This window comes from Schistocerca serialis, chromosome 6 (genome assembly GCF_023864345.2).
Source record: "Schistocerca serialis cubense isolate TAMUIC-IGC-003099 chromosome 6, iqSchSeri2.2, whole genome shotgun sequence".
In the NCBI taxonomy this organism is placed as follows: Eukaryota; Metazoa; Arthropoda; class Insecta; order Orthoptera; family Acrididae; genus Schistocerca; species Schistocerca serialis.
In genome coordinates this window covers 177,450,160-177,738,517 of record NC_064643.1, presented here as the reverse complement: position 1 = coordinate 177,738,517, position 288,358 = coordinate 177,450,160, and the positions used below count along the sequence as shown (strand labels likewise).

Here is a 288,358-nt window from a genome sequence, read left to right as displayed (position 1 = left end):
ATGGCCATGTGCTTGTTCGTCACCAGCTGCTGGAAGGTTAGTCCCATGCATTTGGCCAATGCAATTCCAAGCCCCCCATTGCCTACAGAAGAGTGATGTAGTACAGAGAGGTGTCTGCCAGCAGTCAGGCCCACCTTCTTTCAACAGGCTGGGTGCATACGTCCAGGGCCTTGTGTGTACCAATGCAAGAGCAGTTCAAGGACTGGCCATAATGCAGGCCTAGGAGGAGTGTGGTGTCGCTTCAAGGGTGTCCAGCTGACGACGACAGGCTTCTCAGATAAACAAACAATCCAGCTTGTGACAACTGTGCACCCAGGTAGCGGAAGATCTCCCGCATTCATGGAGACGGTGTGGCCAGCAGTGATGGTACTACACATGGGCAGAAGCATCCACCATGAAGGAGGAGAAACACCTCTAGACACTAATGTGTGGCCACTGGTGGTCGAGGTCTGCGATGGTGGAACCAATCTGGGACTGTGGACCTCTCTTTGTTGAGACAAAGAGCAAGACATCATCAGCAGAAGCCACAGCATTAACTCTGATGTGGGATGGCAGCTGATTTAGGACAGTATCTCTGGTCATGTTAAACTGTAAGGGAGGGAGTGGATTACCCTGAAGTTCCTCTCTGGAAGAATCTATAGCCATGAATACACTAGTGCCTTCCACTATTGTTCTTATGCTGGTCTTATAGCGCCCGTCGACATATTTCTCAAACCCTTGGGAAGGAGACGTGCTCTAACCACTGGGAAAAGTGTGTCGTGGTCTACCGGCTCAAACGCCTTGGAGACGCACAGTGATGACTTAAAGGCAGACCAGTATGAGTGGACAGTGTCAGAGATAGCATATTCCAAGATAAATGAGTTTTTCAGCATCCCATTCCTCGGGATTAATGCTTGCTGATGCTCTACCACAAAAAAGGCATGCATAAGTAGTTGGCAGTACCATATGAAATGCCCTCGCAGCACAGAGCAGATCATGACAGGGCGAAAGAGAGAGGGGGACACTGGCATAGACTTCTTAGGGAGGAAGGTTGTTTGGGCAGGAAGGATGTGAGAGGGACGTTTCCTCGCTAGGAGGAAGATGTTGAAGACATTCTTCAGGACTTCACGTGGCAGGTTGTAGAATTGAGCTGGTTGACGCTGACAGGGCTTGTGGCAGACCATTTGGGTGGCAAGGAAGCTGCGACCTCTCGAGCTGTGACTGGTGTTTGGATGCTCTCGAAGTCGACTGCCTCCAAGTGTGGCAGGATGCAGCCAGTGATGGAGCTGGCAGACGAGCTTCTTGGAGAAGACTTCTGCCCAGCAGTCGATTAGCCCCAGGATGTCAGGTGGTGGGTGCTAGAAATCCATAAATGCAGTGCACATAATTCCTCTGGAAGGGATTCTCGATATTGGCAACCTCCCACTGGAACAACTTCCATTACTGTCATGGCAGTACCCAAGACCACGGAGGTGGTGGATGCAGTATGTTCCACTTCGGCACCTACCTACAGCCTGTGACCTTTTGAACATCCAGGAGCATGCCCAGGATGGTTGAAAGCAATGCCCCTGGCACCACATTGATGATGTCGACCAGAGCCAAGAAGCATGGGACAAAGACCTGGAACATCACTAGATCCTCTCAGATGGTGGCTTTGTTGGGCTGCAAAAGTAGTACTGTCCTCTGGCGGTGTTGTGCCGTCTTCTGAGCTGAACGGGTCTAAATGTCTTCGGTGATGACTCCTCCTCTTGCTGGGTGGGTCAGGGTGCAGCCACATTGTCCTCCACATGCTTCACATGTGCTAGCATCCTCCTTTGGGTCATGATCAGGAGGCTGTGGGGTGAGGTGCTGATTGATGAAATGGGAGCTTTGGCCAAAGAGCAGTTTCATCTCAGCCAAGATGGGAAAGAACACTCTTCCTCACTTGAACACTACCTACGTCTCTTTGTGTGGATGCTGACAATGCTTGTCACTGGATGGGCACGGCTGTGGCTGAGCTGCTGTGCAATTTTGGTAGTGAAAAGCATATGCTCTCGTTACATCAGTGGGTGTGCATCTCACAAAGTATATGGAACAGGGCATTTGACTGGCCAGGTGTTGAAATTGTTGGGGTGGCACCTTCACTGGAAGGGCTACTTCTCGTGATTTCTTGCAGTCTTCTTATAGTGAAATTTAACCAAGGTCACACAATTGTGCTAACTCCTGATTCGGAAGGAAGGCCATAGACATCGGGCACAGTCTACAAAATCTAACCAATCGAGTACGTGATTCCCAGCAATTAATGATCTCCCGATGGTGACGTTCATATATGGGCATTCAAATGGCTGACTGATGAAGGAGAGGATTCCTATCGTCGAGGGAGTGAACCGTTGCTAGGATATTACGACCAATGTTTATAGAGTCTTAGAGCCAAGTCCATTTGGTGACTGATTTCCCCCCCCCCCCCCCCCCCCCCCGTCCCGTCCCCAAGACTTCTCTTTGCCTGATTCAGCGTATCAGCTGTTTGCTGTATTCAAGTCTCTAAGTTAGAGTGAGTATTTAAATGTTGCTTAACTTGAACGGAGTCTCTTTCTGTGGAGTTCTTTTGTTAGGGGAACTAATTGGTAGGTTGAGCATGTGGTCACAATTAGAATTCGTAATATGACTGCAGGATATTATGTTCATTGCCACGAGGTCTGGAGCAGGGGTTTTCGCTCAGACCGCATCGCCTATGAGGAACACTAATCATAATATTGCGTATGAGCGACATAAAGTAATCTAGTTTTTAATAAAGGTAGCTGAGGGGAAACCAGTCTAATTGGTATCTGAAAGACAATCTAGACTTCACGTAAAAAATTATAGAAATAAATAACCAATCAAAAGCCGCTGACTGAAAGTGATCACACTGATGAAGGTGGCAGGAAGAAACCTTTCAACATATCATGTATGGCTGATAGCACTGCCAAACCGCAAAGTAGATAGGCACCTTTAAGGCACGGCATATGAAAACTTGTCAATTTGTTTGGTAAACCCTACCTGATTACAACTTACCATAGCACTGTACGGTACAAATGACTAATGTAAAGCAGATACTCCACTCGGAAGAAAGCTTAGCGCCGGATGTACACACGATCAATTACAAAATTAAAAATAAAAGGTAGTAAAACAGCCTCTCATTAGCGATGCCTGTGTCTGTTAGATTCTGAAGTTACTGGATAATAAATTTGCAGTCAGGCATAGCCCCGCCATAAAATTACGGAAGATGAATATCAGTGTTATGTTTATTACAGAGCTATCCGTCTCTATCTTCAGCTCATGACTGGCAGTCAACGCACGACTCGTCAGATGTTTACTCCGGTCTGCTTAATCAGAATTTCAAAACGTCAGTGGTATATGGCATTCTGCTTTCTCTTCCTAACTTTTCACTTACGATGTTAGTAGAGTATTTTCTGTACTCGCTGCACTTAGTTCTTGTTGCTGTTTTGGTAAAATTATGTCCATTGTATAGACCTATTTTCCATTGTGTTATAACGGATACTGTATTTTCTGACGCGACAGAAATCATGATCCCAACAGATTTTGTCGATCGCCGTAGAGATGCTGCACTGGGCAAATGCTGGACTGCTGTTCCGAATGGATTGCGGCGTATGTTGAAATCGCTTTGCCACCAGTTTTTATTTACCTAAGTGGTTTCAGTCATGTATTATCATAAAATGAAATTGGTTTTGTGGACGACACAATTCTGTACTATATCGCCAAACGTAGATGTGGTGAACTGTCTGCTAATGGCTAGGGCACTGCATCGGACGCAAAGTTAAAAGTGGGTATCACCGTATCACAATCACTGTCCGTTAACCGATAAAACCTTGCTGAATACTTGTTACAGGAGGGAAAAATTCGCATGTGATTTGGTACAACATGTCTACGAGGGATGGCATCAAGAAAAATTATGTAAGCATTTGTCATCTGCATTCACTGACGCTCAACCGTATCTGAAAGCTACTCAGTTTTGTCTCAATGCGAACGACTGCTCACACAACGATGAAAAAAATGTAGAAAAATCTTCTTCTTTCTTCGTTGCCTCACGTTTATCCCGTATAGTACAATTTCAGTTCTGTCAGTATTTTACAGATATATATCTATATGTAAAAGGCTTTTGTATGTACGAACTGCCGGACTTTTTTTCATGACCAACTCGTTGTTGTTGTGGTAGATAGAACTTGGTCTCATGTTGTTAGTAAGGGAGTTTGATCGAAGTCCGTGGCAATGCGTGAATGTGGCGAGTAAAAATCCGCGAAATATGGAGCAATAAACGCTCTTGGGAAAAGTTATAAATCCTCTGACATACGAACTTTACCGTGAATTTGAAAATGCGTTTGTTGTCCCATTCGTCCTACGTCATACTATTCTTCATCCTGACTTTAATAAAGACCTGTAATATCAAATAGATCAATTTTTATTCTCTCATTGCGTTTTCGTCCGTCACACTTTCTCGACGATCAACAGACGAAGAAATAAAAATAAATGGATAGTCAAACGGTCCAACACAGTGATTTCTGATAAACATTTGGCTTATTCTTCTGGAGTATAATCCTTTCCATGATTTTGCGAGTTTTCACCAATCACTTCGGTTATTTTTCTTTTGCGTTATTCTTCCTGAGTATAATCCTTATCATACTTTTATTTGTTAATGCCTTAATATTACAAATTGCATAATTTCGTTACCAGACAAAATTCCGAGGCCTAAAACTGCGTTCAGAAACACTTATGTGAATTTGCAACAAAGAAAGATAGCACGACAAAACGAAACGGAAGAGGAATGGGAAGCAACGACATATACGAGGTGTTCGTAAATTCCCGTTACAAATTTCTACGACATATAGAGATGAGTGAGTACATAAGAAAATAAGAGAAATCAGAGCTCGCACGGAAAGACATAGGTGTTCGTTTTTTCGGCACTCTGTACGAGATTAGAATAATAGAGGATTATTATGAAGGTGATTCGTTGAACCTTCTGCCAGGCTCTTAAATGTGATTTGCTATCTATGTAGATGTAAATGTATTTCGAATAGGGGCCATGTTCGGAAACTGAAGACGTTCCGCATCCAGCGACGCCTGTGGTCTGAGGATGACACGGCGGCCGGCCGATACCGTTGGGCCTTTCAGGATCTGTTCGGGAGGAGTTTAGTTTTAATTAATGAGTGGAACTGTAGAGCAAGTGATGCACTAAGTAACGCCTAATCGATTACTTGTGAAAGTGGTCGCGTTACCAACATGGTTTCAAATGCTTCTAACACGGAAACGGTAAGTTTCCGGAGATGGCTTCCAATTGAAAATTCTATCAACTGACTTCCTCTACAAATTCTAAAAGTTTGTAAAGAGAATTCCCGAGCACTCTGTATTCTGACCTGGGCAACGCCGGGTCTCCTAGCTAATTTTACTTTCTTACTTCAATTTGTGGTCGTATTCCGTTCTTCAAATCAATATAGTGTAGTCGCGTGCGTACCCTGTCTGTGACTCGCGTAGCGTTTGTTCTGTATGTGATCGTATCTTAAATCCAGGACGAAATTTTCACTCTGAAGCGGAGTGCGCGCCGATATAAATCTTACAGGCAGGATAAAACTGTGCCCCGGACCGACGCTCGAACTCGGGATCTTTGCCTCTCGCGGGCAACTGCTATACCGTCTGATCTACCCACGCACGACTCATGAACTCATGACCCGTCCTTTACTTGCGCCAGTATCTCGTTTCTTACCTTCCAAGCTTCACAGAATCTCTCCCGCGAACGAAGTGCTGCCATAAGTAAAGCTGTGAGGACGGGTAGTGATACGTGTTTGGGTAGCTCAGATGGTAGAGCGCTTGCCCGCGAAAGGCAAAGGTTCCGAAATGGAGTCGCGGTCCAGCTCTCTGTTTGAATCTGACAGGAAGTTTCGTACCCGAACTGCTTGTGTATCGTGTTCTCTGATGCTGTCCTTGCAGACCAGCGGAGCATTTGCCTAAACTTGCGTGGGAAACCACCTAAAAAGCATACTCAGTCTGGCAAGTGTGCCAGCCCAGGGTTGTTAATACACTACACTGATCGATCCGTGCCTGGCGCACGTCCCTCTCTCACAAGCTAGTGCCTGATCGTTAAGCGATAAAACTAAGAACAATAAAACATCGACTTATAGCAACATTCATATCTGTGTGCCAATGTAATCAAAATACAAATACTGAATATTACTCTTGATTTTGATAACATTTTACGGTAATCCAGTCACAACAGTGGGTGCATGTGGAACTCTTAAGGCAATTTTAACATCTACATCTACATCTATACTCTGCGAACCACTGTGAGGGGCATGTCAGTTCGTACGTCCCATAGCACCAGTTATTACGGTTCCTTTGAGCGCGGGAAGAATGATTGTTTGAATGCCTCTGTGTATACAGTAATTATTCTAATCTTATCTTCACGATCCCTACGGGAGAGATATGTAGGGGGTTGTAGTATATTCCTAGAGTAATCATTTAAAGCCGGTTCTAGAAACTTCGTTAAGAGAACTTCTCAGGACAGTTTATGCCTGTCTTCAAGAGTCTTCCACTTCAGTTCCTTCAGTATATCTGTGACATTCTCCAATGGGTTAAACCAACCAGTGACCATTGTGCTGCCCTTCTCTATATACGTTCAATATCCCCTGTTAGGCCTATCTGGTGCGGGACCCACACACTTGAGCAATATTCTAGAACTAGTGGAAAAAGCGATTTGTAAGCAATCCTCTTTGTAGACTGACTGCACTTCCTCAGTATTCTGCCAATAAACCAAAGTCTGTCATCTGCTTCACCCACGACTGAACCTATGTGATCACTCCATTTCATATCGCTACAAAGTGTTACACCCAGGTACTTGAATGAGATGGCCGATTCCAACAGTGATTCATTGATATTATAGGCATAGGATATTCATTTTTCTGTTTTTTTGGTTTGTTTTTTGTTTTGTGAGGTTGACCCTCCATCCAAGATACAATGTTGCGTCCTCCGTACCAAAAAATCTTCAGTATAGCAACAAATTTCACTTTTGACAATAAGTGTAGGTGTGGTACTGAGTCAAATTCTTTTCGGAAATCAAGAGAAACAGCATCTACCTGATAGCCTTGATCCAGAGCTTTCAGTGTGTCATGCGAGAAAAGTGCGAGTTGGGTTTTACATGATCGATATTTTCTAAATCCATGCTGGTTGACATGAGGAAATCAATGTGTTCGAGATACCTCATTATGCTTGAGTTCAGAATATAAGACTTCAGAAAATCTATGTGAAGGGTATTTGACTGTAGCCTTCTTGTAAATGGGTGCGACCTGTATCTCTTTCCAAGAAGTGGGCACGGTATTTTGTTCGAAGGATCTGTGAAGCATTACAGCTTGAAGAGCAGCTAACGCATCCACAAATTCAGTATGGAGTCTAACAGAGATTCATCGGGCTCTCGAGTATTGTTCAATTTTAACGATTTCAGCAGTTTCTCAATGCCACTGACACTAATACTTATTTCTTTCATCGTCTCAGTGGTACGAAAATTAAATTGGGACAATTGTCTTGGCTTTTCCTTTGTAAAGGAACATTTGAAAAATGGTTTTAAGCGTTTCAGCTTTTGCTTTGCTACCCTCAATTTCTGGTCCTGGGTAATTCACTACGGACTGAACACTAACATTGGTGCCAGTAACAGCCTTTACATACGACCAGAATTTCTTTGGGTTCTGTGAAAGATCACTTGAGAGTATTCTCCTACGGTAGTCAACCAAGGCATTATGCATAGCTGTCTTGACAGCCAAAAGCTTTCATTCAGCATCTCTCTACTACAGCCCTACGCTGTGTTTTTATCACCTATTATGCAGTAATCTCTGATTTTTAAGGAGTTTCTTTACAGTGACTGCATACCAATGAGGTTCCCTCAGCATTATGAACTGTTTTACTGGGTACATATCTATCCAGTGTATGGTCATCCAGTTTCGATGTGGACATCCTTAAAGAGGTCAGGTCTCTTTGTTGCCATTAAATCCAATATATTTCCAGCATGAGTGACGTTATTAACTATCTGTTCTAGGTAGTCTCCAGAGAAGGCCTTTAGTAAAGTTTAAAGGGATCTCTTATCACGCCCATCACTAATGTAATTTCCCCAATTAATTGTTGGATGATTAAAGTCTAATGTCTCCACTGATGATTACAGTATGATTGGGAAACTTACATACAAATATACAAGTGGACTGAGGTTTTCTATAAAGTTTTCAGTTACATCTGTAGATAAATCAGGTGGCTGTTAGAAGCATCCAGTTATCATATTATGCACACCTATGATACTGAGACTTGCCCAAACAATCTCTCATGCATCTTCAGTTTGTACCTCAGTGGATTTAAGTTTCTTGTCCACTGTGAAATATACACCACCTCAACTTCCCATTTGCCAACTCTTTCGATAAAAAATTTTCCCCAAAAATCTTACTGCTGTCAATTCCAGGTTTCAAAAAGCTCTCTGTACATATTATTATGTGAGCTTCACTGCTTTTCATGAGCGCTTCAAACTGTGGCACTTTATTGTGAATGCTATAGCAGTTTATCATTAGGATTTTAATATTCTCACAATTGGGAACCATTTCTTTTGATTTAACACTGAAACTTCTGGGTTCAACTTAGCTGTCGTTATCTGGATTGGATGGAGAGTCATCTAATCTAAAACTCCCTTGTGTGCACCCGACGCACAGTCAGCTACGTGATATCAGCATCTGATGTGCAATGCACACCTGTACTACTTACAGGGACCCTACAGTTATCAAACCTATGGCACAAGTCCAGGAAGTTACAGACTAGCTTCTCACAGGAGTTTCTAAGTCTACGGTTCGGTCATTCCACTTGACTCAAACCAAACGGCCACCATCAGTTCTGGGGACAATTCTGCAAATTGTGAACTCCGTTGAAAGTCAGTGCGTAACGCTGCTATTGTCAACCTTCTCCGCCAGTCGCTGGAAAGATCCAAGAATGCCCTTAGAGCCCAGACGACAGGCATAATTTGTTCCCACATGCTCCATAATCTGCAGCTAATTGGACTTTTTACCTCAGCGACTGCTGGAATAGCCTCTTCAATATGTTGAATGAGGTCCCCAGGCATAGGCACTGAGTGCACCTAGTGTCCTTTCCTGTCCCTTGCTGCCGTTTTCCTAAGGAGTACCATCACTCGCCGTATGTTTGAACTGCCGACGATTATTACACCTCTACTTTTTTGCGTTTGCCTCCTCCTGACACCAAACGAGACAGCTCTTCCCAATACAGGTGAAGTTAGTCCCTTTGGCTCAATTTCTTTTCCAGTGACAGCACAAACTTGTTGATTAGGAGGATTGGTGTAACATCCTGAGTCCTCCCTGGTCACCATCCACACTGTACAGGATGCCTAGATCTATCATTGACACGCCTCTCACAGTCAAGTGGACGCGTAATAACAGATCCTGTACTTTCTGCAGAGGAGACAAGATCCATGGGAGGGGATAGTGCTGATGTATCTCTGGTACAGGTAATACAGGTACATGACTCCGATTTGCAGCAGCTGCCAGTGGTCTGAAGTAGTCAGGGCGATTTCCAGCTCCTTAGGACAAACTCACCCTGTGATCGAGAACAGCATTCACAATGGGGCTGCATTTTGGCTGATGTGGTGTATTACAAGGCAGTGAACAAATATTTGAACAAATAACTTTGAAGTAAGCCCGCTGATTATCTTTTAATCTGTTGACAAAAAGAGTTGCTAATTCCCTAAAAGAAGTGAAGCAAATACAGGACACGAGATTTCTCTTTACACAACACAAAAACATGTGGTAATAACTAGTTTCCTAAAACGTTTTGATGTTAATTTCAGTTGTTAGCAAACTCGAATACAGAGTTATTTACGACAGATGCAGATAATATGTAGGGCTGCTACTCCTTAAGGGAAAAACAGATGTAACACAATATGCTACTTAGAAAATCTGTTACAGTAATTAAATCGCAAACGTCGATTATAATCATTAACTATAAATGCACCATTTCTATACCTGCTGAAGAAAATATCCATACACTGAAATTATCGACAGTAGTGATCACTAAAATAAAACCGTAGTAATCCACTGAAAATACTTGATGAAAGTCCTCTATCTGCTAAAATCTCTAGAATACAAGACAATGTATTAACTCATGCTGCAACGGACTTAAACGTTTAAGTAACGCTTATATATTCATTAAAAGCGTGTGTATTTTCTATTGGAACAAACGAGTAAAATCAAGCAACATATGTTTTGAAAATACGCTTAAATATATTTTAATGGGAAATATTTAAGAGTTACTACGTAACAAAACGTACAAAAAGTATGGATACAAGCTTAAGTACAATTTTCTCTTTATGGCTTCTTTTTCTTTCTTTTTCTTCAGGGTGCTGTCTACAGTGATCTTCCACACATCACAAAGTTAATTCTATTTTTTGTTCTTCATTGGCTGTTAGTACACCATTGACATCTTACATTAATTACGATCCACTTTCCTCCGTATCATTTATCACATTTAGATTTTTAGTAGTCCCTTTGCCACTAAGGTAGAAAGTATTTAAACCCCAAGAAAAAGTAACCTAATCTAACAAACCTAAACCTTTGCTTAAGTTCTTAGACATGTAAACTCTTTACAAAAATGACTTCATCACTTGGCTGCAGACTCAAAATTTCATTCTGGAAACATCCTCCAGATAGTGACTAAGTCGTGTCTCTGCGATACCCTTTCTTGCAGGAGTGTTAGTCTGGAAGCTTCACAGCAGAGCTTCTGTGTAGTTTGTAAGGGAGGAGATAAGGCACAGGCGGAAATCATACTGCAGTAGGTCAGTCAGTAGAGCACTTTTCCACTAAAGGCAAAGATGCCGAGTTCGAGTCTCGGCCTGGCACACAGTTTTAATCTGCCAGGAAGTTTCATACCAGTGAACACTGCTGTGCAGGGTGAAAATGTCATTTTGGTGTATAATAGCAGTCAGACACACGGTAGGTACTAATAAAGCCCCATTTAATGACATGACGTGACTTCATGGCCACTGCGGCATTGTTTCCTCGTATTCAGTTTCAACAAAAGCAGTATTAAAATTCTTGAAGCGGAAGGAAAAGAAAACTAGGTGTTGTGGGTGAAGAAACACGAAATTTCGTAAGTAGGGACTACCCTAGTAAGCGTTCTATATACAAAAACTCTTTTTCATTTGACAGATACATCACGTGCTGAAAATACATTCATATGGAATGAATTTACAGTCTGCAATGGAGTGTGACCTGATTTGAAACTTTCTTGCAGATTAAAAATGTGGTCTGGGCTGAACCTCGAACCTGCGAACTTTTTCTTTCGCGGACAAGTGCTCCCGCCACTGAGCTGTCCATGCACGACCTACATTCTGCTCTCATAGTTCCACTTTGACGGCACATCTCTAGGCCTTCAAACTTAACAGAAATTCTGTATTCTTTGCCTTACTAGCACCGGCTGGAAGAAATGTTATAACGAATAAATGGCGTAACCACAGTCTATGGGACTGCTTTCAGAAAGGATTTTCACTCTCCAGTGAAGTTTCCGTTGATTTCGTATGCCATGGAAGATTTTTATATTCCCACAGTAGTTTAGATGGTTTAAATCTGAAAGTGTGTTTCAGAAAGTGAACTCGTGAAACTTAGCAAAATGGCACGACACACTTATCACTAGTGGCAGAGGTTACCTGATTATAGCACGTAAACGCGCTCTGCACATGGACTCATGCGAGGACATATGGACAGGTAAGTTAGTATTCTGTCAACTGTTAGTGATTCATGATTATCTATCGATCATTTTAAATATTATGCTACACTGTCCACTTGCTTCAAGAGGAAAGATTAGGTTCACGAAATTCAAGCTACTTTTGGAAATTTTCGAAAACCGAAATATCTGAAAAAATATAGAGATGCAATAGTAAAGTCAGTTCAAAGCTTACGAAATGAGCACTGGCCACATCTCTGACCTGGGCAAGGAGGTGGGTTACTGGTGCATTCCTCCACCTTCTTATGAAGGGCCAGGCTGAGATTTACCTATGGCTCATTGAAATCGCATTAATAACCGTCCCAAATAGTGGTGTAAGACCCTAAGTCCGCAGCCCTTGTGGATATACTTAACTTCTGGACGTTATATGTCCAGAAATGTTGGTTCAAGGATCTACACTGCGCAACACAATTAACGAATCACTTCTTTGAAACCCCGTAACTGCCTTTCATTGTTATGCGGAAGTTTTAAACTTTGTTGAACGTTGTCTACAAATTTCCTCTGTAATGGTGCGAAAGTGTGGTGTCCTGCAGCGTTACCTCGGCTTCAACGACGATTCAAACAGAAAGGTGTCGACACATGCGAAAAAAAGACCGCAGTTCAGACGTTCAAATGACGCGTAAGAGAGGTTAATGATGTCACTTTAGCACCAAATTCCGCCACATTGTTGCCAAACAGCACCGTGGATATTTCACACGAAGACAGTCGTATCCCCTTTACACAGCAGCGCGTGGTAGCCACGCGGTCTGAGGCACATCTCCACGGTTCGCGCGGCTCCCCCCATCGGAGGTTGGAGTTTCCCTCGGGCATCGGTGTGTGCGTTGTCTTTAGAACAAGTTAGTTTAAGTTGGATTAAGTAGTGTGTAATCTTAGGGAGCGATGTCCTCAGCAGTTTGGATCAACAGGAATTTACCACAAATTCTAAAAATTTTTTCCGTCTTCACCAAATTTAACCCCTTCTTTTGATAATGTGATGGAAATCAAAACAGCGTTGGAATCACGCATTTTCTTTATTGGTGGCCAAGGGAAACATTTCAGACACGCCACCACTCAGAATCGCCCCTAAAGACGTCAGCAGGTGGCAATAACAGTGTCAATGAAACCACTCCTTTCCTTGGGGCATTGCTTCTCGTACGTTTCGCTGTCGAAATCGACAATTTAGATGAGCACGGGACTACATTCTTCACAGTCGTTGATGCTTCTGACACTTCCGGATGCTTCAGCTCGTCCATAAGGACACTCTGGGACCGCATCCCATTGAGCGTGATAGCATCCCTCTGAAGTGCAGCCCGACCTCAAATTTTGTTCTCGTGTGCAGATTGGAACCACTAGGGATCGCCCAAAACCATTCGACGAAATTTGATCTTGACTGGAACGAGGAAAGGTGCCTACACTTTTTCAGTCTTGCAGTGTGACAGTAAGACATGAGTGAACACAATGCCAAAGGGTCTCTCTAGGAGCCCCCAGGTTGGCAATACCGTTGCTGCCGCCTACCCATATTTGTTGAGAATCTACAATCAGTGCCTTTACAGAGAGAACCTACAAAGAGACAGAGGCACCTACAGGTAGGCAACTACCTTGAAAATTAACCCTGGTGGGACTATTTAAATGATTGAGATTGTAGGCAAAATTTAGTGTACTAAAACATTTATTATTCCAAAACAAGGCATAAATTATACTAAGAAGTTATAGATTGAATACCCTAAACTATTAACAGGTAATTTAGTTTTTCACTGGTTGGATCCTTGGTGGTAGAGACGGTTTAACAAGGTGAAGAGTGAGTCAAGTACTCTGGCCCTAAAATGTGGATAACGTAAACTGAATTGATCTGACGCTGAGCAGACTTTGACTGATTAAATCTGCTGAAGTTTTACTATACAGGTGCAGCTGAGAGCAAGTGGTGATTGAGATCTGTACGCCCTAGCAATGCCGGAGAGGCAGTACGCTACTCTGTTTATTTCGTGTGGCGATGTAACTTGCAGCTGGCGAGATGTGTTCGGCGGAGGTGAGACGCGGAGGCGGCATCTGTGAATCGATCGCGGCCAAGAAGGAAATGCAATCACGGTCTAGCGATCAGGCAGACGGATCGCAATTTACTCTCTACCAGAGCCCTGAGATGATGGTAGATTTCAATGTGTGACACACCCGTTCGCTGGTCGTACCAAGGACCAATTTGGTTCACTTATATGACTGAGTGCACAAGGACCAAACGTCAAGCCTGGTAAACCAAAAACGAATAAGTGTGCCGTCGGTAAACGAGTAGTCCGAGACGTTTGAAGTTACACTGTCAGAATAGTAAGAACTCCACCACACGCTCCCCAGTCTAAACTACTCGCAAGTGAACTCATTCTCAGGACAGGTCCCAAGTACCAACCACACATGCCAGGACTTCGACCAGAAGTGCTTACCAGATCAAAGTCCTGCACCCGAGTGCTTCGCACCTCTCCAGAAAAAAATCCGTTTTCCCACAAAGTGCACGAACGACACCGCCTTCACCCTGTCTTGAGCCAATCACAGGGCTCTAGAGGCGCTAAATCTCCCGTCCCACATAACAGCACTAACTCATGTCTAACCAGGACAAGAGTTAAGAAACCTGCGTGTCTGGAAAAAATAAACCGCCAGTTACTGGCTTTTTTAAGTTTTCCCAGAGGGGAAAGATAACTTTTTTCTGAAGTCTTGTCTCTTCCAATGGCAAGAAGTGAACAGATACAATCTCAAAGACCTTTATCTGAATCGCCTGTGTCTTGGAGCTTCTTAGTCCTAGCTATGGGGTGTAATAAAGATTCTATCTCGAAACGTGTCTCAGACACCAGATTTCTCTTATACAACTGATGTGGCCAGGGGAAGTGGTTCATCGACCTATTTGCACTATTGGCATACACGAAAACAGGTGAATTTTTATTATGTGTGGCTCTGCTCACAATGCCCAGTTGATGACTTCATTGTCTAGATATGTTCCTTCAGCCGTCTCTTCAGGCCAGGCTTCAGCTGGTGCGGCGGCAGATAGTGCACCATTGTTCTGCTGAGACCTGTCTCTATGAGGGGCTGCCCTGTCTGCCCCGTACAGCTGCGGACCTGTCTGACAAGATTTACTAAGGGATGGGCTCACCGCAAATTGCTTTCAACTCCCAAAGTGCCGTTTCTATGAACCAAAAACCATAAAAACACGTCATGCTTTTAGCGCCCTACCAGGCTCCATCAACGTCTTCTCAGGCCGTTAGCTTTCTAGAGTCTCACTCAAGGTGCGTCTGGTTGTAATGAAATCTTTAATAAATTTTCCATATGCGAAAAATAGATGTGAGGGTAACTTGCCCTCTCTCAACCTGAGAGTCCTCTGATGTCAGCTGCGTGCCTGCGGATGTCAAAGGAAGATGAGTAAGATGGGGGTGTAATGGCCTTCCTATCGTGTGAGACGCCCATGGTGGCGTTGGGCGAATTTCTAGCGAAATTTGCTGCCAATGTGACGTCATTAGCACACCTTACACATGACATGAACTTCTCCGTTCTGGCTTTTCTATCATATGTGTTGACACCTTGCTATTTGAAGACTCACATGGTGCCACGCTTTAGCACCATTAGAGGTGTACGCATTTTTGAGCAAAATTTCGTACTTCTGTAATACAATGGAAGGCAGTAGCAGGGATTAGAAAACATAATCCTTTAAACTTTTTGCGCAGTGTACTTTTAGTTTGACGTTCTCGAACTTTATAAATACCAAACACTAGCTTCGAGTAATGTTTATTTCTTATTCTCAGTGAAGAAAACAATAACACAATCGAGATGCACTGAAATATGTAGGTGCAACGGCGTTGCACATTTTCGCTCTAGACAAAAGCAGTCGGAGCGCCATAATCATACAGAGGGGCGTATGTCGTTGTGTGCTTGCTACAGCTGTCGATAGCAAGCCAGCGCTCACCACAGGCAACCATCCACCTTCAGCTGAGGCCACTTCAAAAAAAAAAAAAAAAAAAAAAAAAAAAAAAAAAAAAATGTTTCAAATGGCTCTGAGCACTATGGGACTCAACTGCTGAGGTCATTAGTCCCCTAGAACTTAGAACTAGTTAAACCTAACTAACCTAAGGACATTACACACACCCATGCCCGAGGCAGGATTCGAACCTGCGACCGTAGCGGTCTTGCGGTTTCAGACTGCAGCGCCTTTAACCGCACGGCCACTTTGGCCGGCGAGGCCACTTCTTTTGTTATCGTGGCATCTGAGGTGACTCTCATGACGTCCAACAAGGCCAGCTTCGGAATTACGATGTCTTATGATTAAAAGTAAATTTAATGTAATTTTATGCTTATGGTGAATTACATTGATATTTCAGTGCATCGACATGACATATGGAGCGCCTCGCAAGTTTCTGGTTGCATGACCGTGCAAAACGTGTTTTGACTGAACGAGATTCAGTTTTAAACATCGTCTCGTAAGTAAGTCTTCTTCTTAGAATCGATGTGTTACGACCCCGTGGTTAGGTTGTAATACCTCAAACGCTTCAAATGTTTTTTCAAAATAAGTGTCGGAATGATTGTCATAGGCCTACTGGACGAAAATGCACTCGTCCGAACAATAGTGGGTTCTTTACATTGTTCTGGAAGGAAACCGTATGGATACTATAAGATATAAAATATTAGAAACAAATTTTCACTCTGCAGAGGAGTGTAAGCTGGTACAGCACTTCCCCGCAAAAGGCAAATGTCCCAAGTTAGAGTATCGGTCTGGCACACGGTTTTAATCTGCCAGGAAGTTTTATAAAAAATTTGTTTATTTTATTATAACATAGATAAGAAGAATTATTTAACACTGTGCAGTCCATTTCGATACGAATTTCATGAGTATTTTTAACTGTTTCTGAACATTAATTTATCACTTGATGCAGACTATGCTGTCCTTAAGCATCAACCATACTTCGACCAGCGCAACGCCGTGGAACGTCATCTAGAAGGCGCTGACCCAAGGATCAATAGAACGAATTCGGCAGCGCTACACCTCCAGTTCAGCGCCGACTGTCAAAGCAGAGTCAACCAGCCACCCATCGCTGGTCAGTCCCAGTTCGGTCGCAGTCTTCTAGAGCATCTGTACTGGGAAATGGGAGGTCGATACTTAGTCTGCATTCTGTAAGTAGTAGCAGTAAAGTTGTTGCATGTAGGAGGCACATGAAGCAGAGGAATCGAGAAGTTAAATTTATTTTTTTCTTAGAAATGAAATATTCAATTAATCTCGATGTGCTATGCACAGCTCACTGAGCTGGCCGATTAGAAGGCGATGCCGTCGTCTTAGTCCAAGATCGCAGGTCCTGTGCTCGGCTATAAGCAAAAGAGCAATTGTGGCGGCATAGCGAAACTATTACGGGTGTGGCTACGCAGACGTTGCTCATTCGTCGATGCGCCTTGCAGCGTCCATCTTCTATTGCGGCTGCGCTGCGAGGTACCAACCTTGCCTTGGCAGGTCTCTCTTTGAGGACACCACGATGAAGATGACAAATGTTACAGGATTAATTCATCGAAGCTCTCTCATAGACAAACAGCCATCGCACTGAGGATAAGTGGTGGTTCTGATTGCAATACTTGTCGGTGAAGCTGGAGATTATGGGTGAAAGAGAAGCCAAATAATAAAACTTCAACCAGTGGAAGCTATAAAAGTAGATACAAGTAAAAATATCGTAATGGGAAGATGTAATGTTGGTATATTTCTGTTTGTGCGTTTTCATTGTGCTGGTGACGTGCTGGGGCTCATCAGTGCAAAGTAGAAATTGTCTACCACACTTATGTACTGTACTCAACACAGAAACTTTTTATGTGCGAGAGTGTACGCGTTGTGCCACATTAAACCAACAAAATGCGCCAGATACAGCAACTGAGTCTCTCTATCATATCAACGCTGAGTTAAATGCAAATGAGAACAACTCTCAATAATCATTGGCTATATAAATGAATTAAATTTCCTACAGCACTTACTAGATGTTCCAAAGAGAGGCATCTGTTTTCCGATGGAATGAAACCACAGTGAGAACACGATTATTTGGGTATTTAAGAAAGGTCGGTTATATTTTCGGTTGCCTTACCAGGACAGTTAGAGGACAGATTGAAAAAGCAATTTTTTTCTTTTTGGGAAGCCGAGGGCTTGTAGACGTTGAGAAGCAAACGTTCTGAATTCAGAGGCCGCCGTTGTATCTCTGAGGATCGGCCGATCACACGGCACCTGGTAAAATGTGGCTGCCAGGGGACTCCCCTGACGCTAGGACTCGTCAACTTTGGTGAAGATATCTTGCGGTGCAGAGCTGTCGGAAATGAAAACTGTTTAGCTTTTTAGGTTTGTTGCTTCTAAATATGACTACGTTCTGTAGCTTAACATCCAGCCACGGACTGGAGTGCTCACTCATGACTGAGCAGATTTCGTCATTTTCATTCGGTTTTCTGGAACGACTGGGCTAATCAGTGCACACCCATACACGGTCAGGTATTTTCGAGAAAGACCTTGTGCGACAATGGTCACTTCTGTCTCACCTATTTCTTACGGACATTACTAAACCAATCTACCTCTGATTTAAGTGCTTTCAGTGTTCACCGTTGGTAGCACTTATCTCTTCCTAATTTACTGCTCATGTCAATATGTAATTATTTTTATTATGTATGTGCCTATGAGTAATGGCTTTTATAAATTGGGATTAAATTGAGCCAAGACTTTTAATTCATTTGTTAGATGGATTCCTTGTTAACTGAAGACCTAACGTTCTAAACGTGCTAGGGACCTAAAGGATTGTTTTGAGATAAAACAAAAAACCAGTATTGTACGACATATGAAATTAATACACACGTCTCATTGTACTAATAGCCAGGAAATATAAACTATACTTTAAGACCAGAGAAAATTACATTGAATTGTCCAGAAAGAGCAACCTAAAACTTGAGAACAGAAGTTGTCTTACACATTACCTTATTCAGAGTAAATGGGCTAAATTCAACAGAAATATGGAGCTGTAGTGATCGACAAAACGTATCTAAATATAAGAGATGTAAACATGACGCAACAAATATCTTCAATTTGCAGTATCACTTTGCAAATCAGTAAAAAAAACTGCCGATGGTGATGTGGTATAAATCCTTCTTTGTTTCACCAGATAATAGTGGAAAATGTGGCAGTACTGAAGTCAACAGTTTTGCCTTTCTTTAGGATGTTTACACTTTCCCACTGTTCATTGTCACTGCGTGTCCTTTTTATGTACACTAATTTGTACAGCAGAACTTCTGTGTAGCTTTCATGTTCCGATGGCTTCGTCAGCAGCGGCCTGAAAGTCAATGAAGTCCTCTTCTTCCATTCTGAATCAGTTTTTGTACATCATCAGATACATATCACTTAAATACTTTCTTGCGCTTTTCTATTAAGGCAAAATATCTATATGTATGCTGTTAGCTCCACAAGACCGTTCACCCTCGTGCCACAAACATATTATTACCTCGCTGTTGTCATTAGTGTATCTGTCATAAATATGAATTAAATAAGTGGCCACCACCACAACTGGCACTTTTCGTACCCAAAAATCGGAGTTTTCTCGGGAACTTCTCATGAACAAATGCTGCTTTTATAAGCTGTCTAATGTCCATCTTAGACCGTACCTAACGCAAAACAAGCAACCAATTTGCTCAATTTGCCTGGGCTGTAGGATATGTGTAATGTTTAAATTTTGACTCTGTCCTGAAGGATAGCTATAATATGCACATTCTTCCGAAGGGTATAGAAATGGTCGCTAGGCGAAAGGCTATCCAAAACACTTGACCCCTTCTCTCTGTGATCAATAGAATCCAATTTACAGCCAACTGAAAAGTCACATTTTCACTCGATGTTTACTGGAATATATTGCCTCGCTGTTGTCAAGAGTGTGAGCAGAGAAGTTGTAACACGAAAGCTAGCATAAGTACAGTATACCCGAGAGTGTAAGATTTGAAACAAACAATACTTGTTACAGATCGATCGCTAATGTACACGTGTTACTTCGAGGCATAGTTGAAGACGTCGCATCATTCTTCATGTTTGTCATTGCTCTCTCTGCCTTCCTACGTCGCAGTTCTAGTGCTTCCTGAGTTTGTATATTCCCTGGTGAGTGGTCTTTCCCCTCAAGGCGTCTTACAAGTATCTGGCCTTTACCTTCCACAAGATAGATTGGAAAAGTTTTTGAGAAATGTCCTCCTATACTTCATTTCGTTAACTTTGGTCTGTGGAAATTAGACTTTAAAGGCTTTGTACAAACGAGTAAAACTGTGATCGCAGCTAAGGTATCATTTAGAAGACTTCTTTCTATTATAATGAGTCCCCTCTCTTGGAATTAACAGCAGAATGTTGCTTTATCAGTAGAATATCGTCCTCAGTATATTTTCAGCTGTATCGACCACCTCCGTTATCATGGTACGACACCTGATCCATCTTCAGTTTATTGGTCAATGTCGTAATCTTAACTTGCATGATACACAGCTTTCGCAGCTCATTTGAAGTGGGAAAGCTTACTTACTCTAGTTTCAATACACTGAAAAACAGTTTCTTATTACACTAGATATAAATCCACTACTCGTGTTTCACTAAAATAAATACCTAAAATCGTACATTATTCACTGTTTCTCTGTCACGCTAGAGTCAAACATAGTTCCGACAAAAATGGAACCGTACAGTGTATAAATCAAATACCTACCTTTTGTTCATTTTTTACATACTTTGCTGGAATTGTATTTCCAGAACTTACAGCATATTCTGCCCCTTTAACGCGTGCATTACGCAGTCGAACTTTCACAGACGAACGATGTTTTGAGACACTACTAGTAGCATCCTTTTGTTTTTCCATAGCAGAAACGTGCTCACAACACAACAACAATATGGCAGCTATTAAGTACACTCGTAAAACTGGTGTAATGTAAATGACCGACGACTGTCGGGTACGTTTAGAATGAAGAAGGCTGTATCGTTAACAGCAACAGCATCTGTAAGTCACCATTTCAGCTTCTTACCTTCGTCATATGACGAAGCTCTTCTAATTTAATATACATCAGTTATTACCGACACACTCACTCTTGCTGATAACATCTGCGATCCACAACATAAACGGTTTATTTAGACAGTTTGAACTGTGTATATGAATGATTTTAGAAGTGTTTTATTTCAACCCAAATTTTATACACCTGATAGCAGCGAACTTGTCAATCTCTCTGCATATACTTCTATCAAGGGCACAATCAAACCTCAGATATCTCAAGTGCAAACTGAATCTGTTTTCACTCGGTACTAAGTAGCGTGAGTCATGTCTGTTGCCCTTCGGATTATCCCATAATTTCATAAGCTCTTTCTAGGATGTCTCAGAGATCCACAAAGATGTTACAAAACCAATGAACGCTTTGATCTCTAAATCATCCGTTTCTTTAGTATTCCTTTTCCTAGAAAAGGTACTGAGAAATCGAGAACTTCAGTGACATAGATAATTAGTCATGTTGCAATAACGAGTTTTATATTGTTTATCCAAAATGACTTCGGAATATCTACTTCTTTTTCAAAGCACCGATATTCTTTTGTGTCCACGTAAATATGTAACAGTATTACAAGTGATACGTCATGGTATGGGAAAACTTAACGAAAACGTAAGGTAAGCAGAGTTCAAAGGCTGCAGGGAGTGAAAGCGTAGACTCAAATGAGGTTACAGTTTCAAACACAATTTAATTTTATTAAACATTAAAAAATATATCAGAAAAGATATTAAAATTTTTTAAACTCCAAGCCTGAAGGGCCGCTGAAAATTCACAACTGTAATGTCAGAATGACAATCTTAAGATTCAAGATAATCACGGTCTGAAGGACCCAACACTTTTGATTAATTATTGACCAACACAACAAGTTACTGAAAGGAATGACTTTAATCATTCGGCCAGAAAGGCCAATCAAATATAACGACAAATGTTGTTTTGATAATGCTGCAAGAATGCAAAACCAACAGTTAATTTACTTCGTCCAAAGGAGCAGTAAAGACCAAACGACAAATTGATATACCAAAAGTGTTTCTTTTTTTTAATGAAACAAGCTAACAAGATAAAATTAATAACCAAAAAGGGGTAGTGACGTCGCCACTCGGCCTGAAGAGCCTGAATATCAGTAGTAATAAATGTTTGAGAATGGTTGAAGTTAGTGAGTTAGCACTTAAAACCAGCCCGTGCTCCTCACCACTAGGAAAAATTTACAATCAGCTGTGCTAGGACTGCCTGCTTTAGCAATATGGCACAGACCAGCAGAACAACTAGAAACTTCAACGTGGCGAATCGTCCACATAGGGCATGACAGCAACTCTGTATAACACATAAAATAAAAATTACTAAACATTGAAACACATGGTTCAAAATATAACGCCTATCTAGGCAGGAACTGTTCGTGACGCCCACAGGCCTTCGTAAATCTTCGACTTAGTAAATGTGACGGCCAGTACTAAATAATAATATCACTCAAATTGTCAAATGCAAGATCGTTATTGCACTTCGGTCAGAATAAAATTTCAACCACAGTTAATATTTTAGGTTCAGTTATTAAGGCACAGAGTGTTAACGCTCTTTTCTAGTGATAGTTACACTTGACAATATCACAACAGATCACTGAACCGGGATTTCGGGCACGACTGAGCCTACTAAAATTGCGAAAAACCATGGCGCACGACCTTGGAGCAAAACACACCCGACGACAAGGGCAGAAATTGAGTGAGATACATCAAGTCAAGAAATTCTCACCATTAGTCCAGAAGGCAGACAAGCATTCGGCGACAGGTTGCAGCCAGCACCAACTCGAGTAATGTGAATCGCCCCAGTTCCGCCATAGCAACGCGGACACGCCACGTCAACAGTTTCCACGCCGAGCTTTCTTATCACACAGCCCGTCCAGACCGACTGCCGCCGTCCCGAGTACACACGCTCGTAGCAATCACGTGCGTCCACCTTTCCCGCAACATTGCGCTGCCACACAACCGGAAACTAAACTCCCCGTCTCACTCCGGCACCAGCACTCGATACTCTCGTCGTCAGCAGGTCCCTCCCCAGAACGCAGCGCCCTCCGAAATTTAAAAGCAAACGGACCAATCGCGGCAGAGCAAAGCCAAGGCTCCGGAAGACGACACACCACACCTAGGCAAAGGTGTAGATGATACGGTTCAACAAGATCTAGTTCTAACAGTGGTGGGATATTTACTTTACCTCCATTTAGCAATTCCATCTTTTCCGAAGACAAATAAGTCCTCTTGAATTACTTCTTCCTCTGACCCATATTCATCATTTTCAAACACTTGTTCTGTTTGTGATTCGTGACCACTTTCATGTACACAGTTCTCGTTCTCTGAGTCAGCAATATCACTGTGAGGATGTTCACCTCTCAGTTCATGGAACCATTCCAGCCATACATCAAGATTTCAAACAAACTCTGTCCTAGGTATTTTTACCTTTTGACGTTTATTCCACAGACTCAAGGCACAGAGAATACTCACTTTTCGTAGATTAGTTTGCTAGCTAAAAAGGAAATTACCCTCAATTAGTTTAGATTCGAATCTAGGAATGCAGTAAAGCAACATAACTTATTTCACTTTAAATTGCCGCATTAGTGTCCGCGTGGAACACCGTTGTCCTGGAAGCTATAATAACTTTTCATAAACAATGCATCTGTCCGAAACTGAAAGACAGTGATGGCTAAGGCTAATTGATGGCGAGTGGACGGAAAGGCACTGAAACTGGTACTGGTATATATATACCTACTATTTATATAGCACCTGAACAGAGGTCAGTATATAGGGTACAATGCTTCAAATGTTTGTATGTACATGTTGATGAAAATTTCAACTGGAAGAAAAACATTTCTTAGCTTCTCAAACAATTCAGTTCAGCTAATTTGCTATTTGTATCATTACTAGACTGGGAAAGAAACGAATCATATTTCCAGTCATTTATTTTCTCTTGCAACTCACCATGTAGATAGAAAGTACTGATTCTACTAAAGCGAGCAGTATGAAAAACATATGGTGTTTACGCAAAGTTGTCATGTAGGCGTGTCTTCAAGGACTTAGGCTTTTTCACTTCAACATCACAATACACATATTCGCTAAATAAATTTGTCTTAATTAATAATCAATCACTATATGAGAAAAACAGTGGTGTCCGGACTTACAATGCTAGAAGAAGGAAACAACCTTTATGAACGACACAGAAGGGACTTCAATAAGTAGCAACAAAAATTTTTAATCCTTTGTCCAATAATATAAACTGTCTGACAGGTAGCAAAGAAAATGTTACATCAAAGCTAAAATCATTACTCCTGGAGATCTCCTTCTGTTCCATGAATCAATTTCTATTTAAAAACTTGTAGTCTAAGAAAAATAAGAAGAAGCATTGTTCTTAAGTGTAGTAGGAAGTCTAGGACTTACAATAAAGTTAACACTAACCGTCTATACAGATCTTGTGTACTGACACACTCCACATCGTTTCAATAAATCAATCGTTAAAATGATCTACGAAACATGTAACGAACTAGCTATTCGAATCATACAGAGGTCTGAAAATATTTGACATACAACAAGTGATGTGTGTTGCTAATGACATTTGTTGGTCTTGAGGCTGCAAAGTATAAGATATAAGCTGGGCTGTCTTGTCTTACTGTGAGTGAAATATTTTTGAAGTCAGTTTTATGTAGCACACCTTGCATCACATTATTTACTGTCAACATTAGCAGCTCTCACAATTTCAGTCTGGCAGGAACAGAATACATTGGATGTATGGGACCACTTGGAAATCTTCAGGCTAATATCACCGCCAGACGAAAGCCCTTGTTGAACCCACACTACACTGAGATTAGCACAAATGGAACGACAGTCATTGTATGGCAGTGTGATGGTTCCATTTGAGATCCCCCAGGACAGGTTATGTTTAATACTGCTATGAATAACATTTGAGAACCTTCTGACATACATGTTTCTCACCCATTGGTAGAGTTAAGCGTTATTTCACTGGAAACATTACCTCGTGATCATCCAGCTTGAACAACTTGTCAGTTATATGAGATGTTCATACACATATTGACCTTAAGTACCCATAGATCAGATGATTAGATATGATGCAGTCTTCAGTAACTGGTTACTGCACAGTGAGTAGAAGTTTTACGTTTCTGATTGAAGCAAGGTAACTATTTTTTCATGAATTTTTTCATGTAATAACAGCGTTGAAAATTACTCATCATGTGAATTGCATTACTGAGAATTTTTCAACGTATTACCCTTTTTATACTGTTTTATTTGTCATAGTTCCTCGCAGTTAAGTATTGTGACACCTTGAAACTAAAGTTCCATAGTTTTGAAAACTATTTCTTCTGTTTTGAGTATTACAATTTTTGATGACTTCTGTCTTATTATTATTGAGAACTATAAAAATGTTGTAAAATATACGTCATAATAATTGTACCATAATAATTGTTCCGCTGACTCACAGGAACGATTGATAAATTAGACTTACAAAAACTGATACGTATTAAACATGGTATTTGTTGTTTCTGGTCTGATAAGGAGGAAACACTTCCCTCCAGTCATAGATATAATACATTAATGTGTTATCTCCTACAGTTAGAGGTAAAATTTTGCTTTACAATAGTACTTACTTCCTCCCAGTTCATCTTAGGAACACCTAAACCTGACAGAAAAAATTCTTGATTGTTAGCATTCTTCTTATTTGTTTCATATTGAAAGTCAGTACAAAATTAGTCACTGGATAATGAAAGGTCCATGTATCAACAGAGATTTGCTATATGTTTATTTTGAGTCTGGTTATTAATTGTTATATATTATTCTCGCCTTCAGCTCTGGCACTGCGAAAGACACTGAGAAAAGCTGAAAAGGTAATACTCTCGATAATTTTCGTATTTCTCTACTTATTTGTTTATTTAGGAGTTATAGTGGAAAAAGAGCATTTGTTCCTCGTCTCTGTCAATATATTTCAACTTTAATTTGGCATGTTTTTATATTTTTATGGAAACATTTAAGATACATTATGTTTAAGGTTGTTCATAACAGATTAATAACAATACATACGTAGCTGTCACATTGGTGCTATTATTCAGTTGCAGAGTGAACAATCATGTAAGATTTTTATTGTTTTTTCCAAAAATTGTGCAGTTACAAAAAATTACAAAACGTACGTATAAAAATGAATTAAAATTTCTTTTGGCACGGAATTTGTGAGCAATAACGTCAAAACTGTCGATAAACAACGGACACATAATAACACATGTATGCTGTTATTAATTCGAAGTCTTTGATTAAATGTAAGCTAAAACGTTCGTGTTGTTTTAAGATTACAACCAACCAGAAGTTAATGTGTATCGATGAGGGACCACTGGCCTAAAACATATCAGTCAGACCGCACTTCCCGATGGCGTCGTCGGAACTCTTGTCTTCTTACTGGAAAAGACGAAAATTTTCATTAGTGAACTCAGCTGCCATAACCGAGGATCATAAAAGAATGTTATATGATGAAGTATTGTAGAACAGAAAGGAAGACATATAGTACAATAAAGCGTCAAAACTATTTCAAGCTTGAAAACTTGCAAGCAAATGAGCATATTACGCTTTTAAGAATTTGTATACAATAGGAAAGTTATTAAACTGAATAAAATTTGGTTCGCGTATGCAAACGCTTCACTTGTTCAACCTCTATCTGGAATATCATGCCAAGAGACAGAGGAAAGCGAGCCTTCGACTGTCTGGGTTGTAAGGTAAGTTATGTGTCGCACATTATAGCAGTAACTTTGTATTTAAAATTCATTTCTTTGGTCACTTATTTACTGCTGGCTCAACATGTTATGCCTGCCTTTCGTTTCTATTACAAGTCGTTTGAAATTTAATCCATTATTGTACGACGGCTGTTTGTGAATGTATTCCCGCCACTGCCTGGCGCGGCGAAAATTGAATGATGTCAACACAGCATTGTCCCGGCTCTGTAGGATTCCGATAGTGCTGCAGAACGGTGACTCAGCTCTTGTTTGCGTCGTAACCCAAGTGACCGCTATCATCGAAAATCCCACAGTCTGTGAATTAAGTGCTGTGATCCGGTTTTGTGTGTGAAAAACGTGAAAGCTGTAGACATTGATTTTCTACTTTGTACAGTACGTGCAGAGAACGCTGTGGGCTAATGCTCTGTACTAAAATTGTGCTGTTTGTTTCGGGATGGTCGGACGAACATCCATGATGAAGAAAAAGGCTGACCACCGTCCTTTGTGGCATATGAACTACTTGCAAATTTTTGTGACAGGACCGAAGGGAATCGTCAATTAGGAGAAAAAATGATCAGTCATCTTCCTTCACATATTATGGACAATTCCATATGAACTTGTGATTTATAAGGTCAGTTATGACAAATATTGAGCACGATGAGTCCCAGAGCGTATGAGTGATATCCAGAAACTAAGAGATTGGAAGATGCATTAACATTTCTTAGGCAATACAATACTAAAGGAGATGAACCCCTCCTTTACGCTCTGACAGGCAGGTGAAACGTAAGTTAGGTATGTCAAGGTGGAGAAAAAAAAAGGGGGCCATAATAGCTCGCCATGTACTGCCAAATATCTGTGCACGAAAACTGATGACATATTCTTGTTTGGACAGAAAGGGAGTAGTCCTTGAGGTTTTATTGAAAGAAATACCAGAATTACCTCTGAATTTTAATGCAAAATCCTAAACAAATTCTAGAACAAAAGTCGTGAGATGTGGAGTTCTGGCACGATAACACCAGACCATATCCTGAGGTATGCACAGAAACGTTGTTTAAGAGTTACAACAGGGTACTGTACGAACATCCTCCGAGCAGCTTTGATTTGCCATGCAGTGACTTAACCCGTTTCCGAAGTTGAAAAAATTGCTAGAGTCACAGCAGTTTGGTGATGATGACGAATTATAGGGGAATGGTAAAACAGGGCTTAGCTCACAAGCGACATAATTCTACAGCTACAACATTGAAAAACTCGTCCCTCGACATAAAAATTACTTTAATGAGGGAGACAACTGTGTATATGAGTAACTGATAGTTGTGCTCTTAAGTAAGACACATTAGCCCTATCAATACCAGAAAATTTTCTGTGACGTGTAATAACAAGGGGGTAAACTTTATTTCTCCACCAAAAAGATAAAGAAAACAAATTTTGTTAATTGTCGTTAACTTTTATTAACAACAGACTCCTCATATAGGTATGGATATATAAGTTTTCCCCAAAACTTTAAAATATCTTTTAGCAGAATCTTAGCAGTACCAACGCATTTTCCGTAGTGTATACACCAAGAGTACACGTACTTTATGACCAGCGCAAAAATATCAAGAAATAAATATTCCGTTAATTGCCGTTAACTTTTATTCACAACAATTTTTTTAAAAGTATACATATGTGTAAGAAGATAGTGAGCCGCGGAGTATAAATATGGTATTTTTTGCGAAAAGTTGCAGTCACTACTAAGACTTAAATGTTGGGAAAAGTTTTACTGAAAGAGTTAAAATAATTACGTAATCTGGTATAACAAACTATTAAACAATATGAATATTTTTTCTGAGTTTTATGACACGAAGTACATGACGAGATTACAATACACTATGTTATCAAAAGTATCCGGGCACCATCAAAAAATGCGTTTTTTCATTTTAGTTTCATTGTGCTTCCATCTACTGCCATGTCCTCCACATCAGCGACATCGTGGGAGAGCAGAATTGGGCGCTCCACGGAACTCACGGACTTCGAACGTGGTCAGGTGATTGGGTGTCACTTGTATGATATGTCTTTATGCGAGATTTCCACTCTCCTAAACATCCATACGTTTACTGTTTCCAATGTGATGTTGAAGTGGGAACGTGAAGGGACACGTTTAGCACAAAATCGTACAGGCTGACCTTGTCTGTTGACTGACAGAGACCGTTGACCGTAGAAGAGGGTCGTAATGTGTAATAGGCAGACATCTATCCAGACCATCACACAGGAATTACAAACTGCACCAGGATCCACTGCAAGTACTATGAGTTAGGTGGAAGGTAAGAAAACTTGGATTTCATGATCGAGCGGTTGCTCATAAGCCACGCATCCCGACGGTAAATACCAAACGACGCCTCACTTGGTGTAAGGAGCATAAACACTGGACGATTGAACAGTAGACGTATGTTGTGTGGAGTGACGAATCACAGTACACAATGTGGCTATCCGACGGAAGGGTGTGGGTATGGCGAATACCCGGTGAACGTCACCTGCCAGCGTATGTAGCCCCAACAGTAACATTCGGAGGCAGTGTTGTTATGTTGTGGTCGTGTTTTTCATGGAGGGGGCTTGCACCCCTTGTTGTTTTTTGTCGTACTATGACAGCACAGGCCTACATTGATGTTTTAAGTACCTTCTTGCTTCCAACTGTTGACGATCAATTCTGGGATGGCGATCGAATCTTTCAGCATATTCATAATGCACGGCCTTTGGCGGAGTGGTTACACGACAAACATAACCCCTATAATGGACTGGCCTGCACAGAGTCCTGACGTGAATCCTACAGAACACCTCTGGGATGTTTTGGAACGCCGACTTCGTGACAGGTCTCACCGACCGACATCGATACCTCTCCTCAGTCGCACCGTGAAGAATGGGCTGCTATTCCCCAAGAAACTTTCCAGAACCTAATTGAACGTATGCTTGCCAGAGTGAAAGCAGTCGCCAAGGCTAAGGGTGGGCCAACATCATATTGAATTCCAGCATTACCGATGGAAGGCGCCACGAACTTGTAAGTCATTTTCAGTCACGTTTCCGGATACTTTTGATCACATAGTATATTTTCGAGAAGTAGACATAAAGTAATTCTCTCTCCCCCCTCCATTCCCTGGTATTGCGAGGCTTAAAAACAAACAAAGTAATATCGTTTTTTTTATATGTGAATAACACTAACCTTCCACATAGTCCTCGCACAAATTTTGGTAGTTAGGTTCTTATTTAATAAATTAGATTGCTTAATATAACATAATCTTCACGACAAAATAGACCAAAATTAATGTAAATCCATCGCCGACTAAAGAAACAAAACTAAAAGCAAGTAATAAAATTTAACCCTTGTAGTATATGTTTAAAGTGTCGGACCAGTCAGTAGCCATGAATTCTAAGAAACAAGGCCTACTGCTAATGTCGTCGGTACAAGGATGCTGCTAACCGCATCTTCGTAAGTTTAGGCAGGCAACGGTCATTCTGATTCTAATACTAATCTCTACGCTCTGCTTGTAAGAACATTGAGCTAGGCAACAAATACATAATGAAAATATTTACTATATAAGTAAGTTTGTTGTTATTACTTTCTAATTGCATCAGGGAATTCCTGCACACCTAGGACTGTTGCGCTATCGTTCCATCCACGTGAGATACGCTTAACACTGGAGGCTCCGCGTTGCCAGTTGTGCTAGTTGCCTTGCGGAGAAAGGCAGCTTGCGACATTTAGAACATCGGCTTCCACCGTGGGAGCGGTGGAAAGATTCGACGGAGGCTGTTGACCTCTGGAATGCTATGAACTTTAGCCCAGGCGTTCTGTGATTTTTTAATCAATTATTAAACTACTATATGGGAAATACGTGTACCAAAATGAGTTTCACTTAGATGAAATGACGTACGAAATTACGTGGGCTTACTGAAAAGAAATGCTTCCGAATTTTTAATTTGAAAACCCTCAAAGCTTTTTAAATAAAACAGACTTTATTAATGTTCAACATCTTTACTCTCCACGTCTACATACTTAGTTATCAACATAATCATAGTGGCGACAAACACATTTCTCCCAAGGAGAGACGAGTTTGTTGATACCATCGCTGTAGGACTTGTTTATGGAGCTACAACCTGTGACTATCAAAGTGGAGTTCTCGGTGGTCTTGTTCAAGGTTTAGAAACGGATTAAAATCGGATTGGACCAAGTCGGGACTATGGAGGATGATCGATGGCAGTGAACCCAAGGCGTTGGACTGTTGCAGATATCGCAGCGTTCGTGAATGGTCTGATATTGTCATTATCAGGGAGCGGGTGCCCCATTTGGGGACTAAGTTTTCTGCCGTTTAAAACTCTATTACAGCAAGTAGTTTCTCAAGCACCTGCACAACGACGGATAATAAACCGCTACACCAAACATTATGAATGAAGAGTAATGAAATTTCTGGAATACATCGTGTAGGCAACATTTTAAGGGATAGACATTGCAAGATCAAAAGTTAATGTACGCACGAGATAAGCAGTTTCAAATGTATGTTGCAAGTGCATTAATAACCGATGTAACCGCCAGAATGTTGAATGCAAACATGCAAGCATTTTGTTGTACAGGTGCTGGGTAACAGTATTTGGGATGGAGTTCCAAGTCTAATGCACTTGATCGGTCATTAAATTGTCGGGTACTACTGTTTGTGGTTGACGCTGGACTTGTCGTCCAATGATGTCCCATATGTACTTTATTGGAAACAGATCTGGTGATCGAGTAGGCCAAGGAAACGTGTCGACACTCAGGAGAGTATGTTGATTACAACAGCTGTAGGTGGATGGGAATTGTGCAATTGGAAAACACTCCCTGAAATGCTATTCATGAATTGCATTACAATAGATCGAATCAGCAGATTGACGTACTAATTACTAGAGGCCACGAGAGTGCTCCTGCTATCATAAATAATCATACCCCAGAGAATAACTACAGGTGCAGGTCCCCTGTGTCCATCACAGAGACAGCTTGTTTGCAGACGCTCGCCTGGTCTTCTTCTAACCAACACACACCCATCACTGGCGCCGAGGCGGGACCATCTTCCATCAGAAAATATAACTAACCTCCACCCAGCCCTCCAATGAGCTCTCCCTTAATAGCACCTAAGTCGCAAATGGCAGTGGTTTTCGATCAATGGAATGCATGCTAGAGGGCATCTGGCTCGGTCCTGTTCTTGTAGTGACCGATTTGTAACAGTTCGTTATGTCACTGTGGTAGCAACTCCTGCTCAAATTCCTGCTGCAGACGCAGTGCGAAGCGTCGCAGCCATACGCTGAGTGCGATGGTCTCTCTCCGGTAATACCGCATGGCCCTCTGGAGCCCAGTCCTATTGGTACCGTACATTCTAGTGACCACTGCTGGCAGTAATCACATACTGTGGCTATATTCCTGCCAAGTCATTCTGCAATATCGCAGAAGAAACATCCTGTTTCTCGTAGCCCTATAACATGACATCGCTCAAACTATGTGAGGTGTTGATATTGTCGCCTTTGTAGGCTTAAGGGGGGGTAGGACGTCAAACGGGCCGACTTGGAGCAGGAGAGGCATCACAGGACATTTTAATTTCCAGTGTCTATACTTTTGCAAATAGATTCATAAAACTCTATCAGCATCACCAGGAAGGATTCAGGATTCACAATCATTGCAGTGGAAGCTCGAAGACATAACAAAATAAATTTTTTACCTGTGAAATTTCATCATTTTTTCACTTACTAATGGCTGCATTTGTTGCTATATGTACACTTTTCTTCATAAGTTATAGACATTCTTCGATGAATTTTACACATCATACAATTCCTTCTTCGTGTTTCGCGTCAGTGTAGTTACGTTATACAGTCCGTGATACATGCTGCAATACAGAGTCCTCAAGCGGCAAAGTGTTGCAACTTGCGTCAGGGAAGTGGAAAAATCAACCGAGTAACATGCATAACATGGCGTACCTCAACCGATATTGAGAACAGAATAGATAATTCGGAGCCACCACTTTTCAACACGGCCTCGTATTTGCCTGGTATTTCGAGGTAGTTCGGCCGCTTAGAACTAGTCTATTTATTTGACGGCATTTTGGCGACTTGCGTGTAGATAAAGATAATGAAGTAATAATGAGGACAACACAGCTCTCAGTCCCTGAGTTGGTGAAATCCGACTCGACTTAATATTACTTGAGGCTACACATAATGAAACCCTTTTCTTTAACAGTGTTTTGGGTCCTACTTTGTACAAGTTAATAAATGAAATTAACTCACTCCCACGCGATTTTACTCAATTAATAGAAGCATCTCCAGTGGGCACGTGTGTTGCTGTGGCACTACAGGCGTCCCTTCTGCTCTGCTGGTGAAGCAGTTTTCCCACTTCCACTGGCAAATGGAAGTCGAAGATCAGTTTGAACAACAGAACTGCACGCACGCTTGTGAAACTACACCAACTGAATGATACTGGAAAGGTTTCAACAAGTGGTACCCATATGACAAAATTTAAGTTGTACTTGTTCAGTTGCACATGGAGATATCCTCAAAAGCATTCAGATAACATTATTTGCACTAAGGCAACTGATGGAGAGGCACAGAGAAGTACAAGCCGAACTGCATATGGCCATTATAGGTTTTGAGAAGGCATGTGACAGAGTGCCGAGGCAAGAGTTATGGACATGTCTGAGAAGTAAGTGCCTGCCAGAGAAATATATCAGCGTGGTAGAAGACATGAATGAAGGTGCAGTGACACGAGTCAGGAGCAGCGCAGGTGCAACAAAGGCATTTGCAGTGAGAGTAGGACTACATCAAGGATCTGCTCTCAGCCCATATCTCTTTGACCTTGTCATGGATGTGAAAAAAGATGTGAAAAAAGAGGCACCTTGGAGCATGACGTTTGCCGATGATGTTGTAGTCTGTGAACCCACCCAGGAGCCACTTCCAGTCAAGCTTGAACAACGGAGAAAAGTTCTAGAGGAAAGCGGAATGAGAATTAGCAGGGCGAAAACAAAGTATATGCCAAAGACCTGCAAGAAGAACAACTGACGCTGGTCAAGAAATTAAAATACCTAGGCTCTTACATGCAATGTGATGGAGGACTGGTGGCCGAAATACAGCACAGGATAAATAGTGGATGGATGAGCTGGAGGAAATTGAGCGGAGTACTGAGTGATAAGAAGGTTAGCTGCAGAATGAAAGGAAAATTTTACAAGTCTGTCGTGAGGCCTGCAGTGCTGTATAGCGCAGAAACTTGGCCAATTACAAAAGTCCAAGAGAAAAAGATGGAAGTGGCAGAGATGAGAATGTTAAGGAGGATGAGTCGGGTGACACGAAAGAACAGACTAAGGAATGAGTACATCAGGGGAGCAGTGAAAGTGGGGCCCATAGGGAAGAAGATCCAACAAAGTTGGCTAAGATGGTATGGACATGTGCAGAGAAGAGGGGGAGTATTATGTGGAGAGAAGAGTTGAAAACCTTGAGATCGAAGGATCAATGCGAACGGAAGACCGAACTTAGATGGAAAGACAAGGTAGCAGGGGACCTATGGGAGAAAGGATGGCTCAGATAAGCACTGGATAGGCATTTATGGAAGAGAAGGATCCAGCAGAGCAACGCTGACCCCACATGACGTGGGAAAAATGCTGAGATGATGATGATGATGATGATGATGTTTCGCCAAGAGTGATACGAGGTTCGGATTTAGTTGTAGGTCCTCTACTGCCAGTAGGAGTACTGGTGTCAGGTGCAGACACACAAGCCGCCGATGTGGCGTACAATTGAAAGACTTGCACGTGGCCGTTATTAGGCTATCAAGGGGAGATTCAGGTAAGATAACGATCTTATCGCAACGTCAATTGGGCGACTTATTTTCATCCTGCAGGGCATCGTAGGCAATTGGTCAAGATCATCCAGGGGAACAGCAACACACATTAGGCAATAATGGAAGTTATATTCAAGGTCACTGCGTACTTCGACACTGGTCATGTTGTCCTGTCCACATACCTTAGAAAACTAGACCACTTGTATTCAAGGTAATGACATATCTGCACACTGATCATGTGATATAAAATTGGTGGGAAATTCCTAGACCAATGAAAGCACATTAAGGCCGTAGGATACACCATTGGTCAATAAGATTTGACCTCCCCCCCTTCCCCCTTATCATCTTTTATAACTAGCTCACCTGTGTAGGCCTCTTCATCCTAGGTCTGAGTACCGTGGGAAGAGTATGAGATTTGTTATAAGCAAATTTTTATCAAGAATAATTCTGCAGTGGCAGGTTTTGCAAAGAAACTAATAATTTATTATTATTCTATTTCTGTTTTGCAGTATGTTATTTACTGTTCTTTGTTTTCTTTTTACAATGCTATTCATTATAAATATAGTATATTTTTATATATTATAATTTGCTTTTTATTAAAAAAAATTTACAATCATTTGTTGTTTATACAATAAGATTTTGTTACAAGGCATTTTTTCAATAGTTTTCATTTCTTTGTGTATTTACATATACATACACATAGGTCTTATTCAGAAAGACTTTTTTCTGAAGACTTATGACTATCAGGTACAATAGGAAGGAAAGAAACTGCATTTCCCATAACCTGCCTGTATACATTTTCATCATTTTCTTTCTGATTCCTTTCTTCAATTTAGATGTATAATATTTGCGTTACAGATCACTCCTTTCTACTCAAATTTCAGTCAGTGCTCCTCCTACATACAGTAATGGGAAATTGGGACTAGCAAATCAGGTGAAGAAAAACCACACACACACACACACACACACACACACAGATATAAATATATATACAACAATGACAAGTGGTTCATGCAACCATAGTCATGTATATACATCGGCTATTTACAAATTACATGATGTCCTGCTCTGAATATTACGTGACCTATCATATGCGGAGTTGTGCCAATGATCTCTACTAGGCACCTCGTATTAACTGCATTCGTGAGAGCCTTTGAGGCACCCACATCTGTAGAGAATTTATTTTTATCAGATCTGACCCCTACAGTCTCCACAGTCTACAACCCATTCGTCTCGTCTTTTACCAGGCCAATAAGTTTCATGTTTTGAGCTGTTATTCCTATAGGATTATTGGCTGAATATCCAGACATTTCATATGTTTCAGGATTGTACCTAAATACTGGCCTTTACCCATTTGATGAAACTGTCTGTATCCATGTAAAGTGATCCGCGAAGTTTGGCTTCACAAACTCGTGGAGAAAGCTGTGCATGTGGTCTAGAACACATATACGAGTAAAGACAGGCTTCGTTAAGTCCACTGAAGCCTTGGCCATCACTACAGTGAATAGTTCTTCACTGAAAATGGTGGTCTGCTCGTATTCTGCCCTCCATGTAATCTCTTGAGGCATAACGCGCATCATACTGGTAAACTGAATGAATTTCGCGATATTCTCCAACATTTTCATGTTCTTTTATGAAAACTATGTTTTTCATTAACTTGGAAAAATCTTTTTCAGAGTCACACATTGCGAGAGCCCTCTATTCAGTGTTAACGTAAATGCACTCTTTCAAACAACAACTCTGAGTACATGGGATTTCGCAGGTGATACCAAGAAGTTAGTTCTCCAACCTGACACGTGGGTGGAGGTTTCGTGCTACAGAAATAGTAGCAAGTCCTTGTCATCATCATGCAAGTCGGTGGGATATGCCAGTTATAACCCCACACTACATTCCTCACCAGCACTCTCAGTCACATCATAGATCTACAAACTGACGATATCCTCCTCAGGAAGCGGTTGGAGCCCTCTAAAAGGCATACTTTGTGGCATGGCGTAGCCATAGACGTTGTTTATGTCCAGGTAAGCACGTAACTTTAATTGTTATTTGGCCTGTAATTGTCCTCACTCGTTTGTGATTATTTGCCTTGACAGAACTGTGCACGCAATGGCAAAGTCCCCCGATGTATCATGCGTGCAAAGAAGAGCATCATCGCAACATCAGTCGAAAATTCAGTGCTGATATGTGCCTTTCTGAACATTATGTTTCAATAAAGCCCAGGTACAGTGCAATAGAAGGCGGCAGCCAATTTTTATGTTCCCAGACATATACTTCAGAACTTCTTGAACATGTCCTGGAACACGTATACGAAATCATGCCAATCACAATGCGGATCTATTGCATCAGTGCCTGTTATTTTACTGGGGAATGCAGGTTATGTCAGGCAATGTAGTTTCGTAGCGTCCCTCCTTCAAGTCTAGGTATTCAGGTGGAAAGAGTTCTCACAATTTGAAACTATAAATCATCAGGGTGTATGGCACAGGTGATATGCATATCCTTCTGATCCATCATCCCAGAAAATTTCTGAAGAGATGCATGTGTGAAATGAAGCAAATCCAGGTAGCAGACCATTATTCTCAGCATGACTCTCTCAGAAAAGGAGATGTCGGGACAGGAATGATACTAACCTTATCACTCTTCAACCCAAAATCACCCACGTGTTGAAAGAGAATGTGAACATCATACTTCCTTAAATTGGGTAATAAATGGACATGTGCTGTGGGAGTTGGCACTTCAAGTTTCGTGCTATGTTTGCTGTGCCGCAAAACTTACCCATTAGTTGAAAATGTTCACTATGTGGTGTTCTCACTTCACTATCCAATGGCAGCCCACAAGTATGACACCTGACTGCCTACTTGTACAAAGTATCATTCTAATGCGAGTCGATCATGAGGGTGTTGTTGCAATCAATCCCATTAACCTCTCATGCAAGTTTTTCGAGCTCAGACAGAAACTATCTTGCAGGATTATTCCCAACATAAGATTCGAATTTATTGCAACTAGGTCATAGAAGCGTGCAGATTGATATGCCATCACATATGATATTGCAGTTCTGCAAATGAAGAATGGGAGGCAGAGGGGTCGCATTCATAGCATGCCATAGGAGCAAGACGCACTCGAAGTCAGTGTAAATAACGAAGGGACATTGCTCATGGTGGTGTGCATTCTTAACTTGTAAGAAGTTTTTATCCTCAAAAGGTATTTCCACAGGTCCAACTTCCAGCATCGAGGAATCATTGAGGCGCCTTTCAGGATACTCATTCTCTGTAAATGAGTTCAGGCACCTACGACAAAGATACCCTGTTCTACTGTTTTTACGATCTGGACAGACAGTAGGCGGGACATGCTTTTGATCCACACATACTGTTGCCTCTCGCGTCAGAGTATACCAACAGGTCTCATGTTTAGGGTGCTGAGTGGCCAAATTGGAAAAAGAGAGAGGACGAACCATTTAATGTTTAACTCTTTTGTTGTTCACAGTGTGCTCAGGTAGTCTTCATTTTATGGTTTATAAACATTCAGGATGGGGAAGTGGACTGAATAATGAGGGTTCTGCATCTCAGATTTTGGTAGGTCCTGTATTTTTATCGGGAACATGATATTTTGGAAATTATAATGACTGTAGACATCAGATTGTACACATTTACTTGTGCCATGTGAATCTTTCGGATCATTTCTATTGCTAGCCAGAATCGACAATGCTAGCAATATACTATCTCTCATCACGATTCTGGATATTAACACAACGGCATTTAGCAGCAATATCTTTCAGAAGGGGGATGTAACTAGACCCCCCCAATAATTGGATCAAAAGAATTTGACTGTATACGGAGGTGGAGAATACAGCTCTGCACCTTACTGGACCTTCTTTGCTGTGTTTCAGAAAAATGACCCAGTATGACAATGTCGGTAAGAGCTCTGAACCACTCTGCAATCTATCAACGATATCACACCATTAGTCACCCCAGATTTTGACAGTACTGTTCTCCTCAACAGCAACAACACTGCTCTCTTTTTGGGGAGGTGGAGGGGGGCATGTGAGTCAGTTCACAGTAAAGAACATTCGAGTCACCAGCGTGGGCGAGTTTGGTCCTGTCCCCAAACGTGCCAGCAACCGTGGAACAGTCAAATGGAACTATGCGACTTTCTTGGTGATGCGTAACAGTGTGGGCAGAGGTTCTGCTGCTGCTAGGACCAAGGCAGTGTCGTGGTGATCTCTGGTGAGGTTGGCGATGTTTGTGATAGGAGCCAGGACATAGTGATTGTCGCCCAGACCATGGAAAATTGGTTGTAGTTGTGATCCGGTGCCACAGACCAGCCTGATGCGACGATGGCCTGGGCTGCATCACAGGTGATGGTCTAGGTTTCTTCACATTCAGCCACAGGTACATCCAAGATAAATGAGCAGGCTGCTGCATGTATGGCTGCAGGTGCATTATCATCGATGATGGACCAAGTTGCTGCATGTCCAGACATCGGTACATCATTGATGATTTGCCATGTGTACATCATTGCAGTGATGGGTTGGACAGCTGCATCTGAATCAGTCTGTGATACCTTATTAGTAACTGTCTGCAGCATTATTCAGCTCAGATCTGTCTATGTATTGACAGTTCCTTGATTCATGTCATCAAGTGCACCTAGAGAAAACAACAATACGTCACATTAATAATCCATGCATGGAGTTGTGTTGTGTGTTAGTACTACTGCACAAGAATAGAAAGAAGTACAACTCACATATTCGCTGCTCGGTAAATGTCTTCATTACCCATAAACTAATGCTGGAGATGGGTCTTATAGCCTGTGGTTAAATATTGTCAACTACAAACAGTCAAGAACATATTGTATTTGTAAAGCCTGCATGCACTTGTGTGGCGCATTATAGAAAGAACCACTTCTCGTGTATTCGCATCATACGGGATGGGGGCATCCCCCATGAGCTCACAATGGAGAATGGCATCGGCCATAATATGTGGATCCCCTACACATCATCATCATCATTGGTAATTACAATAAGCATCCACTGCATTGCTCACACACATGAAGAGAAAGAGAGGGAGAGAAATGAATATTTACGTTTACATGAACCGAGAGTTATCCAACTGACACCCTCTGGAACGTCAAGTTTCCTCACGAGATCCTAGAAAGCACTGTCACTCATCAGGAGTGACAGTATGCTCCCATCTTCAACTGAAGAAGAAGAATGAGGAGAGATTAGTCATTACATTCCAGTAAAAAAGAAATATGCACACGAAAACGAATGGAAATGATGTCTACATGCCTGCAGAATCATCATGAGAGTCCAATATGTGGCACTTCGTAGCGACACCATCGTCATCAGCAGCAGCTATGCGACGCTTCAAGCGCACAGAACGCTGTCAGGGTATAGGCATGAACTAAAACAAAAGAACAGGGTAACAGCTGTTCCTACTGAAAACGACTCAGTGGGAACGAAGCGAATTTTGGGACGGTTACTAGTGACAAACACTACAGATTTACTCCAGCCAGTGGCCGGACGCTGTGGCCGCGTGGTTCTAGGCGCTTCAGTCTGGAACTGTGCTGCTGCTACGGTCGCAGGTTCGAATTCTGCCTCGGGCATGGATGTGTGCGATGTCTTTACGTTAGTTATGTTTAAGAAGTTCTAAGTCTAGGGGAATGATGATCCCAGATGTTAAATCCCATGGTGCTTAGAGCCATTTTACTCCAGCCAGTCTGCTGATTAGGGAATGAATGCTTGGAGAGCTACCGAGAAGCACCAAAAAGTCGTTTTGTCATTCTACTTACTATCAGAAAAAAGTGGCCCTTTTTATAGCTTAGAGCCGCATATTTCAGCCAGTAGGAAATGAGTATGCTTACTGCTGCGTAGGAAGGTATATTCAAGCATGTGTAGGTGTGAGTGAGTCGAGTTCGCGCACTGTAACACCACAACATCCTGTGATCAAAGGAAAGGTACTTCCGTTCGTTTCTTTGTGGATCACTATCATACTGGTGTTATTATATGAATGTAGGTGTGTGCTATATCATATTTGAGGCCGTATGTGGGCTGCAACACGTCAGACAAATATTCTTCGACTGATTTGCAGGACTTTCCCATTACTGGTGGAAGAACTACCCATGCACTCACGTGCAGGCAATCACCGGCAGCTGTCAGCCGCCGCTGTCTGCAGAGTCCTACCCACTCAGCGATATTGCTGGTACCCAGTGTAGAGGTGCCCGTGGCTGCATGGGGCTGACCAGCCACAGCGACTCAGAGCTGATCACTGACTGCACTGCGCACATCTGTATTTTAAAGTGGGTCTGTGACAAAGCTGTCGCAGTGACAGTAAAAAACATACCTTTTCCGGAACAGGTATGTATCTCAGTTCATGGATTAACTTGTTGGTTACTTAAATTATAACTCTAGTACCCAGTGAACCACAGAGACTGTGTATAATGAATCCTAATAGGGTGGCAGTTATTGAACTATACATCTACATCTACATCCATACTCCGCAAGCCACCGGACGGTGTGTGGCGAAGGGTACCTTGAGTACGTCTATCGTTTCTCCCTTCTATTCCAATCTCGATCGTGGAAAGAAAGATTGTCGGTATGCCTCTGTGTGGGCTCTAATCTCCCTGATCTTATCCCCATGGTCTCCCTGCGAGATATACGTAGGAAGGAGCAATATACTGCTTGACTCCGCGGTGTAGGTATGTTCTCGAAACTTCAACAAAAGCCTGTACCGAGCTACTGAGCGTCTCTCTCACAGTCTTCCACTGGAGTTTATCTATCATCTCCATAACGCTTTCGCTATTACTAAATGATCCTGTAACGAAGCGCGCTGCTCTCCGTTGGATCTTCTCTATCCCTTCTATCAACCTTGTCTGGTACGGATCCCACACTGTTGAGCAGTATTCAAGCAGTGGGCGAACAAGCGTACTGTAACCTACTTCTTTCGTTTTCGGGCTGCATTTCCTTAGGATTCTTCCAATGAATCTCAGACTGGCATCTGCTTTACCGACGATTTATTTTATATGGTCATTCCATTTTAAATCATTCCTGATGTCTACTCCCAGATAATTTATGGAATTAAGCGCTTCCAGTTGCTGACCTGCTTTATTGTACCTAAATGATAAAGGATCTTTCTTTCTGTGTATTCGCAGCACATTACACTTGTCTACATTGAGATTCAAACCGCCATTCCCTGCACCACGCGTCAATTCGTTGCAGATCCTCCTGCATTTCAGTACAATTTTCCAATGTTACATCCTCTCGATATATTTCAGCATCATCCGCAAAAAGCCTCAGTGAACTTCCGAGGTTATATATATATATATATATATATATATATATATATATATATAGTGAATGGCAAGGGTCCTACGACAGTCCCCTGCGGCACACCTGAAATCATGCTTACTTCGGAAGACTTCTCTCCATTGAGAATGACATGCTGCGTTCTATTATCTAGGAACTCTTCAATCCAATCACACAATTGGTCAGATAGTCCATATGCTCTTACTTTGTTCATTAAACGGCTGTGGGGAACTGTATCAAACGCCTTGCGGAAGTCAACGAACACGGCATTTATCTGGGAACCCGTGTCTATGGCCCTCTGAGCCACGTGGATGAATAGCGCGATCTGGGTTTCACACGATCGTCTTTTTCGAAACCCATGCAGATTCCTACAGAGTAGATTTCTAGTCTCCATAAAATTCATTATACTCTAACATAGTACATGTTCCAAAATTCTACAACTGATCGACGTTAGAGATATAGGTCTGTAGTTCTGCACATCTGTTCGACGCCCCTTCTTGGGAACGGGGATGACCTGGGCCCTTTTCCAATTTTTTGGAACTATATAAAATGAAGTCGTCATAACTTCTGAACAGTTTGCGTTAGGACGTTCAAATTTCACGGTTGGCCACGGGACATCATGGGAACTGTATGGATTGGTTTAGCGACGAAGCGTACTTGCATTTGGATGGATCCGTCAACAAGCAAAATTGGCACATTTGGGGGACTGCCAGATTGCATTTCGCGATCGAGACGTCTCTTCACTCACAGCAGGTGACTGTGTGGTGTGCAGTTTTCAGTCACAGTGTCTACCCAACGGTACGTGAAGGTTTGGAAGATGATTTCATCCCCATTATCCAAAGTGGTATTGATTTCTACAAGATGTGGTTCATGCAAGGAGGAGCTCGATCCCATCGAAGCAGGAGAGAGTTTAATTTCCTGGAGGAGCACTTTGGGGACCGCATTCTGGCTCTGGGGTATCCAGAGACCACTGGCCTGAGCCTCGATTGGCCGCCATATTCCTCAGATATGAACGCATGTGACTACTTTCTGTGGTCTTATATTTAAGACAAGGTGTACAGCGATAATCTCAAAACTGTTGCTGTGCTGAAAACAGCCTTTCAGGAGGTCATCGACAGCATCGATGTTCCGACACTTCAGTGAGTGATGCAGAATTTCGTTATTTGCCCGCGCTGCATCATTGCCAATGATGGCAGGCATATCGAACGTTTCATAACCTAAATCCGAATATCTGTAGTGACGTTTATATGGTGAATAAAGTATATGCACGCCGTAGTCTGGAACTAATCTAATCTTTTTTTCATATAGTTCAATAGTTCATATAGATACGCTGTACATGGATCCCGTAAGAGGAAGAGGAGATTGTGGATAAATAAAGCAAAGAAAGCACAGCTTTATAAAAATGACAAATTCATCTATTCATTATTTAACGTAAATGTGTTGGTACATTTCATGAAGCATAGATATAATCGCTCATGTGTCCACCACTATAATCTTTTCTGAGTCTCCAAATAGTTGGGCAGATATAATCTTCATGGTTCCCCTATTAACACACTGTCACGGAGCCACAAAACTTCTTCGTGGTCTTTGACACAAGCAATGTTCTCGTTAGGATTGTAGTTTAGGAGCGATATCACCATTCCTTAATACCGCTGTTGGTAATTGTTAAAACGATATCCGTGGTAATTTCAGGTTTATCAGGCAGCAGTCCGTCGAGTCTTGGTTCTCTGCGCTTTTCTGAGCGGTTTAGGTGAATAGTTGAAAACATTGACAATACTCATCCAGTGTTGGCAAACGCAAGGGATACAACTCATCCTAGCCAAAATTGTCCAGATTCGTCTTAAAGGCCCCACACGTCCGCGACTATTTTTAAACTTTGAGGCGACATCGTGGAATACCTCCGTTGTGAAGCAACATCGCCAAATTTATACTTACTGCTGCACAATTCTTGTGGGGGGCGAGTAATTAGTAACATGATTGTATGACAATAATGAGTACACCGCTGCGTTTGGTGGGAAGTCGCCTGATGACTCACATCCAGTACTGATGTCTATAGGGCTGTCTTGATAGTTTCATTCTGCCTAGAGCAATCAGTCAGAACTGGTACTGACTGTGTAAATCTCTGTGGGCTCATAGTAAAAAGAGCGAAACCTCGAATACATATTGTATAGAGTTCCGTTGTTCCAGTCAAGTTGTAAATTATCGCATGCGTATATAATGAATTCAGAAACGCTTTTGCATCGGTTAGGTTACACGTGTGAAACATGCAGGAATTCTTGGTCACATTCCTACTCTTGTGTGTCTACAGCCCCAGAACAATGAATCAAAGTGTCTGCAGTTGGACAGATGTTTTAATAGACCAGCTATGTCTTGAAGTGGTCGGTAGGATTGGATACTTTTAGAGTTCCCACAAATGGAAACTAAATGGCAGTTGAACACCCAAATGTAGCACACGTCAAAGTTTGAAACAGTCTCATTCGATATCGGTATATGCCGCACTTTACGCGCCAATTTATCCAAAACGACTTTATTTTACGCTGCTAGCGCTTCTTGAATATAAGCGTTCTTATCTGTAGTACATTGAACGAGAATTACTTCCAGATTGGCATTAAAATGACTCACTTATTGTCTTCAGAGAACCCCATAAGAATTTGGAGCGGAATGCACATACTAATCTGATTACTTAGTGAGCCATCCTGTGCTTTTTAGAATATCAGTGTCCGAATTTGATGCTGATACGTAACTTTTCAGCAGAGGTGTGACTCCAGGGTTTCTTGTGCAGTCGATTTAGACGCCATTACGTTCGTATCGTATCTCTTCAAACAACATGGCGAATACGTTATGGGTAAGTTGCGATGTATCTGCTGGAACGATTCCATCATTCTTCGTAACTGTGCTTTCCAAGTATAGGAAACTGGTGCTTGAATTTCTTAAATAATACTGATGCTGAACAAGAATGCTTACAACTGAATGTCGCAGAAGCAAACAGTTTCAGTCATCGTACTGAACTATAGTTGTTATTTCAAGTGATGTCATTACGACGTTGCAATTCTTTCAAATTAAGGAAGTCATAAGTCGAACATGTTAACACCTTCTTCATCTGGTACACACTGGAGTACTGACTGGTGTGTGTGTGTGTGTGTGTGTGCCGCTTTTGTACTTCATACCGATAGTGCTCATCCTGTTCAGATGAAGGTACACTATTTCAAATGAAGATGAACTGCGATTTTCACTCCTCAAAAACAACCAAATTTCTTTCCTGGTCAACGATGCTCATCTTTTATTGGACCACAGGGACCTCAACGTATTTCTAACCTGGTCCCATTGTAGTAAAACAATTGTAGATCGACCATTGTGAGACGCCCTGCTGAACCCGCAGGACAGGACAGATAGTTTAAGTTGCGGAAAGAAGCCAAAATAAGCGTCTGTTAGTTACACTCGAACATACAACCTTTTATTTGATCAAACATTGCAAGAGCCAAGAAAAAATAAAAAAACACAGCTTTAATTTTGGAACTTAATTAGCGGCTGAATTCCCCGTACAATCTCATGCCTTAAGGGCAAGAGTACTTTAATTTAAAAACGGCTGAAAGCCAATAACTTAGAGCTCAACCAAAATCTGAGATTTAAAAGGCAAAGCAAAAAAAAAAAAAAAAAAAAAATGGTTCAAATGGCTCTGAGCACTATGCGACTTAACTTCTGAGGTCATCAGCCGCCTAGAACTTAGAACTAATTAAACCTAACTAACACAAGGACATCACACACATCCATGCCCGAGGCAGGATTCGAACCTGCGACCGCAGCGGTTGCTCGGTTCCAGACTGTAGCGCCTAGAACCACACGGCCACTCCGGCCAGCAAAGGCAAAGCCTTATCTTAAAACTGTTCCTTAATTAGGCTGAAGGTCCAGAGAATCTGACACTTTAAAAGCAAAGACAACTCAAATTCAAAATCGGCTTAAGGCCCAACGCTTAAGACTCAAAAATATTAATTTTAAAATACCAAAGTGAACCGTGAATTTACCTTCAAAACATTTTCTTAAGAATTTACTTTATTTACTAACGATTCACGAAGAACATTAACACATTTAATTACACTATGTGGGCGTGGAAGTAGTTGCCAGTGGGTAACTGATGAATACAAATTAAATTTATTTCAACAAATGGAAATTTTATTTCTAAAAGCCCTTTTTTTTTTTAAACAGATTTAAAATTATAATCAGAAAGCACCTTCAAAATATAAAGTTATAATTTTATTCAGAGGCAGAAAGAACAAATACTAACAGTATGAGCTTTCAGGCTGAGAACCTTGCCGCTGCCTTTTGACAAAGCCGTAGTCACGACAACTCACAACGATCTCTGAAAGACTACACTGGTGCAAATCTGCAACACACCAGATTACTTTAAACTTAAACTTTTAACAACTCACACAAGCACATAAACCATGCACCCCGCAGGAGGGATGGAAATGGTACAAAACATTGACATTAAAAAAATTAACTTGCCACCGAAGGTGCAACTTAATTAAAAAAAAAAAAACTTACGGTGGAAGGGTGGAACTTTATATACTAAAATGACCATTTAAATAAAAACCCATGAAATGCACTCTTACATAAAATGTACAAACATGCTCTACATTACACATATACCGCTTCTCAAGATGATAGGCAAGATAAAAACATAATGCAGGAATTCGGCCGTTAAACTTCAAGCAATAAATTCGTCAACACCAAATCCGACAAACATGACAGAGGCAGCGATTAAGGTATGGCAGTTTGACAGGGAGATTACTGAACACCCGAACCGCAGGTTGCTCTAACCTGCCTCTACTCCACAAGGGAAAAACTGACCACCCAATTCAAAAAAAACCACATTCCCGCAGGTGGGCAAACGGAGAAGAATGATGAGACGACCACCAAAACAAAGCGGCTGCTGACCTCACCAAGAAAACAAGTAGAATGTAACAAGTAAATGAAACAACATATCTCCAATCACTTAACTTCTAATAAACTGCCATTTCTCGAGAAGACCTGGCGCAGCACCCCCAAATCGTTCTCCCGAACCGTCCGCTGCCAGCCGCTTCAACGGTCGCAGGAAGGCGCGCCGATCTCCCGTCTCACGGCGTCGCAGCTCGCACCGGCGAGGCCGATGTCGTGGGTTGACTCCTGTTGCTCTCGTGTCGACCGCGAAGCCACTACCCCTCGCTATACGACGCGGCCCACTGGACTCACGTGGCGACCTTACATGCGCCGACGCTCAAGGTGGACAAGTCATCTTGTGTCTCAGTGCGCGACCGACCAACCGATCGATCCAACTACCAATGACCGTTGCCCGAGCAACTCGAGCAGACTGGCGGCCTAACGCGCAAACTCAGATGCAGGAACTCAGTCCAGACCGGGATCCACTAGCTGAGTTCTGTTGCTGGCGGAGTGGCAAGACTCATTTGCCGGCTTTAAAGTTTGATCCAAACGACAGACATACTAGCACTCCGACGACAGACAAAAAAAAAAAAAAAAAATAACTGCCGCACAAATGCGAACGAGAAACGGACCAGCAACTGGTGACGCGAGACTGACCCAGACTCACTCCGACTGACCAACAGATCGATCCAACCGCCAATGACCGTTGCCTGAACAAACTCGAGCATACTGGCGGCCTAACATATACTAGCACTCCGGACGACAGACAGACGCTGACTGCCCCACACTGACCCGGCTGACCAACTAACCCACTGGCGAGATGTAGCGGCCCTTAAATGCACGGTATTAGGAAACCTTTCCCCTTTCCCACCAGAGGGAGAGACCAAAGCTGCGATTGTCACAGCGGTGCCACCGCCAGAAACGGAGGGCGACTGCTCCACACAACGCGCTGCGGCGCGCTCTTCGAAACAGCAATTTTTACCACGGCTCTTAAATTAGGCTGAAGGCCCAAACCGTCTGACGCCTTAAGGGCAAAACAGCCTTACTTTAAAAATCAGCTAGAATCCATACAAGTACAAACAACAAGGTCAAACAAAAAAAGGCAGTACACCCAAGGGCGCTTAGAAGTTCTGAGGGTCGGCATGGAATTCAAACACTAATGTTCACTTAGGTGAGACAGGCAGTCGGCCCAATCATTGTCGATTCTACGACAGCCCAACCAACAGACAGTCAACGGACCCACCGATGAGATAACCTCTGCTTCACCCGACCAGCTCACAACAAGGAGTTAAGTGGAACATTGTAGAAGGTATTGGCGCTCACAACCAATCATACATTGAGCTTTCGAACTACACACCGTGCTGGACAGCAACAACACGATGAGGAAAATACACTGCCTGAATTTATGTCAACGGCCAGGGCAGCTAACCAGAATGTTAACGGCCATAAGGCAGAAGATTCCGCTGGTGGACTGCAATTCAAATAACCAAGTACAGTTAAACTCCACCGCAGAGTGTCTAAAATTTGCCATCTTGAAAACACACGTTGTTGCTCGAGGGAATATCCCAACACCCGACAACGAACTTCTAATGACACAACGTGAACAGTCGTGACTTGCTGGTAGATTAAGTAAAAACTTAACTGTCATGCCCAGGACCGGTGAGCCATGAACCTCATAGCAATGGGAAAAGCACCACACATTATGACACTGCATAGAGGCCGCCAGTGGGCCTGGCCGAACTACGTGCCACGGAGACTTCCTCGCTGCTCCACGCCAACCGACCAACTTCCCGCACGCAGCCCAGCCGGAAACTATAAGCCAAAGATATTCCAAAGTGTGAGTACACACCGCTGCTGCCACCCGCGGAAAGAGAGCATCCAAGGTTTAATCCAACACACAGCATGAGGAATCCATGGCTCACATTGTTTTATGATTTAGTTGCGATATTACGCTGAACTAAGTCAACAAAGGTCATGCTAACAGGCAGAAGATCCTCACAGATCAGATTCGTATATTTTCTAGGTATTATTAGTGAAAACATAACTCCTTGAGAAACCGAGTATTGATCCTTTTGGGGTTTTCCGGCTAAGGTCCATTGTGCGTTTTTCGTTTTTATCTCTGTTTTGAATGTATTAATCTCAAATGTTTTACAGATTGTTCTCTCCAAAGGAGCACATAGGTTCAATAATATTAAGACCTGCGAAAATTCATCCTCATGCTTAAAAAGACCACTCCTAGACTATGTGAGCTATATTAACAAGCGCTCTGTCGTATTGGAACACCGCATCACCATTGGGGAACAAACGTTGTACGAGGAGATGGGACTGATCAGCGAAAATGTTCACATAATGGAGCCCATGGAATACCACGACAGGGCTATCCTCATCTCCTCCGAACCCCCGCCATGTTTCACTCTTGTGACTTAAATTCTGTCAGAACTTGGAAATAGTGTGAAACAATACTAGTCCAACCGAATAACGTTCTTCTATTGCTGCGTAGTCGAGATTATGTGACATAAATCTTCGGTATGGTGGCTCGTGAAACACCGAACACTTCAATTACCTTGGTTGTTGAAACACTTACCATATTAGCACCAACAATTTGGCCATGGTCTAGTTCACTAACCTCTGACGCATTGCATTCCCAACTACGAGGAACACTATTGTAGCCAGGACTAACACATGACGCGTATTGAGGACATTGCACAGGCGCCGTCAAATAAAACAGCACCATCTGCAGGATTGACTAGCATCTGTACTTGTATTCAAGCATACTTTTATCGCTGTGTTTGCATATTGTCGTTCAACCTATTTGTGTCCCTCTCCGATGTCCGAACCGTAGTTAGGCAAGACTCAGTGAAACAACTAGCACTTCTAAAGATGTCCAGTGTAGCTATCGACGACACGTTAAGAACGGAAAAATTTCATGGAACATGTCAGTACAAACATGAAGATTTACCAAATGTGCACACATTCGCTGGTGAAAGCCTTTCATGTAATGTGTGTTACAACTGGGATTCTTACTTTATCGTAGCTAATTTCCAGGAATAGCAGTAAAAGTTTTTAAGCTCTCTGTGGTGCTAGAATCGAAGAACATGACTCACCTTGATTTGGCAAACAATGAAGTGCCCAAAGCAGTAGCATACACGTGTTTTGTTGAATCCCTGTAACGTTGTGCGGTTTCAACAACCCAGCAAACATCTTCAAAACATCCTTTCCAGAGGAATGGCGCCTTGAAGAAAGCATCCAGAACGGCTGTGCGAAATAGATGCCAGCACTGTCAGAAGTGTGCAGGGCGCCTTCGGTGCTACGAAGGCGCACACGGCAGTAAAGTGTTGTCATCGCCAAAATTCCCTCAGAACGGAAATCGCTATACTGACGACAACTGGCCTCGCCGACGAGTGGTGAAACGCGTGGGAAACTTCTTGTTTCTGGATCGCTGCTATATTGTCACCTGTAAGAGAAAGGGCGTAACCATCAGAATCTGCTGTGAGAGACATGTAACAAATCGTTTGGGTGCAAAGTACAGTAATGGAAAAAAATCGAGACACCAAAATGAAATTAACGTATAGTAATGAAATTTCGCGAAAACACTGCTGGCCATTAAAAATGCTACACCAAGAAGAAATGCAGGTGATAAACGTATATTCATTGGACCAATTTATTATACTAGAACTGATATGTGAATAAATTTACACGCAGTTCGGGTGCATAGATCCTGAGAAATCAGTACTCAGAACAACCACCTCTGGCCGTAATAACGGCCTTGATACGCCTGGACATTGGGTGAACGAGAGCTTGGATGGCGTGTACAGGTACAGCTGCCCATTCAGCTTCAACATGATACCACAGTTCATCAGGAGTAGTGACTGACGTATTGTGACGAGCCAGTTGCTCGGCCACCATTCACCAGACGTTTTGAATTGGTGAGACATCTGGAGAATGTGCTGGCCAAGGCAGCAGTCGAACATTTCCGTTATCCAGAAAGGCCCGTACAGGACATAAAACATGCGGACGTGCATTATCATGCTGAAATATAGGTTTTCGCAGCGATCGAATGAAGGGTAGAGCCACGGGTCGTAACACATCTGAAATGTAACGTCCACTGTTCAAAGTGCTGTTAATGCGAACAAGAGGTAACCGAGACGTGTAACCAATGGCATACCATCACGCCGGGTGATACGCCAGTATGGCGATCACGAACACACCCTTCCAATGTGCGTTCACTACGATGTCGCCAAACATGGATACGACCATCATGATGCTGTAGACAGAACCTGGATTCATCCGAAAAAATGACGTTTTGCCATTCGTGCACCCAGGTTCGTCGTTGAGTACACCATCGCAGGCGCTCCTGTCTGTGATGCAGCGTCAAGGGTAACCGCAGCCATGGTTTCCGAGCTGATAGTCCATGCTGCTACAGACGTCGTCGAACGGTTCGAGCAGACGGTTGTTGTCTTGCAAACGTCCTCATCTGTTGACTCAGGGATCGAGTCGTGGCTGCACGATCCGTTACAGCCATGCGGATAAGATGCCTGTCCTCTCGACTACTAGTGATACGAAGCCGCTGGGATCCAGCACGGCGTTCCGTATTACCCTCCTGAACCCACCGATTTCATATTCTGGTAACTGTCACTGGATCTCGACCAACGCGAGCAGCAATGTCGCGATACGATAAACGGCAATCGCGATAGGCTGCAATCCGACCTTTATCAAAGTCGGAAACGTGATGGTACCCATTTCCCCTCCTTACACGAGGCATCACAACAACGTTTCACCAGGCAACGCCGGTCAACTGCTGAGAAATCGGTTGGAAATTTTCCTCATTTCAGCACGTTGTGGATGTCGCCACTGGCTCCAACCTTGTGTGAATGCTCTGAAAAGCTAATCATTTGCATATCACAGCATCTTCTTCCCGTCGGTTAAATTTCGCGTCTGCAGCACGTCATCTTCGTGGAGTAGCAATTTTAATGACCAGTAGTGTACTTTTGTCTGGGTAACATATTAAACATCACAGGTTAATGTAAGCAGGAGGCAAGCCAGTTCAAATTTGAAATGCTGGTACATCAGTAAGCAGTGCAACAGCCAAATGCAAACATCCAAACGTGTAGGCGTTGTGTTGCACAGGTGCCGGATATCAGTTTTTGGGTGGACTTCCATGCTTCGTACACCTCGTCAGTCAACACAGGAACGGTTAATGCTGTTTGTGGATGACGCAGGAGTTCTCGTCAGATGTTGTCCAACATGTGCTCGACTGGAGACAGATCAGGTGCTCGACCAGGCCAAGGCAAAACACGTCGACACTCTGTAGAGCAGCTTGCTGTACATCGGCAGTATATGGGCGAGCGTTATCCTGTTGGAAATTACTCTCCGCAATGCTGTTTATGAATGGCAGTACAAAAGGTCGAATAACCAGACTGACGTACAAATTTGCGTCAGGGCGCGTGGGGTAAGCACGAGAGTGCTCCTGCTGTCTTACGAAACCACGCCCCAGAGCATAGCTCCAGGTGTAGGTCCAGTGCTCCTAGCGTGGAAACGGGTTGATTTCAGGCCCTCAGCTGGCCTCCTTCTAACCAACACATGAACATCACGGGCACCGGGGCAGAACCACCCTTCATCAGAAAACACAACAGACCTCTACCCTGGCTTCCAAATAGCTCGCGATTGACACCACTGATGTCAGAATTCTCGGTGGCTTAGTGTTGCTGGAGTGTACGCTGTAGTGTGTCTGACACGGAGATGTCTTCGCCGTAACAGATTTTTGACTGTTGTGTCACTGAGTTGCCAAGTGCGGCTCGCATTGCTGCTGCAGATGCGCCAGAGCCATACGCCGAACAAGATGGTCTCTTTCGGTGGTGCCACGCGGCCGTCCGCATCCCAGTCTTGTAGCGACCATACATTCCTGTGGCCAACGCTTCCAGCAGTCATGTACAGTAGTTACATTCGTGCCAAGTCTTTCTGCAACATCGCAGAAGGAACATACAGTTTCTCGTACCCCTATTGCACGACCTGTTTCTAATTCACTGAGATGATGCCTTAAAGGCATTCTTGACTTACATAAGCCTTTCCGCAGTGGTAACACCGATTCCCGTCAGCCCGGGTTCCCGGGTTCGATTCCCGGCGGGGTCAGGGATTTTCTCTGCCTCGTGATGGCTGGGTGTTGTGTGATGTCCTTAGGTTGGTTAGGTTTAAGTAGTTCTAAGTTCTAGGGGACTGATGACCATAGATGTTAAGTCCCATAGTGCTCAGAGCCATTTGAACCATTTTTGATTCGCGTCAGATCAGCGAAGTTAAGCGCTGTCGGGCTGGCTAGCACTTGGATGGGACCATCCGGTCTGCCAGGCGCTGTTGGTAAGCGGGATACACTCAGCCCTTGTGAAACAAACTGAGGAGCTACTTGATTAAGAAGTAGCGGCTCCGGTCTCGGAAACTGACATACGGCCGGGAGAGCGGTGTCCTGACCACACCACATGCCCTTCCATATCCGCATCCAGTGACGCCTATGGGTTGAGGATGACACGGCGGGCGGTCGGTACCTTTCTGCCTTCATGGCTTGTTCAGGAGGAGTAACTTACATAAACTCACCAATACAATTGTCAAATGTAACTGGTGCCTTACAACCGTTACAGCGTGTATTTAAAGGAAACCTGAACTGCATCCTCATAATGGTGCTACAAGAGCCACTCTAATGCGACTGGCGCGAAACTGGAACAGACATCATCTTCCAGATGTAGAAACGCGGCGAGGAACTGTCGTTTATGTCACAGAACTCCTTCTTAGTGCTGGGATTCTTTTCCCCGTCAGTGTATATGAGCTGCTGAGGTTTAACCCACTGGCACTATTATACCTTCTGCGATACTGTCGAAGGAGCTTACACAACTATGAGATTGATTATTCTCGTAAAGACATCCCTGTGCACAGTATTCTCGGTTTACTTGTCGCTTCAAATTCTTCTCGGATCTTCGACTAAATTCCCATTGTCTTCCTTAGAAACAACAGGCTTCCCTAGCGTCTTGTGTGGAGATCATTTGCGGCATGTAGACGTCGTCACATCATGCTACCAGAGATTATTTCCATTTGTCCACTGGTGGTTTCAATGGTCTCGTAGGAACATAAACAATACAGTGCATTTCTCTGAGTCTATTCTGCGTCCAGACCTCGCTTCTAGCCACTGCTATTATTATAGCTGCTGTCTGTGATGAGAAAGTTAACGCGCATTCTATTTTCTACTGCTTCTTTAACAATGCAAACTACTGTCTAATGAACCGTAGGGAATTTGTAAGATGTTTTGGTCCTATATTAAAGCAGTCAAGAGGATGGAAGCCATCTGTCCACGCACTCTGAGATCATAATGGCACTGAAGCGAATGACGACATAGGAAAGGACGAAATACTAACGTTTTTCCAAAACTGTTTGACAGAGAAAGATCGCAGTGTTTTGCCTCCTTTAAGACGGCACAGGAACGAAAAAATGGTTGACAGTGAATCAAGTTTGACAGAAAAGATTTTTTGAGTTTCTTGATCCTGCTTTTTGTAAGTTTGAGCGAAGTTAGACTGCGAGCGTGTGAGTAGAGCTTTATTTTCTAGTGCAGTAAATTTGATTTGATTGTTGTAGCTCAGAACCGCACACGTGGAATTAATCGCTGTTATATAACACACTTCATTCCATTCAGTGTAAAATAAGGAGATTATACATCACTTAATTACAGAGTCATTTACATTATTTAAATTTAGGTCCTTATCCATAGGACCGGTCGAACAGAAGCCTGTCGACATGTTCCAGTACATACACGAATACTGACGCTTTTGCCGAGTAAGAAGGCATGTTTTTGTACGAGCACGAAAACGTCATGCGACGTAAGCCTCTTTGCATGGGAGGTGCATTTCGCGACGACAGCAACCACTTTGTCCCGCTTTAATGCCAAACACTCCATCAGTCTCCCCGTCTCCACGATAAAAGTGCTCTACGCACCGGAAACAAACCTATATAAATAACAAACGTCTCGTCAGTTACAAGGAACTGTTCATACAGCAAGAGCAAAAGCAAGTAAACTGAAAGATTACAATAACTATGCGTGACTCAAAATGTGATTATTCTCCTCTGCAGCCGGAACAATCAAAAGAAAAATGTCAGAGACGATAATGTAACCACTAGAACAATCTCTTTAAAGCCATCGTCTTAAAATCTAATTTCTACACTGTTTATTTTAGTGTAAATTAGGATTTATTCGACTAGAACTGCTCGTATAGCTTAAGACATGTTTTGCAACTTGGACAGCTGAAGCAACCGGTTGGTTTTCGTGTTCCGTTCATTGAAAAATTGGTAACATCGTCCGTCGCTGAGGCGGTTACCATCTGGCAGTCTTCCCGGTAAATGAGACGGAAAGTAGTACGAAAGCTCAGAATTACGTAAAGTAAATGAACTGGAGTCATTCAATCTAGAATTCCGTTTACAACACAGGGAACACCTGTCGGGATACCAATACGGTCCTACACAGAGTATGAGAAAGAACTTGCCTCTCTTCCAGCAGCAGTGTACCGGCAGGTCTTTGGTCGAGCGAAGTGTTGGGGATGATAGGAAAAAAGCACAGGTCATCCCCGTTTTTAAGAAAGGTCACCGAAGAGACGCACAAGACTATAGGCCTATTTCTCTGATGCCGGTCAGTTGTAGACGTTTGGAACATGTTCCATGCTCGAGTATTATGAGGTTTTCGAATGGTTCAAATGGCTCTGAGCATTATGAGACTTAAAATCTGAGGTCATGAGTCCCCTAAAACTTAGGGATGTGTGTGATGTCCTTAGGTTAGTTAGCTTTGAGTAGTTCTAAGTTCTAGGGGACTGATGACCTCAGATATTAAGTCCCATAGCGCTCAGAGCCATTTGAATTACAGGGTGATTTTTTCCACCAGATATATACTCTAGGGATTGATGGACGAGAGGATGCGGAACAAAAAACATCTAATGAACTTACGTCCGAAAATTTATGGTTTCCAACCTAGAGACCATTTATTCAATCATACACTGTTAGAGAGACTGCGGCCTAATACGCGCTCTACCATGCAGGCACGGTTAAATTACGTGTTGTAGATGGTTTGCATGTGCCTCAAAGCATGCTTGTACCCGCCTAGCGTGTTCGGTCTCACACGTTCACATCTGCCAGGCTGTATACGAACAGTGTCCAGGGCAGCATGAATACGCTGCTCCAGTGACCCCACATCTGGAATGGGCCTTGCATGCACGATACTTTCAGATGGCCCCCTAGCCATAAATGGCACAGGCTGAGATCTGGTGAACGAGCAGGCCATGCAACTGGACCTCCACGTCCGATCCATGGAACCGCGGAAGACACGAATGAGACGCGTCCAGACGTTTAACAGCGAAATGGGCTGGAGAACCATCATGTAGCAGCCACATAACGATTCGAATCACCAGTGGCACCTCTTCCAGCGTGGGAAGCAAAGTCAACCGCTAGAAACGCAGTTACACTCCTGGAAATGGAAAAAAAAACACATTGACACCGGTGTGTCAGACCCACCATACTTGCTCCGGACACTGCGAGAGGGCTGTACAAGCAATGATCACACGCACGGCACAGCGGACACACCAGGAACCGCGGTGTTGGCCGTCGAATGGCGCTAGCTACACAGCATTTGTGCACCGCCGCCGTCAGTGTCAGCCAGTTTGCCGTGGCATACGGAGCTCCATCGCAGTCTTTAACACTGGCAGCATGCCGCGACACCGTGGACGTGAACCGTATGTGCAGTTGACGTACTTTGAGCGAGGGCGTATAGTGGGCATGCGGGAGGCCGGGTGGACGTACAGCCGCAGTGCTCAACACGTGGGGCGTGAGGTCTCCACAGTACATCGATGTTGTCGCCAGTGGTCGGCGGAAGGTGCACGTGCCCGTCGACCTGGGACCGGACCGCAGCGACGCACGGATGCACGCCAAGACCGTAGGATCCTACGCAGTGCCGTAGGGGACCGCACCGCCACTTCCCAGCAAATTAGGGACACTGTTGCTCCTGGGGTATCGGCGAGGACCATTCGCAACCGTCTCCATGAAGCTGGGCTACGGTCCCGCACACCGTTAGGCCGTCTTCCGCTCACGCCCCAACATCGTGCAGCCCGCCTCCAGTGGTGTCGCGACAGGCGTGAATGGAGGGACGAATGGAGACGTGTCGTCTTCAGCGATGAGAGTCGCTTCTGCCTTGGTGCCAATGATGGTCGTATGCGTGTTTGGCGCCGTGCAGGTGAGCGCCACAATCAGGACTGCATACGACCGAGGCACACAGGGCCAACACCCGGCATCATGGTGTGGGGAGCGATCTCCTACACTGGCCGTACACCACTGGTGATCGTCGAGGGGACACTGAATAGTGCACGGTACATCCAAACCGTCATCGAACCCATCGTTCTACCATTCCTAGACCGGCAAGGGAACTTGCTGTTCCAACAGGACAATGCACGTCCGCATGTATCCCGTGCCACCCAACGTGCTCTAGAAGGTGTAAGTCAACTACCCTGGCCAGCAAGATCTCCGGATCTGTCCCCCATTGAGCATGTTTGGGACTGGATGAAGCGTCGTCTCACGCGGTCTGCACGTCCAGCACGAACGCCTGTTCAACTGAGGCGCCAGGTGGAAATGGCATGGCAAGCCGTTCCACAGGACTACATCCAGCATCTCTACGATCGTCTCTATGGGAGAATAGCAGCCTGCATTGCTGCGAAAGGTGGATATACACTGTACTAGTGCCGACATTGTGCATGCTCTGTTGCCTGTGTCTATGTGCCTGTGGTTCTGTCAGTGTGATCATGTGATTTATCTGACCCCAGGAATGTGTCAATAAAGTTTCCCCTTCCTGGGACAATGAATTCACGGTGTTCTTATTTCAATTTCCAGGAGTGTAGGTCTGGCCTGTTAGGCGACGTGTAACGAACACTGGTCCCAAAATGTGATCGCCAATTATCCCCGCCCACACATTCCGACTACACCGAAGCTGATGAGTCGCTTTCACTATACCATGGGGGTTCTACATAATATCCCACAGATGGCTGTTATGTAAGTTGGAGATACCACTCCGCGTAAAGGTGACCTCACCTGTGAATAGAATGTATGTCACAAATCCTAGAATTGTGGTTGCCTGGTGAAGAAATCAGTGAGAAAACTGTATCGTTACACTTCAGATCATAACCTACTGATCTGAGTGTGCTTTTACGAGCACATGAGTGCGTGTGCATCACTGCGTGGGTGCGTGTGTGTGCACGTATGTACGTGAGGGTGGATGCATCATTGGATGCATCTTTTAACGTAGCAAATTATTACGAGTTGTCATCTTGCATTGAAAGCGTAACTTGCCGTGGAGCCGAGAGGTGGGCAGACGTCTGGTTCTCACGCTACCACGGCTGACACTGGCTACTGGACCGAGCGAGCAATGTACAGTACTGTGTGCAATACGTTACACATACCCTGTATTAAATATTAATCGATCTTTTTCATACTCAGTATGCCAAATTCTGTGGACAACCCTACCATACTGTCAAAATTTCAAATCAATAACGTCGATATTTTCGGAGAATAAATTTTCACCTAAAACACATAATAACCGTGCTGGAATTGTGAAACCTGTGTCTGGGACTATCAAGAGGATAGGTTCCCATAATCTATGTGTCTGGAAATTTCTTTACTTTCGTTACCACACATCTCTGATGTAATTTAAAATACTTTGCAAAATTATTATTTCATCGCGTTTTGGGTTGTGTGAGTGTTTTGGAGAGACACAGAGTAAATGGAGGACATAGGTAAAGTGAGAATGTGATATAGTATTAAAACTACCCTAATGTAAGTGTGACAAAGTCGCTGCGCAATAGTGCAATAGTGGAATTTGTGACGAATTTCCGAGCGAGGTTGATTTCGTAAAAGTCAGCTAGCAGATGCGTTGAGTACGAAATTTATTAGTAATTTAGTTGAAGAAATGAATCGTATTTTGTCTTCAATAAATTTTATTTACTTCCAGAAATACGAAATTTCTATTCTAAATTACTTGTGGTAACATGATTAACTGACATTAGAAATACCGCTCGAGATGAACTGACTGGGTGCTTATTATACTAACCAATAGCAAACCAGCATTTCCCGAGCGTTTCAATAAGGTTTTGTGCCTCAGATCTATGAGTCGAGATAGTCGCTCGGAAGCTGTCTTCTGGTAAACACCTATGTTAAAGCGGACTGACCAAATTTGTAGCCGGCCGAGGTGGCCGAGCGGTTCTAGGCGCTACAGTCTGGAACTGGGAGATCGCTACGGTCGCAGGTTCGAATCCTGCCTCGGGCATGGATGTGTGTGATGTCCTTAGGTTAGTTAGGTTTAAGTAGTTCTAAGGTCTAGGAGACTGATGACCTCAGAAGTCCCATTGCGCTCAGAGCCATTTGAACCATTTTTGAACCAAATTTGTACCAGAATCAGGAAATTCGCACGCTTGATCGGTTCTCGAGTCGTTGATGAAGAGCAGATGGAGTCATATTGAATATTTTTGTGAAATATTGAGCGTTGTGAGTACATTTGGAGATATTCTCGTGTAAATCTGTCATATCGTCCATAAACTCCACGTGGAATGTTTCGTGCAGATAACGGGACATTATGGCAAGCACTTCTTTACAAGAAGACTACTGAACCAGTGAATGTGTTACCTCGCATGCAGTCGTGGGTCAGTGACTGTTTGGGACGTTTCAAATATCGAATCGGACTAAATATCTTCTGACTGCTTTTGGGTGTGAACTTGTTACAGAGACAGTCAGTAATATTGCATAATTTACGTCGGGATATTACATACGGCCTTGATAGCCATTTTTCTTGTTTTAAAGACAATAAACGAACTTAAAGGAAATTTTAGATATTTTTCCATACGAGTCAAGCAAAATTCCCGAACGCTCGATAATTTAAGTAACTTTCGGCTACTACCCCTGAACTGGACTTACTTTGCCTTTGTGTGGTAGGTATTTTGTCAAATTTTCGTCAACACTGATTTTGTCGGCTAAACCAGTACCTACCATCGCAGAACGAAGGGGCAGAGAAGCTGAAGCCTATCCAGCTAGGTTAATAGACTGTTTAAAGGTTGCTCACCCGCCCTGACACAATCTGTACATACCAGCAATGAGTTAAAGAAGGAGTAGTGGAATATTAGAAACAGCAGTGTTTGTTAGGTCGTTTGTAAGTGTGTAGATAGGAAAGGACGTCATACACAGTATTTAAATTGACGTCAAACCGCGCCAGTAAGTAGTTCCTTTCTGGGGCATGGGAATTAGTTACTTTATAAATATGTTTAATCGTTTACTCATTTGTGACTAATTGCACTGTAGAAATGATATGGGGGTGAATGAACAACTAAGTAACCAAATTACTATCTAAGAAGATAATGCACTTTCTAGGATATATGCTCTACGTCCATTGCAGATCCTTCAATTTTATCTGTTACTAGTGTATTCGAAAAGGAAATTTGTCACAGTTAGTTAGTGATTGTCACTATTCGTCCTTAAAGGCAGCGTAGCGCTAGAGTCATCCATAAATGTTGTATAGTACTGCTGCGTCGGAGACGATGTATGGTCACAGTCAATTAAGAACGGACTTGCAATTTTGATTATGGTTCTGCATCAATTGCAGAATATTGCAGGACAAATGAAAATCTGTGTTGGAATCGAACTCGGGGGATTTCCCGGTTGTCACGAGCGGTCGCCTTTAATGACCCGAGCTATCGCAACACTCTTCCAGGTGCGACCCAAATCGCCTTAAATATGACGTCAGTTCTATGTGGACGTGGACATGAGCGAGGCTTTGATTTGCAGCGATAGCTTAGGAACGATCGCATGAAGCGCGATAGCTAACGGGGCGGCCGACCACAACTCTATGCAGTGTCACTTGCTGGCTACATCCGGGGCACCACTTACACACTTTTTATAGCCGAATATGGACATGCCTTACCTTCATCAGCAATTCCCAAAGGTGCTCAGAGAAAAATGGTTCAAATGGCTCTGAGCACTATGAGACTTATCTTCTGAGGTCATCAGTCCCCTAGAACTTAGAACTACTTAAACCTAACTAACCTATGGACATCACACACATCCATGCCTGAGGCAGGATTCGAACCTGCGACCGTAGTGGTCGCGCGGTTCCAGACTGTAGCGCCTACAACCGCTCGGCCACCACGGCCGGCTCAGGCTCGGAGAAAATCCTGAAGAATACGGTGGAGGTGCCAATAGATTTCAAAGCGCTTAACATGCTGAAAAGTGAATGAAAATACCCCTAATGACACATTTAACCCCCCCCCCCCCCCCACGAACTATGGATCATCGACTTCCCTAGGCTTGCGTGCCCCTACAACAAGCATGGATGCGCCATAGATGCAACCACATCAGAGAAATACCTGTGGAGAGACCAAGAAACATAATTCTTCCTGAAGAAGGACAGCAGCATTTGCAGTAGTTGCAGCAGCAAGTCTGAACGAACCACTGAACTGGCAATAACGCAACATGAACTTTCCATGCTGGAACTGTAGTGCCGCTGTCATTACATGGGAAAGTCAGAGAGAATATGTCGAGGTATATTGCAGTGACTGCTAGTTACTGGCGAGCGGAGGGTGTTGTCATTTTGATTATAGCGATAAACCTATCATGTTATTGTCAGATGGGCCAGGCTTGCTTGGTGAAACATGACAGTGCAAAGGTAAAGCACAGTTATTGCGGTGCAGGCAAGGCTATTCCTCTACCAGTGGCTTTCGGTGGCGTTTCCGTGTACGTGGCTGGAAGTGGCGCATTGGCGTCGAAGATGGGATGCTACGTTGCACAAATAACGGTAATTTTGTGTCAGTTTCATTCACAGTCCAGCAGTTCTACCAGTAAGTGGGAGGAAGGCAGATGAGGAAACCACATGGAGCTGCCACCACGTGTTTAAGTCTCCGTCACAGCACCAGATTCCCACAATAAAAAGAAAACGACTGTCTGAACGCCTCAGTACGAGCTCTAATTTCCCTTATCTCTGAATGGTGATCTCTGCGTGTTTTGAAAGTTGCTGGTAATAATATATGCTCTACATCTTCGACCAAGATCGGATTTTGTAATTTAATGAGCAGCCCCTTCCGTTTAGCGCGTCGTCTATCTGCAATTATGCCTCACTTCAAACTTTCTATAAGATTTGCAACGCTCTCGCGATGGGTAAATGTACCAGTCACAAATCTTGCCGCTATTCTTTGGACTTTCTCAATCTCTTGAATGAGACCCTACTGGTAAGGGTCTCATACAGACGAACAATACCCTAGAACTGGAAGAGCTAACGTATTGTAAGTAACTTCCTTTGTTGAAGGACTGCAGCGCTTCAGGATTCTACCAATAAACGGCAATCTAGAGTTCGTCTTACGCGTTACTTGCGTAATCTGATCGTTGCATTTGAGATCATTTCGAATAGTCACAGCCAGATACTTGACGGATGTTACTGCTCCCAAAGACTGGGCGTTTATTTTATACCCATCCATTAAAGGGGATTTTTGCTTTGTTATACACAGTAGGTTACACTTACCAACATTGAGACATAACTGCTAGTCATGACACCACACTATTATTTTCTGCAAATCCTCATTGATTTGTTCACAACTTACGTGTGATACTACTTTTCTGTAGACTACAATCGGCAAACAGTCTAATGCCGCTGTCAATATCATCAACCAGATCGCTTACGTAAGTCGTAAAAAGCAGGTGACCAATTACTCTGCCCTGGGGCACACCTGAAGTCATACTTGTTTCTGTTGAAGTCACCCCGCTCAGGACGACATACTGCTCCCTGTCTGTCAGAAAACTTTCTATCCAGCCGCATATATCATCGGATGGACCGTAAGAGCGCACTTTTTGGAGCAAGCGACAGTGCGGAAATGAGTCAAACGCTTTTCGAAAGTCTAGGAATATGGCATCAGCCTGGGAGCCGGTATCTAGAGCGCCTTGTATATGATGCACAAAGAGGGCCAGCTGTGTCTCCCATGACCACTGGTTCCTAAAACCGTGCTGGTTTCTGCAGATGAGTTTCTCAGAGTCTGGAAAGGTCATTATGTCTGGTCACAAAATGTGTTCCATGATTCTACAACAAATCGATGTCAGTGAAATTAGCCGGTAATTATGTGCATCCGATTTCCTACTCCTTTTATAGGTTGCTATGACCAGGGTCTTCATCCAATCTCGAGGAACTTTCCGCTGTTCGAATGATCTCTGATAGCTGATGGATAAGAATAGTGCTATACTTGTAGCACAGTCAACATAAAATCTTACGGGGATACCGTCTGGGCCAGATTCCTTCCTGGCGTCTAATAATCTTAACTGTTTTACAGTCGCAGATACACTAAACACTATGTCAGCCATCCTTGGGTTGTTCGATAATTGTAAGTGGGAATGGTGCTGCAGTACTCTACCGTAGACGAGTTTTTGAAAGATGGGTTTAGAATTTCGGCCTTCCGTTTATCGTCGTCCGTTACATTACCCATACTGTAAGCAAGAGAAGGTACTGAATTAGTTTTAGCGGTCACAGATCTTACGTACGACCAAAATTTTTTGGGGTTATTTTTAGAAACTGCAGATAAAATATTGCTTTCAAATTCGTTAAAAGAATCTCTCATTCACCTTTTGAGAGCTGCTTTCATTTCGCATGATTTCTGTTTGTCAGCAGAGCAGTGACTACGTTTAAAACGACTGTGCGAAATTCTCTGCTTTATAAGCCACTTTCTAATCTGTTTGTTGAACCAAGGTGGATCCTTTCACTCCCCTATATTTTTGCTAGGCACATATTTCTCTAGCACGTGGTGGACAATACCTTTAAATTCCGACGCATCTCAAAGTGGCACTCAGGATCTGTTGACTGTGGCCAACAAAGCTTGCAGCTGCGTTTGGACTGTGGCCAACTCCTGCATCCGCACACAACAGACACAGTCCATGTCCATCTAGCTAATATGGGATTTACTATAAGAAACTTAAGGGAACCTTCTGCCACACAAGGTTAACAGCTACACTCCAGTCGGCAGAAACGACACTCAAGAATCAAAAATTATAAATATGCATGGTAGAAGCTAGATCTGGTGCTTATTTTCCTACTAGGGGCTACCTAGTGAATACTAAAGAAAAACACAGTGACCTACAGTAAACTGCTAGGGGCTATCTAGTGAATGTTATTAACGAATTAAACAGTAACCTATGGTAAGCTACACCTACTGATTGTGCCTCGTATTTTAATGCAAACAAACGTTTACCTAATAAAATTATAAAAACCGCTACTTTCAATCTATCGAGTCTAAATGACACCAAAAAACGTAAATACAGAGTATTGTATACTGACAGATGCAGGTACAAAACAAAACCTTTAGCTAACAATAAGAGTTCGGAATGTAAAGCTCAAATACGAACACTACTTAATAGGAACCGGTGGGCTAACAATACACGATCACAAAAGCCCACCATAAGCTAAGGAATTATAGCAGACGGCAAGGTGAGTTTTAGCTTTCTGCTAACTAAACCGTATGTAAGAAGGGATCAGAAGTTGTATTATAGCACTGATTTACTCAGATATTGTAGTGTGACACTAATTTACCACGTATGTTACGTTTTCTTAACTGTTAACGCTCGCAGGTTGCGCTAGACGAAAGTATATAATTGAGGTTAGAATTCATTGACAGTATCACTTTTCCTAATAAAACGTATAAAAACTGCTACCTTCAATGTATCGAGTCTAAATGACACTAATAAACGTAAATACTGAGTATTGTACACTGACTTAACTGATAATTCCGCGTATTTAACGTCAGATAAGAATGTAAACAAACGTTTGCGCACGCGCGAAACTGTCCTAAACAAAACTCCGCTTTTCCTATTCAGAAGCAAATGTAAACTGAAGCCTCCAATTTATCAAGCCTATCTGACACTAATACACTTGAATACTATAGAATATACAGCAAAAACAATTAATTTGTAGCTAAATTACTTAACTCGTCACACAGCAAAGAAAAAGCTCTCGCAGCCGGCGTCAGGGCTGCCAATCCTGCAAGAATGACGCAAAACTGACCATTGTTGACGAATAGGGCAGCGGTTCATCACAGAGAATGTACGAGATAAAGCGTCCAGACGAACTTGCATTTTGTGTTCCGTAGGGGATCTCTGTGGGAAGTATAATAAGAACTTTGGTTCCTCAGTCTTCATACCTTTAGAAGCGACCAGGCTCAGCCTGTTAGGATATTTGAACTCAAAGAATCATGTGCCATTATGCAGAACTTTAAGGAGTCGTTACATAATCTCAAGTTTGGCGTATGCTGTGCAAAGTTTAGCGTCCACATCATAACACGATCCCAAACTGTTAACGCTAACTCGTATGTCCAGACGCTGTTGAATCCATATGTGGATCAACTCAGTAGATATTTTGAGCAAGATAGAGCAACGGCACACGCTGACTTGATCAACTTATCGACCATTGATGAAAACGGATAATGACTGGAGAAATATGGTTTAGGTGTGCGGTTAGGAGAGAGTAATCAGCAAAGGCAGTGCAGTCTCCGGGCCACCTCGATCGCCTGATCTCTCTCTCTCTCTCTCTTTGTAGTCAAATATTCCTCACACTGGAAGAGCTACAGCAGAACACCGGAAAATGGCCTTGCTGCTGTTCCTAGGCAGAGCTGCTGCAAGTGGCTATCAGTTTATATAGTCAAGCACAGTGCTGCATCGAGGTCAACAGTGGCCATTTCCAGCATTTCCTGTCATGTTAATTAACAACGAACAATCTCATGTCAGTCTTACTGTAAATATTTTATGGACATTTTTTGTTTCTTTTGGATGCCCTGTACTTCTTTGGACATGATGGTCTACTATTGGTTTTAATGATGACGGCATCATCCTGTGAAAATATTTGTTAGTTGAAGTGGCCTTCCACTGGGTGCCTGGGGTGGAAATTACCCAAGAGCTTGTTGTCGTGAGGAGAAACAAAACTGTCCTTCTACTGGTCAGAGCATGGAATTTGGGATCTGCTAATGAGACAGGTAGGTTAGAGCATTTAAAAAGTGAACTGAAAAGGGTGAAGTTAGATAACGTAGGTACTAGTGATGTGCAGCTGCAAGAGGACCAGTGCTTATGTGCTAGCAATTAATAAGAAAATATAGATGTGGATGCACTACTATGAACGGCATAGTAAACATCTGATCGTAGCCCAGAAATATACAAATCCAACACCCACTCAGCGCTACAAGTTTATATGACGAATTTCTCCGCAGATGATCAAGACATTCAGTGAATGTGTGACGAGGTAAATGGAATATGTTAGTAGCAGAAGGACAAGTGTGTTGTCTCTTTCATGCAGCGATTCACTTCGATGGTAGCGAATCTGCGTGCAACCATCAGAGAGATGTACATGTTATATGGTTCATCCAGCAGGACGTGAGGTATCCATTGATCCATGGGCCAATCTCGATGAGCGTGTGCCGACTACAATCATGGTATGGCAGATACCGATTGGGCAATGGGAGCTTGTAGGACTCATTTCTTGTGTAGTTCCATGTTCAACATTGTCCACTGAGTGAAATATCTCGGTATTCATCAGCAATGTACTCTGTCATCAAATCACTCACATACCACCATTCATACTGTTTTACATAACAGGCCTCCCCTCCCCATGTTCTGTGATGATGCAGGGATGTGCAACGACTTGTAACCTATTGGTGATTTCATCACCTTTCCACTGCTTCCCATAGATGCACATAACAGTGGAGTATGAACAGCCGACCGGCTTCACTGATGCTAGATGCTCATTCATAGGTGACAGGGTATTTCCCATTCGTCTCTGCTCCACTTATATACTTCCTTTACTGTTTCATGTGCTCACAGTGCCACCAGACTCAATCTCATAGTGGACAGTGGTCATGATATTTTGTTTGTCAGTGTGTGTTATATGTCAATTTGCACTTATATAAGCACTTTATGATTCCATCTTCTTTAGTAAGATTTTCATTGAACTGTATGTTTCTACAATGATATACACTACACACTTACTTCGACCCTTGTTGCTAGGTTAACTAGGGAATCAAGAGAACTGCAGAGGTTAACAGTACTGAAAGGTGTTGGTTAGAATGGCAGATGCTTAGTGGAGTAGCAGTTTAAAAAATCTGTAGAAACAGGTTGGTTTAACCATTTGAGGAGAGTGATTTGCTCAGTACTTAAAAAACCGGTTGAATTCATCCAGAAACCCAGCAAGACCTCCCCAGTATATATATATATATATATATATATATATATATATATATATATATATATATATATATATGAAGCCGAAATATATATATATATATATATATATATATATATATATATATATGCAGTAAACCGATTTCGGCTTTATAGTCATTGTAATGTAGTAATAAAAAGGCGTACTAGTGTATTGGTGTTATGTGTTGACATAGTTAAAGGGGAAAAGTGTTCAGTGATGGTCTTCAGTATTCTGGGTTAAATCTGACTTTGGCACTAAAAGGGGTGAGTTATGATGCCACTAGAATCTTTGGTCATTTGTCAAATAGCATTAAAAGCCTGACACATAGCCAACTCACGTTTAAAAACAAGTTAAAAGTATTCCTGAATGACACTCAAAACTAGACATGATTGTCTTATTTTGATTGCCGCAATCATTCTTTGAATAAAAATATGGCAGTTCAGTCTTTTATCCCTATTTTTAATTTCAAGATCGGTTTCAGGCTAGCTGCCCATCTTCAGATCATATATTGCAGTTACAGAGTAACCTGTGAGTACAGAACTACTTCTGTACTGACAGCTAGCCTGAAACCGGTCTTGAAAATAAAAACTAGCTATCCAAGACTGAAATGACATATTTTTAGTTCCTTCTATTCAATGGATGAATATTTAGATATGAAGTAGTAAGTGCAGAAAAAAGTTAATTATATTGTCTTAAGAAAAGCATGTTTAAGTGACACATTCCACAGTGTTATGAAATGCAAGGTCTACGGAACAAGTATTAATGTATGTATTGTAGTGGCTGTCTGCGGGAAAACAGATAGTTAGCGAAGAAAGGCTAGGTGTACTGGAAGATCAGTTGAGAGAGAAGGGAGGAGTGTTGAGATTCTGGTTGTAAAACGTTAGGCAGTTATCAAGCAGAAGAGGAGTGAGAGGTGCTCTGTGAAAAAACAGGCAGCTAGAGAAGGGAAGTGAGTTGCAGTGAGAGGCTAACTGTGAGAGAACAGGTAGACAGTGAGCGAGTGGAAGTGAGGGAGAATGAGACAATGGTTATAACACATCAGGCAACTAGCAGAAGTAAAGTGTTATCAGAGGCTGGATGTGAGCGAAGAGGTGAAGAGTGAGAGGAAGTGAGGTGTGGTGAGAATCTGTCTGTGGAAGTACAGGTGGTTAGTAAGGGGAAATCAGCTGTGCTTAGATGATTGGTGTGAGAGAACAGGTGGTTAATGGGATGGAAGTGAGGTGCGGTGCGGTGGGGAGATGGCTGGCCGGCGGTCTCACCTTGAGAGACGTACACGTTGATGGTGTCGGGCTCGGTGTCCGGCGCGGCGCACGTGTAGTTGCCGGAGTGGGCGCGCGTGGCGCTGGAGACGACCAGCCTGGAGTGGGTGCGCGGGCCCGGCTCCGTGATGACGGAGACGCCCCGCGGCCCGGCGCCGCCCACCGGCCGGTCGTTGTGCCACCACTGCACCGGCCGCGACGCAGGCTCGCTCTGCCACACACCCAGCCACCGCGGGTCACGTCACTCCAGTACCGGCTGGCAACACTGCTATATTGCGCTACACCGTATGCCGGAGTCTAAGTGAATGCGAAATGCTCGACCAAAGTTCTTCAGGATACATGCAAACCGAAAGAGTATTCAATCTCAAATTTTATTATTCATCTCAATAACCGGTCACAGTCATTACGACCACCATCACATCGATGGAAGAATGAGCATATTCAAGAGTGGTTGCTTTCGTGTCTCTGTATGTTTTCGGCTATTAGGTTGGTGCATAAGGTTGTAGTGTTTTTGTATTCCATATTGGTATTCTGATTGCTATGAGTTTACTTATCCATTGGCATTTTTTTATTTTTAGTTCACTCTTGCTATTTGGGCAACGGCCTTGCCGCAGTGGTTACACCGCTTCCCGTGAGATCACCGAAGTTAAGCGCTGTTGGGCGTGGTCGGCACTTGGATGGGTAACCATCGGGACCGCCATGCGCTGTTGCCATTTTTCGGGGTTGACTCAGCCTCCTGATGCCAATTGAGGAGCTACTCGACCGGATAGTAGCGGCTTCGGTCAAGAATACCATCATAACGACTGGGAGAGTGGTGTGCTGACCCCACGCCCCTCCTATCCGCATTCCCCACGGAGGATGACACGGCGGTCAGATGGTGTCGGTAGGCCACTCGTGGCCTGAAGACAGAGTGAGAGTGAGTTCAAATATTCTCATTTTTTCAGTTGGGGATAGTGAGTGGAGTTGTGGGCGCTAGAAAAGCGATAGTTACTTATAGAAATCGGAACATTTCTGACATACGTACTCTCCTGTTAAATTTCAATAGAGGATGAAAGCAGCGGAGGCATCCATCAACGCTTTTGCCGTGTATAGCGATAATCCCATTCGAGAGAGCACGACAAGAAAAGGATTTCTCGTTTTAAGGAGGATCGTTTTGACATTAGTTACTGTCCACATTCAGGACGACCTTCAGGGTTTGATGAAGATCGTTTGAAGACATCAGTCCACCATTATTTACATCATTGTACTCGGCAGCTGGCAAACGTAGTGAACTGGGATCATTTCAACATCGTGCGACGTTCTCATGTAATGAAGAAGGTTAAAAAATTGGGTGTATGGGTACCGTATGCTTTAAGCCAATCCAGAATCACGAAAATCAGCAGTTGGGCATCTGCTCATCTCTGCTTGCTCCTCATCAATTGGCTCATGAAGAGGAGCGACGATTCCTATCCTGTATCGTTCCTAGTGAAGAGAAATAGTGTCTTCATGCTAACGTAAGGGAAAGAATGGAAAGTTTAGCCCAATCAAAGTAGCAGCTGCCTGATTAAAGATTTCTGTGCATCCACAAAAGATAGTATTACGCATGTGGTTGAAAAGCGACGGTGTGGTGTACTAAGAATTGCTTCCATGAGGTGTAACCATCACTACTGACATTTACTTTCGACAGCTGATACGCCTTGCAGACGCAATAAGAGAACAACGGCTAGGAGGACTGAGTGAAGTGATGGTATTCCACGATAACGCCCGCTGCTTTCTACTAGACTCACGAAAACCTATATACAGGAATTCAGTTGGGAAGTCATTCCCCACCCACCTTATTCGCCTCATCTTGATCCCTCAGATTTTCACTTTTCGCTCTCTATCGAACAACTTTCAACAAAATTTCTCTCTGTATGGTGATGCACTCCGAACATGGCTCGATGACTCCTTCGCCTCAAAACCACGTGATTTCTACAATCACAAAATAGAGAAGTTACCGCAGCGTAGTGAAGCAGAATATAGTATATTATTGATGACTAAAGCCTCCATTATGCGTATCTGTTTTGTTTATTAAACTCGTGGATAAACACTACGCACTTACGCGCCAACCCAATAGTTTTATCATGTGCTATATGCCATGTAGCACCTATCTGACAACTGGCATTTGTAAGTTAGACTAATATTTTACTGTGAACCCTTTTATATGCTACAGCTATATTTCTAATAACAGTTTTAACTCCAGAATGAGATTTTCACTCTGCAGCGGAGTGAGCGCTGATATGAAACTTCCTGGGAAGTTAAAATTGTGTGTCGGACCGAGACTCGAACTCGGGACGTTAGTAGAACACTTTCCCGCGAAAGGCAAAGGTCCTGAGTTCGAGTCTCGGTCCGGCACACAGTTTTAATCTTCCATGAAGTTTCAACAGTTTTAACTACTCAAATTTTTTGCTTATGTAGAATTTTGAACATCCTACCACTGGCTTTGCAACGTTCATACGTAAACTGTACATATGGTCAGTGACACCTAGCCATCAAGTGCCCCCTCCCCCCTCCCCGACCACCCAGTTCTTTTCACTGCAGCTGTAAGCTCAGTGCGTCAATGGCACACTGCATCACAGGCCATGAGTGTTATCAGTTTTATCATGCTTTTATATTTTGTGACAGTGCTGATCATGGCTAAAAATTATGTTTGTCCTAAAACCAATTAAGTAATTTTGAGGAGTTATAAAAGAGAAATGAAGAAATATAGAGGAAAGAGTTTTTAAGTTTCGAAGTTAGTTGTTCAAAAATGGTTCAAATGGCTCTGAGCACTACGCGACTTAACTGCTATGGTCATCAGTCGCCTAGAACTTAGAACTAATTAAACCTAACTAACCTAAGGACATCACACACATCCATGCCCGAAGCAGGATTCGAACCTGCGACCGTAGCGGTCGTTCGGCTCCAGACTGTAGCGCCCGGAGCCGCACGGCCACTCTGGCCGGCCAAGTTAGTTGTTCATGGCATTTTATATTCATTCTGCAAAAATTGTTTCCATTCTGGTCTGCAGAAAATTTCGCTACATTGATACATAACAGTCAGCATTCACAGTCATAGTGTCATGTTCCTCCTCAAAGAAGTACACTATATAGTGATACGGCACAGCACACCGTTAGTTCGGAGAAATGCAATGGCCTTTCGTGAATAATCTTGAGGTTATTATGAGCCCAGTAGCGAAAATTTTGTTTATTCGTAATCGCGCTAAGGTGACAATGTGCCTCACTGCTGCTGAAGAAAACCTGTCTACAGCGGTTTCTGTGCAAGAATTTGCACAAATAGGCTTCTGTGGTTGGCATAGTCTGTTAGGATCATTTCTTGAACCATCATTATGATGAAGGGACTGGAATTCAATTCTACATTCAAAATCATTCTCACACTGCGATCTGAAATGCCGCATGCAACAGCGTGTCCTCGAGCAGAACATGTTAGCGAATGCTCGACAGCTGCCACCACCAGCCGCACATGTTCTGGAGCTGTGATGGATACACGTCGGCTATGAGTATCTATTGTTAGTGTACTATCAGTTTCCTCAAACCAACAAGCCGAGGACTGAATTGCGTTCGCATTAGATACGGCTTTGTTGCTCGGAAAAGCTCTTTGCGTGGCGGTGACAGATCGGTTGTTTTCAAAATACGCACACACGTGCAAAATCCCCTTTGTGCTCCGGTCCAAACCATGTTGGCTGCTGAAATGAGGTCACCGACGGAACAAAGGGAGACCACGTGACCACGTGCAACTGACCGCCTCCCCCCCCTCCCTTCCTCCCACCCGCCATCGAGCAGCTATTTCTCGTAATTGCTTACTCGGTTCTGCCTCATCTTTTACTAACTTTAAGGGATCAAGTATTTTTCTCAGATGTTTCTCAGGTCATGTGAATGAACTTATGCTCTCGTATCGCTTGGTTATGCACTTATTCAAAAATATATACACCCTTTTTGTTTTATATCAATATGATCATTGTCATAATGATCTAAACCGATTACTAAATTGGATAAACAAATTTCAGACCAAAAACTGTTTTACTTTCCATGTATTCTGCAAGAATAAATAATTCATTGTTGTCATTCCGCTTATACCTGTTGAAAATGATTTTTGTGATTGCGATTTGTACAATTTCTCATTCTCAGACATGCTGAAAGCACACATTGTCACGAAATGAAGTACGGTAACATTAAAAATAAAGCAACTGAATGTTCGAACTGGAAACGCAAGTAGGATCTTGAAGTCCACTCTATAGCGTTAGCTTGTGACATGCTACAACATAGCTTCCAGGGTGGTGACAGCGGTGAAATGATAAGCGCGTAACCACTCAGAGGGTGAGCTGAGGAGTACAAAGATACTGGTTTGTGGAGCTCATATCGTATGGCTTGGATGACGCGTATCCAGAAAGGACGAAAATTAGAACAAAGTATGTGTAATAATATCAATAGCCTAGTGTAAGTAAACCAATGCAACAATGCAAATTAAAAGTAGGTAATAATGCATAGCTACGTGTAGAACTACACGGGGTTGACAAGTCATATGGTAAAAATGAAGTGATTTGCCTAGTTACGACAAAGAAAATTCTCTAAACAGGAATATATGTAGGTCGAAAATGATAAATGTGATTGAGAAGTAGGTAAAATCCACACACGAGAAGTGTGAAGATGCATAATAAGGTTGCAAAGCAGGTATTACTGCGCAATAGTTTAGCATGGCCATGAATGTTTGCCAAGACCAATGAGTAAACAAAAGTTCATCTGTAACAAAATCACCATCAGCATCCTATAACAATTTCCAGAAATAATCTGGGCATCTCCTACGGTTGAAGTCTGTTCATTCTAGATTTGTTCCGACTGATCTCTAAAGCACTGTAAATTTTGATTTGATTTAAGAAGTAGAGTTTGCTTCCCTTAAAGCCCCTCTGAAAAACATCTGAAGAATTTTGAGTTGTATACGTCAGTGACTCGGCAGTGAACACAGTCCGCGCATGAAACGTATTCGCGGTGCCCTGGCTGCAGTGGAGTTGTGTGATACGGAGCACAAAAAATTGGTGAATTATTCTGTTTGTTGTGGTTTGAAAGTTGACTTGCGGATACGTTATTTATCTCGTCCATCGCCCCTATTATGGGTACCTGTACAATTGGTACAGGAGACTTGCAATAACGCTTTGTCGCGGTCTGAAAATGGGAATCATAGTTACCGAAACCGGTAATTAACAATGGAGTTTCTGTACAGGTGATCCTGGCTAAGAAGTTCACCATCTCTTTGGCAGTGGTTAAAGATTCCTCCTGCTCCATTTATTGATAGAGCGTCGAAAGATAATCTACAGAGATACGTACGAGCCTTAATGTCGAATACTATCTTCACAATGCACAACAATGCAGTTTGTTTCCGGTTGAAGCGTAGTGCCTGATTAAAATACGTTTTCCACGTCTTTTAGCTTTAAGAGTACGTTTTCATGGCATTATCAGTGTATTTCTATAAATATCGGACAAGTTGCGTTTCTGAACGCTAATCTGTTTCCAACCAGTAAACAGTGAAAAAGAATTAACTTTCGTTCCATGTTTATTATTGACTGTTTTATGGTAAGTTATTCAAGATCATGTAAGCTATATCAACATCAAAATGTTTACAAAAACCCATGACTGATTTTTGCAGACTAATGAATTATGCTACCACGGTTAAACTTATGTGGTAACCCCATTTATTACTTCCACGTTTTATTACCTGTGTGATTTTCGTGTGAATGAGTGACTCTGTTTGCGAGAGCTGATACTGTACCAATGATCACAACATTTACATGTTTATTGTCTCGGTCAATCTTCTATGAGTCTATAATCTACTCAAATGTTCCTATAAGTAGATGCAGGTATTTTTCTGTGCAGCACAATGTCATATGGAAACAATCTTAGAATGATATAACATTAGCCTCCGTGCTTTTTATACACCCACTTTTAGGAAAATATACACTGAGGGAAAAAATAGCAACACTGAAAGTAATTAATGTAGAATAAATCAATTTTTTGAATGGACTTGTCTGGTAAGTGGTTAACATTGGAAGATCACACGTTAATGTAAGCGCGAAATTAGATATTTCAAATGTGAAATTCTGGTACGTTAATAACCGGTGTAACCGCGATAGCGTTGAGTTCAAGCATCCAGACGTGCTTGAATTGTGTTGTTGAGGTGCCGGAAGTCACTTTGTGGGATGGAGTTCCCTGCCTGATGCACCTGGTCGGTCAACACACGAACGATTAACGCTGTTTGTGGATGACGCTAGAGTCCAGTATGTGCTCGACTTGAGACAGGTCGGGTGATCGAGCAGGCCAAGGCAACACGTCGACACTCTGTAACGCATGTTGGGTCTCAACAACAGTATGTAGGTGAGCGTTATCCTTTTGGAGTACAACCCCTGAAATGTTGATCATGAATGGGCAGTACAACAGGTCGAATAACGAGAATGACGTACACAACTGGCCATTATAATTGCTACACCACGGAGATGACGTGCTACAGACGCGAAATTTAACCGACAGGAAGAAGATCCTATGATATGCAAATGATTAGCTTTTCACAGCATTCACACAAGGTTGGTGCCGGTGGCGACACCTACAACGTGCTGACATGAGGAAAGTTTCCAACCGATTTCTCATACACAAACAGCAGTTGACTTGCGTTGCCTGGTGAAACGTTGTTGTCATGCCTCGTGTAAGGAGGAGAAATGCGTACTATCACGTTTCCGACTTCGATAAAGGTCGGATTGTAGCCTATCGGGATTGTGGTTTATCATATAGCGACATTGCTGCTCGCGTTGGTCGAGATCCAACGACTGTTAGCATAATATGGAATCGGTGGGTTCTGGAGGGTAATACGGAACTCCGTGCTGGATCCCAACGGCCGCGAATCACTAGCAGCCGAAATGACAGGCATCTTATCCGCATGGCTGTAACGGATCGTGCAGCCACGTCTCGATCGCTGAGACAACAGATGGGGACGTCTGCAAGATAACAACCATCTGCACGAACACTTCGACGACGTTTGCTGCAGCATGGACTATCAGCTCGGAGACCATGGCTGCGGTTACCCTTGACGCTGCATCACAGACAGGAGCGCCTGCGATGGTGTTTTTTCGGATGAATCCAGGTTCTGTTTACAGCATCATGATGGTCGCATCCGTGTTTAGCGACATCGCGGTGAACGAACATTGGAAGCGTGTATTCGTCATCGTCATACTGGCGTATCACCCAGCGTGATGGTATGGGGTGCCATTGGTTACACGTCTCGGTGACCTTTTGTTCGCTCTGACGGCACTTTGAACAGTGGACGTTACATTTCAGATGTGTTACGACCGTGGCCCTACCCTTCATTCGATCCCTGCGAAACCCTACATTTCAGCTGGATAATGCACGGCCGCATGTTGCAGGTCCTGTACGGGCCTTACTGGATACAGAAAATGTTCGACTGCTGCCCCGGCCAGCACATTCTCCAGATCTCTCACCAATTGAAAACGTCTGGTCAATGGTGGCCGAGCAACTGGCTCGTCACAATACGCCAGTCACTACTTTTGATGAATTGTGGTATGAAGCTGCATGGGCAGCTGTACCTGTACACGTCATCCAAGCTCTGTTTGACTCAATACCCAGGTGTATCAAGCCCGTTATTACGGCCAGAGGTGGTTGTTCTGGGTACTGATTTCTCAGGATCTGTGCAGCCAAATTGCGTAAAAATGTAATCACATGTCAGTTCTAGTATAATGTATTTGCAAAATGAATACCCGTTTACAATCTGCATTTCTTCTTGGTGTAGCAATTTTAATGTCCAGTAGTGTACAAATTTGCATCAGTGCGCGAAAGAGTACTCCTGCCATCTTACGAAATCGCACTCTAGACCGTGTAGGTCCAGTGTGTCCAGCATGCAAACAGGTTGGTTGCAGACCCTCAGGTGGGCGTCTTCTAACCAACACACGGCCATCACTGGTACCGAGATAGAACTAGTTTTCATCAGAAAACATAACAGACCTCCACCCTGCTCTCTAGTGAGCTCTCGCTTGACACCACTGACGTCGCCAACGGCGGTGGTTTCGGGTCAGTGGAGTGCACGCTGCAGGACGTCTCGCCCGTAGCTGTCCTTGAGGAACCCGATTTGTGACATTTGTCTGTGTCACTGTGGTGCCAACTGCCGGTCAGACGGCTGCTGCAGATTCAGTACGACGCGCCAGAACCATAAGTCGAACACGATGGTCCACGTCCTATCTCACGATCGTTACAGCTGTAGCGCTGAAGCAAACCTGCTTTCTTCCTCGTAGTGGTGGTACTAGCGCCACTCTTATGTGACTACGGCGCAGTATGAATAGGCATAATCTTTCATATACAGAAACCACCTGCCAACTTTCGTTTACGTTGTACAGCCAGCCTAATTCTTGGTGTTGCGATTCTTTTCCGTCAGTGTATATTGACAAAAATATACCAACAAACTTCGAAGTTTTTTGAAGAAATTGAGGCTAAGAAGCTAAGTCCGAAAACGTCATCCACCGACGCTACAAAATTAAGTTGCAGATGCCAACCGCCGGACAAACCCGTCGACAGTAAACGTAAGATTGCGTTGCTGACACCTTTGCTGCTGCTACGCTTTGCGCCTTCCACAGCATAGTGATAGGGTTCCTCATTTACCGCGGACTCTTGAAGTTCTGCGTACTCCCAGGCCCATTGCGACGAGTTTCACTTGCAGCTCGTCAAAGTTACAAGTCACGTTTGCTGCGGAAGGGGTGTCCCAGCGACATGAGCCAGCCTTTACATCTCTCCGTGTGCGCCGTTTCATGACGTTCCAGAACAAGGGTTCCTACCCCCAGTTTCATTGTCCAGGCTGCCTCTACAAACCCTCGGGTTTCTTGGAATATTTTTGTTACAATCTGTACACCCTGGGTCGATTATGTCTACGTACATTCTCGATGATGCAGACGAGAGAGATGGTGCTGCCCTCGCCGATGTGGTACTCGCCGTTGCCCAGTATAAACGCCGTGGGCACCACCACGTGCAGGTTGAAGTAGTGCGACATCAGGCCCTTGTCCGTAGCCACCTGTAACAATGTTGCTGTCAAGCAATTCGCAATGAGTTTTCCATTAACCTACTTGTTCTTATTGCTAATCAGTCCTGCAGCATTCCCATGGTCTGCCGCTTATTTTCTAAGCTCTGCCACTATTCTAAAATTACATGAGGGCGACCAAAATGTTTCCGTTCGAAGGCCACACTTAACCCCCCCCCCCCCCTACATGTCGGCTCCTACATACCCGCATCTTATATACCCACACTGAGTTCCCTGGGCATATAGGCTGCAGCAACATCTGAAAATGGAAACTTTTTGGTCGCCCCTTTACATTCTTTATACTCAGGAAAACTGGCACCCTAGTTCATCGATATGAATGGATCGGTTGACTCCGTCTTTCCTTTTCTTTCCATAGTCAACATACGAGGGCTATTGGGAAACTAATGTCCGATGGGGTGCTAAATGGAAACCACAGTGAAAATCCGACAAAGCTTTGCACACATGCGTTGGGCAATGTCTCTAGTACGTCCGTCGATCGCGCCACTTAGCTCTTTTCAGTTCTGAGCACACAGTGAGAACGTAAAGATGCTTAGAACAATAGTGTCTCTCGTCAAATATGAGGGCCTGGTGTGAGATTTCGCCTGATGTCGTCCAGCCACATAACATAACTGTGATGCGTTTCCTTGGAAATTTGTTTTACGGTCTTTCGGGATCTAACTGCCATAGACCGTAACAAGGTGGTTTTGACCGCGTGGCTACACCGCGTGACGCGTTTACTTCTGCATGTTCTCGGCCGCACTCTGCAGGGGCAGTGAAGATGCTTCTGCAGCGTTTAATAGAGCCCGTAACTGACTCTTCATCTCTGCTCACATGAACCGCGGGCTATGAAGACAATGTGCAGGCACGGACAACCACCTGTAGACCAGCTTAGAGAATTGGCAGGAAGCAAATGCGGCTGCATTCTATGACGAGGGTATTGGAAAGTTGATAGAAAGCTACGACAAACGTCTAAATCGAAGCGACGACTATGTAGAGAAGTAGCTGGAAAGTGTAGCCAACTGTTGCAAATTAAACGTTTTAGATTTTCACAGTGGTTTCCATTTTGCGACCGATCGGACCTTACTTTACGTATAGGCCTCGTAGCTTAGCTCTCTGTGCTCATAAAATTTTACCACATGTACAAGTCCGCGATTGTCAAGCAATCCACTTTTATTCCTGTCTTCATCTTCTCCCACATGAATGCTCGGCTTTATCAAGTGATAAAATTCCCTCCTGTCCTAAATTACTTAGAAGACTTTCATTACACCTAAGTACGTCGTAAACTCAAAAACTGAAATCCCATTGCTTCTTTGCGTGTTCTTGCACCTATACTAACATCTCCCCTTATTCCCCCACTTGCCCGTACCACAGATCCTACCCCAGGGAAATATTAACTGGCTGCACCCCGCTGACGCAAAACTTTGTGTCAACATATGCTCCCCTCCCCCCCCCCCTCAAAAAAGAAAAACAACCTGTCAGTAATTAGATGTTGTGAGGCAGCGGTGCTTTACTTACCTTAAAGCACGTTGTTTGTACCGTACACTGATTTCTAATTTACACTGTATTTGTAAGAAAGCGCATGAACGACGTATCAAAAGCGATATCTAGAGCAGATTTCAGCACTTCCGACAGATAAAAAAACAATCATTGATTAAAATTCGTTCCTACAAGGAATGAAATCATACAGAATGTGAAATGATGAATACACTGAAAACAATTAAGATTTTTTTTCGCCTAGTAACGCCTGCAGGTTCTTTAGCACTCTATATTTACGGTAATCAAAATTAATTGAAAGAACGCCATTATAGAAAATTGGGAAAATGACCAAATGCAATTACGCTATAGAAACAAGACTCATAAAATTCATAGTTTTGGTTATGTCGACTAATTTGCAAAATTGTCCCAGACATATCAATGGCAACAAGAGAAATTATCGTTTTGACAAGAATACAGTAAGAACAGGACTTAAAATATCTTATGCAATCAGAGTATACGAAAATATAAAAAAAAAAATTCCAAATTTCGTGAAAACACATTACGTAAAAATTAAAAGAGTCAATACTGTCTTGGTGAGGTAATACAGAAGAACGGCAGTGACGGGGTGGCTAATAAATTCAAAGTCAGGAAGAAGAGAATGGCCTTTCAGTTGATTAAAGATGTATACAGAAGAGATCTACTGTCTGTCAAGGAAAATTGTCATGTAACAGTAGTAAGATATAGGACGACGTTTTTCCTCCAGCTGGTTCGAATGAATGATAATAGGATATGTAAGATTTTTTTAACACGTGGATCGCAAAAAATTCTTTTTGGTGCAATGGGCTCTAAGGAATCAGAAGTGATCTGAAAGAGATGAAGGTTGAAGAATATGAAAGTCTAGAGAGAAATACATTTCGAAATTAAGTTTGAAAGTTTGCAGAGCAATATTTCAGAGCTAGATCAGAAATGTAAGGACTATGGTATGAAGATTAGCATCTCCAAAAAGAAAGTAATGTTAGTGGGAAAGAGATATAAACGGATTGAGTGCCAAATAGGAGGAACAAAGAACAGGTGGACGATTTCAAGTACTTAGGATGCATATTCTCACAGGATGGCAACATAGTGAAAGAACTGGAAGCGAGGTGTCGCAAAGCTAATGCAGTGAACGCTCAGCTACGATCAACTCTCTTCTGCAAGAAGGAAGTCAGTACCAAGACTAGGTTATCTGTGCACCGTTCAATCATTCGACCAACTTTGTTGTATGGGAGCGAAAGCTGGGTGGATTCAGGTTACCTTATCACTAAGGGTGAAGTTACGGATATGAAAGTAGCTAAGGCGATTGCAGGTACTAGTAGATGGGAACAATGGCAGGAGGGTGTCCACAATGAGGAAATCAAAGAAAAACTGGTAATGAACTCTATAGATTAGCAGTCAGGGCGAACTGGCTTAGATGGTAGGGTCATGTTACACGCATGGGAGAAGCATGGTTACCAAAGAGACTCATCGGTTCAGCAGTAGAGGGTAGGAGGAGTCGGGGTAGACTAAGTAGAAGGTTCCTGGATTCGGTTAAGAATGATTTTGAAGTAACAGGCTCAACATCAGAAGAAGCAAAAATGTTAGCACTGAATAGGGGATCGTGGAGAAATTTTATAAGGGGGACTATGCCCCAGACTGAACGCTGAAAGGCATAATCAGTCTTAAATGTTGATGATAATGAATTAAGTTTCAACTACCATTTCCAGGGCACTGATAGAATGAAAAAGTATTGGGAAAAGTGGAAATCCAAACACGACTAGTTATTTACCAGATAAATAGGAAGCCCAAATAGAGAAGAAATGTCTCTGCAGAAGCTACCACCATCATCCCTACGCTACGAATTTAGATTGCTACTGATTTACGGCCTACAAACACGTGTTACTTCAACATAGTTCCGTGTCTACATCAGGTACACCACAACATACTTATATGCACACATATCAAATATATATAACCCTTGTATCATCTGTCCTGGAACCGGAAGTACTAATTACGTTTTATGACACGAGATACATTCCCCCGTCTCACTATGCCCTATTAATGGTAAAACAGTGTTACTGCACAGTCGTTTACATATGTTTTCTAAGTGGCAACGTAAATTTGGTTAGTTATGTACAATATTGTTGTTGTTGTTGTGGTCTTCAGTCCTGAGACTGGTTTGATGCAGCTCTCCATGCTACTCTATCCTGTGCAAGCTTCTTCATCTCCCAATACGTACTGCAGCCTAAATCCTTCTGAATCTGTTTAGTGTATTCATCTCTTGATCTCCGTCTACGATTTATACCCTTCACGCTGCCCTCCAATACTAAATTGGTGATCCCTTTATGCCTTAGAACATGTCCTACCAACTGATACCTTCTTCTTGTCAAGTTGTGCCACATACTCCTCTTCTGCCCAATCGTATTCAATACCTCCCCATTAGTTATGTGATCTACCCATTTAATCTTCAGCATTCTTCTGTAGCACCACATTTCAAAAGCTTCTACTCTCTTCTTGTCCAAACTATTTATCGTCCATGTTTCACTTCCATACATGGCTATATTCCAATAAAATACTTTCAGAAACGACTTCCTGACACTTAAATCTATACTCGATGTTAACAAATTTCTCTTCTTCAGAAACGCTTTCCTTGCCATTGCCAGTCTACATTTAATATCCTCTCTACTTCGACCATCATCAGTTATTTTCTCCCCAAACGTGTCTCATTTCCTAATCCCCTCCGCATCACCCGACTTTATTCGACTACATTCCATTATCCTCGTTTTGCTTCTGTTGATGTTCATCTTATATCCTCCCTTCAAGACACTGTCCATTCCGTTCATGTGCTTTTCCAAGTCCTTTGCTGTCTCTGACAGAATTACAATGTCTTCGGTGAACCTCAAAGTTTTTATTTTTCTCAAAGGATTTTAATACCTACTTCTAATTTTTCTTTCGTTTCCTTTACTGCTAGCTCAATATACAGATTGAATAACATCAGGGAGGGGCTAAAACCCTGTCTCACTCCCTTCCCAACCACTGCTTCCCTTTCATGTCCCTCGACTCTTATTACTGCCATCTGGTTTCTGTACAAATTGTAAATAGCCTTTCGCTTCCTGTAGTTTACCCCTGCCACCTTCACAATTTGAAAGAGAGTATTCCAGTCAACATTGTCAAAAGCTTTCTCTAAGTCTACAAATGCTAGAAACGTAGGTTTGCCTTTTCTTAATCTAGCTTCTAAGATAAGTCGTAGGGTCAGTATTGCCTTACGTGTTCCCTTATTTCTACGGAATCCAAACTGATCCTTCCCGAGCTCTACTTCTACCAGTTTTTCCATTCGTCTATAAAGAATTCGCGTTAGTATTTTGCAGCCGTGACTTATTAAACTGATAGTTCGGTAATTTTCACATCTGTCAACGCCTGCATTCTTTGGGATTGGAATTATTATATTCTTCTTGAAGTCTGAGGGTACTCCGACTGTCTCATACATGTTGGTCACCAGATGTTAGAGTTTCGTCAGGAATGTCTCTCCCAAGGCCGTCAGTAGTTCTAATGGAATGTTGTCTACTGCTGGGGCCTTGTTTCGACTTAGGTCTTCCAGTGTTCTATCAAATTCTTCACGCAGTGTCATATCTCCCATTTCATCTTCATCTACATCCTCTTCCCTTTCTATAACATTGCCCTCCAGTACATCGCCCTTGTATAGTTCCTCACTATATTCCTTCCACCTTTTTGCTTTCCCTTCTTTGCTTAGAACTGGGTTTCCATCTGAGCTCTTGATAATCATACAAGTGGTTCTCTTTTCTCCAAAGGTGTCTTTAATTTTCCTGTAGGCAGTATCTATCTTACCCCTAGTGACATAAGCCTCTACAGCCTTACATTTGTCCTCTAGCCATGCCTGCTTAGCCATTTTGCACTTCCTGTCGATCTCATATTTGAGACGTTTGTATTCCTTTTTGCCTGCTTCATTTACTGCATTTATATATTTTCTCCATTCATAAATTAAATTCAGTATTTCTTCTGTCACCCAAGGATTTCTACTAGCCCTAGTCTTTTTACCTACTTGATCCTCTGCTGCCCTCACTACTTCATACCACAAAGCTACCCATTCTTCTTCTACTGCATTTCTTTCCCCCACACTTGTCAATTGTTCCCTTATGCTCTTCCTGAAACTCTGTACAACCTCTGGTTTAGTCAGTTCATCCAGGTCCCTTCTCCTTAAATTCCCACCTTTTTGCAGTTTCTTTAGTTCATAACCAATAGATTGTGGTCAGAGTCCATATGTTCCCCTGGAAATGTCTTACAATTTAAAACCTGGTTCCTAAATCTCTGTCGTACCATTATATAATCTATCGGAAACCTGTCAGTATCTCCAGGCTTCTTCCATGTATACAACCTCCTCTTACGATTCTTGAACCAAGTGTTAGCTATGATTAAGTTGTGCTCTGCGTACAATTCTACCAGGCGGCTTCCTCTTTCATTTCTTCCCCCCAAAACATATTCACCTACTATGTTTCCTTCTCTTCCTTTTCCTACTATCGAATTCCAGTCACCCACGACTATTAAATTTTCGTCTCCTTTCACTATCTGAATAATTTCTTTTATCTCATCATACATTTCTTCAACTTCTTCGTCATCTGCAGAGCGAGTTGACATATAGACTTGTACTACTGCCATAGGCGTGGGCTTCGTGTCTATCTTGGCCGCAATAATGCGTTCACTATGTTGTTTGTAGTAGCTTACCCGAACTACTACTTTTTTATTCATTATTAAACCTACTCCTGCATTACACCTATTTAATTTGTATTTATAACCCTGTATTCACCTGACCATAAGCCTTGTTCCTCCTGCCACCGAACTTCGATAATTCCCTTTTTAAATTTTCTAATTTACCTTCCCGATTAAGGAATCTGACATTCCACGCTCCGATCCGTAGAACGCCAGTTTTCATTCTACTGATAACGACATCCTCCTGAGTAGCCCCCGCCCGGAGATCCGAATGGGGGACTATTTTACCTCCGGAATATTTTACCCAAGAGGACGCCATCATCATTTATCCATACAATAAAGCTGCATGCCCTCGGGAAAAATTACGGCTGTGGTTTCCCCTCGCTTTCAGCCGTTCGCAGTACCAGCACAACAAGGCTGTTTTGGTTAGTGTTACAAGGCCAGATCAGTCAATCATCCTGACTGTTGTCCCTGCAACTACTGAGAAGGCTGCTGCCCCTCTTCAGCAACGATACGTTTCTCTGGTCTCTCAACAGATACCCCTCCGTTGTCGTTGCACCTACGGTACGGCTATCTGTATCGCTGAGGCACGCAAGCCTCCCCACCAACGGCAAGGTCTACGGTTCATGGGGGGGATGTACAACGAGGTGACAAAAATCGTGGGATATCTCCTAATATCGTGTTACATCTCCTTTCTCCCTGCGTAGTTGAGAAACTTCAGCTGGCATGGACTCGACAAATGGCTGTAAGTTTCTTGTAGAAATACTGAGCAATGTTGCCCCTACTGTCGTATGGTGCAGTATTTTGCGCACGAATTAAACACTCGATTGTGTTGCGTAAATGTTCGACAGGATTCATGTCGGGTGATGTGGGCGGCCAAAACATTCGCTCGAACTCTCCAGAATGTTGTCCAAACCAATCGCGAACAACAGCGTCAGAGTGAAGTGGGGCAATGTCATCCGTAAAACATCCATTTTCGTTTGGGATCAAGTAGCCGAATATAACCATTTTAAGTCAATGATAGGTTCAGTTGACCAGAGGAGCCAGCCGCATGTAAACACAGCCCACACCATTATCGAGCTACCTCCAGCTTGCACATCACCTTGTTGACAGCTCGGGTCCATGGTTTTGTGAGGTCTGCGTCACACTCCAAACCGTACCATCAGCTCTTACCAACTGAAATCGGGACTCATCTGACCATGAATAAACTTGTTGTAGTTGGGATTTACAGTAATAAATTTCTTTTGAAGGACTTCATCTTTACGCCAGTGACTCTTATAAGTTATTATTACACACCCATGGTGGTCTAATGCATTTGTGACTATTGACGGTTTGACGAACATGCGCACTTTCAGCTAATGTTGTTTTACGATGTTTGAATACGTGCGCTCGCACTCTGTAAGAACGCCACGTGTGTATTTAACAGTATTGACAACGATATACAAATCCCTTCCAACTGTAACGTGGCCTTGCTCCCTCCCCTCCACAGGGCTCCCCTTTTCCTCACCCCTCCTTCTTCCAGAGTGGATTTTCCTCCTTTCCACCCCATGAGTCCAGCACCCCCCTCCTCAACTGTGTCCCACCCACGTCCTTCCCTCCCCAGCCCTCTTCGAAGCGCCCCTACCCGTGTCTCCCCCCTCCACAACCTCTTCCCCCTCCCTCCCTTCCCCCTCATCACTATGCCCCTGTCAGATCCTGTGTTTTGCTCTTCGTCATCAGTGTGCTACATCAGTGTTGTGTTTGGTGCTGTTTTCTTGTGTGTCCAGAGGTGTGATTTTACTTGTGTGCTGTACTTGTACATAATATTACTATCAGTGATTGTTGTGTGCTACGCCGTCCATTGATACTTTTGTGCTCCGGCCATACTTCGCCTTGTGCTCTTTTAATTGTCCCAGTGTTTTTTTTTCGCTACTTTTTTCCGGTTTTTATCTCCACTTTATAGTTGCCCGTTTTTGTCTACCGTCTTCCATAATGTTCCCCCCTTTTTTATATCTATGTACATCATGTTTTTTTCCCTTTATGTTATTTTTAAATGTCTTCTATTGTATGTTTTATGTCATTCGGTTGAAGAGCAGCACATATGTTGCTGCCAGTCCGCCCCGATGGGAAACTGAAATACAATAAAGATAAAAAAAGACATACAAATGTATCAGCTTACATTACGTTGAGCCTTAATATCAGTACTTGATAGTGGCCTAATGCCGAAATTGCAGTAGTGTAACAAAAACTTACAACAGTGACTGTCATAAAGATGATGTCCTGCATCTGACCTGCCAAGGTTTTCCAGTTGTATAGAGGTCCAACCGATGTGGCCACGAGCCCAGGAGAGGCGCTGCAGGCGATGCCGAGCTGTTAGCGAAGGCACTCGCGTCGGTCGTCTGCTGCCACAGTCCATTAATGCCAAATTTAGCCGCTCTGTCCTGACGGATACGTTCGTCGTACGTCCAACACTGATTTCTGCGGTTATTTCATGCAGTCTTTGTTGTCTGCCAGCACTGGCAGCTCTACAAAAACGCCGCTGCCCTCGGTCGTTAATTGAAGACCGTCGGCCACTGCGCTGTCCGTGGTGAGGTGTAATGCCTGAAATTTGGTATTCTCGGCACACTTTCGACACTGTGGATCTCGGAATATCGAATTTCCTAGCGATTTCCGAAGTGGACTGTCCTATGCGTCTAGCTCCAACTACCGTCCTGTTAGTCTGTTACTTCCCACTGTGCTGGCACAATCACGTTGGAAACTTCTTGACACCAATCATTTTCGTACAAATAACAGCTCCACCAATGCATTGCCTTTTTATACCTTGTGTACGCAACACACCGCCATCTGTATATGTGCATATGCCTACCCCATGACTTTTGTCACCTCAGTGTACATTGTTTCCTTAGCAGGTCCTTTTTATCGCTCTACAGATAGCCGCTAATAGTGAGGCTGAATGCTTCGAAGTCAACCACATCAGTAAATTAACAGAAACTAGCCTAACATGGCTGTGGGAGGATTTGTTCAACGTACTGGTGAGACATTTCATTCGCGATTCCTCGAAAACACTAACAATGTAATCAAAACTCCTTTAAAGTCAGTTAGTGACTCACCTGACACTCGTAGGTGCCGTTGTCCCTCTTCTGGACGTATCTGATGTGCAGCGTCCAGTCCTGACGGTTGTTGAAACTGCTCACCTGGAAGCGTTCGTCGTTGGTGTAGGTGTACAGGCCGGACGAGAGGATGTGCCAGTCGCGCCGCCTCACCCACGACACCTGCCAACACGCAAAACAGTTCACCAACACTCACAGTACCCAGAAAGAGGTATCTACTACGTCCGAGTGCACAGTTGCCCAGAGAACTGCTGTGTCACGAATAAGTACAGGCATCGATATGGGAAATTCTTGTAAAGTACACTTAGCTATGGCTGGAAAGTAGTAGTTAAGGGACCGATTGTCACATTGGCTGGCAGGCGCGGGCGGTTTTGATATTGAGTAAACGATTCTGCGAGCTACGTTTACGACACCACTCGAGCCGAGAAGGCAGGATCCGGACGCCACTGTGAAATAATCAGGGCAGCACAGGGCTCTGACGTGCTGTGAACCCATCGTTGCTGTTACAACAGCGCCTATTGACGTGTGTGTAGAAGCTGAAGTGGGCTGAGGGAAAGCTGACGATTTAAGTATTAAAGAGCACTCCACTTGTTCCGTCCAGAGGAATTACACTGAAGAGCGAAACTGCTACACCTGCCAAGTATCGTGTAGGACCCCCGCGATCACGCGGAAGCGCCGTAAGACCACGTGGTGTCGTCTCGACTAATGTCCGAGGTAGTGCTGTAGGGAGCTGACACTGTGAATCCTACAGGGATGTCTATAAATCCGGAAGAGTACGAGGGGGTGGAGATCTCTTCTGAACGGCACGTTGCAAGGCATTCAAGATATACTCAATAATGTTCATGTCTGGGGAGTTTGGTGGCCAGCGGAAGCATGAATTGTCCCCTGCTGACTTGCTGGGTCCATGGATTCAAGAGGTTGTCTTCATACCCGTACACGTCAATGCGCTCGATACAATTTGAAACGAGACTCACCCGACCAGGAAACATGTTTCCGCTGGCCGCTGTGACCGAGAGGTTCTAGGCGCTTCAGTTCGCAACTACGCTCCTGCTACAGTCGCAGGTTCGAATCCTGCTTCGGGCATGGATGTGTGTGATGTCCTTACGTTAGTTAGGTTTAAGTAGTTCTAAGTCTAGGGACTGATGACCTCAGATGTAAAGTCCCATAGTGCTTAGAGCCAATTGAACCATTTGAAACATTATTGATTGGCGACTCCATGGAGTGTCCTGTGCACCACGACCAGATAATGGATATACTTAGAAGGAGAGACAGCATTGGTGTTTTTTTTTTTATTAACCGAAAAATCGATTTTCGGTCACTTAGTGACCAGCCTCAGTGCTGTAATATACAATCTAAATCGGTAGGCACTGGTGTCAACATGAACATTTATGTGATCAATCTAAGCTTGTTGACATCAGTGCCCACCAATTTAAATTGTATATTACAGCACTGAGGATGGTCACTAAGTGACCGAAAATCGATTTTGCGGTTAATAAAACAAAACAAACGACCAATGCTGTCTCTCCTTCTAAGTATATACATTTAAAACATGCTGCTATTAATCAACACTCCAACGTCGATGCAGTCATTAAGGGTACACGACTGGGCCTTCTGCTCCGAAAGAACATATCGATGTTGTTATGTTGTTTTGTTGTATGATTCGCACGTTGATACTTATTGATGCTCCAGTATTGAAATTTGCAGCAATTTGGGGAAGGGTTGCACTTATGTCACGTTGAATGATTGTCTTGAGCTGTCGTTGGTCAAATTCTTGCAGCATCTTTTTCCGGCCACAGCGAAGTCGGTAATTTGAAGTTTTACCGGATTCTTGATATTCACGGTACACTCGTGAAATGATCGTACGGGAAAATTCCCATTTCATCGCTACCTCGGAGATGCTGTGTCCCATCGCTAGTGCGCCAAATTTAACGCCACGCTCAAACTTTATAACGTGCCACTGTAGCAGCAGTAACCGATCAAACAACTGCCCCACACACTTGTTGTCGTATATAGACGCTGCGAATCGCAGTGCCGTATTCGGCCTCTTTACATATATCTGTATTTGAATACGCATATCGCGTGGGATTAGCCGAGCGGTCTAAGGCGCTGCAGTCATGGACTGTGCGGCTGGTCCCGGCGGTGGTTCGAGTCGTCCTTCGAGCATGGGTGTGTGTTCTTGTCCTTAGGATAATTTAGGTTAAGTAGTGTGTAAGCTCAGGGACTGATGATCTTAGCAGTTAAGTCCCATACGATTTCACACGCAATTGAATTGAATACGCATGCCTATACGAATTTCTTTGGTGCTTCAGTGTGAATCAGAAATGTAGAGAAAATATGTATAAATAAGCGAGACCAGAGGCTCAAATCGGGCTGTCGCGTTGTCTATCCGTCCACATCTAGAACCAGAGAGAATGACGAGTGTTTAAGTTGCAGGCCAACCACGACTACCTACTGTTGATGAATATCAGCAGCCAACAGGCCCGCTGAAACTACCGCCGACCTCCGCTACACTGATACACCATAGCTATGGCGGGACAGGTCGCTGGGTGACATCGTACACAGACTGCTAGCTGTCACGCGTAGTGGCGGGGTCGGCGCGCGATCTCGCGGCCTCCCAGGTACAGAACTGTCTGCGGTCGCCGACAGAGCTGCCCTGGATGGGCACCGGGAGCTGCTGAGGCTTACTGAAACGACGGCGGTCTGCTGTTTCCCTTCAGCGCTCTACAGGGGCTCCACGAACTGCGCTTGAGGAAGTAGTCAGACGCGCCCCAAGCTGTCGGCGCAACCAACACGTGCAGCTGCACTTAGCCGTGGCGTCAATAGGAGTGCTACGTGTGGAGGGCTAGGTGGCCGGGTAACCATACAGCCGTGTACCGCTAGTCTCTAGAGGAACGGAAGGTTCCAAATGATTGGAAAAGAGCACAGGTAGTCCCAGTTTCCAGAAAGGGTCGTCGAGCAGATGCGCAAAACTATAGGCCTTATCTCTGACATCGATCTGTTGTAGAATTTTAGAACATGTTTTTTTTTGCTCGCGTATCATGTCATTTCTGGAAACCCAGAATCTACTCTGTAGGAATCAACATGGATTCCGGAAACATCGATCCTGTGAGACCCAACTCGCTTTATTTGTTCATGAGACCCAGAAAATATTAGATACAGGCTCCCAGGTAGATGCCATTTTCCTTGACTTCCGGAAGGCGTTCGATACAATTCCTTACTGTCGTCTGATAAACAAAGTAAGAGCCTACGGAATATCAGACCAGCTGTGTGGCTGGATTGAAGAGTTTTTAGCAAACAGAACACAGCATGTTGTTCTCAATGGAGAGACGTCTACAGACGTTAAAGTAACCTCTGGCGTGCCACAGGGGAGTGTTATGGGACCATTGCTTTTCACAATATATATAAATGACCTAGTAGATAGTGTCGGAAGTTCCATGCCGCTTTTTGCGGATGATGCTGTAGTATACAGAGAAGTTGCAGCATTAGAAAATTGCAGCGAAGTGCAGGAAGATCTGCAGCGGATAGGCACTTGGTGCAGGGAGTGGCAACTGACCCTTAACATAGACAAATGTAATGTATTGCGAATACATAGAAAGAAGAATCCTTTTTGTATGATTATATGATAGCGGAACAAACACTGGTTGCAGTTACTTCAGTAAAATATCTGGGAGTATGCGTACGGAACGATTTGAAGTGGAATGATCATATAAAGTTAATTGTTGGTAAGGCGGGTGCCAGGTTGAGATTCATTGGGAGAGTCCTTAGAAAATGTAGTCCATCAACAAAGGAGGTGGCTTACAAAACACTCGTTCGACCTATACTTGAGTATTGCTCATCAGTGTGGGATCCATACCAGATCTGATTGACAGAGGAGATAGAGAAGATACAAAGAAGAGCGGCGCGTTTCGTCACAGGGTTATTTGGTAAGCGTGATAGCGTTACGGAGATGTTTAGCAAACTCAAGTGGCAGACTCTGCAAGAGAGGCGCTCTGCATCGCGGTGTAGCTTGCTGTCCAGGTTTCGAGAGGGTGCTTTTCTGGATGAGGTATCGAATATATTGATTCCCCTACTTATACCTCCCGAAGAGATCACGAATGTAAAATTAGAGAGATTCGAGCGTGCACGGAGGCTTTCCGGCAGTCGTTCTTCCCGCGAACCATACGCGACTGGAACAGGAAAGGGAGGTAATGACAGTGGCACCAAGTAAAGTGCCCTCCGCCGGACACCGTTGGGTGGCTTGCGGAGTATAAATGTAGATGTAGATGTAGATATCAGCATTGGCAAAATCGCACGCGCGCTGCACGGCGCCATCACCGGGGTCAGCGAAAGGCCCGCAGTGTACTTTCGATGTAATTAAATCAATTACACCCTTGACATTGTTTCTCTGCACGCTTCAGCATGAGCCACCCCACTGTGCCAACCTATACCTCTCGGTCGTTCGGACATATTACAACCCTTGAGCTCAGGGGGTTGTAACAGCCTCGTGTCAGGAAGTGGTCGTTTCGCTTTGCAACACAATATGTCGTGTCGGAAGGTGTTGTTTCACGTCCAACACTATGTTTTAGTGAGAGAGCTGGTTTCGGTCAGTGGTAAGTGAGGCAGTGGCACTTTACGTAGGTTAGGTGGTGCTGTGAGTCCAAGTTTTGTTTATATTATTTTTTATGTTTCCTCTTCTCGTCAGAGTTAGTTGTGTGAGCTAGGACACACGATTTTTAGAGCTACTTTTCTGAAGCCACAGGAACCGGTGGACTTACTTATATTTAGAGGTAATGGTGGGCGTGATAATTTCATGCCAGTGAGTTGTCCATTTTGCAATTTATCTGGGCACGAGTTGCCGCGTACCAGAGCTGTAGCAGGAGTTTGTTCTGTATGTAGGCGTACTGGTCATCTGTCTAGTAGTAGTATTGAAGGTAGATGGACGATAATTAGCCGGCGAAACTAATCTGTAGTTACATTTTCTGTGGAGGGTTGAATGGAAGTTCGTGTTTTGTCTTTTTTTTTTAAAAAAAAGGAAAAGTCGGTTGAATTAAGGTGGAAGTGGGGAACGGGAAATGGTGTAAGCACGTGTTACTATCTAACATACAGTTTCTGCATTGACTTATCAAGTGCAAACGTTAAAAGAGTAGTTTGAGAGCATGAAGGAGAGAAATTTACATCGTAAGAGGCTCGTTGAGTCATGATCAGTCGCAATCAATCTTGGGAGAGTGCCGTCTGCTCCGTGAGACCTGGCAGTGGTCGCACTGGTTCATTCATTCTCGGGCAAGGCAACGGAGGCAATAACAATTTTCGTTGAAGATGTCAGGGTCGCTGCGGAAGCACATGGGTGGTCAGATGAAATAACCCTGTATGTTGCTAACATGTGTTTCGTTTTTTTTTTGGTCATCAGTCTACTGACTGGTTTGATGCGGCCCGCCACGAATTCTTTTCCTGTGCTAACCTCTTCATTTCAGAGTAGCACTTGTAACCTACGTCCTCAATTATTTGCTTGACGTATTCCAATCTCTGTCTTCCTCTACAGTTTTTGCCCTCTACAGTTCCCTCTAGTACCATGGAAGTCATTCCCTCATGTCTTAGCAGATGTCCTATCACCCTGTCCCTTCTCCTTATCAGTGTTTTCCACATATTCCTTTACGATTCTGCGCAGAACCTCCTCATTCCTTACCTTATCAGTCCACCTAATTTTCAACATTCGTCTATAGCACCACATCTCAAATGCTTCGATTCTCTTCTGTTCCGGTTTTTCCACAGTCCATGTTTCACTACCATACAATGCTGTACTCCAGACGTACATCCTCAGAAATTTCTTCTTCAAATTAAGGCAGGTATTTGATATTAGTAGACTTCTCTTGGCCAGAAATGCCTTTTTCGCCATAGCGAGTCTGCTTTTGATGTCCTCCTTGCTCCGTCCGTCATTGGTTATTTTACTGCCTAGGTAGCAGAATTCCTTAACTTCATTGACTTCGTGACCATCAATCCTGATGTTAAGTTTCAAGCTGTTCTCGTTTCTACTACTTATCATTACCTTCGTCTTTCTCCGATTTACTCTCAAACAATACTGTGTACTCATTAGACCGTTCATTCTGTTCAGCAGGATAGGAATGTCATCAGCGAATCGTATCATTGATATCCTTTCACCTTCTATTTTAATTCCACTCCTGAACCTTTCTTTAGTTTCCATCATTGCTTCCTCGACGTACAGATTGAAGAGTAGGGGCGAAAGGCTACAGCCTTGTCTTACACCCTTCTTAATACGAGCACTTCGTTCTTGATCGTCCACTCTTATTATTCCCTCTTGGTTGTTGTACATATTGTATATGACCCGTCTCTCCCTATAGCTTACCCCTACCTTTTTCAGAATCTCGAACAGCTTGCACCATTTTATATTGTCGAACGCTTTTTCCAGGTCGACAAATCCTATGAAAGTGTCTTGATTTTTCTTTAGCCTTGCTTCCATTATTAGCCGTAACGTCAGAATTGCCTCTCTCGTCCCTTTACTTTTCCTAAAGCAAAACTGATCGTCACCCAACGCATACTCAATTTTCTTTTCCATTCTTCTGTATATTATTCTTGTAAGCAGCTTCGATGCATGCGCTGTTAAGCTGATTGTGTGATAATTCTCGCACTTGTCAGCTCTTGCCGTCTTCGGAATTGTGTGGATGGTGCTTTTCCGAAAGTCAGATGGTATGTCGCCAGACTCATATATTCTACACACCAACGTGAATAGTCGTTTTGTTGCCACTTCCCCCAATGATTTTAGAGATTCTGATGGAATGTTATCTATCCCTTCTGCCTTATTTGACCGTAAGTCCTCCAAAGCTCTTTTAAATTCCGATTCTAATACTGGATCCCCTATCTCTTCTAAATCGAATCCTGTTTCTTCTTCTATCACATCAGACAAATCTTCACCCTCATAGAGGCTTTCAATGTATTCTTTCTACCTATCTGCTCTCTCCTCTGCATTTAACAGTGGAATTCCCGTTGCACTCTTAATGTTACCACCGTTGCTTTTAATGTCACCAAAGGTTGTTTTGACTTTCCTGTATGCTGAGTCTGTCCTTCCGACAATCATATCTATTTCGATGTCTTCACGTTTTTCCTGCAGCCATTTCGTCTTAGCTTCCCTGCACTTCCTAGTTATTTCATTCCTCAGCGACTTGTATTTCTGTATTCCTGATTTTCCCGTAACATGGTTGTACTTCCTCCTTTCATCAATCAACTGAAGTATTTTTTCTGTTACCCATGGTTTCTTCGCAGCTACCTTCTTTGTACCTATGTTTTCCTTCCCAACTTCTGTGATGGCCCTTTTTAGAGATGTCCATTCCTCTTCAACTGTACTCCATACTGCGGTATTCCTTATTGCTGTATCTATAGCGTTAGAGAACTTCAAACGTATCTCGTCATTCCTTAGTACATCCGTATCCCACTTCTTTGCGTATTGATTCTTCCTGACTAATGTCTTGAACTTCAGCCTACTCTTTATCACTCCTATATTGTGATCTGAGTCTATATCTGCTCCTGGGTACGCCTTACAATCCAATATCTGATTTCGGAATCTCTGTCTAACCATGATGTAATCTAATTAAAATCTTCCCGTATCTCCCGGCCTTTTTCAAATATACCTCCTCCTCTTGTGATTCTTGAACAGGGTATTCGCTATTACTAGCTGAAACTTGTTACAGAACTCAATTAGTCTTTCTCCTCTTTCATTCCACGTCCCAAGCCCATATTCTCCTGTAATCTTTTCTTCTACTCCTTCCCCTACAACTGCATTCCAGTCGCCCATGACTATTAAAATTTCGTCCCCCTTTACATACTGCATTACCCTTTCAATATCCTCATATACTTTCTCTATCTGTTCATCTTCAGCTTGCGACGACGGCATGTATACCTGAACTATCGTTGCCGGTGTTGATCTGCTGTCGATTCTGATTAGAACAACCCGGTCACTGAACTGTTCACAGTAACACACCCTCTGCCCTACCTTCCTATTCATAACGAATCCTACACCTGTTATACCATTTTCTGCTGCTGTTGATATTACCCGATACTCATCTGACCAGAAATCCTTGTCTTCTTTCCACTTTACTTCACTGACCCCTACTATATCTAGATTGAGCCTTTGCATTTCCCTTTTCAGATTTTCTAGTTTCCCTAGCACGTTCAAGCTTCTGACATTCCACGCCCCGACTCGTAGAACGTTATCCTTTCGTTTATTATTCAATATTTTTCTCATGGTAACCTCCCCCTTCGCAGTCCCCTCCCGGAGATCCGAAGGGGGGACTATTCCGGAATCTTTTGCCAATGGAGAGTGAAACACGTATGTAACGTAGCAGCGATGGTGAGGCATGATAAAATCTTTGACCAGAGAGCCTTTTATCGTGGTTAGTCTGCGCTTGACCGCGCGAGAGTTGCGAGCTGTACTCCAGTAGTCTTCGTGCAGAGCACTCTGTCGGTAGCAGTAGCTCAGTTCAGTTCTCTTTCAGTACTCTGTCGGTAGTAGTCGTGCAGTACAGTTGCGAGCAGTCTGTCAGTGGGCAGTCTGTGAGCAGTGCAGTCTGTCAGTAGCAGTAGGGCAGAGCAGTATGTCGGTAGTAGCAGCCCAGTGCAGTTGTGTGTGAGGAGTCGGCGGGCGTCGACATGGCATTCTGGTCAAGATACAGGACGAGGTATATTATTTTTAAATGCGCTCAGATAATAATGTAAATTAACTGTAACTAATTTGTGCAATAATCGCCCCAATAATAATTTTGATTTCAAAGCAATTTTATTAAAAAAAACCATTTAATTGAACCAACGATTTCCTTCCATTTCCTTTAAAGAAAAGTTTCAGTTAAATAAAAAAAAAAAATATTATTTGCAATGCATTTCCTCCAAGCCGTGGCCAACAATACGAGCAGAAATTTGACATGCAGTTATACTGAGGTAAGAAATTAATTCTGATTTTTTTGCACAGGGCCAAAAACCGATATTTCGGTTTAATTGAATTTTCATTGTCACTGAAGTTTCATTAGCACTGAATTACCTCTTTTTAAATTTTTGTGGGAAGGTTACACTTTGAGTCAGATTGCGATTCTCATTTTTATTGTCATTAAATTTAATTGCTAGGGAGGTTACGTTTGGCTCCCATTTCTATTAAATGTTGTCATCTTTTTAAAAATTCTCCGGAAAGGTTACACTTGGCGACACCCAGTCCAGGATCGTATTTCGTTGAGAATCTTTTGAAAAACAGTCAGATATCTGCTCTTATTTGCTTAGATATAATTAGGATTTGGCGCAACGCTTTTACTAATCTTGTGACTTTCTCTCTACAGGTCAACGGCAATTCGTTGCTCTGTTGTATTTGTGTGTTGCTTTTGTATTTGTGCTTATTTCTTTTGTGAATAATTTTGACTATTGTAAAAATGCCGCGAAAGACTGTGATTAGTGTATCGCGAGGTATTATGAACGAAATTACCGACTTAAACAACGTGACCGATAGTAATTGTGACACGCAGTGTAATGATGACAATCCTGCGTTCACTGACAATCAATGCGTTCCAACCACTAATGATGACTTTTGTCTTAATGATGAACAAACGAACTCGGTTATGTCCTCTGTTGACTTGACGACAATCGATGACGCGGGACGCTCTATTGTAATGAGCGCGGCCCAGCCTAACACAACCGGTTTACTAAATTTACGTGATGAACACACAAATTTGTCTAATGAAAATGAACAGGATACACAAAGTACGACGGATTTATTTAATTCCGAAATAATGTCTGACAATGTACATCCGACTGACAAACCTTTTTGTGAATCTCAGAATATCCAAATGGTTACGGAAAGCGAGACAATTCCAGGTACACCACTAAACAACACGAGGAATAGAAATGATGATTTTGTGTCGAATCCAATTATGGCATTTTTGCTACAAATGAATAAACAACTTAATGAAAAACTGGACAACACTTCTAAACAACAGAACGAAAAACAAGACAAACTTAGTGAACAGGTCAAACAACAGAACGAAAAACAAGACAAACTTAGTGAACAGGTCAAACAAGATAATGAAAAACTCAAACAACACTTAAATGAAAAATTAGACGACAATTCCAGACAGCTTAGTGAACAAATTAGAGCCGTTGCCGCGCAGTGCCATGACACTAAGGAACAGTTACGCGTGGAAATTGAGGCTTGTTTAAAAAAACAAGTAGCGAAGAAATTAAGTCTGTTGCTCAGGAATTAAGGGAATTGCAAACAGCCGCAACAGAAACACTTAGAGCAGAAATTAGTACAGTCGCTAAACAATGCTCTGAAAAGGCTACACAATTACGCGACGAGTTTAAAACAATGACAACAGAACTTTCGCGCACAATGGATGAAAAAATAGACGCGAAATTCGAGCAGCAGAACTCTCAAATTAACGAACGCTTTAGTCTTCACATACAAAACAGTGATACGCGTTTCCGCAAATTTATCAAAATAAAGTCAAACGTCAAGTCATGGAAACAATCACTGCTCAGAGACAAGAAGACAAACGTAAAATGTTTACGAAGGCAAAAACGTATGTAGACAGTAATATTGCTACAGTGTCCGACGAAATTAATTCCATTAAACAGTCGAACACAGAATTACGTGACGAAATTTCTGACCTTCAATTGAAAACAGACACATACACAACCGATTATCAAACAGTGACCGACAGACTCGAACAATTAGAACTAACACAGGATTCAGATGTCGTCAAAACTGACGTTAAGAAACTGAATGAAACTACTCGTAAATTGCAAAAACAGATTAATGCCTCTGACACTAAAACCGATGAGCAGGTAAAAATACTGACTGAAAAATGTGATGAATTGGCCAGTCGTATTGACGTTATAGAAAGTAGTAATGACAATAAGTCAGACGATACTGCACCGGTTTCATTTAACCAAACACCTGAATTTCAAAATTTACAGCAGACAATTAATGAGATCGATTCGTCCAATAACACGTTGCGTAGAAAGTTATCGAGTTTACAACAAGAAGTAACAGAGACGAAAAGTATTTCAGTTAATAACACATCACAGCAGACGCCACTTTGCGAACATCTGTCAGACTCGCGCAACGCGTATAATTTGGGTAATCTACAGAGAGTACGGGACTTAGATTCCGATCAACCACAGTTCAATAGATTCTCTTACAATCCTGAACCTGTTCCATCACACAGAGACGATAATTTTGATTACAAACATTTTCTGTCGATAAGAAAATTTAAAGTGTTTAAGAACGACAGAACACAGATTCACCCACTGGATTGGATACAACAGTTTAGCTTTGCTTTTCCACCGACTTGGCCTGTTACGCATAAACTTGAATTTATTTGCAGCTTTTTGGAAGGCGAACCGGCAACACATATGAGACCGATCGCGAGACAATGTTACTCGGTAGAAGAGTTTCAGAATGCTTTTCTATCAGCGTACTGGTCGAAGACGACACAGCGCGGAATTAAAGATCAGTTAATTAGTTTGCCGAATTACGAGAACTCAAATTTTCCCAGTGTGACGCAATGTTTTGAGCACATGGTGCAACAAAACCAATACCTGAGCGAACCGTACAGTGAATCTGCACTTATACAATTATGCATTTCCAAATTACCACGGTCATTACGAGTGTCACTTTTAACTGGTCAGCAAAAAGAAAACATTTCAGCATTCAGGGATCTGTTGCAGCTTTTAAAAGTACAGCAATCTGATTATTCATTTGTAAACAAAAACTTTTCGTATAATAACCAAGGTCAACAAATTTACAGCAATTATGATCAGGGACGTAATTTCAATAGGAAAAGTAACAGACGCTTTAGGAACGACAACTACCAGGACTTAAATCACAGACAAAATTCAGATCATCAATATCGTCAAAATTTTCAGCAACAGGAAGCACATTTTGGTAACAATAGACGTTTTCCACCACAACAGCACGAAAGTCAACCGGTTAGCATACCTAACCAACAATGTAGTGCACAAGGTCAACCGAACTTTAATGTTTCGCCGCGTGCACGTATAGTCCCAGGTCCAACAAATAGTAACGCACGGCAGCAAGGAAATAACTGCGTACAGAAAACACAGTATTTCAATTCTTATCGCAATGCACCGTATAGGAATGACTATTACGACAGACGTAAAAATAACGAGCACAATTTTCAGCGTACATTTACTAACAGTCGATCTTATGAGCAGCAACAACATCAGCAAAAACAAATAATCATGAATGAACCAGGCAGTAGGTGTCATCTATAGCGTAACACGTCAATAAGAAATAACAGAGCAGTTCATATAGTGGATATGCCACAGCATCCTCCCGTAAATAATAATACGTACGATAGATTTTAACCAGATACAGCACAGATTGCATATTACAGTAACGCAAACATTACTTTTGACACGCAGAATTTTGTTCACGAGAATGTTATTTGAAACATGCTTTGTTGAATGCTCCACTTTTATCGCACCCAGACCTTAGCAGAAATTTTTCCATTGCCACCGACAGTTCGAACACCGCTTTAGGCGTACACATTTTTCAGGAAATTGAAGAAGATGGCTCTACAGTAATTAAAAGCATCGCATTTGCAAGTCGCATTTTGTCACCTGCTGAACGAAATTACTCCGTTACAGAATTGGAAACATTATGTGTTGTATGGGCTTTCACGAGATTTCGGCATTTTCTTTATGGCAGGCATACCACTGTTTACACAGACCACAGAGCGATACAATTCTTACTTTCAGCTAAATTTACGCACGATAGATTAAGCAGATGGAAACTTTATTTACAAGAATTTAATTTTACAATAGTTCACATTCCCGGCACACAAAATGTTAGAGCAGACGCACTATCGCGCTCTCTGAGCAACAATCAGCAAGACGTAGCAACCAACTTCTGCAAAGCAAATTTCAGTGTCATGTACATTCAGCAAGTCGCATTTGAAAATTTTATTTAATCGTCATTACAGGACATAGCACAAGAACAAAATAAAGACAACGTGTGGAAGGAAATTAAACACCTTTGGGAAGATAGGAATAATGTTACGGTTAGAAACCATTACACTGTACGCAATGACATTCTGTTTCGCCGCTCTCATCCTGACAGCAACAATTGGTTATTATGCATTCCTGACGAACTGATTAACAAATTAATTTGGTACACTCATTTAAGTTACGCACATTACGGAGCACGAAAATGTTTTCTTATACTGAGACAGAACTGTTATTTTACCAACATGGAAAAACGTATACGACGAGTTTTAGCGACTTGTAAAATTGGCCAGAAAGCTAAATCAGACACCACTTCACATATTCCTTCTTTATATCCCATTGTACCTGTTAAATTAAGACATATGGCCGCAGTAGACATTTTTGGTCCAATTCCGAGAACTAACAGAGGTTTTTGCTACATCTTTGTCGCTGTTGAGCACACTTCAAAATTTGTTACTTTCACTCCGTTACGCAAAGCTACTGCTAAAACTGTTTCGAAAGCATTTGTAAAACATTTTCTATTTCATGTAGGGCATGTGATGAAAGTAATTTCTGACAATGGATCACAATTTCGTAGTGCCATATGGACACGCATGTTACGAGCTAGAAACATTTCTCCGATTTATATATCCAAGTACCATGCTTCTTCGAACCCTTGTGAACGGTTAATGAAAGAAATTGGTAAGCTGTGCCGAATATACTGCCACAAAAGACATATTGATTGGGATACACACATATTCTCATTCCAAGATGTAATTAATTCCATTCCAAATGAATCCACTACGCTATCTCCGTCTGTTATACTGAAAAACGTTGAACCACCAAACAAAATTAAAGAATTAGTAAACTTCCCTAAATGTCGTCGACTAAGACACCACGAAATAATTGACATTGCGCTGAACAACATCAAACGTGCCGCAGAGCGCCGGAGAAGACAGCAAAAACAGGTTTGTAGACGCCGAGACTTTCACATTGGACAGAAGATATTAGTACGTACACACTATTTATCCAACAGAATAAAAGGTAAGTGCCGTAAATTTGAACTTCTATACGCAGGTCCATATCGGATTCGCAGCATTCCTCAGCCCAATGTGGTACACGTCGAAACTTTGAGAACCAGAAAATCGAAAGGCAACCACCATTGGTCAAATATTAAACCCTTTATTGAATGAAGACACTTTATGATTCAACACACTATGATGTCATTTACTAATCTTTATGACCACTTATGCAATTATATTCACATGACTAATTACTGATGATTATCGTATTTTTTCTTGGCAAGTGCCCGACAAGGTAAGGTTGGCAGGTCGCTTTTCTTGTCGTTACACATTAGACCGTGCACATTTTCCATTTTTTTTGTGTGTATGATTGTATTCCAGTGTTGTTTATATGCACTGTGAAATAGTTAAGATATAACACACACCAGTTGACTTTGACATTTTTGTTGCCCTATGATATCTCAACATCGTGACTGTTTTACATTTTTCTTTTTGCTGCTGCATTGTATTATTCTGTGTACATTTTTGCATATGAATACTGTCAAGGTCTTTGACATATTACGTTTTCTGTCATGTTATGCTGTATGGTTAGTTATGTCACCATAAACCAGTCATTATTTAGTGGGTATATGATTTAAATGCAAGACATTAATCTCTGTTCATCAATTTCAGAAAGAAATGATGCGTGTAAGAAATAAATTCAACAGAAATGGGAATTTCACCTACGGAATAAACGAAAGAAGATGCAATAACTTTATGAGGAAGAGTAAATGGATCAGGATTAACAAGCATTAACAAAATTATACTATACTCATCGTAGAATAGCAGTCTTAACTAATTTTTTCTTTCAGAATACAAGGTGATTGATGCAGGCTGTCAGACAGAACTACACATCTTAGTTTTAGTGATGAAATATGCTAGAGATAAGGAATAGTTGTATAATGAGTAATGAAGTGATTTTTTTGCAGATGATAATGAATGCTGATGAATAATGGTGAAGGATATGCTGTTATGAATAATGAAGTTTTTCTTTACAGGTGATGATAATAATGAAGTTATGATAATATGGATAATGAAGTGATGGATAATGAAGTTTTTTCTTTACAGATGAGGATAATGTTGAAGTTATGTATTTATGCTATGTAGTTATTTAAGTATTTGTTGCAGTTTGCTTTGACAGCAGGTGTTATATTGCGTTGTATGATGACTGAAGCTTTTGGAAAGGACATCTATGGAACACATTTTTATACACATTTCACTACCGGTTAATTCGAAGTTCACTACTTTTCAGCATAGTATGTGTTTCTTCTTTCAGGTCAATAATCCATTTTGTATGTTTTCCAGGAGAAGCTTTTCATGATACTTACTAAACCTGTTACTTATTATACCTGTTCTAGTACTTGCAATTTTTTTTACCCATTTGTGTCTATCATTTATAAATGTGATCACATATACCGCCTTGTTACATAACCTTGCTACAGCTGACTCATGACGAATGACGTTACCTATCCTCATTTGCAGCAATAGGTCAAAAGCAAATAGTGTTATGCCTCAGCAATTAGTTATCGATCCCAACGCAATGCATTGCTAACAAAAAAAAAAATGTATTACCAGTCCCACATAATGTCACTAGTTTATGATAATTCTGAATAATACTGATTAGCTGTGGATAGTATGTCACTTGAGTAATGACTTCTTAATGAGACAAAAAAAATCTCGTATATAAAATAATGCTTTGTAACTGGCAAATAACTGCCACTGTTTATTGTAATGAGACTACTTATAATGCCCATGATTATTAATGCTATGACTGTAATTAACTGATTTTTAATAATGACTTCTTAATGATCTGAATAACACTGAATGATGAACAATATTTTATACTATTCAATACTTGCTGGCCACTGAGTGCCAATAATTAATGTCACTAGATGAATTACGTTATTAATTATGCCATTAATTAGCTCCTGTTTTCAATGATGATTTTTCATGTTCTATTACTGGCCACTGGGTGCCAATAATTAATGTCACTAAATGAATTATGTTATTAGTTATGCCATTAATTAGCTCTTGTTTTCAATGTTGACTTTTCATGTTTTGGCAAATGGCCAATGAGTGCCAATAATTTGTATCACTCAATGTATTATGTTGACTCTCCTTTTCAATTAAGACGTCTGATGAACATTATTCTGTCATACTAAATATGCTTTGTAACTGGCCAAGGACTGCCACTGTTTATTGTAATGCGATTACCCATGATGCCAATAATTTAATTTTATGAACATTATTCTGTAATACTAAATACATGGTACAGAAATGTTCAATAACTAGGCTACGAATGCCGCAAACTACTACTGTAATTCTCAATATTATGTGACATAATGTCCTTCACCTTATGAGCTAACTACCCTGAATTACTGCAATGTCCATTTGTCCTGTCCATCCTCATGATCATGGAGCACTATATTTGGTTTTTGCACTAATTCTACGTTGGTGTGCCTTGTAAGAGCGTGGTGTTGACACAACATACTGTCCACCACCGTGAGCGATGAAGACGTTATTATGGTCCCACTGTTTGGTGTACCTAGTGTACTGCCAAAATGGAACATTACTACGACAGTTCAGTGTCTTGGCTACGCTGATAAATTCTGATGGGAAAAGAACTTCAAATTGTGTCACTTGGTGTTGTACTTCTGTGGAAAGATATGGACTTTCAGAACAGCTGTGTGCAATCTAAAGTGCTACAACCATGATGCAATCCTTCCCTTTCCTATCCTAATAGTAAAAATCATTTTTTGCTAACATCATTTATGTTCATGGGTTATACATTTGTTTCGATTCGCTGAACTCCAGTGCGAGTACGCTTATGGCACTTGTCGACATGATTTTTTGCCATTATGTTTATCTGTTGTGAAAATGCTAAAGACATTTTTTTTCGATTTGTTCTGAAGTACAGTATATGTGCACTCTTGTCATTTATATTGTATATACATTTTTATTTTAATGATATGTTCTGAACTACAGTGCATGTGCACTTATGTTATGTGTTAATATGTTTTCTATTGAACTTCAGTGCCTGTGCACTTTTCTCATTTTTCAATATGATTTGTACTCATTCCGTATGTTCAATACTTATGTCATTTGTTACTCATTGTATATACATTTCGTCATTTGCTGATATGTTCTCAACTCCAGTGCCAGTACACTCATATCTCTTGTCAACATGATTTTCTGCCATTCTGTTTATTTGTTCTGAAAATGCTAAAGAATTTTGTTATCTGTCAAATAATTTGTATATACAGTTTTCTGATTTGCTACTATGTTTTGTACTCACATTTTGTCTTTGTCTGATATATTTTGTACTTGGTGCGTGTGCACCACATTTAATTTATGAACTACATTTGAATATACTGTAAATTGTAAAAATTTCTTGCGATGGCAAGTCCAATTGACTCACCATCGCTGCCAAATTTTTGCCCCCCCAGTGGAGGGTTATGAAACACGTATGTAACGTAGCAGCGATGGTGAGGCATGATAAAATCTTTGACCAGAGAGCCTTTTATCGTGGTTAGTCTGCGCTTTACCGCGCGAGAGTTGCGAGCTGTACTCCAGTAGTCTTCGTGCAGAGCACTCTGTCGGTAGCAGTAGCTCAGCTCAGTTCCGAGCAGTAGTCGGTCAGTAGTCCTCGTGCAGTGTAGCACTCTGTCGGTAGCAGTAGCTCAGTTCAGTTCTCTTTCAGTACTCTGTCGGTAGTAGTCGTGCAGTACAGTTGCGAGCAGTCTGTCAGTGGGCAGTCTGTGAGCAGTGCAGTATGTCGGTAGTAGCAGCCCAGTGCAGTTGTGTGTGAGGAGTCGGCGGGCTTCGACATGGCATTCTGGTCAAGATACAGGACGAGGTATATTATTTTTAAATGCGCTCAGCTAATAATGTAAATTAACTGTAACTAATTTGTGCAATAATCGCCCCAATAATAATTTTGATTTCAAAGCAATTTTATAAAAAAAACCATTTAATTGAACCAACGATTTCCTTCCATTTCCTTTAAAGAAAAGTTTCAGTTAAATTTCAAAAAAAAAAAAAAAAATATATTATTTGCAATGCATTTCCTCCAAGCCGAGGCCAACCATAAGAGCAGAAATTTGACATGCAGTTATACTGAGGTAAGAAATTAATTCAGATTTTTTTGCACAGGGCCAAAGACCGATATTTCGGTTTAATTGAATTTTCATTGTCACTGAAGTTTCATTAGCACTGAATTATCTCTTTTTAAATTTTTGTGGGAAGATTACACTTTGAGTCAGATTGCGATTCTCATTTTTATTGTCATTAAATTTAACTGCTAGGGAGGTTACGTTTGGCTCCCATTACTATTAAATATTGTCTTAAAATTTTTGTGGGGAGGTTACAAGAGATCATCATGACACTTCTTCAATTACAGGCCACATGTCCTGTGGATACACGTTACGTGTCTTTAATGCAGTGGTTTCCATTGCCTTCTGCATCCTCATGTCGTTGATCATTGCTGCTTCTTCCGCCTTTAGGGGCAATTTCCCACCCCTAGGACAAGAGAGTGCCCTGAACCTCTATCCGCTCCTCCGCCCTCTTTGACAAGGCCGTTGGCAGAATGAGGCTGACTTCTTATGCCGGAAGTCTTCGGCCGCCAATGTGTTTCGTAGAGGATGCCAAAGCATATGTTGTCCACCTGCAGACATTGAGTAAAGCATGTCCAGGAGTGTGTCACTGAACTGTGATAGCGGCACGAGACGCAGAACAGCTTATGGAGTCCATAAGTCAAATGCAAACACGTTATGTACAGACGCAGGACGTAGAAGCTAATAGGGTACCGTTACAGGAAGCAGAAATTAGAGAGGTTGGATGTTTCTTTTGCGTGTATACCCGCTGAAATGTCACGGAGAGTACGGATTGAAGACCCGAAGGATTAGAGTCAGCTCTTAGAAGCACAACGTTTATGGAGGAGGTCAATATTGCCACGAAGCAAAGAGCGGACCATCGTGTGTTCGCTTCTGAAGTCAAGTGTTATAGATGTAGTCGGGAGGTGTACATAAAGAGGCAGTGTAAGCAAGCAGAATGCTATGCATTTCAGTGTAGAGTTAGGAAGGGTGGAAAGTTCTGGCAAGGGAAGCAACCGTTAAACGGAAACGGCATTGCTTCAACCATCGGAAGGCAATCCCGGTAGAAAGTAACACAGCACAAGTAACTGCACAGACGTAACGTAACTTAATGGGCTTAGCGGGTGGCAGGAGACAGAGATTTTTGGAGGACACTGGTGCAAATGTGTCCATTATCAGCCTGGCCGCGTATGAAAGAGGAGACTGGGGAACCAAGTGTAGGTTACGTTGGGTTAGCGATGACAGAGTGGAGTCATTGGGTGTACTGGAGTTTTCAGTCGGGAAAACTAAATTCAGTGAACACATGGAATGTTGCCACACGTAGGCAAAGGTTATTCAGTGACTCTTGGGCTAGACTTTCCCGACAAATATCTCGTTAAGATTGATCTTTTGCAAGTCAGTGGGACTCTGTTTCGACGGGGGGAAACAGTTGCAACTGAATCAATGTCGCATGGTTCACCTACCTTAGGGTGAAAGCAACAAAAGTGCATATGTTTTTAGCTGATCGCAGCCATGTAAAATACCAGTAGGTCGGGAAAGATGGTGTGGGTTTGCTGAGGTAAACATTTGTGGTTGAACCTCTCTTAAGGAATGAAGGGTTTGATAGCTTGCATTGTTTCGTCCACAAGAGTTTGTCGCATGCGAGTGGCATTAACGGGGAATACATGATTCTGGTTAGTGGGGAGGTGACCCTGTCAAACTGTGCAAAATAGCTAACCTGGAAGTCTTGGAAGATGATGGAAGGTCGAGCCTAAAGGAAAGCCACAAGCAAACCTTCGATACGGTAGTGTTACGAGGGATAGGTCATTTGAAGGAGAGTGATCGAATGACTGTGGAGTGATCTATTTTGTTTGGAGGTTTACTGGCAACCCCACTGACGCAACATCGCATACCGACAGGGGATTGCATACCAATTTATAGGGAGCATACCATAAAGCAAAACAGCTGCAACCATTGGTAGAAGAATTTATTGAACAACAACTATGTGGTGGGATCATAGAATAGAGTTATATTCCCTGGAGCACAAATATGGTCGTCGTGTCGAATAAATCGGCGGATGACACAAAGAAATACAGATTTTACTGTGTCTACAGATATGTAAATGAGCGAACTATTTTGTGCATTTAATCCAATCCCTTATATCACAATAACTTTCGATAATGTTGTTTAGTGTCGGTTCTTTACAACCTCAGAAGCGGACACCGTCAATTGGAGGTGGCACCTGAAGATAGTCCAAAAACAGCATTTACCATCCCAGCAGGACTTTTCATTACAGATGCATGCCATTTGGACTAAAGAATGCACGCCAACTTTTCAGCGGTTGTTAAATGGACTGAGAGAATTACAGCCAAAAAGCTATTTGGTCAATGTCTATGACATAATTGTGTATTCAGAATATTTACCAGAGCGTGTGAGACGTTTGGAGGATGTCTTTGGTATACTTCGATGAGCACGTTTGTTTTTGGGTGTGGACAAGTGACATTTTGCGAAAACGAGGTGTAGTATCTGCGGCACGTGATTAGTGAGTATGGTGTACAGAGATATCCTCATCTTACAGACGCAGTTATAAATAATCCGATACCACAAAAAACTAAGTAGGTACAGTCGTTTATCGGCCTCTGCAATTATTACAGACAGTTGATCAAGAACTTTGCAAAAATAGCCGCACCGTTGAACAGCTACGGAATAAGGGGATGAAATTCTATTGGTCGCAGGAATGTCACGATGCATTTGAAAATTGAAAGAAATATTAGTTTTTTATCGAGTATTTGTTTTTGCAGCTTTCGAGAAAGATTTATCCTTCTATGTGATGCTTCAGATGAGGCAGTCAGTTGTGCTTTGGGACAGATGTTCAGAAACATCCGGTAGCTTACACTTCAAGGTAGTTAAATAAGGCAGAGTGTGTCTGTTCAACAACGGGGCAAGAGATGTTGGCGGTCATGTATAGTATTATGTATTTTCAGTGTTACCTGTATGGAAGGCAGTTGAATGTCGTGATAGATCACGCCTCATTGAAATGGTTCCTTGATTTGAAAGATCCAACTGGTAGATTGACGAAGTCACATAAGCTTAGTGTATTTGAGTATGAGGTAATCCATAAGCCAGGGAAATCACAAGCAAATGCATATTCGTTAACCCCCAGGGAAGCAATGTTACGTATGCTAGGGAAGGGCATTGAAGAGGGGCAGTGGGCACACAGGAAAGGGATAAGGACTGCTAGACATTTAAGCCACAGTCACATTTCGTTATGCTCGAAGGTTTGATGTGTAGAATGAACAGGTCTGGACCACATGTGGTGCTTCTACAGGGTTTTCAGAAGGAACTATTGCAACAAGCTCATGGCCATATGATGTCAGGACATGGTGGGTGACGTGCAATGGACAGACGTGTAGCGGAGCAGTTTTGGTGCAGGAATAGGAAGCGTGACGTGGAGCAGTATGTTATGGGCTGTGTGCAATGCGCGTAGATTGCCGACATTACGCATCACAAGGTGCCGTTGCAAAGGTTACCAGAGGCGTCCAGTTCATTTTCTGTGTTAGGTTTGGATGTCCTCAAACCATATAATAAAACACTTCCAGGAGATACGTACGCTCTCAAGACTATTGATCATTTTCCTCGATTTATGGCAGTGGTACAGATGCCGCATCAACGGGCTAATATTGTAGCGCAGGTGTTAGTAGACAAGTGGATATTAAATTTTGGGGTGCCCGAGACTATAATTACAGACCATAGTACGAATTTTGTCCCGAATTTAATGAAACAACAATGCCGCATCTTGCGTGTATGGAAGTTACGGACGAGTCTGCTTCATTCTCAGACTAATGGGAGAACCAAACGCGTGCACAAGACAGCTACAAAGATGTTGAGCTATTACCTAGGTTCCAGGCACGACGACTGGTCCAATGTTTTCCTTATGTAGTGTGCCTATAGTACGAAGGTTCATACAGCAATCGGCTTATCGTCATTCGAGGTGGTGTACGGGAGGAAAATGCCATCTCCCTTTTACGTTTTGGTTCCTAAATCAGGATTGGAAGGTGAGTCAGTGAGAAAGTCTCCCACAAGAATTATGCAAGTCTGGAGGAATGTATAAAGAATTATGCAAGTCTGGAGGAATGTATAAAAGGCAAACACGAAGGCGCTAGAGCGACAGGAACAACCGAACAGACGCCTGGGGAAAATGTCGCAATACCGCGTAGGGTTGTGCGTAGTGGTTACTAGTCATTATATGTCAAACGGAAAACGAAGAAATTTTTAACAAAACACCAGGTCGTGGAAAGATCCCACCAGTCATCGTGAAGACGCAGTTCCCCACAAAAACCTCTGTTATACACGTCAGTCAAATAAAACCGTTTAAAGGGGTGGTAGAGGGGGTGCCACAGTTATCGGCAACCAACCAGGAGGGGAAAGTTACAAAGGGTAAAAAGAAGTGATCTGGAATTGGGGAGCAACGTAAGGGGCGAGATGTGCCGTATATGTTAAGGTCACGCAAGTAAGTTGTATAATTGTAATATTGGGTTTTTTGGGTTTAGTATATCAAATGGTTCAAATGGCTCTAAGCACTATGGGACATGACATCTGAGGTCATAAGTCCCCTAGACTTAGAACTACTTAAACCTGATTAACCTAAGGACATCACACACATCCATATCCGAGGCAGGATTCGAACCTGCGGCCGTAACAGCCCCGTGGTTCCGGACTAAAGAGGTATTTGTTGTTTCTTTGTGGGGATGATTGTTTTTCATGTCAATATTACTGATATGGATTGTGTGTTTTCGGAACGAGAAAGAGTATGGCAGAGTAATTTTGTTCTACCTGGTGGTGAATACGTAAGAACATCCTGGGGAACGAGGACAGTGCTGCTGTTACGGAACGTTTGCAAGGGAGAGGCAAGGCAGGTAACGGTTATTCAGCGTCTAGAATCGGGTATGATGTTCTCTAGGCAACCGGACATGTTTCTTACTAGTCCTAAATGGACGTAAAAACAACTGCGGAGATTAGCAGTGAGGTTTGTAGGTTGGAGGATACCTTTCGGAGTGATATAATGCATAGGGGAATAATTTATTTAGCGAGATAAAAGAAGAGTACCAGGAGTTGCAGTTCATCTATAATAAATTAAGGGCAGAGTTGATGTAGTTGGTACATCTGGTTCCTCAGGCTAGGAGTCTGCGGAAGAGAGTCTAGATAAATCCTGGAGGAAAATCATTAAAGACAATATTCGCGACAGCAGACAAAGAGGAAGTGGAGAATTAAATAGTACAGTTGTTGAGATTCAGCAAATGGTAAGTTCTAGGAAGGATGCTATAGAGTAGCACACAGTGCGGTTGTCGAACGTCGAACACGGGATGTTGAATAACACAAGGCTAGAACGGGAATTTCAGCAGTGCTAATCCGGTGTGCCAGCGAAACGAGGGAAGTGTTGAATAGCGATTTGGAGAAAATACAGGAGCAATTGAGGGTTTTGGAGACCGAAATTAATGTAGCTAGGTTGTTGAGTTGGCTTTCGGACCTAATTGGGGTTGCTAGGAGTGAAGTGGCGATATTACAGCAAGTACTCTTTCATGCGATGAACGGGCAACCTAGTCCCGTATTGGTACAATGGGGAAATTCATGATGAGATTGCGGCAAGTAGAGATGCAGTTCCTCATGGAGTTACAGCATGTAGCCAAAGTGTCGCATGAAAATCTGCCACTGTTCTTCTATGTAGCTAGGGTGTAAGTGGAAACAAACATAGCTAGGGTGCATATACCAGCCCGTGTACCTGTTGGGGAGAAACTCAGAGTTCCACTGCTACAGCATTCACCCATATCCAGTGAAATGTGGGATGTTGGGAAAGTGGGTGCAGGTGAGAACACCTAGTCTCAAACGACGGGCAGGCCCACGTGGTAATGTGACGGATAGAGTTGGATTGGTGCGTACAAGGGAAGGTTGTGATCTGTCCGGATGACCAAGTACGAACTGATATGCAGTTTCTTGCTGGAGGAGGTAAATTGGACGAGTAGTCGGAAGGAGCTTCTACCAACCCAATCGTACTTCCAAAGAATGGGTACACATTGGTTATGCCTCCATATTCACGCCTGAAACAGGTTGAACTGCTACGATGGAGGCAGACCGGTAGGGTTGAAAAAACTTGATCTTCAAGAAAGCGGAATAATCATTAATGGCACGAGTTGTGAAATAGTAGCTACGGATTTCTGTCTTCAGGCTACGCTTACAGGCTCAACTGTTATGACTTTGTCGCTGAATACGTCGTATTGGCCGGAAGGATCTCTGAGAGTATTACCGGTTTAAAATTTAACTTATTTACATGATACACTCAACCCAGAGCTTTTGCACTCTTTGGACAGGTTAACCTAGTCCCAGCATGGGGAAATTTCGATAGAGCAAATGTTGCAGCCTGTAAACCATTTCTTGGAAGAACAGGAGGACAGAGTATTAGTGGTGAGCGTATAAGCCACTAGTTGTGTCGTGTTTCTAGCAGGTTTCTGCTTACTATATTCCTGAGTAAGGTGCAAGAAAGGACAGTCTGTGGGCATGTCAACACACAAATAACCAGTAGAATGTTTGACTAACACTGGTCGGGGAAGCAATTAGTTTTAAGGTCTTAATTAGTATTTAAGGGCATGATAAAGAGTACATTGTAATACCAAAGTGTGAGCGGAAGTGCTGCATGTTATACCCGGGAGATTGTCCTCTATATGTGAATTATTAGTTAAGGTAGCTGAGTGGAAGCATGATGTTAAAGATTCATGACATATCCTCTCGGAAGGAAGGAGGCATGATGCGCCACTAGAATGTATACACGTGGATTTGGGGAATTCTTATAAATTTTGCACAGGCATGGGTGGACGGCAGTAGTTAAGGGACCGATTGTCGCATCGGATGGCAGGCGCAGGCAGTGTTTAGTTTAGCAAATGTTTCTGGGGCAGGTTTACACCATGCTCGCAAAAGGGAAGGCATGGCCTGGCGGGCACTATAAACAAGGGTGAAGCATTGAGGGCCATACAAGGCACTGACGTGCTGTGAATAACCGATACGATGCAGTTACAACAGCGCCTAGTGCCCTGTGTGTAGGGGCTGAAGCAGGCTAAGGAAATCTGAAGATTTATTAAAGAGCACTCCACTTTTGCCCTCCAGAGGACCTATGTCAGGGATGTATTAATTTGGGAGCCCGGAGTCTCACATAGGGCAGTCGTATCGCCATTCTGTCTGCGTCTAAATCCGGAGAGAAACCATTATCTAAGTTGCAGGCCAACCACGATGACCTTCTGGTGACGGATATTGGCGCCCCATCAGCCCCTGAAACTGCTACCAACACCACGGACGCGCCATAGCTGTGACAGGGCGGGCCGTACCTTGGAGCTGCACCGAGTCGAGGCGCGGAAAGGCTGCTAGCTTCCTCTCTCTGAGTGGACTGCAAGGGAAAGGGGGGGGGGGAGGGGCAGGGCTCGAAGTAGCGGCCTCCCAGGTGCAGAGCTACCTGTGGTCACCGTCGGATCTGCGGCTAACTACAACGATAGTGGTCGACTGTTTACCTTCGGCGCTCTACGTGGGTCCACGAGTTGCAAGTGAGGGACCTGTCAGCCGTGTCCCAGGCTACCGGCACAGCCAACATGAGCGGCCTTCAGTCAGTCATGCTGTGAGTAGGATCGCTACGTACTTAAGGCATGGCGGCCGCACAATGACACAGCAGATTCCGGCATTGGGATTGGCGCTGACCCACTCACGCACCCCGCGCTGTGGCATCACCAGCATCAGCGACAGGCCCACAGTGTACCTTCCCCGCAATAAAGGTAATGACACACTTGCCGGTGTTTCTCTGCGCGCTTTGACATGAGTCACCCCTCTCTTCCAACCCATATGTCTAGATAGTTCTGATATATTACAACCCCTGAGCTTGGGAGGGGGGAGGGCAAGGGGGGCGGGACGTTGCCACAGAACGTAAAAGTCGTCCTTCATCTTCTGTTTACAGCTGAGAACTATTAAGTGGCTTCCAGAATGAATTTTTTGTCGGCAACGGAATGTGTGCTGATTTGACCCTTTCTGGCACATTGAAACCGTTTGCTAGACCGGGATTCGAATTAGGGATGTTGACTCATCACAGGCGAACGCTTTACCGATTGAGCTAACCAAACATGTCTCAAGACCAATTCTCACAGCTTCAGTTCCACAAGTATCGCATCTCTTATCTCCCAAACTCCACAGAAATCTCCTGCATACCTTGCGGGAATAGCACTCCACCGGAAACGGCTTCTCACAAATTTTGGTGGGTTCTGTACCGTACCACAAAAAAGATACAGAAAAAAGACAACATATGTCAACAACAAAAGAATAACAAGCATATCAGAAGCGATATAGAAACAGAACCTCGCGACTGAACCAGGAAAAGATTTCTGTTATTTGGGTAGTAACTGACTTGTGGCAATAAGAGCCAGACGGATGATATCAAAACGAAAGTCGCAGTGACAAACGAGGTTTCAGGAATAAAGGTAATACGTTTGCACTTAACTGCCAAAAAATACAGACCGTGGTAAAATGAGTTGGGTAACTTTTTTCGAGCGTTACACTATCTCACTGCTGGCATCCGGACATCATTCTACAATGTGGAATTGTCCACTAGGTGTCACGGGAGGTGGAACCGTCAGTATTATAGGAGGCCTGGTGGTGTAGAGTTGTCAGTGGAGAAGCAGTAACACCATAACTGGTCGTTCAGGATAGCTCAGTGATTTCTAAAACGGACGGGTCACTGCATGTCACCTAAGTAACAAATCGGGCACATTTCAACCCATCAAAGGCTGCTCAAGTCGAAGACTGGTGAAGCAATGGAAGCGTTTACGTTTCATGAATGCCTGTAGAACATTACCTGCCATCACGTATTGCGCCAACAGTGAAGTACAGAATAGGTGGTTTTCGCTATGACGGTGTTTTTCGTCGTTAGAGAAAAAAGCTAAATTTGAACGGATATGAACACACTTTACAGCATTATATACTGTGTTCAGTAGACGACCACTTCGGAGATGATGATCATGTGTGTCTAGTGTAAGGAAAATGTATGACGTGAAGGTATGTACCGTCTATGCAACTAATAGAAGACAGAAGACAGTTTGTTTATTGCCATACGGAGTTCGCACTTTTTATTTGGGAAGCATTATCAGTGGCCTGTAATACATGTTTCCTTTTATACATACAATAAACGTATTATGTCGTAGATATAATATGCTGCTATATTGCATGTTGTCGAATCTTTATCTTGTTTTTTAGGTTATAATCAACTTTTGTAGCACAAAGTTCGTAATGTGAACTTATCATTTGGTGTTACTTACGATTTCCAGCGCTGGTAACTCATGTGTTTGGTAATGGAGATGTATTCGTTAGTTTCATACTCCAGCTGGCCGATTTCTGGCATTCTTTCACCCACATTTGTCACATTGCATATATCACTTGCCCTTTCCATTTTGTGATCAACATACGTGTGTTTCCGGTGTGTAGTGTGTTTCCAACTGTTGCTGTGTTTGTCTGTCTTTTGTTTGTGTTGTGACGAAAACATATGTTTTAATCATGCAACAGACACTTCACATTTTCGAAGTATACTTATGTTGCCCTGTCAGCCAACCCTTCTTAAAAATGAGAGGGACCTTTTTTCAGATCGGTATGTATCCTTCGCTGCTCCAGCGGCTTACGGTAGACTACGGGTAGAAGGAGCTCAAGTTCATTCGCATAATCTCTGTAGAACCTCTCAGGTATTTCATCCGGACCAGCTATCTTTCTGGTGTTCAGCAACTTTACTTCATTTTCCATTCCGATGTGGCTTATCTCAGTGTACATTACTTTGGCTTTCGTACGTCGTTTGGAAAGAGGAACCGGATCAGGACAGTCAACGGCGAAACAGCTCTGGAAGAACGAATTCCCTATTTCTGATTTTTCACTATCATCATCAGTTTCGCTTCTAGTACGGATGCTTGCGTGGTTACTGACATTACAGCCGCGCGGGGTAGCTGCGCAGTCTCAGGCACCATGTCACGGTTTGCGCGGCTGTCCCCATCGGAGGTACGACTCTAGGACGAATGATCTCAGCAGTTTGCTCCCACAGGAAATTACTACAAATTTCCAGTTTTTACTGACATTACATTAGGTCAAAATTTCCTTGGATCGCTATGAAGTTCTTCTGGTCAAATAAGATGACCTTTCCTTCTTGTATCGTATTAATCGGTTTTCTGTTTTTATCGTTTTCCTGTAACACTGCCATATTGATTTTTCTATCTTTCGAGGTGTCTCTCTGTCTCCCTTCCACACCTGCTTCTTACTCGCTGTAATTTGTCCCTTCCCAGGTTTCCAGGCCCCCACAATTCACTGCCACTCCTTAAAACCATCGTTATGAGTGACCTGTCTCATTTTCCTATGATTTCTTATTTCGGTGGACATTTCTCCTTTTAATATCCGTGAGGCTTCTTTTCTCATTTAACATTAACAGCAGAATTCTTTCGCCTTTTTATCTGTAGTGAGTTCTCTTTTCTAGTGTTGACTCTCATGTGCTTGGTAATTTTTTCTATCAGCATGTGTGTTTATTAGAATTTTCTTGTGGTAGTATACAGCATCCATCAATAGGCGTAACACTTATTTCACGTCCTCTTCTAAGTCTAATAGTGCAATATCAGTAACAAATATAACAGTTTTCCTTTTTTGTGTCAGTTTTCATTGCAGTTATTGTATTTTCTACAACCAGACTGCATAGTTATGGAGCAAGAAGAAAGTCTTGTTCGATATCCGTTCTTAGCCACTTTCCTAATGCCATTAAGCGCCCATCTATGACATAAGATGATAGGAAGAACTAAATGTCCAGCAGAAGGGGTCTACATTCGCCTTGACCAGACGGTCCTTACGTTCCATTTGTGACATCCATTTCTAAGCACTAAACTCTTACAGACAATAAAACAGAAGAAGACAGTAGAAGAAGATTGTACAGTAATGTTATCCTGCAGATTCTGCAATAAATTTAGCTTAACCAGACATAAACATGGGTAGTCTTGTGGAGCCTAAATGAAGGGGGCATTTGAGATCGTTCCCGTGCAATTATTCTCTCTGGGGCATGAGTTACACCGGTTGTAAAACACAGAATACTCCATTCTCAAATCTTTCGTGTAGAAATATTAGCATGGCCTGTATACGTGAAGTGTGTCGTCAGTAGAGAAGTTTTATTTGTGTATTCCAAGCAGAGTAGCTGCCACGTGGGTGACTGATTATAAGTTCAGAAGTCATAAAACGTAACTATTTCCATCAGAAAGCGTCCTATCGTGAAATTAGATTGTTGAAAAGCAACTAAATCTCTGCAATTTCTAACACTCGCACCGCTTACGTTTTCTTGTACCTGTTAATCATAACCATCTTCTTAGCTTTCAATGTTGACATTGTGTCACCTGTTACAGTTCCCACCATTCACAGTGACTCTTCTTCCTGTTCATTTGTATTCCTATGTTCTTGCAGGTATTCTTTTAAGATGCATTGTCTGCAGATATTCATTCCAGATTCTGTTATTTTCTTCAACCATGAGTCTATTTCATTTCTGATATCAACATTTGTGATTCTTTCTGTACCTTTAAGTCCGTTGGCATTTCTTAGATGAATCTCCGTTCTCTGAATACGCTTCTTTCTGTATACCACACATGTTTCACTTCCGTATAATTGCGTTGACAGAACTACACTACAGCCAGGATAGTTACATTATTTTATCGTCTGGCCAAACACATAAGTTGTAGTAATTGTCTGCTCCGTCATTTCTTAAGAGGATGTTATGTAACATTGCGAATAAAGAGTACACAACACTGGTGTTCAAATGGTTCAAATGGCTCTGAGCACTATGGGATTTAACTTCTGAGGTCATCAGTCCCCTAGAACTTAGAACTACTTAAACCTAACTAACCTAAGGACATCACACACATCCATGCCCAAGGCAGGATTCGAACCTGCGACCGTAGCTGTCGCGCGGTTCCAGACTGTAGTGCCTAGAACCGCTAGGCAACACTGGTGTAATATTATGCAATATTTATTGGTAAAACTTATAAAAGTAATATGTAATGATTATTTATGTTGTAATGGGTTTCAGTGTGCAATTAATTCTTTTCCTCTACTTTCGTCAAAGAAAACTTTTATCCAGTGTATAACTAGTATTAATAATGCTACACGAGTGGTAAACAGTGCATGATGGACGCTTTTCCACATGAGGGAAATGGAGAGCATTGCACACACACCAGTGGAAATCACGACACAACGCAAACCCACAAACACTTTAACGCTGGCGGCTCGTTTCAAGACGTAAAACACGCATATTTGCCACGAAACAAATTTATAGAAACATGCTAGACTGGTATAATAAATCAGATAATTACGCGGATAGCCTGGTAACCGGAAAAGTACATCTCGATGGAGGATAAAATCAAATGGCTGTCCGCGATGATGAATTCCTAAAACAAAGCTAAAACAAAGTGGTACTCGAAACTCCTTTTATATCGAGACTATCTGTCACAAGCAACCGTAAAGTTAAATATATCCCTTCGCTCTGATACAATACAGGTTTGCTAATTAGTCAGTAATCGTCACCTTCCCTTAGTACTACATGCATTTCGTACGGCCGATGGATTTTAGTGAAGTATCTATGAAAATTATGTATTACAGTAATTAATTCATATATTTTCCTTTTATTCTGTTTAGCACTTTATTTATTACAAGATACGCATGGAAAATGGAACTAATTTAGTTTACTTGGATTACTGTATGAGCAGTTTTAAGACCTATTACAGTTAGAATGGAATCAGTCATTACCTGCCCCCCCCCCTCCCACCATCTGTTACCCTCCCCCCCTTCCACATTATAAAAACTTTAGCACCTAACTGTAGAACAAAAGTCTTTTCTTGGAACACTTTTCTTTTTACACTACTGGCCATTAAAATTGCTACACCAAGAAGAAATGTAGATGATAAACGGGTATTCATTGGACAAATATATTATACTAGAACTGACATGTGATTACATTTTCACGCAATTTGGGTGCATAGAGCCTGAGTAATCAGTACCCAGGACAACCAGCTCTCGCTGTAATAACGGCCTTGATAGGCCTGGGCATAGAGTCAAACAGAGCTAGGATGGCGTGTACACGTACAGCTGCCCATGCAGCTTCAACACGATACCACAGTTTATCAAGAGTAGTATCTGGCGAATAGTGACGAACCAGTTGCTCGGCCACCATTGACCAGACAATTTCAATTGGTGACAGATCTGGAGAATGTGCTGGCCAGGGCAGCAGTCGAACATTTTCTGTATCCAGAATGGCCCGCACAGGACCTGCAACATGTGATCGTGCGTTATCCTGCTGAAATGTAGGGTTTCGCGGGGATCGAATGAAGGGTAGAGCCACGGGTCGTAACACATCTTAAACGTAACGTGAACAAGAAGTGACCGAGACGTGTAACCATTGGCACCCCATAACTTCACGCCGGGTGATACGCCAGTATGGCGATGACGAATACACGCTTCCAATGTGCGTTCACCGCTATGTCGCCAAACACGGATGCGACCATCATGATGCTGTAAACACAACCTGGATTCATCCGAAAAAATGACGTTTCGCCATTCGTGCACCCAGGTTCGTCGTCGAGTACACCATCGCAGGCGCTCCTGTCTGTGATGCAGCGTCAAGGGTAACCGCAGCCATGGTCTCCGAGCTGATAGTGCATGCTGTTGCAAACGTCGTCGAACTGTTCGTGCATATGGTTGTTGTCTTGCGAACGTCGCCATCTGCTGACTCAGGGATCGAGACGTGGCTGCACGATCCGTTACAGCCATGCGGATAAGATGCCTGTCATCTCGACTGCTAGTGATACGAGGCCGCTGGGATCCAGCACGGCGTTCCGTATTACCCTCCTGAACCAACCGATTTCATATTCTGCTAACAGTCATTGGATCTCGACCAACGCGAGCAGCAATGTCGTGATACGATAAACCGCAATCGCAACAGGCTACAATACGACCTTTATCAAAGTCGGGAACGTGATGGTACGCATTTCTCCTCCTTACACGAGGCATCACAACAACGTTTCACCAGGCAAAGTCGGTCAACTGCTATTTGTGTATGAGTAATGGGTTAGAAACTTTCCTCATGTCAGCACGTTGTAGGTGTCGCCACTGCCGCCAACCTTGTGTGAATCCTCTTGAAAGCTAATCATTTGCGTATCACAGCATCTTCTTCCTGTCGGTTAAATTCCGCGTCTGTAGCACGTCATCTTCGTGGTGTAGCAGTTGTAATGGCCAGTAGTAGAAACTGATGAAAGATATTTAGTTTGTGTGTGTACTCCCCCTGCATTACTCCTCTCCATTGCTGCACTTATTTGGCCTGCGCTCCCAACCACATTTAAAATCAACGAAGTTAAAAATGTGTGCACTATACTTACTTCTAAACTGGCAGAAACTGAAAGACTTCAGGCAGTTAATACTTCTTGTCTGCCACTAATACTAAGAGCAATAATAAAAGTTATAATAATAATAATAATAATAATGTGTACTGCACTACAATAGGCCTTGTGTAGTTGCTGCTGTGTTGTGCTGTCAATTAATTCATTTAGTTGTTTGGAAGCGAGGATCGCAGCTGTTTCTGGACTAGCGTAGGTACTGTCTATACCTTGAAGGCATTTTCTTGAGACATTTAGCATTTGTTACGTCTACGCCTCACTTATATCATCAGTGATGTACGGGACAAAGCACAACATATGTGTCCAGTGGGTGGACTATGTCAGGAACCTGTAACCTACACCGCATTAATGCTTACTGAGAAAAGGCAATTATTGATAACTTATTTAATCAGTACTAGAGTCTTACAAAATTGTAGTTTAGTGACCGATACAGAATTTAATCGTTCAGGTTTTACCCCTCAGAAAATTGCATTTTACCCCTCAAGGGGTAAATACCTCAGGTCCAGGTTAGGAACCATTGATTTACTGCATGATGTACTGATATGACAAAAAAAGGGTAAGTGTTTTCTGAGAAGTGAAGATGGTGGTTTCCAGGGCCAAAATCGATAATAAGTATAGTAACACTTTAGATATTACTTAAGTATTTACTGACAATTTAAAAAATGACATAGCTGCCTTCCCTTGGTGTATCTGAAAGCGGCTATACGAAAACTCAGATTTATCGTGACACCTCCATGATATGCTTTGGACGGGCACTGAAGCGCCAAAGAAAGTGGTATAGGCATGCGCATTCAAATACAGAGATACGTAAACAAGCAGAATACGATAGGCAACGCCTATATAAGACAAGCGTCTGGCGCTGTTGTTAAATCGGTTACTGGTGATACAGTGGCAGGTTATCAAGATTTAAGTGAGTTTGATCGTGGTGTTATAGTCGGCGCACGAGTGATAGGACAGAGGATCTCCGAGGTAGCGATGAAGAGGGAATTTTCCCGCACGATCACTTCGCGAGTGCACTTGGATATCACGAGTCCGATAAAACGTGGTATCTCTGACATTGCTACGGCCGGAAAAGAGATCCTGTAAGTAAGGGACCAATAACGACTGCAGAGAATTGTTCAGCTTGACGGAAGTGTAACACTTGCGCAAACTGCTGCAGATTTCAATGGTGGGCCATCAAATAGTGTCACCGTGCGATTCAACGAAACATTATCGGTATGGACTGTCGGAGCCGAAAGCCCACTCGTATACCCTTGGCGACTGGACGACAGAAAGATTTGAGGCTCTCCTGGGCTCGTCAACACCGACATTGGACTGTTGATGACTGGAAACATGTTGCCTGGTCGGACGAGACTCGAATCAAATTGTATCGAGCGGATGGCCGTGTACGGGTATGGAGACAACCTCATGAATCCGGGGACCCTGCATGTCAACTGGGGACTGTTCAAGCTGGTGGAGGCTCTGTAATGGAGTGGGGCTGATGCAGTTTGAGTGAAATGGCACCCCTAATACGTCTAGATACTTCTCTGACAGGTGATACGTGTGTAAGATTCCTGTCTGGTCACATGGATCCATTCATGTCCATTGTGCATTATGACGGACTCGTACAATTCCAGCAGTACAATGCGACACACTTGCAGTCCAGAATTGCTAGAGTGTGGCTGCATGAATACTCTTCTGAGTTTAAACACTTCCACTGGCCACCAGCCTCCCCAGACATGAACATTATTGAGTATATCTAGGGTGCCTTGATACGTGCTGTTCAGAAGAGATCTCAACACTCTCGTGTCAGTTCCATCGAGCACTACTTCAGACATTAGTCGAGTTCATGGCACTTTGTGTTGCGGCACTTCTGCCTACTCGAGGGGACCCGCATGATATTAGCCAGGTGTACCAGTTTCTTTGGCACTTCAGTGTATTTACACAACAGGGGCACTATCTCAGAGAAGAAGACACTCCATTTCTTTCTTAATCTAACAAGTAAGTGCAACCAGAGGGTAGCAGAGACGGTGAGACATAAACTCACGGCGTGCTCGCCCAGGTTCCTGACGCGGCAGTGTAGGTAGGCGGTGGCACCCAGCAGCGCCGTCACGTTGGTCACCTGCCCAGCGTCGAACTCCGGCTCTGGCGGGCCGGAAGGCTGTCTGGAGGAGGCCCGCGGCGTCGTCTGCGGCTCCGCCAGGAAGTCACCTGTCGAGGATCAGTGAGTCACCAGTACCAGCTTGTCCGACGAGTGAAGTACACCGCGTTGGGCAAACATGGACACAAAATTTGTGAAATACACTCTAAAAAAATTAAAAAGAAAGGCGACGCGCGACGAAGGAGTTACCCGAATGGGACGGAAATCGATAGTTGTGACGTACACGTAGAGACAAACGCAACATTACAATTTCACATTAAATTGATGATTTATTCAAGAGAAAGAGCCTCACAAATTAATCAAGTCAATAATGCTTTCCTCCAGCTCAGACCGGTAGCCGTTATTCGGCTTGGCTCTGATCTATACCGTTGTTGGATATCCTCCTGAGGAATCTCGTGGCGAATTCTGTCCCATTGGGGTGTTAGATCGTCAAAATATCGAGCTAGTAGGAGGCACCTGTAGTATTGTAACCTATCGATGCTGCTGGAGCAGGTGCCTAGAAGAATCCTGTGGGCACCTCGAGCAGCGCTTTGAGCATCCCTCCGGCGAAGAACCTCCAGGCCGCCGACAAATGAAGACCGCAAGGACGGCGTTATAAGCGGCGTGCACTTGCCCGCCAATCTTCCAGTCCAAGATAGCTTCCAGTCAAGATTACTTCGTGACGCTGGTTGGTGCCGAACGTTACACCGTCTTGTTGATAGTTATCTCTACAGGCAAACATTCAGTGTACTTAGACGCACCCCTGTGACATGGAGCTGCTGATAGCAAGTCGCGGGTGCCTTAAGTTGTGAAGAGTGTAGCCTTTGTTCAGCCAAGTGCAACATATTCCTTTAATGTGCCCTTGTGTGAGCTACTCTTCCGCTTGTCTGTTTACACTCGCCTGGCCAGCTTCCACTAATTTATAGCTAGCAACGAGAACATAACATTTGGTTCCCCGGAACGTACGTGCTGCCGACTCGCGTCATAAGAGGCCCTACCCATTGGGCTCCTACGTTTCTCAATCGGCGACAAACGCGACGACATTGACGGCCATGGCAGGGCTTGGCGAGCACGAAGACAAGCAGTAGAAACTCTCGCCGTGTGTCGGTGGGCGGGCATTATCTTGCGGAAATGTAAGCCCAGGATAGCTTGCCACGATGTACAACAACACGGGGCGTAGAATGTCGTCAACGTACTGCTGTCTTGAATGGATACCGCGGATGACAAGCAAAGGAATCCTGCTATGAATCGAAACAGCATCCCAGACAGTCACTATCTGGGGCGTTTCGACATACTTTTCGCTGTCCGTGGGGTCTCATTTCGAAGACAATCCTGGTCCAGTCAACGAGATTCTAGGCCGAATGTGCCGACACCGCTACAAACTGGCTTGTTGGTGTACTGATGTCAATGGGAGTCGGTACAGCGGGAGCCGTGAGCTCAATCCCGTTTCTGTGAGCCACCAATTAATGGTCCTTGTGGTCACTAAAGCTTCAGTTGTACGACAGATCGATGGTAATAAGGAAAGCGCGGTTCTGGGTGACCTCACTGACTATTGCTCAGTCCTGGCGTAGTGTCGTCTCCCTAGTTCGATGACTTCCTTCTTCACCTGTGTTCAGCCATTGTCCAGCCATTCCTGACAACATTGTCGTATACTGGCATCGCTCCTATCCAAATGTCGAGCGATTCGCCGATTACTCCAAACGGCTTCTTTGAGGCCAACTACACGGCCCCTCTCAAATGCTGTCATCTGCGTATACTGTTCACTTGCCTCTCGGGGAGGCGTAGTTACAATGCAACATAGCACATGGAATAAAATCTGTAAATACTTTATGGCCTGGTATCGACATATCCCATCTTTACTATCCTTTCTAGCTTCTCTGCGAAACTGCGCTACAGCGTCACAAATTCAACCATCGCCCGCCAAAGTTTACAGTTTTGCATTTTTTGTCGATATCTGTGTGAATGTCAGTTTGTTACCAACTTGCATAACTTCTTCGTCTTGCGTCGTGTTTTCGTCCTAGAACAGGGTGACAATTATTGAACTGTATGAAAAAAGGTAAATTAGTTAGAAACTATGGAGTGTACACACTTTATTCAACATGTAAACGTCACTACAGGTATTCAGATTTAGGTTATGATATGTTCGATATGCCTGCCCCTCATTGACGACGATGTGATGCAGACGAATAGCGAAATTCTGCATGACCATCTAAACTGTTGGAACACCGATGCAGCCGATTACCTCCTGAATGGCTGTTTTCAGCTCAGCAGTGGTGTTGGGATTATTACTGTACACCTTGTCTTTAATGCAGCCCCACAAAAAGGAGTATTCATATCTTGAGAATATGGCGGCCAATCAAGTCCCATGGTAGTGGCCTCTGGGTGCCCCATAGGCATTTGCGGTCCCAAATGAGCTACTCCACGACATAAAACACTCTCCTGCTTCGGTGGGGTAGAGCTCTGTCTTGCAAGAATCTTGTTGAAATCAGGATCACACTGGAGATTGGAGATGAAACCAACTTCCGAAACCTTGACGTGCCATCAAGCAATATGACACCGATTATTCCGTGACTGGACATTGACGCCACACAGTCAACCGTTTGAGGATGAAGAGACTTCTCGATCGCGAAATGTGGATTCTCTGTCCCCCAAAAGCGCCAATTTGACTTATTGACGACCCATCCAAATAAAAGTGGGATTATTCACTAAACCAAACCATGCATGCTCATACTAATCCCCCTCTTGCCCCTGGCCATACGATCAGTTTCAATGTCTTAACGCAAATCGTTCAGAAGTTATGACGATTTTATTTCATATAATGCAATAATTGTCACCATGTAGTTTACATTCACTTAGTATTCATTATGAAACAATTACTAATGTACATTTAAATTATAATTAAATGCGTTTTGTCATTTGTTTGTGTTGCGCCTTTCTTTCGGAAAGAATGCTGTGTGTGGCTAGAACTAGAGACACTACGAATATTTTAACTAAAAACTACGAATATTTTAACTAATAACACGCATGTGATGGTTTATTCTTGTTATGTTACATGCGTCTATCAAAAGTATCTGGACACCTTTATGTAATACAAAATTCATCACCGGACATGAGGAGAGGGGTGTTTTTCAGTATAAAAGATGTCGGTGAGCTCTCGGAGGAGGGGATTAGTGTTTAGCGTCCCGGCGACATCGAGGTCATTAGAGACGGAGCACAATCTGTGATTAGTGAGGGATGGGGACTGAAATCGACCGTGCCCTTTCGAAGGAACCATCCCGTCATTTTCCTTAAGGGCTTTAGAGGAATGACGGAAAACCTAAATCAGAATTGCCTGTCTGAACCGTCGTCCCTGCGAAAGCGAGTCCAGTGTGCTAACTACTGCGCCACCCTGATGGGTGCGGGGAGTACTGTGCTGTCAGTAGTGAAGCTGTAAGAGCAGAATTGGTTATTCAGGAGAGCTCTGTGACGTCCAACTTGAACTTCACCTGAGTAACAAATCGATTAGGATCATTTCAATCCTTACACAGTTGTCCAAGTCGTCTATTAGTGACTTGACTGTGAAGCAGAAACGCGAAGGAACAGCCACAGTTGAGCCGAGACCAGGCGAACCTCACTCATTGACAGACAGGACCGTGGAGCATTGAGGAGGGTGGTTGTCAAATATCTCTTGAAATCAGTGGAAGGACCAAGGCTACTAGGAAAGCTGTCGTAGCTTACGCTTTCTTAAGGCAGTCTACAGTAGCTTTACAACTCTAGTGATCACACCTCCATTAAAATACTTCATTAATCTACTTGAGACCTGCAGTCAGTCATCTATCTTCCTTTGTTGCTACTCAATACATTTATACAGATCTAAACTTTATGTATGGTCCAGCAACATGATCTTTTCACAGTTGATTCCTATAAAGGAGAATCTAGTGACGATAAAGTTTTCAGTTGTCATTTCTGCATTTTCAGGTCCTAACCAGTTATTTACGTGGTCAGCTGAATTTAGCTTGATCATGTCGACATGTGGTGAGGTAACTAAATGAAAAAGCTGTTCTTTGTGGAAAGTAGCTACTTTTTAGGGTTCATTTCCTCATTCACTAAAAATAGAGCCCGTGCAGGATCGCTTTATTTACCGTCTGTGTGCCTGTCTGTCTGTCTGCCTGCCTGTCCTACTGTTAAGACCCCTTTTTCCCAGGAAAGTGTCTGAGACTTACGGCAGTGTGAGAAATTGAAGCTTCTGCGTCAACACCATGAAAAGATACGGTCATATAGTCACATACTTCGGTATTCTCCAACACTCTCGTCAAAAACACTACATGATTTATGGCCTGGCAGTCTAGGCATTAAGTGCGTGCCTGGAAACCCAGAAGTCGCGGGATCGAATCTCGGCTGCACCGCGGATTTTTCAGCCATCGTTTTGACCTGGCCTTAATCTCTCTACGATGTGAGGGATCACCAGAAATTACATACGGTTCGGATTCCACTTTAAACTGTAGGTTCCCTTTCCCCAGTTGGATAACTGATGTAGGTTAGGCACACGCTAGTCGCCAATAGGACCGTGCTACTGAGCCAAACCAAATTATTATTCCAGAATGAGATTTTCACTCTGCAGCGGAGTGTGCGCTGATATGAAACTTCCTGGCAGATTAGAACTGTATGCCCGACCGAGACTCGAACTCGGGACCTTTGCCTTTTGCGGGCAAGTGCTCTACCAACTGAGCTACCGAAGCACGACTCACGCCCGGTACTCACAGCTTTACTTCTGCCAATACCTGGTCTCCTACCTTCCAAACTTTACAGAAGCTCTCCTGCGAACCTTGCAGAACTAGCACTCCTGAAAGAAAGGATATTGTGGAAGGTAGGAGACGAGGTACTGGCAGAAGTAAAGCTGCGAGTACCGGGCGTGAGTCGTGCTTCGGTAGCTCAGTTGGTAGAGCACTTGCCCGCGAAAGGCAAAGGTCCCGAGTTCGAGTCTCGGTCGGGCACACAGTTTTAATCTGCCAGGAAGTTTAAATTCTTATTGTTATTATTCTCCGTATACCTCTTTAAGTTTGCACGGAACCCTCAGATCACAGGTTCTTCTCTGTCTTGTAGTGGTTTATTATCTTTTATTCTCTTTTTTTTTAATCATCAGTTTTCGGACTGATTCAGTGCGGCTTGCCGCTAATTCCTACGTTGAACTAACGTCTTCATGTCAGCATTTGCACCCTGCGTCCTCAAATCACTGTTGAATATGTACCTGTCTCGGTCTTCCCGTATCCTTGTTATCTTTCGTAGCTCCCTCTAGTACTATGGAAGTTATACTCTAATGTCTTAATATATGTCCTACCCTCCTGTCACTTCTTTCTCTCAGTTATTTCCTTGTGTTATTTTCTCTGCCAGATCTGCGGACTACGTTCTCATTGCTTATTTTATCAGTCCACCTAATTTTTAACATTCTTCTGTGACACCACTTCTCAATCTCTTCGATTCTCTTCTTTTCCGGTTTTCCCACTTTCCACGATTCACTACCATACAATGTTGTACTCCAGACTTATACTCTCAGAAATGTCTTCCTCAGATTAAGGCGGATACTTGATACTAATACTCTCCTATTGGATAAGTCCGCTTAGACTGTGCTAAACTGCTTCTTCCCTTCTGCTTGGCTCGTCCGTCGTATGCTATTTTGTTTCGTAGTAGCAGATATGCTTCCTATCGTGTACTTCGTGGTCCTCAGTTTAGATATGAATTGCATCGCTACTTTCATTTCTAGTGCCCTCATTAGTATTGTCTTTTTATTCTCAATCAGTACTCTATACTCAGTAGACTGTTCATTCCATGTAACACGTCCCGTAATTCTTCTTCACTTTCACTGACGGTAGGATTGTCATCATTGAATCTTACGATTGATGTCCTCTACTGTGAATTTTAATTTCACTCTCGAAGCTTTGTTTCTCATCTGTCATTCCTTATTCTGCGTATAGTTTGAACAGTAGGAGTAAAAGACTGCAATGGTGTCTTTCCCCCTATTTAATCCGAGCATTTAGTTTTTGTCCTTCCTTTCTGATTGTTCCCTCTTGGTTCTTACACAAGTTGTGTGCTATCCGCCCTCTCCTAAAGGTCATTCTTATTTTTCAAAGAATTTCGGGCGTCTTGCACCATTTAGTGTCTAACACTTTTTCAGGTCTACCAATCCTATAAAAGTGTCCTGATTTTTCTTCGTCTTGCTTCCATCATCAAGCGCAACGTCAGGACTGCTCTCTGGTGAATTTACCTTTCCTAAAATCAAACTGCCATCTAACAGATTATCAGGCTATTTTCCATTCTCCCGTATATGATCCTTGTCAGCTTATCGCATGCATGAGCTGTTAAACTGATTGTGAGATAGTTCTCGCACTTATCCGGTCTTGATATCTTCGGCATTGTGCGAATGATATTTTTCCGCATTTGTCATCGTATATTTCCAGACGGATACATTCTACACATTTACCTCGAAAATCGCCTGGTGGCCATTTATGCCGTAGTTTCAGAAATTCCGAAGGAATAGTACCGTTACGCCGTCGCCAAGGCAACCCCTGCGGGCCGGCAACACATCTATCACGACACAGGACTTAGGTTGTCTATTCGCAAAGCGTAAGCAATGGTAAACATCGGCTGTTTTGGAAACAGACATTCCGTGTACTACTTTCTGCAGACGGAGTTCGAGATGGCCTGCGGGAAGTATTACGTACTACACCAACATCTGATTGGATGGCCAATACTATTTAAAGGCTAGAACCAGCACAGGACGTCAATTCACGCTGAATGCCGACCTCAAGGACGTCTCCAGGGAAGACTACGTCTTCGACAGCGGTATTGGACTAGGAATTAAGTGTATGCGTATTACATCGGGTTCTTGTGGGAAACTTAGAAGTTATCTTTTGTTGCCTCTAGTAGGAAATTCTTACTGGCTTTGTGATTGTGACCTTTTGTTGTTATTCAGTCACTTGCATGTAGAGTCACGTAACTGAAAGTTGTGTTATAACATCTTTCAAATTGTCAGTTACAACAAGTACCTATTCCTTCTGCCTTATTTCATTGCAAGTTTTTTCCAAAACTCTATTAAGCAGTGATTCTAATACTGGATTCCCTATGTCTTCCAGACAGACTCCCATTTTTTTCTTAATCACTTCATCAGACAATGTCTACCCCTCGTAGTGGCCTTCAGTGTATTCTTTCCACCCACCCGCTCTCTCCTCTGCGCTTAACAACGTAATTTCAATTGCACATTTTAATGCTGAGGCTCTGGCTTTTAATTTCACTGGAGATTATTTTGACTATCGTCTGTGCTGAATCAGTTCTTCCGACGACCTTTCATTTTCAGCTTATGGATGGTAGTTTCATAGGACAAATCAAAGGCAAATGGGCAGTAGCCGGTTTCGAACCCCCAAGATTTCGCTATAAATATTAAATACAGTTGCCTTACAGAATGGTCCTGTGGGGTCTTGCCCACTCGTCTCGTATAGGGTGCCTAAGAGATGCTGCATTATCGGAATGCTATACAACGGTTCAAGCAAAGAATAATAGTAGTTTTATTTCAATAAAGCAAATTGACAATACTTAACTCTGAAATAACAGTGGTGTCGCAAACGATAGGTGGCATGCAACATATATCCGAGTCCATTGCTATGTATAATGTTCATGCAATTTTTACACACAGTTTGTGTATCACTAACACGAGGGCAGTTCAATAAGTAATGCAACAAATTTTTTTTCTCGGCCAATTTTGGTTGAAAAAACCGGAAATTTCTTGTGGAATATTTTCAAACATCTCCGCTTCGTCTCGTATAGTTTCATTGACTTCCGACAGGTGGCAGCGCTGTACGGAGCTGTTAAAATGGCGTCTGTAACGGATGTGCGTTGCAAACAACGGGCAGTGATCGAGTTTCTTTTGGCGGAAAACCAGGGCATCTCAGATATTCATAGGCGCTTGCAGAATGTCTACGGTGATCTGGCAGTGGACAAAAGCACAGTGAGTCGTTCGGCAAAGCGTGTGTCATCATCGCCGTTAGGTCAAGCAAGACTGTCTGATCTCCCACGTGCGGGCCGGCCGTGCACAGCTGTGACTCCAGCAATGGCGGAGCGTGCGAACACACTCGTTCGAGATGATCGACGGATTACCATCAAACAACTCAGTGCTCAACTTGACATCTCTGTTGGTAGCCCTGTCACAATTGTTCACCAGTTGGGATATTCAAAGGTTTGTTCCCGCTGGGTCCCTCGTTGTCTAACCGAACACCATAAAGAGCAAAGGAGAACCATCTGTGCGGAATTGCTTGCTCGTCATGTGGCTGAGGGTGACAATTTCTTGTCAAAGATTGTTACAGGCGATGAAACATGGGTTCATCACTTCGAACCTGAAACAAAACGGCAATCAATGGAGTGGCGCCACACCCACTCCCCTACCAAGAAAAAGTTTAAAGCCATACCCTCAGCCGGTAAAGTCATGGTTACAGTCTTCTGGGACGCTGAAGGGGTTATTCTGTTCGATGTCCTTCCCCATGGTCAAACGATCAACTCTGAAGTGTATTGTGCTACTCTTGAGAAATTGAAGAAACGACTTCAGCGTGTTCGTAGGCACAAAAATCTGAACGAACTTCTCCTTCTTCATGACAACGCAAGACCTCACACAAGTCTTCGCACCCGAGAGGAGCTCACAAAACTTCAGTGGACTGTTCTTCCTCATGCACCCTACAGCCCCGATCTCGCACCGTCGGATTTCCATATGTTTGGCCCAATGAAGGACGCAATCCGTGGGAGGCACTACGCGGATAATGAAGAAGTTATTGATGCAGTACGTCGTTGGCTCCGACATTGACCAGTGGAATGGTACCGTGCAGGCATACAGGCCCTCATTTCAAGTTGGCGTAAGGCCGTAGCATTGAATGGAGATTACATTGAAAAATAGTGTTGTGTAGCTAAAAGATTGGGGAATAACCTGGTGTATTTCAATGCTGAATAAAACAACCCCTGTTTCAGAAAAAAAAATGTGTTGCATTACTTATTGAACTGCCCTCGTAACTGCAGTCGTAGCACTCTCTTCTAGGCAGTGATAATGATGTCCACCAATGTCCGACCAAGGCTGGCAGAAGCGGCGCTTATCTTCGCTTTGGCTAGATGCCGCTCCTATCGTGGTGACGTCCTGGTCAGCGCGCTATCGGCCGACGTCGTTTCACCGCCTTCTCATGCGCTCCTCATCTTCGTTCCGGCGCTTGTGGTTAGGCCAGAACAGATACAAACATTTCAGCCGAGGTGTAACGCCAAAGAAACTGCCAGTAATCACCATCGGCGCTTCAGCAGGATGTTAGTACAGCAACTCACTGAAGTGATCACCTACGGCACCGAGCTGGTACCAGTGATGTTGTGCTTGGCCATAAACAGTCCTGATATCCGTACAGTCGATCAATGGCATTTCCAGAGGCCTCCCAACGCTGTTGCTCCAAGTTAGTGACTACCTATCACTATATACACTGACCAGCCAAAACATTATGACCACTTCGCCTGAAAGAGTTACGAACCGTGACGCTGTTACAAAAGGAATGTAACGGAGCAGATACGGACAGGGGATCACCCTGCAGACGGGTAAATCCATTGAGATAAGCGACTTTAACAAGGGGCAGATTATTATTGCACAGAGTCTGTGAACGAGTATGTCAAAACTGCTGCTGTCGTGAGCATCTACGGAAAGAGTCATAACGACAGTGAAACTACAACCAGGCGCTAAATGGTTGGATGTCTACGACTCTTCACAGAACGTGGGTTTCGGAGGTAGATGATGAACTGTGCCATCTCTGCCTAAAAAGCACAATGGTTGTGCACGCATAAGTGTTTCGGAGCATACTGTTCATCGTACATTGTTGGAACTCCACAGCAGACCACCGCTACGTGTTCACATATTGACCGTGCAGTTGGCACGGGAGAATCGTGATTCGGCCGGCCGGTGTGGCTGAGCGGTTCTAGACGCTTCAGTCTAGAACCACGCGACCGCTACGGTCGCAGGTTCGAATCCTGCCTCGGGCATGGATGTGTGTAGTGTCCTTAGGTTAGTTGGGTTTGAGTAGTTCTAAGTTGTAGGGGACTGATGACCTCAGATGTTAAGTCCCATATTGCTCAGAGCCATTTTAGAATCGTGATTTGACCGTCGCTCAATGGAAACGTCTTCGGATGTATCACATTTTTGCTACACTGGATCGATGGTCACCTCCACAAACGCCGTCATCGAAGTGAATGGCTGATCGAAACGTGCAGAGCGCCACATTCGCAGACTGGTGGGAGCAGTATTATGCTATGGGAGACATTCTCCTCCGCTTGAATGGGACCTGTGGTAGTAATCGAAGACACGCTGACAGCCGCGATACAACCGCACCCCCTCATGCTTGATGTTTTCCCCGACGGCGATGTCATCTGTCCGTGTCTCTGAGTCAGAACCGTGCTACAATGGTTTGAGGAGCGTTGTAGTGAACTCACGTTGGTGTCTCGGCGACGAAATTCACCTGACGTAAATCCTATGGAATCCATCTGGGTCGCTATCATGCGCCTTCAGCGCTTACGCAAATCAACGGACCACTATTTATGCGAATTACAGGACCTGTGCGTAGACATCTAATGCCACATACCTCCTGTCGGTTCCCTGATACGCAATGTCCGTGATGTATTTCGTTCCATAAACTGACAAGCAGGCTACTGAGCATGTGGCCATAATGTTTTGGCTCATCAGCGTCATCAAATGGTTCAAATGGTTCTGAGCACTATGGGACTTAACAACTGAGGTCATCGGTCCCCTAGAACTTAGAACTACTTAAACGTAACTAACCTATGGACATCACACTCATCCATGCCCGAGGCAGGATTCGAACCTGCGGCCGCAGCAGTCGTGCGGTTCCAGACTGAAGCGCCTAGAACCGCTCGGCTACACCGGCAGGCACAGCAGCAGCCGGTGTATGTCAAGTAGTACAGTAAGCTCCCGGTTACCTGGGTTAATGTACACCCGATACTGCACAGGCAACCAAAAAATACTGGTAATACAAAATACACCTGTTCTTACCGGAAACTTCGCTTCTCTGTACTTACAAAACATACTATATGCAACATTTGAAAGTTCGCTGCATTACTTACGCGCTACTCGCCGGATACTGACAACTTATTTACAAATTCACATTTAAAACTCAATTTAACTTGTGTCTTTTTACGTCAGATCACTTTCGGGAAATAATCGTACAATATTTCTGTTTCCGTTTTTCATTCATTTTTTTTTATTTTCTTTCTTTAAAGTAGAGAATTGCTACAGATTGCCCAGGAATGCTCCGCTTTAGAGTTAATAATTACTTGTGAAAGGATATTGCTAAACATCTCCCGAAGGAACGAACTACGAGACTACAATTACCGTACCGCCGATAGTTCTCGTATTTGTTGTTGTTGCTGAAGCTGCAGACATAACCCATTTACCAGGAACCTGAGAGATAAATGCATGAGTGACGTTTTAGACATCGGAACGAAATTAAAAGTTAGATAGAGAAGCGTGAATGTGCAGCAAAACTTTCTCAGGATTATAGTGTAGGCTTATGAACAGTCTAAGAACTAAACAAAAATAAATAAAAGGTTTTTTTGCATACAAAATCGACAATGTAGCTCGACCGTATAACGTAGGTGCTGACCAACATCAAGTTCCGTGAAACTAGATGATGCACTGCACTTGTGGTAGTATTAGTAGAGCCCCGGAGTTTGCGTGTCGGGTCCGAAGTTAACAGAGATGGCGACAGAGTGCCGTCAAACTATGAGGACTGAAGTAAAATTTAACGCTTCAGCATGATTGCCGACTCCACTTAAGAATCGCTACCCAATTCGAGAAACTTAGTTGTAGCAAAAATGCAGTTGCTGTTTTTTTTTCAATTAAATCTTCAGTTACGGCGAACACACCAATTCTCTCTCGGAAAAAATTTACCACGATGATGGACTGTACTGGAATGGCATGTCCTCATAAGCTGTAGGCGCTCAGACTGAAGCACATCCTGTTGGACATAAGCCTGGTAAATATTGCCAGCAATATATATCCGGAGGGGCAGATTTTAGCTACAAATTGGTGTTCTTTTACTGGAAAATGCACCTTGTCATCCCGTAGAAGACGCGTTTGCTTGGGATGGCGGGGTGATTATTGCAAGGTACTCGCTACCTTGGGTTACGTCACATCCAGCCAGTGGACCCAGGTGTAGTCGTTGATGTCAAACAAGATTTTCGGTTGAACCCCATGAAACAGTGCAACGCGGTTCTGCCTTGGCTGAAAGTGAAAACTGGAGGTTATTGTAGTGAGGAATGTGCTGCCACTACTAGCGTGACCGATCTTTTGCACAAATGTCTAACTGCGAAGACGTAGGGTTTAAATAGTGATGCAGAATTTCAGCAGCCAAGTGACTTCTGTATAGTGAGCAACGTAGGTTCAGTAGAGGAAGATACCGAGGACGAAACGACAGAGGAACGCCTCAACGTACACCTCAGGCACTGAAATACCCCGATCTGTTGCTATAGAATGAATGTGAAGCGATGTTTTGCAGATGGGTGGCGCTTGATGGGGGTGTCGGTCCGTCGGGGAGCGTGTCTATGGTCGGCACATTTGCGAAAAACCGTGTCCGGCACGCATTTTCACTCGTCACCGCAAATTTTGTATAAGTCCGTATGCAGCCGATACTGTTAAGTAGTTCCTTCCCTTTCGTTTCCGTTCTACCCCTTCCACCTCCAACTTACATAAGACAATCGATTGTAAAAAAAAAAAAAAGTACTTAGTTGGTAAGAAGAGCATGTGCTTCGGAATGCGTACTTCCCCGTCTTCCAAACGTAATTGATTCAGATAATAATACCGATTCTGTAGTTCACTTCAACCACACTGAGGTAACCTTTTTTCTTGGAATTGGTCGTGATGCTGCCGAAAATCCATTATTTTCAAAACGAGCATATTTTTTATGTAAGTTGGAAACTATCGACCTTTTGCTCGTATTGTGTGTATCCTGAGGGTACACCCTTCCACTGCAGTCCATGTTTATCTGATTTCTACATTTGTTCCGTGAGAAAACTGTTTGGTTCGGTCTAATTGAAACAATTAATTGGAAATATATACGCGCGAATTGGCTATGGAAAAATTGCGAGGGTAGAGTCCCGGCGTTTACGTGGATATGAAATGGTAAAGAAAGAAAAATATTTCAGGGATGTCCGAGGACGGTAAAACATGGGTCACACGTATACATTTGTACTCTAAAACAAACAATTCTTTGAGCTTTGTTTTTATTTTTTTCGGAAATCAACGATCCAAGCGCGGAAATTCCTCATATCGGATAATCGGAAGCTTTCTGTACTCGTAAAACAATTTTTCAATTTGAATGTGTGTCTTGGCTGTCCACAAGCAAGTGCTATTTAGGGGTCACAAGAATTGTCTCGGTTGTATTGCTTCGTGTGTGACTAACATCTTTTTACGTCGTTATTGTCCAGTTAAATTGGACCAGTCATTTCTAAAAAGACCTATCTTCATACATTCTACTGCCAAGAAAAACGCAAGAATGTCTTGTAAAATCAATATTTTGTCCCCGGAAGAAATATTCTTTAGATTAGTAGTGTACACAACAGAATATATTGTACAGTAAGGTTTGCTTTGTAGGGAGAAAGCTGTAGGCTTCCAATTACTGTTCAATAATGGCCTTTTAACGATGACTTCCTTTCACTCGGAACGTACATGCTTATTTTAATAAGGATTTATATAGACACTATAGCATTAGAAAAACTTTATTATGTGTTGCATTTGTACCAGTCTGTGCCTTCCTGGACAGTTTTTACCTTCTACAGCTGGAGGTTATTAACTGACGCTTTAACACCTGTCCTATAGTTCTATCGCATTTGTTTTCAGCGTTTTCCGTATGTTCCTTTATTCACCGATTCTGTGGAGAACCTCCTCATTCCTAATGTTAGCATTCCACCAGATTTTCAACATTCTTCTGCACCACCACATTTCAAACGCTTTCATTTTCTTCTTTCCCGATTTTCCGTTCGTGTTTCACTACCATTCCAAACGCGTATTCTTTGCCTTAAATTCCCTCTTGTATTCCATAACCACAGTGATGTCCACTTTCGTAGTTTACTTGGTGCACTTCTGACGCACACTAGACATCGAGGAAGAATGATGTGTTCTGTTATTCGCAAAATTAAGTTGACAGCGTGCTCACCAATAAAATCAAAGGTGGTCATTACATACAAGATTATTATTCTGAGTCGTTAGAACCGAATGCTCCCTTCGAATGACGACTCACTTCTGTTCTTAAAGTTTAAGAGCACGAATTTCTTGCACAAATGTGGCCACCGACTGTTAAAACCTAAGATTTCTTCTAAATTCACCAAGTGGGCTGTACGTAGATGTTCTTTGCTTAGTTACGATGACGACTCCCTGCTGGACTTCACCGGACACAGGAGAAGAGGCCATCCAAAATGAGTGAAGATGGATTCCTGTGTCAACACTAGCTGCAGGAGGGGTGCACTCCAGCACAATATGATGCATCTACCCCTGCAGAACTACACACCACGGTAAAATGTTTTTGCCAAAGAATTTTGGCAAAACTCTCTTAGAAATAATGGATTTGATATAATAAGCGGACATCTTTTTCAAGGTCTTGGTGTACTCCGAGATGGCCGTTTTTGTGACGAAATACAGAAGAGTATTAAAAATGAAAATAACACCTCGAAGAACTGGTGCAACATGAGCTAAGTTTGACTCATGAATTAAACAGATCACACAGTGCACAACATCGCATTACGCCTGGAGCGATCTTGTCAGTGCCCAGTTGTCACTTATGCCGGATTATCAAGGTCAGTTCATTGAAGCTGGTTTTGAAAAAAGGGACTTAAGCAAACGCTATAGTTTTTACATAAAAAACGGTAACTATAGTTTACTAATAACAACAGGAGATATTACAGTATAAAATAATTAAAAGTATGTGTTACTTTTCTGTAAAAACAAAATTGAATTAACGGTCGAATAATGTACTGCACTATTAATTAAGTTAAATTCTCAAAGTTTTAGAAGATTTCAATACACCTAAATAATTAATTGTACGCCACTTAAGATAAAAGAGACATTTGACTTCAAACCATAAAGAAGAAGCTAACTAATAAAAACTGTTGCATAAAGAAGAAACTAATTAATAAAAAGTGGTGCAGTTCAATTGGTATCACTGTCTTTAGGAACAGCACAGATATCTAACGTTGTCGACGGCGTGGAATATGACGGACTGATATCTGTCACCGATAGTTTAGCTGAAGTTCTTTCCTGATCCCTCTTGAACATTGCAGAAACGCTAAATTGTTTTTTAGATTGAGTTCTTTTCTAACAAATATTATTTTGTAGGGATGTACAGATTCATAACATTTGAAGTGTTGTATTGTTGGCCACTCTCAGCCAATTTCATAAAAGTTTTGATGGCTTCTGAAACCTCAGACGATGAGATGTGAGATGTAGACGTTTCTGCTTCGTGACTCTCAATTTCTGGTGCTTCCTTTGGGGTGAAAACAGTTTGTAGTATAATATCGTCTGTCAGCTCTACTACGGTAGCTAAATTTCTGTCAGTTACCATTCTTTATTCTTGAAAAGGGACTCAGTTCGTTTCTAATTGCAGAGAGTTAAAGAACTTCATCTGTGGGCAGATGTCATTTCTTGCGAAAAAAATTGGCCTTTTCTGTTAACATATCCGCGTCATTGGCTTCCCCATCCGCTCTCAGAACTGAACCACAGGTACAAAATTGAATCTGCAGTTTCTAACTTTTTTTGAGATTTTGCCTAATGCCTACGCCTTTAATTGAACCACATTGTGACACAATTTTTTTCTTCGTTTTTTAATATCGTGTATAGCTGAAGATGCGATATTAAATTCACTCATAATATTGCTTTGGTCTCGCGTTTTTTAGTCTCCTTAAGAAATCCAGTTTTTGGTGGATTTACAAAATCTGATGTTTTCGTTTTGCCGCTTTCCCGCACTTTGCTCTGTTTCGAAAATACATTCACTCCACGTACTACCTTATTACTGTCCTATAGTCTGCTTGACAGTCGTACAAGTAAATGTGTATTGATATACACTCCTGGAAATGGAAAAAAGAACACATTGACACCGGTGTGTCAGACCCACCATACTTGCTCCGGACACTGCGAGAGGGCTGTACAAGCAATGATCACACGCACGTCACAGCGGACACACCAGGAACCGCGGTGTTGGCCGTCGAATGGCGCTAGCTGCGCAGCATTTGTGCACCGCCGCCGTCAGTGTCAGCCAGTTTGCCGTGGCATACGGAGCTCCATCGCAGTCTTTAACACTGGTAGCATGCCGCGACAGCGTGGACGTGAACCGTATGTGCAGTTGACGGACTTTGAGCGAGGGCGTATAGTGGGCATGCGGGAGGCCGGGTGGACGTACCGCCGAATTGCTCAACACGTGGGGCGTGAGGTCTCCACAGTACAACGATGTTGTCGCCAGTGGTCGGCGGAAGCTGCACGTGTCCGTCGACCTGGGACCGGACCGCAGCGACGCACGGATGCACGCCAAGACCGTAGGATCCTACGCAGTGCCGTAGGGGACCGCACCGCCACTTCCCAGCAAATTAGGGACACTGTTGCTCGTGGGGTATCGGCGAGGACCATTCGCAACCGTCTCCATGAAGCTGGGCTACGGTCCCGCACACCGTTAGGCCGTCTTCCGCTCACGCCCCAACATCGAGCAGCCGGCCTCCAGTGGTGTCGCGACAGGCGTGAATGGAGGGGCGAATGGAGACGTTTCGTCTTCAGCGATGAGAGTCGCTTCTGCCTTGGTGCCAATGATGGTCGTATGCGTGTTTGGCGCCGTGCAGGTGAGCGCCACAATCAGGACTGCATACGACCGAGGCACACAGGGCCAACACCCGGCATCATGGTGTGGGGAGCGATCTCCTACACTGGCCGTACACCACTGGTGATCGTCGAGGGGACACTGAATAGTGCACGGTACATCCAAAGCGTCATCGAACCCATCGTTCTACCATTCCTAGACCGGCAAGAGAACTTGCTGTTCCAACAGGACAATGCACGTCCGCATGTATCCCGTCCCACCCAAAGTGCTCTAGAAGGTGTAAGTCAACTACCCTGGCCAGCAAGATCTCCGGATCTGTCCCCCATTGAGCATGTTTGGGACTGGATGAAGCGTCGTCTCACGCGGTCTGCACGTCCAGCACGAACGCTGGTCCAACTGAGGCGCCAGGTGGAAATGGCATGGCAAGCCGTTCCACAGGACTACATCCAGCATCTCTACGATCGTCTCCATGGGAGAATAGCAGCCTGCATTGCTGCGAAAGGTGGATATACACTGTACTAGTGCCGACATTGTGCATGCTCTGTTGGCTGTGTCTATGTGCCTGTGGCTCTGTCAGTGTGATCATGTGATGTATCTGACCCCAGGAATGTGTCAATAAAGTTTCCCCTTCCTGGGACAATGAATTCACGGTGTTCTTATTTCATTTTCCAGGAGTGTAGTACAATCACTTTGTTAAGTAAACAATACGTAAAAGCTCATAGCTCTGACGCGAATGCAAGTACTGTTAATATAGTTCTTGTAACCGAAGAATCGCTGTTGCTGGCACGAACCTAATAGTGCCACCGGCTTATCTTGGCAACAATATAACCGCTTTGTACGGCACTACTCTGGGGACCGCCAGAAATCACTTCTGTTTTACTCGATGATTTTTCCGTCAATTATTACGCACTGCCACCTCTCTGATAGGAAATTATGAATCCAGTCGCAAAACTGAAACGATATTTGAGAAGCACGCAATTTTACTACAAGCCGATTGAGTGATACCGTGTTAAAAGCCTTCTGGAAATCCAGAAATACGGAAACAATTTGAAATCGCTTGTAAATAGCACTCGATGCTTCATGTAAGTAAAGAGCCAGTAGTGTTTCACATGAACGATGTTTCCTAAATCCGCGTTTACTCTTCGTCAACAGACCTCTTCGAGGTAATTCATGATGTTGGAATATAACATATGCTCCAAAACTCTTCAGTATATCGACGTTAATGATGTGGGCCTGTAATTTAGTGGATTATCCCCACTACCTTTCTTGAATATTGGTGTGATCTGTGCAACTTTCCAGTCTTTAGGTACGGATCTTTCGTCTTGCGAGCGGTTGTATGTCATTGCCAAGTATGAATCTACTGCATCAGCATACTCTGAAAGGAAACTAATTGCTGTACCTTTGACCAGAGGACTTGGTTTTACTGAGTGATTTAAGTTGCTCCCCTACTCCAAGGATATCTACTTCTAAGTTACTCATGTTGACACTGTTCTTGATTAGAATATTGGAATATTTACTTCGTCTTCTTTTGTGAAGGCATTTCGGAGAGCTGTGTTTAATAACTCTGCTTTGGCAGCACTGTCATCGATAATATTTCCATTGCTATCGCGCAGAGAAGGCATTGATTTTTCCTTGTCGCTAACATACTTCACATATGACCAGAATCTCTTTGGCTTTTCTGTCAGGTTTCGAGATAAATTTTCGTTGTGGGAACTATTATAAGCATCTAGCATTGATGTCCGCGCTAAATTTGGAGCTTCTGTAAAATATCGCCAATTTTGGAGATTTTGCGTCTCTTTAAATATGGCTTATGCGTTTCGTTGTTTCTGCAACAGTGTTCTGACCCGTTTTGTGTGCCAAGGGTGATCAGCTCCGTCGTTTGTTAATGTATTCGGTATAAATCTCTCAGTTGGTGTCGATACTATTTCTTTGAATTCAAGCCACATCTAGTCTACACTTACACTGTTAATTTCCATGGAGTGGAGATCGTCTCTCAGGAAGACGTCAAATGAAATTCTGTCTGATTTTTTTGAATAGGTATATTTTTCGTTTATTTTTGGAGAATTTGGGGGTTACGTATTCAATCTCACTACGACAGTCCTTCGTTCACTTATCCCTGTACCCGTTTTGATGCCCGTTTTCAGCTCAGGATTATTTGCTGATAAGAGGTCAAGTGCGTTTTTACGACTGTTTACTATTCGCGTGGCCTCATGAGCTAACTGCTCGAAATAATTTCCAGAAAATGTATTTAGCACTATTTTGGATGATGATTTGATGCATTCTTAGTATTTCTGTTTTTATTCAAATTTCTGTTTTTGTAGTCATCTACCCCAATATACTACAACAGTGATCTATATAATTCGATTCACTTTAATAAGAATGTCGTTTCATCTTGTTTTGGACTCATTTTCAAAACAATAGCAAAAATGATTGTATACGTTGCTCATGAATGGCACAAAATTTCCAGGCAGCGCTATAAATTTCACAAGCTTTTAATGTAGTGCCGAGTGTGGCATTTGTTCGACTTAGCATTCCAAGTAGGCAGTATTTCCTGTATTTTGCCACTGCAACGAGTGGATTGTGTTAACCTGTCTGGGAGTATTTATCCGGTCACACAATGTGCACTTAGGGCAGCGAGCTGAGCTATGATGTCGCAGGCGGTTGCTGGCAGGCGAGGTCCTAGCTGTGACTGGGTTTGTTGAAGTGTGGCAAGTCTGGAAGTGGTTATCTTGTATAGAGGTCAAACTGCAGAGTCGAAGGACAAGTAATGTAGCAGTAATTTGAGATTGGGCTGCAGGCAATCCGCAGACTGGAAACGAAGAAGAACTTCGAGTATTTTAATGTCTATTCTGAAGGTATTGTTCTAGAGCATTTCCTTGTGCCGAAGTGAAACTTGTACGATAAACAAACCAAAAATGAAAAGAATGAAACCTTTTGAAATGAAAACATACACAATAATGTGGAAGATTTGACGAGTACGGCAATTAAGTGCTGAAGTGGAATGAATCGGATCAGGAAATAAGAAAATTATACGACATTTTCGTAAAAGAATAGACTGGTTGATACTACACATCCCGAGAAATCATCAAGAAATCGTCGATTTACTAACGGGAGGAAACGCGAGGGTTAACTTTTATTGTAGAGGCAGGCCATGGCATGACTATAGTAACTTACTTACTTTGTGTTCTGCGTTACAGAAGGTCTTGTCATGGGGGAAGCCTCGTCAGAGAGGTCCGCCGCATGAGCGTCTAGGGAAGTGATTCCAGTGGTGGTTTCCGTTGCCTTCCACTGATGATAATGAAATGATAATGAGGACAACACAACATCCAGTCCCTGAGCGGAGGAAATCTCCAACACAGCCAGGAATCGAACCCTGGCCCCTTGGCGTGACAGACCGCCTCGCTGACCACCCAGGTATCGGGGCGGACATGACTATAGTAAGCAGGTCCAATAAATGTAGGTTACAGTAGTTATTCAGATATGCAGAGAGTTGCTCAGGGCAGGTTACAGGGAAGATGTGGCCTCAAAGCAATCTTCACACTGAAGAACACAAAAACTACAATAAATTACGTGTTTGTACGTGACCTATTCATGTAATATTAATGAACTAGGCCCGGGCAGGAGCTGTGCTGCCCTACTCAATGGACAGAATCACGATACACTCTGACTGGACATCTCATCTTGGATACATTAAATGTTTACTAAGAGATCAGATCACTTTGAGGATCAGATCACTTTATTCAAGAGATTCGTGTTCACATCCTTGTGACTAAGACTGCTTTAGAGACTAGAATTTTTTTCAGAGGAATGAGGTATTTCAACCATGCACATTACGACCTGAGTAAAGCGTACCATTAAATTCCATTCATTTTCATTTGCAGCCAGTGATGGCCCTTTTTCTCTGTTGAGTTGTGTTTGTTTCAACCGAATGCGCATTCTCACACAGTTCGCCAGTGTTCGCTACCACTCACATTGTCTATGAACGCTGCGTTGTTGTTGTTTGTGGCTAAGGTACCTGAAACAGGATACAACACTATGTAGTCGGAGACACGATGGGAAACTTCGTTATTCAGAGAGGATTATTTTCCACGACAAGCGCACTATGTTTGACGAATTGGAGTGGGAAAGGTAGAATTTTACATGTCTCAGTTTGTACGTAAGCTCGAAATGTGTGGAGGAAGTGCATTTAACGCTGAACTGCAGTACCAGCTTTCCTTACCATTAGACCAAGAATTCGTAGATATTCAAAATCATATCCTGAAACCTGGTATTCAAAAAGCTTGCAGATCAAAACTTTTAAATTCCGATTACAGAGTCTTCCACTTATTCCGACCTCGAATCGCCTTTGGTACCCTACTTTTGAACGGGAACAGTAACTGTGTAAATTACCTTTAATGTATATGAAGCTAATGACACTAAAGCAAATTAGCTGTCTGTAAATCAAACTGAATACAAAGGACGGCTATGAACTGTATAGAGAATGGTTCAAATAGCTCTGAGCACTATGGGACTAAGTTCTGAGGTCATCAGTCCCCTGGAACTTAGAACTACTTAAACCTAACTAACCTAAGGACATCATACACATCCTTGCATGAGGCAGGATTCGAATCTGCGACCGTAGCGGTCAAGCGGTTCCAGACTGTAGCGCCTAGAACCGTTCGGCGACCCCGGCCGGCTATAGAGGATGACTAGCTCATAAAACAATCACAACAAATTCATTAATTCTCGCGTACGGAAACTGTACCCTCTTAGAAAATGCATCTACTGAATAATGTGAAAACTTTAAAATGAACACCGTCTCCTAATTCCATTTAGGAAAGTACGTTTAGGCCCAAATTTCATTTCTTACCTTGCAACTGATGCCTAATCTCTGCTCTGCAGTATGAGGTGCTGAACGGCAGGACCGAGCGAGGTGGCGCAGTGGTTAGACACTGGACTCGCATTTGGGAGGACGACGGTTCAATCCCGCGTTCGGCCATCCTGATTTAGGTTTTCCGTGATTTCCCTAAATCACTCCAGGCAAATGCCGGGATGGTTCCTCTGCAAGGGCACGGCCGACTTCCTTCCCCATCCTTCCCTAATTCGATGATACCGATGACCACGCTGTCTCGTCTCCTTCTCCAAACAACCAACCAACCAACCTGAACGGCAGGAACCTGAAATAAATTCCTGCACGGCTACCTGCCTTATCATTTGCTTTAGCATGCTTTACCAAATGAGAATTTTGCTGCAGTTCACATCCCACTGCGAGGGTGAAATATGTGCTAAACAGGTGGGCTACGTGGGAAGGGGAAAATAAACAGAGTCACAACATGAGAGGTAAGCAGTATCTGGGAATTTGAATAAAATGGGAGGCACGTGCGGATGGCAGAGACGATCAAGCAGGAGAAACAGGCAATGCGGCCTCGGTTTCCGGTCCAGTCACAAATTTTCAAGTGCAACTGTTGAATTATTTCAACACCCAACGCAGCTAACACATATGAATTCCCCTTTAGTTGTGAATATAGAACCTGCTTATGTCGAATCTAATGAGACATCATCGTGTAATTACAGTTATGATGAGCGTTAGCAACGGGGATGATGAAGTCATTCGAATATTTTTATTGTAATCAGCCTAATACATACCTTTTTTTGTATCCAATAGTGATAATCCAGTATATTTATAGATTATCTTTTTTATTTGTAGTTCAGTGTTGCTATTTTAATTTACATACCGTGATTTGGAGACAGTGAGTGGAGCAGCGGACCTAATACACTGCTGGCCATTAAAATTGCTACACCAAGAAGAAATGCAGATGATAAACGAGTATTCATTGGACACATATATTATACTAGAACTGACATGTGATTACGTTTTCACGCAATTTGGGTGCATAGATACTGAGAAATCAATACCCAGAACAACCACCTCTGGCCGTAATAACGGCCTTGATACGCCTGGGCATTGAGTCGAACAGATCTTGGATGGCGTGTACAGGTACAGCTGCCCATGTAACTTCAACTAGATACCACAGTTAATCAAGAGTAGTTACTGGCTTATTGCGACGAGCCAGTTGCTCTGCCACCATTGAGCAGACGTTTTCAGTTGGTGAGAGATCTGGAGAATGTGCTGGCCAGGGCAGCAGTCGAATATTTTCTGTATCCAGAAAGGCCCGTACAGGAACTGCAACATGCGGTCGTGCATTATCCTGCGGAAATGTAGGGTTTCGAAGGGATCGAATGAGGGGTAGAGCCACGGGTCGTAACACATCTGAAATGTAACGTTCACTGTTTAAAGTGCCGTAAATGCGAACAAGGGGGTACCGAGATGTGTAACCAATGGCACCCCATACCATTACGCCTTGTGATACGCCAGTATGGCGATGACGAATACACGCTTCCAATGTGCGTTCACCGCGACGTCGCCAAACACCGATGTGACCATCATGATGCTGTAAACGAACCTGCATTCATACGAAAAAAAATGACGTTTTGCCAATTGTGCCCCCAGGTTCGTCGTTGAGTACACCACCGCAAGCGCTCCTGTCTGTGATGCAACGTCAAGGGTAACCGCAGCCATGGTCTCCGAGCTGATAGTCCATGCTGCAAACGTCGTGGAACTGTTCGTGCAGATGATTGTTCTCTTGCGAAAGTCCCCATCTGTTGATTCAGGGATCGAGACGTGGCTGCACGATCCGTTACAGCCATGCGGATGAGATGCCTGTCATCTCGACTGTTAGTGATACAAGGCCGTTGGAATGCAGCATGGCGTTCCGTATTACCACCCTGAACCCACCGATTCCATATTCTGCTAATAGTCATTTGATATCGATCAACACGAGCTGCAGTGTTGCGATACGATAAACCGCAATCGCGACAGGCTACAATCCGACCGTTATCAAAGTCGGAAACGTGACGGTACGCATTTCTCCTCCTTACACGAGGCATCAAAACAACGTTTCACCAGGCAACGCCTATCAACTGCTGTTTTTGGATGAGAAATCGGTTGGAAACTTTCCTCCTGTCAGCACGTTGTAGGTGTCGCCACCGGCGCCAACCTTGTGTGAATGCTGTGAAAAGCTAATCATTTGCATAGCACAGCATCTTCTTCCTGTCTGTTAGATTTCGCGTCTGTAGCACGTCATCTTCGTGGTGTAGCAATTTGAATGGTCAGTAGTGTAAAAGGGGGACCCAAGTTGAAAAACGAAACATTTCTTCGGTTTCACCTAAATAGACGGGTGACAGCAGCGGAAGCAGCCAAAATTATTTGCGCCGTGCATGAGGACAGTGCCACTAGATAGAGCACCTCGCTTCAAGGAGCATTATTTTGACATTAGTGACTGTCGACGTTCAGGAAGATATTTGGGGTTTGATGAACATCGTCTGAAGGCATTAACCCACGACGATCCATGTCAGTGTACTCTAGAACTGGCAAATGTGATGAAATCGTACAACTGCATGCAATTGGGAAGGCTCAAAATTCGGGTGTGTGGGTACCGCATGCTCTAAGCCAAAACCACAGAAGTCAGCGAGTGGCCATATGCACATCTCTGCTTGCCTGTTATCAATTACCTCGCGAACAACTGCAATATATCTTATCCTGTACCGTTACTGGCAACGAGACATGATGACTTTAAAATATGGAGAAGAAAGGAATCGATGAGCCCAAACAAATTCGATGCAATGATGCAGAGCTGATGTTATGCGTCTGGTGGAACAGCGAAGGTGTGGTAAACTACGAATTGCTTCCGTGAGCTATAAGCTTTACAGCTGACATTTATTGCCAACGACTGTGACATTTTGCAGGCGCAGTCCACGAATAACGAGTGGGAAGACTGCGTGAAGTGATGTTACTACACGTGTGATTTGAGGTTTTCCCGGCGCACAGAATTCTTGAAAATTTCTCGGGTATTCAGCCGGGTAGCGTCGTCCAAAAGGCACGATATTTCAGAAAGCTACCTTTTTCAATGATGTTACTCCACGATAACGCCCACCCGTATTCTTCCAGACTGACAGAAACAGTATACAGAGGTTTGGTCGGGACGACATTCCGCACCCGCCTCTTTCACCTGATCTTGCGTCCTCTGATTTTCATCTTTTCCGCTGCCTATCGAACAACCTTCAAGGAACTTCCGGATGAAAATGCGCTCCGAACATGACTCGACGAGTTCTTCGCCTCAAAACTACATAATTCCTACAGTCGAAAAGTTAACCCAGCGCTGGTAGACTGTTGTAAATAGTGAATGAGAATACAGTGTTGATGAGTAAAGTCATACGATATTGCAGTGCCTACGCTATTCTGATTGTATTATAATACAAATTCTGATTGTATTATAATACAAAGTTCCTTTGGACATGCATGGATGTCCAAAGGAACAGGCTTTGCAGCTACTACAGCTGTAATGAGGTGCATTAAATGAAATCGCAATTGCGAATAAGGAAAACCATCAGCTTTACAATGGAATGACAACAGTGAAAATTTGTGAGAATTCATTTACTGTATTTCATAACAGCTGTAGTCGCCGCAGTGCCTATTCCTTTGAACACGCATGCATGTCCAAGAGGAACTATGCCCCGCGGGATCAGCCGAGCGGTCTAAGGCGCTGCAGTCATGGACTGTGCGGCTGGTCCCGGCGGAGGTTCGAGTCCTCCCTCGGGCATGGGTGTGTGCGTTAGGATAATTTAGGTAAAGTAGTGTGTAAGCTTAGGGACTGATGACCTTAGCAGTTAAGTCCCATATGATTTGACACAAATTTTTTGAACAAAAGGAACTTTGAATCGTAATCAGAATAACACAGGCAGTGCAATATCGTATTCATCTGCCGATACCGGGTAGGCGACTTTCAAATACAACGTCTGACCTGTAGGGGAACATACATAATAGATGTACGAGTACAGGTCGTAGACGCATGGTTGACGACATATGGAAGTTTGGATGTGGCCGTGAGTCGTGAGCGGGTAGCCACATGGCAAGGCGACCGCTCGCGATAAGCGGCAAATCCGGGTTTGAGTACCGGTCCGGCGCGAACGTTTACTCTCGTCAGTCCATTCTACGGCTGATGGTTGTCCTTATTCGCAAATGAGAATTCATTTGATGTGTCGTGAGCATTATTTATTAAACTTATGGGAAAACGCCACGAACTTATGAACCAACTCAATATATATATATATATATATATATATATATATATATATATATATATATATATTCACACCCGTTTACATCTATGGACATTTGTTGTGGTTTTTCATTTTTAATAAAAAGGATGATACAGTTGTGTGTATTCACTGCATTCTCGCCTGATGGAAGATTCCAGTGAATTTATCTGCTATTTTACGAGGGGGAGTTGGAAAATAAGTTTCCCCTGTCGACTGTGGGCAGAGTTGTGTGATAGGGGCGAACGACGACACGGCAGGTGAACGCGCACGTGCAAGACACCGACACACCATTGGGCAGAGGTCGACCACGGTCAAGCAGATGGCGTTGTCGCAGTGCCTGCGCAAAGCGAACGCCAGCCGCTCAGTCTTATGGAGAGAAGGTGCGTTTTGGAGTCGTGGTGACAGGCGGAAGTGAGAGCTGTTATCAGCTATGAATGGGCCCGTGGAGTATTAGGCACAGAAATTCATAACCGTCCTCAATTATTTGCTGGATGTATTCCAATCTCTGCCTTCCTCTACAGTTTTTACTCTCTACAATTCCCTCTAGCTCTATGGAAGTTATTCCTTCGAGTCTTGACAGACGCCTTATGATACTGTCACTTCTTCTTGTCATTGTTTTCCATGTATTGTCTTCGAGCCAAATGGTGCGGAGATGGTGCCAGCAATTCAGTGATGGACGTCAGCAAGTGCAGGACATACCGAGACCTGGGCGGACGCGCACGGCCACTACAGATGCAAATGTCAGCAAGGTGGATGACATGATTAAAGCGAACCGGCATATCACCATCGATGGAGTAGGGGCAGAACTTGGAATCGGACATGAGCGAGCTGACAAGATCATCCACGATATTCTTCGATACAGGAAGGTGTCAGCACAATGGGTGCCCCGCCAACTGACGCCGACACACATGGAACAACCCATGGCGTTCAGCCTGAAACAGCTCGTGCGTCAGCATGAATCTGGCAGTGACCTTCTGTTTCGGATTGTGACGGGGTACGAAACGTGGGTCCACCATTACACGCCCGAATCGAAGGCCGCATCCATGGAGAGGAAACATCGGTCAGCACTTGTCCGAAAGAAGTTCAAAAGCACTTCGTCTGCAGATAAAGTGGTACTCACCGTTTTCTGGGACGCCAAATGAGTTTTGCTGCTGGAATTTCTGGAGGTTGCAACCATCAATGCTGCTCGGTACTGTGCCATTCTGTCGAAATTTAAAGAGGTGATAAGGAAAAAGCGGCCTGGCCTTCTCAGTGCCTGCGCAAAGCGAACGCCAGCCGCTCAGTCTTTTTCCGGAGTTATGGAGAGAAGGTGCGTTTTGGAGTCGTGGTGACAGGCGGAAGTGAGAGCTGTTATCAGCTATGAATGGGCCCGTGGAGTATTAGGCACAGAAATCCATAACCGCCTTGTTGAGGTGTATGGGTCAGGTGTGACGTCGAGGCAAATGCTGTTGGATGACAATCCGAGACCACTCACGGCGACAGCAACGCAAGACCATATTGTAACTCTTGGTTGGGAGCGCCTATAACATCCGCCTTACAGTCCGGATCTCGCACCAAGTCAATTACATCTGTTTCCTGCTTTGAAGAAGACTCTCGGCGGAAGGCGCTTTGGCAGCAATGCTGACGTCAAACATGCCGTTCAACGCTTCTCGCGTATGCAACGCCCCGATTTTTTCCTGGAAGGCTTTTTGAAGCTTACAAAACGGTAAGACAAATGTCTCAATGTACTTAGTAATTATGAAGAAAAATAAAGGTATGTCTTATATTTAATGTCTCATTCTCTTTTTTTCCTTTCACACACAACTCTGACCACAGTCGACAGGGGAAACTTATTTTCCAACTCCCCCTCGTACATGCAGAATAGGAAGTCTGAGTGCTTCGGCAGAGTTCTACCAGTCATATTCCTTTTGCTTCGGTATTTGTGCTATGTAGAGCTCCAGAGACACGAGTAATATTTGTACTATTCGCTTCAGAGCACTCTGTCGGTCACATAACTCATGTCAACAACAGAAACAGACGAAAGATCTCTTTACTGCTACCTCCGAAGCGCAGAGGTCGCGACCTTCATTTGTTTGTTCTCTAAGAGACCGACAAGCAGCGGAACACGAGTAAACAAAAGCGACTGTGGAGCAACCACAAGAGAAGGCGTACTGAACAAAGCGAAAGCCGTTTGTTCATGCGCAACTAGCTTGTACGCCATAGACCATTCTACTTCGCCGTTGCACATTCGCTTTTGTTTACTTAGGTGTGAAGACGAGTTAAGGAGCACCCAGGCCATCACAGCCCAGCAGCGACATAACTGTCTCCGCATGCAGTTCTCTCCAGATCATCGTGTGGTCACTCGCGGATGTATGCTGATGGAATGGTCCTTTTGATACGCCACAATGGCAGAAACCAGCCTACCATTTGTGCTGTGTGGTTCCTCCGTCTACGAGGGCAGTTCAATAAGCAATGCAACACATTATTTTTCTCGGCCAATTTCGGTTGAAAAAACCGGAAATTTCTTGCGGAATATTTTCAAACATTCCCGCTTCGTCTCGTATAGTTTCATTGACTTCCGACAGGTGGCAGCGCTGTACGGAGCTGTTAAAATGGCGTCTGTAACGGATGTGCGTTGCAAACAACGGGCAGTGATCGAGTTTCTTTTGGCGGAAAACCAGGGCATCTCAGATATTCATAGGCGCTTGCAGAATGTCTACGGTGATCTGGCAGTGGACAAAAGCTCGGTGAGTCGTTGGGCAAAGCGTGTGTCATCATCGCCGCAAGGTCAAGCAAGACTGTCTGATCCCCCGCGTGCGGGCCGGCCGTGCACAGCTGTGACTCCTGCAATGGCGGAGCTTGCGAACACACTCGTTCGAGATGATCGACGAATCACCATCAAACAACTCAGTGCTCAACTTGACATCTCTGTTGGTAGTGCTGTCACAATTGTTCCCCAGTTGGAATATTCAAAGGTTTGTTCCCGCTGGGTCCCTCGTTGTCTAACCGAACACCATAAAGAGCAAAGGAGAACCATCTGTGCGGAATTGCTTGCTCGTCATGTGGCTGAGGGTGACAATCTCTTGTCAAAGATTGTTACAGGCGATGAAACATGGGTTCATCACTTCGAACCTGAAACAAAACGGCAATCAATGGAGTGGCGCCACACCCACTCCCCTACCAAGAAAAAGTTTAAAGCCATACCCTCAGCCGGTAAAGTCATGGTTACAGTCTTCTGGGACGCTGAAGGGGTTATTCTGTTCGATGTCCTTCCCCATGGTCAAACGATCAACTCTGAAGTGTATTGTGCTACTCTTCAGAAATTGAAGAAACGACTTCAGCGTGTTCGTAGGCACAAAAATCTGAACGAACTTCTCCTTCTTCATGACAACGCAAGTCCTCACACAAGTCTTCGCAGCCGAGAGGCGCTCACAAAACTTTAGTGGACTGTTCTTCCTCATGCACCCTACAGCCCCGATCTCGCACCGTCGGATTTCCATATGTTTGGCCCAATGAAGGACGCAATCCGTGGGAGGCACTACGCGGATGATGAAGAAGTTATCGATGCAGTACGACGTTGGCTCCGACATCGACCAGTGGAATGGTACCGTGCAGGCATACAGGCCCTCATTTCAAGGTGGCGTAAGGCCGTAGCATTGAATTGAGATTAAGCTGAAAAATAGTGTTGTGTAGCTAAAAGATTGGGGAATAACCTGGTGTATTTCAATGCTGAATAAAACAACCCCTTTTTCAGAAAAAAAATGTGTTGCATTACTTATTGAACTGCCCTCGTATGTTTGTATCTCGGCTCTGCCGTTACAGGATTCTGTTGCACTGGTGTGACAGGCGCGCGTCTCCTCCGACGCCATATTAGGGTCTGAACTCTGCTGGGCCCAAAGAAGAAAATTGCCCTACCCGTCCGTCAGCGCATTAAAAAAAAAAGCACCCCGTCTTCAGGCCACAAGTCGCCCATCGGAAACATCCGACCCGCCGTGTCATCCCCAGATGAGGATGCGGACAGGAGGGGCGTGTGGTCAGCACACCGCTCTCCCAGTCGGTATGATGGTTTTCTTTGACCGGAGCCGCTACTATTCGGTCGAGTAGCTCCTCAATTGGCATCACGAGGCTGAGTGCGCCCCAAAAAATGGCAACAGCGCATGGCGGCCGGATGGTCACCCATCTAAGTGCCGGCCACTCTTGACAACGCTTCACTTCGATGATCTAACGAGAACCCGTGTACCCACTGCGGCAAGGCTGTTGCCGTCAGCGCGTTAAGCGAAGTTCAATATCTGACGGATACCCCAGAGGCTTCCGTTGGCCCCCACATAAGAGCCACCGCTAAGTATAGATGTTGCCACTTTTCTGGATATGGGTTCATATCCTCGATTTGTTCCTCAAGAGAATGTTTATTGATTTTCGTTCTAACGCGTGACGTCTAGGATTATAGGAGCGTAGATGGTTGAATCTAGTGAAAACTAATACAGCCCCCTTTATACCTGGGCCATTTTGAGCTGATGTTATGCGCTGGTTTAAGCCTTGGTTCCTATTCTATGTTTGGTTTCCCGCAGTTATTGCAATTATGCTGTTGTTCTCTCTCTCCATGAGAGGCAGCAGCGGTGTGTATCGATATTCGCACCTTGTACTATCTTTGGTCTGGTGCTTATTGTTTCCAGCTGTGCTGTGTGCGAGCAGTCAGTCAGTTGGCGTGGAGCAGCGAGAAAATCTCCGCGGTACATAGTTTGGCCGGGCCCACTGGCGGTCTCTATGCAGTGTCGGAGTGTGTGGGACTGTTCCCATTGCTACGAGGTCCATGGCTCACCGAAAGTTAAGTTTGGATTTAATTTACCAGCAAGTCAAGACTGTAGACATTGAGCCGTTTGGTTCTCGTTGCTGGCTGTTGGGACATTACCGGGCCGGCCGCGGTGGCCGAGCGGTTCTAGGTGTTTCAGTCTGGAACCGCGCGACTGCTACGTTCGCAGGCTCGAATGCTGCCTCGGGCATGGATGTGTGTGATGTCCTTAGGTTTGTTAGGTTTAAGTAGTTCTAAGTTCTAAGAGACTGATGACCTCAAATGTTAAGTCCCATAGTGCTCAGAGCCATTTTTGGGACATTCCTGCGATCAACAACGTGTGTGTTCAAGTTGACGAAGGTTTAGTCACCGTGCGGTGGAGTCTAACTGTATTTCGTTATTTGCAATTGAAGTGCACCAGCGGAATTTTCTGCCTAGTGGCCATTAACGTTCCGGTTACCTGCCCTGGCCGTTAATCTAAATGGACGTGGTGTCATTTCCTAACGTGTTGTCACTGTCCAGCACAGTGTGTAGTTTGACAGCGTACTGTATGCTTGGTTGTGGGCGTCCATGCCTTTTTGCGTTTTGCATTAAACCCCCGGTTGTGTGCTCGTCGAGTGAGCGCAAGTCACCTTGTCGGTGAGTCCATTGACTGTCTGTTGATTGGGTTGTCGTCGGATCGAGAATGTTTGGGCTGACTGCCTGTCTCACCTAAGTGATGGTTAGTATTTAAAGTGTTGGCCGACCCCAGAAACTTCTGAGCGCCGTTAGCTGCACTGCCTTTTCTTACTTTGTTGTGTGTGTTTGAATGGCTCATAGCCGATGGTTTTGAATTAAAGTTGAATTGTTTTTAGTGATGTTTTAAGTCATGAGCCTTCAGCCGCTTTAAAATCAAAATTCCTTGCTTGTCAAGTGTGAGATTGTTCGGGCCTTCAGCCTAATTTAAGATGAGGCTTTGTTCTTTAAATTTCTTTTACCTTGAGTTTTAAGTCATTGGGCATTTAGCCGTTTCTAAATTAAGGATCTTTGTCTTCCGACCATCAGACTGTTTGCGGCATTCAGCCTAATTGAAGATAAGGCCTTCTGCCTTGTGTTTCTTTATTTAATTTTACCTTGAGTCTTAAATCATGAGCCTTCAGCCGTCTTCAAATTAAGGTTGTTGCTATTCAAGTGTTAGATTTTTGGGCCTTCTGCCTGCTAAATATTCTCTTTGGCGTCTGAAATTCAGATTAACGGCTTTTAGACATTTCTTTTTTTAAATTAAAGTGGCTGTGCCCTTAAAGCATAAGGTAGTGTGGCGCATTCAGCCGACAACTAAGTTATAGAATTTGTACTGTAGTGTTTGGTCAAATAAATAAAGTTATATGTGTTCGGGTGTAGCTGACAGCCGCTCATTTTGGCCCTTTTCCACAATTCCAATTACCTGTCCTGTCCTGCGGGCTTAGCAGGACGTATCAATACTGAAGCGAACACAATGGGCAACAGGGAACAGGAATCCTCTCTGCTGTAAACGCTAGGGGCACGCGCACGAACGGTATTCGTTCGTATTCGACTGGCATATGGTTGTGTTTGATCGTGTTCCGCTGGCTGACTGTCGTTTAGCGAACTACTGAAGTATCTCCGCAACGCCTTAGTTTCGACGCTAGCAGTACAGAAAGCTTTGCTGCTAACTGTTTTACTTCTCTTGTTGTTGTCAGGCATTATGTAAGCTGTGGTACGGTTCGACGAGCATATAATCATGCCGATACAAGAATACAGAAATCATACGCTCTCCTGGCATGTAGGGCATCCTCAGCACAATTGGAGGAAAAGAAATATAATTGGTAGAAAAGCGACGAAGCATACGAGACACACGATCAAGTCATTAGATGCTTACGTCAGACGGGAACGGAATGACCGGCACTAGCTTTCTAATTCCTTCTGTTACAAAGCAAAACCACAATAAATTGCCTTGAAAGTAAACAAGAGTGAATATGTACCTATTAAGCTGATTACAACAAAATCAACAAAGTAGCTGATGATTTTCGATGCTCACGTTCATACTAGATGTTATTACGTGACTGATGTATCACTCTAATGTGCTTAGGAAAACCATCTAGGAGGTTCAGTCTAAAGACGGACCGTCTTCAGACCGTACCCCAAAGTTGATGTGCGGAGACAGATCCACAGAGCTGGAACTGCAGAGGTTTTCGGATGTTGCAGTTTCTGCTCTGTGGATCTGTCTCCGCAAATCAACTTCGGAGAGTGGCCTGAAGATGGTCCGCCTTTGGACTGAAACTGGTCATCAATAAATATGATTTGTGCAATCTAGACTGTTTTTCTAAGTACAGTTGTGAAAATGTGTTAGAAATTTTTCCTGTGCCGAGGTGGATACACCGGTTCCCGTCAGACCAGCGAACTTAAGCCACATTGAGAGTGGCCAGTACTCGGATGGGTAACCGTCCGGGAAGCCGCGTGCTGTTGACAATAATTTACCCTTTGTCTTTACGGCAGGTGGACAGGAGGGGTGGTGGCGTGAAGTCCCTGATCGCTAGCGTATACTGGATGAAATCCCAAACTTCTTATCAGTGTCTCATGGAGTGAGGGCATGTGGAAATGTTCACGGCGATCCGTTCGTCGGATGGAGACGTTAAACTTGACTTCGAGCAGGCTGGGGTGTGTTTCCGACATCAGGTTTCACCCTGTACCATCTCTCACCTCCAACATCAACATGACACTACACTCCTGCCGGCCGGGATGGGCGAGCGGTTCTAGGCGCTACAGTCTGGAATCCTGCCTCGGGCATGGATGTGTGTGATGTCCTTAGGTTAGTTAGGTTTCTAGTGGACTGATGACCTCAGAAGTTAAATCCATAGTGCTCAGAGCCATTTGAACCATTTGAACTACGCTCCACATACAGGGTGTTTCAAAAATGACCGGTATATTTGAAACGGCAATAAAAACTAAACGAGCAGCGATAGAAATACACCGTTTGTTGCAATATGCTTGGGACAACAGTGCATTTTCAGGCAGACAAACTTTCGAAATTACAGTAGTTACAATTTTCAACAACAGATGGCGCTGCGGTCTGGGAAACTCTATAGTACGATATTTTCCACATATCCACCATGCGTAGCAATAATATGGCGTATTCTCTGAATGAAACTACCCGAAACCTTTGACAACGTGTCTGGCGGAATGGCTTCACATGCAGATGAGATGTACTGCTTCAGCTGTTTAATTGTTTCTGGATTCTGGCGGTACACCTGGTCTTTCAAGTGTCCCCACAGAAAGAAGTCACAGGGGTTCATGTCTGGCGAATAGGGAGGCCAATCCACGCCGCCTCCTGTATGTTTCGGATAGCCCAAAGCAAGCACACGATCATCGAAATATTCATTCAGGAAATTAAAGACGTCGGCCGTGCGATGTGGCCGGGCACCATCTTGCATAAACCACGAGGTGTTTGCAGTGTCGTCTAAGGCAGTTTGTACCGCCACAAATTCACGAAGAATGTCCAGATAGCGTGATGCAGTAATCGTTTCGGATCTGAAAAATGGGCCAATGATTCCTTTGGAAGAAATGGCGGCCCAGACCAGTACTTTTTGAGGATGCAGGGACGATGGGACTGCAACATGGGGCTTTTCGGTTCCCCATATGCGCCAGTTCTGTTTATTGACGAAGCTGTCCAGGTAAAAATAAGCTTCGTCAGTAAACCAAACGCTGCCCACATGCATATCGCCGTCATCAATCCTGTGCACTATATAGTTAGCGAATGTCTCTCGTGCAGCAATGGTAGCAGCGCTGAGGGGTTGCCACATTTGAATTTTGTATGGATAGAAGTGTAAACTCTGGCGCATGAGACGATATGTGGACGTTGGCGTCATTTGGACCGCAGCTGCAACATGGCGAACGGAAACCCGAGGCCGCTGTTGGATCACCTGCTGCACTAGCTGCGCGTTGCCCTCTGTGGTTGCGTGGACGTTGGCGTCATTTGGACCGCAGCTGCAACACGGCGAATGGAAACCCGAGGCCGCTGTTGGATCACCTGCTGCACTAGCTGCGCGTTGCCCTCTGTGGTTGCCATACGTGGTCGCCCTACCTTTCCAGCACGTTCATCCGTCACGTTCCCAGTCCGTTGAAATTTTTCAAACAGATCATTTATTGTATCGCTTTTCGGTCCTTTGGTTACATTAAACCTCCGTTGAAAACTTCGTCTTGTTGCAACAACACTGTGTTCTAGGCGGTGGAATTCCAACACCAGAAAAATCCTCTGTTCTAAGGAATAAACCATGTTGTCTACAGCACACGTTGTGAACAGCATACGCTTACAGCAGAAAGACGACGTACAGAATGGCGCACCCACAGACTGCGTTGTCTTCTATATCTTTCACATCACTTGCAGCGCCATCAACGAACCACCCTGTACATACACACACACACACACACACACACACACACACAGACACACACACACACACGCTTGTGAGCTAATTACAGTCACTTACAGTATACTTAACAGATACATTTACCCACACAACTTCCATACTTCGTCAAATAAAGGGGTCTGCGGACGCATAAATGTGGAAAACCCTCGCTATTAGGTGGATGAAACTGCCCTTCGGGGTCTACCGGTAAAATTGTGGTGTGCGTACTGTAAGACCTTCAGTACACACACCATCAGATTATTTGACTTGTCGCTGTAACGAAGTAGGCGAGTGTCAGCAATATGTCTCGTGGTCTTATCGTGGCGTGTTTATCTTCTGCCGTTAGGTCAGACGATAGAAATGCCACTTACACGCTTAGAGTAGCAGATTGACGGTGACCAACTTTAAACAGAACTTGATTAATTTTCACACACATTTATTAAAATAATAACAAGCATAAAAATTACTTAACTTGGTTCTGGATGCTATTTACAATTGACAATCTGAAATTCCTTTGGTATTGGCACGTTAATCTTATTCTCACATATATCTCTGATGCTTGACAAAAGTGTCTATACATTTATCTTCATGGTTATGTACAGGAATATGGTAATCTTACTAGGCGCAGACTGAAACTTGACTCTAGACTGGTACAGACAAATGTAGAACTCGTACAGACTGTTGCAGACAAATGCAGACTGAGTAATTGGAGGTCTGTACAATCGTTATAATACCTCGCGCGTTCATGTATCACTGTGCGAGTGTGATCGGCGAGTAGAAAAGGTTCTACATTAGCAACAGTCTCATTGGCTGCGCTACATATTAATACGCAGATCGGGGGAAGCAGAATTTGGTCCATCTCTATGGCAGTGCCATCTCGTAGTGCGGAGACGGACGAGCGCTACGACTGCGCTGTTGTGCTTAGTGGTGCGCGCTCTAGTGGGAAAGTCGTGTACATGCTGACTATGCGGAACTATGTACACAACAAAAATATGCTATGCAAAATTACTTTTTAGAAATTTTTGATGATAAATACAATAAACGGTTTGCTGAACATCACAATGTCTCCGGTCTAACAAACTACAGGGTGAGTCACTAAATATTACCACCTAGAGTAACTCCGAAAGTATGACAGTAGCTGAAAAGTTTGTGGGACATATGTTGCATGGTAGAACGGAGGCCACAGTACGACGTTGGCTTTTTGCTGTTAGGTGGGGTCGCGTCAGAGGTATGAAGGTCAAGCGTTTTTTTTTTAATGGGATGTTATATTATTTTCTGATAGCGGCTATTGAGACGAATCCTATGACGTGTAACAGTAAGGTCTTTGAAGGTCAACGAAGATCAAAAAGATGGCATGAACGTCCATTTACAGATGGTGTCCGAAGTGATGACCATTGTTATCAATGCAGTGCTGCTATCTTCTTACCATGGATTGAGTGGCATTCCTTATCACTTCGGCACTTATGGAAGCACACATTCTGACAATTCTCTCTCGCATATCTTCAGGTGTAGCTGGAATATCCTTATAAACAATCTCTTTTACGAATCCCCATAAGAAAAAATCCAAAGGCGTCAAGTCTGATGAACTAGCTGGCTACAACACATCTCCTCCGCATCCAATCCAACTATTAGGGAACTGTCTCTGCAATTCATTTCTAGCCATCAGCTAAAAATGTGCCATTTTTCCCACAAAGTTTCAAGGTCCTATCATACTTTCAAAGTTATTCATGGTGGCAATAGTTACTGACTGACCCTGTATATAGCAGATATTATCCAGTGTATGTTAACTTCACATTTCATTTATTTGTGTTATATTAATACATTTTCCTTACAGGTACTTTAATAAACGTACTTGTATTTGCCAGTGCAGGCAGCGGAAACACTCTGAGATATACTCATAGTAGATACTAGAAAGCGAAACAGTCATGAAGGTAAATTTCTCCAGTTGCTAAAAAAAGAGAGTAAACGGTATTCTTTCTTCAGGTTGGCCATCTGTAATTAGTGTCTTAATTTTAAGTTTCCCCCTGTATTGTTACAATAAGCCAGCTAAAAGCATCACCCATTTGTGCAAACTTTAGGATGAATGCAAAGGAATCCTGGAGATGCATATGTTTCGAGTGTATTACATACACGGATCATACGTTTACGAAAAAATTGAGGCATCTGAATTCTTCCTTTCATACGGCATATTGCTACATTCGTACAAAACAGTGCCTTCTCATGCAAAATAATCCTCTCTGAATAGCAAAGTTTTCGATCGTGGCTCTATAGTCGGTGTCCTACACCACGTGCATTAGCGGTGCTGATTCACATGTCAGTACATACAGCGAAAGGTCTCTGAGATATAGCAGCTACCGGAATGCGAAACTATCACTAAGGTAAATCACTCCATTTGCTAATAACTAGAATGTAAATGAAAGTCTTTCTTCTGGTTACGTTTGTCTTCGGCTATTAAATTTCCCCCTTATTTCTAATAATAAGCTAGCGAAAAATATCAACCGACATATGTGCAAATTCTTGTTCATTCTAAGGAAAGATTGAGTTACAATTAAGTATTAAGTGGACGACGTTCACGTATTTCACGTTTACCTACAAACTGGAACACCTGTTTTGTCCAAAATAGTGCGCTCGCCATGCAAAATAATCCTCTCCGAACAACGAAGTTTTGCGTCGTAGCTCTAACTGCACTGCCGAAAAAAATAGTACGTTCTTTTAGAGGTTTCTAATTCATTCAAGATTTATTGCTGCAATTGCATGTGGTGTATATGAAATGATTACATTTACAAATCACTAACACAAGCGTTTCTAATGCGCCATGTATCAACCTGTGCTGAAACACCCATCTTAGTACGTCATGTAGACTCCACAGGTGACAATGCAGACATTGACTGTGACGTCCATTAGATCGTACGGATGGTTAGTACTGTCCTGGAAAACGTCATTCCACGCCTGCTCGACCTGATCACTTATTTCTATAAGAGCTGTTTGTTGACAAGTCGCACGGGCCACTTCTCGTCTCATTATATCCCACACGAGCTCGATTGCAGACAAGCCAGCAGATCATGCTGGCCAGGGAAGTTGCTGCACGTCTTGTAGAGTACGTTGAATTCCAAGGGCAGTGATTGGAAGAGCATTATGCTATTGGAACAACACATCACCTTCTTCTTGCAAGAACGGCAAAAGAACAGGTGTATCAACGATCTGTAGTTATCGAACGCTGGTCAGCTTCTTGTCCAGAAACATTAAAGTTGAGCGAGTGTTGTAGCTTACCTCACGCCAAACTGGCTGGAGCCAATGGGTCTTGCACGGGTGCACTCTACGAGACAGTGCTCGCCACGTAGATGGAAGCGACCATCACTTGTGTGCAGGCACAATCTGCTTTCATCGCTCAAGACCACGGCATGCCATTCCACATTCCAAGTGATCCGTTGATGGCACCAGTCAGGTCGTTCACGTCGATGGTGTGGCGTGAGTGGAAGACGGACTACAGGTGTGCGTGCCCGTAGTCCCATTGCTAATAACAGATTCACAGCAGTTCCTGGTCTCACAACACCTCTTATCTGTGCTGTGGTAGCTGTACAATCGGCCGCTGCTCTCCTTACAATACGGCGATCGTGGCAGGCGTCTGAGCTGCTTGGAAGTCCAGAAACTCATCTACTGGTATGAAAATGTTCACATGACCACTGATACCAACATCGTTGCACAACTGACCCAGCGCCTTCAACTTCTGTGGAAATTCTCCGAAAGTACCATCGCGCCACTAGGAAGGCCGCAAATTAACGCTTTTCAGACTCGCTTATTTTGCTGTAGGAAGCACGAGTGCGTCTCTGTGGCATGGTTGCCTTCTTGCTTCACATGTTTGCACCACACTGAGCTTTCTGGCTGACGCTCTTGTAACTACGCCACTACGCTATCTGCTGGCCGACGACGTTGAAACTATTATCAGTACAGTTACTACTCCCAAGGTGGCATATTCTGTCATTGGATCAAAATCGACATCTTCTTTCAAGAGGTATTAATTTTTTTCCCCCTCTCAGTGTTGTCAGTGTTTTGCTGGTTACTAGAGTCATAAACTAGTAACGCAGCCTTCAGACGATTTGTTTGCTATCTGGTGTTCTCCTACATTATCTCTAGAATGAAATCTTGTTCACAGATACAAGTGGAGCCCAAAACTCCTCCACCAGTTCATCTCCTCCAGTTTGCTGATGACACCGCCTTCCTAGGCCTTTATCTAACTCTTCAACGGTCCCAACGTACCCTCCAAACCCACCTTGACCAGTTCACCCCTTGGTGCAACCAGTGGTTCCTTCATATCAACCCCTCCAAGACCCAGGCGATCATCATAGGCTGCACCACCCACTTCTTTCGTCTCCATGATTTCTATCTAACCATTTGTGGCCATCCTATGCACCTTACTCATACCCTCAAATACCTTGGCCTCACCCTCGAGCGCCACCTCACCTGGACTCCCCATCACCTTACCATCCAACACAAAGCCCACAACAGACTCCGCCTCCTGAAACTCCTGTCTGGCTTGACATGGGGACTGCATCCTTCCTCCATACTTCACACCTACAAATCCTTGATCCACCCCATCCTTTGTTATGCCAGCATTGGTTGGATTTCTGCCCCTGTCAGGTTCTATAAAGCCCTCCAAATCCTAGAGCCCCATGCACTCAACCTCACCTTCCATATCCACCTTTCATCCCACACTGACTTCCTCTGTGACCTCATCCCCTTCCCCCACCTTCACCTTTTCCTTGACCACATCCACACCCTGTAGATTGCCCACTGACTCGATCGCCACAGCCCGCTGTGTGCCCTTTCCTCTCACCTGCAACCCGTTGCCGCTCCTTTTTGTGTATTTTTATGTGCCACTTTTTACCCCCATTTCTTATGTAAGAGTTGCCGGCTGCTGCGGCCGAGCAGATCTAGGCGCCTCAGTCTGGAACAGCGCTGGTGCTACTGTCGCTGGTTCGAATCCTGCCTCGGGCATGGATGTGTGTGATGCCCTTAGTTTAGTTAGGTTAAAGTAGTTCTATGTCTAGGGGACTGAAGACCTCAGATATTAAGTCCCATAGTGCTTAGAGCCATTTGAACCATTTTTTATGTAAGAGTGGCTCTTGTATTTTTGTAAAAGCCATTTGCCTGAAGAGCGGTGGATTGTGCAGCTGCCAGCCCTCCCCTGCTCATATGCGGCAGGGGAATGAAATTAGAGTAAAGGAAAGTAAAAAAATAAAACTACAAGCTGATGCTAGTGAACATGGAACACTTTCACTTGTGTTGGCTTCTAGTGGCTCTGGTGTCTGGCCACGATGTCTGAATTGTAAGTAAGCTTTTACAAAAACGGCTCTTACTATTGTTTAGAATTTTGCCAATGTGTGACTGAATTAGGATGCAAATACCACGAAGAAAGACATCAGGATGTTGTATATCACGAATTTAGCCCCAGTTGTCTCATAATACGACAGAGGATCAATGAAATTGAAGAATCACCGTCGTCGTCTTCGTCAATGTCTCTAAATTTATGATTCACAGTAAGTGACAGATGCAAACTCCTCTGTAAGTATGTTACTGTAAGAGTTGATGTTATTACCGTGTCATTTATCTTTAGCCACAGCATTAGAGTACTAAAAGTAAGAAAAAAAATCATATAATGCATTTCGGAAAATGTGCAACAAGCGTACCAAGAATCAACAATTAGCATTGCCAGAAAACATAATGTTAAAATAACAACAAATATAGGCTTACTACTGAGCTATATTATGGCCGCTTTTTAACATCTATGCAGATGATATGTTGAGGTAATAGCCTAAACAGATAAGAGTTCTCACATAAAACGTAATCCAACGAAATGACAATATTCAGCTTATTATATCTGACAGCGAGGTCGCGGTTTAAAATTACATTAATAAATTAAATAATATTTCCAAGACTTTTAAGTTATGTGTCTCGACTCAAAAAAGGACATTTTAAAGGTCAAAATCAGGTATGAGGTAAAATTACAATAAACGACCAGAAAACAGAGAGAGTGAAGGAATTCTGCTTCTTGGGAAATATTATTTCGTTCACAGATGAAAAATACGAAAACAACTGAAAAATGGAACTACATTAATGGGACAATATAAATAACTCTCAATAAATTAGAGAAGAAAGAGCAATAGTAAAGGTGTAAAAAGGAAAGTAAGTACCACTTTTCCGGTCTATGAGAATTGGACAACAGCTTCTCCAAATGAACGAAGAACACTAGCTGCAGAAATGATGTTCTCAAGAAGAGCAGATGGCTGTAGATTAAGTGACATGATAAGGAATACAATAATCAAACAAAATCTTGTATATAAAAGAAGAAATGAACAAATTAAGGAGTACACAAACTGATGGACAAGATGTGTCACAAGGATTAAAGGAAATACGAGTGATGCCCATAACATCAATAAATTCTTGTCCAATATGGATAAGATCAATAGGTAGCTTGACAAAGAGGTGAAGAGATCAAATAAATTCCAGAAAACTGAAACATTGATTATGTGATCGTAAGAGACAAATGCAGGACACATGGAAAAAGAAGAAGAAGAAGAAGAAGAAGAAGAAAGAAAGAAATATTACGAGTACAATTACTTTGTTACGTGGAATTACTTAAAATTAAATAAGAATGAGGGAACAGACCAGTAAAGTGAAGCTAATGGACGATGTGAGATGTAGGAGACAGCGGCAAGTCGGCAAGGTTTTGATAGACGTGACAGGTGTCATCGGCATCTTCTGGAATGACGGTGAGGTGTTGTGGGAGCGCGGCCAGAGAGGTGTGCGCTTACCGATCAGGTGTCCCTCCTCGGCGTCGTCGAAGCCGGCGATCTGCCAGGAGTCGTTGTGCGGCCAGTAGAGGTCCCTCAGGTAGGGCGAGTCGTCGTCCAGGGAGAGCGGCAGCGACGCCGACCGGCCCAGCGCCGTCAGGTTGATGAAGGCGCCCTCACCTGCGAGTGAGGCGGGAAACATCTCAGTTAAGGGGCTCCGGAACGCCCTATACTTGCAATGTTAAAATAACGCTTATAAATTACATCTGTCCTCACAAAGCATTTGAGATAGGAAGTTGAACTTTTTACAGATTATTTATTGGAATATGGGCTACAACGTAACACAGGGATTTTACAAAATTTTAGCTCAGTTATTAAAGATGATTTTTTTTCAATTGTAATGAAAATTCACAACATTTTTTTGCAATTTTTTTATTTATATATTCAAAAATATACAGTTTTTTGGAAAAAGGCTGTGTTAAATTATGCAGAAGGTACTGTGTAATATTTACTGAAAGATTGAAACAAATATGTTTGGAAGATCCTTAGAAAACATGTAATTAGTATGAGAAAATAAAAGTTTTGGGAATCGAGCGACAAAGATTGGATTAACTTTTTAGTGCATTCCAGGTCCATAGGATGGATTATCTTCATCCTCTGCAAACTTCTCCTCCAGCTTCCTCTTGTTCCTCCTCCTGTTTACTCTTGCTTGTATTTCTAGACTCTTTACGGCCCTGTCTGCAGCCCGAAGGCGTTCCTTGTCTAAAGCAAGCATCGCTCGTTGTTGTGTTCGTAGATTTTGCTACCATTTTCTTCAGTTGCAGTTATTGCAACACTGTTCCAAAAGGTGGTCATGTATGAACACTTATCACATTTCAGTCGTATTTCACTAGCAAGTCCTACGTGCTTTATTATGGAGAGTTCCAGACCAACTTCACTACAATGAATACATATTACACAGTTTGAAAAAATTCCTTTGAGAACCGACATATCAAATATTTCATTCACATCCGATTCGCCCATAAAACATTCATAGTTTTCACTCATTGAACCAAGCTTCTTCTGTGAAGTATTTTCTTTCCCACTTTGACTGCTATGGGCAAGTGTACTTGAGAGATTAGGTTCACTCACTTGGTTATCGTCTTTATTGTTTACAGTAATAACACATACCTTTGGCTTTCCAACATTACTCCTTTTCTTAAAAGCCTTCAGAGGATTTCTAATAACTTTACTTTTACTCATTATTATACTTCAACAAAACAGAGACTCAAGAAACAGAATTAATTACGAATATTTTCGAGATAACGACAGAGTAAATAAACATGAAACAATCGACAATCACACCAGCCATATATATTGAACTATCACAGGTTAGCCACAACACATACTTTATCTCACATCACTAAAATGTACCTGATGAACACGGACGTTAATAATAACACCATTTGACAGCAGTTGAACAGCGCCACAGTGGGTCACCCCCATGTAGAACACATTTCAAAAAAAATGTAAAAATAGTTGTAGTCTTCGGAATTGAATAAATTATATATCTATTAAAAGGTAATAGTCTGCAGATTCAGAAAACGCAAAAAAGTAAAAATTGAACTTTTCATGATTTTGAGCCTTTCCGGAGCCCCTTAAACGTGCGAGCGTGCCGTAAAGTCATATAACGGAAACAGTACATTACACCAGAGCGCCGTCCTTTGCACCAAAAGAGGCTTCTTTCCTATTGTGAAAAGTGATTATTAAATCATTCAGTATTTGGTAAGACCCACTCTTCTTCAACTGCCACGACAAGACTTGAGTTCTATCTTGGGCCTCCGTAATCGCTGTCTGGGGAATTATATTCACGTTAGGCTTATGCAGATAAAGTGTGTGACTTATACCTTTCGTAGGAGTCTCACCTCTATCATCACAATGAGCGGATTTGAATTTCGTCCACTTTGGTTAAAGAATCGTAGTTATATATTTTGATAAGAGAAAATCTGTTCATTATCGTGCTTACTTTGTACAGTGCGGTTCAAATGGTTCAAATGGCTCTGAGTACTGTGGGACATACCTTGTCATCAGTCCCCTAGAACTTAGAACTACTTAAACCTAACTAAACTAAGGACATCACACATCGATGCCCGAGATAGCGGTAGCGTGGTTCCAGATTGTAGCGCCTAGAAGCGCTCGGCCAAACCGGCCGGGTTATACAGTGTGAATCAGCTGCGTTTATCGATGGATTTTATGCAACCCGCAACACTTTCAGAAACCACTGGCCAGATTTTCATATTCTCTCCGTCACTATGCACAGTCTTTTAGTGCTACAGAGAAAATGAACAGTGCATTTTTGTAGGAAATTTAAAGCACTTGAATTTTGTACTGGGACAGAGTTTCGCTGGAGGCCACGGTTAAGATATACGCGTTTGAAGATCAGTTTTCTACGTTTATCTTGAGCAACTCGAGAACTACGGCCTCTAGTGGAAATGTATCTCAGTACAAAATTAAACTACACTAATTTCCTACAAAAATTCCTGTTAATTTCTTTTTCAGGGCTAATACTTTCTGCATAGTGATCATCAGAGCAATAAACTCTTGTAAATGGTATTTGAAGATGCTGTGGGTTGCATAAAACCCATCGGTAGCAGCAGCTCAATCACACTCTATTGCGCAGCTCTCACAACACATGCAAGGATCGTCATGAACGCTACATTACTGAGAAAGTTTAAGGCCTAGAATTTAATCTTTACCGAAGATTAGGTAAACGCAGCAGAAACGCTATTGATCTGGCATGACCACGCAAGGTCGAACAATACAAGTGATACTGTGTAACTTATCTGTCTGCAGATCATTAGTCCTAATATAATTCTAACATGTGCTTTGTCTTTTGGCTGACTCAGTTCCATAGAAACAATCATTTGTTACTCATAGCTTCACTTGGCGTATAGAAACATAGCCTCAAGATCAGAAACAATATTTAACTGTAAATTACATCGCAGTGAAATAAAATCAAATGACAAACCATTGGTACTGCCTCTCTGAAGGACAGGGAATAAAATAATCAGTCACGCCGGTAGAAAGAACAGTACAAGTCGAGCATGTTCGTTAAAATTTAGTTGTTTAGTCGCTAGTTATACCAAGAAAGAAACTGCCAACCGGGAATACGTAAGTTCTGTCCTCAGTAGATAGGATCACGTAGTTCAGTTGCAGGGTACTAGGGACTAATAGAAAAGAGACCATCTCCGCGGTCGAAATACGAAATACGTTAGGATTACGTAAATTCATCATAAAATGAGGAGGCTACAGCGTCGGTATTTGTAGTACTCGAATGATCGACCTCTCTCTACTCAAACAGTTCGTAAAGTAATTGGCACAATTTGTTCGCCACGCGGGGTTGAACGGCGTACCAAAAGAGCGACGTGATCGTAGTAAAATTTACGTTACTGAAAAAAGCAACTTTCCACTCATGCTAGAGTTACTCTCATAAGAATTCGCTGAAGGCAATAAAACAAAGAATAAGTAACGAGGGAAACCAAGATTGCAAGGGACACGCGTGGCACTGGCTGACATTAAAGCTTTCAAGTTCACTCTACTGTTAATTTTTCTCTTCAATCAAGAACTTCGTTTAGATTACGCTCTGCTAAATAAAACTCAATTGAATGTCCAGTGCAGAAGCGATACGGGAAATTTATCACAAGTAAACCCTAAACTACAGCATGGGCTGTTACCACTAGCAAATAATCCCTGAACATTTGATCAATTGCTACGCTACGCTCCTCTCAGGTTTTGAACAACGTATTTCTGTTGTTGGATATTTGATCACAAATATACAGTTAGGCTTTCGTACTAACATTATGTTTGGACAGTATTAAATTCGCAGCATAAGCTAACCCAAGTATACATAAAATGACGTATAACAACTGCAACAACTTCTACGTCGTCCAGAGAGAACGAAATTTTAACGTTAGATTCAAAGACCCCATCTGAAATAGCGACAATAACCAATCGATCTTCTTTCTGCGTCTGAAAAGCAAACACCACACAGTCAATAAAATTCAAAATGCATAGCAATTACTGCACAGAATACGCGAAGTTCCCACTACTAACATTCTTGCAGAATCAGAAATTATCTATACACATGGGGACCAACAAACAAGAAATATTAGACGAGCATTGTACCTAAAAATCTTTATTGAAATACTAGCACTCGAAAATGGATAAAATTAAAAACAAATAATCCATAGCAACCAAAGATACCCTATGTCGAAATCCAGCCAGTGGGAAATAATATCATCGCTTTATATTTGCATTTACTTGGTAAACCTATAGCGTCATAGTAACACAGTTGTCAAATTACTGTCGAAACACATATAACGTATAACAAACAATACATTTACTTAATTTTACCAACAGCTGAGCACGGACAGTTACGTGACAGCTTGATGATGCAATACGGACATCATGTTCACCTAGACGTGAGTACCAGTACGTAATCAATGAAATATACAAAGTGTACTATGTACATAAATGTTTTCGCGAAATAATTCAAAATGTCAATGAAAGCCAAAAAATATCTGTGGCGAAACGAAAACTGATAATTACATTGTACCTATTATGGATATCCTTTATAACATGTCATTATGTGACGGATAGTATGCTGCAGGCCCAATTGAATAAAAAATATTTTTCATATCCGGTTCCTTTACAATTATAAACATGGAATTCAAACTACCGAATATTTGACGTGTTAGACCTATGGACATCTCATTATGGTAATTCTATAATTCGTGTGGATCCACTGGCATTTATCCAGGTGGTGCAATGATCAAAGCTGTAAGGTTTAAACACGGGAATGCCTGTATACCCACCCATATTTTGTTAAATCGCTAATTTTGACTGGTAAGAATGGTAGGGTGATTTCTTAGCATAGTCGATTCCATTCCCTATCCCCTTTCAGTCTGAGTTCGTACACCGTCTGTATCCACCTCGTTGTCGCCTGTGAGGAGTTCAGTGTCAGGATTATTCATACTAGGACCGACAGCAAACCGACACCAACAACATTCGCCTGGTCTTCTATGGGGCCCGTAGTGGTAATCGAAGGCAACCCGACAGATGTGCATTATTTGATCACTGTTGCAAACCAACTGCAAACCCTAATTACTGACGTCTTCGCCAATAACGATAGCGTTTCCAGTGGGATAACTGTCCGTGCCACATGGGCAGAAACATACCACAGTGGTTTTAGGAGCATGACACGGAACACAAATTGAAGTGTTGGCCATCCCATTCGTCTCATATGAAACCAATCGAACGCGTCTGGGGCACTATCGGGAGCCAGCTATGCACCCAAAAGCCAACAGCGCGTAATTTATTTGAATTTCGTGAGCTAAGAGAAGCCACATGGTGCCACGTCGATTAGAAAGTTTCCCAAGGACTTGTCGAGTCCCAGCCTCACAGAAAAGCTAGTTTATTTCTTTTCAAAGATGGACCAACACTCTATGAAGACATTCGTCCCTTGTTTACCACCAGTAGCTCACGCTAGATGCTCCCATCGTGCAGCAGGTACCACTGGTGGCTTACACTAGATGATCCTCCCATGAGATGATGAATGCCACAGGGTGGTGTTTACCACCATGGCCTTACACTAGATTATCCCGTAGGGTCGCTTGTATCACTGGTGGCTCACACTAGATCCTCTTATCAGATGCTGTGTACCAGTGATGACTCAAGTTGTAGTGTGTACCAGCGGTGACTTACATTAGGTCCTCCTATTACATGGTTTGTACCACCTGAGGCTCATGTTAGATCCTCCCACAGTGTGGTGTGTACCACCACTGCCTCATGCTAGATCTTCACATGTGGTGGCATATACCACGGTGAATTATGTTAGATCGTCTCATTGGATTGTGTGTACCAGCACTGGCTCATGCTAAATCCTCCCACTGCGTGGTGTGTACCACCATGGCCCCGTGCTAGATCCATCTATGGGATGGGATATACTATGGTGGATTAACCTAGATTGTCCCATTGGATTGTATGTTCCATTGCTGGCTCATGTAAAAATCAACCAGTGTGCCATCAGTGCCTCATGATAGATCCTCTCATTGTGCGGCATGTACCATGGAACCTTACGCCATACCCTCCCATCGAATGGCGTGCACCAATGGTGGTTCACACTAGATCCTCCCATCGGAAATGATGTGCCACCGATTGTTCATGTTAGATCCTCCCATCAGACAACATGTACTGCTAGTAACTCGCGCTACATTCTCCCTTTGGGCGGCACACACCACCGCTGATTCTTCTAGATCCTCCTGTCAGACATCATGTACCACCAGTGACTCGCACACGACCTTACCAATTATGCTACCAAAAATATATTAACGTATGATATTTAGTTGTCAGGCAGGTGCAGAGAACAGCTCTGGACACAGTTCTGTGCAAACCTTCAAAGAGCGTGGTGAACCCATTCTTCGACCATAGGAACGGTATACATGAAAACATAAAATTTACCATGGAGATGGAAAAGGGCCGGAAGTTTGCATTCTTAGATGTGCTGATTGAGTGGGAAGCAGATGAATCAATCCGCTTCCTGTGTATTGAAGGGTGACCCATGTGGCTAGCTAGCTCGGAAAGGAGATGTGCGGAGCGCCCTAGTACACAGAACCAGGACCATTCTGGAGATTGATAATGTGATGAGCTTGTTCAGAAGGAACAGACATTCAGACCGTTTCTTTGTCGAGGAAACCAAGTTGCGACGCTGGTTCAGTCGAGCGAGGATGACCAACACAGAGTTCGACTTCCATACTGTGGTGCATCAGGTAAGATAGGGAGAGTCTTAAACACGCGAGCGATCAGACCAGTCTTCCGGCCACTCAGGAGAGTTAAAGAAGTGCTGGGACAGTTGGGCGGTTGCACGATCATCGAATCACAGAAGTGTCGCGTAGTGACCTCCAACAGCGGAGGCCTGGAAGTGACGCAGGCCGCCAGCCATCTCGATGCGACAGAAGTGATGCTCAGTTGAAAGATAAACAGAGATGCCTCAGTGGTGTAAAAGATGGAAGCTTCAGCAGGTCATCAGTGTGTGTACACCTTTGTTCTTGTGTGTACACCCTAGTTTCAATAGTCGTGCCGCGCTTTGTATCCGATCGGTTTGAGGCGCCATGTCAAGGATTGCGCGACCCCACCCGCTGGAGTTTCGAGTCTTCCCTCGGGCATTGATGTGTGTGTTGTTGCTATCATAAATTAGTGTAAGTAGTGTGTAAGTCTAGGGACCGTTGACCTCAGCAGTTTGGTCCCCTAGGAATTCACACACACACTTTTCAGCAGTCGTCTCTTGTCATTAGAACTTTCTGAGCACCAATTTTCGTCCGATTTAATGTCTACAGTTAGAAGAAATATGTCATCCACGAATGACAGATTCTGCTGTTCGCTGTCATGATTCTCACCTCGCCCTAATTTATGTTCACCCTACAGTAGGACGTCGATGTTGTAGAAGGGCGAAGAATTTATGACTGCCTCACACACCCAAACGTACAGTACTCTGTGGTGATGGTGTGCTGAAGTTGAGTTTGGCGGGAAGCACATTGGATAATCGCTGGAGAAACCATATCGTGTTCGTACAAAGCTTCCAGTTTTGAGCTGTGAAGCTAATCATAATATTGCAACAAGCATGGAAACATTGAGAGACTGCTCTTGGTTGTGTGAAAATGTGTTCATTGTTTCAGCCGAAGTAACGCATTAGTGAAGATAATATACATGTCTAGACGTCATCGATGGGACTACAAAGATTTAGCGTCGTCAAGTTGTGCAACCGGTCTTAGCTGTGGTCTGTATTACAATATTTGGCAGCAATTGTCGAAATGTGTGACTTACTTATCTCAACATACTTCCAGACATCATCCAAGTTCTTGAAATTAAGATGCCACTACTAACATTAGAATAAATAACCAGGCAGCAAGCTATCATTGTCAGACACGTAAGTCTCTCCCTTATACAATCATGGTATAATTTTGGTAATTACTTGTGGTGCATAACACTCTCTAATTATGGTTAAGGACATATTAATTGTAAGAGCTCGATAATGGGATAGTGTCGTCGTGAAAAAAAGTATGTTAAGTAAATCAAACATTTTGGATAACTGGTGCGAAAGAATCTCCGTACCGACACAATGACTTTAGAAAAGTCAAATAATTCCTGCGTAAATAAAAGCAGTTAAAAATGTACCTCAATTAATTCATATAGACCGAGCACATAATACTTTGATTTGGGTCACCTGTAAATGCCGCGCTCAGGTCCATTGATTTTGATAAAGGAGGAGCTTTATCAATAAAGCCAAGAGATTACACTATCAGCAGAGTCAAATCGTCAGTAAATTTCAGAAAGCATTTTTGAGAAAAATGAACGAGTAGACAAAGCACGCTGAATAGTCTGTTCCAGTACATCAATGCAGCTTCCCTGTATGGAGAACTCTTAACATAATCGAGTGCGGGAGCGGACAGAACCAAAAGCAATCAGGAAAGTGGCGTGTCCAAAAAGCTGCGGACCCCGTACGAGAGAGTGGGAAGTATTCTGTGTCGCATACTGTAAAAGGCCCTCAACATCCGATATGGCGGCTCCCCGCTAGCGGAAGAAAAGGCAGCTACACAGTTGCAGTACTCATTGTCAATATTTGTCGGTTTAGAGACTGATGTTTTGGTAACTGTAAAGATATTGTCATTTTTGTAAAGCTTGTAGCTTGTCACAGGGAAAAAATAGAATTTAAGTGCATTTCTTTAATAACGGTCTGCCTGTTATCTGCTGCACATAAGTGCGTTATTGTTAATTTGATTGGAAGGGTAGGTGACAAACGTGTACCACAGCTCTGATTCGATGAAATACCACATATCAATAGCTGGAACATGCATGCTGAATTCTTCCACTCATAGATATAAACTAAACGGACTCCCACACTCGTCATAGACATAAATAGAGGGAGAGAGAGAGAGAGAGAGAGAGAGAGAGAGAAAGAAAGCTACGGAGACAGAGACAGAGGCGGAAGAGAGACAGAGAGGGGGGAGAGGGTGGCTACAACAGCATGTGAACCTGTCAATACATCCCACTTAACAGTGGAACAATGCAAAATTGACGGCGTCTATTCTACTCGATATAGCGATGATTCAAGGCCATAAAACACAATGTAAATAGGAGTACAGCTTGGTAATCTCTCTAGTATTTACGATGTTGGTAGCTTTGTTTGTGACGGTAGTCTGCGGGAGTGAAACATGTGTTCTGCTGCCAGAGATGTGGAGCCCATAGCAGCTCAGACGCTGGCGGCGGCGCGAGGCAGATTACAATCGGGCCGAGGGCCTTCTGTTTACATCCTCTGCTTCTCCTGGTCCTTTGTATTGCTGCGCCGTTGTCTGCTTCCCTGCGGAGCACTGGCTAATTTCAAGCGTAGGGGAAAATATTTAGGGAGGGGGGGGGGGGGGGGCGCTGCGGGAAGGCGGAGGCCTCATTCACTGTGTTGCCTGCCGCCTTTTGTTCCAGATTCCTTCCAACTAAGGAAAGTGGAGCGATACCGAGTTTAAAGCCACACTGTTTGATATTGTTAATAATAAATGCGGACACTATTTCTCAGACATTGGTCAACTGTAATATTGGTCATATACGCTCAAAAGTCTACTAATATCAAATACCGGCCTTAATTTTGGGAAGAGATTTCTGAGGATGTACGTCTGGAGCACAGAACTGTATGGTAGTGAAACATGGACTGTGGGAAAACCGGAACAGAAGAGAATCGAAGCATTTGAGATGTGGTGCTATAGACGAATGTTGAAAATTAGGTGGACTGATAAGGTAAGGAATGAGGAGGTTCTACGCAGAATCGGAGAGGAAAGGAATATGTGGAAAACACTGATAAGGAAAAGGGACAGGATGATAGGACATCTGCTAAGATATGAGGGAATGACTTCCATGGTACTAGAGGGAGCTGTAGAAGACAAAAACTGTAGAGGGAGACAGAGATTGGAATACGTCAAGCAAATAATTGAGGACGTAGGTTGCAAGTGCTACTCTGAGATGCAGAGGTTAGTACAGGAAAGGAATGCGTGGCGGGCCGCATCAAACCAGTCAGTAGACTGAAGGGGGAAAAAAAAAAGCTTAAAAAAAAGAAAGCATACCATGACGGAAAAATGCGAGTGCGACTGCCCCGGAGGGTAACTAAACGGTGAGTAGAATACCGTCGACGTATCGCTGTGATGTAAGAGTGCCACGTATGACAACCAAAAGAATCCTGCTCTGAAAAAAAAAATGGCACCCCAGATCATCAGTCCTGGATATCGCGCCATATGGCGGGCGGCTTCAGGCTTGTATCTCACCGCTGCCCCTGGAGTCTCCAGACACGTCTTCCGGCTTGGAATCTCACTGTCGAGAGTAAAACTGTCTTCGGTGATGAGGCACGCTTCGAATTGATCCTCTAAGAGTGTTGTCCACCATATGGCCTAACAGTCAGGTAAAGATCTGGGCTGCCATCTCTTTTCGTGGCAGGACCCCATTGGTTGTCATCCGCGGCACCTCTGCAGGACAACGGTACGTCAACGATTTATAGGCGCGTTTTGTTGCTCTTCAGCTCAAGACATTGTGTGCTCACATTTCAGCAAGATAACGCCGGACCGCACACGACGACTGTTTCTGCTGCTTGTCTCCGCGCTTCCCAAACCCTAACCTGGCCAGCAAGATCGCTGGATCTCTCCCAACTCAGAAAATTGGGCATAGTCCTGCAACCAGGTCAGGTTTTTGACGATCTAATTCACAAGCTGCACAGAATTTGGTACGATGTCCCTCAGGAGGACACTAAACAACTCTATCAATCAATGCCAAACCGAGAAACTGCTTGCATAAGGACCAGAATTGGACCAGTGCGTTAGTAACTTGCTCAGTTTGTGATGCGCTCTATTTTGAATAAATCATCCAATTTCTTCTGAAATTGTAGTCCATCCCATTCGCATAATTCCTTCGCGGTATGTCTTTTTTTTCTTTCCTTTTTTTAATGCAATTCGTAGCGGACTGTATTTATAAAATGTCTGATGTACGCCGGAGCGTTCGTCTTACGGACCAGAGAGAAACAAAACAAAAGTTGACAAGCCATGCATTCGTCTCTGTTCATTACTCGATTCACTTCAGGAGGGTTTTTCCGTCTTTTCACAAGTTTGCGTTTCACCTTTCTTGGCAGACACAATGCTCCTTCGAATATACCTCAGAATCTGCCACAATTCTATTTGTTGCTTGATCACAGTCTCATAGAAGTTTTTACATAACATCATACTCTCCATCGACTGTATCATTTAGTACAAGTGGTTAAAGTTGACTTCAGTATACATTTCAAAGTTAAACATACCGCCGACAAAAGTACCTTCGACATAGCTGTACATCCTTGAAAAAGCTGGCTTAAGAATTCACGAAAAAATAACTCACTTGCTGAAAACACAGAAACTGTCAACATAAATAACATGAATAAAAAGGTTGTGGGACTATATGCCACATGTGTATGTGACGAACGCTGACATAAGCGATAGGAACTTATATCATTTTCATTCGTTTTATTTATATTGACAGCTGCTGTGTTTACAGTACGTGAGTTACTTTGGGTTAATTTTTCATAGATACAATGTGGAACAAGATTTTTTTTGTTTTTCTTCCCCGCGTGTGTATTGCTTACTTTAATTACGAGAAAATCCATAAAAAACCTATAATTTACGTGGTATTTATAACAGTTACAAATTTTAATTGAGATATAGAACGGTTTCTTTTTGAATAGCATTAAATCATCAGCTGAACTGTTATTTTATACAGTGTCAGTTTCATCCCACAATGCTGTTACGTATAGCTGTCTCAAGCGTCGTAAATCTAGTCAGACGCAAGTTCAGTGGTCACAGGTATTTAAATTTATATTTCTGTTTCCAATCAAGACACCAACATAAATTTGCGCCTTGTACTAAAGTGGTTTTATGTCTTCCGTTGTTGGACAGTGCCATAGTGCCTACGACATATCTACGCCATATTAATTGCAATTAGTCCAACTGATGATGGAGGTACCGTCTTTGAAACGTGTATTGCGAAAAATAGTGAGACTGATTAAAATAATTTTGTAATTTTAAGTTAAACGGAACTCAAATTTCTAGCTGATCTGTGGAATTGTTTGTTTTATATAACTTTTCAAAGCAGTTGTTTGTACATGTTTACTGCCAACTTAAGTTAAAAAAATATGGTTAAGAAATATGAGTCCAGTTTATATTTTCGACAGTTAGAACACGCGTGGTTGAATTCCATCATAGCAGCGTTTTTCATGATAGTGATTCACGTGGAGCACTTTTCGAAACTGCAGCTACAGATCAGAACGGACATAAAACGCAGGCGATCAGAGATTGAATGAGTAGAGATGTAAGAGTATAGCATATACGTAAGAAGCAAAATAATTTTTTTGTTCGGCCTGCCATCTCAGGATGATTTTACTTTGGAAATAATTCAGTAGAACAATCGCCCTTGCTTTTATTTCGAAGGAGTTCAAGAGTTCACCAAAATCTGAAGCGTCTGATGTAGTAGGCTCCATACGGACTCCGAACCGGGAAGTATTTTCTTGTTCCTTCTACTGAGACTTCGTATCCGGCATGTTGTAATTAGGCAAGATATGAATCAAAAGGATACATGGGTCCACCCGGAGATCTCTTTACTTCGACATCTAGTTAAAAAGGCCTCTAGAAATTCCAGGGGCCATGTTTTTTCTTCCTCTTTTTACTGTGTATGCACATAACTTAACAACTTACCGCTACATAACGCTAGGAGTGGAACAGGAATAAATGCAGTACGTAGAAGATAGTAATTCTGTAAACTTATTTCGTATTTTCATACTCTGAAAACGTTACTGATAGTGCGTTCTGGGGTCCAAAGGGAATATCTCTTGTTGATTACCTTCCGAAGGACGAAACATTGTCAAAGGTACACCTCGCATATATTTTACACTCATCTGATGAAAGATGTGCAATAGAAGAACCTTCGATTGTGAGGTAAATAAAATCATTTAAGTTAAACAATATACTCGAAGAAGACTGGTAACGATAAAAACAACCGGTATGAAATATGAACTACAGGAAAATCTATCCCATTACCCAGATTTCGCAAGCTCCAACTTCGACCTGTCCATTACTTGCAGTAGAAATCTGCAGCCATGTGAAGTTGTTACAGTGTAATGCTATAGCCTCCCACTTCTACAGAGACAAACTTTTTATTCTTGTTTCTTAGAATGTTCTACTAAAGCAATTTCCGTTGATCAGCAGTAGCAGCGAAATCTGTTAAATCCTTACATGACCAAAATAGGTCGTCTGTGCTGTTCCCTGCAGAAGAAATTGTTAACTTCGTATTGAAATATAAAATATACGTTCCTGAATTACATTATTAATTGTGTTTCTGCAATGGAGTGTGCGCTGATATGAAACTTCCTGGCAGATTAAAACTGTGTGCCGGACCGAGACTCGAACTCGGGACCTTTGCCTTCCACGGGCAAGAGCTCTACCATCTCAGCTACCCAAGCACGAGTCAGGCCAGGTCCTCACAGCCTTACGTCCGCCAGTACCTCGTCTCCTATTTTGCAAACTTCACAGAAGCTCTCCTGCGAACCTTGCCCGCGAAAGGCAAAGGTCTCCAGTTGGAGTCTCGGTCCGGCACACAGTTTTAATCTGCCAGAAAATTTCGTTAGCTTTTATAGTTCCTGAAGAAAGGTACATTACAGCTCAAAAAACTCAGTTTACAGCAGTTCGCATTTAAGGTTTTTATTTCAGTTTATGACAATACTGCAATACGTCTAGCGACTAATATTGTTCATAGGAATAATCCTTATTCCTTTCCTCGTCTTCCTGGGCTAATCCCTCCCCCTTCCTCCTTTGCCTAGCCGACTTCTGCAATTTTTGTTTCCTGAGCTTCGTCCAGTCACACTTCATCGATGCTTCTGAGTATCTTCAGTCTGAATGCACCAGGATGGAAGCCTACCCTCTGCAGGCTTTTTATCCTACACATATTTCCACTTTTCCACACTAGACAGGCATCACATGCAGCTGTCTTCACAACAGTGGAGAACACAAATACTGTTTTTGAACAACACATCTATATGAGGTGACTCCAGCTCTCATTCGTATTCTATTTTTTTCCATGTACACATTTTTTTCACCAGTTCAGGATTCGCTAGGTACCTAAACCCACTGGAAAACCTGTCTTTGGCACTGTACACAGCATTATCATTTCCTTCAGTAAGTTTCTTCTCCGGTGAACTCAGTGACTTTGTCAAATACAGTTCTTCACACTCAGGAGCAGCATCTGTACCCTTTAGCCGTGAAATTTGACATTTTCTCACTTTTTTGAATATTCTGCTACTATTACGACCTTTTTCGAGCAAAACAGATTGATATACTCGTATGTATGCAAAACTAAAAACTGAAATAATTTTGTAGCATATACTATTTAAAAAACATGTTTCTAAACAAAGGAACAAGCAAAGAAAATCTTCCTCACAGCGTTATAAACTCATATGCAGTTCGTTTCGATCGTCAGAAGGAAATGTTAAAGATCAAAAAATTTATAGCGTATAGAAAGAGAGAAAGTGGCAGGCGCAGACGACCAAACAAACATATTTTTAGCCAACATTCGATTACGAATCTTTGCGGTGTTATTCTCAAAGAATCAATCTAATAAAATACGCAATAAATCAAACTCAAATTTTTTCCCCAATTTGGCCCTACAAGTGTCCTTAATTATATGAGTGCATGGTGTCTGTTATTTCTGACATGATAAAATGAAAACGGTATAACGGGAGTTGGATTTGTTGCAAAAAGGAAGGCAGGAGAGAGAGTGTGTTACTGCGAACAGTTCAGTGATACGGTTGTTCTTATCAGAATCGACAGCAAGCTAACACCGACAACGATAGTTCAGGTATACATGCCAACGTCGCAAGCTGAAGAAGAAGAAACGGGAAAACTATATGGGGCTATCGGAGAGATAATTCAGCGCGTAAAAAGAATGAATATCTAAGACCCACGGGAAATTGGAATGAGGTTGTAGGGGAAGGAGTAGAAGAAAAGGTTATGGAAGAGTATGGACTCGAGAGCAGGAATGAGAGAAAAGAAATACTAAGTTGAGTTATGCAATAAATTACAACCGATAAGAGCGAATATTATGTTCAAGAATCAAGAAGAGAAGGTATGCATGGAAATGGTATGGAGATTCGGGAATATTCCAGTTACATTACGTCATGGGCAGGCAGAGTTTACGAAATCAGATATTGGTTTCTAAGGCGCTAAGGCATACACAGGAGCAGATACAGACACTTATCACAATTTCTTAATGATGAAGTGTAGACTGAAGTTTAAGAGATCAGTCAAGAAGAATCTCTGAGCCAATAATGAACAGCTCATAGGCAGTCCATTTGAAGAAGAATGGATATCAAAATTTCTACACTTATTCGAGGAAATGGCAACAAAACGACTGTTCATGTTGGAGTGTAGAATGTATGAGAATGGCGACATACCGTCAGACTCTTTGAAAAATGTCACCTACGTAATTCCGAAGATTGCAAGAGACGACAATTGCGAGAATTATGACATAATTACCTTAACAGCTCAAGAATCAATGTTGCTGATTAGAATAATACACAGAAGAATGTAAATGAAAGTGGAGGATATGTTAGATAGCGATCAGTTTGGCTTTAGGAAAGGTAAAGGCACCTGAGATTCAGTTCTGACGTTGCGCCTGATAATGAAAGCAAGTCTGAAGAAAAATCAAGACATATTCATAGCATTTATTGACCTGGAAACAACGTTAGACAATTTAAATGGTGCAAGATGTTAGAAATTCTGAGGAAAACAGGGCTAAACTATACGGGAAGACGGGCAGTATATAATATGTACAAGAACCAAGAGGGAACAATATGACTGGAAGACAGAGAACGACGTGCTCGTATTAAGAAAGGTGGAAGGCATGGATGTATAGTCTTTCGCCTTTACTCTATACATCGAAGAAGCCGTGACGGAAATAAAACATCAAAAGTGGGATTAATATTCAAGATGAAAGTATAGAAATGTTAAAATTCACTGATGACATTTCTATCCTGAGTGTAAGTGAAGAATAATTACAGGATCTGTCGAATTAATAGTCTAATAAGTACAGAATACGGACTGAGAATAAAGCTAAGAAAGACGAAACTAATGAAAAGTAGCAAAAGTGAGAACCGCAGAAACTTAACATCAGAATTGGGGTTCGCGAAGTAGACGATGTTAAGGAATTCTGCTACCTAGGCAGCGAAATGTCCCATGATGGACGGAGCAAGGAGGACATAAAAAGTAGCACTGGCAAGAAAGGCGTTCTGGGTCAAGAGGAGTCGACTAGTATCAAACATAAGCCTTAATTTGAGGAACAAATTCCTGAGACTGTACGTCTGGAGCGCAGCACTGAATGGTAGTGAGACATGGTACTGTGGGAAAACCGAAACAGAAAAGAGGCGAAGCATTTGAGATGTGGTGCTACAGAAGAATGTTGATAATTAATAAGGTAAGGAATGAAGGGTCCTCCGGAGAATGGGTGAGGGAAAAATACGTGGAAAACACCGCTCCTCCATAGCAGAGGGCTGACAAACTGCATACGTGGTCATCAATGATTGTAACCTCACGAGTAAATAGATTGCTTGCGGACGTTACTAGGACGAAGAGGAAATTCTTTTCCGTGCAAATTTCATCGATGAAGTGCTGTCTGCAAATTCCACACAGTGCCCAGCAGTAACTGCCGTAGCCACATCTTATGACTCGGAACTGCAAATAACAATTTAGTAAGTTGTGAGAGAAGCTGGAAATTAGAAGGTGAGAGTTCTGAACACGGGGATGGACATTCCAAATGGTGTACGAAGAAATGAATCCTGTGTAATACTGGTTTAACAGAAAAACAGAAATGGGTGCCCCTTGGCCTTAACGTGAAAATTGCAAAATGATCTCGTTTATTTCGTTTATCGCAAAATCTTTTTCTACAGATGTAGGTGACAAACCGATATCTTTATTATTTTCAACTTAATTATTAGTCTTACTGGATAACCTACATTAACAGAATCTACAATATTACTATGTACAGAACTTGGAAGGATAATACGATGAGAATACCACTTTTTGATTTGAATATTCGGTTTTACAAGCAGTTTCCATTTCATAGCCTGGAAACTTAATGTGAAACGTAGATACAACCTGAAACATATACCGTTACAGGTTATTTTTTTGTAAATAAGTTATTGTTGTTCTCCAAGAGCTTTATGAACCTCTCCGCCACATCAGAGACTTCTTGTGTCATTCAGTTTACCAAGTGGGTCTAAAGCGTTGGAAAAACCTTCTTATTCACGCTATTCACGCCACTATGAAGGAATGCCATAAAGACAGCGCCACTTAAGGGAAAAACGCTAAACTAGATTTCTTTTATTAAAAATAGCAAATTACTGATAAATCTCGTATTTGGTAGATTCCTGATTAAAGTATCCCATATTTTCGTCCTGCTCTTCTACCTTAGCATTCGGTGCATTTGCCTTTTTTCGTTTTTGAGTACAAATCACGGTATCAAGGCGACAGATTCAGGAGACACGTAACGTAAACGATTTTTCAGTTGTTACAACATATTTCTAATTTTCCTCAAGCGCAACGATATTTAAATCAATACCTGGTGCAGTATGTCTTCAAACTTTCGTTTATGAACGTCTATCTTCGCATTTTTTTTAGTTGTGTCCAACGTTGACACAGATCCTGCCATATTACAAATTCTCAATTATTGTTTCAGGGTTTTGCTTTTTTCCAATAAATCCACCACAACAAATATGGCACTCTGACACACAGATAATTAAAATACCCGCATATTTCAAAAGAAAACGATTAACGTTTATTTGATAGTTCGCAATTTGTTTCCAGTCGTTTTATTTATTTATTTAATTATCTATCATGTTCTGTGGGGCCATGCGACCTACAACTGCTTGGTCATGGAACATATTTTACGGAACACTGATTAGAAAATTTATAAACAAACACTGATGAAACATTTAAAAATTATGAGAGAGTGTACATATAAATAACACATAACAAAGACAGATTCTCGACGACAGTAAGGAGTTCCTGTACGGAAACTGGATTTGAATATTTGGCGCATTTATCAGTCAATTTCTTACTTCTTCTGAAAGGCAGTTCAGAATGAAACATAATGAACATATATCTGCAACGCTTAAGAAAGTATTACCCGAGTGTCTATCGTTTTACAGTCCAGTATTCACTGAATTAATGTAGCAGTTCCTTCTGAATTAATCAGTGTTGTCAATAACAAACCCCATGGTGGAGTATTCATGGTGTAACCGGTATAAGTGCAGATATATGTACTCGCGCGTAAAGACGGTGAACTGAAGAACATTACATCAGAATTTACATCACTTGCAGACTAATAATTATAAACACTGCGAATCGTATGTTGTTTGGTTTGCTTAGAAACTCCAGATACACGTGGCAAGAGCAAGCCATTAATGTTTATTTTCCCCTGGGCAGCATGTCAGGTGTCGGCTGTGGTCGAGCGGTTCTAGGCGCTTCAGTCCGGAGCCACGCAGCTGCTACGGTCGCAGGTTCGAATCCTGCCTCGGGCATGGATGTGTGTCATGTCCTTAGGTTAGTTAGGTTTAAGTAGTTCTAAGTCTAGGGGACTGATGACCTCAGTTATTAAGTCCCATAGTGCTTGGAGCCATTTGAACCATTTGAAGTGTGGACGCGTGGACGCAAGAGGTGCCTCATAGGGCTAGTGGAAGGTGTAGGCAACGCTATAGTGCAGGACGACCACCCAGGAAACATCGGCTCCTTGAGATTGTGACGCGTATGTCAGAAGGCTGTTCGATAAAGGTAGAAAACAACCGACGCAATAATGTGTGTAAATATTAAGATACCATCTGTAATGATATCTACAGTTATACCTGTTACACGCTAGATTTAGAATACGGAGACACACCAACAACGGCCCGCCACACATCATTGTGACCGTCGTTTCCTGAGCTAAGAATATTTTTCATGAATGCGTAGAATTTTCCGAAAATAAATGACGATACGGCACATTAGAGTGGAGGTAAGTAAAGTAAACAAGTCTTCAAGTTTCAGTGTCAGAGGCAGTGGACACCATTCTTGTAGAGAACAAGGCAGCATGCAGTTTCTCCGAAAGGTCCTGAGTGTGATACTTTCAAGATTTTTTTTTAATCATATGTTGTGTTTAGTGGCATTCATTGATACACAACAAGAAAAAGGATTCAGAACAGAGCGCTGGGGTACTCTTTACTTGACGTGAACTTCGACATGTTCAAACCTCATCCACGTATGTTGACACTGGAGATGCATCTTTGCTTCCAACTTTCCAGATGTGAACCATTGTTCAGTATTTTCCCTAATACCATAAAGTTCCGTCTTATGCAGAAGTATTATCAAAGAAAATACGTGATATCCTCAAGGTATCGTGTTGCTCGGATAGTGTCCAACACACTAAAGAATAAATTGTATTTCTTTGGATGCTGTCTTCCTGAATCAAAACTAGGAGTATGACAGTAAATGATATGCAATGAGATGAACCACTACTCTCCTACACATCGCTTTTTCAAGAACTTTGGAAGCACTGGTAGCCTGAAAATTGGCTGATAATTCTCTAAATTCTCTCTCTCACCTTTCCTGCAAAGCGGCTTCACTAACGAGTATTTCAGTATGTCGGGAAACTGGCATACTGCGAAAGTGACTGGTACGGAACTAATGTATGGTGCACAGATCTTCATTATCTTAATTAAAATTTCATAGCACCTAAGGGAATCTTTATTTTGTAGTGCGGTAATCTTTGATTCCTTGTTTACTTAAGCTCATGTGATGTATCTGTCATGAAACACCAGCTTTGAGGAGTTCCGCACATTTTCCTAGACCAATATAATATTTATTTGAATTGACGACTACTGACAAGAAACGATTATCAAATATTTCTGGTGCATCACAAACAGTTTTATTTTCATGCAGGTGAGGAGCAATACATTGACCACCCACATTTAGTCTTAATACCTCTTTCACAATCCCTCATATGTGTTTCTATTCTGCAGACGTTTATTTTATTGATGTAACGCACTGTGATAGCTTTTCCGATGACATTCCTCAGCACGTTGCGGAATATTCTGCAGTGTGACTACAGCTGTACTTCATAATATGATACTGCTCCACTTTTCTTCTGCGTGGTGTTCTAATTCTCTTTGTTATCCACATTTGTCGATTAGTACTGCACATTGCTTGCAGTTATTGTAAAGGAAAAGAGCTATCCAAGAACGTGATAAACGTATGAAGTAACGTATTACCGTCACATTTTTTGTTTCTCGTCGTTTCTTAGTTGCTTCAGAATTCATAGAGGTATATTCCGTCTTTGCAACTAAATGAAAGACAGTCTGCTTTTGCCCTAAGACTTTCGCTTCTTCTATTTCTGAACCATATTCAGTGACCTGTAATACCTGTCTGATTTATGTATATAGCTAAGAAATGAATTATATAGCATTTACAAGTATGTTAGTATATTACGTGTTCTCTTGGTAATCTCTTGTTTTTCAGGCTAGAAACAAATTTCGTAGCACAAGAACGGCATATTTACAGTGTGTAGTGTTTCCAGCTGTCGACGTGTGTCTATATGCTTCTACTTTTGTTTGTGTTGTGCTGTGTATACGTGGTTTTACAGGGTGTTTCAAAAATGACCGGTATATTTGAAACGGCACTAACAAATAAACGAGCAGCGATAGAAATACACCGTTTGTTGCAATATGCTTGGGACAACAGTACATTTTCAGGCGGACAAACTTTCGAAATTACAGTAGTTACAATTTTCAACAACAGATGGGGCTGCAAGTGATGTGGAAGATATAGAAGACAATGCAGTCTGTGGGTGCGCCATTCTGTACGTCGTCTTTCTGATGTAAGCGTGTGCTGTTCACAACGTGCAAGTGTGCTGTAGACAACATGGTTTATTCCTTAGAACAGAGGATTTTTCTGGTGTTGGAATTCCACCGCCTAGAACACAGTGTTGTTGCAACAAGACGAAGTTTTCAACGGAGGTTTAATGTAACCAAAGGACCGAAAAGCGATACAATAAAGGATCTGTTTGGAAAATTTCAACGGACTGGGAACGTGACGGATGAACGTGCTGGAAAGGTAGAGCGACCGCGTACGGCAACCACAGAGGGCAACGCGCAGCTAGTGCTGCAGGTGATCCAACAGCGGCCTCGGGTTTCCGTACGCCGTGTTGCAGCTGCGGTCCAAATGACGCCAACGTCCTCGTATCGTCTCATGCGCCAGAGTTTACACCTCTATCCACACAAAATTCAAATGCGGCAACTCCTCAGCGCCCCTACCATTGCTGCATGAGAGACATTCGCTAACGATATAGTGCACAGGATTGATGACGGCGATATGCATGTGGGCAGCATTTGGTTTACTGACGAAGCTTATTTTTACCTGGACGGCTTCGTCAATAAACAGAACTGGCGCATATGGGGAACCGAAAAGCCCCATGTTGCAGTCCCATCGTCCCTGCATTCTCAAAAAGTACTGGTCTGGGCCGCCATTTCTTCCAAAGGAATCATTGGCCCATTTTTCAGATCCGAAACGATTACTGCATCACGCTATCTGGACATTCTTCGTGAATTTGTGGCGGTACAAACTGCCTTAGACGACACTGCGAACACCTCGTGGTTTATACAAGATGGTGCCCGGCCACATCGCACGGCCGACGTCTTTAATTTCCTGAATGAATATTTCGATGATCGTGTGATTGCTTTGTGCTATCCGAAACATACAGGAGGCGGCGTGGATTGGCCTCCCTATTCGCCAGACATGAACCCTTGTGACTTCTTTCTGTGGGGACACTTGAAAGACCAGGTGTACCGCCAGAATCCAGAAACAATTGAACAGCTGAAGCAGTACATCTCATCTACATGTGAAGCCATTCCGCCAGACACGTTGTCAAAGGTTTCGGTAATTTCATTCAGAGACTACGCCATATTATTGCTACGCATGGTGGATATGTGGAAAATATCGTACTATAGAGTTTCCCAGACCGCAGCGCCATCTGTTGTTGAAAATTGTCACTACTGTAATTTCGAAAGTTTGTCTGCCTGAAAATGTACTGTTGTCCCAAGCATTTTGCAACAAACGGTGTATTTCTATCGCTGCTCGTTTAGTTTTTATTGCCGTTTCAAATATACCGGTCATTTTTGAAGCACCCTGTATATTTGTTAATTTATTGTGTGTGTGTGTGTGTGTGTGAGATAGAGAGAGAGAGAGAGAGAGAGAGAGAGAGAGAGAGAGAGAGATAGACAGACAGACAGAGAGGGAGAGAGAGAGAGAGATCAATTTATTATTTAGTGTGGTTATGTTTTGCATCTCTGTTTGTTACTGTTTTAGTGGCTAACATGATCAGTGACGTATTGCTTATATTGATTTATTCATTAGTTACCTTCGTTTTCATTCCAAAGGTTCTTTGTATATGGAAATTTTAGGGTAGTGTGAAGAGCTTGGTCACCCTACTAATTCTCATGTTCTGTTCCACGTTCTATGGTTCATGCCTATGTCTTATCAGGTGTTTCACATAGGTGAGCCGTGCGTGGCTCGTGTTCCCGCCATTATGTATTTTACACCCTGTTTTTAACGTATTCCCACCTCACTACGGTAATTTAAATTACTACTGTCACTGACTTGCTGCTTTGCCTGACCTTCAGCGGCGTCACCAGCGCGTATCGATATATCTCATCTCGTAGTATCTTTGCTCGACTGCTATTACTTCCCGGTCGTTGTCTGTCGTAGTTCAGTTCGGGGTCGCGACTTCGGGTCGCCAGTCAGCTGGAACGCGTCTGGAGCGTAATCCTGACCTGCCAGTCGGGGAGTTGCAATGCGTCACTAGTGCAGTTGGATTGGAGCAGCAGCGAGGTCTGCGTCGACATGGCTCTCCCGACCATTGCCGCCACGCATCACTTGAGCCGGGCCACGGTCTTGGTGGATCGTCGGTCGGTCGTCCTACCGAACGAAGCGTTTTGGCTCGCCGATCGTTCATGAGTCGGTTGTGTGTGTGCGCATCGACTCCCGATTTGTCTCCGTGCGTGCTTAGTTACTGTTGAGTATCGTTCAGGTCTTCGTGCAGTGTTTGTCAGGTCGTGTGTGTAGCTGGCGATGTGTCCACTGACGACTATTTTTAGATGTTGTCGGCATTCTGAGGTGGTCCGTCGGTTTCTGCGGACCAGGGAAGTTATCTCCTCGAGATCCAGTCGGCTTGGTCCGTTGCCGGTCTCTGCACAGTGTCGGAGCGTGTGTGGAGCTGTCCGATCGCTACGAACTTCGTGGTTCACCGACCCAGGACGTTAAAGTTGAGTAGTGGTTTCAACTACCCAAGCGACGTCCATTCATGTTGTGGTGGTTCGTTCCGTGGTTCGCTGTTGGGGAGATTTTCCTGTGAGCAACACCGAGTGTTTCTATTAATGAAATTTAGCCGCCGTGCCACGCAGTTAACTATATTGGTTGAATACAATTTGAGTGCACCAGTGGAATTTTCTGCCTTGTGACCGTTAGTGTTCCGGTTACCTGCCCCGGCAACTAACGTAATTTCAGGCATCTTCCTTTCCTCACCTGTTGTCGCTGTACAGCTTGGTGTGTAATTTTGACAGCTAATACATACATCATTGTTGATCATCACGTTCGTAACCTTTTGTGTTTGAGTACTCGTGTACTCCTTCGTGGCAAGCAAGCGGTTGGTCGGTAGGTCCATGACTGTCCCTTGGTGGGGTTCGCACGAATTAAGTGTAGTTGGATTCACCACCAGTCTCGCCTAAGTGAACGAGGGCAGACCGATCCACTGGAGGCTCCTGAGTGCCGTTTTCTTAATTGCCCTTTTGCCAGTGTTAATGTTGTTGTAATTTAACTACGTTTTATACTTTTAATTTGGCAAGGTTAGTTGTGGGTCTTCAGCCCTGGAAACACGTTCTAAAAGTTTCCTTCAACTCCAAACATTATCGCCTTCTGCTCTTGAGAGGTTATTGTAATTTCCTCTGGAAGATTTTACAAGTTATTGTGGGCCTTTTACCGTTGGTTTTCCAAAAGGAAATCTTTAAACTTAATGTATTGTTTTACCGACTGTCACAGTATGTATTTCCTTAATTTGCAGAATTTAATTATGCGGCCTTCAGCCATCTTATTGCGTTTGTTTATCTCTTTCTGTGCACCCTGTGGGCAATAAGCCCTGTTAGCATCTTAAAACACTGTGCTCTTCTGCCTTCAGTAATCATCATGGTATATTTGAAGTTTAGATGATTTAATCGGACGGCCTTTAGCCGCTACGCATGCTGATCTCATACATGTATACGATTTATCTTATTCGTAAGTTTAACTATGCTTCATTTCGTTTCAAAATTGAATTTCATCTAAAGCATCTCTTTCGAGGCCTTCAGCCACGAAGCAAATACTTTCAAAAGTGTATTTGTGAACTATGTGATCATAAATTAAAACTGTGAAATGAATCAGACCGCAACTGCCTTGGCCCTTGCCTCAACCCTAATTACCTGTTAACCGTGCGGTTGATTCAGCGGGCGTATCAAAAGGTATTTTTATGCTTCCAGCTGCTTATATGTTCTTTAAACCTAGTTTTAAAATTCCTGCCTTTCATTCTCAGACACACTGATTCACATTCTTGACACTCGAACTAGTATGTTCCTGCTCCTTGATATTTATCGGGTTTGTCTGTTGATGTGACTGGAATGTGTTTCTTGTTCTGTGAGCAATATGCTACTGCATGTGTTGATTTGTGATAGTGTGTTGAAATGTACCATTTCTTTGTGTTAGTCATGTCATAAGTGTTACTGCTTTGGTTTTCTGTGTATACTGTAGAGTCTGTATTCTGTGATGTTTGTGTTCTCTGCTTGTTTCCATTTTTCCCTAATTGTGTTTCGATTTTGTGGTTCAGTCTTTGAACTATACGGGATGTGTAATCATTGATTTTGTCTACTAGTTGTACTGTTCGTAACTCATTTTGCTAGTTTTCTGTGTTGGGTAGGGTGTTACTTAGTCTGTGTAGCGTCTGTCACAGGGCTGCTAATTTTTTTTATTTTGGGGGTGGTTGGACGTGGGAAGTGTATTTGTGTCCGCTGCTGTTAGCTTTCTGAAGATGCCAGTGAATAATATATTACATCCATCATTCAAGTTGTTCTTTGTTGTAGACTTCTTGTCAAGTTTCCCCTTCGAGATGGGCCTTCATGCGACTAATAAGTCAAAATTTCATACCGGAAACACACTCACTGTACTTGCTACGAGCACTACCTTCCCTTGGAAATGAAAGACAAGTAGGATGATGCGAGTTGCTTCTTTAAACGTACCAGATCGGGTCGTCATGCTGTCGCTCTTCAAGGCTTGGAATCACTGACTCGTAACGTCACCTAGCAAATGTGTCCTCTTACAGCAGAACGCATTCAGTCTTGAGGACCGTAGTAAGCAACCTGCTAGCATTAAATAATGAATCAAACTGTCACGCAGACCTAGTATTTAGCAAAGTTCATGGTTCTGTCTGTTTGTGGACTTCCACATTTTGAATTTCCCATCCCCTATATCCCAACTGAGCTGAAATCTTCCACAATTTTCTCTTTCACATGGAATGGAGCGAAATTAGCGGGGTAGCGGGGTGTGGTTGGGGTGGGGGGCAGTAATTTTGGGAATATAATAAATTTTGAACAGTACTATAGACTGTCTCATGAAAAGTATTCGGATACACCGATGTTGTAAGGAATGGATCACTATATACCATGAAAGGTGGACCTGTCAGTATAAGAGGAAAGGGGATTATTTTGTTGCCAGCAGAGAAGTAGTAACAGAAGAGTGGTTACAGGGATTTCGATAGTAGAGCGGTGACTGAATGTCACCTAAGTAACAAATCCGTCAGCGACCTTCGAAAGTCGCCCAAGCCGACTGTTAGTGATGTGATTGTGAAGTGAAAACGCGAAGGACCAACCAAAGCAAGTACAAGACCAGGCAGTCTTCATGTACTCATCAACAATAACCGTCGAGCATAGTCGAGGGTGGATGTAAATACAACACGAAACCAGCAGAGGGAATCGCTCATGAGTTCCAGGGTGCTACCAGAAGTCGAGCGAGCACAGTGACTGTGAGTAAGGGGTTAAAATGAAGAGTTACAACAGCTGAGAAACTCCTCATAAGTCATGTATTTAAGTAGTCATTGCTAAACAACGCTTGAGCCGGTGTAAACAGCGACGAAGCTGAACAGTGAACTTTACCCGGCATCATATGTAGTGTGAACAGTGATGTATGGAGGAGGTTGTGTTTTTGGGGTTGTATGGTGGCTTTTCTCAAGGTTAGCTGTGGTCCCCTTATTGCGCCTGAGAAAATGCTATGTGCGGAAGGATACGAACAGACGTTACAGCATTGTGATCTTTCAGAAGAGAAATAATTCGGACGTTATTATTGTCTCCTGTCAGAACCCAGAATCTGTGAGGCAGTGATTTTTGGATGATAACGTTCTCGAAATGCACTGGTCTGCCCAGAGTATCTACCTGAAAACAACGGAACAACTTTGGGATGGATTAGGTAGTCGACTTTGCTCCAGACCCCAGAGTCCAACACCCGACACCACTAACGAAGAAGAAGACCATAGAGAAGATCAGCGTAAATTACAAAGCATGTTTTGGGAAAGCTCTAGAAACAACACGCCTGTTTACTCCAGCGTAAAGGAGAACTTAGGTAAATAATTGTGAGACCGGAAAAGAAACATATCTCCTGGACTGGATGGGAAGCCTGCCGAAGTAATGCAAATCTTACGTCACCAAATAGGGATCTACCTGTGTGAAATGTACGATTGTCATTTGCAAGGAACGGTCCCTGCACTGTGGAAGCTGTTATCAGTAAAGAAGAAGACAAGGAAGCGATGATACCAAAATACTACAGACTCTGTCTTCTGAACGTTCTTGGTAAAACATTTGAAAAATTATTGTGCAGAAGACTAAGTTCACAAACTACTACAAGGGATAAGCCCTCGCGAGCATTGGCTCAGAAGAGGCAACTGAAGACATAAATTAAAAGTCGATGTACATAGCGAAAGATACTGATTTTGCGTGTGTTCCGCCGATGATGATCGATGCTACTGGTGCTTTCGATACTCTATGGACACCATCTTTCTTTGGCCTCCCTAGGGAGCTGGTGAGTTCACAGGCGGTGTACAGCTGCCTCATAATCTATACCCGCCGTAGACATAAAACTTTAATATGACCAGGAAACAAAATAACGAAGACCATGACAAAAGTATGTCCGCAGGGATGAGTGTGTGGTCCAGAGTTTTGGTATACAGGATTCTAACCAGTACTACAGACGCCACAAGACTGCGGAAACGCAAGCGCACAGGTAGCATTTGCAGATGGGATGCTGTTCGTTGTAAGCGATGACTCCAGAACTATAGAAGAAAAATATAACGCAGCGGTTCAAGAGTTTGGGGGATGGTGTAGAAGTGTCAGATTGTCACTAGAACCTCATAGAACCGCGTATCTCTTGCTGCAAGGGAACCTAGCAGGAAATCCAAATATAAAATTAAGTAATATAACTTTTACGAGAAACACAGTAAATATGTGTGGTATCGAGGTTTCTAGGGATACTCATGTACGAAATCCGTAACTTTGCATACCATCTAGAGGAGGCAGAAGATGAACAAAATTTTAACCATCGAAAATTGTAAATTTCGAATTTCTTTGAAAACAGTCAGAGCATACCACTCATCTTTATTAGCATTAGTCGTTGGATATGGCGTGAGGGTTTGGGCTCATTGATTGCATCTCATGAAGCCACTTTCGTTAGTCAAAGGAGTTCAACCAGGGGTGCTACAAAGATTAATGGGCGCCTCCTGCACTACCCTGAAAGATGATCTAACTCTATGTCCACTGGATATGAAAATAAGGAAAAGGGGATTACTTTATTGGTTGAAGAAAGACTGAAATTGAAGTACGAAGGATAGTTAGAACTCAGAGTTTGTTGATGTTGTGAGTCAAGAGATACGTGATCGGTTGCAAATTTTTTATTTATATTAGTCATGAAGTCAAGACCACACATGAAATCTTCTTTATTTGAACTAATTACTAGCTAAGAATCTAGCCATCTTCAGGCCATAAAACAGTCTTGATTAGTGTTGGGTCCATTACGGCTTCACACATAGCTAAAATCTTTCTTAAAATGACAACTTCTGTACATGATATAATTAAAAACACCTTTTCATTATTCGTGGCCAGTGTAATTGAACGATGGTCATAAATCAAAGGCATTAAGCTGTTGTTGTTGTTGTGGTCTTCAGTCCTGAGACTGGTTTGATGCAGCTCTCCATGCTACTCTATCCGGTGCAAGCTTCTTCATCTCCCAGTACCTACTGCAACCTACATCCTTCTGAATCTGCTTAGTGTATTGATCTCTTGGTCTCCCTCTACGATTTTTAGCCTCCACGCTGCCCTCCAATGCTAAATTTGTGATCCTTTGATGCCTCAAAACATATCCTACCAACCGATCCCTTCTTCTAGTCAAGTTGTGCCACAAACTTCTCTTCTCCCCAATCCTATTCAATACCTCCTCATTAGTTACGTGATCTACCCACCTTATCTTCAGCATTCTTCTGTAGCATCACATTTCGAAAGCTTGTATTCTCTTCTTGTCCAAACTGGTTATCGTCCATGTTTCACTTCCATACATTACATCCATACATACATACATACATTCCATACATACAGCATTAAGCTGTTACATCTTAGAAATTGACACAGTCATCATTTACATCATTTGTAGCAAGTAACTGTTACCTGAAACCAGTTATCATTTCAAATAAAGTAGATTTCGTGTGCGACATTCACTTCATGGGTTTTCAATACCCATCAAAAAAATACAAAGAAGTTAATACAAGATGGCGTATTGCAACAATAGCGAGATGAACGGTACTGTTGAGGCACCGGAAGATAGACATACGAATTTCACTCTAACATCAGGAAGACTCTAAAAATGGAATTTCAGCAGCCGTCGAATGGACTGATTCATCAGCTGACTGGTCATGGCCCGTCTGCTAGGTACTGCACAAAATCGAAAGGCAGACTACTGATACCTGTTCCTGCCACAGTCTGGGCGTTCCAGAGCACACACTATGGGACTGCCCGCTCTGCGATGGTGCAGCGGGTAACGGTCGCCAGGCCTTAAGGACGCCGGTCCCCAAAGGAACACTGAGGAACGAGTCAAAGTGGCGCATCTCTGAAGATACTGTAGCCCCGGTATCCACGAAGGCCAAGGAAGCCTTCACAAGGCACGAGAGTATGCCGCCATCCCGGCTATAGGAGGCACTCTGCAGGTGGAGACAAGACAGTTGAAGTCGACGACCTCTTAATGAAATGGTTTTTGAAAGATATACATTGCGTTGGTACAAGTGAAACGTGCAGTTGCTTGCATAGCGGAAACGCTGCTGAAGTGCTGCGCCAAGCTTAAGTCATCCAGCAGATAATGACTGTTGACCGACGCACTGTGAGGGTGGATCCGGCAGCGGAAACAAATATGAATAGTTTATATGCAACCTGATAAATGACCATGAACAGAACAGTATCTGTGGCACTGAGGTAGTATTAATAGCTGGATTACTAGTTAAGATATATTTGATTTAAATCGGAGTTTCGTAGTGTCAGATAATAATTGTAGCAGTTGTATTTTGTAGAATTCTCATTTTTTAAAATATTTGTATGTACCAGAAACAAACAAGGTGGCAGTGATAAAATACAGGGAGTGCAAGGATATTTACAATTTGTACAGAAACCAAATGGAAGTTATAAGAGTCGTGAGGCATGAAAGGGAAGCAGTGGTTGAAAAGGGAGTAAGACAGGGTTGGAGCCTATCCCAGATGTTATTCAATCAGTATATTGAGCAAGCAGTAAAGGAAACACAAGAAAAAATTGGAGTAGGAATTAAAAATCAGAGGAGATAAAAATTTTGACATTTGCATGACATCATAATTCTGTCAGAGACAGCAAAGGACTAGGAAGAACAAATGGTTTAAATGGCTATGAGCACTATGGGACTTATCTTCTGATGCCATCAGTCCCCTAGAACTTAGAACTACTTAAACCTAACTAACCTAAAGACATCACACACATCCATGCCCGAGGCTGGATTCGAACCTGCGACCGTCACGGTCGTTTTGTTTCAGACTATAGTGCCTAGAACCGCTCGGCCACACCGGCCGGCGCTTGTAAGATCAGTTGAACGGAATAGACGGTGTCTTGAAAGGTGGATATAAGATGAAAATCAACAAAGAAGGATCATGGGATGTAGTCGAATTAAATCAGATTATACTGAAGGGATTAGATTAGGAAATGTGACACTTATAGTAGGTGAGTTTTGCTATTTGTGGAGCAAAATAACTGATGACGGCCTAAGTAGACAGGATATAAAATCTAGACTGGCTATGGCAAGGAAAACGTTTCTGAAGAAGAAAAATTTGATAACATCTTGAATAGATTTAAGTTTTAGGAAGTCTTTTCTGAAACTATTCGTATGGAGTTTAGCCATGTATGGAAGTGAAATATCGACGATAAATAGTTAAGACAAGAAGGGAATAGAAGCTTTCGAAATGTGGTGCTACAGATAATGCTGAGGATTAGATGGTTATATCACATAGCTAATGAGAAGGTACTGAACAGAATTGGAGAGAAAAGAAATTCAAACCAACGAAGATGCATCCTGGAACTGTGCGCTATCCAGGCAAGCAGCCAGCTAAACACACAGACACTCACATAGACGCCAGGCCGGCCAGTCTGTGCAAACTGCGGACCCCCCCTCAATCCTGACCGCGTCCTCCCCCCCCCCTCCCATCCCCCTCCACCACACACTCCTGCATCGCCAGTCACCACCATAATGCGAACAAAACAAAGCTAGGGGCAGACTAACAATACTGTGTGATCAGCGCTACGCGGTATGAAAAGTCTCGTTAAACTGTATGCGGACTGTGTCAGCTCACCACCCACCTTTCAGCGTCGTGATGAACTAATTTCAGGTCGTGCTCTGCAAAAATTAGCAATGCGTGTAATAAATTGACAGTATTAAACCTAATTGTGGCAACCTGAACAAACAATTGTTACTGATTCTGTTCGTTGTGGAACCTCTGCCACTGTGCATCTTCGAAATGACATTATGATTGCATAACTGGCTGAATTTCTCACCATTGTTTGCTTTATGGCAGTCTCAGAAGCTAGTTCCATTGTCACACGTGCTTATGCGAATTACACAGCATGAAAAATTAAGAAGATTTTTATATATCGATTTTGAGAAAGTATGATTATTCAGAGGAATAATCAAATAGCTAATGAGTTGTGATAGCGACATAACAATACGTTTAGGTATTGATCCACACTCGTAATAAGAAGACATTAAATTTATCTACTTTGCCGTATTTCTCTCAGACATACATACAGCACAACAACTACGATTAACATCATCTATTTAATAGTACTAGCCGAGGTGTAAGTGTTGTCTTACGTAGCTATCACAACTGTTCGTTGGAAAAGCGTTTTGGTTATATGATAGACCCTGTGAGTATTCTCATAACCTATATATATATATATGACTTAAAAAATTGTCGCTGTGCTATTTTTACACACCTATGTGTTGATGCAACTTAGTTCTAGATATTGAATATGGTCTAATAGTCGAGACAAAGTTGACTGGAATACTCTCTTTCAAATTGGAAGGTGACAGGGGTCAAATAAAGGGAGCGAAAGACTATTTACAATTTGTACAAGAACCAGATGGCAGTTAAAAGAGTCGAGGGGCATAAAAGGGAAGCAGTGGTTGGTGAGTGAGACAGGGTTGTAGCCTATCCCCGCTGTAATTCAATCTGTGTATTAAGCAAGCAGTAAAGGAAACAAAAGAAAAATGTTGAGTAGGAATTAAGATCCATGGAGAAGAAATAAAAACTTTGAGGTTTGCCGGTGACATTGTAATTCTGTCAGAAAAGAACCTGGAAGAGCAGTTGAAAGGAATGGACAGTGCCTCGAAAGGAGGACATAGGATGAACATCAACAAAAGCAAAAAGAGGTTAATGGAATGTGTCGAATTAAATCGGGTGATGCTGAAGAAATTAGATTAGGAAATGAACACTTAAAGTAGTAGATGAGTTTTGTTATTTGGGGAGCAAAAAAACTGATGATGGCCGAAGTAGACATGATATAAAATGTAGACTGGCAATGGCAAGGAAAGCGTGTCTGAAGAAGAGAAATTTGTTAACCTCGAGCATAGATTTAAGTGTCAGGAAGTCTTTTCTGAAAGCGTTTATATGGAGTGTAGCCATGTATAGAAGTTGTAGTGGGACGCGAAATTGAAGCGTCACCCATCCACCAGTGTCAACCCAGTTTGCAGGTGAATATAAGTTTAATTTAGTGTTTTGTTTATGTATTTTTGTAATATTTGTGAATTATCTAAAGTTTTGTATTTATTTTTTATGTTTCATGTACGGAGACGGCGGCGCAACGAACGGAGACAGCATCTTCACTGCCGGGACCAGAGAGAAAATTGCTGGCCACTATACGTCGCGGGTCGACAGCCGAAGAGCAACAGAAGATCCTGAAACCGAGTTGTTGCGTCGTGATTCTAAAAACTGAAAAAATAAGAATTTGTAATGTTTCTACAACAATGACGTCATAGAAAGTTTAATCATGTTGTAAATGTTCAGTCCTATCTTGTCAAGGCTCAGGTTCACGTCTATATGTAGGAAGATAATAAACTAGTGGATGCTACTAAAGTTTAAATACGTGCTCCGAGAATTTATTTATGAAGAATTATCTTAATGAATTACTTATTTATTTGACAAGATTATTAATTTTGACAACGTTCATCGCGTGTTTGAGTCTTGAGAGTTTATTCAATGTGGCTCTAAAATTTATTAAAGCAGATAACTTGCATTAATATAATTTCTGGGAAGAAACAATCGACATCTAAATTGAAAAAAGTTTGCGCAAACCAACTGGACTGCGCATACGACTCAAATGATGAAGTTTTAATTACAGTTTCGTTCAAGAACCATTCAGACACAATTTTAAAAAGAATTTAAATAATTTTGAAGTGTGTTGTAACTGACGTAGGTGACGAAGTCTGCACATGGTCATATGTCAAAAGAAAATCATTTATACAAAACTTACGTCGCTACACAACAAAGTGTAACATCAGCGATAAATAGTTTAGAAAGAAGTGAGCAGAAGTTTTCGAAATGTGGTGCTACAGAAGAATGTTGAAGATTAGATGGTTAGATCACATAATTAATGAGGAGGTACTGAACAGATTTTGGAAGACGAGGAATTTGTGGCACAACCTGACTAAAAGAAGGGATCGATTGGTGGGACACATTCTAAGGCATCAAGGGATCACAAATTTAGTACTGGAGGGAATCTGGAGGGTAAAAATCGTAGAGGGAGACCACAACATGAATGCAGTAAGCAAATTCAGAAGGATGTATGTAGCAGTAGTTACTCGGAGATGAAGAACCTTGCACGGGATAGAGTTGCATGCAGAGCTGCATCAAACCAATCTCTGGACTGAAGACAACAAGAAGAACATATATACACGATTATTCTAAATGATGGACACATTTTGAAAAATTCGTATGTATTCAAGTGCGAATCCAAAATGAACAAAATTTAAACCAATGGAAACAGGAACTTCCAAATTTTTTTGCGGGTGGATGGAGATGATTTCAGAAATGTCCGGTAGAGTTCGCGCGGCAATAGGACCGTCATTCCGTTTCACTGTCAGTTGTGAGTGAAATGACGACTGTGGAGCACAAGGTTTTCTGCGTTCTTGAGTTCGCGAAAAGTGAGTCGCGGGCATTTCGTACCAAATTCGGTATTCAACCACCAGCTCACAACAGCATTTGCCGTTGGTTTAGGCAACAGACTGGGAATGTGCACAAAGGGAAAAGCATAGGCCGACCACGTGTGTTAGAGGTTAATGTCCGACGAATTAGAGAAAGTTTTGTGCGCAGTCCCAGGAAGTCTACAAACAAAGCCAGTCGAGATCTTGGAAAATCCCAACCAACCGTATGGAAAGTTGTGAGACGGCGTTTGCTGTAGAAGCCTACCGATTACAAAGTAGTGCAGGCTCTCAACACCAATGACAAAGAGAAGAGTCCCGAATCTTGTGGTTATGTGCTAACACAGATGAAGCGACGATCCACCTTAGTGGAAGCTTCAATAGACACAATGTTCAGATATGGGGTTTGGAAACTTCACATTCACCATTACAACACGAAAGAGACTCATCGAAGATCAACGTGTTCTGTGCCGTATCCTGTACAAAGGTTTACTGACCATTTTCTTTGCGGAATTAACTGTAACGGGAATCACGTACCTGGACTTGTTTGAATAATGGTTGTTCCCTCAAGTTATGGAAGATTCCCCGGACTTCATTTTCCAACAGGATGGAGCTCTGCCTCATTGGCACCTTGACGTACGAAGCTTTTCCTCAATGCTGGATCGGTGGCAGGGGACTTGAGGATCTGGCTCTGCACTTCTGGCCACCGAGATCTCCTGATCTCACACTCTGCGACTATTTCTTACAGGGTTATGTGAAGGAAGCTGTTTACGTCCCGCCTCTACCGACCAGTCTGAACGATCTGCGGAGCCGGATCACTGCTGCCGTGCACTCAGTAACAGCAGATACGCTTTCACGTGTGTGGGTCGAGTTTGGCTACCACGTCAATTTCCTTTGCAGGCAACGGTGCCCACGTTGAACGTTTATAACATTTATCACATTTCTAATTATCAAATAATTATTAAAAACTAATTAATTACAAATAATTAAATTTATTAAATTTATGTCAAGCATTATGAAAAAAAACTTTGAAACTTCCTGTTTTCATTGGTATAAAGCTTGTTCATTTTGGATTTGTACTTGAATAAATACGAAGTTTTGAAAATGGGCCCATCATTTAGAATAGCCCTTTATATTACTGTTCACAAAAATGTGACTGCATGGCCAATGTTAAGCACTCCGTCGTCAGGCCGCAAGTGGCCCATCGGGACCATCCGACCGCCGTGTCGTCATCAGTTGAGGATGCGGGTCGGAGGAAAATTTCGAAATTTGCGGTAGGATCTTATGGGACTAAACTGCGGAGGTCATCGAGGTCATCGGTCCCTAAGCTTACACACTGCTTAACGTAACTTAAACTAACTTATGCTAAGGGCAACGCATACAGCCATGCCCGAGGGAGGACTCGAATTTCCCGAATTTCCGACGGGGGTAGCCGCGAGAACGGTGACAATACGCCTGAGACCCCACGGCTACCCCGCGCGTCGCGGACAGGGGGGGGGGGGGGGGGGGGGGGGCGTGTGGCCAGCACACAGCTCTCCCGGTCGTTATGATGCTTTCCTTTGACTAGACCCGCCACTATTCGGTCGAGTAGCTCCTCAATTGGCATCACGAGGCTGAGTGCACCCCGAAAGATGGCAACAGCGCATGGTTGCGTGGATGGTCACCCATCCGAGTGCCGGCCACGCCCGTTAGCGCCTAACTTCGGTGGTCTGACGGGAACAAGGTGTATCCACTGCGGCAAGGCCGTTTCATGGCCAATGTTCGCTTTCCAAATAACAGGTTCTAATGCGAATAACAAATAAATAAAACGAAATTTCCTGGTAGATTAAAACTGTGTGCCCGACCGAGACTCGAACTCGGGACCTTTGCCTTTCGCGAGCAAGTGCTCTACCATCTGAGCTACCGAAGCACGACTCATGCCCGGTCGTCACAGCTTTACTTCTGCCAGTATCTCGTCTCTCGTCTCATTCTGGAAACAAATAAATAAATAACAATGCTGCTTTCAGCTCTTAAGAATGGGCTTCAATTTATTGAAATTGTCCCCAGCACAGCTGGAGCCGTCATAAAGGTGAAGAATGTGAACTCTCTAATTATTGTCCACTAACAGGTGTCCAGATACTTTTGATCAGTAGTATATTAAGACCCATCTAAGCACATACACGACGAGAGTGGTGAGAAATATTGAACCTAGCGGTCTATGCGTTCTGGTGAAAGCAATGAATAAACTGTGCCTATTGTTTTGGCCCAGTCGGGCAAATCCTCAGGCAGTGTCGATAGTGGGCGTAGTTATCTCACACTTTCTTGTTGCTCAATAAATATTTGTCATGATTTCATAGTGTTTACAAATGGAAGCACCCAACAACTTCAAGCGTTGGAAAGCGGTGGCGCAGTTTGAGCTCACCTGTCTTGGGAAGATCTCCAGCGAGGGCGAGAAGCGCACACAGGTAGAGGGACAGCTGGGTCACGCTGGGCGTCGACCGGCGGCCCTCAGAGATGGCCGGCCCCCAGCACCGATGTGCCAGCCAGCCTGCAAACAAAACACACAGATTTGCTACGTGGCGGAAGTCGGGCCTACTTGTTACATTACTGGAGTGGCTATAGAGTTCGTAATTACAGGAAGAGATGGTGATCTGAGTGTAAAATAAAGAAGTGTGGAGAATTAAGTAGGAGAAATAAATTAACCAAAGAATTAATTAGAAAAATCTTATTAGTTATTAAGAACTAGTAGTTGAATGTCGAGTCAGTGAAGCCAGCTATCCAGCTGTAGTGTGCCTCATACCAGTGAAGAAATGTTGACCTGTCCTCGCATAGGGCGCTGATCCCTAACGTATGGCTTCATACTATGGTGACAGGACCAATCATTAGGACCTTGATGCCACCTTTTAACTGAGTTAGTTTTTAATTACGAAGAGCGGTCAGAGGCAAACAGATCAGTGTACGTCTCCTCTATTATGGGTAGTGGTGCTCTAGTGGGTAGAGAAATATACTCGCGTTCTTGAGGTCTCTTGTCCAGTCCCTGGTAGGAGAGGGGAATTTTATTCATTTCTGTCTTTTCAGGGCGGTCAGACATTTACTCAGCCTGCTGTCTGAACGATCTCTGTGGAACTTAATCTAGAACCACTCCTGAGATTTGTCGTCCGGCATCTGGCCCAAATGTGACTTCGACGATTCTGGCCCGTGGTGCTATGTCCGGGCCAAATGCAGACATCATGGGCCCGGCCTGTGTTAGGACTGTTGCGATTTATGGTCTGTCCCTCCATACACAGAACAAGCCAGGGTCGTGATATTTTCTTATCTCCTTGTATCATACGCAGTTACATGTTACTCTTGGTTACATTCGCAATTCAAAATATAAGTTCTTAAATATTAGGAACACCCCCACAAAATGTTTTCAAAACGTAAATCTGGTGAGAACAGTGAGCGTTACGTTGATATCTGTGTTACCTATAGTGACATCATATATGTACTATACGATAACAATGCAGGCGATTAGTTATTGAGAATGACACCGCTGGCGAAGATCAGCTATCAGAGCCCTGCATTTGGAAAGAAATGCCTAATACAAAATAGTCCAAAAAATCTGGAACTGCTCAATAACTCCCAGAGTGAAAGAGGCAACGTTTCATAAGGTAGGAATAAATAAAAGACAACGACATACATTTAATTTAGTATCTGATAACATATTGTGGTAGAATTTGCAAACGACAACAATTCGTACCCAGAACAAATACGAACCAGTCCAAACAGAATACGTAGAATCGACAAGAATCAGTCTGTAAATAAATTAAAAGATATTCTGCTTCGACTATAATAACCGCGCAGGTCAAAAACACAGAATTCAACTGAACTGATCGAAGAGCGCTGTTATAGGAAGTCCATATTTACATAAACAATGCTACTGAAAAGATATCAGCAAATTACATGATGTTTGCACATTGCAAATAATGATCTTGTTGTTGATAATTCTTCCGGGTTATATGGCCGTGGTGCATATAACCCAGAAGAATTCTCAACAACAGTACCGTCCGGTCGTGAAAGCCTTCAATGAATGATCTTGTTGCCATTACAGGAAAATTGAAAAAAATAAGGTCTATATGTATCTGAATGAAACATTTAAGGAGAAGAATACAGTGAAACAAGACATTACTGTTGAAGAATCGATTATGAAATATAAGGGAGGCATATCTTGCAAACAATTCACTCCTTAAAAAAGGGCACGATTCGGTATTCCATTTTGTGAAGTATGTGAGTAAAATTTACGTTTTCACTGTAACTTTAAAATAAGTGAAGGCTATGAGAAGATAAATTATGATAGTACCTCCAAACTTTTTGTCAAAGACGTATCTCAGTTGGTGTGACACAGAATACACGCTTTATAGCCAGATATATTTGTATTCTTCATCAAAATTATTTATAATACTATTCCACAGTCATAAAACAAATGTCATTGACACAGTACGTGTGAGTACAAATAATATGCCAATAGATTTTTGTAAATTATAATCAAAGAAGGAGCAATACAGAACTAGGAGCTGCAGTCGAATACTCGCTGTAAAGTGGAAAGAGTAGCGAAACAATAGAAATGGTACACGAGCATCCAATCACACTTGGAAACAAAGTTGTGCTATTGGGTAAAACAAGGGAATTACTGGAATTGATCGGCAAGACCACGTATTATCATGCTTCCCAATTGCGAGAAAATATATGAAATGATATAGAAAATTTGTTTATCTATTCGACACTGTTCTTTTCAATTTCTACATTTTGTGCAACAAAACAAATAATGGAAAAAACAGAGTTACATTGACTACAGGATTGAAATAGAAGAATAATTACAAAGAATATACCAAAACCAAAGTATTGGACCAAAGTCGTATCAGCCCAAATAATATATTTATAATGGCGGCGGTCCCTCCTGTCCACCCATGACGTCACACAACACTTCAACCCTTGGAAATGAAGGGAAATTTTTTTGGGAAACAGGTGACCTGGTCTACCTCCACTAACCTAGATCCCCCACTCCTACCCAACTCCTATGACGTGACCCAACATCCTCCACACACTCACCCACTTATGTATTGGCAGGAAAAGACTCAATCTGTGCTGAGCTGCAGGAGAGGGAGGATGTGGGGTATTTATTCATTTATTTTGGTTTTAAATGTGTTCTTGGCGTTGTTATCGTGCTGGTGGAGTGTCCTCCACAGACCACCATCATCTGCTCCCGCTTTAAAATGATCACACTCCCCACTTTTCCAATCGCACATGTGTACTTTCGCCACCAAGTTTTAAGACTGACTGTCCTAGTCCACAATACTGCCACCAGAATCTGCTACAGACTATTTTATTGCCACACACCACTTTGTGCCCCCCCCCCCTCTCCTTTCTCGACTTTCCGCTGCTTGTCTGGAGGCAGTGCCAGAGATAACAAAATTTCAATTTACTACACCTACTGAGGTGTTCATCACTTTTCTGAAACTCTGTGCGAGCTTAGTTTATTTTCACTGCTGCAGTCAGAGATATTAAGGCACTTATTTATTTTCGTCACTTTCTAAGCATATTTCTACGATGAGAAACACGTATTAGTGTCTAAGCACGGATGGGAAAATTAGAACAGTTAAAGTTCTAGAAGTTGATGACATATTTCGAAATCCATAAAAGATTGCGAAAATAACACAGGCACACAAATGATCGAATATCTAGAAGAGTCTCCTATAATTCTAAGGACTCTCCAACATATGAAGAAAATGAGTGGAATTTTGAATGAATTTTCGATGTCCTACAGCTGCTGCTCTGGACCCACAATGGTGGGTGGAGAGTGGCAGCATCCCATCTGTCTCAGAACACTCGAACAAAGAAGATATCACGTGACTCTCAGACGTGATGGAACTTTCCGTAGCTACCTTGCCCCTGTCCTGCTGGAATCAGTCTGCACAAGCTCCTACGCTCCCACAAAGAATGTCTTGCGACTCCCTGATGTCACAGAACTTCCGGTGAATGGATCATTTTTTTAGGTTCTTACTGAATGTCCCCTGCTAAATGGTGCTGCTGGTACGGGAGCACTGTCCTCTACTTTCTACGGATGGACACATTCCGAAAAATTCATCGGAAAACTATTTTGTACATATCGAAAAACGTATAGCAGTCATATTGCACTGACAGTTGAACAATGCGTAAGTAGTGTACAATCATGAAATACGGAAACTATCGCCAAAGACACATAGTAAATTACCCTGCTCGTTTAGTTTCGAGGACCGCTTGAATTTTTGGACCTGAAACCGATTTCCAATTAGGTTATATCACCACAAACGCTTGTACCACCATACCATATTACAGTAATAAGCAAAATTCGTATCCTTCATCATGTAAAATAATCACTTCTTCATCCTTCATATACGCAGTCATACATATGTCTTCACGACACACAGAAAAAAAAAGAAAAAGAAAAACAGAAAGAGCGCTAGACATCCCCCACAAGTGTGGTCGATCATCCACCACGGCCAACGGTCACGAGGCAACTGGCCCCACGTGATTGGGGTGCCTTTCGCAGACAGTGGTGACTGTCGAAACTCTCGTACAAAGGGTGGCTGGCTCTTCCGGCACAAAGGCATCCACTAGTAGTATGGTTTCCGTCCACTAGGCCTGCTTCCTGCTGTGGTTTCTGCAATGATATGCAACCATCTCCATCTGGGATTGCAAGAATATTTACTATCTGATCTATGTCAATCGCAGATTCATGTACAGACCTCAGAACCAATATCAACCAAAATATTCCATTTTACACTCCAAAATGACGATACTTGTGACGCTTTTATGCTGAAATCATCGAGTACCATAAGTAAATTTCCATAATTTCATGTGTTTTCATGTGATTTGGCGAAATATCATACCAGCGATTCGGTTGTTCTCTGGGGAGTAATCGTCCAGTGCAAACAATCGCCATAATGAATCTTCACAAATGTTGCCCGAACTCTTACGTGAATCGGCTGTAAAGCCGCGAGTAATAAGTATAATGGGCAGGGCACTATGAATATAGTGCAGGAGAATAAGTTGCGAATGTGGGTCTCACAGGAGGCGTGCCTGAGATAAGCCCATGCAGTCGAAATATTCCTATGTGTCCTCGGTGGCTCAGATGGGTAGATCGTCTGCCATGTAAGCAGGAGATCCCGGGTTCGTGTCCCTGTGGGGGCACACATTTTCAACTGTCCCCGTTTACTTATACCAACGCCTGTATGCAGCTAGGGGTATTCATTCGTTGTAATTTCGTTCTTACATTTGTTTGTTAATTGGCTCTCGATATACAATACTTGGATAAGCGTGTAAGTACTGGGTTTGTATCTAAACAAATAATTAACACCACACATATGCGTACTACCCAAGTGGATATACGCCACCCTAGACGGAATACAAATCATGGTCGGTTCACTATCGAATAGCTCGTAGGGGATAATCTGCCCCTTCTGCTACATAGCTCCTAATTATGCTTGGAGGTGTGAGGTTGGTGCACCAATGTAAATGATTCAATGGACTGTGATACTGCTATTATGGAGTTGTGCCTCATTGGAAGAAAAACGTGACGTATTTCTCACGAATCATTATGCCGTTAACGAAGACTCTCACATCATTAGACTGTCGTATTGCTAGCGAAGTAACCATGGAAGTACCATAAAGGAGATTAGGACACATTTCCCTAAGCAGTTCCACGCATTCTCTGTGTTGCAGTATCGACTGCAATGTTTCTTACAGTACACCGGAACATATCGGTGATGTCTTTCCAACCGTTTATGCCACGGGAGCGCTGTTGATTATCACACAGTGCCGGACGCTTGTACTTTACAACACTTGTCTGAGACAGTTTTGGCGAGGTGCAGCACCTTCTGCAATCGTGATTGAAAATACCTGCAGTCTGTTCTAGAATCTGATGGGCTAGAAGACCTAAATATCAAATAATATCCTAGAACTGAGGAAAATTGAGACACCTAGCCGGTGTAAGTGCAGGCGTACCACAATTCTTAGACGCTATATACATATAAACGATAACTGCACTATTTGTACATGATGGAGTGTAAAGTTACTATGGTCAGTGATCTGATGTTTGCAAACAAAATTATATGGGTTGGAAGCGAACAGATCACTTCCTGTCGTAAGAGACGTATAGGTTCTCCGATTTTTGTGTGGAATATTGTGATTTCAACACATGCCCAGCCATAGGGAAATGAAAGGTTTTATAAAGAAATCTATGTCCCGCCATAGGAAGGATATAGAGAAACGTGTAAAATTGGTATTTCCAGAGCCACTGTCGTCATAAGGAGGTATTTCCGATTCTTCTTTCTTTGTCGAATGTCACCAGATTGGTACTGTGTCTGTAATATTTAATTGTAGTTACATTGATGTATATGTGCGTGTTTCTCTAGAATGACTCCACTTGGCGTATAGGTGTATGGCCGATCGTTGGAACGAATGGACATTTTCGGCGTAAGGCGTCAGCCACCACTGAGCCTCCCGAACTGGTCAGGTAGATTACGTGTGTGCAGTTGACTTAATGAATAAATAGTGAAATAATAGTATGTACTGGGTAGCCTATGTAATCGCGTATGTTGCGATTTTTATCCTCGGAATATTTTCATAAGTTACTTGAAGATTTCAGCATGAAAGTGCCACAAACATCGTCATTTTGGCGTGTAAATGGTCATGTCGCAGCAAATGTTGGTTTCGAGATCGGTAATTTAATTCGCGATTGATAAATCATTTCTCATCGACAGAGCTCAGATGATATATAGTCTTCTAATCCAAGAGTCTGAAGATAGTCGCAACTTGTTGAAGAAACCACGGCAGGAAGCAGGCATGGACAGAAGCAATAACATTAGTGGACGCCTTTGTGCAATAGGAACCAGCCCAGCGTTTCTGCACTAATTTGGAGCGTGACTACTGTCAGCAGAGGACACCACTATTGCACATAAGACCAGAGTGTGCGGGACCAGTTGCCACGGTCCCCGTTGTGGGTGACCGACCAACCATGCGGGGATGCCTAGTTCTGCTTATATTTCTTTTATCCTTGTGTCTTTGCGGTGTATGTGTGAGTGTCTATACGCAAGATGAAGAAGTAACCATTTTGTATCGTGCAGGACACAAATTTTGTTTATTAATGCGATATGGTATGTTGGTACAAGCGTTTGTGTGGTTACAACTCCCTTTCACGCCGAGAAATCCAGTCTTTCCTTGACAGTAAGAGAGTCGTATAATTGACCTGTCTTTGGCGATAGTTTACACATTTCATGATCTGTAGACTAATCCTGTAGGCTTGTCATTTCAATATGACTGCTGTATATTTTTAGATCGATACAAAATAGTTTTCCGCTGAATTTATCGAAATTTGTCCGTCTGTAGAAAATAGCGGACCGTGCTTTCACACCAGCTGCAGCATTTCGAAAGGAAAATTCACTAAGAAACAATCAGGATGCTCCATTCACAGGAAATTCCAGGACGTATGAGAGTCACAAGACATCCTTCGTGTGGGGTTTAGGGGCCGCTACTGAATGGTTCGAACAAGACCGGAGCGAGGTATCTACGGAAAGTTCGATGACGTCTGAGAGTCACATGATGTCTTCATTGTTCGAGTGTTCAGATACGAGTCCAGACAGGCCAGCCTCCTCTGTTTCAGACAAGTGGGATGATGCCATTCTCCACCTACCATTGCAGCTTTAGGGCATTTCCAAAGCAGGAGCTGTAGGACATTGAAAATTCACAGAAAATTCTGTACCACAATGCTTCAACTACTACGAGAATCTTGTAGATATTTGATCTGCTTGGTGTCTGTGTTATTTTTGCAAGCTGTTATGGGTTTCGAAATATTCTTGAACTCTAATACACTACTGGCCATTAAAATTGCTACACCACGAAGATGAAGTGCTACAGACGCGAAATTTAACCGACAGGAAGAAGATGCTGTGATATGCAAATGATAAGCTTTTCAGAGCATTCACACAAGGTTGGCGACGGTGGCGACACCTACAACGTGCTGACATGAGAACAGTTTCCAACCGATTTCTCATACGGAAACAGCAGTTGACCGGCGTTGCCTGGTGAGACGTTGTTGTTATGCCTCGTGTAAAGAAGAGAAATGCGTGCCATCACGTTTCCGACTTTGATAAAGGTCGGATTTTAGTCTATCGCGATTGCGGTTTATCGTATCGCGACACTGCTGCTAGCGTTGGTCGAGATTCCATGACTGTAAGTAGAATACGTAATCGGTGGGTTCAAGAGGGTAATACGGAACGCTGTGCTGATTCCCAACGGCCTCGTATCACTAGCAGTCCAGATGACAGGCATCTTATCCCCATGGCTGAAACGGATCGTGCAGCCACGTCTCGATCCCTGAGTCAGGGAGGTTTGCAAGACAACAGCCATCTGCACGAACACTTCGACGACGTTTGCAGCAGCATGGACTATCAGCTCGCGGACCATGGCTGCGGGTACCCTTGACGCTGCATCACAGACAGGAGCGCATGCGATGGTGTACTCAACGACGAATCTGGGTGCACGAATGGCAAAACGTCATTTCTTCGGATGAATCCATGTTCTGTTTACAGCATCATGGTGGTCGCATCCGTGTTTGTCGACATCGCGGTGAACGCACATCGGAAGCGTGTATTCGTCATCGCCATACTGGCGTATCACCCGGCGTTATGGTATGGGGTGCCATTTGTTACAGGTCTCGGTCACCTCTTGTTCGCATTGACGGCACTTTGAACAGGGCACGTTACATTTCAGATGTGTTACGTCCCGTGGCTCTACCCTTCATTCGATTCCTGCGAAACCCTACATTTCAGCAGGATAATGCACGACCGCACGTTGCAGGTCCTGTACGTCTGGTCATTGGTGGCCGAGCAACTGGGTCTTCATAATACGCCAGTCACTACTCTTGATGAACTGTGGTATCGTGTTGCCATCCAAGCTCTGTTTGACTCAATGCCCAGGCGTGTCAAGGCCGATATTACGGTGGTTGTTCTGGGTACTGATTTCTCAGGATCTATCCACCCAAATTGCGTGAAAATGTCATCACATGTCAGTTCTAGTATAATATATTTGTCCAATGAATACCCGTTTATCATCTGCATTTTTTCTTGGTGTAGCAATTGTAATGGCCAGTAGTGTATTTAACTGTCGTGATTTTCCCTTCTGTTGTTAGACAGTGATGCGGGTATCCCACTGTAGAGCTGTTCTTCGAAATGTGAGGAATGTATAAAATAAGTGTCTTAACATCCCTGACTACAGCATCGAAAATGAACTAAGCCTACGGAACGTTTCAGGAAAGTGATGCCCCTCAGTAGCTGTAGCACTCTGAAATTTTTTTCTCTCTGGCAGTGCTTCCCGACAAGCAGCAGAAATTCGAGAAGGGCGCGAAGTGTGCGCAGCGGAAAGTAGGTTGTGGCTGTAGGACAGTTTTGAGTGCCTTTAACTGGTGGTATTGTGGATTAGGGCAGTCGTTCCTCATACTTCAGGGCGAACGTACATATCTGCGATCGGGAAATGTGGTGGTGGGGTTGGTGGAAAGTGGACGCTGGTGGCGGCGGAGTGCGAAGGACAATCCACCAGCAGGATAACACCACCAAGAACACAGTCCTCACCAACATAAATAAATAAGTATCCTACATCCTTCCCCTCCTACAGCACAGTCAGCATATTTTCCTGGCAATTCATAAGTGGGGGAGTGGGTGGAGGGTGCCGGTGTCGTAGTAGCAGTGGGGTGAGGGAGTTATGTTAGTGGAGGTAGCCCAGCTGACCTACTTTCCAACACAAAAATTCTGCCACCCATGGAGGGGATGATTAACGTCATGGGAGATCTGGGAGGACCACCGCCATTTCGAATAAATTATTGGGGCTCGTAACGTCTTTGTTCCACTAACAAAAAGACTATGGAAGACGAGTATCATACAGAGGTTTACCAGAGAAACTGCATATGAAAAACTGGGGCGATTTTTCTAAATGCATTCACACAACACGATCAAAATAAAGGCCATCACAACTGCGTAAAGTTTGCACGGAAAATAAAAATGTCGTGAAACAATGTGAGAATCCAAGAGACGCCAAGTTCCATAACATGCACCCGTATTTTTCAGAGGATACCACACCCCTGAAAATTATTTACTTTTCGTAAAAGTGCTAATTATATGAATTGTGAAAACATTCAGGAGTTTGAGATAAATGTTATTGAGTTACATTATATTATATTGGTCTATAATACATTTTTTGACATTTTTATACAAGTGTTGTAATTACTTATAAGATTTCTCACAAAACGAAAGCAGTTGGATCTTACACGTGTACTTACATTTTATAAATCGAAAGCAGTTGGATCTTACACACGTACTCACATTCCATAAGTCTAGCAGGACTGGTAAAACGTCGGATCTATTTGCTGAATCATGGAATGGCTCTAAGTCCAGGCGATCGTGTTTGACTTTTGGGCCCAGCTCGTTGGAACTTATAACGTTAAGTGGTTAAGACTGTTGTCTGGACGAGTCCGGCTGGTAATCCGGAGCCACAACCTTTTGTTTCTACCTCATCTCCCCTCTGCTTTAGCTGATGACGAGACGACTATGGTAAAATTTTTAAACTCTTGATTAGTTTCTTGACTCCAACCCGAGGCTTCATTTGTGTTAGGGATTGAAAACCCATGGAGCCAAGATCGCACGTGAAATATTCTTTATTTTAATGGGTTACTGGTTTCGCCTAACAATCTCGCCATCTTCAGATCTAAGACATGAAAAAATGTTCTCATGTTAGCAACATACGACAGCTTACAGAACTGCATATAATGCTGTAGTAGGATTCAAGAGTATATAAACGAATTTATTTCAGAACACATACTGTAAAATATTTTTGGTTACTGTTGGTGCCCCTATACCTTCACACACCTTTAAAAATTTTCTAAAAATGACGCTCTCGTATACGAAATAATTGTAACAGCTTTTCATCGTTCCTGACCAGTGTAATTGAAGGATGCTCATGAAACTGAAAACATATGTTAATACAAAGAAGAGGTAGTGAAAGTAAAACAATATTTGCGTTAGGAACTACCCGCTAAAATGACTAAATGTAAAAGATATAGTCTTCCCAAAGGCGTAATCACGTTACATTTTACTAACTGACACAGTTAGTACTTACATTATTTCGTAGAAGAAATCATCATATAATATTAATGTGATGTGGTACATGTGAATATTTTTGCAGCTGACTTCCGTTACAATCTACAAGAAACGAAACGTTCGGCTTATACATAGAATACCTATGAGCGGCCGATACGGTCGTGAAATCGAGACGGACAGCTGTAGATTTTGACACGTTTCTTGAGTAGAAGACCGTTAGGAGGTTTTAGCAGCTGACTATATAGTTTGCATTAACTCTACATGTTCTAGTAACAATTTAAGGAAAGAGATTGAAATGTGAATAAAACCAAGTAGTTGACGTAAATACGAACTGTATTGTTAGCCGAAACTAATTACCAACCTCAATAAAGATGATTTCATGTGCGATCATCATCAGTTAAGTGTGAGCTTGATAACTTAGAATCGTGATGAGGCTGTGTAAGTCTCCGACCTAACTGAAGCAGTTAAACATTTTCATTTGCAGAATGATATAGAGTAGGGACTGGTAGGAGTTTAACGATTTCTTTACTAATTCAGGGGTTTGCTTTTTTCCACTGGTACTTTATATGTGGAAGAGTGATCTCCTCGAGATGCTTAATTTGCGTTAGAATGTTTCCTTCCCTAGTGTGAATGCATGTGTTATTGTTTCTTCCCATGCGTGTAATTCTTTTTCTTGATGTAGTTCAATTTTTAATCTTGAATTTTCTGTGCTTCTGAAGCTCGCTTTGATCATACGTACCATTTGTTGCAGCGAAAAAATCGAGTCCTCAGCTTTTCCCATTCGTTAATTAACAAGCACTGCTGTATTACTCTCTATATTTTTCGAACGTGTGTTGGGTACTTAGTCAATTTTTCAATCATTTATGTTAATTCGCGTGTAGGTACCTTAGTTATATTCAGAGTTTGTTTCTTCCCATGCGTGTAATTCTTTTTCTTGATGTAGTTCGATATTTAATCTTGAATTTTCTGTGCTTCTGAGGCTCGCTTTGATCATACGTACCATTTGTTACAACGAAAAAAATCGAGTCCTCAGCTTTTCCCATTCGTTAATTCACAAGCACTACTGCATTACTCTCTATCTTTTTCGAACGTGTGTTTAAGTCAATTTTTCAACCATTTATGTTAATTCGCGTGTAGGTACCTTTGTTGTATTCAGGGTTTCCGTATTTTTATCTTTTGGATTTGACCCTTTTGGTGCCATGCCCTTTCTGTATCAAATTTTCTCTAGTCTGCCGGGGCATTTGCTGACCCTTATATGGCTTAAATTTGTCAGCTCTCTTAAGGTACAATTTAAAGTTTTGGAAGGTAATTTAAAACCATTCTGTAAGCTCGGAGATTTAAATTTGTTTAAACATTTTTTACCAGCTACCACATTTGTGCTAGTCGTTGTTACACTTTACCTTCATAAATCTTGCTTTAAATTTGTCAGGTCTCCTAAACGATTGTATTAAATATCGGCTCTGTAATTTAAGCCCATTTTGTTAGCCTGCTATCATTTTGCTTCATTCTTCTAAGAACTGCCGATTTCTAAAAGATTATTTGTGTTTTGCTATTGTTGTTTTTTAATGAAATTTGTTTAATAAATGTGAATGAATTTGCAAATAATGAATGACGTCATAGCCTGGGGCATTTTCTTTAATCTGGCTTGTCGGTGCTTAATAGCCATATGGGCGTATTGACAGTTCCTTATCGTCGTTTAATTTATGAACGTTGATACCAAAATCATATAACATGCCGTGGTGTACACTAGCTGGCTTCATCACTGAACACACAGCAATATTTAATTTAGTGTTTGCCACAGCTAGCTACACAGATGAGTCCATTACACAATAACAACAACAAAAAACAACAACAGACACGCAAAGCGGTCAGAAACAGTCTGAAAAGCTTGTAAAGATGTTGCAGGGTAGGTTGTGCTGAAAACAGAATCGCAACTCTGCATCTTTTTCGAATTAGTTAGCATATGAGTTAGCCAAGCAGTTCGTTGCGTGCGCAAATTCAAGTGGCTCTCCAGGTACTATTAGCATCAGTTGTTATCGTAGTGCAGCTGATAGAGCTCGACACTGCTCAGCCTTAGCTTGGGTTCGAATCTTGTCAGCGTCCCATGTCCAATTTTTCTATCGCCCTGTTGTTCGGTTCTAGGGAACCAAAGGAAGAACGTCTCTGGCGTCACTGTCCCTGGCGGTCAACTTGAATTTTTCATGAGCAACAACATGATTAGTTAATTTCAATGCTAATTAACTCTGAAACGCCGCAATGTGTCTATTTTTTCTTGACACTTATTCCTCAGCACTCTGAAAAACCCTTATAAGCTTTGGAGATTGTATGTGACCAACTTTTATCACTAATTAGTTTTAAAGAACGGCAATAATATCGCTGGACGCGAGCGAGCGCAGAGAGAGAAATGGAGAGAGAGAGACTGCCTTTTCTGAAGCAATATTTATTATGAAACAATGATCAATCATGAGTGTATGATTCACAAAACCCAACGACAGAGAGCATTACAGTGAGTGGTGTCTCTTGGTACATCTCACATCTTGTGTTACTAGTATGTAACCAACATTGGATTTTATTAACTACGAAGAATTCGCGTACTACTAATTAATATAAATGCACTCTATTATTCGTGGATTTCCAGTTCATTTATCGCATTCGCATTTTGTTCCACTGCTGTCTAACTACACATTTGTCGTTATTTATGGAATTTAAGTTTCGGTTTAACTGTTATTGTTACCGTTGTGATCTGCAGTCTGAAGACCGGTCTGATGCAGCTCTCCATGCTACACTATCCTATGCGAGCCTTTTCATCTCCGTATTAACTACTTCAACCCACATCCTTCTGAATCTGCTTACCGCACTAATCTCATCTCTCTCTCTGTCTCTCTCACACACACACAAACACACACACACACACACACACACACACAAACACTCTCTTCCCTTCAGTAATAAATTGGTGAACCCTGATGTCTCAGAATGTGTCCTATCAACCTCTTCTTTTAGTCAACTTGTGTCATAAATTTCTTGTCTTCCCAATTCTGTTCAGTACCTCTTCATTAGTTACTGATCTACCCATCTAATCTTCAGCATACTTCTCTAGCCCCACATTTCTCTTCTTGCCTAAACCGTTTCTCGTCCATATTTCACTTCCATAAACAGGTACATTCCACAAAAATGCTTTCAGAAAAGACTTCTTAACACTTAAGTCTATATTCGATGTTAACAAATTTCCCTTCTGCAGTAACGCTTTTCTTGCCGTGCCTGTAAAGGGTTTATATGCTTTCTACTTCGGCTATCATCGGATAGTGCCACCCAGATAGTAAAACTCATCTACTACTTTAAGTGTCTTGTTTCTTAGTCTAATTCCCGCAGCATCTTCTGATTTAATTCGGCTACATTCAATTATCCTGGTTTTGCTTTTGGTGACGTTTATCTTACGTCTTCCTTTCAGCACATCGTCCATTCCATCCATCTGCTCTTTATTTATTGTTATTAACAACTGCCATTCTTGATTCTTAATAAATATTAAATTTTTGGCCACTGTTTAGCTGGCGGCCGTAATTTATTATTACCTGTTATCAAACGGTCATAGTTTCAGTTACATATACAAATTTACAGCTAACTACACTGAATTATTGAATGCCTTACTAAATTTCTTTCCGATCTTTGTACACGTGGTAGTTATCAGTGCAATAACGTCCAGGTTAGAAACTTTGCTTGTAATCTCTCTGTTGGCATTATTCTTCGGAATACATGCCTTTTCCATAAAATATTGAACGTTAGGTAACACAAGTCATCAAATGGTTAATATACCGAAGAGAGTTGGCATGTCTGCGAATCGCAGTTTGTTAACAGAGCGAATAGTGGTCATATCATTAGCAATACATGAGGCAACTACAGCAGTTGAAGAAACAGTCGTTAAGTAAACTGAATGTAATATACGTTCTACTTGACAAATTTAAAACTGACGGAAAACCACTGATGTGGGCAACTGTAAGGGGCCATTACAACGTTGCAGTACAGCTGATTTTCTATTCGGGAAAAGAAACTAGGACCCAAACTTATTTGGGACTTCATTCGGCAAGGTACGGTGAGGTTTGATGTCATCTCATTAGTATCTGTAAGTGCAAAGAAGCCTACTTAATTGGAGGACCAATTGAACTGAAAACTACGCGACAGATATTCATGTGGATAGCTCTGCAATTATTAATGTAGGTATTTACGTTGCACATTTTGTCCTCAAAAACGCTGAGTGTAGATGATTGTCCTTGTACGCAGCTGGTGTTGTGTAACTTCTTACGCACATTTCAAGGTTGAGGTTATGCTTTTGTAAAATACTCGAAATGATCATTAGGCCACATTTTTACAGTAGAATAGTAAAAAAGAGTTCTAGTTTAGCTTGCTGTGAACTTCTCGAAGTATGAGAGTCTACGCAATACGACACTGTTCGTCTTTGTTACGCTTCATAACTCAGTGTTACTGCTCTATTTTTCTATATTCTCTTTTGAAATCACGCTAAGTTAAGGGGTGACAAGAGTAAAATATCGCCGCAGTCGTGTAGATTACTGATACAAAAAAGAAAATAAAGCCTTTGAAACATTATTTGAATCTGATAAGCCTTCTACTGTAATGAAAATAATTAATCAAGTGCGATTGAAAGTACCAATTGACAGTTCTGGCGCCACAGTTGCTACTAGTCCTACCCAAATCCTATATTTGCTTTGTATTGTCTGAGCAGTGTTGCAACTTACAATGCTAGAAGCTTATTGCTTTTGCCTACTGAAGACTGCACTGCAGGTTCGTGGATATTTCCCATTCAATGCCTTCATTTGCATCCTACAATTTAAAGCTGCTAATCACTATTAAAATGTAAAACTGGATGACAGATGCCATATTCATACTCGCAGTGATAGGATGTTAATTATAGTCCGCTCTGGGTTTCCTGTACACTGACCATAATGCGCCCTTGATACTGAGACAATAGCAGCAGCTCTCTGTGACAATGGTCGTTGCAACACCGCTTGATCAACACCGTGCAAACAAACGTAAGGCGACATTCACACAGTGAGCATAAGCACTACAGGTCTAACATCTCCTGAGACATTTGGCTGACGTCGACAAGCGTAGCCAGATGAGTATAAAAATTACTGAAATCTCATCAAAACACGCATATCATATGGGGCATTATTTATAACTTTTTACTTATTTAATTATCAAACGGCAAAAATTTCCCCGCTGTCCTAATCGAGGATTGCCTATCTAATAGCTTCCAGGGGCAACAAAATTTTGTATTTCACATAATTTTTGGCTGAATTTGAAAATTTTAAACTCTGTCAGAATCTACTCATTCAGAGGTACACACTGAAGAGCCAAAGAAGCTGGTAAACCTGTCTAATATCGTGTAGGCCCTCCTCGAGCACGCAGAAGTGCCACAACACGACGTGGCATGGACTCGAGCAATGTCAGAAGTGTTGCTGGACTGAGCTGACACCACCAGTCCTACAGGGTTATCATAAATCCGTAAGAGTACGAGGGTGAGGATATATATTCTGAATAGCACGTTGAAAAGCATCCCAGATATCGTCAATAATATTCATGTTTGGGGGGCTTGGAAGCCAGCGGAGTTGCTTGAACTCAGAAGAGTGTTCCTGGAGCCACTCTCCAGCAATTCTGGACGTGTGGGGTGTCGCATTTTCTTGCTGGAATTGCCCAAGTCCGTCGGAATGCACAATGGACATGAATGGATGCAGGTGATCAGACGGGATGCTTACGTACCTGTCACCTGTCACAGTCGTGAAGACATTTAAAACAAATAAAACTTGGAACGAGAAGTGTATCTTGTGACGAAATAAATATAAACGAAGCTTATGTCTTTCACCGACAGCATAGGAGGCATAAAATTTTCCTGCTTTATAGCAAATATTAAATTTAATCTTAGTATCAAGGAGTTAACTCCTTAAATGTAATTATTTCTATGCTATTAATATGGGAGAAGAGCGCTCCTAGATTGTTCTTCACTTCCTCTCTCTTCGCTAGTTCCTAGTATTAGGAAGCAGACATATTGTACCACGAAAATAATGTAAGCTTATGTACTGTTAACCTTGTTAATATAGTACGTTAAAGTTTATATGTGAGTTTTTTCGATGTACAGTGAGCCCTCTGTCATGTTCCTTGCATTGAATTATTTTTTCTTAAGAAGTTTACAGCTCCTAAATTTTAGCGGACGCTGCTTCAACGGGTGCCATTCAGCGTCGACCTATGAAGCGAAATCTTAGCGGAAGCGCAGAGATCGGCCACTTTAACATTTATCCACTTTTTTTTGTTTTTTGTTTTTTTTTCCGACAGCAATGAGCCGCAGCGGAGAGCAACATTAGTTTTCAGATTTTACTTTTTTCCAGTTTACTCAGACAGCCAGAATTCGACTACCGCAGCCTGGATACGTTTTTGGGACGAGTATTCTTAGAGTGTTGTGTGGGTTCACAATACATTCAGTACTTGAGTCCATGCTCTTAAGGTACAAATTTATCGAGTATAATTATATTACTGGGATATTTTCATTTGCAAGTAATATTCTTGGAAGTAAATCAGTCCATTACGTTTGATGACTTTACTGCTCAGTTGTCAGTTATATAAAAGTAAAAAGAACTTTGCAACAATTTTCTGAAATAGTTATATAACTCAAATGTCAAAAACCGAAGTGTATACTTGAATCTCTTTGAATGATGGGTTTTAAGTACAAATCATTTAACAATGTTGGCATATTAGACCACACCTTCACGTGTCATTTTAAGGGCACCGAAAAAATGAGAAAAATGTAAACAAAGAAATAAATATGAAATATACTCCTCTCGAAGAGCCACTTCAAGACGTATCAGGGCTCCCATATCTCTACAACTACGGATGTGTGCAGAGTCTATGAATTCTTTTTTTATTATTATTATTATTTTTGTCCGTATTCGTACACGTCTATCCGCTCGATACAATTTGAAACGAGACTCGTCCGGCCAGACAACACGTTTCCAGCCATCAACAGTCCAATGTCGGTGTTGACGGGTCCAGGCGAGGCCTAAAGCTTTGTGTAGTGCTGTCATGAAGAGTGCACGAATGGGCCATTGGCTCCGAAAGCCCATATCGACGCTGTTTCGTTGAATGGCTAACGGTGACACTTGTTGATGACCCAGCATTGAAATCTGCAGCAGTATGCAGAAGGGTTGCACTTCTTTCACGTTGAACGATTCTCTTCAGGCGTCGTTGGTCCCGTTCTTGCAGGATCTTTTTCCGGCCACGGCGTTATCGGAGATTTGATGTTTTACCGGTTTCCTGATATTCGCGGTACACTCATGAAGTGATCGTACTGTAAAATCCGCACTGCATCGCTGCCCCAGAGATGCTGTGTCCCATCGCTCGTGCGTCAACACTACGTTCAAACTCACTTGTAGCAGCAGTAACCGATGTAACACCTGCGACAGATACTTGTTGTCTTATACAGGCGTTGCCAACCACAGAGTCGTATTCTACCTGTCTACATCTCTCTGTATTTGAATATGCATGCCTTTGCCAGTTTCTTTGGAGCTTGATTGTAGTATTACGTTAAAGACTTAACACAATAAGCCAAGATTAAGCTTAGAAACTTGAGGTAACTCATGACGCAACATTTAGAGACTATACGGTGTGATATGATGATGTTACAAACTTTCTTCGATGATGGGGAGAGCTACAAGAGTCAGTTTAAGATCCAGGACCTCACCGGAAACGACCGAGTCGAAAGTAATAAGCGGAAGTCGTTCTGAAAGCTTTGAAAATAGAATCCATGTAACGTTGCTGTTGTTGCTGAAGCCATTACCCCACGGATCGTGCTGTCGAGCGTAAACTTTGAGCGTACCGAGTTCAACTTGCTGCTGAACGATAAGAAACGATGCGACCTACGCACACGGCAGAGTGCCTAAACGCAGTCTATGTGATTGCAGCACGCTCCACCGGAAGTTGTCTGTTGCATCTGGCTCGCAAATCGCACTGCATAAGAAATTGACGTAAGTAAATTTAAACAATGGAAACCCCATGTATCAATATCAACAATGTAAAAAAAACATTTTGCTACTTACCGTAATGATGACAAACCAAGTTGCAGGCACAATTAAGAGACTTACATAAACCTTACGGCCACAGTCTCCATCAGTTACACACACACACACCCATAAGCAAGTGCATCTCACGGACACACGACCGTCGACTCCGGCATCTCGGACCGGTATTCAATGTGTCTTTTCCTACAATGACGTAAGTATATTTACTACGTTAGCTCTATTAAAATGTGAATTTTCTACCTTGTCCATATGGTAGCCATGTTGTTGTGTCTGCAGTGCAACATAAATAAAAACGTCGGTATCCATGCAAAGCAAAAAAGAATACCATATCCAGTCAGTCAGGACGTCGGCCTCCAAAAGTTCCATTACAAATATGCGATACAAAATTACAATAATTCTCCATGTAAGATAAAAACTTTTCATCATTCTCACATTTTACGAAACCCCTGAGGTCATTCTCACTTGATGACGGGTTCTACTAAGGAACAGAATCGTCACAGCATGTGAAATGTGAAATTTGAAATTAAAAAGAGCAAAATATCTTAGTGGAAGTAACACAAACTGTATTGTAGACAGAGCCGAACTACTCCTCAGTAAGAGCGCACTTACGTTTACATAACATCGTTCTTTATAGAATGTGCTTCTATTAAAGTAAAGCCGGCCGCGGTGGTCTCGCGGTTCTAGGCGCTAAGTCTGGAGTCGCGTGACTGCTACGGTCGCAGGTTCGAATCCTGCCTCGGGCATGGATGTGTGTGATGTCCTTAGGTTAGTTAGGTTTAAGTAGTTCTAAGTTCTAGGGGACTGATGACCACAGATGTTAAGTCTGCTCAGAGCCATTTGAACCATTTTATTAAAGTAATAATAAAATAACGGAACGCGCTATAAAACCGGAAGGTCACTAAAAAATTTTCCGGTGCAGTGAAGCGCAAAACATGTATCACATCACCTGTTAGCTCAAAATTCTGTGAATGTAGTCATTACACTGAACCGAACGAGAAAGAAATACGCCCTCACTTTGTTTCTTACCATCTCCCGAAAGCTTTAATCGTACATATGCTATTAACTGACATTTACGTTAACACGTTGTACCAAGTACAATGAGTTTTGATGCATCCTTAATCTGGCGTTGCCTTGACACGGCAATTATTTCAGCACCAATACGCAATTATTTCAGCACCAATAAGACGTTTCCTGTCATTTTATTACATCAAATCGTATAACCAACGACCGGTTTTCGAGACATCGTCAATTAACAGGTCATTAGAAGCAGCATATATGCATATGGCCTTCAACTGGAGTCAGCATCACGTCTCGCGGCTCTGTACTGAAGAAACATGGGGTGCGTGTGACGTAGGCACCGTTCTTCTATCTCATTGGTCTACATTCCAGCTCACGTTCAAAATATCTGACATGCAATATGTTGCTCTACACGTTCGGAAGCACTCCGAAAGTGCTTTTTTCATTCTATGATATCAGGAACTGGGTACGCTCAACTCTCAACTTTCGACTGCGCCGGCGGCTTAAGATTACGGGATAGGCAGTCCCGATGAACACTTAGGTGCAGATATTGGGATAAGAACTCAGCTAATCCAATGCAGACTGCGTACTCTGTTATCGTATAAGCTGTTCTACTGTGCAACCTCTGTGTTGTAGGAGACTGCAGCCGGTGTTCGCAGATTCAAATACTAAAGTCGATCAGTCCTAACCATATGGAGTTGTACCTAGTGATGGAACCTGCAGACATGATTTTCGTGTATGGGCCAGCAAATGAAAGCATCAGACGAGCGAAACGGCTGTACAGCACCAAATACCCGCGTAGAAGATATCGGGATCACCCCATGTCTTCAAGACTCTTTCAACAATTACGTGAAACGGTCTCCCGACTTGGAGGATGCAGTGCTTGATCTAGTGGATGAGTTTCTGTCATCAGCACTAATCAGATGCATGTGAAATGAATGTTTTGCAAAGTACTGTCAAATGCAACTACACCCTTACCATCCACAACAAGTGGGCGCTTTGACAGATGAAGCTTATTTCACCACAAACGGAATGCTACTACACAGTCGAAACAGTCATGACTGGGCCGATGAAAATCCTCACGCTACAGCTATGAAGAGGCCTCAACACATATTATGTCAACGTGTGGACAGGAACAGTCAGTGACTGCGAACTAGGTGAATTCCTCCTTCCTCTTCGCGTAAATACACAGTTGTATACAAAGTTTATCAGAAACAAACCACACAGCTTCCTGGAACACATTCAGCTTGTTAGCCAGGAACGCATGTTGTTGCAACACAATGGAGACTCCTCTGTTTTGGCTGAGGTTTCGTGGACACCTGGATCAGTCATTCCTTGAAACGCAGACAGGCAGAGGGGGTCATTCACCTGTTCTCAAAACACATGAGTTCTTCTTGCGGGGTCATGTGGAAAGTATTATGTACGAGAAGATGTTGCTACTGAATAGAATCTCCTGACAAGTATTCTCGCTGCTTGCGACGTTGTTGAAACAACAGCTGTGATGTTAAAACGAGTACAACCGCACCTGTGCAACAATGCCACACTTCCACTGACACGCTAGGGGAACCCATGCTGAACAACTGTTCTAAATTTATATGAATCTTCGGAATCCGCAGCTGTGATACATGGTAGATAAATTGAACAATATTATAAGTTCAAATGGTTCAAATGGCTCTGAGCACTATGGGACTCAACTGCTGAGGTCATTAGTCCCCTAGAACTTAGAACTAGTTAAACCTAACTAACCTAAGGACATCACAAACATCCATGCCCGAGGCAGGATTCTAACCTGCGACCGTAGCGGTCTTGCGGTTCCTGACTGCAGCGCCTTTAGCCGCACGGCCACTTCGGCCGGTGAACAATATTATAAGTATAGTTGCTACTCACCGTATAGCGGAGATGCTGAGTCGCAGATATACCCAACAAAAAGACTGTAATACAATAGGCTTTAGCCGCGCGGGATTAGCCTAGTGGTCTCAGGCGCTGCAGTCATGGACTGTGGAGGTGGTCCCGGCGGAGGTTCGAGTCCTCCCTCGAGCATAGGTGTGTGTGTTTGTCCTTAGGATAATTTACGTTAAGTAGTGTGTAAGCTTAGGGACTGATGACCTTAGCAGTTAAGTCCCATAAGATTTCATATACATTTGAACAATAAGTTTTACACCACAAGGCTTTTGCCAAAAAAACACACACACACACACACACATATACAAAAGCAACTCATACACACATGACCAAAATCTCTGGTAGCTGAAGCCAGACTATGAGCAGTAGTGCATGATGCAGAGTGGGATATTCTAGCAGGCAACAGCGAACCGCCAGTTTGTACTCAAGGTATGCGTCTCCCTACAGCGAAATGCTGGCCACACAAGGTAATTCTCTTGAGCCCGCTTGTTTAGGCTGCTTATGGACATAAGTCACGTTGAACTGCTGGTTGGCGAACAAACGTGGACCATTGGACTGTGATCGCTGGCAGCATCATCATTGGTTACTTGTAGCGATTCTTCATGCTGTTGGAGAGTGTAGTTACAAACAGTAGCACAACTTACAGCCAACACTCACAGGCATATCTGCCTCGAACGGTCCAATTACATACCAGAATATGAAGTCAATTTTCACCTGCAAACCGAAATTAGACGGTAAATACGCTTACGAAAAAAAAAAACTAAGGTTGGTAGGCGTGTTCCTACAGGTGAAAGATGACGTCTATTTCGCGCAATTGCATGAGACTGACGCAAGCAGTGCCACTATTATGATGCAAATCAAGTTTGCGTTAAATACGCTCTGTAACGGTCATAAGCGTTAGTTACCTTTGAGATAGAACGTAGTGAGTTGGTTTGTCAAGAACGCCTTTACGAATGCGCCTTTGTCTACATGTCACTGAGTTCGAACGAGGTCGTGTAATGGAGCTAGAGAATCTAGACGTTCCAGCTGGCCGGTGTGGCCGAGCGGTTCTAGGCGCTCCAGTCTGGAACCACGCGACAGCTACGGTTGCAGGTTCAAATCCTGCCTCGGGCATGGGTGTGTGTGACGTCCTTGGTTAGGTTTAAGTAATTCTAAGTTCTAGGGGACTGATAACGTCAGATGTTAAGTCCTATAGTGCTCAGAGCCATTTTTGAAGCTAGACGTTCCTTCCTCGATATTGCAGAAAGACTTGGCAGAGATGTTGCCGGTGTACATGACTGCTGACAGCGGTGGTCACGGGAAGTTACGATCGCAATCAGACAGGGATCTGGACAGCAACGGGACACTACTGAGAGCGAAGACCACCATGGTCGGTGTATGGCTCTGGCTGGCATGGCGTACTGCCTCTGCTGCAGCAATTCGATCAACAGCTAGCACCACAGTGACGCGACCGAATGTTATAAATCGGTAACTTCAAGGGAAGTTCCGAGCCAGACCTTCTATAGCCTGCATTCCACTGACTCCAAACCATCACCGGTTGCAACTTCAGTGATGTCAAGCGACACCTCGCTGGAGGGCGCAGTAGAGGTCTGTTGTCTTCTCCGATTAAATCTCCTTCTGCCTCGCTGCCAGTGACGGCTTTGTGTTGCATAGGAGGAGGCCTGGTGAGCGCCTGCAGGTCTGAGGTGGGTTTCGTATGACCGCAAGAGTTCTCTCATGGTTATCCCATGCACCCTGACTTCAAATTTGTTCGTTAGATTGGTGATTCGACCTCTTGTGCTGGCATTCATGAACAGCATTCTAGGGGTTGTTTTCAACAGGATGACGCTTTATCACACACCGGTGAAGTAATAGAACCCAGTACGTTGTCCTCGATGGTGAGTGTTCATCGGAGGTGAGGGTATCATCTGGAGTGCCCCAGGGAAGTGTGGTAGGTCCGCTGTTGTTTTCTATCTACATAAATGATCTTTGGATAGGGTGGATAGCAATGTGCGGCTGTTTGCTGATGATGCTGTGGTGTACGGGAATGTGTCGTCGTTGAGTGACTGTAGGAGGATACAAGATGACTTGGACAGGATTTGTGATTGGTGTAAAGAATGGCAGCTATGTCTAAATATAGATAAATGTAAATTAATGCAGATGAATAGGTAAAAAATCCCGTAATATTTGAATACTCCATTAGTAGTGTAGCGCTTGACATTGTCACGTCGATTGAATATTTGGGCGTAACATTGCAGAGCGATATAAAGTGGGACAAGCATGTAATGGCAGTTGTGGGGAAGGCGGATAGTCGTCTTCGGTTCATTGTCTCTTACAGTGCCTATTCGGTAAGAACGCTGCAACAAAACTCGACAAACGGTCGCACACACCTCTTGCATCCAGTTTCCGTAATAGCCACAGTGCACTTTTGCAGAACTATTCCAACCTATATATGTCTTCTTTTCATCCTAATACGAGGGGCATTTGAAAAGTCTGTGCAAAAATAAAAACCACTTACGTGTTTGAGGAAAACCTTCTTTATTTACTTTTCGACATAGTCTCCTTTTAGAAATATACACCTCATCCAACGCTGTTCTAATTTGTTGATCCCTTCCGAATAATAGGAATTGTCCAAGTCTGCAAAATAGCTATTAGTTACTGCAATAACCTCCTCGTTTGAATAAAATCTTTGTCCCACCAGCTATTTATTCAAATTGAGGAACAAATATTGGGTCGAGGGAGCCAAGTCTGGAAAATATGGGGGATATGAAACGAGTTGGAATCCTGTTTCCATTACTTTTGCGACCAAAACTGCTGAGGTGTGTGCTGGTGCATTTTAGTGATGGAAAAGGACTTTTTTACGGTCCAATCCCCGGTGTTTTTCATGCAGCTCCGTTTTCAAACGGTCCAATAACGATGAACAATATGCACCTGTAATAGTTTTCCCTTTTCCAGATAGTCGATGAGGATTATCCCTTGCGAATCCCAAAAGACAGTCGCCATAACCCTTCCGGCCGAAGGAATGGTCTTCTTCTTTTTTGGTGCAAAAAAATGGTCCAAATGGCTCTGAGCACTATGCGACTTAACTTCTGAGGTCATCAGACGCCTAGAACTTAGAACAAATTAAACCTAACTAACCTAAGGACATCACACACATCCATGCCCGAGGCAGGATTCGAACCTGCGACCGTAGCGGTCACGCGGTTGCAGACTGAAGCGCCGTTAACCGCACGGCCACACCGGCCTCCTTTTTCTGGTGCAGAATGGTTCAAATGGCTCTGAGCACTATGGGACTTAACATCTGTGGTCATCAGTCCCCTAGAACCTAGAACTTATTAAACCTAACTAACCTAAGGATATCACACACATCCATGCCCGAGGCAGGATTCGAACCTGCGACCGTAGTGGTCACGCGGTTCCAGACTGAAGCGCCTAGAACCGCACGGCCACACCGACCGGCTTTTGGTGCAGATTCTCCCTTGGTGACCCAGTGTTTAGATTGTTGTTTGGTCTCATCTGTAAAGGAGACCGCTTAACCGCTTATAAAACACTAATACGACCTATTCTAGAGTACTGCTAGAACGTTTGGGATCCCTATCAGGCCGGATTGAGGGAGGACATAGAAGCAATTCAGAGGCGGGCTGCTTGATTTGTTACTGGTAGGTTTGACCATCACGAGAGTGTTACGGAAATGCTTCAGGAACTCGGGTGGGAGTCTCTGGAGGAAAGGAGACGTTCTTATCGTGAATCGCTACTGAGGAAATTTAGAGAACCAGCATTTGAGGCTGACTGCAGTACAGTTTTACTGCCGCCAGCTTATATTTCGCGGAAAGACCACAAGGATAAGATAAGAGAGATTAGCGCTCGTACAGAGGCATATAGGCTGTCATTTTTCCCTCGTTCTGTTTGGGAGTGGAACAGGGAGAGAAGATGCTAGTTGTGGTACGAGGTACCCTCCACCACGCACCGTATGGTAGATTGCGGAGTATGTATGTAGATGTAGATGTAGAAGTAACCCATCGTTTACACAGTGCGGACATGGTCGCGGCCTGCTCGATCACCATGTTTGTCTCAAATCTGGCACATATGGGATATCGTCGGATGTCAACTCCAACGTCACTCACAACCAGAATTAAGCGTCCTTGTATTGCCGGACGAAGTGTAACAAGCGTGGAACTCCATACCACAAATTGACATCCTGCACCTGTTCGACACAATTCATGTACGTTTGCATGATTGCATTCAACATTATAGTGGTTGGACCGGTTATTAATGTACCAGCATTTCATATTTGCAATGCCTTATCTCGCGCTTAGATTAACCTGCGCTCTTGAAACGTTAATCACTTACATTAATTACCTAGGCAAATGCATTCCAAAAATTTCATTACTCTACATTAATTATTTTTTGGTATTGGGATACTTTTCCGCCATTGTATAGTGAAGACATTTCCCTGAACTCAGCGGTTTAGTCGCTTTGAAGAGGACCGCCTCGAATGTGGTCGAAACATCGGTTCTGTAGTCTTTTCAGAGTTTCATATTGACGATGACTAACACACGAAAACATTTTATTTAAATTGACACTTGCCTTGGAAGCCTACGTTTTTATAGTTGGTAAGTTTTTATAATTTCCAAAGTTCATTTTACAATGAAATTTGATTTGTAGGCTAATCTATTACGGAACAGCAACCGCTTCTTAAAACTCCCACAGAGCATGCCGGAAGGTACTTCATATCAGAGAAATCCTCGATAAGACTATACTGCTGAGTTTCGTCTGCTGAGAACAACTCAATGAGCTCCTTCAGTATAATGTGAGTTTTTTAATCTGATAACTTCTTAGGTGGTGGCAGGAATGTTCAGAAAATTTTTAAGTATGTAATGTTCTGGACAGCTATAGTTCCTACGACTTATTGGATCAGTCGTGAAAACCGACTATATTTTAAATCCATACTCGAATGAATAGTGTGGAATTTAGCGTAAATATCATAGATATCTCTCCTCGTTATATATTCTCTTAACATTCATTTTTGTGATCACTTATGTCTGAAACATCATGTATACTGTTTAGTTAACATTTCTTTCCTTGTTCTTCGCATACTTACATACAAGTAGATTGAGGGTATAAAAGAACATCTAGGCAAATTATTACCTGAACGGGTGTAAAAATGATCCAAAAACATCATTAATCCTTACATTCGTGCAGTTACCTGGAATAGTTTAGTGAATGTACAGTTCTACCATTATTCAGTAACTCGGCACGCTACGATTCCATTCTATAAAGTATTGACGGCTTCCGTCTTGTGAATTTCAACATATTTCCTGTAGACGGCTGTAGTCCATTAGTAAGCAGAGCACTTCGGCTCTTTATATTCTATTGAGTTCGGTAACACAATGTGCACAGAAAGGACAGAACATTTAGTTCAGTCACGTAGCCCTTTCCTCGAAAGTTCGCGGAGAATATTGGTGCTCAGCTTTTATTCTGACGTGCCACTCCGGCGTAATTCACAAATCGGCCGCCCTTTTGTACGTCACTCGGGGAGCGCCAAAACACAGGCAGGCCACCAGCTAGAAAACTAATGGCGACATCTCTGAATAACTCCTGCAGGTCTTTTGTCCAAACCATTCATTTTTCAGGCAAGCGCAGAATTTCTAGTCTATTTTATTAGTCGCAATGACTTGGTCACCACTGTTAACGACTGACCAGTTTTTGAGAACGGTAACATCAAGGGATGCTCCGAATCACAACTTGTAGCAGGTGTTTCGTATGGACAACGTCATCTGGTGCTAGACTTTCTCCAAAATTTACGTCGTCTGGCGGCAGTTACATCAGTAGTGGTTTTCAGATTATGAAGTGATGATTCAGTAGAGAGGTCATTCCGGACGATGAAAATGGATTTAATGAGCAATCAAGTGATTCAACGATGAATTAGGACACAGGAAAGGCACCACATTTTGTTGCAAGACGAGAAGGAGATCTTTGATGTGTTACTCCGCAGTTCGGTGGTAACGAATGACATATCTTTTTCAAATGTGGGTAAATGTAACGTAATAGCTGGAACGAACAGAAGGCACCAGATAGTGTCAGATTACGACATGAGTGGGGAACATCTACAGCATATAATACCGCAAACATATTTTGCGTCATACTAACAAGCAATCTGAACTGGGACGAACGCTAAAATTATGTACGATGGGCGTCTGAAAAGTCCATGCAAAGTACGAGAGATTGAACCACCGGCGCGTATCGAGGTCATGTTTTGTTAGTAGCATCTTTGGAAAGGATTTCAGCCATATTGGTCTATTTCTTTCTGTTTGGCATTCGTGTGAATCAAGGAGGTCCAGTGTCAAAAAATGGACGAAAAAGAATTGCGTGTGCTGATTAAACATTACTTTATGAAAGGCAAAACGCCTCAGGAGACTAAAGAGAAACTTGATAAGCATTACGGTGACTCTGCACCTTCGACTACAACAGTTTATAAGCGTGGCCATATGGGCACAAGTGATGTGAACGTTCTAGAAGCCCTGTGGAGGTTACGACTCCAGAAATCATTCTAGATCAATAAAAATATTCGTGGGTCAATATCTTCTTTATTTTCCTCGTTACTGATTTTAAAGTAGTAAACACTGAAGCAATCATTTACTCTGTCCAAACTAAACTTTACATTTTCACAAAATTTGAAGATAAAATTCAAATTAGCAGAATTTGGATCACTGTTCGTAATGATAATCCGACAAATAAATAGGACATTAGGGAATACGACCCGGTCTACGTACCAATGAGTAAAAAGAATATTAATAATTTACAATCAAACTACAGTAAGGCAGAGGCACTTTCTCAAACTAAATTATATAAAAATTTGTCACTGCGGTCGTTATACTACTGCTGTCGTATTTAAGTCGTTAATTTTACGCATAAGAGGCGAACAACCACGACATTGTAGATGAGATATCGTCGTCTCGTAAAAGGGGGCTATGTTCCAGCAATTTCCTTTTAATCCGCCAGTGCGTATTATCACAAAGGCATTTTATTTATGAGTGTTACTCCTTTTCACTGAATGTTTTTCAAAGCATTTGCTCTGAAGATAGGCTACTAGTAATACAGTAAACCATGCCAACAGCGACGTAATTTATAGATAAATGTATATGCTTTGACAGGATATCAAAAATACATCGAAATTATGGTAATATTTGCAAAGATTACCCCATAAAATATTAGAATCAGTGATGGCAAAGTATTATCAAAACCTGTATAGGACACCTGTGACGGGACGCTACAACTAGAGCGCGAGTACTGGTACGAATTACTTACCGCCCTGCGCTGTGCAGTGCCTCGCCGACAATACATGGATGTGTAGACAGTTTGAATTATGCAACATGTGGTGCAGAATAAACTGGATTTCCTTTTAGCCATTAATTACAATTTCCGTGGTATATGTTTCCAATTAGGTAAGAGCGCCCGCAGTGCAGGTGTTCTATTTTCTATGAGCTGTGCGACCGCAGACCTACTACCAGCCCCCACACAGGGTGATCTCCGGCCACCGTGACGCAGGGGCCAGCCAGGTATTTATGGCAACTGCGTCATTAATTTCCGAACACCAGATAGACCAAACGCTGTGAGCAGGAAAACTCCAGATACACGTCGTCCCCAATACTAAAAGAATCCCACACGTCAGTTTCCTCTCGTGTTGGAATACGAAGCATCGAAAACGTCATTTCATTTCACTTTTTCTTCAGCTTCAGGTTTGGTCATTGGCACGTGGTCCACCAAAGCCGTATACACTGATGAGAGATGAACATGTGATCACGGCCCAACGCGAATTTAAATGCCGCCTGCTGGCTTTGTAGCACATGACGTGCTAACGAAAGGATGCAAGAGGAGCAGAGACCAATGAGGAAACATTCAAGCGGCGATGTGGGGCGCGATTGTGGAAGTTCACTGACGGAAGCATCTTTGTTAAGGGCCAACTTGTTATATGATGGTAGTTTAAAAAGTTATCGGACTGGAATAGGAAGAAACGACGTGCCTCAGTGGAACTTATTTTTATTTTTCCATGTATACTAGCCTTCCTGTATACTAATGCAATAGCCCCAGCGAAGTTCTAATGCAAGGATCTCATCTCGAAAATTAGGTTCCTCCATGTCGGGAAAACACACGTCAACTTACACTCTAAGTTCTCTGCTTGTAGAGAACCTCCGTCGACCAAGATAAATTTTTAGTTTGGGCAAGAAATGAAAGCTTGATGGAACCAAATCAGGCGAATAAGGCCCGCGTGGCAACAATTCTTAACTCCCGTATTTTTGTTATGGTAACGCAACTTGTGCCTGGGAGCGCGTTTACTCGATTAAAGAACACCTTCTTCCTTGTCGAACTTACCATTTGTTTTCATATCTTCTGCTGTAGTTGGTCCAGAATGTTAGAGCAATAATTTCCGGTAATTGACCTTCAGGAAGCTTCTCTATCGGCAGAATCCATTTCGCAACCCAGAAAAAAGACGCAATGAATTTTCCGGCAGACCGAATTGCCTTCGCTTCCTTTGGTGGTGGTGAATCAACATGGTTCCACTGCTTTGATTGTTACTTCGTCTTTGGTGTGTGGTAGTGGACCCAAAGTTCATCTGCGGTCACACACAGGCACGAAAGATCTCATTGGTTGCTTTGAAAAAAGAGTCAACCATCCTTCGGAATTCTCCATTCTGAACTTCATCATAGTTGTCCTGAAAAAACTTTAACGCATTTGTCCAGTTGTCAAGAGTTTGATATGAGGAAGCTGAGTACCTCATCAAGTTCTGAAAATCGACATAAATGTCCTTTGCTTTCATGTATTTTTATGAAGTACTTAATCACTGTTCGAATCAAGAATATTTTAATCTTCTTAAATCACGACACGGGGCAACAGAGAGACGTCCACATCACAGAGCGCCACGCAGAGCACTGACATGTCACGTGTTCAATAACACACCTACTGTTACGCAGGAACCTTGTTGCGCTAGTGCTGACACATGGTGATACTACGAACTTTCCAATGTACCCTCGCAGCTCGACCCTCCCGGGAACGAGCATACTGCAAACGGTGAAGTTGGTCTGCTGTCCGAATCAATGGATTGTCAATGGAAAATGATTGTAGCACGGTAAGACTACGAGTGTGTGACAAGGTGAGGTAGTCCACATCTCATCAGAGAAAGAGCTGGTTGCAGGTTTGTCCTCTGTGTAAAGGGCGGTAGGCGGCGATTCGTGGTCGAAATGAGAACAGGGTACAGTACTGTCGTAGCTAAGTATTTCGGAACATAACGTTCAGCGCACATTGTTAAAACCGGTACTAAACAGGTTACGATTCTACGTGATGTTCTGATGTTGATCCGGCGACATGAAATGGTTCAAATGGCTCTGAGCACTATGCGACTTAACGTATGAGGTCATCAGTCCCCTAGAACTTCGAAATACTTAAACCTAACTAAACTAAGGACATCAAACACATCCATGCCCGAGGCAGGATTCGAACCTGCGACCATAGTGGTCGCACGGTTCCAAACTGAAGCGTCTGGGACCGCTCGGCCACACCGGCCGGCCCGACGACATCAGTTACGATTACTGTGGTGAAAGGATAGTCGATATTGGACCGCGAAACTACTTAAACCTGTCGGCTGATCGGATAATTGCTGACCGGATAATTCACCTGAGATTCCATGGGATGGACGATGGCGGCCAATCGAGGCTCATGCCAGTGGCCTCTGGGTAACCCAGAGCCACAATGTGGTCCCCTAAGTGCTCCTACAGGACATCAAACTGAAGGCACCGTGACGGCTGTGGACTGCGAAATATTGCTACCGACAACCCACATCCCTTCATGCTTGATGTCTTTCCAGAAGGGCGGTGGTATCTGTCAGCCTGATATTTGACCGTGTGAGAAGGCCACAATCGTGCTGCAGTGGTTTGAGCAACACGGTTTTGAATTCACTTTGATGTCGTGAAGGCCACAGCCACCTTATCTGACGCCGATGGGAAACGTCTTGAACGCTATCCACTGCCAACTCCACATTCTTAAATCACTGGCACTTCATTTACAACAGTAGTGTGACGTATTCGTATACATCAGTTAGCCTTTACACCCAGAAGACAAAGACTTGTCGGATCCAGTAGCGTGACCTGTCCATGTACGTCTGTTGTCATATATCCACCAGAAAAGTATAAAGGACTAGTTGAACCTATGGCACGCAGAGTTGCTGCAGTATTGCTCACTGAGACGGATCAACACCCTGTTAAGCAGATGGTAATAGTGGTGCCGCATAGAAGCGGGGTATTGCTAAAAACAAGCAGATTCATTAAAAGTTAGCCTATCACGAAAGTACCCCGGACATAGAATATTGATATCTGCTGACTTCATTCCGTGTAATATCAAATGGGAAAGCTACAGTGTGACTGTATGGAAAGAAACGTAAATTAGTTACAAACTATGATGTGCACACACGGTACTCAACTTGTAAAAGACACTGCAGGTATTCGGACTTAGGTCATGACATGTTCGATATGCCTCCCATCATTGGCGATGATGTGGCGCAGACGAATAGCGAAATTATGCATAACCCGTAGATGTTGTCGATGACCTCCTGAAGGCTGTTTCCAGCTCAGCAATGGTTTTGGGGTTACTGCTTTACACCTTCTATTTAATATAGCCCAACAAGAAGGAGTGGCATGTATTCAGATCAGGAGGATATGGCGGCCAATCGAGGGCCATGCCAATGGCCTCTGGGTAATCAAGAGCCAGAATGCGGTCCCCAAAGCGCTCCTCCTGGACATCAAACGCTCCTTCTTCGATTGGGTTGAGCTCCGTCTCGCATGCCCCACATCTTGTCGAAATCAGCGTCACTTTGGATAATGGGAATCAAATAACCACCGTGCCATCAAGAAATATCGCGCCGTTTACTCCTTTGTTGGACATTGAACACCACACATTCACCCGTTGACGGCGAAGACACTTCTCGATCGCGAAATAAGGATTATCAGTCCCCAAATGCGCCAATTTGGCTTACTGACGAGCCCATCCAAAGGGCAGTGTGCTTCGTCACTAAGCCAAACCACGCATGCGAATACTAATTCCCATCATGCCCCGCGGCCGGCTGAGCAGTTCGAACGTCCTACCCAAACCGTTCAGAAGTTATGACGATATTATTTCAGATAGTTCAATAATTATTGTACCCTGTACGTATTTGTTATCGGCTGCAAGGATCGACAGTGTTGTAAGAAAATTCTGGAAATTCCGTCTGCAAATGCCTCGAGAAACTTCTCTGACGACACGCACGAGGAAGTAAGATACTAGAAGTAGTTACAAAAATACCCTATATTTTTTAGTCAATCACAAATAAGAGTAGAACTAGCAACTATAAAAATTACCGATGAAGGTAGGAGAGTGTTGTGTTCGGTAGAACTGGTAGAGTGGTAAACACCTTATTTAAAAGACGAAGGAAAGCATTTAGTTTAGATTGGGCAAACACAGAACAATTTCTCTTGAAGTTTAAAGACTTTATAAGCCACGGTGTGGGCAAGTGCATTAGAAGTAATGTAACAAAAGATTGCAATGATTCACCTTTGTTACAAATCGTTGAATGTTGCGAAAGCACAGGTTACAACACTCTCGCTGCAAACGAGATTACAGGAATACAGATTGTGCAGAGTTACTGGCAGATAGTTCAGAAATAAGAAACGCCTATTCAAGAAAAGTATGGTCATACGTAAAGTTGATGAACGGCTCCAAAATTTCCATTCAATATCTCGTGGATGTGTCTGGTGTCGAAATTGAAAGCAGCAGACAGACGGCAGGAATATTAAATTCCCCATTTAAAATTGTATTCACGAAAGAGAATACAACTGTTCCAATATTTGTCCGCCGCGCACACTCGTAAAAGAACAACATTAACGCACGCGGCACTGAGAAACAGGGTTATAAAAACCTTGTGGCTCCAAGTCCACACATTTTGACGTTCCTGGAGAGAGAAAACGTCTCGAAACGAATCAGCAAGCAGTCACAAAATCTCGCAAACAATAGATGCAGATTAAGAGGTATATTCTGTCTTCTTAACAGAAGGAGTTCGGCACTGTACCATGCCGTCGACTCTTAATGAATGCACCATCAGACAGAGTGTCTTTACAAATACGTGACTGACTCTAGGAGTGTTTGACTAACAGTGCTGTACTGGACGGGAAGTATTTCAGGGAAAGAAAGTAAGAAATACTTTAAGGACATCTAATGTTTTGAATATAGCAAAGGATTTTATGAGGTGGCATCAGTAATACTATACGATTCTTTGACGATCTCAGTGACTTCCAACGTGGGCAAGTCACTGGATGTCCTCTGATAAACAAATCTATCACAGACATTTCTAACCTTCTAAATCTGGCCAGGTTGACTGTTTGTAGAGTTGTAAACCTACTGAAGGCTATTATAGACTGTTGTAAGTAAACGTAGACTACGTTAGTTTTCCTTTTAGCTTTTGTCAGTTAAGGGCGTACCCGAGGTTAAGTATACGTTGATTTTGTTGCATGCCTGTTGGGAGTTACCTAATAACGATCACTTTTCTTATGTATGTGATCAGTGTCTCACTAGTTTCCCCTAAAATGCTGAAGCGGAAAACCATCTAGCAACTGAGTGAGCATATATAAAGGGTCGAGTAACCGACAGATCATTTTCGTCCTACATAGTTATCATCCTGTCTCTTAATTACAAGTAAACGGTATTTACAGAAAAAATGAAATTGTCAATGTTTAATTAAGGTCTTTTTCGAAAATTGTTGTTTTCTAATTTGGAACAGAGGGACGTTGTAGTAAAAATAAATAAAACAATACAGGTTTATCATATAGCGCTAGAAAATGCAATTACCTCGACAAAAAGGTAATATAAAGACAGCTCGGAACAAAAATATATAAATCATTGCTTCAATACTTCTTCGAACTTATATAAAATACATTTCTGTTATTCAAAAATTCTTTCTCATTTATAATTAATAACAAAAACTCTCGCCTTTGATCCTGACGAAATACGTTCTGCTGAGCACACAATAACAATAATAATACACATATTTTTATGTTTGCTCTTGTAAATTATACTTTTATCAAAATAAATTGCCTTGGTTACATAAATGCGCAGAAGTTATTCGATCAACTAACTGTTATTATGAACATGTAGTATGGTGCAGGGGAAAAATAGGTCCGCAACTTGTCTTATAATTGAAATAAATGGTTGTAGCTTCGTCGTAAATTGCACTGAGAACGACTTTTCACTGTAACTTATGACGGAGCTACAACCATTTATTTCAATAAGTTCTATTAACTATGAAATGAAATTTATATTCTGAAAAGATATGAAATACGCAATGGATTAACACTGAATGATCTGCGTTCTAATTTTGTGCGAAACACACAACCAAGAAAAGAAAAAAGAAGCCGTAGTGTCCCAGTTTCCCACCTACACATATATGTATGTTTCTTTTCCTGCCAGTGCTTTCAGCATCACCGGTAATGCTACAATTCGCTACCTCAGTTATGTAGTGTATCAATACTAGCGAACCATAGTTTTGATAGAGAGCAAGTCTGTTGGTGATTGTGAACTGGAAATGGAAAGGAACAACCGCAGATAAACCAAGTCTACGCAATTTTATGTACTGATGGGAAGAGACGGTGGAGCATTGGTGAAGATGACTGTAAAAAATCGAATACATTTAGCGGAAAGACTCGCTCTTGAGTTACAAACAAGGGCCAATAGCCCAGGTGACGCAATGACGGTATGTAAGGCGTTAAAAGGAATCTGGCAGAATGGTCGAGCAGCTCGTCATAAGGTAGAAAATTTGGTGAGGAGGTGAAGAGAACGACGTCACTTCACAGTGGATAACTGGAAACGACTGATTTGGGGTGATCAATCACGCTATAACTTGTGGAGATTCGATGGAACGGTTCGCTTTTGGTGAATGATTAGGGAACAGCACCTGCCATAGTGCGAGGGTTGGAACTTTAATGGTGGCAACAGCATTGTATATAACCCGTTGACAGCGATGTGGAAGTCGCACTTAGCAATGCCAGTTGTGTTGACAGTTTTGAGCGTCGCGGTCTATTCCCGACGAATTTGTAACAGTTCTGAAGCGAATGCCGTGTTTCCTGCAGTTTAGAAATCGAATTGAACTCAGGAGGGCTTAAGTCAGGGAGTGCACTTAGCAGTACCATCAGTCAAAGAAATCAGTAACAGCTTGCACTGTACGTGCTTGAGCATTGTCTTGCAAAATGATGGTCAGGTCTAGCAGAAAGTGTCATCACTTCTGTCTCTAAGCTGTTCAGTTTTGGAACACAACCTACGACCAGCTCAGAGACAGAAGTACCACCTACTGCACTCCCCTGACTTAAGCCCTCGTGAGTTCAACTCTATTTGTAAACTGAAGGAAACACTTCACAGCATTCGCTTCAGAACTGCTACAAATTCGTCGGGCAATAGACCGCGCCGATCGAAACTGTCAACACAACTGGCTCTGATAAGAGTATCCTACGTCTTCCACATCGCTGGCAAGGGGTTATACACAATGCTGGTGACTACTCAATGCTGGTAACTACTCTACTTAAGCCCTAGTGAGTTCATTTCGATTTCTAAACTGCAGGAAACACGTATCTGCTTTGTACAAGTTGTAAATAAATAGTTGCCACTATTAAAGTTCTAACCCTCGTATTCAGTACCAACAGCAAATTACAGAGGACGTTATTTTATGGTACAGAATGTTATTATTATTTAGGGTGTAGTCCCCTTATTGCGCTGAATAAAACGGTAAATGTGGAAGTACACGAACACATTTTGCAGCATTGTGTACTTCGTGCAGTAGAGGACCAGTTCGGAGAGGGATGTTTGCCTGAATTAGCATGACAGTGCAGCAAGTCGTAAAGCAGAATCTGTGAGGGAATGGTTCGACGACTATCGTTCCTTCATTGGGTCGGTCAGCTCATAGACCCGTCCGAACCCAACGGAAAACACTTGGGATGAGGATGTCGACTTCGCTCATAACCCAAGCCTCATCATTACCTTCACTGGTTTCCGTTCTTCAGAAGAAATGTGTTGCCGTTCCTCCACAGACATTCAGACAACTCATTGAAAGTAGCCATAGCAGAGTTCAAGGCGTTGTAGAGGCAAAGGGTGGCCATACCCCATACTGATGTCCACTAGAAGACATCCGGACACTTCTGATCAGATAGTGAAACTGGTTAGGTGTAATAATAAGAACCGACTGAAATGGGGCGATCACGTGAAATCAGTATCGTGAAGGCTAGTGGACAACATATTTGTTGGAATGATTCTGGGAAAGGAACTCGTGTACGAGACTACTGCGACCAGTTCTGCAGTAGTGTCCTAATGTTCTCAGTCCTTATCAAGCAGGCATGACAATATGCTTGGAACCAATTCAGAAAATCACTGCTACGTATTTACCAGCACAGAATAGCCCTCATGGGATTTAAGAGAAATTCCTGGGGAACCTAAATGGGAATGCTTGGATTAAAAGTGACGCACCTTCACGAAGCCCTGTTGAGCTGATTCTGAGAACGGCTATTCGAAGATGACTTTGCAGACGCTATTTTACCACCAATGTACATCCCGCGTACGGAAGATGTCAGTAAGATAAGAGAAATTAGAGCGTGTATGAAGACAAACAGATAGTCATTTTCTGCGTCACTCTATATGCGAATTTAGTAGCAATGAAAATCATAGAAAATCGGTGATGTTAATTCGACGTTCCTTCCGTTGACCACTGTGCGGTGTCTTATGTAAACGCAGATGTAGATGCAGAAGCCATCTCATTTCGTCCCCTGTTCATTTTAGTACTCCTTCGTTCAGTACTTTTTCAGGCGACTTCATTTCTTACACTCTTCAATAGCGTCGAATTTCGGATGGTTCCACTTTCCCTACTTTGGGCGCTTCTCGTTTCGCTGCAAAAGCATACTGTCCTCCAGACGTACGCATTTCAGGGAATTATTGGACTATGAGTTTCTGTTATTGAAGAGAGCTTGTTTCGCCCGTGCCAGTCTACTTCTGATAATTTCCTTGCTTTGGCCATTCTACGTAATCTAGCTTCCTAGATAAAAGAATTCTTACAATTCTACCAGTACCATGACGTTTTCAATTTAGATGTGAAGCAAGCCATCATTATCTTTTCTGCAGGGGGGGAAAAATAAAAGTAGCCCCAAAAATATTCTATACACCTTAAGGTAGGCATTCCTACTTACACCTATGGCGGATTTTGTAAGCTGGCATGCCTATTTTAAGGCTCATGGGAAATTTTCTGGTCAGTTTTCTTTTGACCATTTACTGCTCCTCATTACCTTCGTCTACACCCCGTTTATGCATAAGCTACATTCAGTGGCCAGTGTCCTATCTATTTGTTCAATTGGTCTCCCAACACTTCTTCGCCTCAAGACACATTTACGATGTGCAAGGAATTTCAGAAAGAATTTTCGGTGTACAGCAGAGTGTGCGCCAACTGCAAATTTCCCGGCAGATTAAAGTCGTGTCCTGGACCCCGAGTCGAAACTGGGACCCTTCCTTCTTCCGGACAAGTGCTCTACTAGATGTCGTATCCAAGAAAAACTCACTAACTGTCTTTTTCGCGACTGACGAAAGTCACTAGTTCGAGTATCAACCTGGCACAAAGTCCAAGGAATTCTTTTAAATTTTCCGATTACCATAGCGGTCTCAAATGCCTATTAATTATCATTCGGCAGAAGTATCATGCCTTGGATTATAATATTACGACCGGGGATCAAATATAAACGGGAATTTTTGTTCCTGAACATCAACAGTAGGTAGGAGAGGCTCCGCGCTTGTGATGTGCTTAGGTGGGACCGTTAGATGGCAGAAGAGCGTGCTGTTAGATACTCCCCGCCGTTTCGTCAGTAACGCTCACGATGTCTGAGCAACAGGTGCACCCCTCCATTGTGCAACGCATAATTATCAAATTTCTTTCTCGTGAAGGAGTTACTGCGGTGGAAATTAGTCAAAGATTGACTTCACAATTCGGTGACAAAACGTTATCAAGGACGCGTGTGTTTGTCTGGCGTAAAAAGTTCAAGGAAGGACAAGAACGTGTGGAAAATCAGCAACACGGTCGCCGTCCTAGGACCAGCATTACAGGCAAAAACATTCGTGCGGTTAAAGAGATTATTGACGACGATCGAAGGATGAGAGTATCAAAAATTGCATAAAAAGGTCGGAATCACTTATGAGAGGTGTCAAGCAATCATCACAAACGACCTACAGTCCCGTAAAGTGTGTTCCAGATGGGTCCCTAAACTTTTGACCGTAAATCTGAAGTTGACACGTTTGGAGGTCTGTCAGAGGTTTACAACAAGGTTTTTGGAAGAAGGTGATGCATTTTTGAGTCGGATCGTCACCTGCGACGAAACATGGGTTGACCACTACACTCCAGAACCAAAACAAGCCCGTAAGGAGTGGTGGAGGAAAGGGGAGGCAGTACCAGTCGAAGCCAAGACTCGACTCCAGGATGAGATTTTCATTCTGCAGCGGAGTGTGCGCTGGCAGATTAAAACTGTGTGCCGGACCGAGACTCGAACTCGGGACCTTTGCCTCTCGCGGGCAAGTGCTCTACCAACTGAGCTACTCAAGCAGGCCACACGACCCGTCTTCACAGCTTTAATTCTGCCAGTACCTCGTCTCCTACCTTCCAAACTTTACAGAAGCTCTCCTGCGAACCTTGCAGGATTAATCAACCAAACAACATGTGCTGCAGTCAACTCTAGTCTAAGGTACTGGATATAGACACATTCATTCTAGCAATTTCAGGGTAGTTTGATGTATGTTCCTGGGAGAGGCAGAAGGAGAGAGCAAACGAAGGTTTGTTTGGAGGGATAATGCGGAGAAGCAGGGCTGTACGCACGCCCTCTCTTATTAACTCTCTCAGTCAGTCGCTAGATCCACTACATCCATAATCTCTTGCGTAAAAATGAGACAAGTAGCTCATATGTCAGCATTAAGTACTGGGGCAATCTCGCTATCGGTGGACCGCATAAAGAAAATCTGAAGCAAAATCCTCGGATATTGTGATAAACATTATATTTTCTGTGTGACTCCACATTATTGTTTGCATTCCACTGAAGTAGACACAGAAGCCTTGAATATTCACCGTTAACGGATTATTTGAAAAAAAAAGGTGTTATCGGTCGAATCAAGGCCACTTTTTTCCTCTTTTACCAGTCTGCCCAGTGTACGTCTACAAACATGCGTAACGAGTTGTGTCCCCCAAACCCTATGACGTCTGAACGTGGTTTCACCTTGGTTTAGACACGTCTTGAAGACACTCACCACATCACTCCCCGAACACCGCACAAATCGTGCAGTAACCGAAACACTCGTGCAGAGTCTCCGGGCTATCACAATCAGTCCTTGGCCGAACTCAGATCGATCGGGAGCCTTCCAAATTTTACACACGGATAGCAGCCTCACTGCTACTACATGCACCGTATATATATATATATATATATATATATATATATATATATATATATATATATATGTGTGTGTGTGTGTGTGACTGGCAATAAAGCCTCGCCTGGTGACGCTGCTACAGCCTGAACGGATTTATATCGTTAATAGGTCGGTGGTCATAATGTCCTGGCTGGTCAGCGTACACTTGTGTGACGATTTTTGTGGTGTCACCGCCAGACACCACACTTGCTAGGTGGTAGCCTTTAAGTCGGCCGCGGTCCGTTAGTACACGTCGGACCCGCGTGTCGCCACTGTCAGTAATTACAGACCGAGCGCCGCCACACGGCAGGTCTAGTGAGACTTCCTAGCACTCACCCCAGTTGTACAGTCGACTTTGCTAGCGATGGTTCACTGACAAAATACGCTCTCATTTGCCGAGACGATAGTTAGCATAGCCTTCAGCTACGTCATTTGCTACGACCTAGCAATGCACCATTATCAATTGCTGTTTATCTTGTGATGCATGTACCGTCAGACCGATGTTCACCAATTACGGATTAAAGTTAAGTACTACAGAAGCTACGTACTATTTTTGCTACTATAACGACCTTGTCCTCTTCCAGACCTCACGCCATCCTGCGTGAGCTTAAACGCGTGCCCTTCGGCCTCCCGTCCTAGTGGATTGGCTGTCTTGCCAGTCCACAAAAATTTTAATAACGTTCCCACCTCTTACAAGCCGCTTGTTTTAATCAAGAATTTCCAAGTGCCCTATTCCCACCTGCAGCCAGTTGGTTTGAGAGCTATGTGAACGACGTCCATGCTACCAAACCTCTACTTTATCCCGCAGATTTGCGTATAAATTATTGCAGTTAAACTGAACGGGTTGCTCTTGTCACCAATACAGTCACGTCTGAGGTGGTTAAGATGAACGCAAACATGCCATTTTAATAAAAATTGAAAGCACTTTAGTCGGAAACCAAAATTGGTTTCAAACTATTGTGGTCGTAAGGTATCAGTCAGCTTTATTCTATCGTTTACGTTACGTTACGATCCCTCATTCCATCAAATCCATTAATAAAATTTTACTTTTCAAGATATTTCAAATGTCTCATTTGTTACTGAACTGCAGGTACATTCTTCATTGACTTTCGAATGTATTTACGGTAGTGCAAGGGTGAGGATATCTTTGTCAATTGCGCACGACGTTAGCGTAATAAATGCTAAAACCTTAATTTACTTAGCAATGAAAGAAGAATGTGAATAATTACAGCTTAGAACAACCACGTAACTTATTTTATGTAAAGGCGCCCCAGCTCCAGTGGGCAATAGACTGATTACCGTTAACTGCTGAATGAATTTCCCCCCTTACTTCCTAATTATTAATTCTGAAATTATTCTGAATGACAACATGGTTCCACAATTGGCTGAATTTCTGACCTTTGTTTGTGTTGCTGCAGTCTGGACTGTTGTTGTTGTTGTTGTGGTCTTCAGTCATGACACTGGTTTGATGCAGCTCTCCATGCTACTGTATCCTAAGCAAGCTTCTTCATCTCCCAGTACCTCCTGCAACGTACATCCTTCTGAATCTGCTTAGTGTATTCATCTCTCTACGATTTTTACCCTCCACGCTGCCCTTCAATACTAAATTTGTGATCCCTTGATGCCTCACAACATGTCCTACCATCCGATCCCTTCTCCTAGTCAAGTTGTGCCATAAATTTCTCTTCTCCCCCATTCTATTCAATACCTACTCATTTGTTATGTGATCTACCCATTTAAGCTTCAGCATTCTGCTGTAGCACCACATTTCGAAAGCTTCTGTTCTCTCCTTGTCCAAACTATTTATCGTCCATGTTTCACTTCCACACATGGCTACACTCCATACAACACTTTCAGAAACGATTCCCTGACACTTAAATCTATGCCCGATATTAACAAATTTCTCTTCTTCAGGAACGCTTTCCTTGCTATTGTTATTCTACATTTTATATCCTCTCTACCTCGACCATCATCAGTTATTTTGCTCCCCAAATAGCAAAACTCATCTGCCACTTTAAGTGTCTCATATCCTAATGTAATTCCTTCAGTGTCATCTGATTTAATTCGACTACATTCCATTATCGTCGTTTTGCTGTTCTTGATCTTCATCTTATATCCTCCTTTAAAGACACTGTCCATTCCGCTGAACTGCGCTTGCAGGTCCTTTGCTGTCTCTGGCAGAATTACAATGTCATCGTCAAACCTCAAAGTTTTTATTTCTTCTTCATGGATTTTAATTCCTACTCCGAATTTTTCTTTTGTTTCCTTTACTGCTTGCTCAATATACAGATTGAATAACATCGGGGAGAGGCAACAACCCTGTCTCACTCCTTTCCCAACCACTGCTTCCCTTTCATGTCCCTCGACTCTTATAACTGCGATCTGGTTTCTGCACAAATTGTAAATAGCCGTTCGCTCCCTGTATTTGACTGCTGCCACGCCACCTTCAGAATTTGAACGAGAGTATTCCAGTCAACATTTTCTCGACTATTAGACCATATTCAGACTCTAGAAGTAAGTTGCGTCAATACAGATTTGTGTGCAAATTACACAGTCACATTTTTTTTCTAAGTCATACATATACAGATTTTGAGAATACTCAGATGGGCAATCATATAACCAAAACGCTTTTCCAACAAACAGTTACACGTAGTTGTTGTGCTGTATGTGTGTCTAAGAGTAATACTGCAAAGTATTTAAATTTAATGTCATATTTTTAGGAGTTTGGGTCAATGCCTAAACATTTTGTTATGTCGCTATCACAAATTTTTAGCCATTTGATTATTCCTCTCAATAGTCATACTTTGTCAAAATTGCTATATAAACATCTTAAATTTTCACCCTGTGTAATCCGCATAAGCCCTTGTGTCAATGGAACTGGCTTCTGAGACTGCAGTAAAACAAACAATGGTGACAAATTCAGCCAGTTCTGCAATAATAACGTCATTTCGAAAATGCACAGTGGCAGAGGATTCACAAGCAACAAAATCAGTAATAATTGTGTGTTCAATTTGCCACAATCACGTTTAATACCGTCAATTTATTACACGCATTGCTAATATTTGCAGAGCACTTGCTCAAATTAGTTCATCACGACGCTGTAGGGTGGATGGTGACCTGACAATTAAAGTCTACATACATATTAACGAGACTTTTCACATAGCGTAGCGCTGATCATACAGTATTGTGTGTCTGTCCCTAGCTTTGTTTTGTTCGCATTATGGTGGTGACTGGGGATGCAGGTGGGGGTGGGGGAGGGGGAAGGGGGGGGGGGGGGAGGACGCGGTCGGGATTGACGGGGGTCCGCAGTTTGTGCAGACGGGCCGGCGCTGGCGCCTGTCTGGATGTGTGTGTTCAGCCGGCTGCGTGTCTGGAGAGCGCACAGTTCCAGGATGCATCTTCGTTGGTTGTTATTGGGCAAAATAAACAAAGACTGTCAGCTGATAAGACACTCTGCTGGATTCCATGACGATAGCTACCCTGGACCAGAAACTTAGTCGTAAAATGAGGTGGAACGCCAGTTTGCTGGAAGGTGGAATGCAAAATTCTTTGCCAGTCTTAATGAGTTAGTCCTTATCTTTCCCGATTAGTGCTGATACCTTAGAACTTTTATACAGCTCAATTCATGCTCCCTCGCCATAAAACATTCAAATCAGACTACTCTCGTGTACCTGAAATTAAAAATCTTACCTTTGCATCGGAAGATCTGCTCTGACCTGCAACAGTATCTTAAATTAATTGTCCACATCTTCGCTTGAAATAAATCATGCTGCTGTGCATTGAGATTATGGCTTCTTCTACAAGGTGGCTTGCCAATACTAGATGGCGAGTGTGAGATAAATTTAATCAGAAATTAATTCGGAGCAAATCTGATAATGAAACTAGAACAATCAATATGTGGTTAAATAGCTCCATTTACATTTTAAGTTTAAAGTGCATGATTCTTTAGGCGCACTTGTCAGTAACGACTATGTGTGGACAAGCGTACAGTACAGAAACCATACTACTCATAATACAACATTACATCTGTTTGTCGAAAGGTTTCTGCTCGATATGTGTTTACATTCTCAGAAGGAAGGGGTTGAGACAATAATTTCTTGATCACAGCACGTAGCCACTATCTGAACACACCAAATCACATCAGTTGATACTTAGAATGAAAGTTTTACCACACGTAATAATTATCAGGATAGGCATGAGGTTGAGTTACAAGATAATGCAAAGATCCACGTGGCTACCGTCAAGTGGCTATCAAACTAAAGATCTTCTAGTCGTGAATCTTATATCAAAAGAAATGCTCACAGAATTATTCTTCTTCCCTAATCGTATTACAGAATACTGTAGATTGCGGCAGGCACAAAACCTTTCGTGCACTGTATCACATTCAGCACGCAGTGGGCAGCGGCCACAGTGGCAGGACTCAGTCCCCTCAAAGACGTGCCTTGAAAGCAAGTGTCTGCTCCGCCCTGTTTTAAGTGTCAGTTAACGTGTCCGAAAATTTTCTGACGTGAGCTATTACAGACTTTACCCAGCTACCACAGAGGTCTACCCCAACGCTGTTTTCAGATACAAAGCTCGTTGTTTGAGTTCGCATACAATACGTAATAACGTAGCGAGGAAGATGTGTTTACAAACAAAACTAAAGCCATCTCTCACCCGACTTCATGTCTGATCGGACCTTGACATATAAAAACACTTCCAGAGTGAGAATTATTGAACTATATGGTTTAAAATTCTCATAACTTCTAAACGGTTTGCTTTAGGACCTTCAAACTGCACGGTTGGCTGCGGAGTATGGTGATAATTAGTATGCGCACGTGCATGGTTTAGTTTGGCGACGAAGCCCAATTTCATTTCGATGGGTTCGTCAATGCGGCGCATTTGGGGCACTGAGAATGCGCACTTCGCGATCAAGAAGTCTCTTCACCTCAACGGGTGACTGTGTAGTGAGCAATGCCCAGTCATGGGATAATCGGTGCGAATTCCTTGATGACACGGTAACTACTAAACGTTTCGTGAAGGTTCTGGAAGCTGATTTCTTCCCCATTATTCAAACTGACCCTGTGATTCATGAAAGACGGAGTTTGCCCCATAGAAACAGGAGAGCGTTTGATGTTCTGGAGCTGAACTTTGGGGGCTCTGGGGTACCGAGACGCCGCTGACATGGGCCTCGATTGGCCGCCATATTCTCCGGATCTGAACAGTTGCGACTCCTTTTTGTGTGGCTGTATTAAAGACAAGGTGTACAGCAATAACGACAATACAATTGGAGCTGAAAATAGCGATTCAGGAGGTCATCGACAGCATGTATGTTCCGACACTTCAGCGGGTCATGCAGAACATATTGCTACGCGTTTGCGCTACATCATCGCCAACGATGGTACGCATATCGAACATGTCATAACCTAAATCAGAATATCTGTAGTGATGTTTACATGCTCAATAAAGTGTGTGCACGCCGTAGTTTATAACTAGCTTACGTTTCTTTTTCGTATAGTTCAGTAATTATCACCCTGTAAATTAGTCAAAAAAGACAGCGAACGACATGCGGAAATCTGGAGCGACCAACTAGGTGAGCGATGACAAATATTCTACGAAATGCCACACAAACCTCTCAGTGTACTCACTGTAGAGTACTGTGTGCACCAGTAAGATGAAGACGCAGGTGCACCAAGGAAAACAACTGTAGACCTAAATTACTCAATGTGCATTATAACTGGAGCGCTCAAATCTACATCAACACCTTGGCTCTGCTCTTGCATTCATCGCCCCATCACCTGAGACGACAAAATGTCTCAGTTATCTCGAGAATAACCTTATCTCCAACAGTACTTCCCACCGACACTGTTCTCGGTAACGCTGTACGCAGTCGCACGGACCTGTGTGGGAAGGTCATGCCCAGCGGCGGCGTCAACCCTTTCTGCCGGAGGAAGCGTACAGAAAGATAGCCATCTCGAACAAAGGTTCACATTATAATATCAGAGTGGCCACTAGGTACCAATTACAGGGTCCAAACTACGTGGGAATGTCCGAAGAGCGCACGCCAGAATTATGGCCACTCTTCGCAAATGAGGTTCCGCCCATAGAACATGGTGTGGTTGCAGAACAAGCCATGGACAAAATCGTCCGACTGAGCTCAATAACTCTGTTAAATGGAGTGATGTCCTACAAAATAAACTGAAGCGGTTAACTGGGAATGTAAAAACCCCTTTGCAACAGTACAAATGAAAGCGAACACGATTATATATGCATTCCCAGACAGTTGGCCAGTATTCACTTCTGTTCGCTTGAATCTGTATACAAGTGTTTAGACTAGAAGCAACGCAAGGCTACACGACCTAACAATCATAGACTATGATCAATGCCCTATTATTTTTGGCGCTGGTTATTGGCACACGTATTACAGCACTGTACGGTTACACCTACGACAGATGACTTTGATGTTGATAGAGGATCATTTTTATGGAGGGTGCACTTTTTTCACGAAGGAAGCGAAGTACGGCAGGAAACGAAGACTTTAGATGTTCGTTGACTACGCCAGCGTGAAATACGTGGAGGTAGTGCAGAGGTAGTGCACCTAACATTGAATTGCAGCTCGAGTTTTCCTTAGCATTAGTCCCGAATTTAGCAAATATGTCTTGTGACGCTTTTCGATGGCTTCTCATTACAACTAAGGAGGAAATTTAAAAACAGAAAACCATCAACAAAACATGAAGAAACACTAGCATTTATTCTCTGATACTTAGTAAAAGGAGACATTTACGTTTGTTATTTTCTCGCATTTCAATAGCTGTTATATCATACAGATCTTGATGCCATCAGAGAAGGACTTACAAGATTGTATTAAAGTTCGTGTAAATAAGATATTATTAGTAACGTATCATTAATTAAATGTGAAATACAAATACGACCCATCACATAGGCAACTGATAAATCTGCTACATAATATGTTGCGTCGTTCTGGCTAAACTATTTTCATTTATCATCAGTAATGTTTAACTTAACAGTGATTCTTTAGAAACGTAATTATAGTCGCCGTAAAGAACACAACGAGAATAATCAGATCTTTCGCAACTTTTAACTTTAATCAAGACAGAGATACTTACGCGCACTTGTTTGCTATAAGTGTAATTTATCGTGTTTGTCCTTTTGAATAACAAGAATTACAAACCTTTTGCTTATTCCTTCCGTTCCTAAGCTTCTACTAAATGTATCGTCTTTCGCATGTCATCAGTAGTACCGTACATAGGTTTGCGCATTTTGTAACAATCGTATACCCTTCGCTTCGATATTTTTGTGCCGTGAATGTTTTGGCAGACAGAAGCACATTCTTCTATCAACAATATTATATTCTTTTCGGACCACTCCTTCGCTCACGCAGCACACGTGAAAAACAACAACAAAACACATAGACAAGATAGCAGACGAAAACCTTCTGTACTGCTAGCACCGGAGCGGAGAGAACGTGAAGTTCCTTTGAAGCTTCAATAGAAGACCGACAACTACCGGAACACGAGCGAACACAAACGGAAGCGAATTGAACACCACCGAATGCCATTTGCGCTCGCGCGCCTGACGTTTACACCGTAGAGAATTCTGTTTCGCCACTGTGCGTTCTCTCGTGTTCGCTTCGGTGTAACGGGATCTTAATGCTGATGCAGATTTTTGAACGTGGAACAGGGCTTCAAAGTGATAACTCATTGCATAATTTGTAAAACGCATTTTATTGTTGAACTGATGAGTCTGGAATTGCATTTCCTTTTTGTGACCTACAACAAACAGCTACTAGGTAACAGGTGTGTAGAATTTATGCGCAACTTCCTATAGGAGGAAATGAGTAATGGAGCAATACACTCACACAATGGTCTTATATCTCATGTGTCCAACAGCACAAATAAATTGGAGCTGCGTTCAGATGATATGCGCACGTTTCAAGAAGCAGACTATACTAGTCATAAATCTGTAAAAGCGTTGTGGCTGTCTGCTTGTCTCTGAACAAGCTGATGTTCAAACCTAGGAGCAGAATTTTTGTGAGGTTTTCGCAGGTGAGCATAGTTTGGGACACCGTACAGGCTTTAGTTTATCAAGATCGAATGACAGAGAAAAACAGATATTGTCATTTAAAGTTTGACTCAAACTTTATTGTCTGTCTATCTGTCTAAACAGGCTAATTTCCAAAATCATTGGACGGATTTTTATGAGGTTTCCACGGATAACATCAGCGTGTCTAGGGGTAGCTCGGAGCTTGGTGTACGCGATATTCCATAAAAACCGGACCACGAAAAAATAATATTTTTATATATTTTTATAATATATACACAAATAACATTTTTCCGAGATCCGATTTATAATATATAGAAATATTTTTCCTTCGAGGTCCGATTTTGAAGGAATATAGCCTTTATAATACTTACAAATACCTTTCTTCCGTGATCCGATTTTGATGGAATATAGCCATTATAATATACACAAATATCCTTTTTTTCGTGATCCGATTTTGATGGAATATTGCCTTTACAATACATAAAAATATATTTTTTTCGTGGTCTGATTTTGATAGAATATAAAACTTCCTGGCAGATTAAAACTGTGTGCCCGACCGAGACTCGAACTCGGGACCTTTGCCACTCGCGGGCAAGTGCTCTACCATCTGAGCTACCGAAGCACGACTCACGCCCGGTACTCACAGCTTTACTTCTGCCAGTATCTCGTCTCCCGCCTTCCAAACTTTACAGAAGCTCTCCTGCGAACCTTGCGGAACTAGCACTCCTGAAAGAAAGGCTTACACAGAGCTCCTAGCTACTACTAGCTACGCTGAAATTTTCGGTGAAAAATTCCACAAAAATCCGTCTAATAATTCATGTATGTTCCACGTCTCCTCCGAAGCTCCCTGGACCAGTTTCAAGTAAACTTAGTACGCATGTGACTTACTGTATGGAAGGAATCGCTGTAGGGATAAAAACTGTCTACCTATGGTTGCGTGTGAAAAAGTAACACAGGCAACGAAATGTAAATACACCAAATTTATTACTCCAGTATTTGAGAATGAGAGCACTTAATGACTTGCATCAAATTTCACATAATTTAAAGCCTTTGCAAACTCTTTCTCGCTGGTACCCCCCACAAAATAATGAAAGGAAAGAAGTTGATAGCTTACTACATTTTCACAATCCTGTTTCGCACCAGGCAAGATGTTTTAATTTATTACTTCTATACTATTATGTGTATTCACGACACATTTTGCAGATAGTGTCCACAATATCACTGAATGTGTCTGCATAATTATGTCATTATAGGAAAGATAGTTCAGGATACGCTTGAAAAACTCCTGCAATCATGCATGATGTTTAAATTCATTTTCACTAACCGACTGGGGTGTAGGATTCAGATGCAAGTTGCTTTGGAGGTTACTGATGTAGCAAGACGTTGCCTCCGAGATCGACCAGTAGAGCGGTACCATGAGGGTGTGAGGGCCCTCCCAGTGATGTGGCGCCAGGCCGCCGGACTGTACGGACATTGTTCTGAGAAATGGGGATTTGTAGCCAGAAGAATGGGCAACAATGTGACGCATTGGAATCCTGAATAAAACCAACCTGGATTCAGAAATAAATCTGTTGCGTTACTTACTGAAAGCCCCTCGTAAGTTACTGTATAGCGACAGAATCTGTTTTAGGCTATGGTTATGGCTATGGTGCCACCCTGTTTAGTTTCGTCTCTGTTTTGTACAACAGACTGGAATGTAAAAGAAATGAATCTGATGTGAAGAAACTGTGATGATAAGTATCATTAGTATTACGTTTGAATTCAAGATAGCTGGAGAAATAAATCAGCTATGCTGAAAGATAATTTGTGTTTTCGTAAGAACCCTGTACCTTATTCATGGAATATCTGAGAGTAACTTAACTTCCCTGGACACTGATGCTCTAAAATGGTTCAAATGGCTCTGAGCACTATGGGACTTAACATCTATGGTCATCAGTCCCCTAGAATTACTTAAACCTAACTAACCTAAGGACATCACACAACACCTAGTCATCACGAGGCAGAGAAAATCCCTGACCCCGCCGGGAATTGAACCCGGGAACCCGGGCGCGGGAAGCGAGAACGCTACCGCACGACCACGAGCTGCGGACACTGATGCCTCAAAGTACGTAAGTTAAAATGATCTTTTTGTGTTTTGCACTACTGCTAGTGTTTTAATATTCACTTCATTGCAATAAATGTGGTACACATACAACGCGCAATTCAAACAATTCACTTCGCAGCCCACTATTAATATTAGCTGCACAGGTAGGTGGCTGTAAAGTATACAGTTGCAAACTTTTCCATGAAGGCATGGAGAGTCTTGTCTCTAACAGAGATAAATGTCTGAATAGTTAGGGTGATTTCTTTTGAATTAATAAATAGTTTACTTACTTTTTTTCCATCTATTTCGTTTTCATTTGGTTGCCTCTTACAGATAAATCGCTAAAAATGTCTCACTATTAAATTGTACATATTTTTCAGTTACATGTTTCATCACAAATACTGTGCCTGTTGTCGATCTTCCTCTGAGGATCCTAGTCTGATCCTCACCCTTGATTCCTTCGAAGACTCTTTCACATTCCTCTGTGTCAGTATTTTGCAGCTATGATTTATTAATCCGGCAGTATCTGTCTTTTTTTGTAATGTGAGGACATTTCGACTATGAAATTTCTAGATTTTTAGGTGGGAAATTGTCGTTAGGATTGGTTCTTTCGACGATCTCAATTTTATCTAAGTGAATGATGTCTACTCCAGATACTCTGTTTTGACTAATGCCTTTCACCGTCTGCGAAATTTATCTCGGATCTCCTATCTAATCGTCGGAGACCTCCTCATAGCTTTTCGTTACACTGTTTTCATGCACCTTTCCCTAATGTTGCTACTTTACATATTCCTTTAATGTTTCAGCCACACCTTATTTGTTACCTGGCATCTGTCTCTCTCCTATTGTCTATTTACTTTTCAGAATAAGAACGATAGCTTGAAACAAACTTGAACAATGACCATTTTCTAACGGAAAACAGACCATACACCATATAGATTAGCCGGCCGTTGTGGCCGAGCGGTTCTAGGCGCTTCAGTACGGCACCGCGTTGCTGCTACGGTCGCAGGTTCGAGTCCTGCCTCGGACGTGGATGTGTGTGATGCTCTTAGGTTAGTTAGATTTAAGTAGTACTACGTCTAGGGAACTGATGACCTCAGATGTTAAGTTCCATAGTGATTAGAGCCATTTGAACCACAAAGTCCAGCCAGAACCTAAAGAACTAAGAATTTCCTACATGCAGAAGAGCTGGCAACCACAGCTCAGGCAGGCGGTCCTCTTCAGGGCAACTAAACCGCAATGTTCAGGGAAATGTCTTCCCTATAGAATGACGGAAAATAATCCCAACACCAAAAAATAATTAATGTAGAGTAATGAAATTTCGGGAATACATTTGGTTGGGTAACATGTGTAAGGGATTACCGTTTCAAGAGCACAGGTTAATGCAAGCGGGAGAAAAGCCATTGAAAATGTGAAATGCTGGGTACATCAATAACCGATCGAACCACTATAATGTTGAATGCAAGCATGCAAACGTACATGAATTGTGTCGAACAGGTGCCGGATGTCAGTTTGTGGAATAGAATTCCATGCTTGTTGCACTTGGTCGGTCAATACAGGGCCGGTTAATTCTGGTCGTGAGTGACATTGGAGTTGTCGTCAGACAATGTCCGATATGTGCTCGATTTGAGACAGAGCTGGTGGTCAAGCCGGCCAAAGCAACATGTCGACACACTCTAGAGCATGTTGGGTTACTTCACCGATATGTGGACGAGCGTCACCCTGTTGGAAGCACCCCCTGGAATGCTGTCCATGATAACTGTGAAGGGTAACGGAACAAATTCTTCAGTTGCTCGATGAAAGAAGGGAGTAAAAAAATGTTCAGGGGGTACAGCAATACGGAAATACAAGTCGCTGAGGAATGAAATAAACAGGAAGTGCAGGGGAGCTAAGACGAAATGGGTGCATGAAAAGTTCGAAGAAATCGAAAAACAAATGATTGTCGGAAGGACTGACTCAGCATGTAGGAAACTCAGAATAACTTTCAGTGAAATTAAAACCAAGGGTGGCAACATTTAGAGTGCGACGGGAATTCACTGTTAAATGCAGAGGAGATAGCGTATAGGTGGAAAGAGTACGCTGAAACCCCTATGATGGGGGAGATTTGTCTGGTGTGATAGAAGAAGAAATAGGAGTCAGAAGAGATAGGGGATCCAGTATCACATCGGAATTCAAGAGAGCTTTGGAGGACTTAAGATCAAATAATGTTGAAGGGATAGATATCATTCCATCAGAATTTCTAAAACCATTGGGGGAAGTGACAACAGAACGACTGTTCACGTTGGTGTGTAGAATTTATGAGTCTGGCGACATACCATTTCACTTTTGGAAAAATATCATCCAGACAATTCCGAAGACGGCAAGAGCTGACAAGTGCGAGAATTATCGCACAATCAGCTTAACGGCTCATGCGTCGAGGAGTGCAAGAGCTATCAAGTGCGATAACTATCGCACAATCAGCCTAACAGTTACTGGAACAAGCTGCGCCGACCCACGACGCTGAACTGTTCAGCGTCGTGGGTCAGAGCAGCTTGTTGCATGGAAGTCCAGCCTTACGTTCTGGAGTCTGAAGATGATCCTTAAGGATTGAAACCGGTCACTCCGATAAAAGAAATTTGCGATGAAGACTGATTTTTAATTATATATATATATATATATATATATATATATATATATATATATATATACACACACTCCTGGAAATGGAAAAAAGAACACATTGACATCGGTGTGTCAGACTCACCATACTTGCTCCGGACACTGCGAGAGGGCTGTACAAGCAATGATCACACGCACGGCACAGCGGACACACCAGTAACCGCGGTGTTGGCCGTCGAATGGCGCTAGCTGCGCAGCATTTGTGCACCGCCGCCGTCAGTGTCAGCCAGTTTGCCGTGGCATACGGAGCTCCATCGCAGTCTTTAACACTGGTAGCATGCCGCGACAGCGTGGACGTGAACCGTATGTGCAGTTGACGGACTTTGAGCGAGGGCGTATAGTGGGCATGCGGGAGGCCGGGTGGACGTTCGCCGAATTGCTCAACACGTGGGACGTGAGGTCTCCACAGTACATCGATGTTGTCGCCAGTGGTCGGCGGAAGGTGCACGTGCCCGTCGACCTGGGACCGGACCGCAGCGACGCACGGATGCACGCCAAGACCGTAGGATCCTACGCAGTGCCGTAGGGGACCGCACCGCCACTTCCCAGCAAATTAGGGACACTGTTGCTCCTGGGGTATCGGCGAGGACCATTCGCAACCGTCTCCATGAAGCTGGGCTACGGTCCCGCACACCGTTAGGCCGTCTTCCGCTCACGCCCCAACATCGTGCAGCCCGCCTCCAGTGGTGTCGCGACAGGCGTGAATGGAGGGACGAATGGAGACGTGTCGTCTTCAGCGATGAGAGTCGCTTCTGCCTTGGTGCCAATGATGGTCGTATGCGTGTTTGGCGCCGTGCAGGTGAGCGCCACAATCAGGACTGCATACGACCGAGGCACACAGGGCCAACACCCGGCATCCTGGTGTGGGGAGCGATCTCCTACACTGGCCGTACACCACTGGTTATCGTCGAGGGGACACTGAATAGTGCACGGTACATCCAAACCGTCATCGAACCCATCGTTCTTCCATTCCTAGACCGGCAAGGGAACTTGCTGTTCCAACAGGACAATGCTCGTCCGCATGTATCCCGTGCCACCCAGCGTGCTCTAGAAGGTGTAAGTCAACTACCCTGGCCAGCAAGATCTCCGGATCTGTCCCCCATTGAGCATGTTTGGGACTGGATGAAGCGTCGTCTCACGCGGTCTGCACGTCCAGCACGAACGCTGGTCCAACTGAGGCTCCAGGTGGAAATGGCATGGCAAGCCGTTCCACAGGACTACATCCAGCATCTCTACGATCGTCTCCATGGGAGAATAGCAGTCTGCATTGCTGCGAAAGGTGGATATACACTGTACTAGTGCCGACATTTTGCATGGTCTGTTGCCTGTGTCTATGTGCCTGTGGTTCTGTCAGTGTGATCATGTGATGTATCTGACCCCAGGAATGTGTCAATAAAGTTTCCCCTTCCTGGGACAATGAATTCACGGTGTTCTTATTTCAATTTCCAGGAGTATATATATATATATATATATATATATATATATATATATATATATATATATATATATATAATTAAGTATGTATCGCATTGTGCACTAGGGCACAAAAGGACCAAAAATTGTTTGACAGTAACATAACTTTCCATCTTTCTGATGTGCGCGTCGATGACGTTCAAAAACCCAATTGACATGACCAGACCACAACAATAGGGTGACCAAAACGATCATGTTCGACAATGTTTCTGGGTGCATTACGAGTTTACACCTCGGTACATAATGTCCGTCATATTCCTGGCGTGTCACACCGATAAGTGGAGTAATTCTTTGTGTGCTTGTTGAAGGAGAAAGTTCTGCCATCTGAGTACTGCCCTCTACCTCGTCCACTCTCCGTGGATCTGCACGTTCAGATGAGATATTACTGTTGGGCAATGCACCAGATTCACGCAGTTTAGTGAAGATACCAGTCAATAGTCTTGAATGTGGTGCAGCTCCGTTAGAATATTGCCTACTGTGTTCTGTACAGGAAGCGCTACCATAAGTATATCTGTTTACAAATGACACATCGGCATACTCATCACTTCTAAAAATGTTACAGCACAGTCAGCCAATACACCAATTCAAGAGTGGAAAAATTAAATTATGTAACTTCAACCATAGCTTTAAAACTTGACCTTTAAAACAGAAATCACAAATCCCTCTACGAAGCTGTATATGGACTGATCAGCCAGAACATTATCACCGCCGACCTACTGCCGATATAAAACCGTCCAGGTGATGGCAGCGTCACCTGATAGAAATGATTGCTAGTCAGACACACGCACAGTGCATGTAGTATGGGTGAGCGTGTTGTCCATGTGTAGAAAGCTGAAGGTCCATGATCTATCTGAGTTTGACCGAGAGCACTTTGTGATTTGCCGTAGCCTCTGGAAGAGCATTTCGGAAATTGCAGGACTTGTTCAGTGTTCGATGAAGGTGTTCGAGGAATGCTTTGGTGAGTGTCTTCAACAGGTGGCAAAAACAAGGTGAAACGACGCCCGGACTTCATGGGGTATTACGGCCACCACTCATTACATATGTCGGACGACGTAGGCTGGGCAGACTGATAAATCAGGACAGGCGGCAAACTGGGAGAACTAATATCAGACTTTAACGCTGGGCGGCATGTGTCTGAACACACCGTGCATCAAACACTCCTAACGATGGGCCTCCGCAGCCGGGGACCTGTGCATATGCCAATGTAAACACGACATTGGCAACTACGGCTGAAATGGGCACGTCACCACCTGGACGTTGGAGCAGTAGCAGACGGCCTGATGAATCCGGATACCTTCTTCATCATGTCGATTGGGTAGCGCGAATCCGTCGTCTTCTATGGAAACAGGTCCTTGACACATATACTGCGGGACGGAGACAAGATGGCGGCAGGTCCATTATGCTCCGGGCAACGTTCAGGTGGCCGTCCATGGGTCCAGAGCTGGTGCAAGGCATCATGATGGCCTGCACCTGTTCGTGCCGATCATTTTTCCTGACAGCTGTGGCATTTTTCATCAAAGTAATGCGCCATTTCGCCCGCCGGTGTGGCCGAGCGGTTCTAGGCGCTACAGTCTGGAACCGGGCGACCGCTGCGGTCGCAGGTTCGAATCCTGCCTCGGGCATGGATGTGTGTGATAGGTTAGTTAGGTTTAAGTAGTTCTAAGTTCTGGGGGACTGATGACCTCAGCAATTAAGGGGAGCCGGAGGTGGTCAAATCCAAAAAAATTACGATTTTTTTTTTTTGCTACTGAAAATTAATTGGAACATTCCTCTTTAATGTAAACTTTGAATTATTGTTCTACTCGCCCTAGAAGTGGAGTTATTAGCATTTTCCCCCACGCCTGCAGGGGAAATGGGCTGCCGCTGAATGCATCTAACACCCTCTCGTGACTTCCTGGCGAACTGCTTGGGATTTTCTCGGCCTGTTACGCATACAGCGCCTTATGTTACGCATACAGCGAGTGTACAAGGGTTGGCTACATTGTTTCCTGTTACAAATGAAGCGCTAAGAGGCTCAAACAAACTTTGGGTTCAAGTAAGCTCAGTGATGGAAAGACAATAGGAGGGAGAGGCAGGCTTACTGATGAGGTGATTGAACGTCTACAGAGATACTATGGGTATGCTATAAGGCAAAATACTAGTAATGTTAGTGACATGCGAAAAGCAGTGTGGGCATTGTTCCCTCATACTGCCTCTTCCAATAAATACCCTCAACACAGCCTGTGCCCAAAAGATTCCTGGTGCAAATATAATGCAAGAAAGGACTATGATCACAAACTTGGTTTGCCAGCAGCTGTGATAAATGCAATAAAACCAATTTTTCATGACTTAGCACAGCCAGAATTGTTACACAAATGTCTACACGGAAAGACGCAGAATCCTAATGAGAGCGTAAACAATTTGATTCGGAAAGTGATTCCTAAAAGGGTGTTTGTAAGCATAAAAACACTGCACTTTGGCATTTATGATGCAATAGCAACCTACAACCAAGGGAACAGTGTGAAGTGTGAAGTTCTGAAGGCATTAGGATTTACAGCTGGGGTGAGCACAGTACGAGCACTAAGAAATATTGACAGGGAAAGGATAAGAGGAGCAGAAAGAAGAGAAAGGCATATGAAGTATGATGGAACAACAGGCCAGAAAAGAAGACAGAAGAGGAAGCTTTTGGAGGATGAAGAAGAAGACCCTGATACTCCATCCGATAGTGCAGGAATGTATTGAGAAACTTTGATAGCCATTTCCCGTAAATGAGAATTTTTCGAATATGAGGAACATTTTCTCAAAATCCACTCAAGCTAGAGAGATGAAATTTTTGTACAGCACTCCTAGTGGTCAAACTTACATTGTAACACAGCCATTTAGCAATATGTTCAGTAGTTTCATTTCAGTTTAATTATAAAGCAATTATTTGTAAAAAAATTGGGTCATTAATTTTGGGTCATTAATAAAAAAAATAATTGGAAGGAAACTAGAAAAGATACTCCAAAATCCCTCTGTCGTAACTGAAATACTAAACCACTCTATATGTAAAAAAAATTCATTTTTTCTATTTGGTAGTTTATTCATAAATGTTCCTCAAACTTAGTGATTTTAACATGGGCAGCATAGGCACCTCCGGCTCCCCTTAAGTCCCTTAGTGCTCAGAGCCATTTGAACCATTTGAACCAATGCGCCATTTCACAAGGTCAGGAGTGTGATGGAGTGATTCGATGAACGCAGCGGAAAATTGTAATTGATGTGCTGGCCCCCCACTCACCATATTTGAATCCGATGGAACACATCTGGGACGTGATTGAACCTGGCGTCGGAGCTCATCAGCCCGCTCCCCGGAGTTTACGGGAATGAAGTGACTTGTGCGTGTACAAGGCCTCACAGATACCGTTGGTATGTGCGTGCCAAAGGTTGACTTAATAAGTAGATGGAGATGGACATAATGTTCTGGCTGATCGGTGTTTTTTTTTTTTTTTTTTTTTTTGTCATCAGTCTACTGACTGGTTTGATGCGGCCCGCCACGAATTCCTTTCCTGTGCTAACCTCTTCATCTCAGAGTAGCACTTGCAACCTATGTCCACAATAATTTGCTTGACGTATTCCAATCTCTGCCTTCCTCTACAGTTTTTGCCCTCTACAGCTCCCTCTAGTACCATGGAAGTCATTCCCTCATGTCTTAGCAGATGTCCTATCATCCTGTCCCTTCTCCTTATCAGTGTTTTCCTCTCCGATTCTGCGTAGAACCTCCTCATTCCTTACCTTATCAGTCCACCTAATTTTCAACATTCGTCTATCTACATCTACATCTACATCTACATCTATACTCCGCGAGCCACCTTACGGTGTGTGGCGGAGGGTACTTATTGTACCACTATCTGATCCCCCCTTCCCTGTTCCATTCACGAATTGTGCGTGGGAAGAACGACTGCTTGTAAGTCTCCGTATTTGCTCTAATTTCTCGGATCTTTTCGTTGTGATCATTACGCGAGATATATGTGGGCGGTAGTAATATGTTGCCCATCTCTTCCCGGAATGTGCTCTCTCGTAATTTCGATAATAAACCTCTCCGTATTGCGTAACGCCTTTCTTGAAGTGTCCGCCACTGGAGCTTGTTCAGCATCTCCGTAACGCTCTCGCGCTGACTAAATGTCCCCATGACGAATCGCGCTGCCTTTCGCTGGATCATGTCTATCTCTTCTATTAATCCAACCTGGTAAGGGTCCCATACTGATGAGCAATACTCAAGAATCGGACGAACAAGCGTTTTGTAAGCTACTTCTTTCGTCGATGAGTCACATTTTCTTAGAATTCTTCCTATGAATCTCAACCTGGCGCCTGCTTTTCCCACTATTTGTTTTATGTGATCATTCCACTTCAGATCGCTCCGGATAGTAACTCCTAAGTATTTTACGGTCGTTACCGCTTCCAATGATTTACCACCTATGGCATAATCGTACTGGAATGGATTTCTGCCCCAATGTATGCGCATTATATTACATTTATCTACGTTTAGGGAAAGCTGCCAGCTGTCGCACCATGCATTAATCCTCTGCAGGTCCTCCTGGAGTACGTACGAGTCTTCTGATGTTGCTCCTTTCTTGTAGACAACCGTGTCATCTGCAAATAGCCTCACGGAGCTACCGATGTTGTCAACTAAGTCATTTATGTATATTGTAAACAATAAAGGTCCTATCACGCTTCCCTGCGGTACTCCCGAAATTACCTCTACATCTGCAGATTTTGAACCGTTAAGAATGACATGTTGTGTTCTTTCTTCTAGGAAATCCTGAATCCAATCACAAACCTGGTCCGATATTCCGTAAGCTCGTATTTTTTTCACTAAACGTAAGTGCGGAACCGTATCAAATGCCTTCCTGAAGTCCAGGAATACGGCATCAATCTGCTCGCCAGTGTCTACGGCACTGTGAATTTCTTGGGCAAATAGGGCGAGCTGAGTTTCACATGATCTCTGTTTGCGGAATCCATGTTGGTTATGATGAAGGAGATTTGTATTATCTAAGAACGTCATAATACGAGAACACAAAACATGTTCCATTATTCTACAACAGATTGACGTAAGCGAAATAGGCCTATAATTATTTGCATCTGATTTATGACCCTTCTTGAAAATGGGAACGACCTGCGCTTTCTTCCAGTCACTAGGTACTTTACGTTCTTCCAGCGATCTACGATAAATTGCTGATAGAAAGGGGGCAAGTTCTTTAGCATAATCACTGTAGAATCTTAAGGGTATCTCGTCTGGTCCGGATGCTTTTCCGCTACTAAGTGATAGCAGTTGTTTTTCAATTCCGATATCGTTTATTTCAATATTTTCCATTTTGGCGTCCGTGCGACGGCTGAAGTCAGGGACCGTGTTACGATTTTCCGCAGTGAAACAGTTTCGGAACACTGAATTCAGTATTTCTGCCTTTCTTCGGTCGTCCTCTGTTTCGGTGCCATCGCGGTCAACGAGTGACTGAATAGGGGATTTAGATCCGCTTACCGATTTTACATATGATCAAAACTTTTTAGGGTTCTTGTTTAGATTGTTTGCCAATGTTTTATGTTCGAATTCGTTTAATGCTTCTCTCATTGCTCTCTTTACGCTCTTTTTCGCTTCGTTCAGCTTTTCCTTATCAGCTATGATTCGACTACTCTTAAACCTATGATGAAGCTTTCTTTGTTTCCGTAGTACCTTTCGTACATGATTGTTATACCACGGTGGATCTTTCCCCTCGCTTTGGACCTTAGTCGGTACGAACTTATCTAAGGCGTACTGGACGATGTTTCTGAATTTTTTCCATTTTTGTTCCACATCCTCTTCCTCAGAAATGAACGTTTGATGGTGGTCACTCAGATATTCTGCGATTTGTGCCCTATCACTCTTGTTAAGCAAATATATTTTCCTTCCTTTCTTGGCATTTCTTATTACACTTGTAGTCATTGATGCAACCACTGACTTATGATCACTGATACCCTCTTCTACATTCACGGAGTCGAAAAGTTCCGGTCTATTTGTTGCTATGAGGTCTAAAACGTTAGCTTCACGAGTTGGTTCTCTAACTATCTGCTCGAAGTAATTCTCGGACAAGGCAGTCAGGATAATGTCACAAGAGTCTCTGTCCCTGGCTCCAGTTCTGATTGTGTGACTATCCCATTCTATACCTGGTAGATTGAAGTCTCCCCCTATTACAATAGTATGATCACGAAACTTCTTCACGACGTTCTGCAGGTTCTCTCTGAGGCGCTCAACTACTACGGTTGCTGATGCAGGTGGTCTATAGAAGCATCCGACTATCATATCTGACCCACCTTTGATACTTAACTTAACCCAGATTATTTCACATTCGCATTCGCTAATAACTTCACTGGATATTATTGAATTCTTTACTGCTATAAATACTCCTCCACCATTGGCGTTTATCCTATCCTTGCGGTATATATTCCATTCTGTGTCTAGGATTTCGTTACTGTTCACTTCCGGTTTTAACCAACTTTCCGTTCCTAATACTATATGCGCACTATTTCCTTCAATAAGAGATACTAATTCAGGAACCTTGCCCTGGATACTCCTGCAGTTTACCAATATTACGTTAACTTTTCCTGTTTTTGGTCTCTGAGGACGGACGTTCTTTATCAACGATGATAATGTCCTCTCTGGTAAGCCGTCAGGTATTTTATCGTTTCGCCCAAGGGGGGGTCCCTCTAACCTAAAAAACCCCCGTGTGCACGCCACACGTACTCTGCTACCCTAGTAGCTGCTTCCGGTGTGTAGTGCACGCCTGACCTTTCTAGGGGGGCCCTACAGTTCTCCACCCAATAACGGAGGTCGATGAATTTGCAACCATTATAGTCGCAGAGTCGTCTGAGCCTCTGGTTTAGACCCTCCACACGGCTCCAAACCAAAGGACCGCGATCGACTCTGGGCACTATGCTGCAGATATTAAGCTCAGCTTGCACTCCGCGTGCGATGCTGGTTGTCTTCACCAAATCAGCCAGCCGCCGGAAGGAACCAAGGATGGCCTCAGAACCCAAGCGGCAGGCGTCATTCGTTCCGACATGTGCTACTATCTGCAGCCGGTCACACCCAGTGCGTTCAATAGCTGCTGGAAGGGCCTCCTCCACATACGGACGAGACTCCCCGGCAAGCACACCGAGTGCACACTGGCATTCTTCCCCGACCTACCCGCTATTTTCCTGAGGGGCTCCATAACCCGCCTAACGTTGGAGCTCCCTATAACTAATAGGCCCGCCCTCTGTGACTGTCGGGACCTTGCCGGAGAATCGGCCACTGGCCCAACAGGCGAGGCATCCTGTGGTGGCTCGGAAACGATGTCATCACCACTAGGAAGCACCCCGTACCTGTTGGAAAGGGGTAAGGCAGCTGCCACGCGGCCAGATCCCACCTTCGCCTTTCGGCCAGGCACGCGCGAGCCCACCACTGTCCGCCATTCGCCCTGGAGTGATGGCTGACCGGTAAGATGCTCACTGCCGGAAGACGCAGCGACATCAGGGGTTCCATGTGATTCTAAGGCCACCGAAGCAGGCATAGGTCTCACCACAGTTGCCCCAACGCCACTACGAGCCGACGCCTGCGCCTCGAGCTCGATGAGCCTAACAGACAAAGCCACCACCTGCCCCCGAAGAGTGGCCAATTCTCCTCTCAAATGCTTCGATTCTCTTCTGTTCCGGTTTTCCCACAGTCCATGTTTCACTACCATACAATGCTGTACTCCAGAAGTACATCCTCAGAAATTTCTTCCTCAAATTAAGGCCGGCATTTGATATTAGTAGATTTCTCTTGGGCAGAAATGCCTTTTTTGCCACAGCGAGTCTGCTTTTGATGTCCTCCTTGCTCCGTCCGTCATTGGTTATTTTACTGCCTAGGTAGCAGAATTCCTTAACTTCATTGACTTCGTGACCCTCATTTCTACTACTTCTCATTACCTTCGTCTTTCTCCGATTTACTCTCAAACCATACTGTGTACTCATTAGACTGTTCATTCCGTTCAGCAGATCATTTAATTCTTCTTCACTTTCACTCAGGATAGCAATGTCATCAGCGAATCGTATCATTGATATCCTTTCACCTTGTATTTTAATTCCACTCCTGAACCTTTGTTTTATTTCCATCATTGCTTCCTCGATGTACAGATTGAAGAGTAGGGGCGAAAGGCTACAGCCTTGTCTTACACCCTTCTTAATGCGAGCACTTCGTTCTTGATCGTCCACTCTTATTATTCCCTCTTGGTTGTTGTACATATTGTATATGACCCCTCTCCCTATAGCTTACCCCTACTTTTTTCAGAATCTCGAACAGCTTGCACCATTTTATATTGTCGAACGCTTTTTCCAGGTCGACAAATCCTATGAAAGTGTCTTGATTTTTCTTTAGCCTTGCTTCCATTATTAGCCGTAACGTCAGAATTGCCTCTCTCGTCCCTTTACTTTTCCTAAAGCCAAACTGATCGTCAGCTAGCGCATTCTCAATTTCCTTTTCCATTCTTCTGTATATTATTCTTGTAAGCAGCTTAGATGCATGAGCTGTTAAGCTGATTGTGCGATAATTCCCGCACTTGTCAGCTCTTGCCGTCTTCGGAATTGTGTGGATGATGCTTTTCCGAAAGTCAAATGGTATATCGCCAGACTCATATATTCTATACACCAACGAGAATAGTCGTTTTGTTGCCACTTCCCCCAATGATTTTAGAAATTCTGATGGAATGTTATCTATCCCTTCTGTCTTATTTGACCGTAAGTCCTCCAAAGCTCTTTTAAATTCCGATTCTAATACTGGATCCCCTATCTCTTCTAAATCGACTCCTGTTTCTTCTTCTATCACACCAGACAAATCTATCACACCAGACAAATCTTCACCCTCATAGAGGCTTTCAATGTATTCTTTCCACCTATCTGCTCTCTCCTCTGCATTTAACAGAGGAATTCCCGTTGCACTCTTAATGTTACCACCGTTGCTTTTAATGTCACCAAAGGTTGTTTTGACTTTCCTGTATGCTGAGTCTGTCCTTCCGACAGTCATATCTTTTTCGATGTCTTCACATTTTTCCTGCAGGTATTTCGTCTTAGCTTCCCTGCACTTCCTATTCATTTCATTCCTCAGTGACTTGTGTTTCTGTATTCCTGATTTTCCCGGAACATGTTTGTACTTCCTCCTTTCGTCAATCAACTGAAGTATTTCTTCTGTTACCCATGGTTTCTCCGCAGCTACCTTCTTTGTACCTATGTTTTCCTTCACAACTTCTGTGATGGCCCTTTTTAGAGATGTCCATTCCTCTTCAACTGTACTGCCTGCTGCGCTATTCCTTATTGCTGTATCTATAGCGTTCATCTACATCTACATTTGTACTCCTCAAGCCACCCAACGGTGTGTGGCGGAGGGCACTTTACGTGCCACTGTCATTACCTCCCTTTCCTGTTGCAGTCGCGTATAGTTTGCGGGAAGTACGACTGTCTGAAAGCCTCCGTGCGCGCTCTAATCTCTCTAATTTTTCATTCGTGATCTCCTCGGGAGGTATAAGTAGGGGGAAGCAATATATTCGATACCTCATCCAGAAACGCACCCTCTCGAAACCTGGCGAGCAAGCTACACCGCGATGCAGAGCGCCTCTCTTGCAGAGTCTGACACTTGAGTTTGTTTAACATCTCCGTAACGCTATCACGGTTACCAAATAACCCTGTGACGAAACGCGCCGCTCTTCTTTGGATCTTCTCTATCTCCTCTGTCAACCCGACCTGGTACGGATCCCACACTGATGAGCAATACTCAAGTATAGGTCGAACGAGTGTTTTGTAAGCCACCTCCTTTGTTGATGGACTACATTTTCTAAGGACTCTCCCAATGAATCTCAACCTGGTACCCACCTTACCAACAATTAATTTTATATGATCATTCCACTTCAAATCGTTCCTCACGCATACTCCCAGATATTTTACAGAAGTAACTGCTACCAGTGTTTGTTCCACTATCATATAATCATACAATAAAGGATCCTTCTTTCTATGTATTCGCAATACTTTACATTTGTCTATGTTAAGGGTCAGTTTCCACTCCCTGCACCAAGTGCCTATCCGCTGCAGATCTTCCTGCATTTCGCTACAATTTTAGAACTTGAAACGTATCTCGTCATTCCGTAGTACTTCCGTATCCCACTTCTTTGCGTATTGATTCTTCCTGACTAATGTCAGTGTATGTAAGCAATAAAAATTGGACACATGTTGTATGGATTAATCTATACTTCAAAGTACTAAAAAAAGTATAAGTAATATGTACAAGCAGAAGAATATCCTGGGTCGCAGGAATGGTGTTGAACGATTAGTCACCACAAAAAGAAAGAAATATTTCGCAACCCAGCGGAGCCTCTACGTAACTAAGTATAATGTTTTCACCACATTTTTCCTGAAAGAGCGCTTCAAAACGGCACCTTATGGTGCAGTTTCCTCCTCTCTAGCGGCACAACCATCCACTCATCACGCCTCCAATTTAAACGGGGGCTGAGAGGGAACGGCAAAAAGCTCCGCGCGCAGAAAGTGGTCCGTACGAATGCCCCGGCGGCAGCCAAAAGGGAAACTCATGCTAGGCCGGTAAAAACATTAGTTACGGCCGGTGTGTGTAGAGGAGTTGGAGAGGGCTCTATGGCTTGTCCGTGAGGGAGGCATGTGGGGTGGGGGGGAGGGGGGAGTGTGGGAGGCACGGAGGGAGAGACATCTGCTGAACAAACGGCCACCCTGCGTTCGCTTACAGAGTTACAAATTGGCCATCAGCGCTAGCTGCCACGTATTCTCTCATCAGCAGGGCTGTAAGCTAAACCTGTGCTGCAACTGCTACCTGCAAGCATTTTGCGATAAATAACCCGAGAAAGTGCAATTTTTCAGTTCTTATTATTCTTTCTCAAACCACTAGGCATCTGTTTCTCTCGTCCTTCCGTTCAGTGCCTCTGTTGTCAGTTATTACTTTAGATTTCATCTCTCCACCCCTTCCTTAGTATAAATATTGATCATCTCCCTTCAGTTCGCCAATTCGTAATTATTTTAGGTTTTCTACATTCATCCATTCATGTGACAATAAGAATATAATAATCCCAATTCCAAAGAAAGCAGTTGCTGACGAGCGTGAAAATTACCGAACTACCAGTTTAATAATTCTTTACGGAAAAATGGAAAAACCTGTAGATGCCGACCTCGGGGGAAGAACAGTCTCGACTCCAGGGAAATTTAGGAATACGTTAGGCAATACTGACTCTACGATTTTTCATAGAAGATAGATTAAACAAAGACGAAACCTACATCTATAGCATTTGTAGACATAGAGAAAACTTTTGACAATGTTGACTGAAATACTCTCTTTCAAATTCTAAAGAAGGCAGAGGTAAAAAACTAGGGACGAAAATCTATTTACAATTTGTACAGAAATCAGATGGCATAATAAGAGTCGAGGGGCACAAAGAAGAAGCTGTGGCTGAGAAGAGAGTGAGACAGGGTTGTAACTTATCCCCGATGTTACTCAATCTGTATGTTGAGCAAGCAGCAAAAGAAGTAAAAGAAAAATTTGTAGTAGGAATTAAATTCCAGGAATAAGAAATAAAAACGTTGATGTTTGCCGATGACATTGCAGTTTTGTCAGAGACAGCAAAGGACCTGGAAGAGCAGTTGAACGGCAATGGACAGTATGTTAAAAGAAGGATACAAGATGAACATCAACAAAAGCAAAGCGAGGATAATAGAATTTATTCGAATTAAATCAGGTAATGCAGAGGGAATTAGATTAGGGAATGAGACACTTGAAGTATTAAATGAATTTTGCTATTTGGGGAGCAAAATAACTGATGATGGTCGAAGCAGAGAAGATATAAAATGTAGACTGGCAATGGCAAGGAAAGCGTTACTGAAGAAGAGAAATTCTTTGACATCGAGTATAGATTTAAGTGTCAGGAAGACCTTTCCGAAAGTATTTGCATGAAGTGTAGTCTTGAATGGAAGTGAAACATGGACGATAAACAGTTTAGGCACGAAGAGAATATAATATTCTGAAATGTCATGCTACAGAAGAATGTCCAAGATTTGATGGGTAAATCACGTAACTAGTAAGGATGTACTAAATAGAATTGGAGAAGAAGGGCTCGGATGTAGAGCTCATTCTGAGGCATCGACAGATCACCAATTTAGTACTGGACGGAAGTGGGGAGGATAAAAATCGTAGAGGGAGACCAAGAGATGAATACACTAAGCAGATTCAGAAGGATGTAGGTTTCAGTAGGTACCGGGAGATGAAGAAGCTTGCACAGGATAGAGCAGCATGGAGAGCTGCATCAAACCAGTCTCTGGACTGAAGACCATAACAAGAACAACATTTTTTCTTGCATTCCTTCATGAGTCCATTTATGCTTTAGAGTGCTAGTCCCTGAACGATTGTTGTATTCTGTATCATGTCACATAATCTTTTGCCAGTTGCTAAGTCTAAAAAACACAATATGAAAACCTTTTATTCTTCGATTCTTTTTTCCAAATGTCATGGGCCAGTGGCGAAGGGGCAGTGTGTTTAACTAGTAATCAAAACGTCTAGTTCCTGGGTTCTCACTTACCCACTGACAAAAATTTTCTATTAAAACCATCAGCAGTGACTGACGAATACTTTCAGTATCAGGGGTCACCTTTGTTCTGCCAACGGTCTTGTCAAAGAGGGTTGTGAAGAGAACAGATATTCAGACCAATCACTTTCCCATGGGGTTGGAAAACATACTTGAAACGTGGAAGAATCAGTAATGATCACCGGCATGACGATGCAGTACAAATTGAAAATTATTGCATTAAAGACACTCAGTATGCATCCACGAACGTGCAGCCTGCAGTTGCGAAAGGGTGATGATAGTCTCTCCATTGGCGAATGATACCGATTTAGTCCCCCATTGCCGGCCGCGGTGGCCGAGCGGTTCTAGGCGCTTCAGTCCGGAACCGCGCTGCTGCTACGGTTGCAGGTTCGAATCCTTCCTCGGGCATGGATGTGGGTGATGTCCTTCGGTTAGTTAGGTTTAAGTAGATCTAAGTTCTAGGGGACTGATGGCCTCAGATGTTAAGTCCCATAGTGCTCAGAGGCATTTGAACCATTAGTCCATTCAGATCTCCGGGAGGGGCATCGTTATGGGAGGTGACCAAGAGAAAAGAATGGAATAACCAAGCGAATGAGTAACGCTTAATAAGTCGGAGCGTGGAAAGTCAGGAGTTTGAATGCGGTAGGGAAGTCAGTGAATTGAAATGGAAAGAGATAAGGATATTGATGTATGTGAGGTATTATCAACAGCAGTATAAAATGGTAGGATGGGAGTACGTATTATATGAGGTTACTGAACAAGCAGTTCGTATATTATAGGAAATGAAAATATATTAGGTATGGGGGGATTGGAATGCAGTAGTACGGGAAGGAACAGAAGAAAGAGTTGCAAAATATTTGGATTGGTAGTAGGAATAAGAGAGGGGAAAGACTAAAGTAGGTCTGCAAAAAATTTCACCTAGTAACAGCGATCACACAATTCAAAGATTATTAGTCCAGAAAGTACACGTAGAGATAAGGTATCCTTAGAGATAACCAAAGATTCTGTCTGGATTACATCATGGGCAGAGAGAGATTCCGAAATCGTATATTGGATTTTACGGCGTACTCGGGAGCAGATACAGACATGGCTCACAATTTAGTAATAATTAAGAGTAATTTGGAGTTTAAGGAACCCGTCCGAAAAAATCAACGTGCAAAAGAAGTCGGATCCTGAAATACTGAAGAATACTGAAACATATTTTAAGTTGCCTGAGGCTATAAATACAGCGATAGTGAATGCTACAAAAATGCAATTCAGTTGAACAGGAATAGGCATCTCTGAAAACGCCAGACATGGAAATTGGACAGACAGATATATGTCAATAGAAGATAGCATCCAAGACAATTTGCGCACCCGAAGAAATAATCGTACACAAATTCACAGAGGAAAAAAGAAAGTACAAAAATATTCAGTGAAATTAAGAAATACAGAAACATATTTCATTTAGGAATGTAATAAATAGAAAGCGCAGGAAAGACAAGGCGAAATAGTAGGGTGTAATATTAGCGATATGAAAGGGGACAAGCGCATGTGGGCAGTATTAATGAACGCGACTGAACCGCTGCATTATTTACAGAGGTCGTCTAAGAGTATAGAGCACGTATAAAGAGCCTGCGTTCGGAAAGCCGATTGCTCGAATAGACCTGCTTGTTGAGTGTTTGGGATACACAACAGGTCTGATGAAGGGAAGCCACCGAAGTAATTCAGAACCGCGTACTAGATTTGTTAGCGGTCGATTTTATCAGTGCGAGTGTGTTACGGAATTGCTTAGTGAGCTTCGATGGGAATCTCTGGAGAGAAGAAATCGACATCTCTGCGAAAGGTATAGGTGGAAGCTAAGAGAAACGTCATAAGCGGCAGACTGCAGAATGTTCGTACTGCCTCCAACGCACACCTAGCGTAATGACAGTAACGAATTTAGTTCTCCTTCAGAAGGAGACATGAGATTTATTTCCGTCGCTCTGTATACAAGTGGAGCAGGAAGATGATGAATTAGCGTCGCTACAAACTTCCGTCGACCTGGCACTCTGCAGAATACGTACGTAGACGTATTCAGAGGGAGAACTGAAAGATTTTGATGCGTACTGGACATTATTACTCGCTCTGAAGAAGAACTAACACTTGCATTGCAGCGTCAGATACTTCGGACGTAGTTAGTGTTGAAAAAGCTTGGCAGTGTTGGAACCATAACTAATGAGGTACTTTAATGGTTCTGTCCTGAATAAGCAGTTGTTGTGCTTGTATAAGTTTGTTTTTCTGGCTTGAGTTTCATATTCATTTGCGATTCTGATGAAGCAGACTTTTGCATATCAGAGTTGGGTTTCCTCGGCTTCTCTGTGGATATGGACGATGGGCCTATAATAGCGGTCATTAAGTGTACCCCATGTTGCCAAAGATGTTAAGAGTTAGTTGTTCCGCGCAGGCACAAAGCAACAGTGAAAGAAGCTACGATTTTCACTCTGTTCTTGTAATTGACTAGTACCAATGGTTGAAACGTCGGAGTGATAGTAAGTTAGTTAATTACATGTTTCATAAATCACTTGATCGATCCTTTTATCGAAATGATGTGGAACGAGTCAATTTACAGGATTTGTATAAATGATTGTTTTAACATTCATGAAATCATTGTCGTTTTATTCACGCTCTTGCAACTACACTTAACAACAAGTTTATGGTAGCAGTGATTAAATTTTTGCAGCTATCAGTAGAAAATACGACCAATTCAAACCATTCTGCCATATTCACAATACTGCTGTGCACAGAGACCATACGTTGTTAAGTTTTTTAGCGATGTGCCTTGATTGAGCCATGTCAAATTTTGTTAGACGCTTGTTTAGACATACGTCGACCACTATGAACAAATTTTAGCAACAATTTAAGTAATGGTTTTCATTATCTACCTTTTCATATATTAAATGTTCAAACATTTATTCAGATGTGTATAGTACGTAACAGTTATATCACTGTACACCAATATGCACTTATACAAATGGCGGTAGTATAGGGTACATAAGGTATAAATGGGTCATATATTACCCCAGCTGTCATTTGTACTCAGGTGATTCATTTGGCCGGCCGGAGTAGCCAAGCGGTTGTAGGCGCTACAGTCTGGTGCCTCGCGACCGCTACGTTCGCAGGTTCGATTCCTGCCTTGGACATGGATGTGTGTGATGTCCTTAGGTTTGTGAGGTTTAAGTAGTTCTAAGTTCTAGGGGACTGATGACCTCAGATGTTAAGCCCGATAGTGGTCAGAGCCATTTGAACAATTTTTTTTATTCATTTGAACAGGTTTTAAACGCTATTATGGGCGCAGGATGGGAATTAATAGACGTTGAACGCGAGTGTTAGTTGGAGCTAGGCGCATGGGAGATTCCGTGTCGGAAATCATTAGGGAATTCAATATTCCGAGATCCACAGCGTCACTAGTGTACCGAGAATACCACATTTCCGGCATTACCTCTCACCACGGACTGCGCAGTGGTTCAAAAATGATTCAAATGGCTCTGACAAGGGAACCTCCCTATCGCACCCCCCTCAGATTTAGTTATAAGTTGGTACAGTGGATAGGCCTTGAAAAACTGAACACAGATCAATCGAGAAAACAGTAAGAAGTTCTGTGGAACTATAAAAAAAATTAGTAAAATATACAAACTGAGTAGTCCACTCAAAGATAGGCAACATTAAGGACAAGGTGACTCAAGGAGCGCCGTGGTCCCGTGGTTAGCGAGAGCAGCTACGGAACAAGAGGTCCCAGGTTCAAGTCTTCCCTCGAGTGAAAAGTTTAATTTTTTATTTTCAGTATATGTCACAAACTCTTATGTTTTCATCACTTTTTTGGGAGTCATTATCACATACACAAGAAAACCTAAATCGGGAAAGGTAGAAGAATCTTTTTACCCATTCGCTAAGTGTACAAGTTAGGTGGGTCGACAACATTTTCCTGTCATGTGACGCACATGCCGTTACCAGTGTCGTATAGGATATATCAGACGTGTTTTCCTGTGGAGGAATCGGTTGACCTATGACCTTGCGATCAAATGTTTTCGGTTCCCATTGGAGAGGCACGTCCTTTCGTCTACTAATCGCACGGTTTTGCGGTGCGGTCTCAAAACACAGACACTAAACTTATTGCAGTGAACAGAGACGACAATGAACGAACGGACAGATCATAACTTTGCGAAAATAAAGAAAGTAAAATTTTTAGTCGAGGGAAGACTTGAACCAAGGACCTCTCACTACGCAGCTGCTCACGCTAACCACGGGACCACGGTGCTCCGGAGCTCATAAGCTCCTTCATGTTGCCAATCTTGCGCATGGACTACTCAGTTTGTATATTTTACTACTTTTTTTCATAGTTCCACACAACTTCTTCCTGTTTTCTCCATTGATCTGTGTTCAGTATTCAAGGCCTTCCACTGTGCCAACTTATAACTAAATCTGAGTGTGGTGCGATGGGGAGGTTCCCTTGTGAGCACTACGCGACTTAACTTCTGAGGTCATCAGTCGCCTAGAACTTAGAACTAATTAAACCTAACTAACCTAACGACATCACACACGTCCATGCCCGAGGCAGGATTCGAACCTGCGACCGTAGCGGTCGCTCGGCTCCAGACTGTAGCGCCTAGAACTGCACGGCCACTCCAGCCGGCGACTGCGCAGTGGCCGACGGCCTTCTCCGAGAGAAGCGACATTTGCGTAGAGTTGCCAGTGTTAACAGACAAGCAACAACGAGCGAAATAACAGCGGGAATCGACGTGGGGCGTAAAACGAACGTATCCGTTAGGACAGTGCGGTGAAATATGGCAGTGATGGGTTATGGTAGCAGACGACAGACGCGAGTTCTTCGCTAACAGCACGACATCGCCTGCTGTGCCTTTCCTGGGCTGGTGGCCATATCGGTCGAACCCTAGACAACTGGAAAGCGGTAGCCTTGTCAAATGAGTCAGGACTCCAGTTGCTAAGACCTGATGGTAGGGTTTGAGTTTGCCGCAGACCCCACGAGGCCACGGACGCAAGTTGTCAACAAGGCACTGTCGAATCTGGTGGTGGTTCCATAATGATGTGGGCTGTGTTTACATGGAACGCACCAGGCTCTCTGGTTCAGCCGAACCGATCGTTGGCTGGAAATTGACATGTTCGGTTAGTTGGAGACCATTTGCAGCCATTCATGGACTTCATGTCCCCAAACGACGATGGAATTTATAAGGATGAAAATGCGCCATGTCACCAGAACACAGAACATTCTGGACAATTTGAGCAAATGATTTGCCAGCCGGATCGCCCGACAGGAATCGCATAGAATATTTATGGAACATAATCTAGAGGTCAATTGGCGCACAAATTCCCGCTTTTGGTAACACTTTCGCAATTATGGGCGGCTATAGCTGCAGCAAAGCGCAGTATTTCTCCAGGGGACTTCCATGGACCTGTTGAGTCCATGCCACTTCGAATTGCTGCACTACGCCGGGCAAAAGATGGTCCAACACGATATTAGGAGTTATCAAATGGGTCAAATGGCTCTGAGTAATATGGGACTTAACTGCTGAGGTCATCAGTCCCCTAGAACTTAGAGCTACTTAAACCTAACTAACATAAGGACATCACATACATCCATGCCCCAAGCAGGATTCGAACCTGCGACCGTAGCGGTCGCGCAGTTCCAGACTGTAGCTATAACCCGGCCGGCCATTAGGAGATCTCCCATGACTTTTATCACCTCAGCGTAGACCATCCATGGAAACTGCCTGACCCATTGAAGAAAACCAGTGGCCTTGATTAGACTGACAACACATATTATTATTTTTCAAATACTCCGTTAACGGTGAATATTCAAGGCTCCTGTGCCTACTGCAGTAAAATGTAAACAATGGTGTCAATTCATACTGAAAATAGAATATTTATCACAACATCTGAGAATTTTGCTTGATATTTTCTTTAAGCGGCCCATCGATAGCAAGCTTGCTCCACTATTTAATGTTGACATATAAGTTATTTGCCACGTTTTTTTACACAAGAGATTATGGATGCAATGGATCTAACGACCGACCGAGAGATTTTATGAGAGAGGGCGTATGTACAGACATGCTTCTCCGCATTGTCCCTACAAAACAAACCCTCGTCCATTTGCTCTCTCCTCCTGCCTCTCCCAGGAACATACATCAAACTACCCCGAAATTGCTAGAATGAATGAACTGTGTCTGTATCCAGTACCTTAGACCAGAATTCACTGCCACACTTGTTGTTTGGCTGACTAATCTCAGACTGGCAGTTCCATAGCAGGCATACTCATAACTGAGCTATGTAACTTCCGAAACCTTCAAACGTCTGTGAATATAAAGCACTGCCCAAAACGAAAAGAAACAATCCAGAGGCATCAAATTACAAAAGTAGACTGTAGCAAGTCACATCGTTTAAGCATTTAGGAGCAATAAGCAATATGCAATATGAACTATATTGAAATCTTAAAATCGGTAGTAAGCATGCAGAATTAAAGATGTGGATTTGTTGGTAGGGTTCTGGAAAACTGTGTTGCTTCTGTAAAGGAAATGACGTGGCGTAACGTTTGTTGAGATTCTGGTGATAATTTCTGAACGTAGACGCACTGCTGTGTGATCCACAAGTGGAGGAAGATCGTACTCTTACCTCATAGAAAAGCTGTTTGGAGTCTATATGACAAAAGCAATAACTTAATTGTATTATTTTACATCTTCAGCAGTGGAATTTTTCGGTACAAAGAAAACTTTTAAGAAAATCATGTAAGGACACAGTTTTAGTTAATATGTCCCACAGGCATCAAAAAAATGGTTCAAATGGCTCTGAGCACTATGGGACTCAACCGCTGTGGTCATAAGTCCCCTAGAACTTAGAACTACTTAAACCTAACTAACCTAAGGACAGCACACAACACCCAGCCATCACGAGGCAGAGAAAATCCCTGACCCCGCCGGGAATCGAACCCGGGAACCCGGGCGTGGGAAGCGAGAACGCTACCGCACGACCACGAGATGCGGGCACAGGCATCAAAGTACTGGATTATCGATTTTCATGTTCATCTTTTTATACAGTTAGTGATTCAGTCGAGCCGAGGGGAAGCAATCAGAACGTAGAGTTAGAAGCGTCCCCTTACCTGTTTCAGTATGAAACAGGAGATTCACACGGAGGCTGAACAAAGTCTGTGAAGAGTGATGAATATTAATCAGTAATATGGGCGAAGAAACTTTCATTAGAAGTTACTAGAGAGACAGAGTTCTGATTAAGAGTGACTAAAGTTATCATCCGTATAAAAATAATAATAAGCTGTAATTGTCATATGCGATGGTTTTTAACAAAATATTTTTGATTTATACTGGGAACAATGCTGAGTGACAGAACCTATGTTGAAGACGATACTGTAACAATAGTTCGTTACTAGTGTAAAATCATTGGTGTTAAGGTACTTGTCAAATAAACGAACATATTTATGTATATTGTTCAGTATGAGTTACTGAGTCTAAATCATACTATTAGATAGATCTTACGAGAAGAAGAGAGCTCCGCCCGCATCTCGTGGTCGTGCGGTAGCGTTCTCGCTTCCCACGCCCGGGTTCCCGGGTTCGATTCCCGGCGGGGTCAGGGATTTTCTCTGCCTCGTGATGGCTGGGTGTTGTGTGCTGTCCTTAGGTTAGTTAGGTTTAAGTAGTTCTAAGTTCTAGGGGACTGATGACCATAGATGTTAAGTCCCATAGTGCTCAGAGCCATTGGAACCATTGGAAGAAGAGAGCTCCGAATGATCATAGACAAAACAAGGCCACCAGAGTAGCAATCGTCCCCAGAATTATTGAGATCATTGGTGGAGGCAAACTTTGACAAAACTGTTCTACCTGGTGTGCAGTATACGAGTATATGAGATAGGCGGAGTGCCACAGAATTAAAGACGAATTAGTACTTCAAATTCTAACGGAGGCAGGTGTTAACGAGTGCGAATATGAGGAAGCTACCAACGTAATCAGTCATGGTTACAAAATACTGACACGGTTTATGGAAGGAAGAATGGAAAAAATGGGAGAAGCCGATCATGGCGAGGATCAGTTCGGGTTCATGGAGAAGGTAGTAAAACGCGAGGCAATCCCTCCCCAAGATTTATGTTAGACAGTAGGATCACGACAGATAAATATACGACTGAAGTCTTTGTAGAGTCACAGAAAACATTGTTCCTGTTGACTGGACAACGCTGTTTGAAAGTGTGAAGGTAGCAGACATAAAATACAGGGAATAAAAAGTTGTTCACAACATGAACTGGGCCAAGACTACAGTCATAAGTGTTACGTCTGTACACCGAACAAGCTGTGAAGGGAACATTTTCTCTTTAGGGAAAACAAAGAAAAACACTGAAGTTTTTCATTCTGTCAGCAACAGTAAAGAACTTGAAAGACCATATGAATTTAAGAAGAACATCAATTAAAGTAAAACAAGGATAATGAAGTGTAGTCCCCATTTGTTGGTGCGTTCATTCCTACACATATCGCGGTTGGAAACAGCAGTCCATAATGTGATGGGCACTACGTCCTTGACAACCCTTGACATTGCTAACCGTCCCCAGACGATTGAACCCTTTCTGAGGACATTATGGGCCTGCAAGCGCAATGAACGTGATTGAACCCATGTTGAGTCTACTATAGCCACAATTTTTGCTCTGTTAGGTGCCGCTAAAAATCACTCGGAGTAATATGAACGTTATCTGACAAATCAAACGGTGTTTACGCTTTCACAGCTCTTCTGTGGTGTGATCACAGAGGGCTGTGACATTGACAAACGTGTGAATAAAATGGTGATGGATTCCTCTAACATCTCCCAGTTCTGCAACATCCTCGGCGTCGTCTTTGCAGCTTTATTGAGCACTTCAAAAATGAGCATGCACATAGACAGCTTGTGACGGATTCTTAGGCCATCTGCAGGCGGTAGCAAAAAGAAAAAAGAAAATGCGATTTCATAGTATTTTATCTGACTGTTGGACTGAACGCCCCTCAAATATGTCCTTGCTCTATTTGTATCCAAAGATACAGCGGTGTTTGAATGTGCCATGCACATTTTTCTTAGAGAATTTCTAATGTCATCTTTGGAAGAAGCTCGAATTCACTCAGCATTTACTTTATTCTTCGGGACACACTTACACTCCTGGAAAATGAAAAACGTACACATTGACGAAAATGAATAAGATCTGCTATACTTGCACTGGATACTACGAGGGGGCGGTGCGTGCGATGGTCAAACGCGCAGCGGGCACGCCAGGAACCGCGTTATCAGTGGTGGAATGTTGCTGCCTGCGCGGCGGTTCCTCTCCGCCAGAGCCACCAGTGGCACCCTGTTTGCCGTAGCGCACGGACCTCCGTTTGTCTCTGCAACATTGTTAGCATGCCGCTACAGCCCGCGGGAGATCGGGTGCACGTACCGCAGAAATGCGGAACACGCGGGTTGTGAGGTCTCCACAGTACCTCGATGGTGTCGGCAGTGGTCAACAGAAGGTGCACGTGCCCGTGGAGCCGGGTCCGGACAGCGGCGACGCACAGGTGCACCCCGAGACCGTCGCATCCTGCGAAGTGCCATAATTGACCCCAGCGTCACTTTACAACAACTTAGGGATACCGTTACTCCAGGGATTTCACCGACAACCGCAACCGCCTACAAGAAGCAGGGCTACTCTCACGCATGCCGTTAGGGCGTCTTCCACTCACGCCGCAACATCGTCCAGCCCGCCTCCAGTGGTGTTGCGAGAGCGCCCTTATGGAAGGACGAAAGGAGAGTCGGTTTTGCTTTGGTGCCAATGAAGGTCGTACGCGGATGTAGAATCGTTGCAGGTGAGCGCCAGAATCAGGAGTATGTACGAAAGAGGAACAAAGGTCCAACACCCACCCGGCATCGGGCCGTACACCTCTGGTAATCATCGAGGGAGCATTGAACAGTGAATAGTCCATTCAAGCCATCATCCAACCCATCATGCTACAGTTCATGGACCGGCAAGGTGAAGTGCTTTTCCAACAGGACAATGCACGTCCACACGTATCCCGTGGCATCCAACATCCTCACAAAGGTGTACGTCAAGTATCCTGTCCAGCATGATCCCCGGATCTGTCCACAATTGGGCATGTTGGGAGAGGATGAAACGTCATCTTGAGTGGTCAACACGTCCAGCATGATCTGTGGCCCAACTGAGGCACCAGGTGGAAATTCCAAGCAGGCCATTCCTCAAGACTCCATTCGGCACCTCTACGATAGTCTCCATGGGAGAATTGCAGCCTACATTGCTGCAAAACTAGGGTATACACGGTAATTGCGCTGACATTGTGCACGCTCTGTTGATTGTACTCATGTGCGTATGGCTTCGTGTGTGTGATCGTGTGTTGTATACGTCCTCAAGAACGTGTCAATAAAATTTCCTCCTGCTTGGGCGAAGGATTCATGGTGTTCGTTTCTCATTTTCCTGGAGTGTATTTAGCGTGTGACCTACAGTACGTCTTTGATTCTGTCGCATATTCTCAGCCATATATCCTCGTTCTGAATGCTTTAAGACATGAGAAAAGGAGACACATTCAGCAAATATCGCATGGCTAAGGGTGTGCAATATCTCAGGCGCAATCGGGTGAAGACAATTTAGAAAGGCGAACGTCACGAGATACAATATATGTCTCCACTTTCGCTTTTATTTCTCGATCTTACAGCTACTTATGAAGGAAGTGCATCACATTTTACTACCTTCTCTGCGCGATAACAATGGAGATACTATCAAAGACAGTGCTGCCAAAGCAGAGTTACTAATCACAGCCTTCCGAAATGACTTCACAAAAGAAGACGAATTAAATATTCCAGAATTCGAATCGAGAACAGCTGCCAACATGAGTAACGGAGAAGTAAATATCTTCGGAGTAGTGAAGCAACTCAAATGACTTAGTAAAAGCAAGTCTTCTACTCCAGACTATACCAATTAGGTTCCTTTCCGAGTATGCTGATGCATTAGCTCAATACTTAACAATCATATACAACCGTTCGTTCGACGAAAGATCCGTACCCAAAGACTGAAAAATAGCACAGGTAACACCAATATTCAAAAAAGATAGTAGGAGTAACCCAATAAATTACAGGCCAATATCGTTAACGTCGATATGCAGCAAGATTTTAGAACGTATATTGTGTTCGAACATTGTGAATTACCTCTAAGAAAACGGTCTATTGACACACAGTCAACATGGGATTGGTAAACATCGTTCCTGTGAAACACAACTAGCTCTCTATTCACATGAAGTGCTGAGTGATATTGACAAGGATTTTCAGATCGATACCGTATTCCTGGATTTCCGGACGCTTTTGACGCTGTACCACACAAGCGACTTGTAGTGAAATTGCATACTTATGGAAAATCGTCTCAGTTATGTAACTGGATTTGCGATTTCCTGTCAGAGAGGTCACAGTTCGTAGTAACTGACGGAAAGTCATCGAGTAAAACAGAAGTGATTTCGGGCGTTCCTGAAGGTAGTGTTTTAGGCCCTTTGTTGTTCCTTATCTATATAAACGATTTGGGAGACAGTCTGAGCAGCCATCTTCGGTTGTTTGCAGGCGAAGCTGTAAAGTCATCAGAAGATCAAAACAAACTGCAAAACGATTTAGAAAACATATCTTAATGGTGCTAAAAGTGGCAGTTGACCCTAAATAACGAAAAGTGTGAGGTCATCCACATGAGTGCTAAAAGGAACTCGTTATACTTCGGTTACACGACATATCATTCTAATCTAAAAGCCGTAAATTCAACTAAATACTTAGGTCTTACAATTACGAACAGCTTCAATTGGAAAGAACACATAGAAAATGTTGTGGGTAAGGCTAACCAGAGGCTGCGTTTTATTGGTACTACACTTAGAAAATGTAACAGACCTACTAAGGAGACTGCCTACACTACGCTTGTCCGTCCCCTTTTAGAATACTGCTGCGCGGTGTGTGATCCTTAACAGATAGGACTGACGGAGTACATCGAAAAAGTTCAAAGAAAGGCAGCGCGTTTTGTATTATCGCGAAATATGGGAGAGAGTGTCACAGAAATGATACAGGATTTGGGCTGGAAAAAATTAAAGAAAGGCGTTTTTCGTTGCGACGGAATCTTCTCACGAAATTCCGATCACCAACTTTCTCCTGTGAATGCGACAATACTTTATGTACACCGACCTACATAGGGAGGAACGATCACCACGATAAAATAAGGGAAATAAGAGCACGTACGGAAAGATATAGGTATTCAATCTTTCCGCGAGCTATACGAGATTGGAATAATAGAGAATTGTGAAGGTGGTTTGATGAACCCTCTGCCAGGCACTTAGATGTGATTTGCAGAGTACCCATGTACATGTAGATGTGGACACCGTTCAGTTTTTGACACTCGTTTTGTTGGCGATTCATCGCTCCTACCTCTTTGACGGTGGAACAGCTTGCTGTTGAACGATTCACTATGTCACCCACGCTCATGGAGGATTTACTAATGTTGGATGGTAAACAGCGTTGTCATCAGCGCCCTTTCTCAAGAAAGCGGCGCCGGTTCAAGAGTAGTTATTGTAGTTGAAAGGTAAAGCAAAGGATACAAACTACGGCCGTAGTCACATAAGATTTCACACAGTCTCCGATGTAGCTATTCATACGACTGTCATACGTTAATAATATTAATAAAACAGTGGATGGATATTAACATGGCTGGTTATCGCGGAAGTAATAGGATGAGCCAGCCACCCAAAAGCATATTAAACCGTCCACCACTTAAATTGGACAGGAGTCCAGACGCTACGTAAAATGTCAACAATTTACTTAGTATTGTTTCATCATTACCTAAAATTGAGGCAAGTCCCTCGGCAACCTACAGGCTTCCTGCATCCTCGTGACAGTATACAAAACAAAAGACGTGGAAACAAGGTGCACCGTATGTGTGATGCGGAAAACACTACATTCCGGTGGGTCTCCTTGCTGCAGGAGATACGCTGATGTCATTGTCCAGTGTCCAGCACGAAGACGACTGAGCACTAATTCTTCCCTTCTTGAAGTTCGAAGCCATCTTTGACCGATTGCAGCTCTTTGTTGGCCACTTCCAACCACTGCCTCTCCCATTCAGCCAATAATCATTGTCACACGTGACACGACAGCCTGTAGGGTGACGTCAAGGTGACCTGCGGTATTCTCCTGGAAGCCGGCTTTCGCTGGTGCACGAGGTAGCTGCTGCCACTCCTGAAAGTCACAGAGTAACAGCTCCCCCCACCAATCATTGTTGGGGAGGAAATAAAGTACGCATTGCTTTATTGCTTAACTACTACTAGGGCGCAGGTCAGTGCAATACTGAATCAATTTGTGACCAGTTTAGTAATCTGTCTCAGTGATGATTATGCTTGAGAAAAGTGTTTGCTGGGCAGTTGCACAAAGAAGAAAACATGTAGAAAAGCGTTTATCCACCTGAACACGCCTCAAACTGTTACTCAAAGTTTGAAGTCATTTCGCGGTCTTTACATGGTATTTCTTCTTGTTCCATTTCCGGTTGAAAGAACGCTTATTTCTCGAGTTTAGGAATGGAGAGGCAGATGAAAGGACCCTGAGATGGTCACCACAGAATGAGGCTGCTTAGAAGACCAATCCTTGGTTACTGCTCGTGTGGTGAGAACCATACGAAACTCGATTAACAGAAAAGGTAGAAGAGGTTCAAAGGAGATCTACATCGTACATCAAGCGTAAATTTAGCTCACGTGGACTCCATTAGAAACGTTCAACACACTGCAGTGAGAGACGCTATAAGAATGTCCATGTGCTTCCCGGATAGCCTTACTCACGAAATGCCGTATTTGGGCAAGAAACGCGTTACCACACACACCTCACGCTGTAATTACGACGGTTGTATTTTTATATGCCTATACGCAATCTTTTACTAATCTTATCTTCATGGTTCCCCACGGAATTAAAACTCTGAACTAACTATGCATATGGATATCATCCTGAAAACTCCCATTTGTTTCCCGTGATTGATTGTGCCACATATCGTGTTTCCCGTTATGAGTTATTCCGTATTTCTGCAATACCATTTTCCGATTATAGCAAACGCACGGTTTTCCTTTGCGTCATTCACCATGTATGTCCTAATCTCTCCGTGTCCAAGACTTCTGTTGATCTCACACGCTTCATGAGTATTTCCTGACAACTATTATATACGTCTTATAAACAATAGCTCTGGTATACGAACTAAACTTTTAAAGTGCCCAAAACAAGTGACAACATTCACCTGCCCCAGTAGTTTTTATATCATGTGAGCCATAATTGTCAAACATACGCATAAACTCTATGCTCTATAGCTGCCTGTACAAATGTTATTCGCTGAATATATTATCGATAACATATACTGATGTCAGCAGCTAATGTCAATATATGACAGTAACTATTACTACTTATGATACGTTCACTACATCTCTATTACACAGGATCTGTATTTTTGCACCAGCACTGAGATAGCTTTCGTCACAACCAGTGTATTAGCATTAGTCCAAATCCAGTTTCAAAACATAGCCACTAACAACATTTACTCACTCAATTCATCGCAGTTACCGCGGCCGAACCCAATACAAGTTATGTTATCGGCTCTTCTTTACCATACAAAGGTTTTCTGTAGCATATTGAAGCTATTCGATATATTGAGCTGACGAACACGTCGATTCGCTTTTTGCGGGAGGAATGCACTGCACTACGTCTCCAATAACAACAATTCCATTCATCCTGTTTCCAATTGAATACTTACGCTGGAAATGGTGTACCATTTCCAGTATTTGCTGAGAAAACTGAGAGAAAATTTGGAACTATCATAAAGTTGCACTATTTCGCAGAAAATTTTTAGATTGTTTGTGCACTACACAATAACGTGAATCCTGGCGAAACTTCGATTAGATGATGGAACATCTTCTTTACAAATTTCAGATTATGTTTGATAAGTAGGAGGTCAGTGCTACAAATATAGCTCCTGCTCAACAAAAACTTGAAAATGATGTTGATAGGCTTCTAGAAATCATTTATGTTACCTGCAAAAATTTTTCGCTGCTGGATGCTTGTCTAAAATGCTCTCGGTCTTCGAGTCACAGGTAATTTTATTAGAAATTCTAGCTTTCGAAAATTCGCAGCAACTTTATAATCTGAGGAATGGCGAGGTCGAACTTACATCTCTTATACCTGGTGTCTCGGGGGGAATAGTAAATACAATAGGAGGTGACTGTCGTTTATTTTTATTTTTATTTCTTCATCCAGGGATAATCTTCCAATGTTACAGGATTTATTACTGTAATATAATGGAAATACATGGAAGCGCCAAAGAAACTGGTATGGATATGCGTATTCACATGCAGAGATACGTAAACAGGCAGAATACTGAGCTGCCGTCTGAAACGCCTATATAAGACAATAAGTGTCTGGCGCAGTGGTTACATCGCTTACTGCTGCTATAGTGGCAGGTTATCAAAATTTATGTGAGTTTCACAGTGGTGTTACAGTCACGCACGAGCGACGGGATACAGCATCTCTGACGTAGCGATGAAGTGGAGGTTTTCCTGTACGACCATTTCACGAGTGTATCGTGAATATCAGGAATCGTATAAAACATCAAATCTCCGACATCGTTGCGGCCGGAAAGAGATCTTGCAAGAATGGGACCAACGACGACTCAAGAGAATCGTTCAACGTGACGAAACTGCAGCCCTTCGGCAAACTGCTGTAAATTTCAATGCTGGCCCATCAACAAGTGTCAGCGTGCGAACCGTTGAATGGAACAGCAGATATATGGACTTTGTGACCCGAAAGCCCAGTCGTGTACCCTTGATTATTGCACGACACAAAGCTTTAACAAATTTTGCAAAAACAGACATAATGTCTTATGGGATAACAGCAATCAGTGATTTTATAATGTTACTTAAAATCCGTCTTGATTGCAAATTTTTTATTCATATGACCGGTTTCGGTTCATTCAGAACCATCTTCAGATCTGATATTTCAGTTACAGGAGTAACCCGTCCAAATCCAGCAACTTTCACATGCTGCGTCACGATCATCAGCCTAGTGCAGCAAAAATGTGACTCAGCCCAAGAACCGACACGTTTCCATTAATCGACGCTCAAATCTCGATGGTCCCGTGCACACTGCAATCGTAACTGACGATGTCCGGGTGGTCTGCTGCGGAACTCCTTGTTCAACAGTGTACGATGAACGGTGTGCTCCGAAACATTTGTGCATGCACCACCAATGTCTTTCGGCAGAGATACCACAGATCACCATCTGTCCTACGCTACATAGCAGACAAGCCCCTGAATCCCATGTTCTGTGAAGAGTCACGGACGTCCAACCGTTTAGCGGCTAACGGTAGTTTCACTGTCCTACCTCTTTTCGTAGATGCTCAGGGCTGTAGCACGTGAACATTTGACGAGCTTCACCGCTTTTGAGATACTCGTTCACATGTTCTGTATAATGATACTCTGTCCTTTGGTAAAGTCGCTTATTTCAATGGATATGTCTAGTTGAAACCCGTATCTTCGCTAGTGTCACCGCCGTACCTGTCTGCTCCGCTTACATTCTTTTCTTGCGCGTCCGTGTCCACAACGCCTTCATGTGGCATCAAATGTCGCGGTGGTCATAATGTTTTGACTTACCACTGGTTCTTCTATGAGGTTAGGAGAAGAGGTCGGCCGTGACGTTTTTGAAGGAACCATTCCCTAGAATGATTTAGAAAAACATCTCGTATATAATGTTCTGACACCTGCACTCCATTTTGTTGCTCTCTCTTGTGCAGTGTTGTCTGATTTATACATAATTTTCTCCAGGTAATTTATTTTATAAATCGTAGATTTGCTCTTCATCAATGCATACACTTAAGGACATACGCTGGTGATTCCTTATTCAGGAACATGGTGCTATGTTCCTTGAAGTAACACCACTCTGTTCGGGAAACAGACTCTGGGCCCAAAAACATGCAACTATATCAAATGCATGTCATCATATCCTCTCCTCCATGCACCTGAAAAACTGGGTCTGCGTCCCTGCTAAATGAGTGAGATGTTGAACTCAGGAGAATGACATAACGTTGCTATCGAGGAATAGAGACATTGGTACATGATTCTCTTGTAAAAGATTTGCAATGTCATCATGCAGAATGAGATTTTCACTCTGCAGCGGAGTGTGCGCTGATATGAAACTTCCTGGCACATTAAAACTGAGTGCCGGGCCGAGACTCGAACTCGGGACATTTTACTTTCGCGGGCAAGTGTTGTACCAACCTTTTTTTTATCTTTATTGAACAAACGGAGAGTACATATATATACACAAAGCAACAGTTCTTCAAGGTACCAATTAAACATATACGAATGAAAGATAGGTAAACATATTATTAGACTAACGTTAAATACAACAAAATATAACATATCCTGTTTTCTTCTTTTTTATTTTTTTATTTTTTTATTTTTTAATGATTTTTAATGAACAAACTAAAAGTACATATATATTCACTATGAAAGAGTTCTTCAAGGTACCATTTAAACATATACAAATGACTGTTAGTTAAACAAAAAAATATTTAAAAAAACATTAAATACAACAAATTATAACATATTCTGTCTTCTTCCTTTTTTTAAAATTTGTTTATTCGGTCGATGCATATACTGTGTGCCATCAACTGAGCTACCCAAGTACGACTCACGCCCCGTCCTCACAGCTTTACTTCTGCCAGTACCTCGTCTCCTACCTTAGAGCACTTGTCCGCGAAAGGCAAAGGTCCCGAGTTCGAGTCTCGGCCCGGCACACAGTTTTAATCTGCCGGGAAGTTTCAATGTCCTCATGTATTGTTTTGTGACGTGGTGTTATAATTATTCCCTTTGATTACGAATTACTGCTTGACTACTCTGAGTAATTTTTAACTGTGTAGTGCGCATTACTTATGAATAATGTTTTACCTGCCTGTTTAAACATATGTGTTTTAGCACTCATTTTCATTATTGTGAGGAATTTATTATGTACTTTCATTCTCTGATAGAAACGCTGCTTTTAGTTTTTTTTTTATTCGTGTTTGTTTAGCAACAAATAGTCCTGTGCTAATAACGTGCATCAAAACGGATACAGGTATTAGTGAACACAGGGTTGTCATAACGAAATTGAATATTGAACCCCCAAATCGTCCAGAAATAAAATAAAAATATACCTATTCAAAACAGCAGATAAAAATTCACTTGACGCTTAGCTCAGTGACAATCTCCACTCCTTTCAAATTAACGGTGTAAGTGTACACCAGATGTGACTTGAATTCATAGAAATAGTATCGACTGCAGTTGACAGATTTATACCAAATTAACTAACAAACGACGAAGCTGATCCCCCCTAGGACGGCAAAACGTGTCAGAACACTGTTGCAGAAACAACGAAAAGAGCATGCCAAATTCAAAGGAACGTAAAATGTCAGAGTTTCACTGTCTTTTACAGAAGCTCAGAACTTAACGCGGACTTCAGTGCGAGATGTTTATAACAGTTTCCACAAGGAAGCGCTGTCTCGAAAGCTGGCAGAAAATCCAATTAGATTCTAGTTGTATGTAAAGTATGCTAGCGGCAGGACACTATCCAAGCCTTCCCTTTGCAAGAGTAACGGAAATACTATCGATGAAAGAGCTGCCAAAGCAGAATTACTTAACACAGCCTTCCGAAATTCCTTCACTAAAGAAGACGAAGTAAATATTCCAGAATTCGAATCAAGAGCAACTGCCAACTTGAGTAACATAGAAGTAGATATCCTCCGAGTAGCAAAGCAACTTAAGTCACTTAATAAAAACAAGTGTTCCAGTCAAGACGGTATGCTAATTAGGTTCCTTTCAGAGTATGCTGATGCAATAGCTCCGTACTTACCAATCATATACAATCGCTTGCTCGACGAAACCTCCGTAGCCAAAGACGCTAAAGTTGCACAGGTCACACAAATATTAAGTTAATATGAGTTATGCACTAAATTACAGACCCGTATCATTAACGTCAATTGCTGCAGCATTTAGGAGCACATATTGTGTACGAACATAATGAATTACTTCGAAGAGAACGATCTACTGACACACAATCAACACAGATTTTGTGGTGTCACCGCCAGGCACCACACTTGCTAGGTGGTAGCTTTTAAATCGGCCGCGGTCCATTAGTATACGTCGGACCCGCGTGTCGCCACTGTCAGTGATAGCAGACCGAGCGCCACCACACGACAGGTCTAGAGAGACGTACTGGCACTCGCCCCAGTTGTACAGCCGACGTTCATGGCAAAGGTTCACTGACAACTACGCTCTCATTTGGCGAGACGATAGTTAGCATAGCCTTCAGCTACGTCATTTGCTACGACCTAGCAAGGCGCCATAGCAGTTAATACTTAATATTATGAAGCATGTACCGTAACGAGAGATGTTCTACAATTGCGGATTAAAGTTAAGTATTCTACCAGTTACCTCCTGTTTTGCTAGTCTTATTTCTCTGACCTGTTCCAGACCTCACGCCAGTCAGCGTGTAATTAAACGCGTGCATTTCGGCCTCCTCTAGAAACACAGTGTTGGCTCTTCTGCCAACACTACAGATTTAGAAAACACCATTCTTGTGATACACAACTAGCTCTTTACTTACACGAAGTACTGAGTGCTATCGACGGGGGCTTTCAAATTGATTCTATATTTCTGGATTTCCAGAAGGATATTGATACTGCATCACAGAAGTTGCTTGCTGAAAATTGCGTGCTTCTGAAATATCGTCTCAGTTATGCGACTGGACTCCTTATTTCCGTTCAGAGAGGTCACAGTTAGTAGTAATTGACGAAAAATCATCGAGTAAAACAGATGTGTTTCCTGGCATTCCCCAACGAAGTGTTATAGGCCCTGTGCTGTTCCTTAACTATATAAACGATTTACGAGACAATGTGAGCAGCGTCTTAAGCTGTTTGCATATGACGCTGTCGTTTATTGTCTAGTAGAGTCATCACAAGATCAAAACGAAATGCAAAACGATTATGGTGCGAATATTGACAGTTGACCCTAAATAATGAAAAGTGTGAGGTCATCGACATGAGTGCTAAAAGGTAACCCATAAACAATCATATCTAAAACCCGTGAATATAGCTAAATACCTAGGAATAGCAATACGAACAACTTAAATTAGAAAGAAAATATAGAAAGTGTTGTGGGGAAGGCATACGAAAGACTACGTTTTATTGGCAAAACATCTAGAAGATGTAACGGAACTACCAAAGAGACTACCTACACTAGGCTTTTCCGTCATCTGTTGCAATACTGCTGCGCGGTGTGGACTCCTTACCAGATATAGGATTAACGGAGTACATCAAGAAAGTTCAAAGAAGAGCAGCAAGTTTTGTACTATTGTGAAAGAAGCGGAGAGTGTCATTGACAGGATACTGAATTAGGGGTGGGCGCAATAGAAACAAAGGTGCTTAACGTTTCGGCAGAATCTTGTCACAAGATTTCAGTCATCAACTTTCTGTTCCCAATGCGAAAATATGCTGTTGACGCCTACTACTTGGGAAGAAACGATCGTCTTAATAAAGTAAGGGAAATGAGAGGTCGCTCGAAAATTATAGGTGTTCGCTTTTTTCTGCGAGTTGTTCGAGATTGGAATAATAGAGAATTATTGTGAAGGTGGTTCCATGGACCCTCTGCCAGGCACTTAAGTGTGATTTGCAGACTGTCCATGTAGATGCAGAATATTTTCCCTGATACAATAGCTTGGTAGATGTACTCATATTGTACTCTAAGGACGCCCAGTCGTTATAAACAGCTGTGTTTACTATTCTTGGGTCTTTTCTACAATTTTTAAATGTGTACATGTATTGTTCTTTGAGCCCCAGAAAATAATTTCATAGGTAAGGACTGAGTGTACTTTGGAACAGTGCGTAACGACAACACATTGGCTGTTACAAACTCACGATAGGACCCTAAGAGCATAATATACAGATGACTTTCTTTTTCCCATTATCATTGTGTGTTTATTTCATGTTAACTGATAATCAACATTCATCCATGATATCTTTGTGTTTTTTTACAAAATCTATAAATTTGTGGTCTATGCTTACACTGCCACACTTGTTTTCTCTCTTTACGCTGAAGTGCACACTGCTTGTTTTCTTTATCTTTAATATTGTTGCGGTTTTCAGTCTGAAGATTGGTTTAATGCAGCTCTCCTCGCTACTCTAGGCTAAGAAAGCTTCTATACAGCCATCTAAGCTTAGTTAATGTATTCACCCCTTGTTCCCGCTCTATCATTTTTGTCCTCCTTGTCCCACTTGAATACTTCCTACTTTTACCGAACGACGACTTCGTCATGTCTCAGGATGTGTCTTACCAACACAATACTTCTTTTGTACCATTATTTTTTTTCCAAATCGATTTAGTAGCTCCCCCATAGTTACTCGATTTACATCTACATCTACATGTCTACTCTGCAAATCACACTTAAGTGCCTGACAGAGGGTTCATCGAACCACCTCCACACTAATACTCTATTATTCTAATCTCGAACAGCGCATAGAAAAATTGAACACCTATATCTTTCCGGGTGACCTCCTATTTTCATTTCTTTATTGTGATGATCATTTCTCAGTATATAGGTCGGCATCAACAAAATATTTTAGCATACAGAGGAGAAAGCTGGTGACTAAAATTTTGTGAGAAGATCACGCAGCAACGAGAAACGCCTTTAATGACGTCCGCATAAAATCCTGTATCGTGTCCATGACACACTCTCCCCTACTTCTCCATAGTGTAAAACGTGCTGCCCTTCTTTGAACTT

The 288,358-nt window shown here is 42.9% G+C and overlaps 1 protein-coding gene and 1 non-coding gene across 2 annotated transcripts; both read right to left on the bottom strand.

Annotated features, from left to right (window-relative positions):
- Window positions 1–49,874: 49,874 nt before the first annotated feature.
- On the bottom strand, window positions 49,875–241,124 carry LOC126484730 (hemicentin-1-like). The gene is made up of 8 exons (XM_050108325.1): window positions 241,067–241,124; window positions 199,445–199,570; window positions 163,136–163,294; window positions 121,069–121,232; window positions 86,460–86,621; window positions 77,014–77,148; window positions 68,074–68,284; window positions 49,875–50,002 (listed from the first exon to the last, which is right to left on the bottom strand). Exons 1-8 carry the CDS (start codon window positions 241,122–241,124, stop codon window positions 49,887–49,889), a joined length of 1,131 nt encoding a protein of 376 aa, XP_049964282.1. The 3' UTR covers window positions 49,875–49,886.
- Trnal-caa (transfer RNA leucine (anticodon CAA)) lies at window positions 125,806–125,880 on the bottom strand. Its single transcript has one exon. It is a non-coding gene; the product is annotated as a tRNA-Leu (tRNA).
- Window positions 241,125–288,358: the final 47,234 nt, after the last annotated feature.

Bases quoted from the DNA above. Each gene is read 5' to 3' on its own strand.
- LOC126484730 (XM_050108325.1), bottom strand. From the start codon at position 241,124: ATGACTGAAGACCACAACAACAACAACAACAGTCCAGACTGCAGCAAC. The intron at 121,233-163,135 runs GTAAGCGCACAC...GATCCTCGACAG, and splicing joins CGAGGAGGGACACCTGATCG to GTGACTTCCTGGCGGAGCCG. The intron at 68,285-77,013 runs GTACGTAGACAT...GGTGTGTGGCAG, and splicing joins TCGTCTGCATCATCGAGAAT to AGCGAGCCTGCGTCGCGGCC.